This window comes from Felis catus, chromosome D1, assembly GCF_018350175.1.
Source record: "Felis catus isolate Fca126 chromosome D1, F.catus_Fca126_mat1.0, whole genome shotgun sequence".
In the NCBI taxonomy this organism is placed as follows: domain Eukaryota; kingdom Metazoa; phylum Chordata; class Mammalia; order Carnivora; family Felidae; genus Felis; species Felis catus.
The window spans coordinates 96,334,102-96,618,938 of NC_058377.1; the positions used below are offsets into that span (position 1 = coordinate 96,334,102).

General features: G+C 47.7%; 4 protein-coding genes and 1 long non-coding RNA gene across 10 annotated transcripts in view; 4 read left to right on the forward strand and 1 right to left on the reverse strand.

The window, feature by feature from the left end:
• The window catches only part of ACCSL (1-aminocyclopropane-1-carboxylate synthase homolog (inactive) like), a 155,352-nt gene extending 117,938 nt beyond the window's left edge, over positions 1-37,414 (forward strand). The window contains exons 1-15 of one of the 2 annotated variants that reach the window (XM_045039157.1): positions 18,695-18,851; positions 26,637-27,193; positions 28,415-28,474; positions 28,907-28,977; positions 29,356-29,425; positions 29,670-29,736; positions 30,798-30,895; positions 31,147-31,224; positions 31,569-31,669; positions 32,758-32,847; positions 34,016-34,061; positions 34,155-34,296; positions 35,616-35,758; positions 35,843-35,996; positions 37,020-37,414. In XM_045039157.1, the coding sequence (XP_044895092.1) occupies positions 18,830-18,851; positions 26,637-27,193; positions 28,415-28,474; positions 28,907-28,977; positions 29,356-29,425; positions 29,670-29,736; positions 30,798-30,895; positions 31,147-31,224; positions 31,569-31,669; positions 32,758-32,847; positions 34,016-34,061; positions 34,155-34,296; positions 35,616-35,758; positions 35,843-35,996; positions 37,020-37,102 (1,782 nt within the window). In that variant the 5' untranslated portion in view covers positions 18,695-18,829 and the 3' untranslated portion in view covers positions 37,103-37,414. Of the gene's footprint in view, positions 1-18,694; positions 18,852-26,636; positions 27,194-28,414; positions 28,475-28,906; positions 28,978-29,355; positions 29,426-29,669; positions 29,737-30,797; positions 30,896-31,146; positions 31,225-31,568; positions 31,670-32,757; positions 32,848-34,015; positions 34,062-34,154; positions 34,297-35,615; positions 35,759-35,842; positions 35,997-37,019 lie in introns of those variants that run through there. The other variant, XM_023239778.2, reaches the window with a different exon arrangement.
• Positions 37,415-42,096: 4,682 nt separating this feature from the next.
• ACCS (1-aminocyclopropane-1-carboxylate synthase homolog (inactive)) lies at positions 42,097-57,746 on the forward strand. 2 transcript variants are annotated; one of them, XM_023239779.2, is made up of 16 exons: positions 42,097-42,462; positions 43,491-43,781; positions 44,881-44,940; positions 47,197-47,267; positions 48,433-48,502; positions 48,999-49,065; positions 51,054-51,151; positions 51,684-51,761; positions 52,465-52,565; positions 53,187-53,276; positions 54,857-54,902; positions 55,012-55,153; positions 56,664-56,806; positions 56,931-57,084; positions 57,220-57,313; positions 57,469-57,746. In XM_023239779.2, the coding sequence occupies exons 2-16, from the start codon at positions 43,491-43,493 to the stop codon at positions 57,497-57,499; spliced, it is 1,536 nt and encodes a 511-aa protein (XP_023095547.2). In that variant the 5' UTR covers positions 42,097-42,462; the 3' UTR covers positions 57,500-57,746. The 2 variants fall into 2 exon arrangements, with proteins under 2 accessions (XP_023095547.2, XP_019667858.3); XM_019812299.3 differs by lacking the exon at positions 42,097-42,462 and adding an exon at positions 42,575-42,697.
• Positions 57,747-66,345: 8,599 nt separating this feature from the next.
• On the forward strand, positions 66,346-210,774 carry EXT2 (exostosin glycosyltransferase 2). 3 transcript variants are annotated; one of them, XM_023239782.2, is made up of 14 exons: positions 66,346-66,477; positions 76,820-77,385; positions 78,561-78,650; positions 84,684-84,800; positions 93,707-93,902; positions 95,733-95,872; positions 98,603-98,696; positions 137,142-137,273; positions 164,740-164,929; positions 174,134-174,300; positions 199,489-199,632; positions 201,776-201,904; positions 203,644-203,726; positions 210,008-210,774. In XM_023239782.2, the coding sequence occupies exons 2-14, from the start codon at positions 76,850-76,852 to the stop codon at positions 210,144-210,146; spliced, it is 2,157 nt and encodes a 718-aa protein (XP_023095550.2). In that variant the 5' UTR covers positions 66,346-66,477; positions 76,820-76,849; the 3' UTR covers positions 210,147-210,774. The 3 variants fall into 3 exon arrangements, with proteins under 3 accessions (XP_023095550.2, XP_019667860.3, XP_019667859.2); XM_019812301.3 differs by lacking the exons at positions 66,346-66,477; positions 210,008-210,774 and adding exons at positions 75,442-75,592; positions 207,421-208,530; XM_019812300.3 differs by lacking the exon at positions 66,346-66,477 and adding an exon at positions 75,445-75,592.
• Positions 145,540-154,395, forward strand: LOC123380582. The gene is made up of 2 exons (XR_006586554.1): positions 145,540-146,126; positions 152,817-154,395. It is a non-coding gene; the product is annotated as an uncharacterized LOC123380582 (long non-coding RNA).
• A 16,890-nt stretch (positions 210,775-227,664) lies between the features above and the next one.
• ALX4 (ALX homeobox 4) lies at positions 227,665-274,416 on the reverse strand. Of its 2 annotated transcripts, XM_003993190.5 has the most exons (4): positions 273,846-274,403; positions 240,441-240,751; positions 234,539-234,667; positions 227,665-232,200 (listed from the first exon to the last, which is right to left on the reverse strand). In XM_003993190.5, the coding sequence occupies exons 1-4, from the start codon at positions 274,312-274,314 to the stop codon at positions 231,871-231,873; spliced, it is 1,239 nt and encodes a 412-aa protein (XP_003993239.3). In that variant the 5' UTR covers positions 274,315-274,403; the 3' UTR covers positions 227,665-231,870. The 2 variants fall into 2 exon arrangements, with proteins under 2 accessions (XP_003993239.3, XP_044895094.1); XM_045039159.1 differs by lacking the exons at positions 227,665-232,200; positions 234,539-234,667 and adding an exon at positions 234,752-237,431 and having other exon boundaries at positions 273,846-274,416.
• Positions 274,417-284,837: the final 10,421 nt, after the last annotated feature.

The following is a 284,837-nucleotide window of genomic DNA, read 5'->3' on the forward strand; positions in this document are numbered from 1 at the left end:
CAAAAATACACATAAAAAAAAAATTTAAAAAAAGGGGGGCCCTCAGTCTTGCCTGCTAGGGTTTTTTCCCTGTGTGACCTTAACATCTCCAAACACTTCTTCCAACCAGTGAAGACCTCCACAGCGTTGATGGGGGCTTTCTCTTCTGCACCTTGTTAGAGCCGGACCTGAAGCCCCCAAGAAAAGGGAGCCTTGATATAGCCGACCTAATTTCACCAACTGCTCCTCTAGTGGGCCAGGTTGGGGGAAGTTCCTGCAGTACTTCTGGAGTGGAAAAACCCCAGGTCTCCAGGTGGTGGCTGCTGCACTACATTTGGCCAGCTTAGTCACTGGCGGCAGGCCTAGGAAGTGGTTGGATTCCAGCAGCTGAGGTCCCATGGGGAGCAGCTGCTTCTGTCTCCTCGGGAGCTGGGGGAGGGGGCATGGGAGAGCAGACATTCTAGAGACTCTCATCTAGTCCACAGTGGGATTGGAAATGAGGCTAAATTCTCCCCTAGCTACTCTGGCCTGAAGTTTTAGGGTGAAAACCAGGCCCCTGTGGCTTGCTTACTCACAAATGGTTTATTTAATAGAAACAGAAAAAGATAGTATAGGGGCGCCTGGGTGGCTCAGTCTGTTAAGCGTCAGCTTCCGCTCAGGTCATGATCTCGTGGTTCGTGAGTTCGAGCCCTCACCGGACTCTGTGCCGACAGCTCAGAGCCTGGAGCCTGCTTCGGACTCTGTGTCTCCTTCTCTCTCTGGCCCTCCCCCACTCACGTTCTGTGTCTCTTTCTCTCAAAAATAAATAAACATTGAAAGAAAGAAAGAAAGAAAGAAAGAAAGAAAGAAAGAAAGAAAGAGAGAAAGAAAAGGAAAAGATAGTATCCTTTCAGGTAGGGAGGCTGGCTCCTTGGCAAAGGTTGGGTGGCTCTCAGGGAACTGAAAGGTGGTCAGACCAGGCCTTGAAGGTCATTTCCAGTCCCCAAAATGCAGGGCTCCATGATTTGGGACATTGCTCTAGATCAAGTAGATAAGAATGAGGGCTCATAGACAAACCCGCCACAGCATCCCTAGGGGAGAAGCAGGGCCAAGAGCCAAGACCCAGGGCGGAAAAAGTACCAGACAAGTCAGACCTCTGACTGACCTTGTGACCCCAGGCAAACCGCTTTCCTTGCTGAGCCTCGGTGTCCCCGCTTATAAAATAGGGAGGACATGCTCCTTTACAGACACTTGCAGCCCTGAAAATCCCTGCTTCATTTCTGGAGTTTTGGCCTCGTCCCTGGTAAGCTGGAGACCTGCCAGTACGCAAATATTTATGGAACATTTGGCACCTTGTCAGGTGAGGTAGGAGAAACAAGTAATTTCAGAGTCAGCCTCTGTCCTCCTGGAGCTCATCAAGGACACTCAGATGTAGGCAGGCACACACACAGAAGCGGCTACCTGATACCCAGTGGATGGTGCCTTGTTACAGGACCACCCAGCGTGGTTCACAAAGACTTTCTGGAGGAGGCAGAATTTGAGGCAGGCTTTGCAAGGTGGGAAGAATTCACTAGTTTAGGGGAAGGGACTAGGGTATCTGTGCAAGGCCTGGTGAAAAGTCAGGGCTCACACATACAGCTGTGTGGGATGTGCACTGCACAAGTTCAGAGGCACTCTGCATTGTAGTTCATGTGACTAGCACTCCCTCCCTGTGTATAACCTCCATGGCCTTGTGTGAAAACCCTGGAAAAATGCTGGGCTAGGTGTCTTCCAGGGCTTGGTGGGGTGGGGCCCATTCCCACCCCTGGCCTGAGGTGATAGGATTCTCTCGGCCTTGGGCCGTAAGCTGTGCTCCTTCTTGACGAGGCTCCAAGCGTTCATGAAAAGAGCTCAAAGAGATCAGATTCGGGTGTTTCTTCCATTGCTTTGTGGGATCCTCAGCAAGTGGCACAACCTCTCCAGTCCTCGGTTCCCTCCTGAAAGTGGGCATGCAGATCACGTATTTAAAGTGCTAGCCCTGGGCTTGAGAAATGATCCGAGCGATGATGACTGACTTGGGGACAGAGAGAGAGGACGGAGACAGAGAGGTTGGTTCCCGGAAACTACTGGGTTCTGGGGACGGTTGAGTGGGGGCAAGCGGCTTGCAATTGGGCTGGGCAAGAGCTGTTGCCAAACAGCAATGATTTTGCCATGAACTTTTAAATGGCTCCCAGGGCACTAGCAGGGTCTTGTGGGAGAACTGTTTTAGGAAAAAATATTTTGTGAAGAACATTGGAGCCGGGGCCTCAGGGGATTGGAGTTCTTTGCTCCGCCCAGCAGGGATGCTGGGCCACTCCCTGAATCTGAGTTTCTGTGTGTCCCTCACCCCATTAGGGGAAGGACCTCACAGTGGCTAGACTCCTTGGCCACCCTGGGCACTGCCCACCCCAGGCCCGGTTAAGGAGCCGGAAAATGCAGGTATACCCCGGGGGAAGTTGAGCTTTCCAGGGAACATCAAGACTCCAGGCAGCCAGACTGGAACCTGAACTCACAGCAGTGGAGTCTATGCAGTCAGTCTTAGTTTCACTCTGCTTACACCGCTCTGCAGACACAAGGCTGAGCAGCAGGAGGCTCCAGCTCACCCCCATTTACCCCCAGGTTTGCCTTCTGGACCCAGGAATCTACTGATAGGACGGAAGCTTCTTCCAAAGGCTTGGACTCAGCCCGGGCTCAACTTCCTCTTCCAATGGCAGGTGCAGACAGAAAGTGAAGGGGTCTTCACTTGGTGGGGGCACCAGCCCCTCGGTCCTTCAGATCCCATTCTAGAAGCGTGGCCAGGCTCGGGGCCAGCATAATAATAAAATAATAATAATAATAATAATAATAATAATAATAATAATGTGTTCATTTTTAAATAAAACAGCTTTATTATAATTCTCAGATCTTAAAATTCACCCTTCAAAAGCATACAATTCGGTGGTTTTATTTCATTCACAAAGTTGTGCAATTATCAATCCCTATTATCTAATCCCAGAACGTTTTCAACAAAGAAACCCGGACCCAATTAGCGGTCAGTCTCCATTCCCTCTTCCCCCTCAGCCCCTGGCAACCTCTGGTCTCCTTTCTGTCTTCATGAATTTAACGATTCTGAGCATTTCACATAAATGGAATCACATAAAGTCTTTTATGACTGGTGTGTTTCACTTAGCATACTGTTTTCAGTGTGGCATATATCAGCACTTTGTTCCTTTTTTATGGGTGAATGATATTCCACTGCAGGGATAGGCCACGTTTTGTCTATCCATTTACCAGTTGATGAACCAGGCTGTTTCCAGCTTTTGGAATATTATGAATAATACCGTTATGAATAGCTAAGTTTTTAATATGGCAGGGGGCCAATATCAGCCTTCGCGTGTGGATGTCCAGTTGTTCATGTCATTTGTTGAGGCTCTTCTCGCCCCCATTCAAATGTTGTGGCAGTCTCACTGAAAACAAATTGACCATAAATGCAGGGGTTTATCGCTAGGCTTTCAATTCTATTCCGTCGATCTATAATATACGTTTGCCTTTCTTTCAGTACCACACTGTCTTGATTACTGCAACTTTGTAGTAAATTTTGAAACTGGGAAGTGTCAGTCCTTCATCTTTGCTTTCTTTTTCAAGAAATTTTCTTTTTCAAAATTTTGTGGGGGCTGTGGGGTGCCTGGGTGGCTCAGTTGGTTAAGCATCCGACTTCGACTCAGGTCACGATCTCACAGTTCGTGAGTTTGAGCCCCGTGTGGGGCTCTGTGCTGACAGCTAGGAGCCTGGAGCCTGCTTTGGATTCTGTGTCTCCCTCTCTCTCTCTGCCCCTCCCCTCCTCACACACTGTCCCTCTCCCTCTCAAAATTAAATAAATATTTAAAAACATTAAAAGAAAATTTTTTTGGCTATGTAGGTCCCAAATGAATTTTACAGTATCAGCTTGTCAATGTCTGCAAAAAAAAAAAAAAACGCAGCTGGCGTTTTGATAAGGATTTTTGTTGAATCTGTAGTTCAATTTGGGGTTTATTACCATCTTAACAATTTGTTTTTCATCCATAGACATGTCATTTCATTTATTTAGATCTTCTTTAGTTTCTTTCAGTGATGTTTTGCAGCTTTAAATGTACAAATCTTACATTTCTTTTGTTAAATTTATTCCTAAGTATTTTATTCTTATGTCTTTAAAACAAGTATGAAATTGTTTTCCCAATTTCATTTTTGAATTGTTCATTGCTCGAGGGTAGAAATGCAACTGATTTTTATATTTTGATCTTGAATCCTGCAACCTTGCTAAATTCATTCCTTACGTCTAATTGTGTGTGTGTTTGCACGTACCTGTGCACATGAGTTTCCTTAGGATTTTTTATATGTAAGATCATGTCATCTGCAAATAGTTTCCTTCTCCTCCTCCTCCTCCTCCTCCTCCTCCTCCTCCTCCTCCTCCTCTTTTGCAATCTGGATACCTTTTATTTTATTTTTTTCTTGCTTAATTGTCCTGGTTAGAACCTCCAGTACAATATTGAATAGGAATAGTGAAAACAGACATTCTTTTCTTGTTCCTGATCTTAGGGGAAAAGCTTTTAGTCTGTCACCATTAAAAATGATGTTAAAACTGAGAACAAACTGAGGGTTGATGGGGGGTGGGAGGGTGGGTGATGGGTATTGAGGAGGGCACCTTTTGGGATGAACACTGGGTGTTGTATGGAAACCAATTTGACAATAAACTTCATATATTGAAAAAAAAAAAAAAGAAAGAACAGCAAAAAAAAAAAAAATGATGTTAACTGTTGAGGTGCCTGGCTGGCGCAGTCAGAAAAGCATGTGACTCTTGATCTTCGGGTTGTGAGATTACTAAAAAAAAAAAAAAAAAAGAATGATGTTAACTGTGGAGTTTTCATAGATGTCCTTTATCAGGCTGAGAAAGTTCCCTTCTATTACTATTGAGTATTTTTATCATGAAAGAGTGTTGGAGTCCTTTAAATTCTTTTTCTGATTCTATTAAGATGATTATATGGTTTTTGTCCTAATTCTGTTTTTTCAAATATATTTATTTATTTTGAGAGAGAGAGAGAGAGAGAGAGAGAGCGCAAGGGAGGGGTAGAGAGAGGGAGAGAGAGAGAATCCCAAGCAGGCTCTGCACTGTCAGTGCGGAGCCCAATGCAGGGCTTGAACCCATGAACAATGGGATCATGGTCTGAGCTGAAATCAAGAGTTGGAGGCTTAACCAACTGAGCCATCCAGGTGCCCCTGTCCTAATTCTATTAATATGGTATATAATTATACTGATTGATTTTTGGATGGTAACGCAACCTTGTATTTCTGGGATAAATCCTACCTGGTCATGGTGTATAATCCTTTTTATGTGTTGCTGGATTCTGTTTGCTAGTTTTTGTTTAAAATTTTTGTGTCTACATTTATAAGGGATATCTTTGTAGGTTTTTTTTTTCCTTGTGCTAATTTTGTATGGAGGGTAATACTGTCCTTGCAGAATGAGTTAAGAAGTATTCCCTCCTTTTCTGTTTTTTTTTAATTTTTTTTTTCAACGTTTATTTATTTTTCGGACAGAGAGAGAGCATGAACGGGGGAGAGGCAGAGAGAGAGGGAGACACAGAATCGGAAACAGGCTCCAGGCTCCGGAGCCATCAGCCCAGAGCCCGACGCGGGGCGCGAACTCACGGAGCGCGAGATCGTGACCTGGCTGAAGTCGGCCGCTTAACCGACTGCGCCACCCAGGCGCCCCCCTCCTTTTCTGTTTTTTAAAAGAGTTTAGATTGGTTCGTCTTTATATATTTAATATAATTCACCAGTGAAGCCATCTGGGTCTGGACTTTTCTTTGTGGGAGGATTTTGATGATTACTTCTGTCTCTGTACTTAACATAGTTCTGTTCAGATTTTCTATTTCTTCTTGAGTCCATTTTAATAGTTTGTGTCTTTCTAGGAATTTGTCCCTTTAATTTAAACTATCTTATTTGTTGGCATATAGTGGTTCATAGCATTCCCTTATAAACATTTTTATTTCTGTAAGGTTGGTATTCTTTTTTTTTTTTTTCCTTTTTCTTTTTTTTTTCCTTTTTCTTTTTTTTTTTTTTAATTTTTTTTTTTCAACGTTTATTTATTTTTGGGACAGAGAGAGACAGAGCATGAACGGGGGAGGGGCAGAGAGAGAGGGAGACACAGAATCGGAAACAGGCTCCAGGCTCTGAGCCATCAGCCCAGAGCCCGACGCGGGGCTCGAACTCCCGGACCGCGAGATCGTGACCTGGCTGACGTCGGACGCTTAACCGACTGCGCCACCCAGGCGCCCCTGTAAGGTTGGTATTCTTGGTACTATGTTCTCTCTCTCATTTTTTATTTTAGTAACTTTAATATTTTCCTTCTTTTTTTTCCCCCCTCGGTCAATCTAGCTAAAGCTGTGTCAGATTTTTTTTTTTTTAATTCAGGAAATATTTACTGAGACCTACTCTGTGCCAGGCATTGTTCTGTTTTTTGTGTGGTTTTTTTTTTTACATTTTTTTCCTTAAAAAATTTAATTCCAATGTAGTTAACATACAGCATTATATTAAAAGGTTTGTCAATTGTGTTATCTTTGTCTTTTCAAAGAATCAACTTTTGATTTTGTTGATTTTCTTTAGTATTTTTCTTTTTTTTTTTTTAGTATTTTTCTATTCTTTATTTCACTTATTTTGTTTCAGTTTTTATTTCTTTCCTCCTGCTTCCTTTAGGTTTTGTTTGGGTTTTTCTTATTTATATTTTTATTAAGATATAATTGACATGTAACATTATATTGGTTTCAGATGCACAACAAAATGATTTGGTATTTGTACATATTGTGAAATGATTATCCCAATAAGTCTACTTAATACCTGTCATCACACTTAGTCACAAATTTTTTTTTTGTGATGGGAACTTTTATAATCTACTCTCCTAGCAACTTTCAAATATATAATAATTTAGTCATCATGTTGTACATGACATCCTAGGACTTATTTATTTTATAACTAGAACTTTTTACCTTTGACCCCCTTCACACCCATCTCACACATTTCTTAACTACTTAAGGTGGAATATTAGTTTATTTATTTGAGATCTTTCTTCTTTTTACTTTTTATTATTTATTTTTAAATATTTTATTTTTAAATTTTTAAATGTTTATTTTTAAAGGAGAGAGAGAGACAGACAGACAGACAGAGCATGAACAGGGAGGGGCAGAGAGACAGGGAGACACAGAATCTGAAGCAGGCTCCAGGCTCTGAGCTGTCAGCACAGAGCCTGAGGCGGGACTTGAACTTACGTGCTATGAGATCACAACATGAGCCGAAGTCAGACACTTAACCCACTGAGCCACCAAGCCATCCCTTAAATATTTTATTTTTAAGTAATCTCTACACCCAACCTGGGGCTTGTACTCATGACCCCAAGATCAAGAGTTGCTTTTTTCTCCAACCGAACCAGCCAGGCACCCCACCTTTCTTCTTTTTAAATATAGATGTTTACAGCTGTCAATTTCCCTCTAAGCACTGCTTTATCTGCATCTCATAAACTTGGTATGTTGTGTTTTCATGTGTACTCATTTCAAAGCATTCTTATTTTCTTGTGTTTTCTGCTTTAATCTATTGGCTATTTAAGAGTGTGTTGTTTAATTTCCACATATTTTCTTCTGTTAATTGATTTCTAATTTTATTCCATTGTGTCCATCCTTTTAGATTTATGGCGTAAAGTTTGGTCTGTCCTGGAGAATGTCCCAGGACATTCTGTGGGTATGCTCACAGACCTGTGCATGTATGTGGAATTCTAGATTCCCAGAATATAAGGGCACTTTTAACAGCCCTCTATGGACATTCCATTCTTGTGTCTACTTTTAAGTTTGGTGAGCATTTACTGTGGCCTAGGCCCCTCTCTCTCTGACCCTCCCCTGCTCTCTCTCTCTCTCTCTCTCAAAATAAATACATAAATATCAAAAAATTAAAAACAATTATTAAATAATATATGGTTACGGGTGATATCTGTCAGGACAAAAGTTGAGCATGATGGAAGTTGGCATGACACCACATTCTGCCCACACACCCTCCACTCTGACATTGGGAGTTAGGGTGGGGGAGGGCAGAAGGCGTGTCTATATGGCACCATCCGGTAGGATTTTCTGTGATAACGGAAACATTCTGCTATCTGTACTGCCCAATATGGTAGCCCCTGACCACATCAAGTACTTGAAATTGTATTTAATTGTAATTCTTTTAAATTCGAATTCATACAGCCACGTGTGATTAGTGGCTACTATATTGGAGAGGTCAGCCACGGCCAACTTCAGCTCACCTGCTCCACAGGTCTGCCGGCTTCACTGAGCTGGGAGTTGTCGTCCCAGAAGCTCGTACCCAGGAGAGCAGCAGACAAGGCTTCTATCTCTAACTCTGGATTGTGTGGCTATTCGGTCTTGCCCAAAGGACTGAGTCTTTTCATGCCTCAGTTTCCTTATATGTAAAACAGGACTAATAATTACTGCTCCATATATCACATAGGCTTATGATGAGGGTCATGTGACTAATTTAGGAAAGAAAGTTTTATGAACCATTAAGTAGTGGAGAAATGAAAAAAAACCGTCTAAAAATATTTTCAGAATAGATGCGTTTCTTGGAACAAGTGTGGTCAGGCTGGGCTGGGCGTGGGGAGGCAGTGTGAGTGAATTTGGGGTCATGGAATCTGACCTACACTACAGCCTGGACCTCGGCTTGTCCTCTAGACCACACAGCCTGGGTCTGAACTCGCTTGTGGGCTGTTCCAGAGTAAATGCATCAGATGATATGATGAGAGGCCCTCGGGGAACCCATACTGACCTCGGGCTGGATCCACACCATTTTCCCGTGGTTTCCCCTACCTCAGTAAATGGCAACTCGCGCTTTCCAGCAGTCGTCCTTGAGGCCTTTCTTTCCCTCCCATCCCACCCCTGAGGACTTGACTTCTATCCAGAATCAGCCACTTCTTGCCATTCTCACATTATCACCAGCTCACCCCGGAGCTGTCATAATATCCTCCTATCTGGTCCCACCCTTGACCGCTACAACAGCATCTTTTCCACTATAATCGGGGAGATCTTTTCCAATGCTAAATCAGATCAAGTCTGCCTTAAAACCCGGTAAAGGCTTCCTGCTCCACGGGGGAAGCCTGCATCCTTCTGGTGGCCCACAGAGCCTACCTACCTGTTCCCTCTGACCTCCTCTCCAAATACTCCACTCCAGCCATCCAGCTTCTTGCTGGTCCTTGAACGCATTAAGCCTCAGGGCCTTTGCACTTACTGTCCCCCTGCTTGGAATGCCCTCCTGCCAGATGCCCTGTTGGCTCACCGCTAGTGCCTCCAGGTCTCTGCTCAAATGTCACCTTATCAGACGGGATTTCTGTGTACACCTGACAAAATGATCATCTCTGTCTCTGGCCCTTGCATGCCAACTTCCCGAGGACAGTGCCCGGGACGTACTTGGCAGTGTCATTCTTGCTGGATGAATGATGTTCTGGGCAGATGGGATCACTGGCAGCTCAGGAAACTTGCTATGTGGTTTGGACAAACTGCCCTCTTTGGACTTCAAATGCCCCATCTGCACAATGAGGCCTAAATAAGGGACGGCACAGTCTTGAAGATTGCTCACAGTTTGAAAGAGTCCTCAGGGCCCCCGATTCTGCTCTCACGTTTGCCTGATGTTGGTGAGGTGGCCCTCCAGAGGGGTGTTGGACCTCGGGCTGGCTGAGGCATCACTTAGGAAGGAGAAGGATGAGATCTAAGTTGGGTCCCTGGGGTGGTCCACAGGGCCAAAAGACAACTTCTGCAGAACATGGGCCTCTTGGAAGCTGCTCCGTTGGCCTCGGATCCTTTTAGATACTTCAGTCCGGGTCCCCTGGGCCTGTTTTGTTTTGTTTTGTTTTGTTTTGTCTTTAAGGTCCTCAGGGGCTCCTCTCATCTTTCTTGCTTAGAGGCACGGTGGCCTGCCCCCCCCCTTCTGGTTTATCAAGTCTAGCCCCCGGCACTTCCTCTCCCCACTTCCTGAGCAGGATTTCCTTAGGATTTTCTGGCATTTCTTTCTCCTCTTCTGGGAGGTCTCATCTCCCCACCATCCCCTCAGACCCCAAACTGCAGAGCCCCACTCCCCCCCCCTTTTCTCATGGACATGGGCGTGTGTCCAGGAGCCAGGCCCGTCCCCTCTGTTCCTCCCTTTTCTTCTCCAGCCTCACAAGGGGCTGTCTGCTGCTTGGGCTATTTTTATCCCAGGAGCTTTCTCAAGGAGAGAGCAGCATGGTCCCCGAGCCAAAGCATGGGGCTGTGTCCCTGTGGAAAACCTCCCCTCATGGGGAAAGAATCTGGGGTTTTGGGGTTTTTTTTTTTTTTGGGTCCTGGCTTCAAGCCTTCAATTTTTGTGTGTTCCTTGCTAATTTATCAAGGTTTCAGTTGTTGAAATGTTGTGTTTTTATAGGGACGAAGGCAACACCAGATTATGAGTCAGGCTTGGATGTCGTCTCTTGCGTTGTTGTGATCAGCCTGCGTTTGGGGTTTTTTAAAAAAAACTTCTTACCTTATTTCTGTCAATAGTGGAGTGGAACAAAGAGGTATAATGAGGCAGGAGTGGTAGTGCAGAGCAGAACTAATATGTCCCGAACACCCACTAGCATCAGATTCTGTTTTCTGTGCTTACAAGGCCCCTAGGAAGAAGGGACAGTTAGTGTCCAGGTTTTATATGTGGGGAAACAGAGACTCAAAGAGATCAAATAACTTGCCCAAGGTCTTCCAGGAACACATGAAAGAGCAGAGATTTACCCCCAGGATTTGGGAAGCAACTGATGGCTCAGCTTCCTGGGTTTAAGTCTCGGCCCTGCCACATGGTAGCTGTGTGACCTGAGGCAGGCAGCTTCACCTCTCTGAGCCTTGTGTCCTCACCTGTAAAGTAGGGATCGTAATACTGGCCTTATGGGCATTTGGGAGGATCCAGCGAGATGCTGTGTAAAGGGCTGGGGGCAGAGAAGAAAATATATGTTGGCATCTGCACACCCCCCCCCCCCCACCTTTCCTTCTGGGTCACAATCGTTCCAAAGAGCCGGCTGCCTGTCGGGCTCCCCAGGCATGTCTGTGGAGGTTCCTGCACCTTGTTTTTCTTGTCCTGGGAGTTTTCCTTTTCCGCGGCCTCAGAGAGTCTGAGGTCTGGACAGTAGCACCCTTTGAAGATGGCTGTTTTTGCGGAGAGGAAAAGAGTAGGGAGAGAAAGAAAAGGAAGTGTCAGCGGAGATTCCAAGGGTTGAGTCTCAGTGCTGTCGCCGCGTTCGTTCATGTACTCTGAGAAGCGGGCACCACAGTGCAATTCAAAATATAGCATGTTTATTGGAGGCAACACCTGCGAAGCATGACTGGAGGGGGCAGGAGGAGGCGGGGAAGAGCCTTCAGACCGTGCTTTCCTGGGAGAGAAGAGAGGAGGAAGGGGAATGAGGGATAGAAGACTCTTGCATTGCAAGACAATTGCAAAAAAGCCTCAGCCAGGCCGATGAGGAGTCCTTGAGCCAAAGTAGGCCGATGGAGGAACCCCACGTCTCCCGGGAAGAGCCTGTGCTGCTGGCACCCTGGTCCCCCATGGGCTGGGAGCAGCCTGGGGGAAGCAGAAGCGGACCGCAGGGAGACTGCAATGGTGGATCCAGGCGGACAGTAGCTGGGGCCGTCCCTCCATTAAGCCCCACCCGACAAGAGATCCCAGTGGTCATTCTCACAGCCACCGGCTTGCTTACTCACTGGGCAACCGTGGGAAATGTGCTGAAGCTCCCTGACCCTCAGAGTCGGCATCTGTGAAAAGGGGATGATGATGGTATATCCAGGTCCAAGGACTCGTCTCCGTGTCCCACTGCTGTGTAACAAATCATCCCCGACAGTTTTGGCTTAAAAGAGTGATGTATTATTACTCATGATTCTGTGGGTTAACGGGGATAGTTAGGTAGTTCTGCAGCTTTGCACATTATTGCTAAGGTTACTCGCAGGGGCTAAAATCAGATAGGCCCTCCTGGCTGGGAGCGGATTGTGCAAGGTGCCTCCCAGCCTCCAGGCTGTCTCTCTACATGGCCTCTCCCCACAACGTGGTCTAGCCTGGGCTTCCTTACAGCATGGTGGCTGGCTTTGAAGGACAAGCATTCCAAGAGGACAAGCCCCAGGGCCTGAGCACTTGTCACACCTCGGGCTGGTACCAGGCTTGCTAATGTCCCATTAGCCTAAGCACATGGCATGGCCAGTCCAGGGGACCACCCAGGACATTCACAGGGCTGTGGGAGGGGAGGGAAGTGATAATGTTGTTAAGTGCTTTAAACACGCACCCAATGAAGAGTGGCTGGAGCGTCATGAAATTGCTCTCAGAAGGGCTGGGGGGTGAGGCTGGGGTGGGGTGGGGAGGGGAGGGTGAGGGGGAGCCCTCTCTGGCCCTGAGGGAAATTAGAAGACTGGGCCGGGGGGAGGAAAGATGCCGGAAGCTGTGTGGCCAGAAGGATGCCCAAGAATTCCTAGGAAGAAGGGAGGTGGTAGGGACCAGCTTCATGGAGTCTGGGGATGGTGTGTGTGTGTGGGGGGGGGTGGTTAACTCAGGTCAACAGAAGCCCAATAAGTCGGGGCAGGCCGCTCTCTCAGGGGCAAGAAGACTTCCCGCCGAGAAGTTTCCTGGTGGGAAGGATATGGGCACGTGTGGTGTGACTGGAAGGAAAAGTCCTGTGGAAGCTTCGCTCATCATTTCCTGGGTCTGCCGGGTGAGAGTCACAGGAGTCAGCTCCCTCCAGAACATTCCTTGTAACTGCCTCAGTTTTGGGAAACTGGTGAGTGTGCAGTACAGCCCAGTAGTGATGGATGGAAAGAATGAAGGTTTAAATGGCGGGGTGGAGGAATGCTTTGGTGGATGGATGGCCGGACAGAATCTGGAAGAGGGGAGGCTCCAAATTTATCTGTTATCTCACATAATCTTCGCAACCGCCTTCCCTTATGTCTTCACAGATGAGCAGCTGATGCCCAGAGATGCTTAACAACTTAGAGCCACACAGTGTGTAGGTGGCTGAGCTGGGACTTGAACCCCAGAACCCCGATAACAGCTCAGTATAGATCCCATCACACCATATCCCGTACAGAGAAAGGGACATCTCAGGGGACCACAGCAAACAGGGCCAGAGAACAAGTAGATGAGTCTGACACCTGCCAAGGCCAGTCAGCCCCGCCCCCACCCCCTAGGGAGCCGGGCCACCCAGTCACCCCACTGCTGCCATCTCCTGCCTGCTGTCCCCTAGTATACCCAGGGCCGAGGTCACTCGGTCTCCCTCCCAGGACCTGGGCTCTTGAAGGGGGGGGGGGCTCCACTTTGAAGGGTGGGTGACATGCGTAGATAGTGTCACTAGAAAATGAAACAAAACTCTTTTCTTTGTGCCCTCGGCAGTATCCCAAGTCCTGGGCAGGGGGACAAAAAAGCGTTTGGAACAAACTCCTCTTTGATGGCCGAAGTAGGAAGACCTTGGGGGAAAAGCAAACAGAAAGAAAAGTCTGACCTAACTGAGCCACAGCTCTGGCAGGGAGAACAGCTTATTCACGTTTGAAGAGCTATCGAATGCTGGCAGCATATTAAGTGCTGAAGGCAGGGAGACACTGCCATCCAAATAAATCTAGGCACAGTAATGAGATGGAGAAGCCGGAGGGGAGAGCATTGGCAGGAGAGGTGGGGTGGTAGGGAGGGAAGGATCGGGGAGGCGAAGGGGCCGGCCAGCATTCCAGGCAGTGGGTTAGGGTGGCGGTTTCCCTAGCAGACCCACTTTGTTTGCCTTGGAATGTGGTTCTCTATCTTGGGGAGTCTGATGGAAGCTGTGGCCTTTATCATCGCTTTGCCAAACATACGCGCAGATAAAATGTGGGGTGGGAGGAGAGACCCCCTGCGTCCCTGCCACACAGCCCCTCTGAGACAGTGGTTCTTAACGAGTGGCATTCGCCTTCCTGCCCGCCCCAGAGACACTGGTTTTGGGGAAAAGCTTCCCAGGTGATTCTGACATAGCGTCCTGGTTGAGAATGCTGTCCAGGGGCTCCGGGAACTCCAGGTGAAGTTCTTTTCGGGAGCAAAGGTTTTTTTTCAGCTAGCAGTGAGAACAAGTGAATCCAAGCCAGGAATGTACCTCATATAGCTGGAGGTGTCCTTACTGGTTTGGGACCCCCAGCCAGCTCTACAGGGCAGTTAGTGATTCACATACCAGCTCTGGAAGATCTGTGCTGTCTTCCCGTCATGCTTAGATTCGAAGCCAAAGTCTTTATCGAGGTTCACAAAATCTCACGAGATCCTTTCCTCAAACACAGCAAATACATGCTCCTACCTCAGGGCCTTTGCGCTTGCTGCTCCCCCTGTCTGGACACTGTTTCCTCAGAGAGCCCCATGGGTTACTCCCTCACTTTCTGTGGGTCTTTGCCTAATGACCTTATCTGAATAGCATTGCTTCCCGCTGTTGATCCCTTACCCAACTGGAGTATTCCTCACAGCATTTATCCAACCATATCTATTCATATATGTCGTTCATTTTCTATCACCTGCTTGAGAAGGGAAATTGCAGGAGGGCTGTATCTGTTTTGTGGCCATCCTTGTCACCAGGGCCTAGAATAGGGTCTACCACATGGCAGTTGCTCAATAAATATCTCTTGAATGGCTGAATAATGCTAATGTGCTTCTCCCGGTTGTCCAACAGGATACGAATGTCATTTTCAAATTTGGTTAAAACCGCCATGTAAACAGCAAGCTGCTTTTTGGATCTGTTTCCCATACGGATTCCCATGCAAACTGTAAACAGGTAAACGAAGAGCAGTTAGTTACCTGACACCTGCTATATGCTCAGCCCCCGCAGGCTAAAGGGAGGTACAAGCAAAGAGTCTTTCTCTTCAAGGTCCTTAGGGTCCTGTCAGGTATGAGCGCTAAGGTCAGAATACCCAGGTGGGCAGCTCCTCAGGGCCTTGAAAGACAGTGGTCGCTGCTCCGAGGGGCTGGCGGGGTCAGAGGGGCTTAGCGGAGGTGTGCCCTTTGAGGAGCAGGACCCAGAGGGCAACCGCGCGGGAACCAGCGAGGTACCTGGCTCTGAGGCCCTGTCAGAGCAAGATGAGTTGCGGGAGCCAGAGCCACGGGCCCCTGACATCATGGCGTCTCTCCTCCACCTCCCTGCTTGGGGTTGCCTCATACAACCCGGAGACCCGGCCAAACCCAACAGGACGGTTAGGGGACTGGTGCTTTGGCCAAGTACCCAGAGAACACTGGGAAGAAGGCCTGGATTCAAACATGCCTGGAGTCAGGCATCAGTGCAGGCGGCGTAAACTCCGATAACGTTGAGGAAAACTCACTGGGTCTCAGTTGCCCCACTTGTAAGGTGAGGCCAAGGGCACTCTCCTCACCGGATTGTGGGGAAGGCCAGAGATGTGGACCCAGAAATGTGGATGTGGACCCCTGGACCCATGTCAGCAGAGAGAGCCCCTCATTACAGACTCCCAGGTTCTGGTCACAGGTGTGTACGGGCCACAGTCTTCTGGGGTAGCACCCCCCCCCCCAACTTAGTTTCATGTCTGTCTTTGTTTGAGAAGGCACAAAAGACCGTTTGTTTGCAGCCTCCTCCCCCTTCTGCCTTTCTCTGTGCCTCAGGCTCCTCTCTGAAGTGGATCTTCCTGTGGCCGAGTGGCTACTTAAAAGATCAGGGGACTGAAATCAAGGGGGGAAGAGTGATAGAGACAGGGAGATGGTGGGGGTGGAGGGCGCCTGGGTCCCGTTCTTGAGGGAGGAGCTCTGCCTCCCCCCCCCCCCCCCCACTGCCTCCCTGCTCGCTTTCCAGACCTGGAAAGAGAACCCAAGGGCCTTCCAAGTTAGGCCACGCCAGGCACAGGACTTGGAATCTTTCTTGCTTTGCTTTTGGAACAGAGAGATGCCAAAAGCAGCTGGGGAGGAGGACGAAGGGAGGAGCAACAGTGCTCGTCCAATCGGGATTCGAATCCTACCACTGATGTTTTCTAGTCGTGTGACAATGGCCAGGGCACCCCGCCTCTCGGAGCCTGGGGTCCTCTCTATAAGCCCGAGACCCCCCAGGAGAGCCTCAGAGCACAGGGCGGCGGTGCGTTAGAACGGGTTGTGTCGCCGGTCCCTCGCGCGGCCCGCGAGCCGCTCGGTGCCCAGGCTTCCGCGGGTGCGCACTGCGCGCCCCGGGCCGGCTGCTCCGGGAGGGCGCGGCCCTTCGCCCACCTTTCCTCGTCCTCCCGCCCGGGCTTCGCCGCGTCTGGGGAGGTGGCGGCCCTGTTCTCCGAGCCAGAAAGGAAAATAGGGGTTTCGCGCCCCCTCTTGGCGAATCCATGTTACGGCTGTTGTGGTCGGAAGTGGGGCCACGGGAGAGGCTCTGGCTGCCGCAGGTTGTGGGCAACGTAGGAGGTCGTGGGAAATGAGGGTTTTCCTCTGGACAAGTCTTCACTCCGCCGTCAGCGTTCACCTGCTGCTGACAACTAATTCCCTCAATTCCGTCTCAACCGCTGATAAGTTGCCAACGACACTGAACAAACACTTTATAACCAAGAAGCCCCTCTGTGCCTGGAAACTATGGCAGAACCAGAGGGGGACGCAGACCTTGAATTGCATATGGCATCCGTCCATCCGTCCACCCACCCGCCCGTCCACCCATCCTTCCACAAATATTGAGCTTCCCTAAAGGCCAAGCACGGTTCTTTGCCTTTGAGGAACATCAGTAAACAAAACAACTGAAGAGCCTTGGCCCTCGTGGAGTTTATGTCTGAGAAGGGGGACTGATAACAAACAATGCAGATAACAAATAAGAAATATATGGTACACTTGGAGGAGAAAAGTGCTGTAAAAAATGACAGATAGAATAGGGGAGGAGGTACCACGGTGTGGTGAGGGTGGGAGCAGGTTGTGGAACAAAGTAGGCGATCATAGTAGACCTCTGGGGGAAGGTGACATTTGAGCAAAGACAAGAGAGTGAGGGAGTGAGCCAACCAGGTACTGGGGGCAGGGCAGCGCAGGCATCAGAGCTCAGCTGGAGCAAAGGCCCTGGGCACACTCCCTGGCTTGTGTGCTTTATACCTTTGGCATGGGCCCCTACACCTACCTGGGGAGTCAGGGAGGAAGATTCCTCGGAGGAGCATAGACTTAGTCTGCCGAGGAGGTGAATCTGTGAGTGGGCTTTCTGAGTGGAGGGAACAGCACGTACAAAGGATGAATGAGAGATCCTGGCATGCTGGGAGAGTTACGGGAGGGTCAGTGTTTGGTGTTGTCGCCTGGAGGCGGAATGGAAGAGATGTGCAAAGAATGGGATTAGGGAGGTAGGCTATCATCGATTATTCTAGAATCTGATATGCCACATGAATGAGTTTGGATTCAGAGGTTGCAAACTGATGGCTGAGGGGCTGACATAAACTGGTCAAACCATTTTGCTCTCTTTGCGCGTTTGTTACCATTGTGCCCCCGAGGTATTGGAGTTTATAACCCCTCAAAAAAGGGGAGCCGTTGGAGGATCTTAGGCACAGGAAAGATGTGATCAGATTTTTTCATTGGAAGGTATTCTGGGGCTTCTTGAAGCCGGGGACCTTTTCCTGCATTCTGATAGTCTCAAGGTCTAACACAGCCTAACACAGGATCTAACACATGTATCATGGGTACATAATAGGTACCCAGTGAATTGTTTTTAGCTTTAATGAGTGGGGGGGGGGGTGTGAACAAATAAATGACACAAGGAACGGGCCGTCAGGGCGGGCCAGGCTGGGGGACATGTGAGGTCTTAACCCTCTGCAGTAAAGTGCCAGCCCACAGCTCATGCTTCCTCTCACTGCGGAGTCTGCCTGGGCAATGTGTCTCCAAGAGTAGTCCATAATCACCTGCCATGTTTGTTTTAGAATGCAGACTACCAGGCCCAAGTGTAGACCTACTGACTTTCCAGTAGCTCCCTTCATGGAGCCCAGGCATCTGCACATTAAACCAACACCCGCTAAAGTTGGAGGAGAGTCGCAGGGCAGGGTATTTTCAGACTACAGTCTGCCTTTGGCCTTGCTTCTGTTTGTTGGCCCTCAGGGAAAGCAGAACAGGAACGGTCAAGCGTGAAACTGATAAGCCCACACATAGAGTTATGCAGCAGTTCTCTCATTTTGGCATATATCCTCTGACCCAGCCTCCACATCACCCTCTGTGAGGTAGGTTTCTTGATCTGCCCCTTTGACAAGGAGTAACTGAAGACCGGAAAGACCCGCAAGGATATGCTGACAGGTAAGGCTGGGGAGATTGGGACCGGGCTTTCTGGCAGCCAGCCACTCCAGTGCTTCCTTGTCGAGTTGTCCTTCCTGCCCTAGGTTAACCCACTTCAACCTGTTCTCAATCATGGCCTCTCCAGAAATGGGGAAAATTAGTAGCTCATCTGTGCTTTAATTGAGATTTGCTTGCTCCAGTGGTTCTCAAATGCTGGTAGTATTTGAATCACCTGGCCGTCTTGAGCTACCACACGGCCCGGCCCTAGCCTACTTCTAAGAGCCCCTGGCTCTTTGTTACCTCTCCAGGTGGTGCCAATGCCTCCAAAGTTTGAGAACTGTGGCTCAATGCGTGGTTCTCCCATGTGTGGATATTGCTGAGCCTTTCCTGTAAAGATGCGAAGAAAGGCCATTTTAGGTAATGGGGAGCTCCTGGGGAGATCCCTGTGGAAGGGAAAGGGTGGATCTTATTATTGCCCTTGAAACTACTCTGTACTTAAAAGCAGAGCATGCGGGCACAAAGCAAGCTTAGTGACAGGAGGAGGGTGGTGGAGAGGTCTCTGGGCCCTGACATTCAAGGACAGTTTCACCAGGCATAGTAAGGATTTTAGGCTGGAGAAGAGATGAGTGGAAACAGAGATAAAGGTAAATGTGGAATGGTAAGGAGGGGGAGCCGTGGGATATGGAGTGTGAAAGGGGCTTTGGATGAGACATTGCTGTGGCTTCAGCTGGGGCTCCTGGACCCCCAGTGGGGTAGGGCCCACCATCTGACTTAGGTTTTGGATTCCCAAAAGTGAGTACCAAGTTTTGAAGGTATGTGCACCCTTCCAGGAAGAGGCCTTGAGGGAGGATGGGGCCTGGGGTTAGCAGACTTGGGGTTAAAGTTCCCCTTTCCCATCCTACTTGTGTGAGTCACCTCCTTCTTTTGGGCCTCTGGTTTGTCATCTGTAAAGTGACGCTAATGGCAGTGCTCTCCTAACAGAGTCCTTTTGAGGATTAAGTCACCCAGGCCAGAGCTTGGCTCCGACAGTGCTCAATCAGTGTTAGCTGTCACTGATAATATTGTGATTTGGGAGAGTTTTGTGTCCTCCCCCCCTCCAAAAGTTTACATCACTCATGCTCATCCTGGATATATTGGGGGGCCTTGTTGAATTCAATGGACTGTAATAAATTATGTCATTAGTTGCTCCATCCGAAAGCTGGGAATAATTCTTATCACCTAGAGGTTAGGATTAAATGCTGCATGTGGCTGGGGCTGCTGGGCAGCTGCTAGGCTCACTCATTAGGTAAGTGACCCGGGTTGAAAATGCTGGTCTAGTGTTTATTACCAAAGTCTGGTTGGCATATGTGCGCCACACAGGTGAGGCTGTGTTCCGATAAAACTGTATCTACAGAAACATGAGTCGGGCCTCTATTCTATCACTACACTAAAGTCTCTTGTAGATCATCTGCGAATTCTCTAGTCTGTCTTCCAGGCAGACACTAGTAATCTGTAGATAGCAGAACTCCAGATTGCCTTGTTCTAACTCTAATTTCTTTCCTTGCCTAATCTCGGCCAAGACCTCTGGTACAATGTCAGCTATTTGACAGTGACAATGGGTGGCCTTTCCTTTTGTTCAGGAGTTCAAACCTTTCGGAATTTCCTAAATGAGTAAGAGTCTGGCTTTTTGGCTGAGAGATGTCTAATGTTAAAGAGGTATCCATTCATCCTATTGTCTAAGTCAAGAATGGGTGTCTCATTTTGTCAGATGTCTTTTTAGTGTCTATAGATCAAATGATTTTTATCCCCCTAGGATCTGTTAAGGAGAAGTTCATTCAAATCATAGGGTTGAACCATCCTTCCATTCTGTATGATCCCATTTGGTCATAAGGTTATGTTACGATGCGTTTGGAGTCTGTGTGCAAAGTGCTATTCAGCTTTTAAGTATTGATAATCTGATGATAGGTAAGACTTGTCCATAGTTCTTCCTATAAACTTCATCAGATCTGTTATTGTTTAGTTGTAAAATGTGGGTGTGTTTCCTCTTCTCTGGACGGTTTAAATAGAACTGGAATAATATACTTCTTTAAATATATGGTAGAGTTCCTGGTGAGACTGTCTGGACCAGTTACTTTTTTAGGGAATTAGTCCTTTGATAACTTCTATGTAAATTGATTTCTTTTGACTTTATTTCTCACCTGGGATTAGGATTAATAAACTAAATTTTAAGCTAAATTAGTAATTTCATCCAGACTTAAACATTCTCTATATGTGCTTTTTTTTTTTTTTTTGAGAATTGGCTCTTCATTTCTTTCCTACTATAAATAATTATGTAAATGTGCTCCTGTGTCCTTGGCACCTGCCCCCATATGGGTCTTTCCACTTAATGGGCTAGCACTGGAAGCAAACTTACTTGGCTATTTATATCCTAACAGAATTTTAAATTAGCTACAGCTGCATTTGAAAAACCTGCTTCCTAAATATATTAAAATTCCTAACTGTACAATTTGAACTATGACAAATGGTATAGCCATGTAACCACAGCCTCAGGTTATAGATCACGTCATCTCCCCAGAATGTTCCCTGTACCACATTGCTGTCATTTTCCCAACCTCCTCCCCAGGCAACCTCTGTTCTGATTTTTATCACTATGGGTTACTTTTGCTTGTTCCATAAGTAGAACTGTACAATGTGTACTGTGTCTGGTTTCTTTCACTCGGTTGGCCTTAGCTTTTAAAGGCAAACTTACTTGCTCAGATTAGTAGTATCCTCTGCACAAATCTATTCCCTCTAGCAGGGAGGAATTGGTAACACCTATTGAAATATTGATCCTTTGATGGCTACAGGATTCTAGGTTGGGAGTTACTTTCTCTCTATATGTTGAAAATAACATTTCAGGGGTACCTGGGTGGCTCAGTCGGTTAAGCATCCGACTTCAGCTCAGGTCATGATCTCACGGCTCGTGAGTTCGAGCCTTGCGTCGGGCTCTGTGCTGACAGCTCAGAGCCTGGAGCCTGCTTCCGATCCTGTGTGTGTCTTTCTCTCTCTCTGCCTCTACCCTGCTCACACTCTGTCTCTATTTCTCTCAAAAATAAATAAATGTTAAAAAAATTAAAAAAATAAAAGAACATTTCATTGTTTTCAGGTTTCCGCTGTTGGCTGAAGTCAGCTTTTGGTCTGTTATTCCTCTGAGGGTAACTTTTTTTCTTGGCTGATTTTTGAGATGTTTGTCTTTTTGTAGATATATAATCTCCTAAATATATACGTATATACATATATGTATGTATATGTAGATTGCTTTATTTTAATTTGCATTTGTTGGGCTTGCTGAATCCATGCTGCGGTGTCTGGTTATTTGGCACTGATAAAACATCTTATTCAGATTGCTTCTGGTCTATTTTTCTCTTCCTTTGGGACTCGAAATGAATATGTATATGTACATTTTAGATCCTCTGCTATCTTCTTTTACTTTTGTGTCTTCATGTCACGTTTTAGAAAGTTTCTTCAGCCTCTTCTTCTGGGTCATTAATTTTTTCTTTAGCTGTATCTAATTTGATGTTAAACTCTGCCATTGAGGCTTTTCACTTTTGGTCAGTGGATTTTAACCTCTAGAATTGATTGATTTCTTTCAAATTTGTCCTCTTAATAATTTCCATTTATTCTGTCAGTTTTCAGACTTGAGTTTCTATCTCCTTGAGAAGAAGAGCAATCATTTTATAGTCGACTCTTAGTAGCTGGAGTCCATTTTAGTCTTTCTGTTGTCTGTACTGGTCTTACCTCATGCTGCTTATTCATGTGTCTGTATTTTGTGTTCTGGACACTGTACTTGAAAAGCCATCCTCTGAAAAATGCAAGTAAGTCTAAGGTAACCACTTCCAGAGTATTTGTCAGCTTCTGCCCGGGGGCTTGGAGTCAATACAGGAGGACAAGATTGTTGGGTGAAGTTAATCCGCCTGCAGCAATTGAGACTTCCTGGACATTGTGACATGAGGCCAAGCTGCTGTCCATGTAAGGGCTGGTTTTCTTGTAGCTTTCTCTTGTTCCCAGGAGTTCTGGGCTAACGTGGGAGGTCTGAGGTTTAAATCCTGGCTCTACTGTGGCCTAGAAGTGACTCATCTTCATGAAGCTTCAGTTTTATCCCCTTGAATTGAGGTATCTTCTTATCTTACATATGAGAAACTGATGCCCAGACAGGGGAGATCATTCTCACAACATGCTACAATTGGTGAGTAGGAACTATAAAATAGAGTCTAGGCTCTGCAAGGCTGCTTTTACCTGAGACTTCAATTTTGCAACTTGTGTTTAGGGGTCTATTTCCCCCACACCTTGCTTCTCACGCACGTAAAGGAGGCCCCGCAATCCTTATCACACTTCCCATAACAAGGAGGAAGTATCTGACTGAGGCCCAAGGACTGGGACACCAGGAGAAGCTGGTACATGGCAAAGGAAAGGAAGGTCGGAGGGCAAGACCGAGCTAGAGAGCTTGTAGGGTCCTAGGGAAAGTGACATAAAAATTGTCCTGCTTGGAGACAGGTGCTGACATCGCAAACAAATGAGCTGGTTCTAGCTCATTTCCCATGTTCATTCCCTATTCCCAGCTTCTACTGTTTGTCAGCCCTTTGGCTCTTTTCGGAAGGTTGTTGGTATCAGTTGGGCTGGTTCTGAGCCATGGCTTCTAGCTGTTATAGAAGACCCCTGAGTGTGACCTAATAGGCAGATGGTTGGAAGCTGGGGAATGTTGAAACCAAGGGTACGTACAAGACAACTTGAGGAAAGGGTTGGTATACCTCAATACCAGACAATTTAGGGGCATTATTGCCTTTGTGGGCCAACATTTTTCACAATAGACTTTTCTTATAGAAAATATAAGTCTTGGCAGAAATCTAACTGCCAGGTTGCCTCCTGGCCTTACCACATACTCATTTCAAATACATTTTGGGGTGCCTGGGTGACTCAGGTTAAGCGTCAGACTTTGGCTCTGGTCATGATCTTGCGGTTCGTGAGTTTGAGCCCTGCATCAGGCCCTGTGCTGACAGTGTGGAGCCTGCTTGGGATTCTGCCTCTCCCTCTCTCGCTGCCCTTTCCCCACTTGCTGTCTCTCTCTCTCTCAAAATAAATAAACTTAAAAAGAATTTGGGGGCACCCGGGTGGCTCAGTTGGTTAACCATCCAACTTTGGCTCAGGTCATGATCTCATGGTTTGTGGGTTCGAGCCCTGTGTTGGGCTCTGTGCTGACAGCTCAGAGCCTAGAGCCTGCTGAGGATTCTGTCTCTCTCTCTCTCTCTCTGCCCCTTCCCTGTTCACACTCTGTCTGTCTCTGTCTCAAAAATAAACATTTAAAAAAGAAAAAAAATACATTTTGCCAAGAAAACACACTTCTTTTAGGTACTTGCCTTAGCATTATTTGCTGTTCCATGAGCCTGCCTGGAGAGGTTCTCATCCTAACTGCTTCGAGCAGCCTTTCTCCTCGAATAGCTTGTTGGGCCACACTGGCCTCCAGTTTCCCTACCTGATCCTGATCATTGTTTTCTTTGTACCTGAGTCCCTGGCTGAGGGCTGGGTGGATGGGACAGAGTCATGGAGTTTTGGTAACATCAAGGACTTCCAGGGCAAGAAGTTCAAGAGAGCCCCCTAATCCAGCCTGAACTGGGATTACTGCTTAAAGTCTGGGACCATGTGCTGGTCTAGTGGATATTACAGAGCTGTGATATCTTTGATTTTGTTATTAAGGTGATACAGGACAAAGACCCTCAATATGTGAGAGACTAGCCCTGGAAGAAAGCAGAAACCCCCTACTTCTTGCCCATTGAAGAGAAGTCTTGTCCAGCAGTGTGGCCCTTCCCGCCAAACTCCTCAGAACCAGCAGGGATGATAGGCACCACCCTTTGGAAGGCAAAACCACAGGAATCTCTGTTGACACGTAACTACCCCTCTATGCTATCTGAGTATAGATTTTCCTTGACTTATGATGGACTTCTGTCCTGATAAACCCGTTATAAGTTGAAAATGCATTTAATACACCTGAACTACTGAGCATCATAGTTTAGTCTTGCCTACCTTAATTATGTTTAGAACACTCACACTGGCCTACAGCTGGGCAAAATCCTCGAACACTGTCCATTTTATAATAAAGTGTTGAGTATCTCATTTAGTTTATTGAATACTGAAAGTGAAAAGCAGAAGGGTTGTATGGGTACAGGATAGTTGTAAATGGTTTTTACCCTTGTGACTGTGGGGCTGACTGGGAGCTGCATCTTGCTGCCAGTGCCCAGCATCATGAGACGGGATCCTACGGCACATCACTGGCCCAGGAAAAGGTTCAAATTCGAAATTCCAAGTGCAGTTTCTACTGAATGCGTGTCACTTTTGCACCACCGTCAAGTCATAAAGTCAAGAACTGAACCATTCTAAGTTGGGGGATGTCTGTATCTGGAAGGACCGTATGAGCTCCTTATCTGCAGGGTTGAAAGCCCCATTGAAATGACCCTTTAACTTGTAGGGGAGGGAGTCTGAGCCAGAACAAAGTATTTTGCTTGTGGAACAAAGGGTTAGTCTAGACATGAGAATTGATATCTGTTCAATCTCTTTCTAAACAGTATGCGTGTTCCTAATTCTGGCGCGTGAAGTTCTTTGTATCACTGCTGATGAGAAGTTGGCACCCTAAATCAAGACTCAGTACTGTTTTGTCCTGTGGCTGTATCTGGTCACCGCTCCATCTTCTATAGCAAAGTCCTCATGGCTTTGCTCTTCTCTTCACTGACTTGGCAACATCCTGTAGTTGTGCCTCTCCTCCTAGCTACCTATGTGCCAGGCACTGTGCTAACGATAGAATGATGAAGGCTGACCTGGGGAGATACTGAACATGTAACAGTATTAAGTGTCATGAGGGGGAAGTATAGATTGCTATGGGCATATCCCAGGCAGACTGAACATGTTTTGGAGAAGTTGGGCAGAGTGTCCGGTTCTTTGAAGCGCTGGTGCAACAAACCTGTGAAGGAGGTAATGAGGCTTTGCATATGGCGGGGATGGAATTTAGAATAAGAACTCAGAATATGGCATCTAGTGGAAGGGCTGTAAATCTAGAATTTTTTAGGAAAAGAGGTCTCTGTGTCTGGGAATATGAAGATTGTCATACAAAGAATTAGAGGCAGCTGTTGGCCTCAGGTTTTCTTACCGTGTGGCTTCTTGCTCTCTGATTTGTTTGGTTGATTCTTCAAGGCTTTAAAAAGGTGTTTCTTAGGTCTTTCCCATCATTTTGACTTCTCTTCAGATGAAAGGTTGGTCTGAATAGTCAGAGGCTCTCAAAGTAGAGTCTCAGGAACTTGTTCGAACTGAAAATTCTCAGGCCCCACCCCAGATTTACCGAATCAAAGTCTGGCAGTGAGGCCTCACCATCTCTGTGCTAACAAGTCCTCTAAGTGATTCTGGTGAAGTTTGAAGTTCAAGAACCATGTATCTAGCCCCTGGTTACTAGTGATGGAAGTCTGAGGCAGCTGTCACAGTGAGCAGGTTGAAGGTATTTATAAGGAAATGACACAAAGAAGGATAGAAGGACCGAAGAAAAATAGACAAAAAGAGGGGCTGATGTTCTAGAACAAGGGATGGCAAACTTTTTCCAAACAGGACCAGATAATGAACATTTTATGCCTTGTGAGTCATATCCTATGGTCTGTGTCACAGCTATTCAGCTCTGCCATTATAGTGTGAAAACAGCCATAGATGATATATCAACAAACAAATGTGACTGTATTCCAGTAAAACTTTATTTACAAAAAGAGGTAGTTGGATTTGGCCCTTGGGCAGTACTCACCTCTATGCTAACAGAATAATTTACTCAGGCTTTTTATTCTTTATCTCTCTCCCTCTCTCCCTCTCTCCCTCTCTCCCTCTCTCCCTCTCTCCCTCTCTCCCTCTCTCCCTCTCTCCCTCTCTCCCTCTCTCCCTCTCTCCCTCTCTCCCTCTCTCCCTCTCTCCCTCTCTCCCTCTCTCCCTCTCTCCCTCTCTCCCTCTCTCCCTCTCTCCCTCTCCCTCTCCCTCCCCCCCCTCATCTTTCCCTCTCTTTCTTTCTTTTTCTCTCTCTGTCTCTTTATTTCTACAGAATCCCCTTTTCTTAGAACACTGTAAAGCAGGAATTGCTCTGATGGAGGGAGAGGGAGGAGACCCCAGAAGCATACCTGTTTACTTTCTCCTTTTTCTCAAAGTGGGCCCTAATGCTCTTCTTCAGAACACATTTTAATGCCATTTAACTATAGTGTTCCAGGGTCTGGGCTTGGGGCCTCTTAGGCATTGCCCTCGAATGAGTCGGTAATTCTCCCTGAGCCAACATGTACCTATACCCAAGGCATGGAAGTAGGAGGAGGCAGTGAGGAGCCTGAGATGGGGCCTGGATCTCCTCAGGGTCAAGGAGGGTTTCCTTTAATGCACTGCGTGGTTTCTCGCTTTCTCTGCAGGTTCCAGCCAGCCTGCTGAGGCCAAGACAAAGACCCAGAGCATGAGTCATCGATTAGGCATGTTCCGTATGCCCTCTGCCCAGATGAGGGGTCAGGGCCTCAGAAACCAGAGAATCCACACCCACCTGATGGAGATGATGCTGAACTTGAAGCAGACCATAGAGAAGAACCTCATGCACCTAATGACCAGGCACCTGCAGCAGGACCTGGTGCTGGAGGAGCAGAGGCACAGTCAGGCCACCAGCGAGCAGGAAGCCCTCCTGGGCCGCTTAATGTACCAGTTGGTCAACCTCCTACAGTCTGGGGCCATGGGTGGCCTAGGGCTCCAACCGTCTTGCCCTTCCCTGGACGTTAGGTGTGATGTCAGAGGTGGGCAGTGGGCCCAGTCCTCCAGGCAGCCTGACTGGCCAGTTCACCAACTGAGTGATCTTGAAGCTACATTTGTCAGCCAGCACCTGTCCAGCCGTGGGATGGACATCTCTGCCTTATACCACTCCAGCTTCCAGGACTACAATATCTACCAAAGAGACAAATACCACGAGGACAAGAACACCATGGTGAGGATGAGGGCAGGGGGAGACACCTATTCAAGGGCCCCAATCACTAGGGTTGACTGAGTCCTGTGCCAAGTACTGGGCTCTCTTACTCTTCTTAGCTCCGTAAAGTAGATGCTATTGTCGTCTTATAGATAAGGGAATGGGCACAGAAACAAGGTGACATGGCTAATAAAATTAAGAGCTGTGTCTGAGTCCCCTGCCTTCCAGTTCCCCCAGACTCCCGCCACCCCCCCGCAGCCTGCTTTCCCTGAGTCCATGCTCTTCCCCACTAGGAGTCACTGTGGTCAAAGTGGTAAGCAGACATGCCCTCATGGAACTCAGTCTAGTGATGAATGTAGTCAGCCATTGGGGAAAGGAACATGAATAATAATTCCAAGTGTACAAGGGGTTGCCTGATTCGGGTGGTCTAAGGTGTCTTAAAGACTGAATCAGCCAGCCATATGGTAGAGGTGGTGAGAGGGGGCACCTCTAGGTAGGAGGAACTACATGTGTGAAAGCTTCGTGGTGGGAAGAGCTGGGAGTGATAAGGGAAAGGCTAGGTTGGGGGAAATGAGTGCTGTGACGAGGTGTGGATGGGGGCAGGCCATTGTGAGGTGTTGGGATGGTATCCTAAGTGTTAGGGAGCCAACAAGAGACTTCCAGCAAGGGAGGTTCACTACAGCTCTCCAGCCAAAGGATGGAGGACAGTGCTAGTCAAACCTTCTTTTCTGTTTCTAGCTAAGTGATGTGTGGTCAATGGCCATCTGCTTCTCTGGGGACCAACTGAGCCCAGTATCTCCACTGGACTCTGAGGGACCATATCTCCTCCAATAAGTTGAAGGGCCCTCTCATGGAAGCAGAGATGGGTATGAGGCAGGTACTGGGTCAGGCAGGTGGGTTCTGCCCATGGCTGTGGTCACGTGGCTAGTAGGTTATTCAATCTTTCTGAGATTCACTCTCTTTAAATCATGTGCTAGGGTCTGGCACATGATAAGAACTCAGCGACTGGTATCTGGTATAGAAGTACTATGTGGCTCTGAAGGGGAAAACTTGCAAGCTGTAAGATTTTTGGGTGTGTGAAAGTTTTCTAGCACTTGAAGTTGTTAAACATGGATTGAACTGCCTCATGGGGCAGTGAGATTTCCATTTGAAATAACCTAGGATGAGTATTTACTAGAATGTTTAAGGAGGCCCATATAGGGCAGGGCAAATGGACTGATCTCAGATTCCTTCCATCTCCAGGGCTACATTAACCTTGGACTCAGTGAGAATAAGCTCTGCCTCGATCTGATGACTGAACGGGTAAGCCAAGCCCTGTGCTATGCTGGGACCCGCCATCGGGCCTAGTCCCACTAGAATGTTTCTTAGCAAGTGGCAGATACAGGAGTTGGACTTAGGAGTTTGGGGAAAGAAGGGAGAAAAGAGCTTCTAGAATAGCACATCTAACCTTCTGGCTTACTGACTGTGTTTGGAGGTGTGCTGTGGACGGGTATATGGTGGGTAGGCTGCCAAGGGAGCCTCTGGCCCTGTAGGGCCATCAGACACTCCCCAGTGATTCTCTATTTGTATAGTCTATGACAAGATCGGGCTTCCATTCATTAAGGGGCATGTTTCCCTGTTCGTCTTCTGTCAGGCCCTGTGTTGTAGGGCAAACACCCAGATGTGTCTGAGCCGTGGGATGAGACCTGTTGGGCTTCCTTGGGCTGGCTGTCCTCATGCTCTGTTTGTCCACAGTTGAGTCAGAGTGATATGAACTACATTGAGGATGACTTGCTGCAATATCCTGATTGGAGAGGGCAACCATTGTAAGTAACTTCCAGATCTAAAGTCTCTTGGCCCCTAGACACCTGCTCTCATCCAGGGAAGGACCCAAAGCACCAGATTCTTGGTTGGCTACCTCCCTATTTCTTTGGGTAACAACTTCTACAAAATATCTAGAGCGAAACCTCATCAGGAGCCTGGTGTCATAGAAATAACAGTGCCCTATAATTCAAAAGGCTTGATTTCTTGTCTCAACTCTCATACTTCTTGTCTGTGTCGCCTGGGGAGTTGATCGCCTCAGTCAGTAACCTGTAACATGAGGTTGGATACCTTACTCTTTGGAAAAGACTGTAGTCTAGATCCCGAATGAGGAAGGGCCCCTGGGCCCGGGCACCACAAAGTCTCTCTGGGTTTGTCCACAGCCTGCGAGAAGAGGTGGCCCGGTTCCTGACCTACTACTGCAAGGTACCTGACCAGCTTGATCCAGAAAATGTGAGTCAGTTTCCCACCCTCACTGCCCCCTTGGTAGAGGGCTTTATTCTTGGGGGACTCTTTTGTATTTTCTAGAACGATTAGAGACCCTCAGGGCCAGGACAGAGGAAAGGCCAATGGATAAGGCCAGTGGATAACCAGATAAAGAGGTTCCTGATACCCGTCCTAGGGGGAGGGAGAGAAAAGGGCTAGACCTTCTTATATGGGGGATGGGTTTTGATTTCTGTCTTCTGTGCATCTTCAGGTAGTTGTTCTAAATGGCTGCTCCTCTGTATTCTCCACACTGGCCATGGTTCTTTGTGATCCAGGGGGTAAGTTAATGGGCTTTGCTTTCCCTCTGGGAAATAGCAGCACAATGGGCACTGGACCTTAGGGAAGAAGAATATCTTGACCCAAGGCCTTTCCCCTAAAGTACTGGGACTTCTACATTGATCAGAACATCTTCCTACTATTTCTGTAGTAGCGGGAGATTTGGGTCCCCATTTAATATGGGAGGAAAACGTGTGATGGTCCTCAGTGAGTTATGCTTTAGAAATAGTGACAATGGGAGCCAATTCAGTATATTCTTAGCTGGGCTTCTGGACTCAACTCCAATGCAGAGAGCCCTGGCAAACTGGCTCACAAGATAGATTTCCTATCCTCGTCCACCAAACAAACAAACAAACAAAACACACACACACACACACACACACACACACACACACACACACACACTAACAAACCCTCCCCCCCACCCAAACAAACAAACAAACAAAAAACTAATTAGTTCTAGATCAAACAAGGCTGAGGGATCTGTTCTTGGTCTCCCTCCTAACAACACCCAAACAAGAGTCTCAGATCTTGATGAGCTCTGGCTGCATAGAAGGAAGTTACCAAGATGGCGGTTTCATTCAAAGGAGTGAGTCCTTGGTTTGCTCATCAATGAGGCCAAAGGAACGGGAAGAAAAGAACCCATGGGTTCACCAAGTCTAGGTAACCTGAGCCATGCAGAGAGATGAGCGCCCTCTCTGGGCACAGACCTCAGCCTCTTGTGTTCCTACTAGAGCTGGTAAGACTCAGTGGATGACTAGCATTTCACCTGTTAGCAAGCCTATTTTGGTTTGTAACCTGGATTCTGAGCCATTCATAGCAATATTCTTCCCCTTCTCCTTCTCTAGTATACCCCCAAAGAAGAAACTTCTCTAGTGTCCCCCAAATAACATTTATAAGAATGCAACTTTTATAGAGCCTGAGCCCAAAAGCATTAAGCCCCAAGCAGGATGGATTGCCAAACTAACCTTCTCTGTCTATAGTGTTGCTGCTGGTCTAGGGGGCCTGGCGTGTTCTGACGGGGAGACCATGGACTGACGACTTTGTCTCCCTGTGCTTCCAGAGGCCTTTCTGATTCCTGCCCCCTCTTATGGTGGCTTCGCCTTTAGTGCCTGCCTGTATTCGAAGGTTGAGCTGATTCTTGTCCACCTGGACAGTGAGGTCAGAATGGGGACCCTTCCCCCTGCTTAGCCCACCTAGGCAATGGAAGGTCTCTAGGGCATTTGGAAGGTGTAGGGGAACTCTCTTTCCTCCTATATAAGTGACAGTGGGAGGAGATGGAGAAATTAGAGCAAAGAAGACATGTGGGGCTGCAGCCCTGGGCATGAAGCATTGTTCAGTGTCTGTGGGATGAGGAACTAAGGCTCAGAAGCTTTCCGGTAGGCAGTTCTCAGACAGCGTTTGTCTTCCAGGTCACAGATGCAAATCTCCATCCTTTCCAGCTCACTGTGGACAAGATGGAGCAAGCTCTACTTGAGGCTAGGCTTACAGTAAGGAGGGACCTCTGTCTTCAGGGTGGGCACTGCTGTCCCTGAGAAGGGTTGAGGACTGAGACCCGGTACAACCTTCTCACCACGGTGGTGTGGGCTCCTTCGGAAGAAGCAGTGTCCCAGGGGCCATGTCCCCCTGGGAGCCCTGAGCCTTGTCTATGGCAGCCCCCAGAGCTCCTTCTGGGGCTGCATGTTCAAGATCCCACCTAAAGGAGGTGAGATCCCAATGAGGCCTTGGTTGGGTGTCCATAATGGGGTGTCCTGATGTGACCTTTAGCTGAACTTCAGGTAGATGTGTAGGACTTGTGTTCACTCAGTTATGGTTTTTTATATTTTTTTTTTAGGGGAAAAAGGTCAGAGGCCTCATTCTAATCAACCCTCAGAATCCTTTGGGAGACGTCTACTCTCGAGACTCACTACAAGAATACCTGGAGTTTGCCAAGAAGTAAGAGTTCCACCCCTCAAGACTACACAAAGTCCCTTAACAATGTTCTGATCACTCACGGTCAAGAAGTCAGAACCAGACAAAACTTACTCCAATATTTTTACCGCACAGTATACTTTGCAAAGCTATGTAGAACTCACACTGAAATTGAAGGAAAAGGCGCCCACATGCTTCAACCCTACATTTTTGGGCCATTTTGCCTTTTTTCTTTTTTTTTCTTGCCCAGGTACAGACACCTACATAACAATTATGATCTGGTTTTGTTGCTTTTCCAATTCTTGTTGTGTAACCACTCTCTCCCAGCATCCATTTCCCAAACTACTTGGCCTGAGGTGCTGAGAAAGACAGACTTTCAGACCTTGTGGGGTGAAGATGTGTCCCCAGAGAACCCTCATGTCCCATTCCTACAAACATGTTGACATCCGCCATCTCTGGAGTTCTGAAATAGCCCTATTGTTTAGGGTACCTAATCTCCCATTTTCCAGAAGAAACACTTATTCAAATTTCATAACTCTAATCCAGACCAATTCATGGCAGAGCAGGAGGACAAGAGGATGAACACTGGAAGTCCGTGGGCTGGAATTTGACAAAACTAGGTTCAAATCCCAGCTCTAGCATCTGCTGATTGAGGAAATGAACTGTATCTCAGAAACTGTTTCTTCATCTGTGAGATGGAGATACCACCACTGCTTCAGAGGGTTGTTGGGAAAATAAACAAGATGATGTGCATTAGCACTGAGCCCACTGAATGCCACTACTCAGTTCGGACCCTGGGTGGGAGCTCCCTGACTACACCAGATATAAAACTCTTTGGGACACCCAGCCCTCCTCGTTGGTCTCTGCTTTACAGTTGAAGGGTTAGATGTTCTCCTGAGTGTCTTTGGGTCCTCTTTCTTCCTACCCCCGAGCCGGGTCTAAAGACCCCTTCTGGTGGCCACCCCCTTCTACCTTGCCATGCGGCTTGGAAGGGTTGGATGGGCTGCTGGAGAAGTAGGAGTAGCTGATCTGTGTCCAGAGAAGACCATAAAAGAAAATGAGTTGAGATTGGAGAGCGCCTAGACATTCTCCTTCTTTTACCCAACCTGCAGGTACCACCTTCATGTAATTATAGATGAGATTTACATGCTGTCTGTGTTTGATGAATTCATCACATTCCACAGTGTTTTGAGCATGGAAAGGTGAGTTGGCCTCAGCTGTTGGGAATGAGAGCCAGGAGGTTCCTGCTTTTACAGGGTGAGTTCATGTGCCATAAACTTTACCAGCTATGTGCTAGGAAAAGGGCTAAGTGCCACTGGGAGTGTGAAAATGAGCAAAGCATCATCTTTCCTCTCAAGTGTCTTTAAGTTTATTTATTTTGAGAGAGAGGATGTGAGTGGGGGAGGGGAAGAGAGAGGGAGAGCAAGAATCCCAAGCAGGCTCCACGCTGTCAGCACAGAGCCTGATGTGGAGCTTGAACTCATGAACTGTGAGATCATAACCAGACCTGAAATCCAGAGTTGGATGCTTAATCGACTGAGCCCCTCAGGTGCCCCCCAGGTGTCTTTTTTAAATGCCATTTTGTACATGAGATAACTTGACAGCATGGTAGAAAGGTTACTGTCAACATAAAGCCCTACAGAAGGTCAGGGAGGAACTTCTTGATAAGCAGTACACAGGGAGAGAATAGAAATAGGGGGAAACTTTTTAAAAAATTTTTATTTTGAGAGAGATTGAGTGAGCACGAGCAGCGGAGGGGCAGAGAGAGAGGGAGAGAGAGAGAATCCCAAGCAGGCTTGGTGCTGATAGCACAGAGCTAAATGCAGGGCTTGATCTCATGAACCATGAGACCATGACTTGAGCTGAAATCAAGAGTTGGATGCTTAACTGACTGAGCCACCCAGGCACCCCAAGGCAAAACTTTCTTAAGGATAGTATATGGCCCTAAGATAGGATCCCAGCAGCCAAAGCAAGGCAAGGGCATGCCCAGCAGAAGGAACAGCTTCACCAAAAATGGGACAATAAGAAATAGGTGAGCACATTTTAGAAACAATGGGTGGCCCATATGTGTGAAGAGCTAACTGCTAAAAAGGTGGCTTTGGACCAGCTACAGGAAGGCCACCAGCCAGGCTGAGGGTCCTGGACTTCGTTCAGTGGGCGCTTGGGAGTTGTCCCATCTCGTTCGCCAGTGATACCTGTTGTTGATTTCTTGGCTTAACTGGGGCAACTGTTTCTTGAACTTTGGGCCCTGCAGGCCTTTTTGTGTAGGAAGGACCTCAAGTCCATTTTCCCCTTCTTACCCGCATTGACCCCAAGTCTTCATTCTTCACATACTTCTTCATAACCATGATTGTACTGTCTCCTCTCCAGTTTGCCTGACCCCAACAGGACCCATGTGATCTGGGGCACCAGTAAGGTGAGCCCCAGCTTCCTGTCTTTGGGTAGGAAAGGAAAGGGAGCCAGGAGGTGGGCAGACCAGGTATTCCTTCCCCTACTTCTTTTCCTCTAGGATTTCGGCATCTCTGGCTTCCGCTTTGGTGTTCTCTACACCCACAACAGGGAGGTGGCGTCTGCTGTGAGCTCTTTTGGCTACCTCCATGGCATTTCTGGCATTGCCCAGCATAAGTTGTGCCGGCTGCTCCAGGACAGAGGTACTGAGTGCCATCCCGGGCTGGGATCTTGGCTAGACTCCATGGCCATGGGGATTCCTGGGTCTGCTTGGGCCTCTGATGTATGTCTAAAACACTGAGACTCTGTTTGCTGTCTTGGGCTCAGTGGTGGCAGGACAGGAAGTTTTGAAGAAGGGCAGGATGTGGCTCTGATAGTGTAGTAGGGCAGAGATGGAAGACGGAGCTGCTGGTCTGAAACGTAGATGGGCCTTGTGTCTAACTGTCTGGGAGCTCATGCTCTGCCTGGACAGGGATAGTCAGATTGTACTCTAAGGCTTGAAAGCCCAAAATTCACCTTTATGTGGAGGTCAGTTTTCCCTCCCCAGTGCCCTGCTTGCTTTAGGCAAAGCTTACAAAGAAATGCCATGACTCCTTGAATATGACTTGACTTCATCATCTAAGGTGGCCAAAGGAGGGCTGCCATTTGGGCAAGTTGGTGTGGCTAGATCTATGGCACCTGGATTCAACTTCCTCCGTGGATCACAAGTGAATACTGGCTTCAGAGGAAACACCCCCCCCACCCCCTCTGTCTAATGCCATGGCCCAAACTTAGATAAGGCCCTCTCTCTTTAATTCCCTATAACAGAGCAGATGCCAGGCTGGAGGATTTAAATTAAAAGCTGCTATATAATGTTACAAATGAATGTAATTCAATAATCTGGTTTAGAGACACTGTCTTTCAGCTTTGGCAGGGGGAAAGGGGCAGATAGGAGAAATCCAAGCAGATATCTCTGGTGGATGGTGCCAGGCCCTTTTGATATTTGGCAGAAACCAGGTTCCTAGCCCCTCGAACACTAGTTCTCAGCCTTCGACACATGGGAACTGTCTGGGGAGCTTAAATGCTGATATATGGGTGTTCTCCCCCAAGATTCTGATTTAGATGATCTAGAGCTATAACCTGGGCATCAGGACTTTTAAAAGCTCCCCAAGCATATCTAGATTTCTCAAAGTCTGCTGCGTGAGGCTCTGAGGCAGGAGGTAAGGAGGGCTCTGATTATCTGCTACTTGCCCAGTTGACAATAGCAACCTAAGTCTCACTTAGGGGGTACCCTGACTCTTTGTATCAGGGGTGTAAATCCAAATAGAACATCCCTACCAGACTATTGAGAAGCCTGATATCTCTACCCCGGCTCTACGTAAGTGATGGGTGTGTTGGGGATAAAGGTCATCAAATATAATACAGAGTCAGTCTTGAATAGGAACAGCTGGCACAAAGCCCAGGTAGGGAGCCTTGGGTAAGGATCCCTCTGGCAGATCTCTGCCACAGGCCCTGTGACAGCGGTCTTTCCCCACCCATCCAGAGTGGATTGACAAAGTATACCTGCCCACCTACCGCTCCCGGCTGCAGATAGCTCACGGATACATGACCAAGAAGTTGGAGGCATTAGGGATCCCTTTTCTCAACCGTGGCTCTGGCCTCTACATCTGGATGAACTTGAAAATGGTGAGCTCTGGGATGAGGCCCAGTGCCGTTGGGCAGACCTACCGGTGGGTCCTGGGCTCAGCTCCGTCCTTCTGCCTGCCCTAGTACCTGGATCCGTGCACCTTTGAGGAAGAGCTGCTCCTGCATCGCCGCTTCCTGGACAACAAGCTGATATTGTCCCGTGGCAGGACCTACATGTGCAAGGAGCCCGGCTGGTTCCGTATCACCTTTGCGGACAAGCCCCTCCTGCTAAAACAAGGTGAATGGTCCTGACCTCCAAATCCTGGCATCCTTCAAAGATCCCTCACCAACTCCTCTGTCACCTGATTCCTGAATCTTCCTGTTTTTGGCCTTTAGCAGCCGATAGTGCTAGCCCTCCTATACCATCTGTTCCATTTTCCGTTTTTTTTTTTTTTAAATCTATTTTGAGAGAGACAGCGCAAGTGGGGGAGAGGCAGAGAGGGAAAGAGCGAGAATCCCAAGCAGGCTCTGCACTGTCAGCACAGCAGAGCCTGACTTGGGGCTCGAACTCATGAAACCTTGAGATCATGACCTGAGCCGAAACCAAGAGTTGGATGCTTAACCATCTGAGACACCCAGGTGCACCCCCCTTTCCTATCTCCTATTTCCCAAGCTCCTTTGCAAACAGGAACAGATAGGCACTTGGAGGACACTGCGCCCTTTGGGTATCTGTTCTGTGCATGCATTGAGCAGGGCATTGGGACTATCAGCTAATCAGAAGCGGTACACTGCCCTTGTGCAGCCGTGGTTTGGTAGGTGAGACAGACGGAGGACCATGGAGGTCCCTGTACATTATACTGTGGTGTTTCAGATTCTCCTCTGAAGGTTATGGAGAACATGACCTTTATTTCACCAACTTTTTTATTGCGTCTCTCCACATACCAGACACTCTTCTACCTGCTGGGAATAGGAGTGTTAACGAGAGAACGTTTATGTTACAGAAACATCTTTTAGAGCATGGACTGAGCCAAAGGACACTAGAGGCAGATAGAAACCCTGATGAGGACAAAGCTATAAGCCAGGTTACAGGATCGGAGATATGAAGGTGTCTGGCAGGTGGATGCTGTGATAACGAAGCTTAGCAAGAGACCCTGGGGAGGCGGCAGGTAGACTGGGAAATCTGTCCCAAAGAAGGGAGGATTGAACTTCAGCATCCCTGAACGAGGGGCTCTGTGGTGGTCTGCCATGATCTAGGGATGTCTGGAACCCACCCGCAAGCCCATTAAGTCTTCATTTCTCTGTCCCCATTTGGACCCTCTAGCCATGCACCGGTTCTATCAGGTGCTCTCGGAGCAGAAGCAGGATCTGATCATGAAGCAACTGGAGAATGCACAGAGAGAGTAAGTGGGCTGCCGCCAGTCACATGCTCAGGGCATCCCTGACATCAGCGTCTGGTCCAGAAGGCTGAGGGTTTTGGCCTGATGCTGTGACAGAGCCAACAAGGGGCTCTTCCAGGAATGGGCTCATCTGACCCAATCATCAATTTTCTCAAGCTGAGCATCTGTCGTTTTGGAAGCGTTGCACCTTTTTAGTCTTTGCTAGCCATTGTGTGCCTATGTGGAATGCTTTTACAGAGTTTGGGGTGGGAGCTTTCGGGGTCCCTGTTTTGATGGTTTTACTTTTGTATTTAGTATCTAATAAATTTAATCTCTTAAACTCTAGGCCTATTTTATTTCTTTACATTCTTTTGTATCATCTTTGGGGGATTTTTTTTTTCATCCTTTTTAAATTCTAAGGCAGGTTATATGTGAAGAATACTACATGGGGAAGGTCAGAAAGGAGGAAAAAAAGCGATCTCTAATTGACAGAGCCCGTTCTAGCTGTCAGGATCCTATGAGACACTGCATCCCATGAGATCAGGCCCACCTTACACCTGAGTGGGTAAGTGCAGGGTGGGGGCAAAATACCAGACATCCCTTCTTCCAAATAGGAGTTCTTTCCATTTGCGCCCCGTTCAAGAGGCTTTTAGAATGAATCTCTGGCGATGAGCCTGGGATCTCCCAGTTTCATATCGGGTGTTTTCAGCTGTTGGAATCACATCACCTGGGAGTTGCTCTGTAAAGCTCTTGGATATCTGCACTCTAGTTGGGGGACTGATGCTGTGAAACCGGCACAGCAGGGACTACCACGTTTTGTAGAGGATAGAAGAGCTTTTAGCACCAATTGATAGCTTTGGTCGGTCACTTGGGTTTGTGATCTTCCTCCCTCTCTTGGGTCCAGAGTTGGTGGTTCTTGTTCTTCAATGACAATCTTTCTTCTTCTTCTTTTTTTTTTTTTTCTAATCATCAAAAAGTAGCATGCCAACAAATCCTGATTCTTCAGTTTTTTTTTTTTTTTTTTTAACTCCGGAAACTTTTTTTTTTTAAGAGAAATTGACTAATAAGGTAATGGACAAGGGGGAGTTCACTGTATGAATGAGGGAGCTCACAGGACCAGAGAGAAGATGAAGATCAGAACCACAAGTGCTCTTGGGATCTCTCTAAGGGACCTAATAGCGAGTCTCATCAGCACACTGTGCTGGGGCAAAAGGGGTGGTGACTTCCACGGAAGGGGTAGACTATTTCCGTCTTCATTTCCACTCAAGATTTGAATGGTTGAAGGGAGAGAATTTAATATCTCCCTATCTATGAGCATGGAGTCTCCTTCCATTTATTTAGGTCTCTAATTTCTCTCAGCAAGGTCTTTGTGGCTTTTAGTGTATGCATTTTGTTTTACACACGTTTTAAGTTTATCACTATCCTATGCTTTTCATGTTCTGTTAAATGTATTGTTAACTTTATTTTCTAATCGTTGCTAGTATGAAACAGATGTTTGTATCTTGTATCAGGGGCTTTGAAGGCTCTGAAGTTTTACCCTAGTTATAAATGAACAGGTGTTATGGACGCTGGCAGAAGGCATGAGAATCCAGAGTCAGAGATAAAAGACAGCTTATTACTCAAAGAAGCAGCAGGAATCAGAGTAGCTGGTTTTGGCTCCCAAGTCCTGATTCCTATAGGGCAAATTGAAGAGTATCAACTGATGCTTGCACGTGCAGTGCGGTATATTGCAGAAGAGGAAACCCAAGCTTAAGGAACATGATTCTTTTATGGTTAGCAGTAAGCCTGCCTGAACTTTGGCCCCAAGGGAGACATTATCCCTATTATATTGAGTAATAAACCCACCCTTTGCTCCAGAGGGAAATACTATTGCTATCATTCAGGGCTGTTCACTCTACACGTGTGTGTGTGTGTGTGTGTATCTCCTTGAAGATAGCCTAGAACAAAGACAGTCAGTGCTCCTTTTTATAAGACAGGCAGAAACATGAGAGACCCAGAAAGAATCCTCTTGTGACATTGCTAAATTCATTTATTAGCCCTAGCAGTGTCGGGTGAGGGATTTCTTTGAATTTTCAGTGTATACAATCATGTTGACTGTGAATAAAGATGATTTTCCTTCTTTTTCAATATTTCTAATTTTTTCTGTTCTTATTGCATTGCCTGGAACCTCCAGTGCAATGTTAACTAAACGTAGTGAAGGAGGACATTCTTGTTCTCAATCTTAGGAGGACCTACGTCACTCTCTCTCTCTTTTTACTTTCTTTTTTTAACGTCATCCATTTTTGAGAGCGAGCCAGAGAGAGAGACAGACAGACAGAATATGAAGCTGGCTCCAGGCTCTGAGCTGTCAGCACAGAGCCCAACACAGGGCTCAAACTCACAAACCAGAAGATCATGACCTGAGCCGAAGTCGGACGCCCAACTGACTGAGCCACCCAGGCGCCCCACTCTTAGTCTTAAGTACAATGTCACTGTAAGTATTTTTATACTGCCCTTTCCCAGATAAGAGTTCCTTTGATTCCTAGTTTGCTGAGAGTTTCTCCATGAATGAGGGTTCAATTTTTGTCATGTTTTATACCTCTAGAGAAGATACAATTCTTTTAATTATTAATGTGACAAACTACATTAAATTTTTTAAATGATGGGGTGCCTGGGTGGCTCAGTCGGTTAAGTGTCCGACTTTGGCTCAGGTCATGATCTTGTGGTTTGTGAGTTCGAGCCCCATGTCAGGCTCTGTGCTGACGGCTCAGAGCCTGGAGCCTGCTCCGGATTCTGTGTCTCCCTCTCTCTTTCTGCCCCTCCCCTGCCCATGCTCTGTCTCTCTCTCTCTTTCTCAAAAATAACTAAACATTAAAAAATTTTTTGGGGGGCGCCTGGGTGGCTCAGTCGGTTAAGCATCCGACTTCGGCTCAGGTCACGATCTCACGGTCCGTGAGTTCCAGCCCCGCGTCGGGCTCTGTGCTGACAGCTCAGAGCCTGGAGCCTGTTTCAGATTCTGTGTCTCCCTCTCTCTCTGACCTTCCCCTGCTCATACTCTGTCTCTCTCTGTCTCAAAAATAAATAAAAACATTAAAGAAAAAATTAAAAAAAATTTTTTTTAAATATTAAGCCAAGGTCCTATTCCTGCAATAAGGCCCGCACAGTCATAATGCATCCTCAATTTATATATTGTTGGATTTGGTTCAGTATTAAGAATTTTGCATCTATTTTCGTGAGGAATATTGTGCTATAATTTTCTTTTTAGTATTGCATTGTTGGTTTTGGTATCAGAGTAATACTGACCTCTTAAATGTTTTTGGAAGTGTTCCTTATTTTTCTGAAAGGAAAATTTCCACATTTTGGCTATTGTGAATGATGCTGCTGCAAACACGGGCGTGCAAATATCTCTTCAAGAATCTGCTTTCAGTGCTTTTGAAAACATACCCGGAAGCAGAATTACTGGGCCAAATTTACTTCTATTTTTAATTGTTTGAGGAATCTCCGTATTGTCCACAGGGGCTGTACCATTTTACACTCCCACCCAAAGTGCGCAAGTGTTCCAATTTCTCCTTGCCGACATTTGTTTTCTGGTTTTTGGATAATTGCCATCCTCGTATTATTGGCATGGTATACACTTTTTCCGATTCTACTTTCAACCTTTTGTCTTTTTATTTAACGTGTCTCTTGCAATTACCGTATGCTTGAACCTTGCTGCTTTGTCCAGTCTGGTGATCTTTTAACTGGTCCTTCGTGATTACATTTTAATGTGATTATTGACATGGTTGGATTTCAGTCCGCTATCTTGCTGTTTTCTATTGCGCCATATGCTCTTTGTTCATTTTTTCCTTCCTGCCTGTCTTTTTTCAGATTAAGCATTATTTAGGATTATTTTTTATTACCTTTTTTGGCTTCTTGGTTATAGCTTTTGCTTTAAAAGAAATTGTTTGGTATAGAGCAATGCTCTCAGTGAAAAGTTCACAGTTCTTATCATGGTTGCTTTACAAGGACTCATGACCTGAGCCCTGCCTCTATCTCCAACCTTTCACCCAAACCCCGCAAGCTCCAGCCATGTTAGATTTCTTCCCGTTTATTAATGTTCCACCTCGACCCTGACCTTCAAGGCCCTATCAAACACTTCCATCTGCTTCCACCATTCCACCCTCTCACTATCTAGCTAGGACTTACCCTTCAGAACTCAGCCATCACTTCCTAAGTGTTCATAGCAATTTTATGCGTGTGTAGGGCTTCCTATGTGGGGCCAACGCATGTGCCGGGGGTTGGCGGTGAATCTCCCTGCTGCATGCTTCCATGGCACTGGGTAACCTCGTTCTTAATAGTCGTCAGATTTGTATGTCTGCCTTCCCAATCAACCACGCAGGCCCACTGTTAGTTTTGCTCATCATTGTACTCCAGCACGTTGCAGAGATCTGGCACAAAACAGGCATTCAATAAGAGTACTTATCAGAATTAAATAGAATATGACTTAAATGGGGACACAGAGGACCAACAAAGTCAGGAGAACCGCTTAAGGTCACAAGGGTAGTGGCAAGGCCAAAGAGAAGACCAGAAGTGGAGTGGGCAGAAGACAGCTCAGTCTTTCCAGCCATACTTGTGTTGAGTTAGCCTGCCGATTTCATGAGAAAGAGTTTTCCTACTCAAGGCTCTGCGCAGGCTGAGGCCTAGGTAGCTTCACTCACTGCCCAAGCACCGGAACGTCTAGGGTCCACGGCGGAGTTCAACAAATATTCCAAGGAACGTCCGTAAAACAAACAAACAAAACGCTCCCAGGGGAAGGATGTTTTGAGGATGGCCTCGCCTTAACCTGGAAAGGCTGTTCCATGGGTGCAAACAGGCAGACATTTGCCAAGTAACCTCCGTGACTCTAACTGCTTCAAAATCGGGAAACTGAGGCCGGGAGGCAGAGGGAGGGGCGTCTCTGCTTCGGCCGCGCCCCGGCGGGGGTCGGCACCGGGAGGGGCGGGGGCGGGGAGGGGGTCCCGGTGCTCCCGCTACACGGAAGCCGGGCGCCGGAGGGCGGGTCCGGGCGGAGGAAGAGGCCCCGGGGCGCACGGCTCCGCCGCGCCGGCGCCCGCCTCCCCAGCGCGGCTCCGGGGCTGCGGTCCCGCCTTGCAGGGCAGCCCTCCACGCGGGCTCGGGGATCGTCCGCAGGCGCCCACGCCTCCGTCTCGCAGCCCCGGGCCGGCTCAAGCGTCCTCGTCCCGGAAGCTCCGTCGTCTCGTCTCGCGAGGCTCCGCCGCCCGCCCAGGCCTCGGCCGTCCCACCGCGGCGTCCGCCCCTGGCGCAACGCGGAGGCCCGGTGGCGCGACGGCCGGAGCCGCGGCCCTGCGCTCCCGCTCGGCCTCCGCCCGCGCCGCCCGTCCGCCGGCCTGCGCTGTCGCGGGGAGCGAGGTGAGCGCCCGGCAGAGCCCGGCCACTTGGGGAGGGGAGGCGCTGCGTGGAGCAGTGTTTAACCGCGGGAGCCCCCTGGGGTTCAGGGCCGCTGGCCGTCACCCGTCCCTTGCTTCAGGACTGGGAGACTGCGTGCGAGGAGCTGTAATAACACTTCACTGAACTGCGGCCATGAGCCAGGCTTTGTTCTAAGCGCTTTATCTACTTCTAGCCTCGCTGCTGCCCTGCTCGGCAGGTGAGGAAACTGCCTTACAAAGTGGAGGAGCTCACACCCGCTGGCAGGAGGTGACTGCCCTCCCTGGCACCTGCGCTTCCCTCCCTCTGGTGTGAAGACCGGCCCCTGGAGCTCTGCCCGGGTGCCTGCCTACACGTGGGAGACCCCCAGGCGTCCTTCCTTTAGTCCCCACCCATCATCCGCTCCAGACCACCAATTAATCTGTCCTTTACCCCAGCTGTCCTCAACCACCACAAGACCCCTGGGACTCCCCACTCTTTCTGCCTTTTTTGTTGTTGTTGTTTAAGTTTATTATTTACTTGGGGGAGGGGGCAGAGAGCGAGGGAGACAGAGACTCCCAAGCGGGCTCCACACTGTCAGCACGGAACCCACCAACCCTGAGATCATGACCTGAGCCAAATCAAGAGTCGGACACTTAACAGACTGAGCCACTCAGGTGCCCCCAGGCTCCTTCTGCTTTAAGTCAGAAAGTTTTAACCTGATTTTTGGAAATCGAGGTCAGCAAGGATAGAAAAAGAACCTTGGTGACCCTTAGGCTGCAGAATGAACTCCCATAAGCTGTTGTCAGGTACAACCCCTGACACTGAATAGATCCTTAACAGAATTTACTTGTTGAAGGCTTTGCCCACATGGTTACAACCAGTAAGGGACACAGGAAGCGGGGAATGTATACATGTAAAGGAAGGGGCAGATGGAGAATGGGAAGGGTCTCGATTCCCAGTTATTTTCCCCTGCTACGAAAAGCCCTCGAACAGGTGCTCAGTGCTTTCAAATGCTTTTGTCTTTTTTGCAGATGTTCACTCTGCCTCAGAAGGAATCCAACACGCCTACCACCTGTCCAGGCCCAGCCTCCACACAGGACCTGGACAGTAACCATGGGGATGGTCTGGAAAGAGAATGCTCTAGAAAACCAGACTGGAAGCTGCCAGAGTTCTGTGGAGTGGGTGATCCTACCGCCACAGCGTCCTCTGACAGCTCCCACCTATCCTCTAGAGGAAGCATCATTAAATGGTTCTGGGACTCAGCTGAGGAGGGCTACCGGACCTACCACATGGATGAGTATGATGAGGATAAGAACCCCAGTGTGAGTGAAATCCCTATTCCCGCTGGAACCCAAGGTGGGATACCCTACCTTGACCACTAGGCAGGCGCCCCGCTTGCTCTGGTCAGGTTGGAGTTACAGTCCTCTGACCTCCAAGAAGGCTTCTGCTGTAGCTCAGAGAGTCCCCGGTTCATTGTCTGGATCAGAAAACGGCCCGTTAATGATTGAGGGGACCCTGATTTGTGAGGGAGGAGTTCAAGAATCATGGAGAGCTCCCCTGTGGATTCTGACCACAGTCCATCGACCATGCAACTTGAGAGCTGGGACATGACTAGAGGTCAGGCTGCAGCCGTCTCATTTAGGGGTTGTGTATTCTTGAACTAATTTATTTAATGTCTTCAAACGTCAGTTCCCCTCTAAGTTGAGATGATGATGTCTGTTCTATAGCAGAGTCACAATTAAATATGAGGTATGTTACTAGCACAGCACTACTGAATAGAGCATCCAGTACATGGTAGCTGCCATTATTACTATTCTCTGTCCCAATTAACCTGTTTTTGATAATACCTTCAGAGAGCAGAGAGCTGTCACAAATAATCCTGTAATAATCTTTGTTAAGCATCTAATCAGGGGCAGGGCACTAGGTCCAGCGCACACTCAAGGCTTCTAATGAACAGAATATGGGGGTGTCACATCCTGCAAGAATCGGTCATAAAGTTTGTGGCTTCCCTCTTGGGTACTCACGATGTCTCGTCCTCTTTCTCGGACCTCCTGCCCTGGGGGAAGCCAGGTGCCCTTTCACGAGGCAGTGCTGTGGGGAATCCTGTGTGGCGAGGGACTGTGGCCTGCCAATAACCGTGTGAACGAGTCTGGAAGTGGATCCTTCCCCCAACAGAAGATCCTTTCTAGATGGGGTTCTGGGTGGGGGGCTTCCTGGAGGAGATGGCATTTGAATGGAGCTTTAGAAATGGGAAGACGGGACCAGGGAGCTGAGTGAAGGTAGGGCTCGAACAAGGGCAAGGAAGGGTGTTTGGAAGGGCAGGTTCACTCCAGCTTTGCTCTACTGCCTCCGTGTGCTCCTCGGGCCTTCTTTTGGGACCCCTCGGCTCTGTTGACCCTGCCTCCGTATCTCTGTCTCCAGGGCATCATTAACATGGGCACCAGCGAGAACAAACTCTGCTTTGACCTGCTGTCCAGGCGGGTAAGTCCCGGTGCTCCTCTGGGTGGTATCACCAGTTCCCAGGGAACTCTCCTCTCTTGGACTTCCCCCGAATGCTTCCCTGACAAGAGCCTGCTGCTCACCTGAGGTCAGGAGACCCGGCTTCCACATCTGCCTCGGGGGCAACTTTCTCTGTGATCTTGGGCAAGTCACTTTCCTGTTCTGACCCTGCTTTTTGAAGGCCTCCTCCCCATACTTGGTGCCTCCTGCTGGCTGGGTCCCTACTCTGAGTGGGGAGCACTCAGCAAGGTGAGGTCAGTATTTAACACCTGGCTCTGGGGTAAGGAGGACTCTGATTTGTGGCTTTTGCCAATTCCCATAGTGTAAATACTCCCACCGTGGCTGGTTTCAAGGTACGGATGTGACATCTCTGCAGACAACTTGGGAAAAGCGGTGTTAGAGGCACCCATGAGGTAGTGTCCCCACTGTCTAGACACATAGATGGAAGTAACCTCGAGGGCACACATAAAAATGTAGTAACATAGGGGCGCCTGGGTGGCTCAGTCGGTTAAACGTCCGACTTCAGCTCAGGTCATGATCTCGCGGTCCGTGAGTTCGAGCCCCGCGTCGGGCTCTGTGCTGGCAGCTCAGAGCCTGGAGCCTGTTTCGGATTCTGTGTCTCCCTCTCTTTCTGACCCTCCCCTGTTCATGCTCTGTATCTCTGTGTCTCAAAAATAAATAAACATTAAAAAAAAAATTAAAAAAAAATGTAGTAACATAACCAGAAACGGTGATGTTTGAGTTATTACCTTGGTTTTTAATGCACTTTACTTATTTATACATTTATATAATTTAATTTTTTTAAATGACTTTTTTTTTTTTTAAACACAGCTTGTAAAATTCCTGGAAACTTAATTAAGCAGATTTCTTGAGCTGGTATGAGCCCTCTCTGGCAAACCACTGGAAATACCTGGGAAATGTGTCTCCCAAGGCCACGGAGTCAGAGTTGGGGATTGTAGAGAGAGTGATGTCTAACCCAAAAGAACTTCTTTCCAGAGGTGACAAATCCAACACCTAAGGGAAGAGGAATGTAGGGAATGGGTTCAAAAGGCGCGTTCTCCCTGATGCCAGGTCCCCGCTGCACTGTCCAAAACAAATAAAATGTGAGCCACATATATAATTGAAACTTTTCTATTAGATAAGTAAAAAGAAACTGGTAGATTCATCTTAATAACATATTTAGCCAATTATATTAAAAAACAGGACCATTTCAACATGTAATCAATAGAAAAAAATGAGAATATTTTGCATACTTTTTAAAAAAAAAATTTTTTTTAACGTTTATTTATTTTTGAGATAGAGACAGAGCATGAACGGGGGAGGGTCAGAGAGAGAGGGAGACACAGAATCTGAAACAGGCTCCAGGCTCTGAGCTGTCAGCACAGAGCCCGACGCGGGGCTCGAGCTCACGGACCGCGAGATTGTGACCTGAGCCAAAGTCGCACGCTTAACCGACTGAGCCACCCAGGCGCCCCATTGCATACTGTTTTCATATCAAGCCTTCAAAATCCAGCATGTCTCCACTGAGGCTAGCCACATTCCGTGTGCTCTGTAGGCAGCTGTGGCTGACGGACTCCATACTGGACAGCCAGCTCTATGGGATCAGGGAGAGGGAAGAGGCTGGAGTTATATACAAGGGGCTGATTGCCCTTTTTCTTCGGGTCCTCCCCCCAAGACCCCTGCCTTTCCTTGACATTGTGTATGTGATGCCCTGGGAGTTCCTAACCCAGCACCTGGTCATGGTGGGGATGGTCTAGACACAGCCACACTTTCCGGAGTGTAATGTTGAGCAGAGCCTGCAGGCCGAGTCCCTCCAGAAGTTGGAGCCAACACCGAAGTGATGGCACCCGATTCTGGGACCCCTTCTGTCACCCCAGGGAGAAGCTGAGTAGCGCGATCTCCTGTCACGGCCTCCACAGATCCACCCCTCTGGGTTTTTTAGATGGCAGTGTTGTATAAAGAGCACTGGATTAGAAGGCAGACATTCTGGGTTTTGTCTCAGCTCTGCCACTTGCTAGCTCTGTGACCTTGGCTGAGTCACCTCACTTTTTTGAGCCTCAGTTTCCTCATCTGCAGAACGGGCAGGAGAATGCTGTGCCTGTGCTGTGGCACAGTTTCTCTGATGAGCAGACCGAGCCCAGGCTTTAACAGCCCTGGTGCTGGGTGGATGCGGGTCAAGTGCTGGCGGTCACCCTGAGGATGCGTGGCCCTCAGTCCCGCTCTTCCCTCTGTCCCCAGCTGAGTCAGAGTGACATGCTGCGGGTGGAGCCATCTCTGCTGCAGTACCCTGACTGGAGGGGACATCCGTTGTAAGTAGTTGCCACGAGCCAGTGGTTCTCAGTCTGGGCTGGATTTGCTCCCCAGGGGACAAAGGACATCTGGAGACATCTTTAGTGGTCATAACTGGGTGGGGGGGGGCTGTCACTGGCATTTATCGGGTAGAGACAAGAGATGCTGCCAAGCCTCGTGCAATGCCCAGGGTAGCCCCCACAACAACTAGCCCGCCCAAAGGTGAGTGGGGCAGGTGGAGGGGGCCTGCCTCAGGCTGAGGGCCGGTCCCGGGGACCTGGCGATCGTGGGGTCTCCTGGAGTGTCCGCAGGGAACTCGTACCTCTGCCAGTCCCAGCCCAGCTCAGGAGCTCCCAGCTTGGCTTCCCTGGGTCTGAGGCGTGGGGAGGGCCTTCAGGCATGGGGTCTTTGTCCCTGCTTTCTTGGTAGTCTTAGAGGAACCAGAACTAGCACTGGGGGCGAAGGGGGGCTGGCTAAGGCATTTTCCTCCTGGAAAGATGGGAGGTGGTACCTAATACTAATCGGAGTTTGTCCTCGTTGAGCACTTGCTAGGGGCCACCTGCTGTTCTAAGGACTTAGCGGCCAAGCAGGACTGGATTCCAAAGTGCAAGTTCTTCTAGTAATTAGGATGGTGGGTCCTAGAGACAGGCCACTGGCATGAGTGTGGAGTCTGCCGCTTACCAGCAAGTGACTGATTTCCTTCAAGCCTCCGTTTCTTTGTCTGTAAAATGGGAATAATAATAATAACAGCATCATAGAGTTGTCATGAAGATTAAATGAGTAAAATTCCCCCAAGTAACTCCTGCATCATGTAAATGCTCAATAACTGTTAGCAACAGTAACTATGATGACAGTTATTGTTATAACAGTATTATCTGCTAGATTTACATGCAGATAGAGTGTTACTTTTGATATTCCTCCCCTCCCCTACCCCTGGATCCTACCCAGTCCAGCTGATCAGGTGGGTCGGGGGTCCTAGAACTACAGAGAAGGCAGGTTTTTATGCCTGTGGGTGGTGGTGGGGCGGGGGGCCCCGAGATGTGGAGGCAGCACTGGCCTCACTGCCCTCGTGAGAAAGTGGAGAAGGATAGTGGCAGCTATCTGAAGATTCACCAGGGGACCTTTGGGATGGACTGTGGGTTGGGGACCCTCTGACAAGTGTCCATCTCTCTGTCCAAACTTTAGCCTCCGGGAGGAAGTGGCCAGATTCCTCTCTTTCTACTGCAAGAGCCCTGCACCCCTGAAACCAGAGAATGTGAGTAGCCCCCTCCTCTGCCTTCTGCTCTTCTGCCCACCTCCCCCAATTTTTGACTGGCCAGGGGTAAGGTAGGGCTGGGATCTGCCTTTCACTCAGTTTTGACTTGTTTCCAGGTGGAATTAGGAATACCCCCTCCCCCTTTCCTCCTCACCCTAGATATTTAGGATATAACTGGGATGTAATTTCTGCTCCACTTGGTTCTGTGGTTCCTTGTTGCCTCGACACCTTTGGGCAAGACCCTCTAAGCGACCAGCTCCCTCTTCCTTGCTCTGTTGATCCAGAGCATCGACCAAAGAATAAGCCACACAAATGCACCTGGCTGTTAGTCAGGCGGGGCCTGTGGCTGCTTCTGGTGACTGTGCTGTGACAGAGCCCCAGAGGGCCCCGAGGTGGGGCCTGGCCGTCCCTCTGTGCCAGCCTGGATGCAGCCATAGGTCCTTGCTTCCACTTGCACAGGTTATTCATCTTTCTTGTGTGGATGTGTCACCCTCAGGTGGTGGTTCTGAACGGCTGTGCCTCTCTCTTCTCTGCTCTGGCCACAGTGCTGTGTGAGGTGGGGGGTAAGTAAACTGTGGGCTGCTCAACACTGGGGGCTGCCCTCCGCCTGCCGTGTCCACAGCCGCCTGTCTTTGCAGGCTGCACCGGAATGCTTTGGGCCATAGTAGACTGCTAGACGGCAGGGGGCGAATTAGCACTTTGACAAGATACCGGATGTTGGCAGTTTCAGGGGAGGTCAACTGATGCCAGGGTTCTGGGCTTCTCTCTGCCATGACTTTGGTTTTTCCTGTCGTGTGATGCTATGGCCTCCTTACGTGACAGTGTGTCCTAAGGCAGGAAGGAAGGGATGAGGTGGTGCCTTGCCTGTGTCTTTTTTATTGGGAGGGTGCAGGACTTTCCCAAAAGAGTCCCAGCAGGGCTCCCCTTAAGTCTTACTGGCCAGAACTGACTCTCAAACCCGTTCCTGAAGCAGTCCCTGAAAAACGGGATTAAGAACCACGGTTGGCTTAAGCCAAACATGGTTTATCCTCAGGGGCTGGGGAAAGGCCATCTTTCCTTCCCTCCCACCTTCCTCGGACTTATTGCTGGCCATGTCTGGGAAATCTGATGCTCTCTTCGCAAGGAAGTTGGAGTGGCTGTTGAGTAGGCCACCGGCAGTGTCTGAAACAGGAGCCAAAGTCAGATTGAGAACGGGTCACGGTCAGGGGTTATCGTCGCCAGAACAGAGAGACCAGACCTACTCACCATAGCTTAACTGGTAGTGATTATACTGGTAACAATTACTGACCGCATGCCGTGTTGCAGGCACTGGCCTAAGGCTTTACACCTAGTCCGTCATTTAATCCTCAGTACCTCCCTCGGAGGCAGGTTCTGTGTCAGCCCCATTTCACAGATGAGGACATGAAGGCACAGGGGGTTAAGTAACCTGTCAAATTCACACACACACAGAGCTCGTAACCAGGATTCGAACCACAAAAAGAAGATTCATTGCAAGGATATAATAGGCAATTTCCTACCCATTCTAGAACAGTCAAGAACAGGATTGGTGTCACACTCTCCATCTCTTGTTGGGGTATATAGTTCCTCTTCCTCCCCTTTTTATATGCGAGCCTCTCTCCCGGACCTGTCTCAGCTCCCGCGTGGCCCAGTGTACCTGCCCCAGCTCCCACTGCACGTGACCTTTCTGTCCAGGTGCTCATTCTCATCTGATGAGCGTCTGTGCTTCCTAGAGCAAAGTCATGAGAGAGAGCACGTGATGGGCTTCTGGCCAGCCAGTGGATCGGCTCGCTTGGGTGCCTTGTTTACCTCCCGTCCACTCCCCGCGGCTGGGGTAGGGAGCATGTAGGACGAAGGCTGTCCCTCCCAGAGCTGCGAGTGGGGCAGGCGGGGGGAGGGGAAGGCGGCCTGACCATGTGTCCTCCCCAGAACTGGAGGCATGCCTTTGCCTCTGCATTACGATAGACCTTGGCGGTCATCACCAACCACCCCCGCCCCCATCCACAGCTGGGGTCTTCTGGATGATATCCCGTCCCCAGCGTGCCGTCTCAGCCTTTGGTTCCAATGTGCCCAGAGGGGGAAAATCCACTCCTCCCGAACCCACTCTATCTCTGGGCAGTTCTGTCTGCTCTCAAGTGTGTCCATTTGTCCAGCCCAGATCACCCTGCAGCTTCAACTCAGTGGATCCCTGTCTTCTTGGAGTGACCCAGCACGTTGAGTGCTTTAGAGGGATCCTCTGAGGTTCAGTTTGCTCATCAGTAAAGTTACTGACATTACAGAGTGATAGCGAGGACCAAATGAGCTAACACGCAAGTGCATGTTTAACACGGTTCCCAGCATGTAGTAAGTATTGAGTAAATGTTGGCTATTGATTATCAGCAAAGGGACTGATCTCAGTGGATCCAGTATTAGAGCTTGAGAGTTGAGAGACACAGTGTGCCTCCACTGTTCCCCTGAGGACGTGGAAGTCTGGGAGAGGTGTGGAGCCCGTGGATGGGGGGATTGGGGCATTCGGGCCAGAGAGTGACAGACCCTGGCCCACTCCTGCCCTCAGAGGCGTTCCTGATCCCTGCCCCTTACTATGGAGCCATCACACAGCACGTCTATCTCTATGGCGGCGTCCGACTGGTCTGTGTCTATCTGGACAGTGAGGTAAGAGCTCCTGGGACCCCAGGCAGGACCCACGCCTTCCTATAGATGAAGACTTTTCTCTCTATGAATTTGAGGGTGGACATGGGAAGAAGTCCATGCTGAGGGCTTTGGGGTTATGGCTGCAAGGAAGTGGAGCCTTCTGTTGCCCATGACTGTCCATACCTGGGTTCCCCAGGGGTTCTCCAAGTCCTGGTTTTGAGAGCTCTGGGGTCAATGTAGAAGCCAAGGGCAGTCCCAGGGAGACTACATCAAAATGGTGGCGTGAGGATGGGGCAGAGAAGACCTCAACATGAAAGTTCTTGGACCACAATCAGAGTATCTCTCGGGCCTCTTCCCAACTAAGAGTGATGAAGTGTCCCTGATGTGATGGGGTGGGGGTTGGTGGCAATGAGGAGAGTGAGCCTATCTGTGTTTTTTTTTCCGAAACTGCATTGGGGAGGCTAGAGATGACAAGGGCCCTGGAGAGGCCCCAGAAGTTCAGGTTTAGGGGATCCCTGAATTTGGCTGGTGGCTTTTCTCCATCTTTATCTAGGTCACTGGGCTGGACACACGCCCCTTCCAGCTCACAGTGGAGAAGCTGGAGATGGCCCTGCAAAGAGCTAATTTTGAGGTCTGGAGGTCATATCAAACCCAAGGCTGGGAGTGGGTGGGTCTAAGCAGGACAACAGACTTCCTGTGACTGATCTCATCCTGGGAGTGGGTTGGCACTCCCTGATGGGGATGGGGGGGTTGGGGAGTCAAGTAGGAGCCTGCCCAAGGTGGGTCTTCTCACTGGAGAAAGACCCTGAGACCTTGGTGTACAAAGAGTCAACCAGGGAACTTGATTAACACCCCCGCCTCTACCACCCTATTTTGATTTTGTGGTCAGGTGTGGAACCTAGCCGTCTGTAGTTGAGCAGTCTCCCTGATGATTTGAGGACATGATTCTCCTCTTGCCTTGAGGGGACCTCCTGAAGAAAGGCAGAGACAAGTACTACTCCTGTGGTTCCTTTCTAGTCCGAGGTCATTAACGCTGTACATGTAGGAATTCTAAAAGTGAAAACCCCCACCCATTATTCTACCAACAAAGGCAACCTTTACCCTTTGGGCATATTTGCCTCTGGGCTTTGTTCTCTGCCTTTGTTTCCTTTCCTGGTTGACCCCATGCTACAGACATGTAATTCTCTGCCCTTGTTCACTCCACATTGGGTGGTGAACACATTCCCATCACATTTCCCTGGGAGCCTGCCCAGCAACCAGCCCCATCTAGTGGGACCGTGTGGCTCTGGCCTTCAGGAAGAGCTGAGGGTTTCCTGCCACACTGATGGTTTCAGGGTGTGAAGGTCAAAGGCCTCATCCTCATCAACCCCCAGAACCCTCTGGGTGACATCTACTCCCCAGGAGAGCTGCGGGACTACTTGGAATTTGCCAAGAGGTGAGGCACCTTGCAGTCCCCCCACAAAACATGCCAGCAGATCAGGAAACTGACACAGGCTTTGGTACAGGCCCTTCTACCCTGTTCCCTCCACTGTGGGCTCCCACCCGCTTTGGTCCTTCCCCAGCAGTGGGGTGGGGAAGCAGGGATTCGTGGGATGCTGCTTGTCTTTCTTTCTCTCTTTCTTGTTATAACAATAGCTGTCATTTAGTGTATAGGCTCTAGGGGCCAGGTACCCTGCTAAGCACTTCATGTGCTGTGTCTCTTGTAATCCTCCCAGTCACCCTATTATCACACTGTCATTATCCCCCGTTTGCTGAGCAAGGAGTGGAGCCAGACTTGAATCTGGGTCTGTCCGTACGTAACTGTTTTGCACTTATTCGTGTCCTTTGTGGAGGTGCCCACGGCCTCTCCGCCTCTCCCAGACAGTGCTTCGAAAGCCCCACTGCCGTCTGCTTTGTGTGTGCGGCTTCCTGTTTGAAGAAACAGGCACAAGAAGGGTGTCTCTGGAAGAAAGTTTGGTAACCCTGGGCCAGACTGTGGTCCCCTTGGATTTCTGATCCATTGCTTCCCCCACCCCGGGGGACCTATTTGGCCTGCAAACCAAGCTCTCTCCTCCAGGCACAAGCTGCACGTGATGGTGGATGAGGTCTACATGCTGTCCGTGTTTGAGAAGTCGGCGGGGTACCACAGCGTCCTAAGCCTGGAAGGGTGAGGCTGCCCCACCAAATCTGACTCTGCCAGCCCCCCCAGGCCCCCACGGTACCCCGGCCCCTTGTGGCTTGGCCCTCAGGATGTGGCCTAAGTTCATTTCCTCTCACGTCCAGCTAATCCCACCGTCCTCAGATCCCCTAAGGAGAACATGGGAAGCCAGGCTGCATCATGGGTTTTCACATTGTTCTGTGGGGTTTCTGTAGAGCCCCAAGGAGGGGCCGGGCCATAGGATTCCTGGTGGGGGGAGGGTGGTGCTGCGAGGGTGGGAACTGGCCTTCTTTGCTGTTTTCCAGAGTAGCTCTAGCTTTATCCATTCACTCACTTACTTACTCACCCATTCATATACCCTTTCATTCATTCATTCATTTACTCAGTCGTTCACTCCCTCCCTCATTCACTCCCTCCCTCATTCACTCCCTCCCTCATTCACTTACTCCCTCATTCACTTACTCCCTCCCTCCCTCACTCCACTCCCTCCCTCACTTCCTCCCTCACTCCCTCCCTCAGTTGTTTGTTCCCTCACTCCCTCACTCTTCACTGACTCACTCGTTCACTTCCTCACTCATTCACTCACTCATTCACTTACTCCCTCACTCACGCATTCACTCCCTCAGTTGGTCACTCAGCAAATCCTTCTGCAGCCCCAGGCACGTGCCAAGCACTTCCAGCTGTTTGGGCTCTTTCACTGGATTTGGTATAAGCCAAACATTTGTGGCTAAAACAGCTTTGGAGACTCTTAGACCAGATCATCTGTAAAGTCTGCAAATCCAACATTCAGAGATTCTAACAGTTCCTGATACTTGTTCAGACCCGCTGACCCTGTGAGGTCCTTTCCATTGGTTCTCTCAGCTAGTCCTCATGAGGCCAGGTAGACGGTTGTCACTTCTGTTTGTTTATGGGTTAGGAAAGTGAGACACAGAGAAACAGTGACTTGCCATCTACTCTGTGCCGGACATTGTGCCAGGCGCTGGGATACAACAGTGAGCAGGAAAGGCATAGGCCCTTCTTGGGTGGAACTTCTATTTCTAGCCAGGAGAACGTTAGCAGCTAAATACACAGTGCTTTGATTGTGGCCGTGAGAAGTGCTAAGAAGGAGAAGTCTGGGGAGCTGTGAGGGGATCTACTTAGGGTCCTCCGTTGGCCCCGCCTACGGGGAGGTGGTCAGAGAAGTGTGTTTGAGGAAGTAGAACTCGAGCTATGCTCCAGATCAGGGATTGGCAAATGTTTTTTGGATCAGATGGCAAATATTTAAGGCTTTCTAGGCCATACGGTCTCTCCCTCAGCTGCCATACAGCGTGAATGCAATCATCGACGGTATGCACACGAAGAAGCATGGCTGTGTTCCAGTAAAGCTTTATTTACGGAAACAGGCAGTGGGCTGGGTTTAGCCTGCAGGCTACGTCTGCCGACTCTTGCTCTAAAGGATGTGTAGGAATTGCTGACTCAAGAGACGAAACCGGAGCTTCACACAAGAACCGGAACCAAATTCGTCCACCCATCTCATTTGTTCAGCCGAACGTGTGTGAGCCTTTGTGGTGGATCTGTGTTCCCATGTTCCCACACTGTGCTCTCTGCAGGTTGCCTGACCCCCAGAGGACCCATGTAATGTGGGCGACCAGCAAGGTAGGTTCCTGTATGGCCTCGGGGGTGTCGGGGAGGTGAGAGGGCAGAGAGGTGGGTGGAACCAGCTTCCTGTGTGGCGGGATGGCCACCGGGTGCCTTTCTCCTGCAGGACTTCGGGATGTCTGGGCTCCGCTTCGGCACGCTGTACACAGAGAACCGGGACGTGGCCACTGCGGTGGCTTCCCTCTGCCGCTATCACGGCCTCAGTGGCTTGGTCCAGTACCAGATGGCACAGCTGCTCCGGGACCGTGGTGACTGCCTGGGCCCCGTCACTTGAGAACTGGGGGGAAGGTTGTAGTCCGTCGGGGACTGGCCAGGCATCATGGGTGCTTCTGTCATGAAAAGAATTCAGGGTGGCGTTTGGAAGTCCCAGTGACCTGACTCGGGCACTCCCTGGCTGTGTGGCACCTTCCTTCGCCTCCCCAAACCTCAGTTAGTGTGACTTGTGAATTAGCGATAGCACCTGGCGTAAAGAGGCGCTTGGTCAGCGTGAACCCATTACTATTAGCTGTGAGCACTTAGAAAAAGCAGAAGCTACAGAGGGAAAATGGTTATAAGGCAAGTCTCTCTCTGTGAGCATCTCAGTGTAGACAGCAAAGGTGGTCTGTAATTGCCCCCGTTTATTGAGCCCTGCTAGATGTTCTCAGTGCACCGGCTCATTTGTCCCTCCCCTGAATCCAGGAGCAGATATTCCTGTATTTTCCCTGGTATTTTGTAGATGAGGACAGGAGGACCAGAGGACCAGATACCATACCTGATGCTACCTGCTGTAGCAACTATAATTAAAAAAAAAATAGCGACACCATCAAGTGTCGGCGAGGGTGTGCAGCAGCTGGAACGCTCACGGGCCACCCTGGGAATGCAGGAAGGCGCGGCCACTTTGCAAAGCAATTGGCCGTTGCTTACGAAGTTAAACACACGCTTACCAAACGGCCCAGCGATCCCTCCCCTAGCTCTTTACCCTTACGGTCACCCAAAACCCACTACGTGAATATTTATAGCTGCTTTGTTCACAATCACCCCACACTGGAACCCGCCCCCCGCAACGTCCTTGTGGGCATGAACAGGGGAACAGACTGTGGCCCATCCGCACAATGGAATACAACTCTGGCATAAAATCCAAGGCAACGCGGGCTGAGCTCAAAGGCATTGTGCTGAGGGAAAGAGGCCAAAAGATGACGTGATGTGTAATTCTACTTATGTGACGTTCTGGAAAAGGCAAAAGTAGAGTGACGGAGAACAGGCCAGTGGGTTGTGGGGCCATGGGGGAGACGGGACTACAAACAGCATGAGGGTGTTCTGTGGGGTGAGGGAGCTGTTGGTGTCCTGCTTGTGGGGGAGGGTGGGGTGGTTTACACAAATCTGCACGTGTGTTAAAACTCATCAAACTGGACACCACGGAAAGTTAATAAAAAAAGGTGAGGATGGGGGGGGGGGTGAAGTTGCCCAAGGCCCCACAAGTTGTCAGTGGACTGGCTGGGACCTGAACCTCAGCCTCTGTGAGTCGGAAGCATTGCTCTGTGAGTGGGCCATCCCTCGGGTAGGATCCACATCCTGAGGGACTGTGTGTCTGCGGGACAGGGAGCTGTCAGGCCAGGTGTCTGGATTTCAGGTGCTTTGTACTGGCTATTGAATATTTCCATCGCCCCCATCATCCAGCTGGAGGAAGGGTCCTGGCCTTTTTGTTGTCAGTGTTTACACTCCTGGGACAGAGTGAAGGATTGATGAGAGTTTTGTGTTTTGGCCTCTCTTTGTACCCAGACTGGATCAACCAGGTGTACCTACCTGAGAACCATGCCCGGCTCAAGGCTGCCCACACCTATGTCGCAGGAGAGCTCCGGGCCCTGGGGATCCCCTTCCTCGGCCGTGGGGCAGGCTTCTTCATCTGGGTTGACCTGAGGAAGGTAATGCAGGTGGCGGGGCTGGTGCTGCAGGCTGGGAGGGAGTTTAGGCCTCCCTCCAGCAGGTGAGGGGCAGGGCTGTCCCATTTGCATCCTGAGCCCCTCCACTCCCGCCCCCCCCCCCCAGTACCTGCCCGAGGCCACCTTTAAGGAGGAAATGCTGCTTTGGCGCCGCTTTTTGGACAACAAGGTACTGCTGTCCTGCGGCAAAGCCTTCCAGTGTAAAGAGCCTGGCTGGTTCCGCTTGGTCTTCTCGGACAAGGCCCACCGGCTTTGCCTGGGTAAGCGATCCCACCTCCTCACACACCCTTCGGTCTGCCTTCCCTCCTCCGGTCCCCGCTGTGGCTCCAGCAGCCTTGGCTCGTGCATCCTGCCGCCCAGCTATCGGTGCCAATGCAGCTGTCCCTTCTTCCCAGGGATGCAGAGGGTCCGGCAGGTGCTGGAGGGCAAATCCCAGGTGCCTGATGACCCCGCTTCCTGTCAGAGCCAGGAGTCAGGGAACCAGCGCCGGTGAGCTGGTCGTTGCCTGGTGACCGCAGGACCTGGCAGCCGCCACCAGTCTGACCCATTTGGGGCTGTGAAGACTGGCGGGCGCGAGCCGTTTGCCAGGAGGGTACCTGACTTGGCCTTGGCCCTGAAGAAGAACCATTGCTTGCCTCTCTCAGTGGCGGTGAGACTCCTCCAGCGGTGCTTTGACTCGGCCCCACCCCCTCTATTAAACAAGACTGGGAGAAACTGGAAGCCTCGGTTGTGATTTGCTGAATGGAGGAGTCGCGACTGCTGCTAACCACAACCCTTAGGACCCACCCCTCCCAGGATGTGAGACCGAAACAACGCTACCTTCTTTCTTCCTTCTTCTTTGTTGCCAGGGAAACAAGTTAGAGGAGCAACACATATGAGAGAGAATATGCCCCCGAAATAAACAAGAATGATAATCCCCGAACTGCTAGGTGAAAGGAATTAATTCTGTATGTTCAGATCGTTCTCCCCACGTTAGGATGTGTGGGCCCACAGTACCCCTGGGGCCTGGGACGGGCCTCTGCTTGGGCCGTGGTGAAGAGGACCCTGTGCTGGTGATCAGGAAGAACTTCTCTCCCTCCTCCTTCCTGGCAGGGAGCTGCCCTCACTGATGATCTCAAACCTGAGTGATCTAGCCATGACTGGGGGGGGATACGGGCTAGACCTTGAAGCAAGGCTTTCCACCCTACGCATGCAAAGGGCCACTCACCCCATCTCCAGGGGTGCTTTAGTCCAGGGCCCAGATGAGCTTTCTGAACTGATCTTAAAGCTTTGCGCTGAGGACCCTTCTCTGGTGTCTACGCTCCTGATAAGAAAAGCTGTCTCTTTCCTTGTTTCTGTTTTTTTTTTTTTTTAATTTTTTTTTTCAACGTTTATTTATTTTTTTTGGGACAGAGAGAGACAGAGCATGAACGGGGGAGGGGCAGAGAGAGAGGGAGACACAGAATCGGAAACAGGCTCCAGGCTCCGAGCCGTCAGCCCAGAGCCTGACGCGGGGCTCGAACTCCCGGACCGCGGGATCGTGACCTGGCTGAAGTCGGACGCTTAACCGACTGCGCCACCCAGGCGCCCCTCCTTGTTTCTGTTTTAAGAGAATGTCAGCGCGATCAGTGTTTCATTTCTGTAAACCATGGTGCTCAGTTTAGGATTTGCTTTCCTCTATCTTTCTGCCTTTCATTTATTCATTTCTTCTCCCTGTCTTTTCTCGAATATGTTCCATGTGCCAGGTACTGTGCTGGTAGTTTCTATGCGTTATTTCTTACTTTAACAACCCTGGGAAGCTGATGTTATTATCCCCCATTTTAGAGATGAGGAAATGGAGTCTCAAAGACATGGAATGATGTTCCCAACGTCACGTGACTAAAAAGTATCAGAGCCGGGATTCAAAAAGTCAGATTGGTTTGGTTGAAAGTCCTGTGCTGTTGGGGCGCCTGGGTGGCGCAGTCGGTTGAGCATCCGACTTCAGCCAGGTCACGATCTCGCGGTCTGTGAGTTCGAGCCCCGCGTCGGGCTCTGGGCTGATGGCTCAGAGCCTGGAGCCTGTTTCCTATTCTGTGTCTCCCTCTCTCTCTGCCCCTCGCCCGTTCATGCTCTGTCTCTCTCTGTACCAAAAATAAATAAACGTTGAAAAAAAATTTAAAAAAAAAAAAAAGAAAGTCCTGTGCTGTTTTTACTCTGTCATACCAGGTTCCAGCAAGATGCTCTGACTCTCTCCAGGCCTGAGAATCAGGCTTTGTGTTGTCATTGTCGCCCCCTTTAATTATTCTTCAGTGTCTTTGGCTAAGTATTGGCTCCTGTCTATTCCCACTTCCGGGAAACATCGGTACTAGGATTTGCTGAGTCACTGGAAAGCCTTCAGGTTTACAGAGGATCAGTATGAGAATGGCCACATTGAGAGCCCTTTGCATCCCCTTCAAAAGCCTCCGTTGTGATGCTTGCCATTGCTTAGGGTCCCCCAGGGAAGGATCCAGGTGATCCATTCCAGTTTAGAATTCTCAGAAGAATGACTCCTCCTTCTTCAGAGGGAATCTAAGCTGGCTTCCCAGCAGAGGCGGACTGAACCGGGAATTGGCCTGAATGTTTCAGTAGGCAGAAGAGGGGCCTACAGTCCCAGCTGGCCTGTGCTGTGCTGATGGGCTGTGTTCCACGTGTATCTCTTTGTGAAGTGTGGGTCCGGCATATTCTACACCCATCTCATGTCCTCCCTAGTCACCTTTCTGCTTTGCTCTTTACTAAGCCAGCCAGCCGTGTGTGCGCTTAGCCCAAGGGCACCTCAGCTGCTCCAAATGTCACTTTCTGGCACAGCCTTCTGGCACAGCCACTTGGGGCACATGTACACTGGGAGGTCTGAGGGAGTTCACACTTCTGGGGTGATCCTTGAGCGATGGGGGCTGGGGCAGGAACCAGTGGATAAATATCCCTCCCTGCAGTAGACAGTTCTGACGTTCTGTGTGGCTTCTTCAAGAGTCCTGCTGGGAGTGAGCCCCGGGTGCCCACGACAGTAGCCTGCTCTGTAACGCACCCCTGGATGGGCTTTCTCTTTTCTCCTGGACTCATTCCGATTTCACTATTCCCTTAAGGTTACTTCCCAAAATAGTTACCTGCATCAAGCCTCTCTCTCAGGGAAGGGCAAGACAGAGGGCACATGACAGGTGAACAACATCCACCATGTATTTTCTGAGCTCAAGCCATTTTCCCCCACAACCCGGAGATGCAGGCCCAGGTTTGGGCACCAAGTGATTGGATTTCTGTGAGTCTTTGGGAGAACCCTCTACTGTTGGCAGTTACAGGGCGAAAGGTTTTTCATAGGGAAATAAAATATTTCCCTTTCTCAATCGATGAGAATTTCTAAGTTATTCTCTTACTTAAGACTTGTTTACAAAAATGGTGAACACAGCTCATATTTAAAAATTTTTTTTTCAAAGTTTTTTATTTATTTTTGGGACAGAGAGAGACAGAGCATGAACGGGGGAGGGGCAGAGAGAGAGGGAGACACAGAATCGGAAACAGGCTCCAGGCTCCGAGCCATCAGCCCAGAGCCTGACGCGAGGCTCAAACTCACGGACCGCGAGATCATGACCTGGTTGAAGTCGGACGCTTAACCGACTGCGCCACCCAGGCGCCCCAGCTCATATTTAAACAGAAGGGTAGAGGGTTTATTGAATTTACTAGGAAGGGGAAGGGCAGATGTTTCAGGCATGACTCTAGCCGGGAGTTCAAATGATGCCATCAGATTTCGTGCTCGCTCTCGTATCCTCTATGTAGCCTCATTTCAGACATGCTCCATTTAGGTGGTGGCAAGATGGCTTCCAGACAGCTCCAAGCACCGTGCTCCTTGTAGCAGATACCTACAGGGTGTTTGAAGGATAGATACCCTTTCTTCCTTAGCATTCATGTCTCTCCTGTTCCAGGAGGCCAACTGGCCTTACCTCAGTCACCCGTATTCCAGGGGAATGTGGTGCTCAGAGCCCAGGTTCTGTTCATCTGCCCACCCTGCTCTCCTAACACATTGATGTTTCCCATTCGGGCTTCCTTCCTCACGGTCTCAATATGGCCCCAGAAGCTCCACACGTCACCCCCTCACCAAGTACTTCCAGAGACAGAGAGGAGAGTATGTTCTCTGGTGCCTCCTTTTTGCTTTGTTTCAGTCATTTATTTGCTCATTTATTTAAAAAGATATTTGTGGGGCGCCTGGGTGGCTCAGTCGGTTGAGTGTTCAACTTCAGCTCAGGTCGTGATCTCCTGGTTTGTGGATTCGTGCCCCATGTCGGGCTCTGCGCTGACAGTGTGGAGCCTGCTTCAGATCCTCTGGCCCCTTCTCTCTCTGCCCCTTCCCTGTTTGCTCTCTCTCAAAAACAAACAAACATTAAAAATAAATAAGGGGTGCCTGGGTGGCTTAGTCGGTTGAGCATCCGACTTTGGCTGAGGTTATGATCTCACAGTTTATGGGTTCGAGCCCCACATCAGGCTCTGTGTTGATAGCTCAGAGCCTGGAGCCTGCTTCGGATTCTCTCTCCTTCTATCTTTCTCCTTCCACCTCTCATGCTTTGTCTCTGTCTCTCAAAAATAAATAAATGTTAAAAAAATTAAAAGTAAATAAGAAAGATATTTGTCAGGCTTCAAATGTGTAGGGGTTTGTTATCCAAGTGAGCACTTTGCCAGATTCTCTGAAATTATTCACATTCATACTTCCATTATTTATTTATTTTAAAAGTTTATTTTAGAGAGTGCATGCACACAGGGGAGGGGCAGAGAGAGGGGGAGAGAGAGAGAATCCCAAGCAGGGTCCACATTGTCAGTGCAGAGCGTGATGCGGGGCTGGAACATAAGAACCTTGAGATCATGATGGGAGCCAAAATCAAGAGTCAGATACTTAACCCACTGAGCCAGCCAAGCGCCCCAACGTTCATACTTTTAGTATTTTCTTTACCCTTCTCTTAAGCATGGAAACGCCCTTTTACATTTAACTCTTACTCCTTTATTTTCATCTCCTGTGACACTGTTGACTAGTATTTTAGTTAATGCCTAGGTGGTCTGTTTGTTCCTTCTTCCTCCAGAAACTGTGCTTTGGAGACTCATGACAACCCCAGTTTAGGTAAAGACCAGGCAAAATAGAACTTCTACTTTAAATTTTTTTAAATGGTTATTTATTTATTTTGAGAGAGAGAGAATAAGCATGAGTGAGGGAGGGTCAGAGAGAGAGGAAGAGAGAGAGAATCCCAAGCAGGCTCCACACTATCAGCACAGAGCCCAACGCAGTGCTTGAACTCGGTAACTGTGAGATCATGACCTGAGCCAAAATCAAGAGTCAGATGCTTAACGGCCTGAGCTACCTAGGCGCCCCTTGTTTTTGTTTTTAGATTCTGCAAATAAGAGAGATCACCCAGTATTTGTCTTTCTCTGTCTGACTTATTTAGCACGATACCCTTGAGGTCCATCCATGGTATCACACGTGGCAAGATTTCATTCATTATTATGGCTGAATAATATTCCATTGTACGTGTATATATCCCCTTTGCTTTATGCACTCATCTATTGATGGACAAGTAGGTTGTTTCCATATCTTGGCTACTGTAAATAATGCTGCAGTGAACACGGGGGTAAACATCTAGTTTTTAATCTCCAAATCAGTCATTTTTATAGTTTTATACAGTTACTATTTGTTATTGTTGCTTTAGTCAGTATTTGTTTTTGTTTTTTTTTTCTTTTTTTCTTTTTTTTTTTTTTTATTTTTGGGACAAAGAGAGACAGAGCATGAACGGGGGAGGGGCAGAGAGAGAGGGAGACACAGAATCGGAAGGAAGCAGGCTCCAGGCTCTGAGCCATCAGCCCAGAGCCTGACGCGGGGCTCGAACTCACGGACCGCGAGATCGTGACCTGGCTGAAGTCGGACGCTTAACCAACTGCGCCACCCAGGCGCCCCAGTCAGTATTTGTTTTGATTTACCCATGAATTTATCAGTTTCATTGTTTGCCATCCATGCTTCATCTCAGTACTTCCTTCTGGTTCTAACATTCCTTTTCCTGAAATACATCTTTCAGAAATTCTGTTAGGAAGGGTCCAATGATGGTAAATTCTTTCTATTTGTGTCTGTCTCTTTCTATTTGTGTCTCGTATTCTTCAAAGATGGTTTTACTAGGTATACAACTTACATGGACTGCTAGCTTCTCTTGGTCCTTTTTTCCATTATCTTATGACTCCTGTTTGTTTTTCTTGAGAAGTCTGCTGTTAGTCTTACTGTCCATCCGTTACAGAGAGTCATCCCCACCCAATAATGGAAAATTCTCAGCTGCTCTCTCCCTGGATACCAAAATCAAGAGTCGGACACTTAAGCAACTGAGCCACCCAGGTGCCCCAGGCACCTTTCCTCTGATGGGCTTATTGTTCATGTGCTCATTCTGGATTGTGAACTTAACATTTGTTTGGGTTTTATCTGTCAGCATCCTGGGCAGCCTGTGTGGAGGCATGACCCTCTGGGCGGGGGCTCGGAGGGGGGGGGGTGGGCATGGATTTATATTTCCTTCTTCAGGTGCTACCAATCTGGGTTGATGATACTTCATGTTATTCTCTAGGCTTGGAGCTTTCTGGACCATGCTGGTAATATAAATTCAAACCCCCACATCGTTGTGAAGCCTGGTGTTAAACGTTCTCAGCAGAGACTCTTCTTTTTCCGCTCTCCGGACAAGACAGTTTTTTGGTTTGTTGTTACTGATGCTGAGTCAGTTTTCCAGGCTGCCATCTCAGTGTCCTAGCTTTACATGGCCTTCTTGGTATCAGCTCCCCACCTTATACACCCAACTTTGTAGCTTTAACACTCATTTTTCTCACTGTGCTTCATTTCTGGCTTCTGTATATTTTCTTTACTATTTTTGTGAGCCCATCCACCCACCTGACAGAGCGTTCATTATATCTGATGTGGTTTTAATAGGTGTTTTCTAGTTCTCCAGGCTGCCTGCCGGTGTTGTTTAAGCTGAGCCAACATAAAATACCACAGAACGATTCTTTCACAGAGTCTTTTTCCTTGGAGATGACACCTTTCTTCATTCTTGCAAACTGCTGTCATTTAAAGGAAGTGGTAAATCTGGGACTCAACTGCACACAGGGAATTCTTCCTGCTGGTAACCTTGCTTTCCCCTGATGATGCCACTTTCCTTGAAAGCCACGCCTTTTCTAACTCGCACCTTTGCTTTTCCTGACTCTGGGTAGGTGGGGGTCGGTGCGGTCTCTGTTTTTCTTTCTTTCTGTACCTTCAAAGTGAGTAATGCAACATCTTTCTATAGCCTCTCCTCTTTTTTTTTTTTTTAAATTTTTTTTCAACGTTTTTATTTATTTTTGGGACAGAGAGAGATAGAGCATGAACGGGGGAGGGGCAGAGAGAGAGGGAGACACAGAATCGGAAACAGGCTCCAGGCTCCGAGCCATCAGCCCAGAGCCTGACGCGGGGCTCGAACTCGCGGACCGCGAGATCGTGACCTGGCTGAAGTCGGACACTTAACCGACTGCGCCACCCAGGCGCCCCTAGCCTCTCCTCTTTTAACTGCTGACCACTAAGACTTTTCTACCTTCTCAGAGGCGTCAGGTCTGGCTTATAGTTTTATTCCCCACTCTTTGCTATCATCCCCAGCTGCTTTAGCATGGCTTCTAATATCATAACTTCTGTGCTTTCCTACCTCCAATCACTGGCATGGTTTCTACCCCTAGAAATGCAGCCACATCGTTCCAGTTACACTGGATTAAAAAAACACTTGGTCTTTCTGATGGCTTCTCCCATTTTTACACCTCCTCCTTCTCATCTGGGTTTTTGCTCATGACTTTTTCTCTGTCTGGAACGCCCTATTCACAGCAAAGATATTAAATCTTGGGTGGAGGCTTCCCAAATCTTTGCAACTGGATGGGTTGCTTTCTCTTTTGAGCCCTGTAGCACTTGGTGTATATTCTCCCACACCACTTTTCACCCTCAGTTTTGGCTAATCTTGCTTGTATACTTGTCTTATTCTATTGAGGCCCACCTAGTTCTTGGGCACCCTTTATTCGTATTCACTGAGCACTTACTGTGTTCCAGGCACTATACATGTGTAGGGTTATAAAAAGTAAATAAGATAGGTTCCTCAGAGGCTGAGCCTAACACAGGCCTTTAACACAGAAAGTCCTCATTTAATGGACGAATAATGATTAATGAAAAGCATATATACTATAGATATATTTAATTCAGAGGAAGACAAAGAAGAAAAAATATTTTCCATCTTTCCATTTATCAAATGGGGTGTATGTACCTGTGCTAAATTTCCTATGGTTTGGGGAAGATGTGGACTTGGATAGCAGAGCAATACTCTCTCGGATGTGGAGAAGAAAATGTGGGTTTCCCATCTCCAGAACATTCTCAACCCAGTCTCCCTGGGTCTGTGACAAGCAGACATTAACTCACAATATCCACGGAATCACTGTTGCTGCGGGAAGCCCCAGTCTCTGGACTTGGAAACATTCCCATGAATATTGAAGCTGTAAGGGACAACGTCCACCAGGTGGCGCTAAGGGATAGCTGGGCCTAAAATGGATTTGGCTTCTGTCGCCAGTTACCTGTAAACTACACAAGCTCAATGGGGTCATCTCAGTAACCTCTCAATGACATCACTCTGCATTTTGATTTAATTTTTTAGACTCCACTTATGCCTTATGACGGGTTTTACTGTGCCTGTATAAGGCCAGATCATATAAATAATACAGAAAACAAAACAATCTCTTTCCCCCATTTCTACCTTCATAATTACTCCCCCCCCCCCAAGTCTTCATTGCTTCTTGGATTCCTTACAATATATATATATATATATATATATATATATATATATATATACACATACGCTTGAATATAAACATCTACATGTATAGTTTCTCTCTCCTGTTTTTGCATGTAAATATATTTTACAGAAAAGGGATCATACTTGCTCACCGTTCTAGAGCACGCTTTCATATTAACACACCCTCGAGATTATTTCTATACCGGTATCTATACGCATTCTCACATGATTCTATTCTAATCATAACTTCTTTCATAGCTTATTTTGCCAGCTTCCGGTTTTCAGGTATTCTTAGGAACAATGCTGTAATGAGTAATTCTGGTAAACGTTGTTGAGAATACCTGTGGGGTAAAATCCACACAGAGGGATTGGAGGGGCAAGGTTGCGGGCACTTCACGTTTGATGGATACTGCCAAATTGTCCTCCGGGAATCTGCACGCTCGCCAGTGCTGATTGTAATAAAACGTTTACGTCTGTGTCCGTTTTGTAAGTGAAGCACGGTGCGTAGCTACTTGGGTCTGCAGTTACTTTGATTATGAGCCTGCGGGTCTTTGCGTGAGAGTTTCAGGATGGAGCCTGAGCTGCGCGTGCCTGCCAGGGAGACATCCTAAGCGGTGCCCTGACTCCTCCTGTCCAGCAGGGGGCGCGGGCCCGGCCGCTCCCGCATGCGCAGTGAGCTCGGTGTCAGGCGTCACCAAGCCCGGTCGCTGGCGCCTCGCTCCCCGCTCGCTTGCGCAGACCCGGCGCCGGCGGTGGCGGCCGGCGACTCGGCGCGACTCCTCCTGGGCGGCCGTGGCCCGCGCCCCGCGGCATGCGCCGGTGACCGAGCGCGGGGCCGAGCGGGAGGCAACCGTGGCCGAGGTAAGCGCGGCTCGGAAGGGCCTCGGTGGCAGCGGCAGAGTCGGGCCGGGCCGCCGGGAACCGCGGGCCGCGCGGAGGCCTGAAGGCGGTGAGAGGCGACCCCACCCCCGCCGGGGCCGCTCGTTACTTCTCCAGCTGTGGGAGCGCTTTGATTTCCGCACCGCCTTCTCGTCGCTCCCCTGGCCCGCCCCGCGCTTGGGTGCCCACCTGTCTCCCTTGCCCACGCCTGCCCCGCCGGCCCCTTTCCTCTCTTTCCGGACCCCGAAAAGAGAGGGCGCATCCTGCGCGGTGACCTCTGCCATCCCGCTGCCACCTCCGTCCCGCGAGCTGCGGAGATCTGCTTCCGTACGCGGCGCCTTCTGGAGCGCTGGGCTCTCCCGTGGCCTGTGGCATCCCGGCAGGTTCTGGTGCGCGGAAAGACTGGTGGGGAAGGTGGCCAAAGATGCCCTGAGTTTGGGCATCGGCTCGAAGCTCAGAGGCGTTTGGAGGTTTACTACTGGCGGTGGGAACCAGATCTGTGTGTACAGTTTCGAGATTCACATGATTGCTTGGTGTAACTTACTGGGAGTTGCTAATCTGGAAGCGTCCTTGACTTGCTCCTTGTCTGAAGATTCCTTGAAATAGAAACATGCCAGTTTTAATTCTTGGAAGTCAGTTGAGTGCTCTAAGGACTTACATTGGACTTGGTTTGTAAATTTCAGGGCTCACAGGCTATTCGCGGTAGTATATGAGTCCGTTTCCAGCATTTCTCACTTCCGCTGACTTAAGCCTTTTGGCTGCATATGCTGGGTATGGATAGGTTTGGGTCCGTCAAGTTATGCTGGCTTTGCTAATTGAGTGAAAAAGGTAGATCTAACCTAGGGTGTTAAAGGTAATTAGGGGAGGCATGGGGTTTGAGAGCTCAGGCTCCGGAGCCAGACTACCATCCTCCAAATCCTAGCCTTGGCATTTTCTAGTTTTGTGACACCGTGCAAGTTACTTATGCTTCCCGTTGCACTTTCCCTGTCTGTAAAATGAGGATAATAATAGCTTGTCAGGTGGCACTGTTAGAAAGATTAATACAAAATGCTTAAAACAGATTGTAGCGTGTAGTAAGTCCTCAATAAAGTTTAGTTATTAGTGTATGCACTGTATTATAATTCCCACAAAGAAGCACTTTTTATTCCCCCTTGAAAATGTCACCATTTTTAGGGATGGCTAGCCATAATATAGCGTTAATTATAAAGGACCCTATCCGGTAAGGCAGTGAATTGCAGATTTTCCTACCTTTGCTAGTATTTGGTTCCTTTGTTTTCAGGCACTGTTGGGTTGAGTTCCGGTGTAGCAGTGGCCCTGGGAGTTCAGTTGTGAGGGCTTTTCTAAAAAGGTTAAGACCGGGGATTGTGACTCAAAGCATTGGACTAAGTGGATTGGATATAGCCTGAAGCACCAAGGAAAGGGTTTTTCAGGCAAATTTTAGGAATAAATAATTCCAGGAACAGAAAATGCAGCTCATCGTGACATTAGAGTGGAGTTAAAAGATTTTTCCAGTGAGTCAGTGCTTGACAGCTAGCCAGATGATTCCAGTGTTTTGCAGGGACAGGTTTGATATGTTTTAAGGAAGATAAAGTTTGTAGGGTTTTGTTATGCAATTCTTGTTTCATCTGGGTTCTGGTATTACGTGGAACATTACTTAGCAGAAGCCTCCTTTCAGTCTGTTGTCTTCCGAGAAGCCCAGCGTCAGGAGCTTTGGACATGGTGGTGGTAGTGAGTGTCCTCTTTGGATGGAAACATTATTACTTGTTCTCTTGGATGATGGTTTTGGGGAATACATCTTTCTGAGCTTCAGTGTGTGGAAACTGACTACAAGAACATGACAACCAGTAGAAGAGACTGGCAAATATTTATTTTTATTTTTTTAAATGTTTATTTATTTTTGAGAGAGAGAGCATGAGCAAGGGGAGGGGCAGAGAGAGAGGGGGACACAGAATCCGAAGCAGGCTCCAGGCTCTGAGCTGTCAGCACAGAGCCTGATGCCGGGCTCGAACTCACGGACTGTGAGATCGTGACCTGAGCCGACGTTGGATGCTTAACCGACTGAGCCACCCAGGTGCCCCAGACTTGCAAATATTTTATATAACGTGGCAGATACTGTGATGAGGTCAGTAAAAGGTGCGTGGATGCTCACCAAGAAGGTTCTCTGTTTCTGAAACACCACTGAGTAAGGGACTTTTTCGCTCTATCTCTCATCCTTTCCTTTCCTTTTTCATTTAAGACTTTCCCCCTCATTTTAAAATAGTTTTTATTCTACCTCAAGCACTCACCGTATCTGTTAGCTATTTGGCAAAAACTTGTGGGAGCTCGCTTAGCCTGTGCAGGGCATACCTTGGAGATGTGAGTTTATATCTTGGAATAGCCCTCAGCCACTGGGGGATGGGCTCCAGTGGATAAATGCCATAGCTTCTGATCCTTTAAAGAGACAGTTCGGAGGTGTGTTCTGTATAGTCCCGCAGATGGATCCTTCTGCAGAGGACAGAAGCCCATTTCCCAGCTCAGTGCGGTAACCCTGATGGCTTTCTGTCCTTCCCTGACTCCTCTCCTTTGTCCCTCAGTCTGGCTCTATGGACTCCCCTTCTGCCAGCTACCTGCTTTCAAGTTTTTTTTTTTTTTTTTCTTAGTTTGGCAGAACATAAACTGAAGACAGATAGTACGAGAAGTGGCTCTAGAAAGCCAGCCCTGATGAGAAGAGTATTGTGAAACTGGAACCCTTCACCCTCAGATGGCAGCGAGGACCCCTCTGCTGGTGTTGGGAACCACTGGTACTCTCTGGCATCACAGTTACGTGACTTGCCGGCGGTGGGAGGGATGCGATTCAGGTAGAAGGGGAAGCAGTGGCTACTACAGTGGCTCTAACATTTGAGCAGTATGTGGACAACGGTAATGATAAGGCCGGCGGAGCTGGCTGTCTCTTGCCTTCTTCCCGGGAGCCTTGAGGTAAGGTCTGGCTCACGTCAGCCAGATACCAACTCAGGATACACCGTGAGCGACAGAAGGCTCTGTGGCGGCATCTCCTGCAGCTGGAGGGCAGGCTGTTGAAAATCAGCCCCAGAGCTTAATCATCATCATCATGGCAGAACTGCAGGGGAGGCCGAATGCACAGCCTTGGCAGGCGGCCGCTGCTAAAGCGAGACCGGGTGAGACCAGGGTGGAGATGTTTGGTAGAAGCGCTGAGAACTTTGAAGCCCCGGGTTTCCCTGGATCCCCTGGGCCAGCGGAAGGATCCACTGCTCTTCGGACACTCTGCAAAGACCTCGCTTAAGGCCGTTGCCTTGCAGGATGGTATATATCCTCCTCAAGATCTGCCTCCCCCTTCACCAGATCTCAGCATTGCCCGAGTGGGCAAGGACAGTCCCTGCTACTGGAGAAATAGCTTTTGTACCGAATGAGCTATAGGACCTGGCTCACAGGCAGGAGCAGGAGCTGGGGGCGCACGCGTGGGAGTGAGTCTGGAGGTCGCTAGGTGAAGAGCGGGCTAGTGGTGGCCTGTAAAGCCGCTTGGGACAGGCTGTGTTGCTTTGGGAGTGTTCCCTCAGGATTCAGGATTTAATGATCTTGCAAGAGCAACTGGAGCCAATCTGCTGGAACTTGAACGTGACAGTGATCGGCACCACTGGTTCTCAGCTAGGGGTGACTCGGCCTCCCCAGGGGATGTTTGGCAATCCGGATATGTGGTGGGTCGTCACAACTGGGGGTTGTTTCTGCCTCCCCGCAGGAAAGGATGACCTGGCTCAAAATGTCGGTGGTGCCGGTAGGGCCTGGCCTATGGTAAAGGAGGTGGAGACGCCAGAGCTGTCTTGGCAGGTGTTGAGGAAGTTATCAGGGGCATAGGGAAGTGGAGATTTGAAATTGATTTATTGCTTGAGGCTGGTGTTCCCAGGAGGGCTCACTCCCTTCTCTCTGGTAACGTGGACACCCAGAGGAGGCCAGCATCTTTGAGAAGCTTGGTGTTGGTTGTCCCCTGCGGGCCAGAATTGACTCCAGAAGGTGTGACATGGAATTGGGTTCCTGAGGATCTGTGAGCATGATAGGATTCTGAAGTAGCAGAGGTGCTGGCACTAACCATCAGTGACATGCTAGACCAATACTCATAGTGGGATATAAAGCCCAAATTGTAACCTATGTGTCTTCTGTGATGCTAAAAGAGTATGGTCTTCTTTTTTTCTTTTTTTAATTATTTTTTAACGTTTCATTTATTTTTGAGAGAGAGAGAGACAGGGTACGAGGTGGGGAGGGACGGACAGACAGGGAGACACAGAAGGTGAAGCAGGCTCCAGGCTCTGAGCTGTCAGCACAGAGCCCACTCGTGAACCACGAGATTGTGACCTGAGCCGAAGTCAGATGCTCAACTGACTGAGCCACCCAGGCGCCCCTAGAGTATGGTATTCTTGAGGGCGGTATAGATGGGCGGCCAACTAGGGTATCGCTTGACTTGTTTTACCAGAAAAAAAACCCCGAAAAAAACAACAACCCAAGAGTGGGCAAACAGAAGCCTGATGTCAGCTGTTGCAATGGAAAAATCCTGTTTTCCGACATGAGCTCAGACCCATATCCTATGTATTGAGGGGGAGGCTGGATCTCTTTGAAGAGGACTTTGCAGCATCCCTGCAAATATAGACAGAGGTTCACCCAGTCCTTCCTCAAGAAACTGCAGCTCTGTATCAGACTGACGTACATCAAAGAAAGGATAGTATCCAGATATTTTGGGGGTTGTTGAGTACAGAGTATGAGCTGATAATAATACCAGGCAACCCTCAAGCAGTAGTGTGCAGGAGTTGGGAGATAAATGCCTTGGGCTCTCATCCTTCTGAGGGACAGAAGGTGTAGTCTACATGATTCTTAAAGGCTTCCCAACCCTCCTAGAGTCCCTGTTGCCCACCGCAGTGACCGGTTTAAATCACGCACCTCTTATTGGCTTTCCCTGGTTCCCTGTCTCTTCTTGATAGCCGCTCTGGCTTTCTGGGGTCACCTTCCAAGTAAGTAAACGACCTGCACCCCCATCCTTGTCTCTGGTTCTTTTTTGGGGGGGGGGCGGGGGGCAGAGGGACCAAACTGACGAGTAGAAGCAAAATGTGATGCCTAGGACTCTAACGCAGGAGCATTAGCTCCTCTTCTCTCCAGCCCTTATGCTGACCACCTGGGACTCTGGAGCCTGTTCACATTCCTACCAGGATGTGCCAGGTCCCTGCCAGCACTGGGTGGTGTGTTTGATTCTTATACTTCTTGCGCTCGTGGGTAGATGGTGTCTCATTGTGGTTGTACTTTCCCTGATCAATGAGACTAAACGTGTTTCTCCAAAGTTGATGTGCTGGTTTTGTTTCCTCCTCTGTGAAATTCCTGTTTGTCTTTTGTCTGTTTTTCTATTTTTTGTTTGTTTTGTTTTTCTTGTTTTGTAGGCATTCTTTATTCTCATTGCTAGTTATATGTATTGCAGGTATCTACTAGTTTATTGATTGTCTTTTAACTTATGGTGTCCTTTTTTTACAAAAAACTATTTATTTATTGAGAGAGAGGAGACAGAGAGAGTGAGCAGGGGAAGGGCAGAGAGAGAGAGGGAAAGAGAGAGAGAGAATCCCAAGCAGGCTCCACACTTTTAGTGCAGATCCCGACATGGGGCTCGTACCCACGAACCGCAACCAAGACTTGGTCGCTTAACCAACTGAGCCACCCAGGCAACCCGATGAACAAAAATTCTTAATTGTGACACAGAATTTATCATTTTATCTTTTTATGGTTTGCACTTTTTTGTATTTTGTTTTAGAAATCGTTCTCTGCTCAGAAGCCGTAGAGATCTCTGTTCTAAGTATTTTATAGTTTTGCCTGTAATGTGTAGCTTTTTAATCTACCTTGGACAGATTTTTCTCCCCTCTGGCCGCTTTTAACATTTTTCTTTGGCTTTCTTTTCAGTAGTTTTACTTTGACATACGTAGGTGGGGTTTTCTTTGTATATATTCTGCTTGGACTTGAGATCTTGAATCTGTGAGTTGGTATCTTTCATTATATTAGGAAAAACTTATCAGAAGACAGCTGGATTCTCATACCTATTTCTGCAGTCTTTGCAATACCATGGATCACATGGCCTCAAAAATGAAAGTGAAAAAATCTTACCAGTATTATTATAAAAACACTTCAGGGCCTTTGAAAGGATTGTGGGGAGCCCTCAGACATACCTGGAAATCCACCTGTGTGAGATTTTGGTATTAAGGTTATACTAGTCTCCTAATATAAGCTGGGGAATGTTTTCACCTTTTTTCTGAACTTGGAACTTATTTGTGTAAAATTGGAATTATTTCTTGAATGTGTAGTAAAACTTGGGAAATCTTCTGGGCCTAGGATTTGCTTTCTAGGAAGATTTTTAAAGCTTTGATTTGATTTCTTTAATGTTATACAAATATTCAGGTTTGCTGTTTCTCCCTGAAAAATTATATATATATATATATATATATATATATATATATATATATATTTTTTTTAAATGTTTATTTTGAGAGAGAGAGAATGAGCAGGGGAGGGACAGAGAGAGAGGGGGAGAGAGAATCCCAAGCAGGTTCCACACTGTCAGTGCAGAGCCCAGTGTGGTGCTCAAACCCACAAACCATGAGATCATGACCTGAGCCAAAATCAAGAGTCAGATGCCCCAACCAACTGAGCCACCCAGGTGCCCTGGAAAATTAAATTTTATATATAAATTAAATTTATATATATATATATGTGTGTGTGTGTGTGTGTGTGTGTGTGTGATTTTTTTTTTTAAGGTTTTATTTATTTTTGAAAGAGAGCACAAACGGGGGAGATGCAGAGAGAGAAGGGGACAGAGGATCAGAAGCAGTCTCTGTGCTGAAACTCATGAACTGCGAGATCATGGCTAGAGCCGAAGTCAGACACTCAACTGACTTGAGCCACCCAGACGCCCCCGGGGAAATTATATTAAAAAATTTTTTTAAATGTTTGTTTATTTATTTTTTTTTTCAACGTTTATTTATTTTTGGGACAGAGAGAGACAGAGCATGAACGGGGGAGGGCCAGAGAGAGAGGGAGACACAGAATCGGAAACAGGCTCCAGGCTCTGAGCCATCAGCCCAGAGCCCGACGCGGGGCTCGAACTCACAGACCGCGAGATCGTGACCTGGCTGAAGTCGGACGCTTAACCAACTGCGCCACCCAGGCGCCCCAATGTTTGTTTATTTTTGAGACAATGCAAGAGACAGAGTGTAAGCGGCTAAGGGGCAGAGAGAGAGGGAGACACAGAATCCGAAACAGGCTCCAAGCTCTGAGCTGTCAGCACAGAGCCCGACGTGGGGCTTGAACTCACAAACCATGAGATCATGACCTGAGCCAAATATCGGACGCCCAACCGACTGAGCCATTCAGGTGCCCCAAGAAATTATATTTCTAAAGAATTTTTCTAGTTCATCTAAGTTTTCAAATACCTTGGCGTAAGTTTATTGATATCATCTTATCTTTTAAATCCAGGCAGCATTTCGAGTTATGTTCCCCTTTTCATTCTAGATATTTATTTGTGCTTTTTTCCTCTTTATCTTGATTAATCCTACCAGAATTATATCAGATGTCAATTTTATTCATTTTTTTAAAAAAGCAAACTTTAGCTTTGTTGATGCTTTCTGTTTTGTTTAATTAGTTAATTACTGTGTTTTTATTACTTCCTTCTACTTAGGTTTATTTTGTTGTGATAGTGCCTTTCTCATAGTCTGTAACTTGTGAACATTTGTAAGCTCATGTGTGGATTCTATTTTTGTTCCATTAATCCCACTTTTGTTACATATGAAATCAGTTTTTTTCTAAACTATGGGTGTCTAAATTATTGGCTGATTGAACTGATCTAGTAGGTAAGGCCAGAATTTTAACAAAAGCAGTAGAATAGCAATGGAAAAAATTTAGTATTCATTACATATTCTATGGCTAGTGCTGTATACTAAGATTAAATGTTTTGTCAAGCTTTTATTTCAAATACAAACACACACACACACACACACACATGCACACACCTGTGTCTGTACTGGGTCAATATAAAATGTAAAATGCATTTCTTATGGCAGGTTTTAGTTAAAAAAAAAAAAAAACCTTGAAAGCCACTGTGTTAAATTGGTTTGTTTAATTTCAGTAAAGACTTCAAACCTGTTTGCACAAAATAAACACCGAGGAGCCTGCTAAACTGACAGATTCTATGACCCTATTTTAGACCTGCTAATACAAAGCTCCCGCACTGGGGCCAAGGACTGTTTTGTAACAAGCGGTCTCTGTGATTCTCACCCGTTGGGTGTTCGAGAACCACTGATTCAGGCTGTAAATACACCCGGAGAGCCTGTGGGACGTTCTAACTTGCGGCAGTGAAGGCCGTGGAGCGTGCAGCTGGCTCCTGGCACACATTTGTCCTGAAACTTCCTGTCTTCTAAGTCGCGCAGAGACCCAAGAGTGTGGCAAGAAAGCTACGGGGGGGGGGGGGGGGGGGGGGCGGGGCTGGCAGTGGTAGGGAGTAGGGGCAAACTGGTTGTTAGAATGGCAGAAAAAGTGAAATCACTCCCATCTTCCTGGACCCAATGAGTATATATTGGATGACTGATGTATATTCCCCAATGATGATAATGTTTGAGCTTAAAATGTGTGCACTTTCGTGCATCAGTCTGTGACCAGGAAATTTTCTAGGTTCTAACTCATGGTCTCAAGAGATGGAAGTTGACGTCGTTCATGACTATTTACATTTTGCCCAAAAAGCTGATAAGGGTTACAGCATTCAAAGCTTGGCGGTATTCAGCTAGCTGGGCAGGGGGCAGTTTTGTGGTCTGGGCAGCAGTTGGGGAGAGCTCCATTTAGCCAAAGTAAAAATGGCTGTTAACCTTTACGATGGTCTGTGGACTCCTCAGTTATTTTCCCTTTTTATTAATAGCTTTCCTGCAAGACCAGTGAGTGGAATGAGGCCATTTCATAGGCTGGGACTTTGACACTTGGCATGCCACAGTAGCTTACTGAAGTAACCTCGTGGGTCTGTGAGGCGTGGCGCCACCCACGTGGCTCTGCCCTCCCTACAGTATCTAGGCATCGGATGGGGCAGGTTTGTCTGGTAAGGATCCTAAGTTGTGATCTACAATGAAAGTCTGTTTTCAGTTGAGGACTAAGAATTTTCTATCAGTCAGCGACGGTTATTGGCTGTTTCATTTACGTATTGCTGTATGACAAACCAACCCCAAGTGTTGTGGCTTAAATGACAGTAACAACCATGGATTTGCTCCAGATTCTGGGGTTGGTTCTTACCTCTTCCACAGAGTTTCCACTGGGGTCTCCCTGCAGTTGCCCTCAGCTGGGAGCCCAGCTTCCTTGCGGTGTGGCAGCCGGAGTCCCAGAGGACAAAAGCAGCCGCTGCGGAGTCTCTTAAGGCCTGAGCTCAGAAGCCCTCGAATGTCACTTCTGCCACATTCTCTTGGTCAGAGCAAGTCACGAGGCTAGCCCAGATTCACATTCTGCCTTTTGATGGGAAAAGCAGCACGCACCCTCAAAGATGTAGATTGCTGGCACCAATCTTTGGAAATCGATCCACCACATTGAGCTTTCTTCCCTCCTCCCGGTCTCCCTGTGCTCTTCTTCATTCCTTCCTTCTATCCGAGCGTGTCATCTGTCACCTTCATTGTGAAGCAGCAGCACCAATGTGTATTTTACTTAAAGATTAATCTTTTCTTCTCTAACAACCCTTGGCACTTCATTGATACTTTCCTAGTGATATTTTTACATTTGGCATTTTGTTAGAGTTTTGCCTTACCTCCCCCAGTGGAATATCCGTTCCCATGAGGTGGGGCCTTTGCTTTCCTCCTCGTTTCCTGCACAGTGCATGGTGGGTGCCTGCTCACCCGGGGCTGCTTGGGTAAGTGAATGAAAGCAGATTTTAGAATAACCAAGAGTCAGCTTGTCTAGATGAAGCATCAGTTTCTATTGGGCAAGTGTTAGAGAAAACAAAGCAAAACAACTATCTAGCTATTCTGCTTTTGATGTTTCTTCCTTGGTCAGAGCCCCTCTTCCTAGGCCCCACACATTTACCAGTTAATGCTTTCCTTGTATGTATAATTATAGGCTATAGTTCTCTTTTTATATTTATCAATATTTATGTTTAGTATGTGTAGTATTAAATATGTCATGTAGCATTTAATGCACAAATATATATTTGCCTATGTTTATGAGAAGGGTCAAAAATCCCTTTTCGTTATTTCATCAAATCACTTTAGGGAAAGAAATAGGTATACTAAGTCATTTGCCACCCTAAAGACTTCATTTTTCTCGTTTCTCCCCCTGGAACTAGGAGCGTGAGGAAGAGGCTGCCTGTGTCATTATGTGTGCGTCGGTCAAGTACAATATCCGGGGTCCTGCCCTCATCCCAAGAATGAAGAGCAAGCACCGAATCTACTACATCACCCTCTTCTCCATTGTCCTCCTGGGCCTCATTGCCACTGGCATGTTCCAGTTCTGGCCGCATTCCATCGAGTCCTCCAGCGACTGGAGCGTGGAGAAGCGCAGCGTCCGGGACGTGCCGGTGGTCAGGCTGCCCGCCGACAGCCCCATCCCCGAGCGGGGCGATCTCAGCTGCAGGATGCACACGTGCTTTGACGTCTACCGCTGTGGCTTCAACCCAAAGAACAAAATCAAGGTGTACATCTACTCTCTGAAGAAGTACGTGGATGACTTCGGTGTCCCAGTCAGCAACACCATCTCCCGGGAGTATAACGAACTGCTCACGGCCATCTCTGACAGTGACTACTACACCGATGACATCAGCCGCGCCTGCCTGTTCGTCCCGTCCATCGACGTACTTAACCAGAACACGCTCCGCATTAAGGAGACAGCACAAGCCTTGGCCCAGCTCTCTAGGTAGCTAGTACTTTCACAGACGGGAGCGCAGTCCTTGGGGAACTAAAGGGAAGGCCAGGGAGAGGGAGTGGTTCTTCTCTTGATCTGGCTCCAGCTGCTGTCTCTTTGCTCGAGGGAGGGCATGCGTGTGAGTGACTGACTTGGGGGACGAGGCCAACGCCATAAGCACCTGGCCTGTGTTCCAGTGAAAAGCATTTGGCCATCAGTGCTATTGCTGTGGGCTCTCAGCATCTCAGAGTTTAGAATCTAAGGATGGCTTATCTTCCCACACCTTTCCTTTTATGCTTAAATGTTCCCTCTTGGTTACTTACACAATACATGTTCACTGTAAAAAGTCTGAAAATACAAGGAAGCAAAAAGAAGAACGTAAGGTTTGTTCCATGATGCTGCTGTGATGTTTCCGGTCACTTTTTAAAAAATGTTTTATTTGTTTTTTGAGAGAGAGAGTGCGAGTAGGGCAGGGGCAGAGAGACTGGGGGACAGGGGATCTGAAGCGGGCTCTATGCTGAGAGGCTGACAGCAGCGAGCCTGAAGGGGGGCCCGGACTCACGAACCACGAGATCATGACCTGAGCTGAAGTCAGATGCTCAACCGACTGAGCCACCCAGGTGCCCCTTCCAGTCACTTTTGTATAAAAAATAAATACGTATGCGTGTAATATTCATTTTTGTATGAAATATATGCATACCTCAGTGTACATACACATTTTGTCAAGGGATTACACATTATATATTCTTACGCTGTCTTTCTCCCCTGATATGTTATGAATCTGTTTCCACATAATTTCATATTCTTTTACTATATAATTTTAAGAGTTGTATAGCATTCCATTTTACACGTCCCATTCTGTATTTAAGCCAGCCTTATGTATTTTATATATTTTTTTGTTTCTTTAACCAGATGGTGCACATTCAGATAGTTTTCAGGTTGTCCTAATCATGGGCACTTCTGTAGTGGACATACTTCAAGTAAACATCCACCCATGTTTTTCTTTTGAGGAACCAGGGTGGCCTGGGATGTCCTCTTGGGATTTCTAGGAATTCACTTTGCATACCCGAGAAGTGGGCCTATTTTGGGTTGGGGATATTTGCTGCTTGTCATTCAGTAACTGACCCTTGTATTTGTTTCTTGGGAGTTGACATGTGAATTCCCCTACGTGTATAATTTTTTAATAGGTGGGATCGAGGTACAAACCACCTGCTGTTCAACATGTTGCCTGGAGGTCCCCCCGATTATAACACAGCGCTGGATGTCCCCAGAGACAGGTAACTGTATTTGGAGTTGTCCCTGTGAGGGGTTTCTGAGGATCAAGGAAATACAAGACCCTTTCCTTCCTGTGAAGTCGTTTTCTAAGCCTAGTGGGACGGACTGTGTCATCAGAATTGTTTGTGAAATTAAAAAAAATGCCCTTGGCATTTACCTCCTCAGGGCCTAGAAGTAGTGAGACCTGAGCTACTTAAATCTGTTGTGTTGAACCGATCAGAACTTCCATTGTAGCATTGCATTTTAGTTAGTGTATTTATTTATTTATAAAAAGTTTTTGTGTGTTTATTTGTTTTGAGAGAGAATGTGCACACAAATGGGGGAGGGGCAGAGAGAAGGAGAAACAGAGTCCCACGCAGGCTCCACGCCATCAGCACAGAGCCTGATGTGGGGCCCGAACCCATGAACTGTGAGCTCATGACCTGAGTTGAGATCAAGAGTCGGAGGCTTAACTGACTGCACCACCCAGGCGCCCCTGTAGCATCGCATTTTAAAAAACTGTCTTTTTCTCTCGGTCTCACTTATGCTGTCCTTAGTGCCGCACCCCCACCCCCAAGACCGGGTTCATGATTGGCTTGTGTGTGCTCTGTCTGAATTTGGGAGCGTTTGCCAAAAGTGGAGCCACAGCTCACTGTGGGAAGGGGGTGCGGAGGTGTGAAAGTGACACCCACAGCCCGTCACGTCGGAGGACAGGGTGGGGGCAGTCTGGTTGTCATTTACTCTCCATTGCCTAAGGCAGTGGGGCTCTTCCTTGCTCCCTTCTCTCCTCGCCCCCACCCATTTCTTGCCTTCCTTTCTTCCTGATGAAGCCTTCCTGACGGCACTTATGTTACGGGGTGGCCGAGATCGCATGATTATGATTCTCAGTTCACGTACTGTACTCGTCAGCCCTTTCATACAGCGGCTGAACCCCTTGGGCTGGAGGCTTCCTGGAAGTCTTGGGAATGAGGTCCGCTTGGCCTTCCTCTCCTGGTACTTGATTCAAGGCTTTGAGGAGAGCAGAAATGTTAGGCCCAGGGTAGGGCTCCCGGGCAGTGCTCAAGGTACAGGATTGTTGTAAACTTATGTAAAACTCACTTAAAAGTAATTTTATTATGGTTGATATTTAATTCTTAAAGTGATTGTTACTGGCAAAGGTTAGAGAGTAACCCGAGGCCGGCCATGCTCTCAGCTTCCCGGAGGCTGACACTGTTGTCATTTGTGAAAATCTGCACTTAACACTACTTTTCCCTGGAAAATTAAACCCAAGCTCTTTTCGCTTTATGTGATTATATAGGGTCAGTGTTGTGTTTTTATCTGGAAATACTGTTAATGCTACAAGAGACCTACACTCCAGGACCACTCTTCACCTTTGGTGTAGGAACCATTTTGGTCGATAGAGGGCAGTCAGGCCACACACATTCGGTAGAAACCAGCCGAACACAAGGTGAGCCCTGGTTTGGCCCTCAGCCCCAGCCAGACCTGAGTGGGCTACTGTTTTATGGATTTGGTTGCTCGGGGAAAGAGAAATACTTTAGGGAACAGAGAAGGGGAAAAAAAGCTGTTAGGAATGCAGTGTCTCTACCTGCTGTTTTGGGTTTATTTTGAGAAGGCCTTCTTTCTTTCTTTCTTTTTTTTTTTTTTTTAATTTTTAATGTTTATTTATTTTAGAGAGAGAGAGAATGAGCAGAGGCAGAGAGAAAGGGAGACACAGAATCTGAAGCAGGCTCCAAGGCTCTGAGCCGTCAGCACAGAACCTGATGCAGGACTTGAACCCACTAACTGCGAGATCATGACCTGAGCCAAAGTTGGATGCTTAACCGACTGAGCCATCCAGGCGCCCCCTCCCCCCCTTTTTTTTTAATTGTTTATTTTTGATAGAGAAGGCCTTATTTCTATATAGGACGTTGCACTTTTTGCTGACATTTTGGTATATGTATTTGCATGGGAGAAGGATTTTATTTTTATCAAGTGCACATGTGAAATGGGGTTTTATGTCTCTGCAGGAAAGTGTCAAGTGGTCAGGAAGAAGTTTGAGTTCCTGCTAGTGCTTAGGTGTTAAGGATCAGGAAGGTTAAATCTTTTTCCCTGTGCATGTATTTTTGTAAGTGATTATGGCAATCCTATAGCAAGTAATGAATAATGAATCACTGTTTAGTCTTCCTTTATCTCTGCACATGGGAAATTGCGTTTTGAGACCTGGGTGGTCTTCTGGAAGGAAGGAAGAGCAGATTTTTTGTTAGTTTTTCTTATCATTTGTCCTTGCTCCTGGATTCAGAGGAAGCAAGAGCCATGAATATACACTGGTTTTAGCAGGAGCTGCGTATCAGGTTATTTGCAAATTAGAAAGCAGGCAGCCTAGATTAGACTGTTTCTTAGGGTCTCCTAAAGTCTAAGGTCATAGGTGTGATTATTTGAGAATGATTTGACCCAGGGAAATGCAAGGAACAGGACAGAAGGAAATGTCTTCTCAGCATATAATCTTTCGTGCTGCTTAAATCTGTCTTTATTTCTCTTTCAATTTTTAAAGATCCGACACATGATATACCTGATAACGTATACTTTCTTTGTATAAGATTGTAACAATATGCAAGTGTATAAAGAGTGAAATATAAAAATATGCTTTCAAACCCTCCTCTATTTTCACTCCCTTACCGAAAGATAATTAAGTTCTATGGATTTTTTCTAGCCTTTTTCCTATGGGTTTATACATACACGTGTGTGTGTGTGTGAGACACCCATTTTTTAAAGTTTTCTTTATTTTTTGAGAGAGAGAGAGAGCGCTAGAGGGAGAGAGAGAGAGAAAATTACAAGCGGGCTGCACACTATCAGCATGGAGCCTGATGTGGGGCTCAGACCCACCAACTGAACTGTGAGATCATGACCTGAGCGGAAATCAAGAGTTGGACGTGCAACTGGCTGGGCCACCCAGGTGCCCCGGTATATATGCCCACTTCACGCATGTATGTGTGTTTGTTTAGAGAGAGCGAGTACGTGCACGTGCATGAGCGGAGGAGGGGCAGAGAGAGAGGGAGAGAGAATCCCAAGCAGGCTCCATGCTGTCAGCACAGAGCCCGACAGAGGGCTCAAACTCATGAGCCATGAGATCATGACCTGAACCAAAATCAAGAGTCAGTGGGTTAACCGACTGAGCCACCCAGTCACCTCTGTATACACCCATTTTAAGTGGGAGCAAATTATACCTCTTCAATGCCTTACTTTACTAATCTTTGTTTTCTCATATATGTTCTGTGATATTATTACTACCCTGGATTTTTATTATCGTTTCTTTGCACGTATCTCTCACAGATTTCCACTTTGTGTGGGCTTTATTTAACTTGTTATGGAAAGTTTCAAACCTATATAAAAGAAGAGATGATGAGGCACCTGAGTGGCTCAGTCACTTGAGCATCCGACTCTTGATTTCCGCTCAGGATCCCAGGTCATTGGATTGGGCCCTGTGTATGGCTCCACACTGAGTGTGGAGCCTGCTTAAGATTCTCTCTCTCTCTCTCTCTCTCTCTCTCTCTCTCTGTCCCTCGGTCCCTCCCTCCAGCTTGTGCTTTCTCTCTCTCTCTCTAAAAAATAAAAATAAAAATAAAAAATAAATACAAGAGACTAGCACAGTGAACCCGTGTGCCCCTGTCCACCTTTAGTAATCGTCATCTCAGGGCTGGTCTCCATTCATCTGTACTCCTACCCCTGCCCCACCTATTATCAAAAAGCAAATGCCAGACATTGTATCATTTTATCTATAAATATTTCCATTTGAATCTCTGCATAAGGGATTTAAAAATATATATAGCTATAGTACTATTTCTGCACCTAAAAAGTTAATAGGAATCTAATATCACCAGATATCTAGCCATTGTTCAGATCTACTTGTCTCACTTATGTTTTTACAGTTTGTTTGATTCAGTAAACAAGTAAGGATGACTAATAGAATTGGTCAGTTTTTGTTTTTGTTTTTTTTCTTTATGAAATTTGAAGCTTTGTATTTGAGGAATTTGCAGGCCTGATTACATGCAAAGGTTGACCTTGCAGACGAACTGGGTTTAGGCCCTGCCGACACTCAGATAGGAGGAAAGCTGGGGGAACATCTGAGGACAGATGAGAGTGGGGACGGTGGAGTGCATGAGTCAAGCAGGTGGCTTGGTGACAGAGGAGCTGTCCTATAGCTTCAGAAAAGCCTGGCACATGCTAAAAATGCTAGAGGACACTTTCAGTGACATAACACTTGGCCCACGAGTCTGATCATCAGATTAGTACTTGTGTAGCTGCAAGTTTTCTCTTCACTGTCTTGCAGCTTTGGAACTGATCTCTGATTTTAGGGATACATAATGGGAAAACAGAATGTGCTTTTCAGAACTGTGCTTTCCCCTCAATGTGAAACACATGTTCTGTAAAGCAAGGGAAGCTTACTGTATTGTCTCCATTATAATATTATGGAGTGCTTGGCAGAAGACGATATGGGGACTTGCAGTCTTAGCAGCAGCAGGGCTGGTGTGAGGTCTGTTTGACTAATTGCAATCCTGGCTCTTGCCGAGGTCACAAGTGGAGATCTTGAGTGGATGATGTGTGACGTAAGCCATGCTTCACATGGCATGCTTTCCTCCTACCAGTGCATAACCCCACCCTACTCTCCTGGAACAGAGTAACAGTTGGGACCCCAGGGACAGAATTACAGGAAAAGTTGGTGTGATGCACACCTGCTTCCTCTCTTGCCACGTACACATTCCCCTCTCCTCTGGGGCTGTGGCTGTAATTACCTAACCACCTACCACCCTGGCTTACCTGGACTGCCTGGTGCCTCCATATTGGATCTATGTTTGTTTCTCTGTGCATAGGTCATGGGGCCCCATACAGTCCGCGTGCTGTTGTGGAACCGGCCCAAACTCATGTTGGATGGATTCATTACTGAATGCTAATCAGGAAAAATAAGACCGTATGTTGGTACTAAGGATAGTCATTAAGTTTTACAGAGTAGACTGGCAGCTGGAGAGGTTTTTAGCCTGCACATTACCTCACTAACCAATTCTTGGTTTCATAAAGCTTAAACAAACAGATTGGGATTTCCAGGGGTGGTTGGAAAATCTTTGAACTTAAACTGGTCATGTTAGAAGGGAATGTAGGCTGTCATCAGGGCAGGGAAAGGATTGGTAGCAATCAATATTGCAAAAAGTGTGGTTTCTCAGCTCAGACATTTTGGCTCAGACGGTGCAGTGCGTGGAACTGGCAAAACTCTACCCCAGTAGGTGATTTTGATGGGTTTGGGGCCCCAGGGACAGAGTAACAGTCAAAGTTGGTGTGATATACACCTGCTTCCTCTCTCTGATGAAGTGTCACCGTACTACTTGCTGGATCCAATTAAAGCAGTGTGTTCACAGCTTTCTAATTAAGGAGAATAAAAGCTAGTACATGCAAACTGCAGGAGAAGCAGTAAAGGTCGTCCTGGATTCTTGCTTCCTGAATGGGGACTGAGTCGCTGGAATGGATGGCGAGAGCTGGTGGAGTCTACATGATCCACACGCAGCTCTTGGACGACACTGAAGGGCCTGCCTGGGGCAGCGGTTGCATGGGACCAGATACTTGGCTGTCACTGCTGCTTTCTGTGCCCACTGTCTCCTGAGGTTTGGGCCAGAGGGTGGGTAAGTGACTGCCCCGGACGGTCTTCCCATGCAGACCTATTGTTTATTCCTGCTGTCGTGAATGTTGTGAATGACTTTGGGGAGAGGCGAATGGGATCTGAATAGGGAGGCAGAGGGGCTGTTCAGAGGGTGTCCTCTGGGCTGTGATGTGTTTTATAAAATGGAAAATAAGGAAAGACTACCTAGGACCCCAGAAGAAGGCCAATGACTCAGGGATAGGATGCAGCTGATGTCCAGGAGACGTGAGTGTAAAACACGTAGCGTTGTGTCTTTATAGAAAAGTGGGCCAGTAGACAAGTTTTTGTTGATACGATAATATTAAGACTCAATTCTTCTATCCCTTCTCACAGAGCTTATCAGAATGAAGGCCTTCCTTTCTCATTGTTTGACGAAATCCTTTCCTTTCAGGGCTCTATTGGCTGGTGGCGGCTTTTCTACATGGACTTACCGGCAAGGCTACGATGTCAGCATTCCCGTCTACAGTCCGCTGTCAGCTGAGGTGGACCTTCCAGAGAAAGGACCGGGGTAAGGTGCATTCAGCTCAGCCGGGTGTGCTGTGAGATGCTGACCAGGTTCAGCGTGCTGGGTATCACAGCAGCCGAAGCCTCGGTTACAAGCCAGTATCTTGGAGTCTGTCATCTGCCCCCTGCCCCCCGCCCCCCGCCCCCAGTCCTGTTTGTCCTCCACTTTTCAACGTTTTTTTTTTTTTTTATTTTTTTTTATTTTTTTTATTTTTGGACAGAGAGAGACAGAGCATGAACGGGGGAGGGGCAGAGAGAGAGGGAGACACAGAATCGGAAACAGGCTCCAGGCTCTGAGCCATCAGCCCAGAGCCTGACGCGGGGCTCGAACTCACGGACCGCGAGATCGTGACCTGGCTGAAGTCGGACGCCTAACCGACTGCGCCACCCAGGCGCCCCATGTCCTCCACTTTTCTCTGGCTCGGTGAATGTACCGTGCTGTGTACCCAGCTTTCCAATCTGGAATCGCTGTGATGTCCTTGACTCCTTCCTTCCCTTACTTCCTGTACCAGAAGAGTAAGTCCTATTGATTCTCCTTCCTAAATATGTCTTAGCTCTGCCCTATTTCTCCATCTGCTCTGCTCCCCCGCACGCCGGGTTACTGTCATCTCTCCTGTGGATTGTGGAAACGGACCCCTGTTGGGTTTCCCTGCCTCTAGTCTTGCTGCCCCTACAACCTGATTGTTGACTTCCCATTTCCCTTTGGATAAAGCCCAGATCCCTTAAAATGTCTTTCAAGACCCTCTGGCACGTGACCAATCTCTCCGTCTCTAGATTTTTTTTCCCCCTTTTAGTTCTTTTCTCAGGATGAGCTTTGCTGTCTCGGTGTTTCTGGGTTGCAGATACTCTCCACTGTCTGGAGGTCTTTTTCCTTATTTTCATCAGACTGATCACCTGCCTGTCCTTTGGGTTTTCACTCGAGTACCTCTCACCACTTTGCTAGCCCTGGAATGGCTCTTCTGCCTTATGCGCCGAGAGCGGTCGTGTGCCACTCACAAGGCCACGTCGTAACAGCTTGCTCGCGGCCTCTCCGCTGGGGATTTTGGATTCTGGTGCCAGATCTGTTTTTTAACAGCCATGTTCGCTGTGCCTGGCGCATGATTGGCTCATATTGTTGACATGTGAGTGGGTAAATGGAAAGAGCTGACAGCATGGACGTGCGGGGCATCTTGTGTAGCCTTTTTGGAGGTAGTATATTTAAAATTGTGCTAATTCACAGCGAGAATCTCAGTAAGCTTTAAACAAATATGGTCAGAATAGTATTCTGTGTGCCAAGTGCTCAGGTATCAAAGTGATGGATCTGTGTATTGCCACACTAGAAATCTCATACAGGGGCAGATTTAAAAACCCACACGTAGCATTTGGTCACAGAAATGAGTGTCAAGGAAATAGTTTGCAGAGCATCTCAGACTTCCCCTTAGAAGCCTTTATGGATTCTCCTGTGTATGTGTGTCCTACTGTGTGGCCTGGTGATCAAATTCTGGAACTTTCTTTAGACATAGCAAATTTTGTTATTTAGACAAGATTGAAACGTTTTTCTATCTTTAGGCAAATGCCAAGAAAGACTAAACAGTTCGTGAACTTCTTGTCTAGATCAACTTTCTGGATTTTTTGTTAGTGACTTCCAGAGTTGACTTTTTGTTTTGTTATTTTGTTATTTTTTTATTGAGATGTAATTCAGTTACCATAAAGTTCACTCTTTTAAAGAATATACTTCAGTGGGTTTATTTTTAAATGAGATATAGTGGACATATAACGGTAGGTAAATTTAAGGTATACAACTGCTGATTTGATACAGTTCAGTGGTTTTTAGTGTATTTGCAAACTTGTACAACTGTCATCACTGCTGTCTCATTACAGAACATTTCGTCACCCCCAAAATAAGCCCCATACCTGTTAGCAGCCACTTTTCTGTCCCTGCCCTCAAACTTCACACCTTCTATCCCCAACAGCAACTGCTCAGCTACCTTCCTTCTCTGTGGATTTGCCCATCCGGGACATTTCCTAAAAATATAGTCATATAACGTGTGGCCTTTTGTGTCTCTTTTCACCCAGCATAACACTTTCAGGGTTTATCCATTTTGTAGCACGGAATCCGCGCTTTATTCCTTTTTTGGCTGAATACTGTTTTGTCATATGGATATACCACATTTTGTTTATCCTTTTATAAGTTGGTGGACATTCGGGTTATTTCCACTTTTTAGCTATTCTTAATAATGCTGCTGTCAATATGTGTATACAAGTTTTGTTTTTTTTTTAATTTTTTTTTAATATTTATTTTTGAGAGAGAGACCGAGTGTGAGCAGCGGAGGGGCAGAGAGGGAGACACAGAATCTGAAGCATACTCCAGGCTCTGCTCTGTCAGCACAGAGCCCGACGTGAGGTTCGGACTCATGAACTGTGAGATCGTGATCTGAGCCAAAGTTGGATGCTTAACCAGCTGCGCCACCCAGGTGCCCCGGACATTGAAAAACTCTTAGCAGTATTTATCACTAAACATGAGCAAAAATATGCCTCTACTAATTTTTTTGGATCATCATCAAGATGAAAATACAAAATCTTACAGAGGATTTCTAGACTGGAGAGAAGTATGCAGTTGGTGCCATGTTTTGAGACTGGATTTTCCTCTGGTGAGAAGGTACCGGCCTAGCTGGTACCTGTTGGGGTGTACAAATTTCTGTCATGTATCTCGGATCTTAATTTGGCATCTTTATGTAGCAGTAAATATAATAGATATTAGCGTAATATAAATATATTATGATAGATACTATAATATGAAACTATGATAGTGGAGAAAAGTCCACTGAACTTAGAAAAAAGATTTATCTTCTCTGTTGCTTCTGCGAACATTTAAATTTAAATCAGCTGTGTGATTTTTGAAAGTTGATTTTTAACCCTTTGCCTTTTTTTTCCCCCTGAAGTTGTTTTGGAAACTGTTTAATTCCGTTCACTTCAGCTCTAATCAAACCTTTATTGAAGGCCTATCTGGACCAAGCCTGGCCGGATGAGTGGTTCTCAACATCGGAGGGTTGATTTTATCTCCCCGGGGATATTTGGCAGTCTGTGGAGCCTTTTTGACTGTTGTGACTGAGGAGCGTGTGTGTCAGGGGTCTCCTAGACCACCTCCGATTTCGATGATTTGCCAGGAGAGCTCAGGACTCGGTATGTAGTCCTAACTCGTGGCTGTGACTGTAGCAGGAGACAGAGCATAGTCAGCAAAGGGAAAAGGTACATGGGGTGAAGCCCAAGGAAACCAGGTGCAGGTATCAAAGGTCCTCTCCCATTTGTGTCACACCGTCACACAGGATGGGCAAGTGGTGACAGCCGGCATGAAATGTCACTTACCGGGGACTCGTTAGAGACTCTCCGTGCCCGCAGTTTTCATTGGGAGTGAATCACATGCCGTCTCTGCTTGACACGTGCCCCCGTTTCAGAGTTCCAGAAGGAAAGCAGGTGTTCGGCATAAGCCATATTGTTTGTACAGTTCGGGCCCGGTAAGCCACTCCTCTCGGTTCGGGGGAGGGTGGGAACTCTCCCAAAATCAGCGTTCCCATACACCAGCCAGGAGCCAGCCTCGAAGAGCAGTCAGGCCTGCTGGGTTGACTCCGTTCTGCGCGGGGTGCTCCTGGCGGCCAGTGGGTGGAGGCCGGGGGTGCCAGTAAACCTCTGTAGCGCACGCACTGCAACAAAGACTCCGGGGCCCGCATGGCAGCAGTCTGCTGCAGAGAAAGTCTGGCTGAGGCCAAGACGAGCGGCTGGGGCCCGGGTCTGTCCTGTCGGCACGGCTGACTCTGGGCCGCGTTTTCTTAAGACTGCTTGAACGCTACTCTCTTTATTCTCTAATCTCTCTAGTGTGTAACCCAGCTCTCTTAGGACTCTTCCTTCCCTTCAGATTTGACCTAGGGGCAAAAACCTACCGAAAAGAAAAGATTTAGTGGAAACAAAGGAGAACAGACCACCTGTAAAGAGTAAAAATTATTTTCAGGCGATTACTTTTCAGAGATTTAAACTGCTGCTGGTGGCTATTTTCTCAGTAACGACACCTCCCTAGTTTTTACGTGTATCAAGATTGAAATTAAGATCTTTAACTAGATCCCTAGATGTCAGAGTGTGAAATTCTGCACTCAGTAGCTAGCTGGAAGAAAGTAGATCTTCAAGGAGCAGGGAAAAAGCTAAAGGCTGCCTGGGGCACGACCCTCCCTCTGCTGGCCAGTTGGTGGATTTCTAGAGCTCAGCCCGACCCACACTTGTGTTCCCTCCAGCTTGCAGTTCCCTTGTCTCTGAAAGGAAGAAAAGAAGGAGGAGGAGAGGGAGGAGAAGAAGGAAAAAACAACAAAGGGCAGAAGCAGGCTCCAGACTCATCAGCCTGTCCAGGGACCTGGGAGGGAGGAGGCAGGGAGGTGACCTCATGGCCGTGCTTCGCATTTGTTGCTCTTGGTGAGAGTTGCTTTTCAAGGGGATTCCCACATCTCTTGAGGGCTACATAGAGTAGTGAGAGCTTTGTTTTTATTTTTATTTTAAATCTCTCTCAATATTTTTTCAATGGGAAGCTGAGGATTGTTGCTATTGATAGCTCCTTCTCACAGCTGTGCCGGTCTCAGCTGGAATTCTTGTCATTTTCTTTCTAAAAGGAACTAAATTGGGAGTTTACAACTGTTACTATTGAGGGAGACTTCAAGTTCTCAGCATGATTTTACTTAAACTTAGATTTCGGCGCTGCTGGGAGGAAACATGAAAGTCATAGCTAGTAATTCTAGTCCTTAAAAGAAAAACAAGTCCACCTTAACATTTTGTTTGCTTAGAACTAAAATGGGCACCCACCCCATCAACCATCTGTCAGGTCAGGGAGAGCCGGCAAGCAGAGGGAACATTTTTAGACTCTGTGCACATCTGCACATTTATGTTGAAAATGCAGTAATGGTAGAGTAGGGATCCAGTGATCTGGCAACCGAACGTCTAAAATAGAACTTTGTTTCTCAACAGTGAAACCTCAACCAGAGTCCTCTCCTCAGGAGCTTCTTGGAGCACCACACACTAACGTCTGTATTTTTTCCTGTATCCACCTGGGTGGGCGGTCTCTATGTGATCTGCGTGCGTTCCTATCAGTATCTCCAGTTCCACCCAGCACCGCGCGAGCCTTCCGGTCTTCTCTTTCTGCGTGTTTGCAACTCCGTTCTCAGACAGGGAGAAATCTGGCTCCCATTATCCTCAATATCTTCACTTATTTGATCAACTCTCCTCCATGTAACCAAAGTTCTGTGCTGCCACTGCCTCCATCACTGCACGGTGCCCTCTTCGGCCCTGCTCAGACACTGACTCCCCCATGTTGGCTCTTGCGGCTGTCTCCGTCCCACCTGCCCCAGCAGATACCCTCCTCAGCCTTCTCGGGTTCCAGCACCCCACACTGGGATGATGGGACTGTTGGCTATCATCCTCCCCACAAACATGGTACCCTTTTCAGCCTGACCAGGCTCTAACGCTCTGTCCTGGGATTCCCACGCGGCCTGCTGACCTCGCTTGTTCTCCAGCATCCCACTGGGTTGCCATGGCTCCCTTCACCCCTGCCCCCCAGTGCAGAATCGGGTACCCTTGCAGGACTCTCATACCCTGCATTGAGCCACCTCCCAGCTCTTCCCCAAGTAGAAGCCTTCACTGGGGTGAAAACCTTTGTGGGGAAAGGCTCCAACACTCCGTGTGGGCCATTTCTGTCCCCACACATGCCATGCGGAAATAGAAACACCCTTTTCTCTCTAGAACTCCCAACACTCTGCGCCCTTCTGCATGGACACCCTCCTGGATGCCAGTGTGTCTCTTCTTACTTTAGATGGCATAGAGCCTGCCAGTTTTATGCCAGCAGCTCTACTTAAATAGAAAGTCCCTAGAAACATCCGGCAAGTATCAGTGCCCGATGAGATCCATCATAGAACCAATGTCTTAGGAACTGGAAAGACCTTTAAAGGCCATTTAGCTCTAACTTGATGCATGGCTGATATCACTATAACTTGTTAATGAAAATTTTTCTGATTTGAAATAAAAAAAAACCCAGTCCATTTCATTTTCAAATAGCTTTAAGTGTTAAGATTTTTTTAAACCCTGCTTGTCTTGTGGTTTTTGCCTATAAATCTTTCTCTTGTTTAAATAGACAAGTTTGATTACAGAAATAATTTCGAAGTAGATGGTATTCACTTCACAATGATCTGCAGGTGCTCTTATATGTGATCTTTTCATCACAACGTCATCCCTCTGAAAGTTAATGCTTTTTTTTTAAAGTTTATTTATTTTGAGAAAGAGAGGGAGGCGTGAGCAGGGGAGGGGCAGAGAGAGAGAGAGAGAGACAGAGAGAGAGAGAGAGAGAGAGAAAGAATCCCAAACAAGCTCTGCACTGTCAGTGCAGAGCCTGATGCGGGACTCAAACTCACAACTATGAGATCATGACCTGACCGAAATCAAGTGTCGGATGCTTAACCGACTGAGCCAGTCAGGCGCCCCTGAAAATTAATGCTTTTACAAAAGAAAAATTATTGAGGCTTAGGGCTGAACATAGAATCTAAGAGTCCATTTCAGTGTCTAGAAGGAATACTTTTAACTATAGATATTCAGCATATTGTTCAATAAATTATAACTTGGGGGGAAGTTGCCCGGGATGATAGGAACCGATCTGTGCAGCTGATCCAAACTCACTTCCCCCTGGATTGCTCTTCCACATCTTTCTTATCTCCACTTACTTTTCCCCTGGTTTCTGGGTCTGAACAACCATTGAGGGCCACTCTATCAAATAGACCTTTCTGCGGTGGGGAGACGATCTGTATTTGAGCTGTTAGGTACCCACTAGCCACGTATGGCCATTGACAATGTGAAATGTGGTTAGTGTGACTGAGGAACTGAATTTTATGTTTTACTTAAATGGCCTCAGGACGTCTGGGTGGCTCAGTCGGTTAAGCGTCTGACTTCGGCCCGGGACATGATCTCACGGTTCGTGAGTTCCAATACCATATCGGGCTCTGTGTTGACAGCTCAGAGCCTGGAGCCTGCTTCAGATTCTGTCTCCCTCTCTCTCTGCCCCTCCCCTGCCCACGATCTGTCTCTCTCTCTCTCTCTCTCATAAATAAACATTAAAAAAAATTTTTTTAAATGGCCTTATGTGGCTAATTGCTATTAGACAGTGAGGTTTTAGGAATGTGTGCATCCCTTTCTTTCCTAACTGTGGCATGGGAAGTACCTTTTGCTTTCAATTTAGCTGCTTAAAGAAATGGTTCTGAGGATTTGAAAGCAATCTGGCTGTGGTATGCATTGCTCTGTTCTCTGGAGTTTCTTTAGCTGATCTGGCTGGTGAGGTGAGGGTTCCCCTTCTCCACTCATTGCTCTATGTGTTTGGGACCTGAAGTTCAGCGCTGGGTAAAACATGATTTTCAGTTTCAGGATGGGTTGTTCTTAGTGGGTTAGGTGTTCTCTAGCTAGAACCTCCAAGTAAGTCTGAGAAACTAAAAAAACAAAAAAACAATAACCCTTCCGTTCTCTCAAAGCAAGAAGAGAGAGAGAGACAGAGAGAGAGAGAGAGAATGGGGTCATAGAGCAAAGGTTTTGTTCCTTTCTTATGTGCATACTCATATCAGCTTGCCTGGTGGCATTGCCTGTGAGATCTACCAACCCCTGGGACTTCCCCTGGTGTAGACCATTGGGGGTAGATTCATGTGACTGCTGCTTCTAGGTTTAATGGGTGCTTCACTTCTTCCTGGAACCTGCTTTATATTATTTATGTCTTTGATGGTGATCACTAGTGGTCCCTCAACCTATGTAGTGTTTATGCTCTGGAACCTCTCCGCTCTGTAGGAGTCTTGCCTTCCAGGAGAGAATTACCATCTGGTCTTCCTCAAATCTCCCCCGTAACTTCTGGCTTATGAACTTTGTATTCATGTTTTTGTCTCTTGTGGAGATCTAAATGGTACTAGACCCATGGAAATCCTTTCTGCACTCCATTTTCTCTTAGATGTCCTTGCTATCCAGATGTTAAGACTGGTTCCATACTTTGGTGAAGATAGTTTTTTCCACTTGCTGTCAACTACCAATTCCGTCTTCCTGTGTCCAGGTGGCTCTGGACGTGGGCCTCTCTTCCCTGCAGCATCTCTGTAGCATGAGGAAGCCATTCAGCACCCGGAAGCAGTCCTTCACCTCTTCTGTTTTTTTTTTTTTTTTTTTTTTTTTTTTTTTTTACATTTATTTATTTTTTGAGAGACAGAGAGAGACAGAGCACAAGTGAGGGAGGGGCAGAGAGAGAAGGAGACACAGAATCCGAAGCAGGCTGCAGGCTCTGAGCTGTCAGCACAGAGCCCGACGCGGGGCTGGAACCCACAAACCAGTGAGATCATGACCTGAGCCGAGGTCGGACGCTCAACTGACTGAGCCACCCAGGCGCCCCAGCTCTTCCGGTTTTATAGCCGCTACTGCCCATTGTTTGTCTTCCTTCCTGTTTGAAGGATGCAGGCAGCTGTTGGTTCTTTCTCAGGTCAGAGACCTCAGATATAGCTAATGATAATATGTTGGTGCTTCTTCCAAATAGCCATCCAGTCAGTTTCTCTGTTTTCCCACACACACGCATACACATATTTATGGTATGCTCTCCAAGCTTGACATATTATGAGCCTTTCCTCAAAACTTGAAGAACTTATCCCAAATAAAACCTTTAATGATTGCATAAGATTTCAGCACATGAATGAGCCGTACCTTACATTCTGACAGGGTATGATATTGTAAATATTCAGCAATGCTACAGAGTATAATTTCCCAGAAAATCGAGGGGTGTGAAGCCTGGTGAGGACACCCCTCCTGCCGTAGGTTTAACGCCAGAGTTTGTCTCACTTTGACCGGCATGCCAGCGGCAGCGTCGCAGTCACCCTCTTTCCTCTCTCGTAGTCCCCGGCGGTACTTCCTCCTGTCCTCTCAGATGGCCGTCCACCCCGAGTACAGAGAAGACCTGGAGGCCCTCCAAGCCAGACACGGGGAGGCGGTGTTAGTCCTGGATAAGTGCACCAACCTCTCAGAGGGCGTCCTCTCCGTCCGTAGGCGCTGCCACAAGCACCAGGTCTTCGATTACCCCCAGGTGCTGCAGGTGAGTGTCCGTCATCGTCTCTTGAGGCTTGGTAGAGGTCACTTCCACAGAGTCACATGCACCCCAGCGCCAGAGGCTGGTTTCCACACGCGGCTGGGAGAACTACCCAAGGGGACAAGAGGAAGACGTAGTGCTGCTCCTTACCGGACACGCAGGCCTGCGGGCGCGTCCGTGCCTGCCACGTGGTTCGTGCGCAGCCGCTTGGCCTGTGCGTGTCCCTCCTCCTTTCCGGTGTTCATCATACTTCGGAATCGCAAATCTGATGGATTTGCAAAGAAGCCACACGGACAAAGCGGGCACGTGTATTTTACTCGTACCCTTGTCTTCACAAGCCCGTCCAGGGAAATTTCCTTCTTTCAGGAGGCTGCTTGTATCCCCTGCCATGCTGGCCCACAAGGCCGCAGTCGGCTTTTGCTGGGAGTGGGAGCTTTTCATTTTTTGTTACTGTCTTGTCCGTTGGTGTTTTGCCACCCTTGGCATGTCCTGCTATTAGTGTGTCCTTTGCTTGGTCACGGGCCTGGCAGTACTTCCTTAGCCATGGGCAGAGTGGTCCTTTGGGGATGTTTTAAGCATAAGCAGGATGCTTGACATTCCAAGGGCCGGGAGCGGGGGAGGGGGGCTAGGAAAGGAGAAAGTGAGTTTTTTTCACTGAAATATTTAAAATAGCTCAAGGGGAAATAGCCAGGAGCTGGTGTGACTTTTTTTTTTTTTTTTAAATCTCCACAGAGAACTGGGCCATGCTGAGATTGTTAAAATACTTTCTCTCAAAAAGTGCTGCATGTCCTGTGGAATGTCTGACTGATAGCAGTGGTGATGCGAGTGGGAGTATTTCTAGTAACCTTTGTCTAGACAGGAAAAATGGTTATCGGCATGCGTGTCCACATCTGGATGCCGACTCTTCGGGGCAGGCTGAGCTGTCCACCTGCACTCCGGGCGCCATGATGCATTCTCTTCTTCAGCCCTCGCTGCTTTCTCATTTATTCCCAGAGGAGTTTCTTTGTATTTTTTTTCTGGACTTTCCTTTACTCTAGCTGTAAAGGTTAAACAGTGGGTTTCTTTTTTTTTTTTTGCTTTTTATCTTTTTTTTTTCCCCCTCCCGAAGGGGCAAGCACTGGGAGAAACTAAGTGTTGGAGATAGGATCATTTCTTACTTTGGTTTACCTGCTGCAACTGCTTGTTCTCCTGCATGTCTTTCATTTTCCAAAATGTTCTCCACTTTGACTAGGCTTGAGGGAGTGAAGGGAGAAGACATTTTTTGATTTTGCTTTCTGTTGGATTTATTGTTCTACGGGAACCCATTTGTCGTAGTATGTTTTCAAAGGCATGGCATTCACGAAATGAACATCTTCTGTGTGCAAAGCACACCGCTAGATGCCACGAGGGGTAGAAAGATGAAAGGAGAGTTTGCGGCTTCCCTCTAGGGGGTCCTCGAGGGAGCCCGGAATGCCCAGACAACGTAATCCCGTGACGAGGTGGGCTGAGGTAGGCACCGTAAGCCACCGTGCCGCGGTGTGTTTGCATCACACACTAGGGCTGCAGGGGACCGGGCTGTGGGAGGTCACACTCTTAAGTGCCCAGAGGAAGACTTGGGCTTTGGTTTCAGACATTTCAGATGCTGCCAGTGGAGGCAGTGACATAGCACGGAAGCATTGCAGCCGGTGCAGCTTTTCAGGTTCCACTGGGGTGAACTGTTACCTTTCGGCATTTTCCGCCAGGATGTCTCAGTGTTGCTTGGCCTCAGCCCTTGGGAGAACGTGGTCTGCCCCGATCAGAGCAAGCGGATCGGCGAAACTGGCGTGTAATCCCCTACCTCTGCTTGTGTTCCTGCAGGAGGCCACTTTCTGTGTGGTCCTTCGAGGTGCTCGGCTGGGCCAGGCGGTACTGAGTGACGTTTTACGCGCCGGCTGTGTCCCAGTTGTCATTGCAGACTCTTACGTTTTGCCTTTCTCGGAAGTTCTTGACTGGAAGAGGTGAGTGTTTCCTTCTGGTAAACTTTATACCAGTGGCTCTGTGTATATGGGATTTGGAGAGCCCCTTAGGTAACTGTAATGCATACCTAGGTTTGAAAACTACTCCTTTAGATTATCGTGCTGTATTTTCCATCAGAAGAGTCCGTCTGTTGGCCTAGAGCAGGGGTTCGCAAACTGAGGCCTTTGGGTCAGATATGGGAAGCTGCCAGGTCTTGTAAATAAAGTTTTATTGAAACACATCCACACCCATTCATTTGCATATTATCTGCTGGTTGTTTTTGTGCTATGGTGGCAGAGCTGAGTAGTTGCAGCAGAGATTCTCTGGCCCACAAAGCATAAGATATTACTTACCTAGCTTCTTATCTAAGATGTTTAGCAACCCTTGGTCAAGAGCAGTGGCTCTCCATTATAACTGCAGTGCATAGTCACCTGAAGGACTTTAAAAGATGCCTGGGCCTCATCCTCAGGAACGCTGTACTTGAAGCTCCGCGGGTGTGATTTGTAGCCATAGTTGTGAACCACCGCTCTTAGAGACCAACGAATTTGCATAATGTTACCAACGAATTTGCATAATGTTACCAGCTGGAGATGGAGTGTCTGCACGTGGGTAAAAGCTTAGAAACAGTCCCAGTGAACAGATGGACAAACGTAGGTTCCGCTAGGTTGTAGGTTGTTCCCTAGGACTTTGGAAGTTGAAGATTATTGAAAATCAGCTGCCTTTGTGTTTACCTCTCTGGCTGGACTGCCTCAGATATTGCTTTCTCCTCTCCCGACTGTTTGGACATTTCTATTCGCGTCTGACTACCGTAGATAGGTATTTGAACAATGTTAAGTAGCATTCATTCATGTGTACATTCATTCGTCTTGTACTTATTGGAACGTCTACTGCCAGCAATGCGGTCTCCGCTTCTAAGGAGGCTGGCATCTAGTGGGGAGGACAAACCGAGAATTCTCATAGCATGTGATATGTGCTGTGGCAGAGATCTGCACAGGGGGCAGTGGAGGCCCAGAACAGAGGGGGAGCCTCATTCAGCCTGAAAGAGGGCTCTGTGTAATTCTGTTTATCTCAGAGAAGTGCTGAGAGCCACAACCAGTCGACCACGCATCCGTGGAAACATTCGTTCAGGGCCCTTTGTCTGCCAGGGGCCGTGTTAGGTATGGGGATGCAGAGATGAGCAAGGTCAGACCTTGCCTCCTGGACGCTCCTAGCCTAGTGGTGGGAGATAGACAAGTAGACCGGCAACGGCCAGCTACCGTGAGGGGACGCGGCCCAGGCTGGGTGGGATGCTGGGAGAAGGGTGAGGTGGCCGCACACGCCATCACTGGCAGTGGAGTTGGTGAGGGCTCCGTGGAGGCAGTGACCCTGAGCTGAGTCTGGAAAGATCCTCTCGTGAGAATCCAGACTGGCTTGGGTAGTTGTAATTACGGTTAAGTGGAGGCAGGGCTCTGAATTTGGAGCCAGAAGGCCTGGGTTCAGATAACCATCGCTGGCTAACTTTGTGATCTTGTCAAATCATTTTTTTTGAGCCTCAGTTTTCCCATCTGTATAGTGGAAATCATGGACTGACTTAGCAGATACTTACTAAGTGCCAGCTCTGTGTGCCAGACGTGGTACCACGTGCTCAGGGTGTGTGTTCGAAAGCAGGTGTGGTTTCCATCCTAACGGACTAGTTTTGTTGGGGAGGGGGTTTCGGGTTTTGATAAGTTCATCTGTACAGATATAACAGCAAACCCTGCTAAATGCCACGACGGGTGGGTCGTCGCGGAGCCGTCCCTCTCTCACCCAGGCGTCTAGCCTGCCAGTGAGTCCTGCTGGCTCTGTCCGAGCCACTTTTGCCGGCTCTTCCACTGCATTTTGCGATGGTCTCCAGCTGTTCTCCTGCTCTCTCCTGTTTCTTCTGACACCTTAGGCAGAATGACCCCGTTGGAGCTTAGTCAGATCATGCCAGCTCTCCTAAACCCTTCCTTCTAATGGCTTTCTCTCTCAGTAGAAGCCGAGTCCTTACAATGGCCTGCAAGGCCCCGTGGCTTTGCTGAGCTTCCCTCCCCGCCCCCCACATTTGTCTCCTGGTCTCCTCCATGTTCTTTACTGTACTCTAGCCACCCTTGCCTCCTTTCTGGTGCCAGAACATTCCCAGCGTGCTCCTTCCTCAGGGCCTCTGGCTCGTTAGCCCTTCTGCCTGGAATGCTCTCCCACAGGTGTTCTTGTGGTGCTCAGCCCCGGCCTTCTCTGTCTTACGTGGTCACCGTGGTGATCCCAGGACCTGGCACGTAACGGGGACTCCATAAATACATGCGGACTAAGCGAATGGGTTTGAGTAGGTAGCTGAAGGCCAAAAGTCCTCGTTGGTTCAGAGTGGGCAAGTATGAGAAGGGAGAGCATACCAGGCAGGAGGGAGTTCACAGCCACAGATCCCGTGGCGGGTAGAGCATGGTTTGTTGAAATGACCAAAAGGGTGCAGTGTGGCTGGAGCACACAGGTGGGGGCGGGGCGGAGGGAGGTGAGGACACGCAGCAGGCAGCTGCGGGAACTGTGCTGAGGAAGGGGGGAGGAGGGGGAGGAGGGGGAGGAGGAGGGGGAGGAGGAGGAGGCACGCACCGGAGGGAATGCGGGTGAAGGAGGGTGCGGGTGTTCGTGTCTCTGCTCGGAGGGGCTCAGCAGGACATGCACGTGGAAGTGCTTTGTGTGAAGGCCTGTGTGTGTGTAAACTGTTTTGCCCTTGTCTCCAGAGCATCTGTGGTTGTGCCAGAAGAAAAGATGTCAGAAGTGTACAGTATTTTGCAGAGCGTCCCCCAAAGACAGATTGAAGAAATGCAGCGGCAGGTAAGAGGCCAGGCAGCCCTGCTGGGGACGTGACGTGGGTGGCTCGAAAGGGCGGCTTGCATGGTTGGGGTACACGTCCCAGCTGACGCGTGAGCGGGGCTTGTGGCCTCCACCGTGTCGGCTGACCACACTGAAGCGAAGAGAGCAGACTCCGGTGAGTTCCACCAAATGAGGGTTGAAATAGTAACTGTCAGAGATGTGAAAACTCTCCCGAGGTAAGCCTGCCATGTTTTCAGGGTCTTGCATAGCAGTGTGTTCAGCCCGCAAAGCTGAACCTTTGGGTGGTTGTGTTCACAGCAGGTGCCACTTACAGTGACTAAGGCGGCCCTGGAAGCAGGGATGCTTCAAGGTGACGCTTCTGAGCAGCTGTTGACCAGGAGAATGTTGTCGTGTCAGCTGGCCTACAGTTCCAGCTTCCTGGTCCCAGAGGCTTCCTCACCGACAGGCCCTCCCTGCCTCCTGGAGCGGGTGCCGTGCCCCTGCCTCACTTTCCAGTTTCTCTTCCACCTTCTGATAGTCCTTCCCCTGGGCTGCTCTCGACAGTCTGAAGCACGCCACTGGGGGCCTCAGGTGGCCCTGCTTCCCTTTCTTTTCTCTTTCCAGAAAGGAATTTAGTTGGGCTGAAATGTCAAGCGAGTTAAAAAAAAAAAAAAAAGAAAAGAAAAAAGACTATCCCAAGTTGTTACTGTGCTTGTTGTTTCTGTTTCTTTTCTTTTTAATGGATTTTTAAGGTTTTTATTTTTGTCAAAATTATCTTTGTAGGAGACGCGTGGGAGCGAGGTTTGGAGATACTCAGCATTAAGTATGCACCTGTTCCATGTACCCTCTGCTTTTGGTTTGACACCCCCACCCTGGGCAGAGAGCCTGCACGTGACCTTGTCCAGGGAATGGGTGTCAGGCCTCTGTCTGGGTGACGGCAGGGTGGTCACCTGCCAGTGGGGGGGGGCGGGGCCTGGGCTTCTGACCACTTCGTAAGTACAGGTTCAGTCTGTCCTTCTGCTTTCGGCTCATCTTTGCCCCCACTTGGGGTTCCGCAGTGGCTGGCCTCAGGTTTTTCTCAGCTGAGTTTTCTCAGCAGCTCCCTCGGGTTTGCAGAGTCAGCTACCCTGTCTCGTTCTGCCCCTCAGCTTCCGCATTTTATTGCTGTCATCTCGTCTCTCATTTTCTTTATCTGGGAGTGATTATGCCTTTGCTTTTAAAAATTTGTCTTAATTGTCGTTTTTGGGTTTTAGGAGGCAGTGAAAATTAGTGGATGTGTTGAGTCTCCCCTCTTCATTAAACCAAGGGATGGCGGCATCATGCAGTGATTAGTCTGTAGGCGCTGACCTTGGACTGCCTGCACTGCATGCACACGGCTCTGCCCTTGGCCAGGGATTTGCCGTCTGTGGACGTCAGTAACCTCATCTGTAAAACACGCTGGCATTCTGCTTTGAAAACAAATCACAACTTGATTTTAGCCTCCCTGTAGTAGTTTCACAGCCCGCTCATGTCCATTTGAAGTTTCTGGGCCTCTCAGTTGTTATTTAACTACTGACCTCATCTGAGTTTAGTCAGTTAGAAAATCCATCTAGGGATCTCTAGATTCTTCATCTAAATCTCTGGTTGCTATAACTTGTGTAGAAGAAAATATTCCTTTTCACAGAAGAGTCCTCTTGTGTGAGCTCCTCGTGTTTCTTTTGTGGCATCTTGATTTATTAACACAACTGAGTATCTGCCAAATCAGATACCATCTTAAGATTCCAGTCGGAGAAGGCCGAGTAAGCACCCTGCACCGTCATGTTGGGAAAGAGAATCATTGGTTTTAGGAGCAGAGCTCCTACGGCCAGCTTCTAGAACACTGTTGTTCCGCAGAGCCTGGCTGGGGAACCGCACGTCTGAGACCAGCGCGGCGGGTTATTTCTGAGTCCAGGCTCAGACTCCTAGAACCATGGAGATGGAATGAATAGAGGTCATTTAAAATAGGGTACTTTGAGGTTATTTGGGTTCAGAGAGATATAATATACCTGGAGTCAGAAGACTTGGGTATGAGCCCTGGCTCTGTCCCTATGAATTGTATGACAGTGGTAAGTCACCAGAGCTCCCTGGGCTTTCATTTTCTCCTTTACGAGATGATGGGGTGGCTGGATCCTCTCTCATGTCCCATTCATCTGTTTAAAAACTCTGTGAACCTCTCGTCCGTAGCAAGAATGTCACTGTCCTTGACGGCATTCATGACCACGTGGCTGTCTCTTCTCTGCTGTTCACCTCTAGGCCTGAGGACCAGTCACCTCCTGGGGTGGTGAGTGCCCCACCTTGTGTAATTGGACAGAAAGGCAGTCTTGGCACTTTCCTGCCTCCCTTTCCAAGTCTTCCTTCTGCTTTCCGATGCCCTTCTTCTCTGCTGCTTTCAGACTTTCTAAAGCACTCTGCTGCCATTCCCCTGTGTAGTCCTGCTCCCCTTTCCCTAAGTATCCTGTGTTCTAAAAGTGACCTCTTTTCTTCTCCCAGTCCCAGCTTCTAGATGGACTGATACCAACTAGAAGTGAGATTATCTGGTTAAGTAATTCCCGGATAGATAGAAAGGAGGACGAGGTTCAACTACTAGAGGCCAATAGCACACCCTTTTCCCAAGTCGTGACGACCAAAAATGTCTCTAGACATTGCTAAATGTCCCATGTGGGGCAACATTGCTTTGATTGGGAACCACTGTTCTTTTGGTGGTGATGATCTCATCCCAGATTAGAGAGAGTTCCTTTGCTCTGTAGGACGCTTTGCAGAATATGTTTGTCATTTTGCCCTCTGTTTACTGTCCATCGATTTAACCTGACCTTGGCAGAAGTAGCGAAAAAATAGCACATACTTGGTTCTGGAAAGTTTTTATACCTAGTGAGTTCTCTTTAGGGGGTTCAGATTCAGATCTTTCTGTAAGATAAGTTGCATAAACTTTTAGGGGAAAACCTGTTGCCTCAGCCGTTGATTCCTTAGAGCCTCTGGTTGATAGGTCAGAATGAGCTGAGGCTGAGCAAGTCTGATTTCTTGCTCAGCAGTTGAAAACAAGCTCGAGGAGCTGCATGGACAGTTGCAGCCAGCAGAGGTCTCCATCCACTTCTAAGTGACTCCTTTTCCTTGGGACCATTGAAATGTTTCCAAGAAATCCTAAGGTGCTTCTCACTGGCCTTGTCCTCATAGTCAGTCTCTAGAGATTAGTTCTTTCAGATGAGGAAAAATAGTGCCGAGTGTAGGGTTTTTGCTGTCTGTAGATGGAGCAGAGCTAAAGTTTCTGAACTGACCCCAACATTGTGGGGATGGGATCTTGGTGATGAAAATATCGCAGTGACGTTTTGTAGCTTAGAGCTCGGGATGAGGGAGGCTACAGCGTAACTGGTGGGCACAGCGGCGAAAGTCCTCATCGTGGCCTGGGCATTGGGACGCACCAAGGGAGAGACATTTTGCCTGACAAGGAAAAGTGAATCTGCCTTCTGACCGTAGATATGATATCAAAGCAACCATAAAGTTAAGTACAATGCTAGAGCAAAAGGAAGTAAGGGTTAAGCTAAGGTTTGTGAAGACAAGGACCACCTCTGCCTCCATTATGTACTCCTGAAAAATGACAAGAGGGCTGGCATATGTGGCATTGTACAAGCTAGGGGCTTACAGGTTTGTGTGTGTGTGTGTGTGTGTATGTGTGTGAAAGAGAGAGAGTAGTTAAAAACCAGCTCCTTCAGTTAGTAGAGGGTAAGAGTTATAACAGAATCAAGCCAACATATCAGTTGGCCTTTTGTCATCCTGTGAGCTAAATTAACTAGTTAATTTAGTGAAACACTAATTATTATTTTTTCAACGGGAGATGGTGGGAGATAATAATAAATCTGTGATCCCCACTCACAAAGGCTTGTTCTCTTGGGGCTATAGGGACATAAGCACAAAGAAAGTTGAGAAGACAGTGCACATTTTCCAAAGTACATTAGGGGTCTGAAATGGAAGGCAGAAGTTATGGGCTGGAGTCAGGGACAGATTTATTGGGGAGGTGGCATTTGAGGTAGGCCCTAAAGATGGAGAGGCCTATCAAGCACCTTCCCTACACTGGAAGGCAGGAAGCAGTATGCAACTGAATATTTTTCTGTAGTCAGAAGGAACGTTCATATCCGCAGTGTCCCTTGAATGACAGTGGAAAAGAAAGCAATCTAGGATCTTGGAAGGCTGGGTAGACACGGGACCGTATAGTTGGAAATGTTTGTGTGGATAGGGAGGAAGGCGTAAATGGATCCCTGGTTTATCTGTTGAGTGGAGTTTCCAAACATTCTTTTATTGGTCAGTGGCTCCACCAGCACTGACCTCTAACCTCAGCCACACTAGGAGGTGGAAGTCAGGAGCCTGCTTTGCCTTTGAACTCTTCTTTGTACTCAATTGACTGGGAGCCTTTGAGGTGGCAGAAACAGTCAGCATCTTCTTTTCTCCCTGGCCTTTAAGCTTGGGTGAGTAAAATACCAGTTTCTTTTCAGTCTGTTACACCGACCCGTCTCACTTTGCCTTCATATTTTCCTACCAAGCATAGCGAATATTCGTGCCGCTAAAGAGTACTTGAAGATATAATTGGATGATTGGGAAAAAGACAAAACACTTCCATTTAAGAAAATAAAACCCCAGGCCTGTGGCACCCTCACTGACCAGGACTATAGTTAGGTGGCCAGTGTGGCTATGACTAAGGAAAAAGCAGAAAAGAACACAGAGTCCAAATGTGTGTGCACACCAGAGGTCACATACTTTGTCCACACGACAGCCTCTAGACCGAAGCTTGTATTTTATCCTACTTGCACGTAATTCAGCACAGTGACTTACCCGGTTTCCATAGCCATAGTAGCTTAGCAGTCACAAATTTGAAGGGCGGAAGGCTACAAGGGAGGGTCTGTGAGATGGGGCATCTGCCGTCTAGTGTGAAGAGCAAAGACAGGAAAGCTGTTTTAACAATAGGACTCTCAGTACGTTGGATAGACGGATAGACGGCAGACAGCTCCGCAGGCTTTGCCGTCCGTGTCCTGGGTGCGTCGGGGCAAGATGGCGCACTTCCTTGACTCATAGAAGTACGTGTTTGTTTGCTTTTCATATTTTGGATTTCTGACGTCCAAATGAGACCTACCATCAGTTTGAGTATCCCTTTTGCTTTTTCCTCTAAAGCTGTTCTTGATGCGGTATCTTAAAATTGAGGAGATACAGAAATTGCTATTCTTGGTGATGCCCTCGAATCTTTAAGTGAAGGTTTAAATCTTGTTTAGCATATATATAAATATAAAAATATATATATATATATTTTCAAATAGTGGCTCTTAATGTAATATACTTTATAAAACTTTCTGTCTAGAATGTTTGTTTTTACAGACTCTTAAATACTCTTAAATACAGAGAACAAACTGATGGTTACCAGAGGGGAGGTGGGTGGGGGATGGGGTGAAATAGGTGATGGGGATCAAAGAGCGCACTTACCATGACGAACACTGAGTAATGTAGAATTGTTGAATCACTGTTTTGCACACCTGAAACTAATATAACACTGTATGTTTACTATACTGGAACTGAAATTAAAAATTCAGGGGTGCTTGGGTGGCATAGTTAGTTAAGTGTCTGACTTCAGCTCAGATCATGATCTCGCAGCTTGTGGGTTTGAGCCCCGCGTTGGGCTCTGGCTGACAGCTCAGAGCCTGGAGCCTGCTTTGGATTCTGTGTCTCCCTCTCTCTCTGCCTCTCCGTCATTCACCCTCTGTCTGTCTCTAAAAAATAAATGAACATTAAAAAAAATTAAAAACTTAATAAAAATGAAGAAAATGAAAATGTTTTTATTTTTAAACAGCGCTTTGTGATTTACTTAAAGGTGTAAACTCTCCAATGTCTAGAAACCTCAGCAGTGCAGTTCTCTGAAGGTTCCCTGCACGGGTGGCTTGACCGTCCTGTCCATTGACAGTTATACAGCTGTCCGAGTCCACTTCCCCTCACTCCCCCACCTTTTACAAAGCAAACTGTTTAAACAGAGTAGTGAGATAGGCAGTCAGACAAGTAATCTGAATGTTTTAACGTGAGGAAACTGAGAATAAAGAGATGTAAAGTAATCCTCCCAAGACCGCACACCATGTGAGGGACAGACAGGGAGCATACTCTTTTGCTGCCCACAACTTTATTTAAATCGCAGAGCTGTGTGGCCTGGATTGAGGCAAAAAATCAGACGAACTTGCCAATAATTCAAGATGACTGCTTACTGGATCATCATCTCAAAAAAGTCGTCGCTTGAGACATTTAGGACTGGATGCCTCCCTGGAAATATATTATGAAGAATATGGAAAATATTTCACTTCTGATTTCCAGAATCAATATTGTAATGTCTGTCATTTTTATCCCTCCACCTGTGAAATTGAACATTTTTTATGTACATGAACTGAACTCTCACAGCTTTTTAAAAAATGCCAGATATTCCCTGCCTCCTTTCCTCCCCCACTCCCAGGCCCCAACAAGTCACTCCAAGCTGTGTTTCCCAATCTCTGCTTTCGTACTGGCCCTAAAAAAAGCTGCTGGATTGCTTGCCCTTACACAAAACACATTGACCTGACCCTGGAGTTCTTCCTGTGAAACAGACAGCCATGGTTCTGACCCAAAGCTGGGCTCTTTGGCCCATGGGAGAGCCTTGAGGACTGAGCATGATCGCTTTGTGGGATATTTTGATTTGCACAGTTTCTTTTCAATAGCACTGGACTCTGTGTCTGAGTTTTCCTGGATGTATAAATCCACATTGTGAAGGAGATGGGTGAATGTATGTTGTTTAGAGCAGGAGAAAATAAGGACTCGTTTAATTGGAACTCGTAAGGAAGAGCATTTTTATGTGTTTCACTTCTTTCCCCCCCACTTGAGTATTAAGAACCTTATTGGAAAAAGACTTCTGCCAAGTATCTGATGGGAAGCCAAGAAAAGCATTTTAATAGAACTGTCTCAAATTTATAGTGCACTAGGGCCTGTAAATAAATTTTCCTGTCTTTAAGGTTTGCGCTGATTTGCAGTTATTTTGTATGGCTTCTGAGATTTAAATCCTCACAGTCCAGATGGAGAGACCATAAAGCTGCTTTCCTTGGCAGCCCTGGCAAACCTTGTCCGTGGGCACACGGTAGCGAGTAACGTGCAGAACCTAGTCTGTAAATGCCTGCTTATCTTATTATGGCGCCACCTTTAATTCGTTCGGTGGCTTTTCCTAGAGCAGCCCACCTACAAGTTCTCAAAATGTAGGAGAGTTAGTCTTTAATCTCATAATGCAAGCCAATCAAATAAATATGTGTTAAGCACCTGCTCTCAACATACTGCATAGGCAAATTGAGGGGGATCTTTTTTTTTTTTTTTTTTAAGTAGAGGGCACGGCACAGATCCAGCCTTTAAGAAAGGCCCTGAGGTTGCTGGGGAGAGTACTTTCGGTAGTATACCCATTGAAAGGCCAGAAGTGCTGTCACTCAGTTGTGCTACGGAGAGTCAGGAATGGATCAGAGGTGAAGGGAATCCTCACAACCAGGTAGTCTCAGATAGGAAGACCGGATGCTCTGGAAGGGTACTGACCTCTGTCTGGAGATGGCTTCTATGAGAAAGACTCAGCAGATGGAGCAGAACGAGCAGGGACCTTGAATACTAGTGGCAAAGAACTTTGCAGAGAATTAGAAGGCAGGGAAGGTCAGTGACAAGCGGAGAGGAATGAAAAGATCAGCGATGGAGGGGGAAAGCAGTGTTCACTAAGGAGACTGAGAAATAGAATCAAAGAGCTGGAAGGGACCTTCAAAACGGCTCAACCTGTTCCTTGTATTTAAATTTTTTTTTCTTAATGCTTATTTATTTTTGAGACAGAGAGAGACAGAGCATGAGTGGGGGAGGGGCAGAGAGAGAGGGAGACACAGAATCCGAAACAGGCTCCAGGCTCCGAGCTGTCAGCACAGATCCCCACATGGGGCTCAAACTCGTCAACTGCAAGATCATGACCTGAGCCGAAATCGGATGCTCAACCGACTGAGCCACTCAGGTGTGCCCTGTTCCTGTTCCTTGTATTTTATAAATGATAGGCTCTTGAGTTCAGGTGATCTTGAGAATGAATTGTCAGGGCCGGGGTTGAGCCTGACTGGAGCCCACGTCTCCTGACTCCTGGTTTGGGGCGGGAGGTGGTGCTGGGCATTGGGTACTGCAGTATTTTCCGGACTGAGGCTCTTGATTTGTTAGATCATGCAGTCAATTCATTGGGTGATGACTGGCATTTTATTTTATTTTATTTTTTTTAAATGAAATAGAATAGAAAGGAAAATATCAGCATATTCCGCAGTAAAGATAAGTAGTTCCAGAAACCTCTATTTCAATTATAAATGTAGATGAGTAGTAAGTTGCAGTATAAGATGTATTTGTTTCTTAGTGTGGGTCCGAGTCCAAAAAGTTTGAAAAATGTTGGTAGTGGAAAGCACAGGGGTTTTTGAGTTGGAGAGACCCGAATTCAAATCCTAAACTGTGCCACAAATCCTAATTTGTGACTGTGGTCCAGTTACTTAACTTTCAAAGCTTCCCTTTTCTTATCTCAGACCTAGGGCTAATAACACTGTAGAGCAGTTGTGTTGATCACATGAAGTCATTAAAGCATCTGGGTTCTGGTCTGCCTGCTCCACTCTGACAGTCATTTGGGGTTGCCCTGCCTGGGTTTGTGTTTGAATATCGGAAGGAGCCTTCTGGTATGGAGTTTGGTCTTAAGGAACCACAGTGAGTTACCACCATGGATGTATTATGCATTTGCTTCTGGGCTTGGAAACTTGAAACGGAATTTATTCCTGTGGGTCTGGTGTACTTTCTACATCTTGGCATGGAAGGTGGTTCACCTCTCTGTTTTTCTGTTGGGATCAGAGTGACTGATTAAAATCAGTGGTTCTCTAGCTGGCCTTAAAAAAAAAAAATCATTGGCACATTTGGATAAAGAACTATTACTTTTTCCCCTTTCTAGTGAGAGAAAATTTTACAGTGAGTCTTTTTTCCCCTCTTAAGATGTGTTTTCTGCCAAATGATGATTTTATTCATTTTTTGGACTGAAAAATCAAAAAAAGAAATGAACTTAAAGAGAAAAGTCAGTATGGACATGTGGGGGACGAACGGTTGAGGGACTTAGTTGCTGAGTAAGGACTAAAAATAAAGGGCATTTTTATGAGAACGTAAGAGGACCGGTCAGATCTCTTTTTGAAATAGCTGTTGTCCACACCTCACTGGAAAGAGGCTGAGTTCTGTTGTATGAGTTTCCTGGTTCTCTCCGCTTCTTCCTTTTTCCTCTCCTCCTCCTGCTACCCCTGCCTCCCTTCCCCCATTCCTTTCTGGCCAGCTCCATCCCAGATTTAAAATCCCGCTGGAGAGTGGGGACGAGAGCTTCATCCCCCAGATGATTTGGGCCAGGGGCTAAAACACGGCCATAAATCTGCAGCTCATTTTAATGCCACGTTAAAACAGTGTGAGCGGCTGGTTTCCGTGGCCCCTGCCCTCTTTCTTTATGGGCTTCTTTGGCTCTTCTTTATAAAGAGGCCCCGCGGAGTCATTTTAAAGTTCTTATCAGTTTGCTGACAGCTATATGGGTCTTTCTGCCGAGTCCAGGAGCTCAGGCAGGCGTGTGAAACTTCTGATATTAAAACTGAAGAAAAATGCCAGGCAGGAGGGATTGGGTGGTGCAGCCATTATTCGGAGGTAAAAGACTAGTGAGATCATTAACCTCTGCAGGTCCAGAACCCTGCCGTTGGCCGGATGAGTCACTTTCTCAGTGGAGGGAGGCCGGGGCGGTGAGGGCTAGGCAAGAGAGGATTTTCCAAGGGCTTTTATTGTTATCCCTTGGTTAGAAAATGCCGTTCCGCTGGCAGTTTGTGCTTTCAGGCTTCAGCAAGTCAGTTGGGCAGCCCTGAAGGGCAAGGGGGAGCCAGGTTTACGATGTACTTGTTTTCGAAAGGCCGTCTCACCGGCTAGGCCTCTGCTCGCATGTCTTCGCCAGCGCCAGCTTGCTGTCTCTGTGCCCACGGCATCGGTTATCAAATTTAAAGGGACTTTCATCAGTCTGCTTTGCTGCCCCTGTTAGACCACATTGCTAACCCTCAGTAATCCTCCCAGAGTGCTTCATGGAAACGCCAGGCCCTCTATAAATGTCAGCCTGCAATGCGTGGCCCTTTTTACCCTCTCCGTTACAGAGAAATGGACTGGACGTGGCTCCTCCCTCTTCCCTACCACTTTTCCTTTCTTTCTTTTCTGGAAAACTCCCGCAGCAGACAGCTGAGGGGAAGGAAAAACCATTACCTGGAGCAAGGCCAGCAGCTTGAGGGGAGCTTCAAAATCTCTGGCATCTCCCGACCAGAATGTTTTTCCAGGCATTTCAAAAAGTGCGTCCCTGCCCTCCTTCTCCTTTCAGTTTTCCAGCCTTGATTTTCGGAGCAGCTGGGGTGGGTGGAATGTGCCCTCAGGATGGACTTTATATCTGCCTGCTCTTCTAACTGAGGCATTTAGGAAGAGGTTAGTAGAAAGAAGCAAAATCCAATGGATATATATATATATATATATATATATATATATATATATTTAATTGCTCTGCACCCTTTTGGCACATACACATTATTTTTCCTTTTCAAATAGTTTTCGACATGAGAAGTTTTGCAAGTGTATTCAATTTAAAATAGCCATTCAACTTGAGGTTGAGGCAAAAGCAAGAAATTCTTGTAGCAAGTTAGTCAGATTATATGGCTGTTGATCTAGGATTAATGATTTTCATTGAGCGAACAATAAAAAAATACTGGTTTCTTTTATTGCTCATGTAACTCCTGTGGGGAGAGTAATTAGTTATAAAGGCCAAACGAGCAGTAAAACAAAATATCCCAAACTCTAAAACGATAGAACTACTTTTTTATACATTTGCTGGGGACTAAATTGATACCCGGTAGTTAGTTAAGGAGTTTAATGAACTGGATATTATTGCTTATAGTATAATTATAACAGACTTACTGAAAATATTGAAGTTACCAAAGATAAGCCATATAAAAATAACTTAAGTATATTGGACATTTTCCATAAATACGTAAAATCATTGCACGGCTTTTTCCAGGGGTCAGGATAGATGGAATGGTCTGTTTCCTCTTTGGGCATTGGTTGAAGAGCTGTATCTAGAGTTAACGTGGGTTAATCCCTTGTAATGAGTCCCCAGTATGGGACATTGCTTCAGGAAATGGCCTCTCTAATAAAAGTGTTAAATATTAATTTGTAGCCTATGTAAGAATTGTCTGACTCTTTGGGGCTGGTTGCCCACAGAGTGGGACTCTTTGTGAGGCATTTCTGAGAAATGATTGCTCATTATGGGAAAGCCAGTGCAGCTTTTGTAGATTTGTTTTATGCTTACTTACAAAAATATCTAGGTTTGTTTACAAAACAATGACTTGTGAGTTATCAAGGGTTGCTATGTTTGGTGAAGAATTCACTGTATTCAGGTCTTCAGTAAGGGTTCAAGTGATCCGTAAGATCTCTGTCAATATTTATAAATGTCAATATAGGTTATACATACATGCATATATATGTATATATTCTGTCTCTCTCAGCATTGCAGAAGTTGAGAGGATTTGGTGTTGCATACTTATTTTTGGCATGACATAATTTTTGGCTCTATAATAGCACGATGTTATAATTCCACGCTACTCTTCTTGGGAATGTGAGACAACAATCGTCTATATTTATTTCATCTCTCTTTACTTAAAGACATTTAATACCAAATCAGACCAGGATTGGTACAGAAGCAGCTCCACGTAAACCACTTCTGGCAATACGGTTATCTCTGTCCTGTAAACTTAAGGCTAATTTGTTATGTTGAAACGTGTACTTCCCGTTTTGATAAGGGCCTTAGTAGGACAGCAGTTCGCTTGTTATCTTTCAGATTCCAGTACTTTTCCTTAGAAGGTTTCTCTTCAGCCACGTGCAGTGCATATGTGTATTGAGGTATTTTTAACTTTCAGGTTAACTCGAGCAGGTCTTGATGATCTTCTGTATGTGTCAAAGAGCTTTGAGTTTTTGTTTTAACTATAGACCGAGGGTTGAGTTCAGCAGTGAGGCTGAACTTTGGCATTTGGCCAGAATGAAAAGACCCAGAAGTTGGCGACGCAGTGAAGGGTCTGAGTGACACAGCCAAGGATTGTGGTGCAGTGTGGGCAGGAACGGAGGACCCGAGTGGATTCCCTGGAGCCCAGAATAACCGCAAATCCGTATTCCCCCAAGTCTCTGCCTAGCGAGTTGTAGGTAACTCTGGATATGGCGTGACAGCAAGCACGACCTTTGAGAATCTTTCTGGAGTAACCCGCAGATGGGAAACTACAGAGTAGAAAGGTTTTAATGGTCTCATCAGCTGCCGCAGTGATTTTTAACTGTGAGGCGAGGGAGGGCTCAGGATTCCCCGCGAGGATTTTCAAACTTCGCATACTTCTCTTACTCCCACTCAGTTCTTTTTTTTTTTTAATTAAAAAAAAAATTTTTTTTTAATGTCTATTTATTTTTGAGACTGGGAGAGACAGAGCACGAGTAGGGGAGGGGCAGAGAGAGAGGGAGACACAGAATCTGAAACAGATCCAGGCTCTGAGCTGTCAGCATAGGGCCCGACGTGGGGCTTGAACTCCCGGACCGCGAGATCGTGACCCGAGCCAAAGTCGGACGCTCAACCGACTGAGCCACCCAGGCGCCCCACTCCCACTCCCACTCCCACTCCCACTCAGTTCTTAACTGCGTTCTGGTGTCGGGTTGGGGAAGGGGGACTGAGGACATGAATTTCTGTTGAGAGTCCCTGCTACGATGAACCTCGCCACTGTTACTCACGGGTGTACATCATCCTTCAGGTGAGAAGGGTGGGGGGAAAATTGAGAGCCACTGACATAGCAGGTGTAGCTACTTCAAGCTTCGCCTCTGTTCAGAGTCGCAGCTCGGAGACTGGACTTTGGGGTTTCCGCTCAGGGTCAACAGGGAAACTTGTCTTAGTCATCTCTAGTCAGAAGCAGCAGGCAGCTTACAGAGGACTCGTGCCTCTGGTCAGGTGGGAAAGTGAAACACAGCATTGGACCCCCACTATTCTCAGTTTCTCTCTTTCTGGGAATATGTAGGGACAGTGGAGAGGGCTCACCTGTGACCTGTCTGCTGAGTTAGTGTCCCCAGCGAAAAAAGAAGCAACCGCCAAAGAATGTCTCCTTAGTTTTCTCTAGTTGGACTGTCACCGTGTGGGAAACAGAGCAGAGGGGAGAATATCACGCTGCCATGGTGTCACGTGGCAACAGCCTCAGGGATGAAGTAAGCCTTCACATCTGCCCTCGTGGTCCCTCCGCCTATTGTGTTTGTTGTGTTTTAATTAGAGGGGGGAGCGGAGCAGTCCCTTCCAGTGTGCCTGGGTGGAGTGGGGCTTCTTTTACACTGGTCTTCTCTAGTCATACTAACTTACGCTCCTGTTCTCCTGGTTTTAGCGTAGCAAACACGGGCAGTCTCACCCCAGGCAGATTGCTGTACAAGTAGTTGGCCCATGTTGTGCTGTTATTTATTTTTTTGATGACAGATCTTGATTCAGGCTTTCCAGTCCACTGTTCAGGTATTTCATGGAAGCAGCTGCGGGGGTGAGGGGCGGGGGGAGAGTTGGCGAGCTGCTAATCACTAAAGAAGCTCCTTGATCTGACCTAGGGAGTAGTGGGATTCAGAGGCGTGGATAGCTCGGAAAACTGGGCGCAGCCAAAATAAATCTCTGATCTCTAGTCTCTTTGCTGAGAAGGTTTGACCACGCACAGTTTTATTGGTCAGTGGCTCCTGCTTTAGTAACCTTTCACCTCTGTGACTCTTGGAGGTACAAGCCACTGGCCGGCCTTGCCTTTGAACTCCTCATGGCTCCTGCCACCTCAAAGGCTCCCAGTTAGAGGCTTGTGTTTTGCTTGGGATCTCTCCTCACAGCAGGGTGTCAGCAGTTGGGAAAACTGATCCACCCTTAGAACACTGATATATTTGAAGGTGATACCCCTGAGAGTTGAAACCTATGGCTTTCTGTTTCAGGAGCTGTCTGTCATATGTCAAGAAACACAAGTCAGACTACCCCTTTTTTCTTCCTGGATCCCATCTTGTTTCCCATAGGACAGGAGATCATAACATTGGAGCATTCCCTAGCCGTATTCACAGTCTTCCCCTTCCTTCAAGCTGTTTTACTCCTTTTTCTTCCGACTTGCCCCAAGTAGCATCCATTTTGAAAGAAGTTTTAAATAGCTCTGAAACGTGCAAATCATAGCCGTCTTTGGTGTCTGGGATCATAATTATGCTGAAGCTGGCATGGTACAAATGTCACAGGGCTCTCACGATCTGACGAGCCCTCCTCGTGAGATGTGGCTCAGCCGCACTCTTCACTGCCGTCTTGAGTCCATCCCACCTTTTGGGGAAACTAGGTCTTTCAGGGAGACGTAGAGAGAGTGCAGATCACCCTCCCACATCTGCTTGGCCTCCAGTCGGAGGAGCAGGAGTAAAAGCTCTATTACTGAGAGGCAGACCCAGGGACCCATGGCTATGAGATGATTTCAGCATAGCTTCTTTGGCAAGAAATCAAACTTCTCACTCTGAGAATACTGAGTAGAAAGCGTCTGTTCTACTCAAGATGCCTTTAGCCTAGGAGAAGGAGCAAATGATCTCTCTTGAGGTCCTCTGCTTTTCGAGAATTCAAATAGAATATTACTGATCATCTTTAGCAGAAAAGACGGTCTGGCAAAGTCTTTTTCCACGTCAGAGCAAAGGTTGAGTTTTTAGCAGAGACTTAGGCGTTGGAAGAGCCGGGCCTCATTTCCCCGCTGTCTAGTTCTGTGGTCACGAGCTTACATTTCCCAGCTGGCAGCGGGAAGGGGAGAATGAACATTTACGTTAACTCCTGTGTTTGGCACCGTGTTAGGAACTTCCTTAGGAAAACCTGATGAGGTAGCTGCTGTTCTTATTTTTATAAACGAGGAAAGCAACTCTTAGAGGCTAGTGGACGGCGTGAGCTTACACAGGGTAAGTGGCAGATTTGGGATTAGAAGGAATTTGTGGCAGTGTGATATGAAGTTTATTTATAAAGCTCTAATTTTCTTTGTTTAGAGCACCTTTTGAACTGTTACAATAACCTAAAATATTTATAAAAAGCCCGCGCCGGGTGAGGTACGGTCCATGATCCAGAGCTGCTCTTGTTCTTGGGCAGCGAGCAGCCTTTTGTTTTTTCTTATTGTGTATTTACTTATTTTTTTTTTAATGTTTATTTATTTTTGAGAGAGAGACAGAACATGAGTAGAGGAGAGACAGAGAGAGAGAGAGAGAGAGAGAGAGAGAGAGAGAGAGAGAGACAGACAGAATCTGAAGCAGGCTCCAGGCTCTAAGCTGTTAGCATAGCTGTTAGCATAGCCCCAATGTGGGGCCCGAACTCAAGGACTGAGAGATCATGACCTGAGCCAAAGCTGGATGCTCAACTGACTGAGCCACCCAGGTGCCCCTATTTACTTATTTTTTAAGAGCTAGAGAAAGAGAGAGAGAGAGAGAGAGAGAGAGAGAGAGAGAGAGAGAGAGAGAGAGCGCGCACGCGCGCGTGCCTGTGTGTGCTTGGGGGAGGGGCAGAGAGAGGGAGAGAATCCCAAGTAGGCTCCGCAGGATCAGTGCGGAGCCCAAATCAGGCCTTGATCTCACGAACCGTGAGATTATGACCTGAGCCTGACTGAGCCACCCAGGCGCCCCACCCAGCCAGCAGTCTTAAGGGGTGGTATGTGATGTCTGTGTTAGTTTGGTACGGCTGCCGTAACAAACCACGACAGGCTGTGCGGCTTAAACAACAGTAATTTATTTTCTCACAGTCCTAGAGGCTGGAAGCCAAGGTCAAGGTATCATCAAGGTTGTTCTCTCCTGAACCCTCTTCCTGGCTTGCAGATGGCTGTCCTCTTGTTGCTTCTTTATATGTTGTCCCTCTATGAATTTTGACGGGATACAGTTGTGTCCCTCAGTGTCTATACAAGGTACAAGAGCCAAAGCCAGTAGTTGTCATTTAATTGGCTCCATTGAATTGGGTTTTGTGGAATCCACGTCTGAGGCATTTTTTTCCTAATCCCATTCTCAGCTCCTGACTACATAAGAGGGTGGAAAGGGGGTGCGAGAGGGCGAAGAGTAACCTGCTTTCAGTGCCACCTGCACATCCACATCGTGACGCTGCACATCAGGACACTGACGAGTGGACCGTGTGGCTCCACTCAGAATTCGCAAACTGCCTCTGCCCTGGACACCAGTCAGTGAGGGGGGACTTCTGTTGTGCTCTTTAAGCACAGCAGGGTGACAAGGATAGTCTCAAAAGAGTTTGTTAAGCCCTATAAAAGCTCAGTTTTCATCTTGTTTTGCTGGATCAGTGGAAAGACTCATAGAGGTGAGATGGTTTTTCTCATTGAAATTTTGAATATCACAATTCATGTTTTAACTATAGAATGGAAAGGTTACAAGTATGGGATTGTGTGCTAGGTTGAGAACTTTACGACTTTAAATTTTTTTTTTAATGTTTTTTTATTTATTTTTGAGACAGAGAGAGACAGAGCATGAGCAAGGGAGGGGCAGAGAGAGAGAGAGGGAGACACAGAATCTGAAGCAGGCTCCAGGCTCTGAGCCGTCAGCACAGAGCCTGACGCGGGGCTCGAACTCACGGACTGTGAGATGATGACCTGAGCCAAAGTCGGACGCCCAACCGACTGAGCCACCCAGGCGCCCCGAGAACTTTACGACTTTAAAAGTACTTGAGAATTTTAAAAAGATTTAATAATGCAGAAAACCTCTTGTTTGTGCTAAAAGTGATTTCATTTTTCGTAAAACCTGTGTCATTCAAGATGGTTGATGTGAGGGCAGGAGGAATGGAGTGTGGAAGAGGAAACAGGTGTATGAAAATAATGGATTCCCATCCCCTAAAGAGATCTTATTCATTTATCCTCCTAACCATACATGCCTACTGCTGATTGCCTCACTTAAATACATCATCTGGATCAACCCCACCCCCACCCCATCTCATGCATGTTACATCCTGGGTGTCAGAATCAGGTAGATTGTTAGTTTAGTGGTGAATTGTAATAAAGAAGGCATTTGTTGAGCAATTGTTTTTTTTTTTAATTTTTTTTTAATGTTTATTCTTTTTTTTTTTTGAGAGAGAGAGAGAGAGAGAGAGCACGTGCGAGCAAGGGAGGAGCAGAGAGAGAGGGAGACACAGAATCCGAAGCAGGCTCTAGGCTCCGGGCTGCCAGCACAGAGCCCGACGCGGGGCTGGAACTCATGGACTGCAAGATCATGACCTGAGTCAAAGTCAGACACCCAACGGACTGACTTTGGTTTCACTATGATTTTCAATGACAGAAACCTTATGTGCTTGGCCAAGATAAGTTCATAGTCTTTAACTACATCATTTGTGTGTTTTTCAGAGCATTGGATTCTCCTTGGCTAATAGCCAGAGCACACGTTTTTCAGAAAACTAAGGACACACAGGGCTTCTAAGTTTATCTTCCGTGAAGCATGTAAATAATCTCTCCAGAAGTTTTCTCTAAGTAAACCAGTTTGCTACTACCACACTCTTAAAGCCAGCCCCACCATGTGCATTTATTTTTAGTGGGCCAGTCCTGGGAGAGAGGAGATGTCTGTATTTTATCGACTCTTTTGCTTTTTTTTCTTGTTCTCTCTGCATTGGTTTTCCGTAGCAAACTTGTTGACATTATTGGTGCACTTAACCTCTTCTATCTTGTGATCTGAGAGATGACGTTTCTCTTTAACGGACTAGGTTTTTTCATCAGAGCAGTGAGGCTACTTTGCAGGTGATGTGGGACCCCCTCTCCTCCTAAGAAAGACACTCTCAGGGGAATTGTGAGCTGAGCATCAGGCCTGGAGAAAGGCACCGCTGAGTACCAGTACTAGGCAGGAGAGGTGCTGGGACGGTGGTCGTATGCGCTATTTTCATCCTGTCCTTTCCACCGATGCCTAGTGTGTGACTTAGGGTAAGTCACTTGCCTTCAGATGTCTCCATTTTATCACATTTGTTTTTATAATTTCTAGTAAGGACTAACTCTTTAACTGTGTTACAAAAACCAGTGAAAGAGATCCAGGGGGAAGGTGGGCGTTAGGTTGTCTAGACAACAACTCTCTAAACGTTGCTGAGGATACTTCCTGGTTATCCAGGAATATATATATACACACACATATATTTAAATGCCTCTCTTAAATTGGCTACAAGCATGTAGGCATGTGGCTGGGAAAGGGAGGCTTCTGGAAAAGCTGAGCATCATGGAGGGCTGGGAATCTCGAGGTCATGCACTGATTCCTTTCATGAGCTACAGGAAACCACAGTGCAGCTCATGCTCCAGTGCTACTGGAGTTAAATCAGGGGGTGTAGAGAAAAGCGGGACCAGGAAACCCCCGTGAACCTTTCAGTGGCTCCTTTTTCTCATCTGCAAAGTAAGGATGCTGACCTTGGGTTGTGAGGATGAAGTTAATACAGGGGAAGCACTTAAAATAGTGCCTGGCTTAAGCAACAGTATTTATCAAGTTCCTGCTTTATCTGAGGTGTAGACCGGAGGGCTGGGACGCAGCAGTTAACAAAATAGGTGCGAACCTCGCCTGCGCGGTGCCTACGTTGCTCTGTGGGCAGCACGCGTTAGACGGTGAGCTGATGATCGTCCTCTCGGGGTGGGAATATTGGACACAGCGTTCAGTTCACTTACCCTTTCTCCTGGGGCATTTGCCGTTCACACTGAGAGCATGTACGTCTTTTGAGACATTCTGATATTGCTAACGGTTTATAGTTTGCTTCCTCTTGTCTCCGTTTTCTGTTTCCACCTAATTGCAGATTTTCTTCTCCCGTTCTAAACCCTATGGCGTGACTTAGAGAAAGAAAGGAATTTGGCGTCTCCGGTTTTCATTTTCTTCTCTTCATCCCATGTTTTCTAGTTTTTTCTCTCCATCCTTTCTTTGATGATAACGCAGGTTTAAGCTCTTTATAGGAACCAACCATGCAACATGATGCCATGTGAGCTTATAAAGAGCTTGTAAATGTGTATTAGCCCTTGGAAAAAACACTCTGTCTAATGAAAAACTCTGTGAACTTAGGCAAGCACCCTGTCCTCCCTTCAGAAAGGATTGCCCTGGACTTCAGCTTTCAGACCTGTTCCTTACATTTTTCTGATCACTGGGGAATCTGTGCCGTGGCCATTTTCTTGGGTAACTATACGGAGAACTGACTGTATTAATTCTTTAATCACTGCCCGTAAATATAACGACTGAGACTGGAGATGAACAGAAGGAAGTCTTTGCTTCGAAATGGGCGAGATGCACGTATGTCCGGGCCTTTGGGAGTTCTCCAGCCAGCTGTGTGGCAGAGTAGGATCTGAGTACTGGTCCGTGTGCTTGCTCGTTTTCCTACCCTTTGAGTGAGTGACTCATAGTTTGGGATGCGAGAATAAGATCTAGAACTTTTTTTTTTTTTTAGGCTTATTTATTTTGAGAGAGACAGACAGCCTGAGTGGGGAAGGGGAGGGGCGGAGAGAGAGGGAGACAGAGAATCCTAAGCAGCCTCCATACTGTGAGTGTGGAGCCCAGCGCAGGTCTCAAAGTCATGTGGGATGCTTAAGTGGCTGGGCCACCCGGGCGCCCCAGATCTAGAACTTTTATAAATAAGCTGTACGAAGGGGAAGCTGCGTACTTGAGTCTTCATGCAGGGATGTGGCTGCTGCTGCCGTCCTTCAGAAATTCTTGGGAGCGTGCTGGGGAGACATGGCTTGGGGGACTGTGTAGAGCTTCTTCAACAGATCTCAGTGCCGGGAAGATGGGATTAAATTAAGAGATGGTTAACAAAAATGCTAGGCATGGAGAAAATTGGGTTGGGAGGAGTAAGTCCTGTGCAGGCCACCAAGGGGAAAGCTCATGAGCAAGTTTTCAAAGCCCTAAGAGGGGCGGGAAAGAGAAAAAGCGTTCATTGAGTATGGCAGAATTTCCTAACTGTGTTTCTTAATATTAAGGTGATTTTTTTCTTCCTTTTCACTAGTTATATGCTGGATAGAGACATTTAAAACTTTTTTTAATGTTTATTCATTTTTTTTTTATTTTTTTTTTCAACGTTTATTTATTTTTGGGACAGAGAGAGACAGAGCATGAACGGGGGAGGGGCAGAGAGAGAGGGAGACACAGACTCGGAAACAGGCTCCAGGCTCTGAGCCATCAGCCCAGAGCCCGACGCGGGGCTCGAACTCACGGACCGCGAGATCGTGACCTGGCTGAAGTCGGACGCTTAACCGACTGCGCCACCCAGGCGCCCCTGTTTATTCATTTTTGAGAGACAGAGAAAGAGAGAGAGAGAGAGAGAGAGCGAGCATGTGCGAGCAAGGGAGGGGCAGAGAGAGAGGGAGATACAGAATCCGATGCAGGCTCCAGGCTTGAGATGTCAGCAGAGCCTGACACAGGGCTTGAACTCATGAACCGCACAAGATCATGACCTGAGCCGAAGTCAGATGCTCAACCAACTAAGCCACCCAGGCGCCCCTGGATGGAGACTGTTTTAAACAAGACAAAATAACAACAAATCTACTGTGGATTCTAAATCCTAATGTTCTTTTTAGAAGGCTGAGAATGAGGGATAAGGTGAAAATAAAATTGAGATTAATTCCTAGCAAGAATTAATGGGCTCTGTGTGGGATCCTAGAAGAGCAAAGATTTGTTCACTAGGGTGTGATACCTGAAATCTTGCACTGGGCAGTGGCTGTATTTAAAATGGTTCTTAGTGGTTCTTAGCTGTTCCCCCTGGTTAACCCTACTGGTTACGCCAAGCCTAATCCTGCTTTGTTGCTGCTCTTGGGAAAAAGGAGTTGTGACGTGGTGGATGGCATTCTGTCTCCTTAATCCATTCCAATTTTCCAAGCCACTTGGAGCCATCTGCAGGATACCAGCCTACAGAAGCTCTGAGAATTCACAGAAACCCACTGCCCCAAGTCTGTAGGATTTATGGGCTGATTTCTTGAATGCTTGCCTGTAGGTGGGGGCTAGGAAATTCTGGTTTGTATTGTGGGCCCACCATCAAAGAGTTTTTAGTCTAACTGGGAAGATAAGTTTTTTTCCCTCTATAAAATAACAGTGGGACAGAGGATAATGCTGACTTTTGTGTAAAAATTGTCAGATGAATTAGAAAAGAAGGGCCTTGTATAGTTTCAAGGAGGAGGTGAACCTGGAAGGATTTTTAAATTAGTAAATTTTATTTATTTATGTATGTATGTACGTACGTACGTATGTATGTATGTATGTATGTATGTATTTATTTATTTATTATTTTAGAGTGAGGGAGAGTGCGAGCAAGGAAGGGATGAAGGGAAAGGGAGAGAGAGACTCTTAAGTAGGCTCCATGCTCTGCACGGAGCCCGATGTGGGGCTCAGTCCCATGACCCTGGGGTCATCACCTGAGCCAAGATCAAGAGTCAGACACTCAAGTGACTGAGCCACCCAGCCGACCCTAATTTTATTTTTCAGAGCAGTTTTAGGTTTATAGGAAAATCGAGTGGAATGTAGACAGAGTTCCCGTTACCGCCTGTCTCCACAGATGCTCGGACTCCCCCGTATCGGCATTCTGCACCACAGTGATCCATTTGTTATGGTTGAACCTACACTGATACTTCATTATCATCCAGTCAATAGTTTATGGTTCACTCTTGGTGCTGTATATTCTCTGGGTTTTGACAAATGTACAATGACATGTATCCACCATGTAACTATTTTTAATTTAATTCCATTGTGGTATCAGAGCTGACATTATAAGATCTTTTTTTTTTTTTTTAAATTTGTTAAGGTATGTTTTATGGCCCAGAATGTGGTCTGTCCTGGTGAATGTTCCATGTGAGCTTGAGAAGACTATGCAGTCTGCTGTTGGAGAAAGTTGTCTACAGATGTCACTTACATGGTGCTGTTAAGTTCCACTGTGTCCTTACTGATTTTCTGGCTTTCGGATCTGTCCATTTCTGACCGAGGGTGTTAAAGTCTCCAGCTTTCATAGTGGAGCATCTTTTTCTCCTTAGGCTTGTGTTAGTTTCTGCTCCACATATTTTGATGGTCTTGTGTAGGGTGCATACACGTTCATGACTGTTGTCCTCTAGGGGTATTGACCCCTTGATCATTATGTGATACCTGATTACTTCCTGGCTCCAGATTCTACTCTCTCTGAAATTGATACAGCTATTCCTACTGCTTTGGATCAGTGGTAGCATGGTGTATTTTTCTCCATCCTTCTACCTTTAATTTATGTGTCTTTATATTTAAAGTGGGTTTCTTGTATTTATTTTCAAAGTTTACTTATTTATTTTGAGAGAGATAAAGTGGGTTTCTTATAGGCACGTGTAGTTGGGTTTTGGTCTTGATCCGCTCTCACGATCTTTTAATTGGTATATTTAGACCATTAACATTTAAAGTGATTATTAATATAGTTGGATTCATATTGGCCATATTTATTACTGTTTTCTAGTTTTTTCTTTGTTCCTCATTCCTTTTTCTGACTCCCACACTTTTTATGTCTTTTGTGGTTATAGTTGAGTATTTACACGATTGCATTTTCTCTACTTTCTTAGCATGTCAATTACATTTGTTTTTTGAAACATTTTTAGTGGTTGCCCTCAGGTTTGCGCTGTACATATCCATTAAATCCAAGTTCACTTTCTTTTTTTTTTCTTAAAAAAATTTTTTTTTATGTTTTATATTTGGGAGAGAGAGAGAGAGAGAGATGGAGGGAGGGAGGGAGAGAGAGAAAGTGTGAGCAGGGGAGGGGCAGAGAGATGGAGACAGAATCTGAAGCAAGCTCTAGGCTCCGAACTGTCAGCACAGAGCCTGACGTGGGACTCGAACTCATGAGAAGTGAGATCATGACCTGAGCCGAAGTTGGACGCTCAACTGACTGAACCACCCAGGCGCCCCCCAAGTTCACTTTCATATTAACACTTTACTGCTTCATAGGTTGTGGAAGTACAGATCTTCCTTGACTTACGATGGGGATATGTCCTGTAAACCCATAGTGAGTTGAAAGTGTTACAAGTTGAAAATGCACTTAATACAAATAAACTATTGAACATCATAGCTCAGCTTAGCCTATCTTAAATGTGCTCAGAGAATTTACATTGGCCTCCAGTGGGGCAAAATCATGTAATGCAAAGCATATTTTATATTCAAGTGTTGGGTATCTTGTAATTTGTTGAATCCTGTAGTGAAAATAAAAAACAGAATGGTTGTTAAGTGTAGCGGTCGTTGACCCTCACGGTCACGCGGCTGACCGGGAGCTCCTTGCCTCTGCCCAGCGTCACCGTATCACAGATCGCTAACCTGGGAGAAGATCCAAATTCACAATGCAAAGTATGGCTTCTACTGAATGCGTATTGCTTTCATATCATTGTAGAGTCAAAAACATGTAAGTCAAACCACCTTAAGTCTAGGAAACTGTCTATACCTAACATTAGCAACAGAATTTTATTTCCTCTTATCCCTTGTATCACTGCTGTCATTTAATTGATACATGAACATAGGTAATGGAATACATTTGTTGCCATTATTACTTTGAACAACTTGTTAGATGAATTAAGAATAAGAAACATAAAAGTTTTGGGGCGCCTGGGTGGCTCAGTCAGTTAAGCATCTGACTCCTGATTTTGGCTCAGGTCATGATCTCACTGTTGCAAGATTCTCTCTCTCCCTCCCCTTCTCCGAAAAAAAAAAAAGAGAGAGAGAGACATAGAGGTTTTTTCATTTTACCTTTACTTATTTCTTCTCTGATTCTCTTCCTTTCTTCATGTAGATCTGAGTTTCTGACCCATGTCGTTTTCTTTCTCTCTGAAGAACTTCTTTGAACATTTCTTGCCAGGCAGGACTACTGGCAACAAATCCTCTCAGTTGTTTGTTTGTCTGAGAATTTCTCTATTGTTCAAAACTTCACTTTTGAAGGAGGGTTTTCCAGAGTACAGAATTCTAGCTCGGTGGGCTTTTTTTTCACTTTCAATATTTCTGAGGAGACGTTGCACATAATTGTCACCTGTGCTTCTCTATAGGTGAAGTGTTTTTTTCCCCTCTTCCTCCAGGATTTTTAAAAAATATTTGATTTTCTGAAGTTTTAGTGTGATACGGACGGGAAACAGGTGCCGTGCGTTTGGTCACTCTCCTGCTTGGTGCCCTCTGAGCTTCCTGGATCTGTGGTTTGGTGTCTGACATTAGTTTGGGGGAAACTGGTCATTATTGCTTTAGATATTGCTTCTTTTCCTTTTGTTTTTCTCCTGGTGTTTGCATTGCGTATATGTTCCACCTTTCACGGTTGTCCCACAGGCTTTGGATATTCTGTTCTGGTTTTTTGTCCTGCCTTCAAGCCCAGAGATCCTTTCCTCAGCCCTGTCCATCCCATACTGATGAGCCTGCCATAGGCCTTCTTCATTTCTAACAGTGCTTTTGATCTCTAGCATCTGTGATTCTTTTTTAGAATTTCCATCCCTCTGAATTTTGAGTGTAGAAGAGTCCTCTCTCAATTGTAAGGTATGAAAATTGAGATCTGGAAAGTTAAATGGCTTGTCAACATTTATTTACTATTTAATGGCAGAAGCCCAAATGAGAATCCTATCTGTTCGACTCTTGTACTCTTTCTACTACCCGTATTAAAGTTGGTGCTGCAGACAAGCGTTGTAAGTTGTGGGCCGTCCTCCAGCTGACACGTCACTACTTATGCAGCACAATCCCTAGTTTCCCTGGGAGACTTATTGCTTTCATGCACTTTGGAATCATTTAATACAAGGCCTCTTTCACTTAATTTGAACATGTGGTATTATTAGTGGATACTGCCTTGGTGATTGAGAATCATGTTCTGTTTAGTTAATGACATTCAGAGAAACCTGTATTGGAGAAAAGCCTTAACAGGTGAAACCCAACCTGATTCAAAGCCTGGGTACAGTTCTGGATTTATCCTTTAAGGCAGTCTGTGGTTTCATCAGAACTATGATGAAAAGAACACCGACTTCAGAGTTAGACAAAGTGGTTTTGAATTCTGGATCTGTCAGGTTAAAAGCTTTGTGATGACAGACAAGTTACTATTAATCTTTCTGAGCCTTGTTTTCTTGTCTGTAGAGATACGTTAATTATAGGATTGTTGGGAGGATGAAGTGGAAAAGTATAAACCATATTTAACTGATTCTTCTCAGACCTATATTTTTTCACATTTTAAAATCTCTGATGTCACAGGACGCCTGGGTGACTCAGTTGGCTAAGCATCCCACTCTTGATTTCGGCTCAGATCATGATCTTACGGTTTGTGGGATTGAGCCCCGCATAAGGGTCTGTGCTGTCAGTGTGGAGTCTACTTGGGATTCTCTCTCTCTCTCTCTCTCTCTCTCTCTCTCTCTCTCTCTCTCTTCCCCTCTCCCTCCCTCCCTCTCCCCCTCTCTCCCCCTCATGTGCATGCACACACACCCACTCTCTCTCTCTAAATAAATAAATGTTAAAATCAAATAAAGTCTCTGGTGTCAGCTTTGTGTTACAATTGATAATGTTTTAGTGTTGTGTCATACCTTGAGAACTTTTTCTTAGGATTATATGACATAATGGTGCATCTTATAATTCTTGGTGGCAGGCAGCTATCCCACATTAACACAGATGCACAAATCCTAAACAAAATCATAACATTGAATCTGGCGGCATATAAAAAAAGGATACTGTGTCATGACTAAGTGAGATGAGGAATGTAAAGTTGGTTTGACATTGAAAAAAATTAATCAGTGTAAATTACCACATTAACAAACTGAGGGAGAAAACCCATCTCATCATCTTCTAAATGTAGAAAAAAAACATTCGATAAAATTCAACGATTCTTGAGAAAAACTCTCAGCTAATGAAAAATAGAAAGGAACTTCTGCAATTTGATGAAGGATATTTATGAAAAACCTACATCTAACATACTACTTAGTGATTAAATATTGAATGCTTTCCCCTAAGATTGGGATCATGTGAAGGATGCTCACTCTTACCACTTGTATTCAGTATTGTACTGAAGGTCCTAGGCAGTGGAGAAGGAAAATAAAGACATAAAAATTGGAAAAGAAAATGTTAACCTGTCTTCATTTGGAAATGACATGGTGGTATAATCAGAAAAGCCAAAGTAATCTACAAACTATTGAACTAATAGGTGAATTTAACAAGATTATAGAACACAAATGATTTGGCTCTAAAAAATAGAAAGATTTTTACTTTGTCCAATGTTTTCTTGTGGTATAGATGGTAGTCTTTTGTGATCTTCTGTAACCTAGCTAGAAGTAGAATCAAACTATTGATTTTATTATATATATTTCGTAGTTGTTCACCTTCCTGGATTTTATCCTTACTGTGCAGATTTCTAGCTCATGCTCTTGATTCTTCTGGATATAAAGTCCTATCATCTATAAACAATGATTGCTTTATTTAAGGTCATGAAGTTCATATTATGGTCTTCACAGAAGAGGACAGTATCAGGAGGATATCTAGGAGAATATAAAAGAAAACTCTACTAACAATTGCCTAAGGAAATTAGGGTTTACAGGTCTCACACTACACTTGATCTTAGCTAAAAGGCCGAGAAGCGATACAGGTCTCACACTAGAAGAAATGCGGAAGTAGCTCATCCAGGACAATTGTAGTGATTCGGTGATGCTGCGAGGGAAGCAGGTTTCTTTCTGTATTTCTGCTCTGTCACCACGTCAGCAGGCTGGCCTTTTCTTTTCAGTTACAGTACATCTGCTTCAATCCCAGCCAGCCATGTTTGCATTCTAGGCAAGCAGGAGAGAGAGGGCCAAGGGAAAAGACCAAAAGGCTTGTAGCAAGACTTTATCTTCTTTATTTAGGAAAGCACACCTTGTTTGCATTGCCGCAGAAAAGGCTGGACTATTTTGTTAGTAAAGATGAGGAGGTAAAGGATGTTGGGAAGGCAACTATTGTTGATCACAAGGACTAAGTAATCTGGACTGTGAAAATTGGGGTAATGGGAAGGGCCCTGCCACTAACTTGTGTGTGTACAGTCTCACTGAGTATTGCTGAGATTTAACAGTTGGGAGTTTTGTTTTATTTGTTTATGAAAAAAATTATTTTGTAGCTGGTTACTTTAGTGATCTTTCTTACTAGTTCTGATAGGTTTTTAGCTGATTCTCTAAGTTTTATGAATAGCCAATCTATGCAAAGCTCTTGGATTTCTTTTCAAATTCCTTTCTTTTTTCTCTTTTCTTATTAATTACTACTTGTTTTCTGAACTTTGTTTCATTCTTTTCCAGATGATCGAATTGGGTGGTTGCTTTATTTTTGAACAGTAATTCTGTGTTTACAAGCAGGGTAAAATTAAATATGAGACTAGAACCCATTGAAATTTAGAAATGTTTGAGGGCTCAGTAGATTTCATGTCTGAGCTTTTTAATAAAAAGTAGCTATGTGTTTTCTCTTTTAAATAGATGAGATATATGATTGGGCTTCTACTTAACATTTAAGGCAAATGTCATGTTTTTTATTTAGTAAAATTATTAGTGGGGAAAGAAAATGTTTTAATATTTCCACAAGCCACAAATCCCCATGGGTTTAAGGATTTTTTTCTTTTCTTTTTTTTTTTTTTTTTTTTTTGAGAGAGAGAGAGAGAGAGAACATGCATATGTGTACGGGAGTGGAAGAGGGGCAGAGGGAGAAGGAAAGAGAGGTGGAACTTAATTATCCTCCCTGGGAATGCAGACAAACATAGTGACTTGCTTCTGACAAATAGAATATGGAATGGGGACAGTAACTTTCCAGTGGAGAAGCCAGCAGACCCCACCTTAACCAGGTGATCAGGGTTCATTTCCCCATGATAAGTCATGTTGATAGCGTATGTCCCTTGATATGATGTGAGAAGAAGGGCATATCACCTCTGGAGCATCCTCCAAAATCCATAACCTCAGTCTCATGATTAGAAAACATCGGACTGACCCCAACTGAGGGGCATTCTACAAAATGCTTGATGAGTACTATTCAAAACTGTCAAGGTCGTGAAAGACCAGGAAAGACTGAGAAACTTTCTCAGATTGGAGGAAACTAAGGAGACAAGACAACTAAATGCAGTGAGGCCTCCTGGACTAGATCCTGGAACAGAAAAGGACCTTAAGGGAAAACTGGGGAAATCCATAAAGAAAAAGTCTAGTGAATGGAATTAACTACATGTTAACTTCTTAGTTTTGATCATTGTGCCATGGTGAAGTAACATGTTAACGAAAGGGGAACCTGAGTCAGGGATGTTTGGGAACCCTCTGTACTACCATTGTTTCTTGAGGTCTCAAATTATTTCAGAATAAAGTTAAAAAGAAAGCAGTTACCACTTTGCATGGTAAAGAAACAAAAAAGGATTTACACCTACCAAAAAACCGCAGAATGACTTCTGATGCTGTTACGTAAACAGATGTCTGTGCTTTTGTGAGCATGATAGACGTGGGTTCCTCTGGTGCTGTGTTCAGGTAATTGAGAAGAGGGGACTAGGAAACTTCACTGGATGGTGGAAGAGTGTCCCAGAGGTATTGGACTTTCAGGTGGAGGATGCCTCTGGAGAGGGCAAATACAGCAGCTCATGAACAAGGGAGTGAAAAAAACACTCTCGTATTTTATGTTGTAAAGTATCCTAAATGCAATGAAATTAACAGAGTATTTTAAGTGAAGGAAAAAATGGAGTGCTGATAAATCCTAGGTATATTAATCCTTTTCTTCAGAAATTTTATTTTTTTATTAAAATTTTTTTTAATGTTTATTTTTGAGAGAGAGAGAGAGACAGAGTGTGAGTGGGGGAGGGGCAGAGAGAGAGGGAGACAGAATCCAAAGCAGGCTCCAGGCTCTGAGCTGTCGGCACGATGCGGGGCTCAAACCCATGAACCATGAGATCATGACCTGAGCCAAAGTTGGACACTTAACTAACTGAGCCACTAGGCACCCCAGAAATTTCTTTTTATTTTAAAGAAAGTAAATTCTATTTATTATTGTTTGTTTAATCATTGAGTGAAGGTGTATTACCTGTTTGTGAACTTTCTCTGCTCTAGAAAAACCTTCAGTCCAGGAGAAGTGCCTCTGAGGGGTTTGGCTGATATATATATATATATATATATATATATATATATATATATATATATATATATAATTTTTTTTTAACATTTATTTATTATTGAGAGACAGAGACAGACCATGAGAGGGGAGGGGCAGAGAGAGAGGGAGACACAGAATCTGAAGCAGGCTTCAGGCTGTCAGCACAGAGCCCAACTCGGGGCTCGAACTCACAAACCGCAAGATCATGACCTGAGCCGAAGTCGGATGCTTAACCGACTGAGCCACCCAGGCGCCCCCGGTTGATATTCTTTTCACGTAACTCTTATGTTTATAAACATAGAGAGTAAGCAAAAGGAAAAACAAAAGTAGTCCTGCCGACAGTAATTGTCAACTAGAAATCAGGATGCTTGGGTTATCATTTGACGTCACCGCTGAGTTTTTAGCTGTCAGGTAGAGACGACCTGAGCCTGTCTCTGCTGCCTCCAGGATGTGACACGGTTGTCCAGGAAGGGCATCAGGCCCCCTGCTCCGGCGTTGTCACCTCTCCTGTAAGACAGTGAGGGAAAGAACCCGTGTAACCCTGAGCGTGCTGCCCAGGAGGCTTGGGAAAGGCAGGAACGCGCGTGGGGTCCATTTTGTCGCAGCAAACAAACGAAAAGGAGATAGTGAGCCTTTGGTCCGTGTGTTTGGAAAGACTTGGAATCCCTTTGGCAGTTCTGAGATTCATCTTCAGACACAGCTTTGAGAAATTAATGTGTGGGGCGTGAAAATACCTTGCAGCCCTTCACCGGAAAGGAACGGTTCCGTCGACCTTAGCGCGCTGAGAGAATCTCCCGTGGCTCAGATCTCTTGAATGTCCTGCGTGCTCAGAGGCAGACGTGCTTTCGCACCTTTAACGGTACGGCTGTTCCTTCAGCTTTTTGAGGGAGAAGGTGAATGCTTTATTTAATGTTTGGGTTCTCTGAGCTTCTTGAGCCTATGTGTTGTTGTTTTTCATCCATTTTGGAAAATCATTTAAATGAATACATCTGTTTCCTTGTTTTCCACCCCATCTCCTAGGGCTCCAGTAACTGGTATGACAGAACATTCGATACCGTCCTGCAGTTCTTGGATCTCTGTTTTCTTCCACACCTTTTCTTCTGTGCATTTCAGTTTGGATAATTCTCCATTTTCAAGTTCGCTGTTCTTTTCCCCTCCTGTTTCCCGTGGGCTGATAAGCTGGTTGAAGGAATTCTTCATTTATACTACATTTTTACTTCTGGCCTTTCATTTGGTCATTTTTGTATAGTTTCCGTCTCTCTAGTGAATATTCCCGTCTGTTGATGCAAGTTGTCTCCCTTCTTCCCTAGATTCTGTAACATATTAATTGTAGTTATCTTAAAGTTCTTGTGTAATAATTCCACAACAGCTTGGTCATCTTTGGTCTGCTTTGGTTCTATTGGCAGCTTTATATCATGACAGTGGATTGTTTTCTGGTAAATTCTGATTGGAGGATGGATACTGTGTAGTAAAAACACCCTAAAGTAGATGTCATATTCAGAAATGGGCACGAGGCTGACGGGCCTAGTGTGTAACAGGCCGCATTTGGGTTTTCTGCTGCCTGGCTCGCCTTCACACACCTGGACTTCAGATGTTGCCGGTGGCCAGCCGCTGCCTTGTTCTCAGTGTGGGCCAGTGTACTGAGGTTTTCCTCAGAGTTAGCCTCACCCTCTGCTTTGAGCAGGCCCTGCCTGCCTGTGCCCTCAGCGACGGACTCCCGTTGCTTGTATGTGGTGCTGGGCTAACGGTGGGGACGGTGGGATTCTCCCTTCTCCCGGTCCAGTGGTAGTCTTGAGCAGACACGTTTGCCAGGGTGTTAGAGGTGGGGCTTCTCAGGTTCTGCTCCTCCTCCCTTTGGAAGCCCTATTTTCTTCCGTACCTGGGAGAGGTCTCGGGTTAGAGAGAGTTTCCTACCCCTCCCGTGGGGGCCGAGGCTTCTGCTTTGCCCTCTCCCTCAGTGGTGGTCTGGAGGGAGCTGAAAGGGTTCCTACCCGGCCCCGGTGGCTGGCTGCCTTTCCACACCTGCCCCACAGCCAGTACGTCTGTGATTGTAGCTTGAGTATGGGAGGGCTTCCTGCTCCTCCCCCAGCCCTCTAAGGCTTTGCTTTGGATGAAAAGAAGTCCAGGAAATGGGCAGAGTGTGTGCCTGTGTGCCACTGGGGCGGCCTCTCTTTGATTTCCTTCCCGGCCGCAGTCCTTCTCAGGTACATCCAGCAGGAAAGAGCTTGCAAGGGATTGCTGACTCCCCTTGTGCCTAGAGCTTCCCAGCAGTCCTGCTAGCCGACACTTTTTAAGAATTCGTTAATACTTTAGCTGTTTTCTTTGGTGGCTTTTACTGCAGCATCTCTACCTTCTGTGATCTTCCGAAGCTGGAATAATTTGTCCCATCTTTCCTAGAGGAGCTTGTCACCCTTTGAAATCCGAATTCCCTGATTGCCTTATGACCGCAGCCCTCTGACGGGCCTAAAACAAGTTAGGATGTTGGTGGGTTATTGGTTGTGTTTTCTCATTGTTATGGTGGAGTCTGTGTTCTTGTGGCTTTCTACCTCTTAAACGGAAGCAAATACTTTATGTTGTGAGCACCCACTGGATTGGGGGCAGGGGAATAGAGCAGTATCCGGACAAGTTCTGATCCATAGGTACCTGCTGTTGTTGGGTGTTTGGACAGCATTATCACTTGGAATTTGGGACAGAAGCATAACTGGCTGATTTGTTGTTTGTTTTGTGTGCGTGTGTGGTTTTCATCAGAAGACTCCAGTATACTAGAACGAAGCCATCAACATGGGTCACATTCTGGAGGTTCTGATGAAAAGGACCGTTCAGAGTTGGCTGGTTACTGAGAAGGCACTGAGAGCCATTGTTGTACTTTTGGGGTGAAGATGCTCTTGGACCACTTTGGGGTAATTGAGGGGTTCTTCTACATAAACCTTGCACAGTTAGCTATCCCGACCACTCCTAGGTAGCAAACTTACATGGCATAGTTTTTAAAAAAAAAAATTTTTTTTAATGTTTATTTATTTTTGAGAGAGACAGAGCATGAGCAGGCGAGTGGGAGAGGTAGAGAGAGGGAGACACAGAATCCGAAGCAGGCTCCAGGCACTGAGCTGTCAGCGCAGAGCCTGATGCGAGGCACGAACTCACAAACTGTGAGATCATGACCTGAGCTGAAGTCAGTCATTTAACTGACTGAGCTACCCAGGTGCCCCTACATGACATAGTTTTAAAACTGTTTATCTCCCTCACGGTCTATACCTAGTCTATATAGTCTACGCTAAGCATAATGTGTGGGACACTGTTAGTCCTGTTTCTGCCTTGATGTCCCAGCTAGGAATGGATTTGCCTTCTTTTCCCTCAAATCCACACCCCCCATGTCTCACCTTTTAAAATTCTGTATACAAGATGTGATCATTCTTATTAAATGATGGCTTGGCACTTACAAGGTTTGGAGATTTCCATGAGGTACCTGTGGTCCCCATGCTGCCTTGGGCCTCTGAGGGTTGGTGCCAGGTGGGTTCAGTCTTCCGGCAAGTGTGTGCCTGCCTCCTCTTTGACAGGCACCGTGCCGAAGGTGGGGACTTCGTGGTGAGCAAAGCCGGATGTGTTCCCTCTCTCCCAGTTTCTGGAGAAGGACCATCTTCTTCCTTGGAAGCTTGGAGGTTAAGCTAGAAGGGACGTGTTAATAGCTGTACTTTTCATTATAAAGTTCTGTCACTCCCATGTGATGTGTTTTTATTATTTCTGACTCTCTGATATGTTGGATTTCTTCACTGCCTTCAAGAATTGAGATGAGTGGAGTGTGACACTGGGGTCCCGTTCTGTCACTCCTCTTCCCCTCCCTGCCTTCTCACTCCAAAACGGTGTGGAATGTATTCTAATGTAAGTGACAAAGACCCTGAGGGAACAGGACGGGTGGGAGTGTTGAGGACAGAGCCAACAGTTTCCAATTGTCTGTTCTGCACTAGTACCCAGTGAGGAGCTTTGTAAACATCATCGAATCTTTACGGCTTCCTGACCTAGGTGGTATGCTTTCTGTCTTACGGATGCAGAAAAACCGGAGGTTCAGTAACTTGAATTGTGCTCATAGCCATGGCTTTTCAACAGTGCTGCACTGGCTTCCTTTAAACACTGGTTATTGCTCATCCTGGTGGCTTTATGTTACTGAAAATCAAAGCAATTAATCACATTTAGCTGATGTATAAACCGAGGTAGCAATTTTAATTTGATACTTGTGATAGTTTTAAGTGGGCCCAATTCCAGATCTGTAGGAACTTTGTAATTCTCAGGATTGGAAGCGTCGTAAGAACTTTGTAGTTCTTATGCTTTGAAATCTGCATGTTTTATAAAATTACAGAGGCATATGTATAATGAAGAAAGGTTAGATGCTTTGTCCGAGATTACATTGGTATGACCAATGCCTCTGTGACTTAACTCTTCCAACTGTGCAGCTCCCACGGCTTAAGTGACTGAGAAATTTGCATAGATGCTGAAGAGACCCTCATTTAACTTTTCGGGTAGTGATAAATGTGGCCCCTGTTTTGGGGGAAAAAAGGAAACCAAAACATAATAAGCATTTGCTTACTGAATGGGAGCATTGCCAGCATAGCTGAAAACTCCTTCCCCTCTGCTGACAAGTGGCTGATACTGAGTCCTGGAGGGGCCATAAATTATAATGCCTTCTAAATACTACAAGGTGTTACCGAGGTCCTGCAGAAATAATTAAGCCTGAGAAGTTCACTTATCCTCAGGCTGAGACACTTGAGCTATGATTATGTGCAAAGCTTGCTTCCTTTCCGAGTGAACTACAATTTGGTGGACAGGACGAGATGATTTGAGACATCTTAAATTAGAAGCTTTGTCCTATGGTTGTGCCTTTGGCTGGTGTGCTAGATGGATCTGTTACCGATCATTGTTTCCTATAAATCCCAAAGGCTACCGTCTCCACTGTGATTGAATGGGAACATAAAGCTTTGGAATGCTTATGTTTGAGTGTGGTTTAATTTGAGTGCGATTTAAAATGAAAGAATACATAATGGACTTGTTGGGGTAGAAAAGGAGGTGAATATTTAAGATGTGTGTGTTTTTGTGTGGGCTCATGCTTCTTAGTGAATTTTCACACCTTTCAGTTTCTTGAGAAAGGATCGTCTCCTAAAACTTACAGTGTGGCTCGTACTCCTTATACTCTAGAACAGGGTGGGAAAAGTCCTGGGCTTGAGTTGTGACTCTACCACTTAACATCTTTGGATCTTGGTTTCCTCACATAGAAGAGGAAACTGCCACAGATAAGTGACATGCTGGTTATAAACAGCAAATGAGATCATGCCTACCAAAGTGCTTTGCAGCAGGTCAGACATCCTCACACCTACAAGGAACTCATAGTCTAGCTGGGGAGAGAAAAGCTATCATCTGAAATAACAGGAAGACGATTCTAGAATAGAATATAGCAGAAACAACCTGTAAGGTAACGGCTATAAGCGCTGTGGGATTTCATGGTAAGGAGAGATGGTTGGTGTTTGGGGTGATCAGTGAAGGTTTCCCAGGGAAGATGGATTCTTTCAGGTCTCATAAAATGTAAATATTTTGACTGGATGATGGGCAGGACAGCAGTAACATGACTAAGCAGGAATGAAATTGGAGTGAGTAGGGTGTATCTAAGAAGCAGTGGCAGGCCGCCAGCCAGCCACGAGGCTTACCCAGATGGCAGACTACAGGACAGCATAAGCCAGGTGCCCTTGGTAGCTAAACCTGTGTCAGCTTTTCTTTGAGTAACAGAAATTCTCTTTGTGAGGCTTTGCTTCATTCTTATACTTAGTGGAGAGAGTAGTCATCATATACTTTCCTTAATTATTGGAGCACTTACTGGGAAACAGAACAAAAGTCAGCAGGTGTAGACTAGAAAGTATCTTTTTCTTCTACCCGTTTTAGTTGTATTTCGAATTGCTCTTGTCCCATTTTCAAATGTCCCCTCTCTTGCAGAACTCCTCACGGCCTCTGATTCCGAGTGGAATCACAAGTCTGAATGAAGCCAGACGGGTCACGTAGACCGGCGTCTTGCTTTCTTGGGGACTGAATCTGAACTCTGCTTGGACGAGAAAACTGTCTTCTTTCAAAAAGCCACATTGGGCTGTGACAGAGTAGCTAGTATTAGAGTAACCCTCCTCCTAGGAAAAGAAAAAGAAGTATCAAAGCTTATTAAAATAGATAGAGCAACGGTTGAGAGGCATTGGAGAGCCATCAGCACAGTCAGTTCTTGAGGGACTGTGGCTCCTGGAGGAAGGGACTCACGCTGGGCGGCATGTTCCCTTGAGCTTTTTCCCTGAGGGCACTTTCTAATTCACAGTCTGTACATCTGGAGTCTGAGCAGAAAGCAGCAGCCCCCTAGGGCCGAGAGGTTGGAATTAGGGGTACCCCAAAGTGTCGGGGACATGAAGGACAAAATCCCTGGAAGACGGGAACCGCAGGAAGTAAGCAAAAATTGGGCATGTGGCCTTCCCTTGAAGTGTTTGCCAACTCCTGAGGTGAGCAGAGCAAGACTGTAAGAATCCCTGCAGAAAGAAGCATCTGGGAGCCTGACAAGCTGTGCAAACATCCCAGCCGCCATATATAGTACTGGTGAGATGGAGCTTGGTATCCCAGGCTGCCAGGATACAGGGGACCTGGTGGACACTCCAGGCTTTACTTGAAGGCCCCAAAGGGCCCCACTACAAGAGAAAGGGAAAGCCAAGAAAAGTTAGCCCCAACAAAAGGTAAAGTCACCCACTGATAGGATTAAAGTGGGCTGACTGCCTTCGCTGTGCCCTCCAGAAGAAATGTTACACTCTTGGGAGGAAGATAATTTGGTACATCCAGAACCGCTACAGTTTTTAATACAGAATGTTTGGTGTCCAATAAAAAATTAAGAGGTTCATTGGGAATGGAAACCAGATGACCAAAACGAAGAGTAAATACAGATAGTAGAAAGAGACCCACAGGTGATTCAGATGTTGGGGTTACCAATCAGGAACTATGCTCAATAAAAAAAGAGAATTGCAACAAAGATATGAAATCTACTTTTTAAAAAGTCGAATGGAAATTCTGTAACTGAAAAACATATGAACTAAATGGAGAAGTGAATATATGGGTATGATAGCAGTATAGACACACACACACACACACACACACACACACACACACACACAAAGGACAGAGGATTATTAGACCAGGAGAAAAATTAGCAGAAAATACCCAGATTGCAGCACAGAACAGAGAATAAGAAACCTATGGGGCTTGGTGAAGACATTTCTATGTATCTGGAGTCCTAGAAGAGAGTGTGATAGAACCAATATTTAAAGAAATATTGGCTAAGGTTTTTCTAAAACGAGTGAAAGATGTCAAACCACAGGGTGAAGAAGCTCTAACCTCAGTGGGGTTAATACCACGAGCCACACCTAGGTACATTATAGGCGAACTATTGTAAGCTGAAGACAGAGGGCAAAGTTTTGAAATAACACACGCTCTCAGACTATAGTGCAATCAAAGTAGAAGTCAGTAACAGGAAGGTAAATAGAAAATCCCAAAATGTTTGGAGATTAAACGGTATACTTCTAAAAAGTTCATTTTTTTTTTACCTAAACTATAATGAAAATGACATACAATTTTGTAGGATGCATTTAAAATAATGCGTAGAGGTACATTTATAGCTTTAAATGCATATATTAGAAATGCATAGAAAGAAAGATTAAAATCAGCAATCTAAACTTCAATCTCAAGCTAAATGCAGGGCACCTGGGTTGCCCAGCCGGTTAAGCATCTGACTTTGTCTCCGGTCATGATCTCGCAGTCCGTGAGTTCAAGCCCTGCATCGGGCTCTTCTCTGACAGCTCGGAGCCTGGAGCCAGCTTCAGATTCTGTGTCTCCCTCTCTCTCTGTGCCCCTCCCCTGCTCGTGCTTGTGCTCTCTTTCTCTCTCTCTCAAAAATAAATATTTTAGGGGCGCCTGGGTGGCTCAGTCGGTTGAGCATCCGACTTCAGCTCAGGTCATGATCTCATAGCTCGTGAGTTCAAGCCCCGCGTCAGGCTCTGTGCTGACAGCTTGGAGCCTGGAGCCTGCTTCAGATTCTGTGCCTCCGTCTCTCTCTGCCCCAACCCACTTGCATTCTGTCTGTCTCTCAAAAATAAACATCTAAAAAAATAAAAAAATTAAAAAAAATATTTTAAAAAATTTAAAAAAGAAGCTAAATGCAAGATGAATTAAAGCCCCCCCAAATAGAAGAAAGGGAATAAAAATAATAGCAGACAAGATAGAAAGATAAGAAAAAAAAGTACAATAAAAAAAATCAGCAAAACCAAACATTGGTTTTTTTGAAGAGATTAATAAAGTTGATAAACCTCTGGTAAGAGGAAATGCAAAGAGAAGACACAGATCATCAACATGAGGAATGAAAAGTGGTATATTGCTGCAAATTCTACAACGCATTGAATAGATTTAGTGCAATAAATTTAACAACTTAGATGAACACATTTCTTGAAAAATACTACTTTTGAAGCCGACACTCATTAAAATACGCATAATCCTGTGTGGATGAAAGAGGACTAATCATGATTTAAAACCTTCACACACCAAAAAACACCTAGCCCAGATGGCTTTTAGGTGAATTCTTCTAAACCTTTCAAGAAAGAAATAATGCCAACCTTGCATTAAATTTCTCAGGGAATAGAAAAAGAAGGAACACTTTCAACATTTTATGAGGCCAGCATAACCTTGGCAGCAAAATCTGACTTAAATATTCTAACTGTTGACAAAAGAAATCAGGCACAAGAGAATAAGTACTGTTTTGATTCCATTTGTATGAAGTTCAGTAGCAGGCACAATAGAAATCAGAATAATGATTACTCTCGGATGATTGAGAAAGTGCCTGGGAAGCATGAGGGAATCTTCTGGGGTTGCTGGAATGTTCTATACCTTTATATGGGTAGTAGTTATAAGAGTATGTACATCCCTAAAAAATCACTGAATCGTAAACTTTAAGGTTTGTACACTTTATCTAAAAAAGGACTATAACGTGTTCTGCTATAATGTGTTGCTATCATCGGACATAGTTTCTCTTATATTCAGATTGAACCCAGTGTGCACTTCACTTGCTTACACTATTTTGACTGTATTTGATAAACTATTCCAGCACTATTCTGCTGCAGCTGGCTTGAACAGCAGGGAACGTTTGCTGTAGGCTCTTTCCCTTTGGGAATAAAGGAATTACCCAGACCCAGAGGTGGCTGTGATGGAGCATCTAGTTCTTCACTCTGTCTCGCTTGCTTACTTAATTCAGTGTTGTTTTCTTTACAGGCACGGTGGTTCTGGGAAGCGTACTTCCAGTCAATTAAAGCCATTGCCCTGGCCACTCTGCAGATCATCAATGACCGCATATATCCGTATGCTGCCCTCTCCTATGAAGAATGGAATGACCCCCCCACTGTGGTGAGTGAATTCCGCTGCTAACCATGTCAGCCATGGTCCAGATGTCAAGATGGGACAAAGAAAGACGTCCTGAGTTTGTAAAGATTATTTAAATTCTAGCTATCTAAAATGAGGCTGTGCTTGGGGTCTGACAAAGTCAGCTTAATTCGGAAGTGATAACAAAAGTCAAAAATACAGAAGCGGCAGCTTCCAGTTTGTTTTCAATGTGGTTAGGAAGACGGTGTGCTTATTTATTGCAGAGGTAAATGGGGAGGCCTGGCTCTTGTTGGAAATCAAACGCTTCCCGATGACTTTTGCAGTTGTAGTGCGTAGAACTCTTGAAAAGATTCTATAGGCAGCGTAATAATAATAGCTTATATTTTGAATGCTTAGTCTCTGCCAGGGACAGTGCTAAGTGCTTTGCATGGGTGATTTCAATCAGCACTGCCATCACTGTGTGAGGAAAATAATCAGCAAAAGCGATCTAGAGACATTATGGATTGCCACAGTCAAAACTTGCTCACGATTGTCCTTTCAAAAGACTGTACCAATTAATACTTCTACAGACAACATTTTGGTTATTTGGGCTCTCCCTGCCTTCCGTAACCCTGAATGCTTGAATCTGTGCTCATCTGCTAGGTAAAAAATGATCTTACCTGTGTGTATTTTTCAAGTGGAAGGTTGATATCTCTGTTAGTTTCTCCCAGAATATAAATACAAATCCTGTTTGTATTTTGTTGGTCACATGGAATTTTTAGATTGTTTTAGGCATTTATTCATTCAGTAGGTATTTACTGAGTGCCCGCTACCTTCTACCTTCTAAACAGTGTTCTTGGTACTTGAAGTGTATCAGTGAACAAAGCAGAGAAGATCCATGCCTTTGGGGAGTTTACACCGCAATGGGTCTTGCTATCTGGAAGCAAGATTTATCTTTCTAGTTGAACTTTAAGGTTTTCTTTAAAAAAATTTTTTTAAGTGTTTTATTTATTTTTGAGAGACAGAGACAGAGACAGAGACAGAGTATGAGTGGGGAGGGGCAGAGAGAGAGGGAGACACAGAATCCAAAGCAGGCTCCAGGCTCTGAGCTGTCAGCGCAGAGCCTGATGCAGGGCTCGAACTCGTGAACCATGAGATTGTGACCTGAGCCGAAGTCGGATGCTTAACCAACTGAGCCACCCAGGCGCCCCAGAATTTTAAAGTTTTCTTCATATCAGTTCTTCACAATTCCTGATTAAATTTTTCTAATTTTACCTTTCTTATTCTCTGTAAAGGAATACTTTCTGATATTATAGCTTCTAACTAGTTACCATTGTATAAAGACACATTATTATTTTTTTATATAAATTTTGTTAAGTATTCTTTTACTGAGTTCTACAATTTTTTCACTTTTATTTAGTTGATTCTCTTGTTTTCTAAATCTGCAATCATATGTGCAAATGCTGAATTTCCCTCTTTTTCCCAATACTTAAACCTTTTATGGTTATTACTATTTTTTTTTATCTAAACACGTTGGCTAGTACATTCAGCACAATGCTAATTCATGATCTGAGTGTTAAAAGAGAAAGGAGGTGTTATCTAGTCCGAGAAAGGGGGGATATTGGTTCCATGCAGAAGGAACAGCAGATCCAGAGGTTCAGAGGCGCTGGAGAACGTGTGGGTTTAAGGAACTTCTGGTTGGGTCTGCAAGGAGGTCAGTGTGGCAGGACTGGCGGAGGCTCACAAGGGAGAGGCCAAAGACGAAGCCTGGAGAGGGCCCCAGTCACAGAACACCTCAAATGTCTTGGAGGTGTTGGCCTGTTATCTGTGGGTTATTTAAGCTGGGAAGTTAAGTGGGGAGATTGTATTTTGGGTCAATCAGACATCAGTGTGGAGAACGGATCCCTCGCAGTGGGACGGGTAGAGAGCAGAGGCAGGGGCCTATTTAAGGAATCCAGGTGAGAATTAGTAGGGGGCAGTTTGAGGGACCGCAGGAAGAACTGGCTATGCTAACTGGCTGGTGAGTGAGAGCAGTTAGGGAGAGTGAGGCATACGGGGTATTTTATCCAGATAGGGAGTGTGGGCACATGGAGGTTGCGGGCAAGCGTGCTACTCGAGTCCAAACTCAGTCTGACTGCAGGGCCTTCCAGTCTGGCTCCAGCCTGCCTTTCCGGTTTTATTCCCTTCTGTTCCCCTTTAGGGAGTTCTGGGTTTCTGCCAACACAACCTTGTTGTGTCCTTCTTGTCCTTCTTGTGTATGATCCGTACTTTTCCTTCTTTGTGCCTTTGAGATGCCTTTCTCCACCATTACCTCCAAGTGTCCATATTTTATCCAAATTTCAGTGACCTGCTCATATACCTCTCCCTCCATGAGGTTTTCCTAGACCCCTTAAATAGAAAGTAATCTTTCCTCCTTGTAACTCTTAGAGCATATTTCTGTATTTCTTTCCTGCCTCTTAACACGCATAGAAGCATAATTTCCCGTAGAGTTTTAAGCTTCTTAACAGAATTTCTGAGTTATCTTGGTATTTCTTGTAATACCTAGGACAAGTTAATTCAGACAGGAGGCCCTTGATGTATAAAGGAGGGAGGGAGGAAAGGAGGGAGATTGGGATCCCAGGACATGAGCCATCTAGGGCTTACTCACATGCTGATGTGACATCCATTGTTTCATTTGACCTAAACCCTGTTGAGAAGATGGGAAAAGTGATATATTCTTTCCCTTCTATTAAGTGGACATAATGAATGTCACAATGCGTAATGACTTGGCTGGAGTCATATAATTGGCAAGTTGCATAAACAAGTGAGAACCCAGGTCTTCTGATGATCTTGAATTCTTAAGGAGTTTTGTAGGTGCCATTGGGCCTCCTCTGGGCTGAAACATTTCTACTATTCCAACTCAATGGCATCAGCTTGAGACGAAGAATACCACCCTGTTCCTCTACAGGAGAATCATACAGGTGGGGTGTCATGACCCAACCAGAAGGTGTGGAAAGAGTGGGACTTTATTTCTGTACTTTTAATCTAAAACTCTAAGAAAAAGTCCAATGAGAATAAATGGTTGGAATTTTGATTCTCTGTTTTTCATAAGACTATTGGGCCAGGGGAAAGTAGTACATGAAAATTTGTAGTTTTGAAATACTTGTGTTTTAATGGAGGACAAAATGGTCATAGTGCTGGACTGTCAATTTGGGAAAGAATGTAAGTATAAAAAGCTTAAATCTGGATATGCAACTGGAAAATATGATCAATTTTTTTTTTTTTTTTTTTTTTTTTTTTTACTTCTTAAACAGTTCTTTTTAGGGGAATTTAGTGCTCACCACATTTCTAGGAGCTCAGGTGATGAGAGCCCTGATTTAAAGCAGTGGGTTGTACATTTCTGCATTTTCAGCAAAGGCAACTGACAGGAGGTCTGAGTAGTACTGATTTATTTATAGCTAACTTTTCCCCTCCCCTTTGGAAATATTTAACCTACTCTAGATGTGATTTCTATGAGCCCAACCTGCAGGGGAGTCTCCTGTCTAGATTCCATCAAATTTACAATATCAGACACCACGAGGTGGGAGGAGGTGTGCATCTTGGTCAGTAAATCAAGGGATGGTCTGGTGTTTTCAAAGATACGCTGTCAGGGCCTCCAGCCAGCCATGCACTGAACTTGCTCAGGCCAGAGAGGAAAGAGTGAGAGCAGAGTCCTGTTTTGCCAGATGTTACTGCCTTAGTTTAATGTAAACAACAACAACAACCACCACCACCACCTGTGTGTGTGTGTGTGTGTGTGTGTGTGTGTGTGTGTGTGTGTGTGTGTGAGATAAAGATAGCGAGGAGTGGCCTTGTAGAAACCAAGTGTTTCTGTCACCAGATGACACATTTGCCACTTTTATCTTTAGCTAGGTAGGAGGTACGTTACATTATCCACGTTGTGCCACACTCTCGAAACTTGAACAAGTTTGACAAAATAATTCTTGAGCATAACTTTAAAGCAGCAGATGTATCTGGTTTGGAGAGATTGGCACTTTGTTTTCATTCTCCTCTTTGGAAGGAATTTCTCACCAAGTTAAGCTTCCTTACGAGAGCACAAGTTTTATTTTACCAATAATTTTCTTAGCTCCTCATGGCAAGGCTGACTGTATTTCCCTGCCTTTTTGGTCTTTCCATATGCTTTTTCAATCTTTCTCCCCTTTTTTGCAGATATCAGCAAAACTTTATCATCTCCCCAAATACTCCACACCTGCATCACTTGTAACATTAGTGTCATTTCTGGTCTTGCCTGTGGCAGGCCTCATCCGTACATCTGGGCCTCGCCTGTGGAGTGGAGGGGCGGGGGGCGGGGTGGTGGTGCTCCTCAGACACCCTCTCCTGCCTTAACTCTGGTTCTTTGCCAAATGTGAGCATGTCTGGCAGACAGAGACCAGCAAGTGAGCATTCCATGTGCTCTGGGGACGCAGTCGGCCAACAACTGTGAATTTTGGGTTTCTGACATGTGTGACCAAAACCATATCCTCTCGGTGACAGTTTTTTAAAAATTCAAAATATTATGGCCCTCAAGTCATGTTCGAGAGTGCAGTATTTTCCTAGGTCATGTTTCTACGACGTGACTTGAAAGACTGTACCTCACCTTTATCAGTAAGTCATAACCTTACTTACCCAGTCCCTTTAGACAGACACTTCGTGTTTTGCAAATTTGCCATCCTAGGAAACGCTAATAGAGAGACCGCAGGTTATCCCCTCTTCTGCACTGGCTCTACTGGCCCTAGAGCAGAAAGGAGAGCTAGCTACAGTCCCATGGCCTTTGACAAAAATTGATGAGAAAAATACGAAAATGACTTCAAATGGATTATTGTATCCAGCATAAGAGTGAGGTTGAAAAACAAGAGCTTTTTCCTGTGAAATCTAGCCAGAGGGGCGACTTAGCTGCGAGCAAGACTTCAGATGAGGATCATGTGCTTGGCTGGACCTCTACGAGCCTCGTGTCCGAGCCTCAGCAAGGGACCGGCAGAGAGGGCTTGTGCATCAGAGTCCTTGACTGGTACTTGTCGCCCTTGAGGAGCAGGAATCAGAGTTGTGGCTAAAAGATGGCAGAGCCTGCCGTCGCCCCGTACGGCCTTAAGGAGGTGAGTGCAGTCTTTCTCCTACAAAGCTTCTTCTAAAACACAGACTGCTGCCACTCTAGCCCAAGTGACAGATTGAGTAGGTCTGGGCGGGGTCCTGGAACTTGGCATCTCTAGCGAGTTTCCAGATGGTGTTGATATTGCTAGTCCAGGGACCCCACTTTAATGTGGAGTTGACGCACTGTGTGTGTCCTGACTCACCCACTGGAGAGGAAGGCTCTCCCTGTCCTATCCAGTGCCTCCTCTGGACTCCTTGGGCCTGGATCCGAAGCCTCCAGAGACAGTTCAGACTGCATCTATCTCAGCCACGTGAAGTCGTCCGGGCTGGCCGCACTGAGATGTCCAGGCTGCAGCCCCCACTCACCAATGTTGTGGTTGTACGAGCAGTTGAAAATATCACTCCGCTATAAATGCTACCAAGCAGTAAATCACTCTGCAGGCTGAAGAAGCGCCAGCTCACGTGCATGAAACAGAGCTCTGAGTTGAAGAGAGATGATGTTAACAGTCTGTTTAACTCTGCTCAGTGCCCTTGAACTTCCAGGTTGTGGAATGTTTCTCTGGAATTTGAAAGCCTACCCTGCCCCCAGGAGGCCTCCTTGGCTTATTCTCCCCCTCCTTCCTCCCACTGCCTAGATATGGACTAAAGTATGTATGGAATTTAGAAATTTAAGCTTGAATTTTTAAGTACACGTAGGTTTTTTGAAGTCTTGTTTTTAGAGGTATCACATTTGTAGGATCACAGTTGCACAAGGGGTCCAGTACACTACTAGGAATTCAAACCTTCCCGTGTGTAGACTTTGCCACTGAGCTGTTTCGTATCTGTAGTGACTTCCATGGAAACAAGCTAGAAAGTCTCAGATCATCAGTAGCCAGGGAATAAAGAAAGCCGAGTTAGGTCTGTGATGGACAGATGCATAAGGTCCCAAGAGCTTAATCTGGGGCGCCAAGCAAAGAACTTGGCTGATGGTCAGGTAAAGATGGGAAAGATGAGGTCACAAGCCGGATCCAGACGGAGAGGATGTGTAACCAATCTGAAGAGATGAGCCTGGGGATGTGGCTAAGATGATTGTGTCAGTTAGGTCTTTTGCATGAACACCCTAGATCCTTCCTCATAGAGGCTTGTATACCTGTGGAGCACGCACCTGTATGGCAGCCGCAGTGGTGGTGGTGGGTGAATCGACTCACACCGTTTCCCTGGATGCAGTCCTACCTCCATTGCCTTCGTAGAGTCCATTTTTCTGGCTCTTGCTTCCATGAATCCAAACCTGACTGCTTCTTTACATCACACAGCTGGTAGGAGGGCGGTGACTGGAATGGTTTTTCAGAGTCCGTGGAAGCTTGATCTGACAGCAGATTAAGAACATACTGAATGTTTTGGCACGGTCATCCTTGGCACATGTCCTAGCGATCAGTTATTAGCACAGATTCCCTTTCCCTTTTTTGGGGGGCCACTTTAGTTCTCTCTTGATGTCTGCTTAAATGATTCAGCAGCAGAAATTACCAGGAAACTAGAGTTGCTGGGTATTATAACATCAGGATAATGATTTTTTTTGTTTTGTTTTCATTTCTACTATCCTTTGGTAGTTACACGCCTCCCAATTAATGAATATTTGAGTGTAATTTCTTAATAAGTGGGTTGTTACAGCTGCAGAGTAGAAAAATTTCCCCATTGCTTGAATGAGAGGTTGATTGTTGATGTTTGGTTTTCTTTTTTTTTTTTTTTATCTCAACTATATTTCTTTATTTTACTTTTTTTTTTCTTACTTTAAATTCAAGTTAGTTAACATATAGTGTATTATTGGTTTCAGGAGTAGAATTTACTGATTCATCACTTACACATAACACCATTGCCCATCAGGCATTTAGCCCATTCCCCCACCCACCTGCCCTCCAGTGACCCTCAGTTTGTTCTCTGTATTTAAGAGCCTCTTATGGTTTGCCTCCCTGTTTTTATCTTGTTTTTCCTTCCCTTGCCCTGTGTTCATCTGTTTCTTAAATTCGACATATGAGTGAAATCATATATTTGTCTTCTTTTTTTACTTATTTCGCTTAGCATAATACACTCTAGTGCCATCCACGTTGTTGTAAATGGCAAGATTTCATTCTTTTTGATTACTGAGGAATATTCCATTATACATATTCCATTATACACACATACCATATCGTTATCCATTCATCAGTTGATGGACATTTGGGCTCTTTCCATGATTTGGCTATTTTTGATGGCACTGCTGTAAATATTGGGGTGCGTGTGCCCCTCCGAATCAGCGTTTTTGTATCCTTTGGATAGATGCCTAGTAGTGCAATTGCTGGGACATAGGTTAGTTCTATTTTTAACTTTTTGAGGAGCCTCCATACTGTTTTCCAGAGTGGCTGCACCAGTTTGCACTGCCACCAAGATGTATGGTTTAAAAATTAAAATAGTAAAATAAAGCATATAACTAAAATTGAGGCAACTCAGTTTGTCCCAAGGGGCAACTGCTCTCAACTCTCAGCTTTCCTCTGGGATTTAATCTTCCTATCTCCCCCAAAATGCTTACAGTGCTGTTTTTTTTAATTTCTCCATCATAGACATTATATTTTTACTACCTTTGGGTCAGGACTTCGTCTCTTGTTCTCTTCTCTTTCTTTACACATTTCACTTTTCCCATCTTACCACTAGGGCTTTATCACCATTTTTCATTAAAGCAGTATTTATTGTATGCATTATTAGGACTATATAAATACTGTTTTTAATTTTTTTTTTAACGTTTATTTATTTTTGAGACAGAGAGAGACAGAGCATGAATGGGGGAGGGTCAAGAGAGAGAGGGAGACACAGAATCTAAAACAGGCTCCAGGCTCTGAGCAGTCAGCACAGAGCCCGACGCGGGGCTCGAACTCACGGACCGCGAGATCATGACCTGAGCCGAAGTCGGGCGCTTAACCGACTGAGCCACCCAGGCGCCCCATAAATACTGTTTTTAACTGAACCAAGAGTAAAACCATGATTATGCTTTTTTTCGTGTACAACTTTTTATTTTCCAGGGAGTTAATAACTGCCTCTTTTTTTTCTCCTCCTAGTTTTATTATTTTTATTTTTTATTTATTTATTTATTTTTATTAGATTTATTCATTTTTGAGAGACAGAGAGACAGAGCACAAGTGGGGGAGGGGCAGAGAGAGAGGGAGACACAGAATCCCAAGCAGGCTCCAGGCTCAGAGCTGTCAGCACAGAGCCCGATGTGGGGCTTGAACTCAAAAACCGCGAGATCATGACCTGAGCTGAAGCCAGACAGTTAACCAACTGAGCCACCCAGGTGCCCCTCCTCTTAGTTTTAAATGTTCCTATCACTAATTGATTTTTTACTCAGTTCTCCAACAAAAGAGGAAAATGGTCAAGCATAAAAAAATTTTTCTTACTTTTTTTTTCTTTCCATTTGTCTCCTTCTTTCTTATTTTCTTTTTTTTTTCTCTCTCTGCCTTCCTCCCACCCCCTCCCTTTTCTCCTATAGTGATTCATCTTAAGCTTCAGTCTGGATTGATTGCTCCTGGAGTTTCCTGTGCAGCAGTCATTCTAAATTTTAAGTTCACTATGATTCTGGGAATTTGTTTTTTCTCTCCTTTGTTGGATTCTTTATTTCCAAGGTCTAACATCTTCCTCTTTTTTTTTTTTTTTTTTTTGGTTTATTTTTTCCAACAGTTTCTGGAAGAGGAGAGACCATTGGGAGATAAATTTGCATGTCTGAAAGTGTATTTATTCTATTTCACATTTGATTAATAATTGGACTGGTGTGGACTTCTGGTTGAGGTGGGTTTTCTTCTGAATTTTGAAAGGATGGTTCCATTGTCCTCGAGGTTTCCCATTTTAATTTCAGAAAGTGAGATGTCATTCTAATTCCTGATCCTTTTATGTGACATTTTTATCCTGGGAAATTCTGTGCTCTCCAATTTTATGATATGCCTTGGTATGAGTGGTTTTTTTGTTCAGTGGACACTGATTTGGGCTCTTTTAATTGGAAATTCATGTCCAATTCTGAGAAATTTTTGTTTTGTGTTTTATATGTCCAATTCTTTTCTTCCCATGTTTTCCTCTTTTTTCTCTTTGTGGAACTTCTGTTACCTAAATGATGAATGTGTTAGATTGAGCCTTGTTTTCCTTATCATTTCTGTTCTGTTTATCATCTCTTTTTATTTCAATGATCTTTTTGTTTTAGTTTCTTAGATATTTTCTCAATTTTATCTTCTAACCTTTCTTTTGATTTTTAAAATTTTGTTCGCTTTTAATTTCTAAGTTTTTCTTGATTTCTAATTAATCTTTTTCTGTAGCTTCCTATTGTTACAAGGATACAGTACTTTCTTCTCTGAAGATACTGTGATTTTGTTTGTTTCTTAGCTCCTTGTATTGTTTGTGTCCTTTGAATTCCTCTTTCAGTTCTTTGTTTTTTTTTTTAAATATGAAATTTATTGTCAAATTGGTTTCCATACAACACCCAGTGCTCATCCCAACAGGTGCCCTACTCGATACCCATCACCCACCCTCCCCTCCCTCCCACCCCCCATCAACCCTCAGATTGTTCTCAGGTTTTAAGAGTCTCTTATGGTTTGGCTCCCTCCCTCTCTAACTTTTTTTTTTTTTCCCTCCCACCCCCCCCCCCCCACCATGGTCTTCTGTTAAGTTTCTCAGGATCCACATAAGAGTGAAAACATATATAGTATTCCATTGTGTATATAAGCCACAATTTCTTTATCCATTCATCAGTTGATGGACATTTAGGCTCTTTATAATTTGGCTATTGTTAAAAGTGCTGCTGTAAACATTGGGGTACAAGTGCCCCTATGCATCAGCACTCCTGTATCCCTTGGGTAAATTCCTAGCAGTGCTATTGCTGGGTCATAGGCTAGATCTATTTTTAACTTTTTGAGGAACCTCCACACTGTTTTCCAGAGCAGCTGCACCAGTTTGCATTCCCACCAACAGTGCAAGAGGGTTCCCATTTCTCCACATCCTCTCCAGCATCTATAGTCTCCTGATTTGTTCATTTTAGCCGCTCTGACTGGCGTGAGGTGGTATCTCAGTGTGGTTTTGATTTGTATTTCCCTGATGAGGAGTGACGTTGAGCATCTTTTCATGTGCCTATTGGCCATCTGGATGTCTTCTTTAGGGAAGTGTCTATTCATCTTTTCTGCCCACTTCTTTACTGGATTTTTTGTTTTTTGGGTGTGGAGTTTGGTGAGTTCTTTATAGATTTTGGATACTAGCCCTTTGCCTGATAGGTCACTTGCAAATATCTTTTTCCATTCCGTTGGATCCTAAACCAGACAGAGACCCAGCAAAAAAGAGAACTACAGGCCAATATCCCTGATGAATATGGATGCAAAAATTCTCAATAAAATACTAGCAAATCAAATTCAACAGCATATAAAAAGAATTATTCACCATGATCAAGTGGGATTCATTCCTGGGCTGCAAGGCTGGTTCAACATTCACAAATTAATCAATGTGATACATCACATTAATAAAAGAAAAGAACCATATGATCCTGTCAATCGATGCAGAAAAAGCATTTGACAAAATTCAGCATCCTTTCTTAATAAAAACCCTCAAGAAAGTCGGGATAGAAGGGACATACTTAAACATCATAAAAGACATTTATGAAAAGCCCACAGCTAATATCATCCTCAATGGGGAAAAACTGACAACTTTCCCCCTAAGATCAGGAACACGACAGGGATGTCCACTCTTACCGCTATTGTTTAACATAGTGTTGGAAGTTCTAGCATCAGCAATCAGACAACAAAAGGAAATCAAAGGCATCAAAATTAGCAAAGATGAAGTCAAGCTTTCACTTTTTGCAGATGACGTGATATTATACATGGAAAACCCGATAGACTTCACCAAAAGTCTACTAGAACTGATACATGAATTCAGCAAAGTCGCAGGATACAAAATCAGTGTACAGAAATCAGTTGCATTCTTATACACTAACAATGAAACAACAGAAAGACAAATAAAGAAACTGATCCCATTCACAATTGCACCAGGAATCATAAAATACCTAGGAATAAACCTAACCAAAGATGTACAAGATCTGTATGCTGAAAACTATAGAAAGCTTATGAAGGAAATTGAAGAAGATATAAAAAAATGGAAAAGCATTCCGTGCTCATGGATTGGAAGAATAAATATTGTTAAAATGTCAATACTACCCAAAGCAGTCTACACATTCAATGCAATCCCAATCAAAATTGCACCAGCATTCTTCTCGAAGCTAGAACAAGCAATCCTAAAGTTTGTATGGAACCACAAAAGACCCCAAATAGCCAAAGTAATATTGAAGAAGAAAACCAAAGTGGGAGGCGTCACAATCCCAGACTTTAGCCTCTACTACGAAGCTGTAATCATCAAGACAGCATGGTATTGGCACAAAAACAGACACATAGACCAATGGAATAGATAGAGACTCCAGAATTAGACCCACAAACGTATGGCCAACTAATCTTTGACAAAGCAGGAAAGAATATCCAATGGAAAAAAGACAGTCTTTTTAACAAATGATGCTGGGAGAACTGGACAGCAACATGCAGAAGAATGAAACTAGACCACTTTTTTACACCATTCACAAAAATAAACTCACAAGGGATAAAGGACCTGAATGTGAGACAGGAAACCATCAAAACCCTAGAGGAGAAAGCAGGAAAAAACCTCTCTGACTTCAGCCGCAGCAATTTCTTACTTGACACATCTCCAAAGGCAAGGGAATTAAAAGCAAAAATGAACTGTTGGTACCTCATGAAGATAAAAAGCTTCTGCACAGGAAAGGAAACAACCAACAAAACTAAAAGGCAACCAACGGAATGGGAAAAGATATTTGCAAATGTTTTTTATCTTTCATATTGGAAACTTTCTTCAAATACCTGATGTTTTCAGCAGTCTTCTTTTAAGGGTGAGATTCCAAAAGCTGATCGGAAGCTTTGTGTACATGTATAAGGCTTATCAACTGGTGGGCTTTACTTAGGTTAAGAGGTTGAGGACGCAATTGGTTGCCCAAATGTCAGTATTCATGTGTTATTTCTGCTGAATTCATTCATTGATCCAGAGAATAATCCTTCTGCCTTTGGGGGTGGGAAAGGATATATAATGTTTGGGCTGTAAGTGTTTGGGGAGCTGAATGGGGGATGGGGGGGGGAAGGAGAGTTTCTCATTCTTCATTTTATAGATAATCACTTAATTCATAGTTTTCAGTGTGGTGCCTTGCCCTGCCTTCCATGCCTGGGGTCTCTGTGGACTCTCTCAAATTCATTTTCTCCAGAGAATAAACTTCCCTTCTCCTGCAAAGGTGGTGGGGTGGGGGGTGGGGGGTGGGCGTAGGGTTCGGGAAGGGAGGACTGGGAGAGCGTTGGCCTGCCTTTGCCTCTTAGTTTAAGTGATCTTGGAACCAATGTTCCTTATGTCTGTTTTCAGAGTCCGTTCTTCCTGGACAGTGGAAAGTTTACCCTTTTTTTTTGCTTTGCTTGGTAGTTTGTGTTGCTCTATCTGCTTTTTGTTTGCTTGCTTAAACAGCCCTAAAATTCTCTATATTTTTTACTTAATTTTTTATTTTGACATAATTTCAAACTTAAAGTTCCAGAAATAGTACAGAGTCTCTGTACATGCTACACCATATTTGTCAGATGTTAATATTTTACTATATTCTTTTTTTCCTGTGTATATACATTTATATATTTGTATATATTTTTCCTGAGCCATTTGAAAGTTGCAGATGCAACCCACCTTTACTCCTGAATACTTCTCGTATAGAATCACAGTGCAGTTATCAAAGTCATCTGAAATAGACATTGATATAATATTTTTACTTAATCTATAGACCTTATTTAGATTTTGCCATTTTTCCTAAATGTCCATTTTATAGCAAAAGAAAATTCCAGACCATGCATTACATGCATATATTAGTTGCCATGTCTCTTTCATCTCCTTACTCTAGAACAATTTCTCAGTCTTTGCCTTGCATGACATTGATGTGATTTAAGAGAACATGTCAGTTATTTTGTAAGACGTCTCTTGATTTGGCTTTGTCTGATAATTTTTGTATCAACTTATGCATTCAATTTAAAATTGTTGACATTCAAATTATGCATTTTTTTATAGGAATACTACAAAAGTAATGTGTTCTCAGTACATCATGATGGTGGACACATTATGTCAGTTTGTCCCGTGACAAGTGACGCTAACTTCAATCACAGGTTTTGGCTGGATTTCTCTAATGTCACATTACTGTTTTGTTCTTACTGTGTCTTGTGGGGAAATGCTTTGAGACCATGTAAATATCCTGCTGCTTCTCAAGCGTTGCAGGCCGGTTGTAGCTCCCACTGGTGACTTCTTGCCTGCATCACTTGTTACAATGGTTGCTGAATGGTGACTCCAGTTCCCATTCTCTATCAGCTTTTGAGAGTGTTTTGTTTTTGTTTTTTGTTTTCCTTTGACCTGAGAGTTCATGTCTTTAATCAGTTTTGGAAAATTCTCCATTGTTTTCTCTCTGAATATTACATATCTGTCATTTTCATTAATCTTTCCTTTTCCTGTTAAATGTATGTCAGACCTCCTTCATCCTGTTGTTATGTCTCTCAGGGTTTTTTTTTTTTTTTTTCCCTCACGTTTCCACATTCTTATCTCTTTGTACTGCACTCTGGATCATTTTGTCACATTGATTTTGCTATTCCCTTCAGCTGTGACTAATTTTTCACCCATCCATATGAGATTTAAATTTCAGTGGTTATTTTTAGAAACTCTAATTATTTTTCAAGTCTGCCTGGTCTTTTTTTCAGTGTCTTTTTTACAAGATATGTTTATAATTCCTTCTTTTATATCTTTAATTATTTGAGATACTTTATATTTTCCAATTATCCAATTTTTAAATTTCTTACCGGGTCTGCTCCTATCGTTGGTCTGCTGCCTTTTGCTCTTGTTGCATTGTTTCCTTATTTGTTTTATGATTTTGGAATGTGTGTTCACTTATTTTTTAATGTTTATTTTGAGAGAGAGAGAGAGAGAGACAGAATGCAAGCCAGGGAGGGACAGACAGAGAGAGAGACAGAGAGAGACAGAATGCAAGCCAGGGAGGGACAGAGAGAGAGAGAGAGAGAGAGAGAGAGAGAGAGAGGGAATCCCAAGTAGACTCCATGCTGTCGGCACAGCAGAACCCGATGCGAGGCTCAGTCTCACAACTGTGAGGATATGACCTGAGCTAAAATCAAGAGCCAGATGCTTAACCAACTGAACCACCCAGGCACCCTCTGAGTTCATCTTCAGTAAGGTTTTCTGTGGTAGTCTTTGCCACCTAGGCTAAGGGGGTGTCACTCTAGAGGGTTGGTTTGTTCTTGTTCGTTTGTCTATTTTGGCTTCTGCTGGCTATTCCAGAGGTATCCTGGAGATAAATCAGTTGTTTACATTAATTTCTCAGTAGGAGGTTTCCATACAACAGATACAGATTTCGTTTAAACCCCAAACCTGTATGAGGGCTGGCCTCTGTTAAAGCACCCCAACCTAAACTCAGGTTTTTTTTTTAATTAAAAAAATTTTTGTTTTAATGTTTATTTTTGAGAGACAGAGCATGAGCAGGGGAGGGGCAGAGAGAGAGGGAGACACAGAATCCCAAACAAGCTCCAGGCTCTGAGCTGTCCGCACAGAGTCTGATGCAGGGCTCAAACCCACAGACCGCAAGATCATGACCTGAGCCCAAGTCAGACACTTAACTGACTGAGCCACCCAGGCACACTGCCCCCCCCCCCCCCCGCAATTTTTTTAATGTTTATTTATTTTTGAGAGAGAGAGAGAGAGAGAGAGAGAGAGAGAGAGAGAGAGAGAGAACATAAGTATGGATAGGTCAGAGAGAGAGAGGGAGACACAGAATCGGAAGGCTCCAGGCTCCAAGTTGTCAGTACAGACCCCTATGTGGGGCTTGAGCCCACAAACCCTGAGATCATGACCTGAGCTGAAGTCAGACTGAGCCACCCAGATGCCCCCAAAAAGAAGTGTTTTTTATTGCCTCTATCTACTAGGGAATGACCTTCTGGGCCACCTTTTTGTTGATTGTGCAGGCCTTGAGGGATTCTGCCTTTGTGTGTCTGTCCCGCTTCTAGTTCCCTCACTTCCTGTGCCCAAAGACATCGTCCCTCTGCCAGCATGGACATTACACCCGAAGTCACTAAGCCCAGCAACTACCTCTGCCCTCCACAGGGTGCCAGAGTGCCAACCACCCCCTGTGCTCTCAGCCCCCAAGTGCGGCTTTTTCTTCATTTTTGGTGCCTGGGACTCCCGCTTCCTGTGACCTCAGCTAGGCATTTAAAAGGAGTTTTGTTATATTTTATCCTACATTTCCGTGTATCGTTTAGCAAGAGACTTCATCTGTGTCGCCTCCCAAAACGTGTTGAACTCTTGTCCACTGTTGTCGCCTTGCCTGTTCTTTCTGCCTTTGTAGGTTCATGCCTTTTCTTTTTCCAGGAGGAAGCGGAGATAAAACAGAGTAGACAAAACATATGCCTTATTGGAATTCCAGAGAAATGAAGAGTTAAGAAATGACTGCATTTTAGAGGTTGCTCTTTCCACATTGTATCAACTTTACTGGTGGCATTGTACTCCGGTCAGCTCGGAACCACACAAGGCTTTGGTTTTCTTGCTGGTAACTGTGCTGGTGTTTTGTGCTTAGATGCCACAAGGTGTAACTCTTTTTCAGGAGTTTCTGCTTACTCCGCCAGTGAAGTCTTCCTCCGTACCATAGCTGGCCTCTTACAGCCAGTGGGCTCAGCAAACCTTTTTATGCCTGGGCCAGAGAGTGAACTTCTCTTTCCAACTGTCAGAATATTTCAAGTGCAGGATAGTCAGACGAAATCATGAATTTGTTTCACCTCTCGGGAGAAGTAGCTGTTTCGGCTGCCATTAACATTCTTGAAACACTTTGGATTGTAGATCAGCTTTGTTTATTTGCATCAAATAAATCACTAGTGTTTTCATTAAAACATATCTTCTAAGTGTTTTCAGTGCACTTCTTAAGTAACAGATCTGCGGATGGTAATTATGTTCTAAAAATAATCCAGATCTTGTGAACTATGTCAAGTAGGTGAACTGTTATTTTTAATATATCAAAGTATGAACCAACAAAATCAATGATGTGTTATTTTTGCCCCATTTAATTGATTAGACAGTGTCTTAAACTATCTTACCATAGATATATTTAGCGAAATTTATTACTTGCAGACTGATATAACTCATGAATTATTAAAAGCATCAGCATATGGAACCCACTCTTCCCTCATTCCAAATTCTTTTAATATGGCTTATGTTGAGCCATTTAACTGGCTTCTATCCATCCCACCGATGGAAGCTGCAGCCAGATGAGGAGTCTTATAAATGATTGGCTTCCTTTCCAAGCAAAAGGAGGATGAAATGTCAGCTTTTTCCTCCACTACCTGAAAAGCAATCAGTGGCAACCTTTCCTGGCCTTCTTGACAGTAGTTTGGCTCTATAGAAGAGGGTGGGCATTTAGCCAAATGTGAATTTCAGTGCTGTATCAAGAAAAAAGTAGCTAAAACTCAGATAATAGCTGGAATTTGCAGAGAGGCATTCAGATGGGTCTAACCTGTGAGTCTTCAGGAAGCTAACCATAGCTCAGAAATTCCTGAAGTGCTCATTTGAATCCCTTCTTTCCTAGCGATGAGCTGAGTGACCAGAGGTTACCTACCAAATCTGTCTTCCCGGCTGTGTGCGCTCCTCTGTAGGACTGGGTTGAGGGGTACCAACAGCTTCAGAATAGTGTAGCATGGTGACTGATTACCGACGACAAATCAAGACCACTGAAAAGGACTCCAAGGAATCAAACCTTGGAGTTCAAGACCATTTATTAACTCGAACTTATGCTTTGAAATTTGTTATCTGTAAAATGGGGATATTACTTATTTCACAGGATTATTATGAAATCTTAAATAGTATATGTGGAAGCATTTTGTAAGTGGTGTGGGACTATAAAAAGTAAAGGGTTGTTAACATAAGGCTGCTAGTATAATGCTTTATCACATGGAACAAATTTTAAAATTGTGAAGGACACTGGTGGGGAAAAACTGAAATTCACAGGACAGTGGTTTTTTTGTTTTTTCTTTTTGTTTTTTGTACCCATATAGGCTCTATTATGTTTTTTCTGTTGTTTAATCCTTACAACTCCAAGAGTTAACATTCTGTTAGCTCTGTTCTTACAGACGAAGAAAGTGAGACTTACTTAAGATCTACCTCTCCATCATTCTGTCTTATAAAAGAGGAAATGGAGACTAAAGACGATTCTCAGTCCATCACTCCATCTATTATAATATGCTACTGTATTTTCATAACTGTTTTTATCTTGCACACAAACTTGGCCCCCAAATTAAATAGGAAACACAATAGCAAATAATTAGATTGACAGTGTAAATAGAGACAGACTTCCGTCACTGGTGTTATGATGGATTAGATATGCTCTATGACCCTCCCAACTGAACAAGTAAAATACTGAATGAAATATCATAAAGCAGTTTTAGCGTATTGCTAAGCTGGCGTGAAAGTAAGATATTTGTTGACTCACTAAACAAAATGAGGCTGGGTACCCTGGCAGGTGATTGGGAACCAGAGCCAGCTTTGCGTGGACGTTTTTGTAATTTGATGACCTGGGGCTTCTGCTATGAAGAGTGGGGCAGGGAAGCAGGATGGACAGCCTGTGGCCTATGTAAGTTGGGGAATCTAGAAAGAACTTCCTGGAGAATCCAGGAAATCAAAAGATTATATTTTCAGTTAAAGGGGAAAAGAAGTAGGTCTGTAATGATCCTGCTGTTGAGAACTACAGTTTTAAGCCACCTTCACATGGTTCGTGGTCCGAATTCATACAATAGGTGTCATCCAAATACACTTTCAGAGAATTTCGTTGGAAGTGGCCCTGAATTGGTAGGGACCAGCAGAAGTAGACAAACCCACTCTTGAGTAATTCATCTTCAATCTGGGTCTCAATTCTTACAAATAAAGTATCTCAGGAAAATCACAGTTACAACCCACAAGACCATAAAGAAATAAGGCAATATCATGACTGAGAACCAGCAGAAATTCACCTTCAAGGACTCTGATTATGGGATTAGATTATTAGATTCAAAGAAATTGTTGAGGGGCGCCTGAGTGGCTGAGTTGGTTAAGCGTCCGACTTCAGGTGGTGATCTTTTGGTTTATGAGTTTGAGCCCCTCATCAGGCTCTATGCTGACAGCTCGGAGCCTGGAGCCTGCTTTGGATTCTGTCTCTCTGTCTCTCTGTCTCTCTGTCTCTCTGTCTCTCTTCCCCTCCCCCACTCATGCTCTTTCTCTCAAAAATAAATAAACATTTAAAAAATTAAAAAAAAAAAAAGAAATTGTTGAGCTATAACCCAAAGAGACCGAAAAATGAAGCGATGTGGAGAGTGGAGGATGTCTAATCAAGAGTTCTAGAAGGAGAAGAGAGGCAGGGTGGAAAGAGGCCCTCTGAAAGGATAATGGCTGAGGACTTTCCGTTATTGTTGAATTCCAGACTTCAGATTCAGGAAGACCTATATATAAATCACGAAGCAGGTGAAACCACAGTACACCAAAGAAAAAGAGAAGACCTTAAACTCGTCTAGAAGAAAAAGAGACTGACAGTAGAAATTACTTGCCCCACGCTCCTGTGACCCTGGGTTAGTCTCTCAGAGAGTCGCCCAGGCCTGTTCTTCTGGTACACTCAAATGCGGTTGGACTCATTCCAGCTCCACCATAGAAAACGTATTCGGGAGCAAATTGCCCTAAGGAAGTTCTAGGGATGCTAAGTTGATAATTTACTATCTCCCTTACTTAAGTCTGCCGCACTAAGGGGATTTCTGACCTTTGATTTTCTTCATCTTTCGTGTGTCTGTTTACCGCGGAGTCAGTGAGATTGTAGCCATCCGTGTTACCTTGTGTTTGTGAACAATCAGTTGGTTTTCGTGGGTGGAATGAATTAAAGGTGGGACGCAGCAAGTAGACTTCAGACCTGTCGCCGAATCTTTTCTCCTTGATCTAAGAGAGCCGGCCCGAAGACCACGCTAGGTCTCTGTACTTGTCTGGTTTCCTGAGGCAGCGCATGCCCAGTGGAGTGTGTGCCGCCAGTTGTTGGGGCTGCAGAGGTTTAATGGTTAAGGTAACATGGGCCACATTACTGATTGCCCCTTTCAAATCTCCCAGTAACCATTAACATAAATATCATCTCACCATTTGGGACAGGGGACACCACCCTTATGCACGTTAGTAATGTGATGCTAATGCTTAACCCTTTCCTGGCTCTGTTCGCTTCCGCGGCCTTGCTCTGTGTCCTTTAGTAGGAGGTCTCTGTGAACCTCGAGGTGAAATGGAAGGGTTAACTCCTTTTGGTTTTGCCCTTTGACCACTTCAGGATGAGAGGCATGATGAAATACTTTTCAAAATCTTCAGTGGAAACACATCATGCATAATTGGAGCAAAAAAGAATAAATCAAAGCTTTCCCCCCCTTTTAGTCTGGTAATTCATAATTGAAACCACATTGAGGTAGGGGCTGATAACTTCAAAACAAGCAGGGAAACTGCCCTTTCTGTCAAGGTAGGGATAGGTAAGGCTCCTCATTACCAAGGGCTCAAAAGCTTCTGTATACAAGCCTGTCCTCTCCTCCCTGCCTTGCTTTGAATTCTCACTCTTCTGCTCAGCCAGATACCTTCAGTTAAATCAAATCTGGGTTCACTCCAGTGTGCTGAGTTCTCTTCTTGTCACATGAATTTATACGTGGTGACATTTAGAAAAAATCTCTGATATGGTGAGTAATAGGAATTAAATTTTGAATCATCCTGCTTCAAGGTTGATTTCTTCTGTCTGGAATTTGGTTGGTTTAGGTTGAAAGAGTCCTTTAGTTAGTAACGGCATGCGGTTTTCCTCGCTCTTGATTTTATAATCCTCCGGTAGTGGCAGCAAGAACGTTTCAGGATGGTTAGCAGAGGCCATGTACTTGCTCCCTGCCTTCCTCTGCTTTCTGTATGGTAGGTAACCTTGGCTAGAATGGTTTTGGCTAGGCTCATGTCGGGCTACCGTGACCTTTCAACTAAAAAAAAAAAAAAAAAAAAAAAAGGCAAAACGAGATTGCGGGAGAGGTCCAGACAACTTTCCTTGTATGAGATTGCCAAAGGCACACCTAATTTGAGTTTGAATTTCTTTCTTGAAGGGGAAAACCCCTTTGCACTGAAGGGGGACCCTATGCGTCTCTTTCAGGCATCCTGAAACCCGAGCCCACGACTCTCTCTTGCAGGTTGGTCTGCTCACTGCTCACTCACCAGGGCTTTCCAGAATAAGCAGTATGAAAGAACTTTTCCTCAGCTGGTCTTGTGACCTGGCAGTTTTTGTAGCTATTATGGATTACTTTTATGTGATTGCAGCTTAACAATCTGGATTTCTTATTGAAGCTTCTAGAATGAATGGCTGTTGTGGGAGTGAAAGTGAAGTTTGGGAGGAGGGGCGGGAGATGGCCAAGGTATTCTGGCCACATGCCAGTACTCTGCCACAGTGATACATACCTCTCCTCTTGGCTTCTCCTCCCATCTCTGAGTAAACGGTTTCATGGGGGAGATTTGAAGGCGGTGTCGATAGCCCAGATTTTGGCGGTGCCGCTGCGGTAGGTGGGCTTTGCCTTTTCTTCAGGTCACCGTTGCTGGGTGCCTGGTTCCATGCCCTGTCCTGCCATGATGGAGATTTAATCAGGCAACAGAGTTAATTGCCAGCGTTGTTTGCCTTTTCCCTGGCAGAAGTCAGAGTCTTGAGTAAATTATGGAGGTTGAAATTTGCTTGATTTCCTGCAGAAAGTGGGGTCAAGAGGTCCCAGACTGTAGACACTCTCTCTGGTCAGCCAGCAGGGGGTCAGTTCTTAAGGGTATTTCAGAGGAGACTGAATGCCATTCTTGAAATGTCCTTCTCCACCAGTTTTTTTCTCTGGGGGTTAGTTTGTTGACCTGACCCCAGTGGAGCGGAGGGTCCATGTGAAGGCACACACCCCAATTAAAGCCGCCTTTCTCCACGCTGTCCTTGTGCTGTTTGAGGAGGACAAAAGCGATTGGCACAGAAGCCTAGTTATAGGGCAGCATTTCCTATTTCTGACCTTTTGAAAAAGAACATAAAGGGAGCCATGTTTCCTTCTCAGGAAAACAATGCTCAGGAAAAGAAAGTTTTGAAAGGCATCAACAGAAAGCTAATCATGTGACTTAAAAGACCCTTCCATCCTTCCAGGCTTCTGGTGCCATGGCGTTGGCCTGCCCGGCCGGTGCCTCTCGATTCCGCTCTCCTCCCTTGTCTCCCTGTCTTGTTTGCTACTCAGTTTGCCAGCATGCGCCTGCTTACCCTTGACGACGATGACGACGACGCAGCAGTCCCCTCCTCGTCTCTCCCAGGGAGGCAGAGGCCACTGTGTCGGCCTTCACGTTCCCTGCTGGCCCGGACTTGAACACCTTGTGTTGGTACTTGTTATTTTACCTGGCCGTCTTCCCCACCAGGTTATGAGCGTGTCGAGGGGAAGGCCTTGGTTTGTCTTGGCATCTGTAACCTTCTTCTAGGAATATGGGATGTGCTCAGGAAATGTTGACCGAATGAATGAGCATCAGAAATACTATCGGTAGGAGCAATCGCTGAATTGCTAACACCAGTATTTGGGCAGGTTGGAAGAATACGGGTAGGGGGAGCCGCACGTTTTTGCGTTTGTTTTAAACTACAGTTCATGGAGCTCTATGCCGAGCCCTCTGCTCAGAGCTTCTGTGCATCACCTCTCTTAGTCATCATCGCCCTAGGAGATGGTACCATCATGGTCTCCATTTTACAGAGGAGGAAATTCATACAGGAGTAGCTTCACGCATCACAAAACTAGAAAATGGCAGGACCTAGATTCAGACTCTCTGCTAAATATCCTTATCCTACACTTCTTTGGAATATTTGGTACAATAAGATTCTTGGTAAGTGCTTTCAAATGAACGAACTAGGTTGGAAATTACTTTAGAACTCATGACGTCACGCATTTGAGTGTATATCAACTCTTCACATCCAGACATGAAGAGGACAGAAAGAACATCACCTGGGCCCTGTGGACTTAATGGAATTTAATTTAATCTTACTCATTTTTATTTTATTTTTTTTTTTGTATTAATGGACTTTTTTGGAAGGGCACCTGGGTGGCTCAGATGGTTAAGCATTTGACTTTGGCTCAGGTCAGTTTGTGAGTTTGAGCCCCATATCCAGCTCTGTGCTATCAGCACAGTGCCCACTTCGGATCCTCTGTCCCTCTCTCTGTCTGCCCCTCCCCGATCCATGCTATCTCTCTCTCTCTCTCAAAAATAAACATTAAAAAAAAAAAAAAGAATCAGTAACAAAAAAATGTTTAATGTTTATTTTTGAGAGAGAGAGAGAGAGACAGAAAGAGAGAATGTACACGAGCAGGCGAGGGGCAGAGAGAGAGGGAGAGAAAGAATCCCAAGCAGGCTCTGCACCTTCTGTGTAGAGCCTGAGGCAGGGCTTGATCTAACGAACCATAAGATCATGACCTGAGCTGAAATCAAGAGTTGGCTGCTTAACTGACTGAGCGGCCCCGGTACTCCAACTTACTTATTTTTAAACAGGTTTTCATCGGGTGGCGCTAGGCACTATGCTAGGCGCTAGGTGTTAAAACAGCTATGGTTCTTGCTTTCATGGAGCTTTCAAGATAAAATATAACGAGTAGGAAGGAAAAGAGGAAACTGTGAAAATAAAAACAGTATATTTGGAGAAGGAGTAGAGGTAGAGAATCTGGATAAACTAGGACCCTAGAGCATGATAAGGTCAAGGTAGAGAGGAAAAAGGATTTCATCTAGACTTCTTGCTGGAAGAGACTTGACAATTGCCATCCCACTTTCAAGACATGTGTAAAGTAAAGCCCAGAGAAATTACTACTCCCACAGGGTCAACCATTGGTTACCATTCATCGAATGCTTGCATGTGTGAGGTACTTTACATATATTAAATATTTACTTTTATTAACAGCCTCTTGGTTGTTAAGAAATGCTAATTAAGAAATGTAAATAATTAACATTGTTAGAAATTATTACTCTTATTATTTCTCATAGCTGGAGAAGTAGTATTATTATCACAATTATGGAAACTGAGGTGCAAGAGAGGTTAAGTACTTTGCCCCGGTCACACTGCTGCTAAGTGAAAGAATCTAGATTCCTATTAAGGACACACAGTACCCAAACTGACCCCAAACATGTCGACTCAGGTTTTGAAGTCACCTGCCTCATATAACCCTGGCGGTATATCCTACAGTAAAGCACCGAGCCCGTATCCCAGTAAATACACGCTCGGCCGCTTCTGGGTTAGGTCTGTGCTCATCTCGAGATCTGTATTTCATGGGGAAGTGTTGGTAAGATTTCAGTCCCTATTCTGCTCCTTGGCGTGCTATCTGCCCTTTAGGCTGCCTCTTCTTTTCTTTTCTTTTTTTTTTTTTCAACGTTTATTTATTTTTGGGACAGAGAGAGACAGAGCATGAACGGGGGAGGGGCAGAGAGAGAGGGAGACACAGAATCGGAAACAGGCTCCAGGCTCTGAGCGGTCAGCACAGAGCCCGACGCGGGGCTCGAACTCACGGACTGTGAGATCATGACCTGAGCTGAAGTCGGACGCTTAACCGACTGAGCCACCCAGGCGCCCCTAGGCTGCCTCTTCTGCTTCCGCCTTCTCAAGCCTTACCTGGTGTGCAAGTGAGTAGTGTGGAAAAGTAGAACACCAAGACAAGTTACCGTCGGGTCCTACCCACCCCCTTTCCCGCCTCTCCTCCTCCCCTTCCACCGCCCTCCACTTCCCAAATGGAGCTGGCCAAGGGGATGAGACCCGATCTGTCGTCTTGCCAGAGACTCTGGTTCCTTCTCCTGGCAGTGCCTTGAAATCAGAGCTGTGATGCCCTTCAGGGGGTGCCTCGGTTTAAATTCCAAGGGATTTGTTTTCCGAAACCAAGCTTCGCATCTCTCAGGGAACTTTCCTCTCCTTTTAATGTCATACAGGCGTTCGAGTGTGCTAGCATTCCCCACTTCTCCAAGAACAGACCTCATTTTGTTGGGGTTTTAATAGTTTTTCCTTCTGTGTTAGAGATGTATTTATCTTTTTTAATTTATGTGTTTCCTCTGTGTCAGTGTTACGTATTTATTCCACGTACCTTTGGAAATCGTAGAGTTTGGGGTGGGCTCTTGCCCACATGTGATTATCAAGGATAAAGAACTTCCAGCATTTTTGTCTCAGAGAAGAGTTAGAAGTAATAAACTCTGGTGCTCCCCACAGTTCCATTTTCTAGAGTCTATAAAATGGTGATGCCTGCCTTGGACTCGGAGGAGGAGCGCATGGGGAAGGGCCGTGAACCTCCACCATCCAGTGTTCTGGAGCTAGACAGCTTACACATTGTGTAACCTTGAGCACCTAGCATCATTCCCTCCCCTCCCCTCCCCTCCCCTCCCCTCCCCTCCCCTCCCTCCCTCCCTCCCTTCCTTCCTTCCTTCCTTCCTTTCTTTCTTCCTTTCTTTCTGGTAAAGCAAATGATTAGACATCATTCACTATTTTTAATCTTATAGTTTCATCATGTGCAAAATAAGAATAACTTTGTCTACCAGGGGGTTGTTGTGAGTGAAACTCAAGTGAGATAATACGTGTAAAGCCCAGTGCCTAACGCTTAGTAAATATTCAGTAAATCTTTCATCACACATTACATTATTTTACACCCTTCTTCAAAAAATCTGTTTTTCTGCCTTTTCCATTTAAGTGGTGCTTTTCAGGCGTAAGAGAGTATTGTGTTGGTAGGAGTAAATGAGTGGGTTGGGATGGTGATGGCAGAGAGGCCATGCACCTTCAGGATTAGTTGTGACTTAAGCATAAGCTACTTACTGACCAGTTTCCATAAAAGTCAGGAGGATAAAAGAATAAGATTTGGGGTCGAAAAGTAAAAGGGGTTCCTACAAATGTGATGAGATGCTAGGGTACCAGTGCTAAAGTCCAGGCACCTTCCTAAGACTGCAGCTTAATGTCAGAGCATGAGGTCATAGACACTGAAAGTCCGCATTGAGCAGATAGCCTTTCCTATTGTGTCTCGTGGCTGTGAAATCTAATTATGGCCTGTTGTGGACGTTCTGGCTTTAATATCCTGATTACATTAGGACTCCTGGAATCCCATTCAGTCTCTGTGAGTTCCCATCCCATGTGTATTCCATGTGTTTGTGTACATTTCCTGTCCCACACTGTTACATCTGGCAAACAGCTGTTGTCCTCTATGTGGTGATGGGTGTCCATCAGTGATAAGGATGAGGTTGAAGGGGAACCTTGGGAATGCCAGAGTAGGAGAGACGCTAGGGAAGTGTAAGCGGCCAGAATAACAGATAGGACATTTCATGTTCAGCCACCTTCTGGCAGAGATGAAGTCTGGTCCTGGACTTTTCACATAATATGAATGTGAATGTAATTAATGCCACTGAACTGTACCCTTAAAAATGGTTAAAATGCTGATTTCATGTTATGTTTGACCATGGTTTAAAAAAATTAACGTACCAAAAACCATTTTATGCTTTAAATGAGTGGATTGTATATTATATGAATTATATCTCACAAAAGCTGTTTAAAAATATAAAGTTGTTTTAACAATCTTATTATCAGTACAAAAATATTTTTGCTTATATTACTGTATCAACAGTTACTTAATCTTTTAATGGTAGCAAAGAATTTGAATTTCCGTCAGTACTTTTTAAACCTTATTTTGAGAAAATTTCAAACCTACAGAGAAATTGAAAGAATTATACAGTGAACTCACACCTAGAACTCCTTGCCAGGATCTATGCATTTTATGTATTCACACTCTTTATTCCCAGTGTCAGAAGTGATGTGCTTTGATATATTTTATTTTGTTTTGTTTTGCTTTTTTTTTTTTTGTTTTTTTTTTGTTTTTTTCAAATTCAATGTGCTAATTACTTCTTGGGCCCTTTCAATTTGAAAACTCATGTCTCTTCTACTGTTCTGAGAACTTATTTCTTCGGTAATTTTGTTTCTTCTGTATTCTGTGTTTTCTTTTTCAGGAACCTGTTAGATGGATGTTGGACCTCCTGGATTTTCTCATCTTTTTTGTCCTGTTTTTTATCTCTGCCCTTTTTGTTCACTAGATTGGAATATGTTGCCTTTTTCTTTCAATCCTGCTTTTAAAAAAAATTAAGCTATATTTTTAACGTTCAAGTATTCTTTCCTGTTCTTTGATGGATCTTTTTAAATAAAAATAGCAATTTATTCTTATTTCATGGATGAAAAATTCTCTTCCTGAGGATATAATTTATTGATGTTGTTTTAATATCCTTCTGCTTTTCTATTGTCTCTGTTTCCCCTGAGTTCCTGCTTTTCTATTCGTTCATTTGGTTTCTGTCATTATGCGGAAGATGTTGTTGAAACGGCTGTGATTCTAGGATCTGTTCATAATTACCAGGGAATCACTGAAAACCTGACCGGAAGGAAGCTCTGTGTGTGAGGGCAAGCCTACTTCCGGAGGGCTGTGAGATGGTTGAGGGGCAAGTGGGCTCCATGGCCACCGGCGTTTGGGGAGCTGCAGAGCAAGAAGGCTCTGGGGCTCGTCACTCAGAACGTAGACTGGCACCTGCATTTTCCTCCCAAAGGTGTCCACATTTCCACACCCAGAGCTTCAGCTCCCCAGAGAATATACCTCCCTCCCCCTGCAGGGGTGGGCAAGAAGAGGAGTCTTCTGGCTGCGTGGCTGGGTGAAGGGAAGTTTTGTGGGTCTGGGTCTTTTTTTGCTCCTTACACATATTTTTAACCAGTCTTCCTGTTTTCAGCCCTGCCCCTCCTCTTACCCCCACAAGGTTTCTGCTGAACTCCGTTCTGAGCCTTTGGGGGCTGAGCAGTTTGGACTGGTTTGCCTTCGTGGGCCCCGCTCTGTAGGCACTTCGCTTCCACGCTCATTCTCCTGCCCCGTTACCACTTCACCCTTCCAGTCTTTCAGAAACCCGTCCCTGCTGCTCATCAGCTGTCGTGGCCTCTCTCATTTCACTGTCGTCGTCCATTTCTATTTCCGATCTACGGTCACTTTGGTGGACTTGAGGAGAGAATGGAGATGACGCATGCATTTCATCTGCTGGGTTTAACTAGCAATCTCTTCTGGGCTACAGACAGTCTCTGCTCCTGTTTTAGTGGCATCAGAGCTAAAGTTAATTAAAGAGAGTCCGTACAAAAGCTCTTGGGCTGGTCACGGTGACAGCCACCCAATCTCCCACGTTCTAGCCTGACATCAGTGGCAAAGAGATCAGCCCCATGGTTACTAGACCCTTCGCTGACTCCTATTCATCTGTTCTCTTGCAGAAGCGGGGCAGTGTGAGCAACCCACTCTTCCTCCCACTGATTCCACCACAGTCCCAAGGTTTTACCGCCATCGTCCTCACCTACGACCGAGTGGAGAGCCTCTTCCGGGTCATCACTGAAGTGTCCAAGGTGCCCAGTCTGTCCAAGCTGCTCGTTGTCTGGAATAATCAGAATAAAAATCCCCCGGAAGGTAAAAAGGGTGGGAAGGTGCTGTGTTCAGGAACGGCCTGCTTTGGGTGTCGGCGCGCCTCCCAGCCGGGTCAGTTTGGGACTGGCCACATTATTTGCATCCTTAGGCTTGCATGAGGTTTCCTGCTTTGTCAACAGTAATGCCATTTCTGAGGCAGCGTGACCCCAGTTTAGTCAGCCATCTCATTCTTGTTCTGGGGTGGCCCAGCTCACTGTGCGCCCAGGGTGTGAGCTGCAGCCACGAGGGTCTGAGAGCTTAGGAATCAGTGGGATCAAAGGCCAGCAGCCTTGGGAAAACAGACCTCAGCTTCCCTCGGCCATCTCAGCTGATTTGTTTACATGAAAGCTCAGTTTAAAAGGCATTAGTTTTCTCCTTCCTTATCTTGGCTCTGATACTGTGCTTTCCTTAAAAAAAAAAAAAAAAAAAAAAAAAAAGATGGCCTCACTTCCAACTGGGCAAGTCAGCAGAGCATGCCGTCTCCAGGCTTCGAATCAGTTCCTTAAAGTGAGTGCGCACTACGGTCCCCAGGCGGTTCATCGCTAATCGCTTTGTCCCTTGCCTTGGCCACCGTCTGAGCTGCTGGCTGGCGCTGGCAGCTAGGGTTGAGGACTGTTTGATTAATTGGATTTCTTTTTCATTCAGGAGGCATAGAGTATGTTCCACCTGCATTTAGTTTCTCATTCAGTCTGTCTATTACTGATCCTAATCCCAGGCACTTCAAAGCTCCTGCCCTTTATAGCCTATTAAAGCCAGGAAGTTTCTGATGGATTAGAGCAAGGAATGAGTTTGAAGTTTGTAATGTGCACCACTATCACTGATAAGGTCTAGTTTATTGCCTGACAGTAGTATCTGCACTTTTTATGGCTATTCTCTTTTAATTGGGAATACTGAAGTCAGGATAGCCAACCCTGGAAACTGCCCCGGTAGATCTATAGTTTAGGCTGGAAGAAGAACATTTACTGTCTGTGAGGCAAATCAGAAATTACCCCCAAGAAAATTCTTTAGTACCTCCTGAGACATTTGAGAAATGTTCCTTAGTGGGATTTTCGTTCTCTGAGAGAATCCTACACTTTCTCTCTAGATTTAGGGAGCCGTGGTTTAAGTGAACAAAATGTCTACTTTAAGTGACGCTCCCATTTTACGCTCCAAAGAACAGTGCCTTTTCTTAGTAAGTACATCTTTTTATGCCAAGTCCGTTTTCCTCCCAACAACCAGTTTCCTGGATTTTTGTCTGTTTCATTTATTTGACTCTCAAGAAAGGGTAGAAGGAAAAGGGAGGAGAGGAGAGGAGGAAGAACTGGGCAGGAGGAAGGGAAAGGCAGAGGGACACGGGAGCTGGGCAGGGAGGGGCATGGAGAGGGCCCAGCCCGGGGCCTCACCTGGAGGTGGGGGGGGGGGGGGTGAGCCGGCCGGCACTGCTGTGCTGCTCCTTGGTCTGGCACTTGAGAGGGACGAGTCCTGTTTTGAGAAGGAAGGCTGTGGGTCCCTGCTCGGATCTGCGGTAGCTCACTGCATCCTGCCACGTTCACCCTCCCGCGCCCGCCCCCGCGCCCGCGGGCCGCCGGCTTTCAGAGGGAGCCCCCGCCCGCCCGGATAGGCACAGGTGCAGATCCTGGAGCTAAATGCACAGGACGCTTCTCCTTCCTTAGACACCTTGCTCAGGCACTTTGCGCTCCAGGGGAATGGTTTCTTGTGAGTGCGAGTCCCTCGCAGACCGTGAGAAGGGAGGAACCGTTCTCCGCCCTCCCAGTCGAAGCCCTCGCCTCGCCCTGGTTTGACGGAAAGCAGTAACACAAACCTAGAGGTTTTGGAGCGGGGTGTTCAGTCTTAATTTTGGGGAGACCTTGCTAAAATGTGGTTAATTTTATGACCAGGAGCTTAGTTTATTTTTGGAACGTTTTGGCTCCGGGGAAGAGAGCGAGCCCTCAACCGATGAGGCCCCAAATTTGACACGTTTAGAGACTGAACCAGCTTTTTTTTTCCCTCGCAGTGGTTTTTAGGTCTCCACTCAGGCTCTGGCGATGTGGTTGTTTGGGGAGAGCGTGAACCATGTTTAATCTTCTGTGGGGTGTTTGTTCAGTTGGTAAATGAGGCTGTCAGCTCTGGTCCTCATGCCAGCAAAGCCATCTGAGTCTGCATGTATGGCATTAGTAACATATATATCTTTTATAAAGCAAGTCCAAGGCTTTGAAATATTAGAGGCGAAAATGATGTTTTTCACTTTCTCTACATTTACTAAAATAAATATTGCGGTGAACATGTCTGCTGCTGGGAGGGTTAATGTAGGCAGAAATCCACACCCCCCCCCCGGCTCCCCCCACCACTTTTTTTTTTTTTTTCACTCTCCAACACAACCAAATACTTTTTGCTTTTTGGTTACATTTAAGCCTAAATTGCTGGGTTTGAAGTTTAAGTAAATACTTAGACTAGGCAATAGAAATTTCCAGTGAGCTTTCGTCACATCGGTTTCGAGCTCTGTCAGAAAAAAAAGGCAAGCCACTGCCTTCCTCCTCCCCAGCTCTTCAGTTTCCAAACTAGATGGATATAGAGGTTGTTTGGCTTGGCCCCTGGCCTCCGTGTGAAGGAAGCTCTTACATTGTACATCTCAGACAGGTTTAACTCAGCCTTCTGTTTTAGCTGATTTCAGTGTTAAATTTGAATTGACCTCAGGAGCTCCCTGGCTTCAGATCGTGACTTTGAGAGTTGTTAGCAGGCGGGCTGGGCTGAGTGTGTTGGGATGGTCAACCCAGAGGAGGCAACAGAGAAGTAGAAGTCACAGCCAGCCACCTTGCATTTGTGCTGAATTCTGGGACTGTGGGGAATTAACGTCATGGGGACCAGCTGGACACCAGCAGCTTGAGCACTCCAGAAGTGAGCTCAAGGTTTGTATGGAGATAATCTGACCATTTATTTTATGGGTCTGTGGTTGTGTTTGTGACAGTGTTGGCCAGGATGGGCTTGGGGTCATCTTCAGTCAACCTGAGCATTTTATGGTACCTTTGCCAAGATGGAGGGAAAATTCTCTTTGCTCACATCTTTCTTGGCATCCAACATGGAGAAAACCATTAATCAGTACACATTTAAAAAAACCCCTCAACACAAGGAGTTCTTTTTCTCCTTAGAGCTAGACTAAAGCTCCTAACTGTGAAGTTATCAGGTCACCTGGCTCAGCTGTTTGTTTTTCATAAATTCAGCAATGTGCTTGGAAAACCCTTGTTTTTCAGACTACTTTGCGTGAATGGAAGGTGACATTTTTATTTTGCCAGCTGCAGATTCACAGGATGAGACATAAGGTACATTATTTTGAATTCATTTAGAATTTAGAAGGAGTACAGAAAAAGAGACCCCATTTGGGCTCAGCAATGGAATTGGAGCCTGAAGGTCTCTGGCTATGCTTTACTATGTCCTTCTGCATCCTAAGGGGCCTCCCCACAGCCGTGTGTCTACACCTCTTCAGAATGTCAGGGGAGAAGTGAAGTTTGTAAGACTTTACAAGAACCCAGTTATAAAGATGAAAACGATACTATGTTTTTATAACCACGTATTATGTACCTTTTAAATCCCAGGAACAGGCACTGTGCCAGGTGCTTTACACATATTATCTCTAGTCCTTAGGACAAACCTGCAAGGAAGCTGTTCTTATTCCCATCCTACAAAAATGAAACTCCCGATGAGACGTGTGATTTGCCCGAATCACAAAACTGCAAATGGCAGAGCCAGAAATAAACACGTGTCTCTGTGGATGCGAAGCTCATGCCCTTTGCACAAAGCCCCACTGTATCTATTTGGATTGCCATTTAGTAGTAGGCAAATCATCACGCTTTGTCTGTTCTCTGATTTGGGATTATGTAGACGAACTAGGTCCTTGTCAGGGACTCAAAAGAGAGACAGAAGAGTAAGTCTGTTCTTTTGAAAATACTAATGGAAAGGGGAGAAAAAGTTCTTCTTTCTCACCCATATTTTTCTCTCCTACCTTGAGCTTCTGTCCTAATTTTTTAAACAATCAAAATCCCATGTCAGAATTATCTACTTTAAGGGCAGGGGGTAATTTATAATGTTTATTTTTGGTGCTGCCCTCCACAGAAGGGATGCTGAAGCCTGGGCGAATGGTAGTTGCTTTCCTTGGAGGCCTATTTTACTTGAAAAAGTGAAAGCGAGAAACTGGGAGTTCTGTTGGGAGGCCTGTCTGTGCTAACGATGGTGCGTAGACAGCTGACTGTTGAGGTGGAGACTGCTCTTGCCCTGGCTGACTTTTGGCTACCGAGGTGTGACTCGGAACAGGGAAGGGTAGTCCCGTGTCCATCTTCACCTCCTTGGCCCACATCATCCTCCTTGGCCCCGCATCGTTCCCTAAAACTTCCCCATCAAAGACTTTACAAGGGCAGGGGCAAGTCAGTTCCCTACGGATATTGTCTCAAGTAATTCTTTGGCTATGTAGGTGATACATGTGGAAAGCCGTCTGTGCTTCGAACATGCTGTGCACATTCACCAAGTGGAGGTCCAAATCCCATGCAGGGTAGAGGAAAGTTCATACTCAACCCAAGCAGCTAGCCTGTTGTCTATACACACTGCAGAAAGAGGAGCTGTTTGTTACTTTGTGTTCTTTTGCTTCATTTCTGTGTTCCATTGTCTCAGCTCTAGAGGATTAATAATGGCAGGGATCCTATTTATTTAAAAATGGATATGGGGGCACCTGGGTGGCTCAGTCGGTTAAGTGTCCAACTCTTGATTTCAGCTCAGGTCATGATCTCACCGTTTGTGAGTTCGAGCCTCACATGGGGCTCTGTGCTGACCGTGTGGAGCCTGCTTGGAATTCTCCCTCTCTCTCTGCCCCTACCTGGCTCACGCTGTCTCTGTCTCTGTCTCTGTCTTTCTCTCTCTCTCTCTCTCTCTCTCTCTCAGTAAATACATACATACATAAAAGTGGATATGGAAGGTACAAGCTGGGTGATGCCACTGGGTTTTCAGAGTAATGTATCAGATCTAACATATACCACTTTGCCACCCCTAAGGTTCAAAAGAAGTCCTTTGGTTCTGTAAATAGACACATATGTTCAAAGGAAGGCACAGCTAACATATACTGGATATCTGCCATGTGCCAGGCGCTGTGCTGCTAAGTGCTTTCATGTTCATTCTCACAGTCAGTGATGGGAAGATAGTGTTATTATTCTGTCTTCGTAGTTGAAGACACAGGTTAAACGCGATTGATTTGTTTAGGATCACATGACTAGTAAGGAGTACACCTGGGATTTGAAGCTCTTCCCAAAGACTGTTCGTTTTTTCTTTTTCTTTCTTTCTTTCTTTCTTTCTTTCTTTCTTTCTTTCTTTCTTTCTTTCTTTCTTTCTTTCTTTCTTTCTTTCTCTCTCTTCTTTCTCTTTCTTTCTTTCTTTCTTTCTTTCTTTCTTTCTTTCTTTCTTTCTTTCTTTCTTTCTTATTTAGAGAGAAAGTGAGTGTGAGTGGGGGAGCCACAGAGAGAGAGAGAGAATCCCAGGCAGGCTCCAAGTGAATGCAGGGTTTGTTCCCATGACCCTGGCTGGCATCATGACCGGAGCCGAAATCAAGAGTTAGATGCTTAACTGACTGAGTCACCCAGGCACCCCCAGAGACTGTTCTTTCTATGATATATTACTGTCTTATGTGATCCCGGACCTTAGAGACATCTTGTTTGGTTTCTCATATGATGTCGAGTAGAAATCTGACCTAAATTAGTACATTTCAAGTAAAAGGGTACATTGAACTGCTGAAGGCATTTCACTGTATCTAAAACAGTTTCTACCATCAGAAGATTCCTACCTATTTTGAATCTAAATCTGTTTCCCTGCAACTTTCACCCAGCTACCGGTCATGGTTCTAACTTTAGAGGCCATGGAGAACAATTCCCCTTTCATCTGATAACCCTCCTGATAGCCTAATGTATTAGTCAAGGCCAACATAGAAGACCGAAACCACCAGTAACCTGAACAGGAAAAGTTTAATATAAAGAATCATTAACCAGTAACGGGTGATTGGTGACTAAGAAGTAAAAACTGTAAAGATAACAGGAGCCCCTTCCCCAGCTAGATGTGAGATTCAGACCTTGTTGGAGAGCGTGTGACAATACGTAGCCCACTGCATAGTGAAGTGTGCGGGGGTTGCAGGCTCAGTCTGGTGACCGGGAAACCTACCGCTCCCCTTCAGTACCCACGGAATTCAATAGGAAGCTACCCAGAGCGTGTTCTTGAACTTACTAGGAAACTGTTGAGGGCTTCAGTGAGCTCCCGTGGAACCACCCATGGCGAGGGACCCTCAGCTGCATTGCTCTTGGGGGTCTCTGCAGAACCTGTTGTGAAGGGGCCCCTTAGAGGTGCCACTTACACTTGGTGGGGAGAAGTGCGGCTGCCTGTCTGTCTTCTGGCCAAGGATCGAAGGAACAAGAAGTTAAAGAGGCACACTGAAACATAGAAGAAAAGCCCCTTCCCTCCCAAGGGTCCCTCCAGCACCCTCCACAGACAAAGCCTAGAATTGAGCTAGTTGGCAAAAGGGAAATGTATACAGGATCTAGTTCCAGTATGAGAAACAGGGCAATGAAGGGTGGCATTGGAGCTGAGGGGCAGTATGCTGACAGCTGGCACAGTTGGTTTCTTTAAACATTCCATAGAAATCCTGGATTCATGTGCCTACACTGCCCCTGTCACTCCTCCCAGACTGTTTTCCAGGTTGTTGGAACTTTCTCCGTATTTTGACACCCAAATCCGAACACAAAAGCTCTCAAAGTGTGGTCCAGGGACCTGGACATCCATGAGAATCTTGCAGGGGGAATGGGAGGTTGAAATTATGTTCATAATAATACTAAGTCACCTCTATTTCCCACTCTTTATTCTTTCACAAGGTGACAGAGGAGTTTTTCAGAGGCTACGTAACATGGGATAACATCAATCTAGTGGCTAGTGGAATGTGTGCTTGTGTATTCTTGTGTTTTAAAATTTCCTCAGTTTTCATTTCTCATACAAATAAATAGTGTGTGTGTGTGTGTGTGTGTGTGTGTGTGTGTGTGTGTGTGTGTATCGCATATAAGGAAAGCTTCTTTGGGGTTCTCAACGATATATATATTTATTTATAATATAAATTATTGTCAAGTGAGCTAACATACATTGTATACACTGTGCTCTGGGCTTCAGGAGCAGATTCCCATGATTCATCGCTTACATACAACACCCACTGCTCATCCCAACAATGTGCCCTCCTCAATGCCCATCACCCATATCCCCCTCTCCCCCACACCCACCCCAGGGTTCTCAACAATTTTTAAGAGCCTATAGGAATCCTGACACCAGAAAGTTTGAGACTCAGTGGTCTAGTAGGTGGGGCTATAACCTCTTATATTTTAGACGTTATGATTTATGTTTTATAAGGATTTAGACAGTAGATTTATGCCAGGGGTTTTATTTACCTGGAAGAGGGAGTGGGGAGCAAATGAGAATAAGGATGACTGCTGGAGAAGACATTGAACTTCATTGTTTTGTCCCAGATCTAGACAAGCATGAAGTGTTCAAGCTGCCAGTTTGGTTTTTGATGCTAAACAGACTTAGATTCAGTCACAGGCCTTCTCATTTATTAGCTCTGTAACTCCTGCCAAATTACTTAATCTCTGTGAGCCTTGTTACTACTGCTACTACTTTGTAAGTAATTTCTGCCCCACGGGGTTGTCAGGAGGATTGGATGACATTGCATCTACAAAGCGTGTGGCATATACTAGTTGCTTAGTAAAGGCGCCCTCCCCCCACCCCTGCTTATTCTTAGAGGAGAACGAGAAGGAGTTGCCTGAGACCCCATAGGTAATACAGGACTCAGGTCTTAAGTCTCTCAAGTCCTGTGTCCGTCCATTTATTTCAAAGTTATTTATTATGTGCTTCTGTGCCAAGAAGGAAACTATAATTAACTACTGTTATTGATTAAAAGGCAGTGACCCATGGGATCATTTCTTTGGTGTTCAGTTCAGTCTTTTCCCAAACATACTTCTTGGAGTTGACTGCTTTTTCAGGCTCTGTGCTTATTTAAGGCTGAATGCCTTCCTTAATTACAGGGCCTCCATTGTGCCGGCTTCTTCCAGGACTCCGGTAGTGTCCCAACAGTGTGTTACATGGATACACTATAAAATGTACCTTAGTGAGATATTTCATCCGAAGGCAGTAAAAATAGCCTTTTCCCTTCTGACTCTCCCTCACCACACTTCTCTTTAGTATGGGGACCTGGGAGCGGCCACAGGCATTTGGAACTTCAAGACCCACGCAGGCTGCATCTTTCCACAATTACACAATGGAGTTTTGGGAACCAGTATGATACCTAGCTTTCCTCTTGTCATTTGACAAATGCTGTGTGAGGAACACACTACCCTCTGTAAAGAACCCCGAGGTCTATGGACAGGGGTGCTATGCTAAATGCACCATTTTAAAATGAGGAACCTGTGGTTGAATTGCTTCGATCATTTCAGAGTAGAATGGCAAAAAATGTAAGGCAGGTCATGGGTTGGTGTTTCTTCAGTATACTAGAAAATCCCGCATAATTGGACCTAGAAATTTGATATTTATTCTGTAAATTGGTCACGATGAGAAACCAAACCTAGTGAATCAGAGCGAAGGGGTGGTTGAGGGGATAAAGTGCTAAGTTAAGAAACCCACGTCATTCAGTGAGACCCATTTTGAGGGCTGGATTTTAGCGGCATTGATCTCTGTTTGCGATTGCATTGTGGAGGCCGGCACATCGGGGCAGACACCTCGAGCGCGTGCTTTGTCTTTGCTGGCAGAGCGGAGGCATGCTTTGAGCTGGGGTGTGCCTGGCCGGAGGTATTCAGGGGAGCCGGTGGAATTCTGGTAGCAAACCCTGGGCCTGAGAATGAGACAGTGTGGACTTGACCCCTCCTCTTGTCGTGATCTTGGGTCTCTCTGCTTCTCTGTGTCTCAGTTGTGAGCGAAAGCCATCTGTGCACTCTGGCTAAGACAGCCTTGAGGTTGAGTAGTGTTGTGAGGACCTAGAGAGGACAGAAGTACTTACCGAATTTTATAACCAGGCATCTGTAAGAGCTCCCCCGTGCACAGTTGTACGTGTGGGTTGAGTGGGAGCCGTGGAAGTAAGTGCCATCACATCTGTGGCATGGTGCATTCACTGCTTTATCTCCTCACAGAGGTTAGAAGAGTAATGCATGCCTCGTTTCTTCCCCCCCCCAGACTCTCTCTGGCCCAAAATCCGGGTTCCATTGAAAGTTGTGAGGACTGCTGAAAACAAATTGAGTAACCGATTCTTCCCTTACGACGAAATCGAGACAGAGGCTGTCCTGGCTATCGACGATGATATCATCATGCTGACCTCTGATGAGCTGCAGTTTGGTTATGAGGTAAGGAGATTTCAGGCAGTCTGTTTACATATTGACTGTTTCTTGCCTAGCGTTGCTTGTCTTTCCTGATGAAGAGGATTAGATTTCATCGTCTAAAGCCACAGTTTCTACTCCCTAGTCGATAGTGCATAAGAGCGTGGGCTGTGAAGCTGTTCTCCCAGACTTTGGGGAAACCCTATCCTAGAGTGACAGCTGTGGCCTCCACTACTTTTGGGAACTCCCAGGGAGAGTCCCAGGGGATATTTTCAAAAGAGCGTCTATAGCATTTAACGAGCACTTAATTGATGTCTCCTCGAATGGCACTTCCCCTGACTCAAGCAGCTGGGCGCGGCAACAATAAAAACGCCAATGAGCAGAGACGCTGGAGACGCTGACAAACAGAAAGCAGACCCTGTTGATGGCTTTCTTTCCGAGGTTTAAGTGGAGAGGTTGGCTGCCTGTCTTTAGGGAGAAACATGCTCTATCACCGTTCATTCAGTGCGGCTGATGGATTAGGCTGGGTTCAAGGGTTAAGTATGGAGACCAGTAAAGGTCTCCCCAGGGGAAAGTGCCAGAGCCGAGGCCTGGTGAAAAGCAATAGGAATTGATGAGCTCTGTCAGGGAGGATGTGCGTGAGATGCGTGGCATGACGGCGGCAGGAGGAGGCCCGCGGTGCGGGGATGTGACGGCGGCATCGGACCTAAGCAAAACAGAGAGTATACGTCAATTAGCCACGGCCGACACGGGGAAAGTGGTGCGGTCTGTCCCCTGCACTCGTCCTGCCCGTGAGGGAGGCAGCCGTCTTTGTAGTTGACTCGGGGTTTGCTGAAGTTGAGGTTCTAAGAAATCACGAAATGTTATTATATGAGGCCATATTTGGCACTCAGATTTTATTAAATGAATATATATTCTATACTGTGTATTTATTATAGAAGTTCATTTTCTAACCCTTAAGCTAGAAGTGGATTTTCAGGGGGAAGAAATAGGAATCCCCCTGTCACCACCACCAAAAATTAAAAGCTCAAGTTCTTTGTTTGTTTGTTTTTTTAAGTTTGAGTGTAACAGAAATTGTTGTGAATTAGGCTGGTGTGTGATACAGCCAGTATAGTTACTGGCCGGTGAAAGGCGTGAGAGTGGCTAATCAAACATGTGTGTCATCTTTTTGGGTTTATTCTCATTCACAGAGATGTCTTTTACATTATCACATCTAGGATATTAGATGATTTGTAGCACACTATCATTCCCATTTTTAAAAAAAGCGAATTACCTACTTGTTTCTCTAGCCAACTCATGGCAAAAAGACCTTTTTTTTTTGGCCAGTGTTTTCTCTCTTCGTTGCATATAGTGGCTTCAGACTATATTCATGGTTTTTTTTTTTTGTGGTGAAAGGGAGGTGGATAAAAGGGAACATTGGGAATGATATAGCCAAGATGGATAGAGTGCTCCCTCCTCAGTATTTTCAGTTGGGCTAAATGAAGTCTAGTGAAAGAAAGGCAGACTTGAGGCACCTGGCTGACTCATTCGGTTGAGCGTCCTGCTCTTGATTTTGGCTCAGGTCATGATCTCACTGTCGTGGAGTGGAGCCTGCTTAAGAGTCTCTCTCTCTCCCTTTCCCTGTCTCCGCTCATGCTCTCTCTCTAAAAAAAAGAAAGAAAGGTGGACTAAATGTATTCCTTTTGACCTTGAGTTGAAATCTTAAGATGTTATGTATATTGAACCCTGGGATTTCTTTCAACCTTGAGTTTGTTTCAAGCCTGTTCCGCTCTTTCCTCTGATGACCTGTGTTTGATTCCACATCACCTTGAAGGAAGTACCTGCCTATTGGAGGAGTGGCAGGCAGGAAAACACCTCCTCTACATTAATCTGAATCTTCTCTAGATGTCATGGAAGGCGAACTTTCATAACTCCTCTCTGTATTCCAGTGAATGTTCTGGGTGTTCTTATATTACTTGTGATCTTTTCTCAAACCTGCAAGACAGTTACTGCTTTTCTCATTCTTTACTAAGACTAAGAAGGTTAGATAACTTATCTACAGTCACACAGCTAATGAGTGGAAGAGTTGGATTGAAGTCCAAGTTTGTCTACACTATGCTGTCCTCTAAGGTTTTACCCTGTCAGAGACTACTGGTTTGCAAAAGTAGTACGAAGAGCCATGAGCATATCAGTTGTCTCTCACAGAGTTATCCTGATGCTAAGGAAAACAAACAGGTTTCTCAGGCATCCCTACCATTGGTGCTTTAGGGTAACTTTGTAAAAGTTATTTCTTGCATAGTAGTTAATATAATGGACAAAGTTAGGATAGCTCTGGACCTGAATTCCTGCCCTTTCACTGACTAGTTAATGACCATGGACAAGTTTTTTAATCTCTCTGGATGTTATTTTATTCATGCATAAAATGGCAGTAACAATATCCACTTCATTAGGTTATTGTGTACATAGAAAATTCCATAGTGCCTAGCACATGGAAAGAGAATGCTCAGTGACTGCTCCTTCTATGTGGTAGACAGTATCCTCTGCACTTTACAAGACACCATGTTGGCTGCTATAATGGCGGCTACTATGGTTATTCCCATTATCCCACTCATGACTCCGCTGTGGTTCGTGGGAAAGATTGTTGTTTCCATTCTTCTTGGGACATTACTGTTCTAGAGAGGGTACCCGCTTTTGTGTTGAGTCAAAAGACAGAAGGTGATGGGGCTCCTGATCCTGTTTTTTGTTTGTTTGCTTGTTTGCTTGTTTGTTTGTTTGTTTGTTTGTTTTTGGCCAAAGCCTGGGATTATTTCATGCAGGAATTGGGAGCAAGCCTGACTGATAAAGTGAATTAATAAATCTGTTAACAGAAATTTATGTCCAAGGGGAGTTACGTTGGAATCCAGAGCTACTTTCTTGTGCTGAGCACAGTGCATTTGGATTATATCTATCTTATTAATTGCTACTCATCCATCAGCACTCAGCTCAATTGTTGCTATCTCAGAGAAGCTTTCAGGGAGGTTAGGTTCAGAGCACTCTACCTCTTTGTAAGCAAATAATTAATTGTGAAGTATATTGTTTAATGTCTGCTTTTCTTCTAGAATGTAAGCCCCACAAGGGCAGGAATCATGGCTGTCTTGTTCATTGCTTTATCTCTATGCCTGACCCGGTTTATTCCATTCAGTGGTTATTCAGTAATAGTTGATGAATAAACAAACCTTTATCACCAGCATGCACATGAAAGCTATGGAATAAGTTACTCTGGCGTGCGTGCCCATCCACCGTGATCCACAGTCTGGATCCAGCCATTTTGAAAAACCATTTGGAATTTCAGATGCTAAGCATATACCTACCATGTGACCCACCATTCTTCATATAGAGATTTACCTTAGAGAAATAGGAGCACACATATACACAAATACTTGTACACCAATATTCATAGCAGTTTTTATTTGTAAAAGCTGGAAACTAGAGGAAAAACACAGAATGTCCAATCTGAATGAATAATCGTGGTATATCCATACAATAGAATACTACTCAGTAATAAATATGAATGAGCTATGGAGACATACCATGGATGTATTTAATAATAATTATGATGAGTGAATGAAGCAAGATGAAAAAGAACATATATTATGGTTACCTTTACGTAAAATTTTAGAAAATACAAACTAATTTTCAGTGATTGAAAGATCAGTGGTTGCCACACTTAGGAGTGGGGAGGGTCAAGCTGTGAAGGGCAAGAGGGAGAATAACAAAGAGGCAAAAAAGCTTTTAGGGGTTATGGATATGTTCATTATCTTAACTGGGATGATGATTTTACTGTGTATATAGATGTACACATACCAAATTATGCATATCAAGTCATACACTTCAAATAGATTTAGTTTATCGTATGTCAAATCTTATTTCCAAAAAGCCGTAAAAAATTATATTCACGCAAATGTGTAAAAAATGCTTGAAAAATTGAAGGTAATGTGTGCCAGATATGTTCAGTGAAAACTACAAAATGTTGCTGAGAGAAATTGAAGTACAACTGCATAAATGGAAAGCTGTATCCTATGTATACATTCAAAAGTGTAATTTCTCCCCAAATTGTTCTGTAGATTCAAAGCAATCCCAGTCAGAATCCCAGACGGCTTTTTCTTTTTTCTTTTTTTTAATTGAAATTGACAGACTTGTTCTAAAATTCAAATGGAAGCAGAGTAGACCTGAAAAAGCCAAAGCAATTTTGGGAAGTAGAACAAAGTTTCAGGACTACCTCATTTTAAGAATTATTATAAAGCTACAGTAATCAAGACACTGTGGTATTGTTGTCAACTTAGACATACACATCAACGAAACACAATAAAGAGTCCAGAAGTAGAGCACACATGTATGTCGTTAATTTTTGACAAAGGACCCAAGTCCATTCAATAGAGATGGGAGAGTCTTTTCACTAAGTGGTGTTAGAACAATGTGATATCCTTATGTCAAAGAAAAATAAATCATGACCCTCACCTCACAGTGTATGTAAAAATTTAACTAGTCCTCAATGTAAGAACTAAAATTACAAAACTTCTTAAAGAAAGCAGAGGAGAAAATCATAGCGCATTGAAGCTAAGCAATTATTGTTAAATAGGAGACAAGTAGCATGACTTATAAAAGAAACCAAAATGGATAGGTTGGACTTCCTCAAAATTACAACACTTGAAAAGACACTTCTAAGAAAGTAAAAAGGAAAGTCCTATATTGGGCAAAATATTTTCAGAACATACATGTGCTAAAGAACTTGTATCTAAAATATATAAAGAGCCATCACAATTCAGGAAGAAGAAGACAAAGAAGTCAGTAAAAAAGAAAAGGGGCAAAAGATTGGAGCAGTTACTTCACAAAGGAAGATAAGATATGTAGGTATAAACTAACATATGAAAAAGTCCTCCACATCATAGTCATTAGGGCAGTTCTAAAATACAAGCACAGTGAGTTACCACTACATGCTCACTAGAATGACTAAAAAAATGTAAAAGAATGACAATGCCATGTGTTGATGAGGCCATGGAGCAACTAGAACTCTCACGTTACTGGTAAATATGCAAACTGGTACAACTAATTTGGAAAACAGTTTTGCAGATTCTCATGAAGTTAAACGTATACTTTTCATATGATGCAGCTTCCAAAAGAAATAAAAACATATGTCTTTACACAAAGACATGTACTCAATGTTTACAGCCTTATTCATAAGATCCCAAACTGTAGATATCAGCTGGCAAATGGAAGAGCAAACTGTGGAATATCTATGCAATGGAATGCCACTCAGCAAGAAAAAGAAATGGACTACGGATATATGGAGCAACCTGGAAAAGTGTCAGAATCATTATGCTAAGTGAACGAAGCCAGATACCAAAGAGTACTTCCTATACGTGTTGCCCATGTACATGAAGTTCTAGAGTAGAAAAAACTATGTTGCCAGGGGTGGTGGATGAGACTGATGAGAAAAGAACAGAAAGGAACTTTTCAGACAATGGAAATGTTCTAAACTTTGTGATGGTGGTTTTATGACTATATATGCTTGTCAAAACACACTTAAATTTGGTGATTTTATTGTAAGTAAATTCCATTTCAAAGCTGACAAAAATTTGTGGGATGCAACTAAAGTGGCTCTTAGGGGAAATTTATAGCATTAAATGCTTGTATTAGGAAGGAAGAAACGTCTAAAAGCAACACCTAAAGTTTGTTCCACCTTTAACGACTTTGAAAAGGAAGAGTAAGTTAAACCCAAAGCAAGTGGAAGGAAAGAGTAAAAGAAGTGCTAATGATGAAGTAGAAAACAAACCAACAGAGAAAATTTACAGATACAGAAATTGACCTTTGGAAAGAATGAACAAAATTGGTAAGCCCCTAGCCAGAACACTCAAAAAAAAGAGAACACAAATTATCATTGTCAGGAATGAAAAGGAATTAAAGAAGGATTGACATTATAGATCCTACAGACATTAAAAGAACACTAAGAGAATACTATTAAAATTTTTATGAAAGTAAGAATTCTTTGGAAATTACAGCATATGTAAAATTAAATAGAATATATGTATATATATATAATTCTCTATTAAAATACTGAAGTTGTTATCAAAATCTTCCTGCAAAGAAAACTCTAGGCCCAGATGGTTTTACTGGTGATTTCTTAAGAATATAAGGTGTTGGAAAGAAAATTAGAAAGTGAAGAATAAAGAAAATTAGAGATAATCTAGCTTCCTCACGTTATGGGTAAGGCCCATCTGTAAGCTATATATGAAGCCCTTAAGTGACTTACCCGGTGTCACCCAGTTAGTAATTGGCACTAATAGGGCTTAAACTCATTTTAGTGGTATTTTCACCATACCATGTCACCTGTAAAGATTTCATTATATAACTGGGCTTAGAGAGAACCAGTTACAGTATATAGAATTATAATGATCATTATATATATAGCTGTTCTTATTTTTGGCTGTGTACCATTCAAACCAATTTGTTGAAATCTCCCTATGGGGAAGATAAAAACACCTGAACGTTTTCTTTGTTATTCTAATATTCACAAGCAAGAATCCATATCAGTCAGGAAAACAAATCCATACTAGTTGTTTCAATAGAATGGATTTAATATATGAAAATTTCTGATACAGGGTATTAGAGAGCTTGAGGGAGCAAAAGGGAACCCTGGAAGTATAAAGAGATGATAACTGTAGGACATGAGGAACAAAGGAAAGGAAGGAAGTGGTTGGGGTCATTGGAACCTACATGCTGGGAAGAGAGCCTTCCCCCTCCCCCAGTGCTGGGCCTTAGACCTTCGCAAAGGGCCACTGGCTGACTTTTGCTAGTTCAGAGAGCAAAGAAGTAGCACCTCATCCCTTCCCAGCCAGAGAGTGGAGGGAAGATTAAGGAAAGGAGGAAGCTGAAAAAGGGATTCTCTAAATCTGTGTGTAAAGTCCTGGGGGCACTCCCACCTCTTCCTTCAAAGCAGCCCATGCACAGAACTAATTAGAATCAACACAGCAAAAGCTTTGAAAAATGAACAGTGGTATAGAATACCAACCAGGTTTCAAGAATTGGTGCCTGGGTAACACCCAAGTTGGGCAGACCAAAAGAGCACTATCAAGTCTTTGAAGACTGAATTGTTACTCGATCCACAGCCCACAAAGGTGGGTCAGGGCATACATTCTGAACCTAAACTCCCTGATAAAATATGGAAACTTAAAAGGAACAGAGTCTCATAGTAATATTCAAAATGTTCAGGGTACAATTCAAAATTACTCATCATACCAGAATTGGGAAAATTGCAACTTTTATGAGAAAAGACAGTCAACAGATGCCAACACCAAGATGATACAAATATTGGAATTATTGGACAAGGATTTTAAAACCACTATGATAAAAGATGATTTAATAAGCACTTAATGAGCACTCTTGAAACAAATGGAAAAATAGAAAGTTGCAGCAAAGAAACAGATATAAAGGACAACCATATGGGAATTTCAAAACTGATAATTACAGAAACCAAAATTTAAAATTCACCGATGGGCTCAGTAGATGAATGAAGATAACAGGAAAAAATTAGTGAACTTGAGGATAAATCAGTAGGAATTACCCAATCTGAACAACAGAGGGAACGTAGACTGAAAAAAAGAAACGAACAGAGCCTCACGGACTTATGGGACAATCACAAAAGATACATTTGGGTCATCAGAGTCCCAGAAGGAGAAGAGAAAAGAAAGAATGTGGGGCAGAGGAAATATTTGAAGAAATAACGACTGAAAACTTCCAAAATTTGGCAAAGGACATTAAACTCACAGGTTCAAGAGCTGAAGAAGCCACAGACATCCAAAGAGGTGTATAAATTTACGTACATTGTACAAACTGAATAAATTGTAGCAGAAATTCTTATGTCAAATAGTAATTGGAGGAGACAAAGAAATTGGTACACACACACACACACACACACACACACACACACACACAAGGAAAGGAGAAAATCTGCATAGCTACAGTGGTCTCTGTACCTATGATAGCTTGCTCGTGAGAGCATAGTTGATATTTATAACTTTCTCCTTACACCACCCATTCGATGTTCCCTCTGTTCTCAGCCAGCTCTCTAGCATATGAATTGCACACCCAGTTTCTTTAATGACTCCAGCACTGTTCAGACTTCCTATTTCTTGTTAGGTTCATTTTTGATAAATTATGTTTTTCAGGAAATCTCTTCATTTCATTTGTATTGTAAAATGTATTGCTATAAAGCCGTCATGGGTCTTATCTTGTTGTTCAAAGTCTAGAGATCTGGAATGATGTTTTCTTTTTCACTCCTGGTGTTGGTGGTTTTTGTTTTCTTTTTCTTGATCAGTGTTGTTACAGGTAGAGCAGGGTCACAATCTTTGCAAAGGGTCAGCTTTTGATTTTGTTGATTTTTCTTTATTGTGTATTTGTTTTATCTTTAACTTTTCTTGATTAGTTTCTTTGTTTACTTTCATGAATTTAAGTTGCTGTTATTTTTCTAGTCTTTTGATAGCTTAGATGTCAGTGTTTATTTTTATAATGTATGCATTTAAAGCTGTAAATTTCTTGGTAATTACTACTTTACGTTTATTCCCAAGTCTTGATTTCATATTTCTATTATCTTTAAGTTTAAAATATTTTATTTCTATTGTAGAATCTTCTTTGACCCATAGTTATATAAAAGTATAGTGCTTACTTTTGCCAGTTTTTAAAGTTATCTTTTTCTTAATTGATTTCTCATTTGATTTTACTATGGTCATATACTACATATGGTTTCATTATTTTTGAAATTTACTGCGACTGGATGGTCCAATGAAAGGTCTATTTTGGTAAATGTTCTGTGTGCACCTAAAATAAGTTTACATTCTGTAGGGGCACCTGGGTGGCTCAGTTGGTTGAGCATCCGCCTTCGGCTCAGGTCTGATCTCACGGTTTGTGGGTTCGAGCCCCGCATCAGGCTCTGTGTTGACAGCTGAGAGCCTGGAGCCTGCCTCAGATTCTGTGTCTCCCTCTCTCTCTGCCCCTCTCCTGCTCTCATTCTGTCTCTTTCTCTCTCAAAAATAAATTCTAAAAAAACGTTAAAATTTTAAATGAGTTTATATTCTGTAGTTGTAGATGAAATGATCTTATGGGGCCAATTAGGTAAGGTCAGTTATCTCGGTGCTTTTAATTTATTTTTTTTGTTTTTATTTAAATTCCAGTTAGCACACAGTGTAATATTATTTTCAGGTATACAGTATAGTCATTTCACACTTCTGTAAAACACCCAGCACTCCTTAATCGCCGTCACCTGTTCAGCCCATCCTGCCACCCACCTCCCCCCAGTAACCATCAGTTTATTCTCCACGGTGAGACTTTTTAATTTTAATATAATCATCCCTGTGCTTGTTCTTCTCTATAATAGGCATCTCCGATTCTTCTGTTATTTTTCTCCCAAAGCCTTTCTCATTTCTGTAGTAAATTCACTACCCTCGTTTAAATTGAAAAAAAAAAAAAAAAGTTTAAATACAGTATTTAATATGTGAGAACCAAAGAGAAACCAGCAACAGACCTTTCTTACTGTGGCTCCGAAGAATTTTTTGAGAAATCTGGAGAGACAGAAGCATCTCCCCATTTGGGAATTTTTCAGAAAGAGGAAGCCAGCAGTCTTTCCAGCCTCTAGAGTGGTTTTACTAGTGCTGCCAGGAGACAGAAGAATAGACCAGATGACTTCCTGCAATCCCTTTGGGTGTAACGAATCTGAGGGATAAAAAGTACAGGCAAAGCAGTACGGTGTGGTTGCATGTGGAAAAGCGTCCAACTTCTGTGCCTTTATATAAAGTGACAAACCCCTTCCCTGTGAAATGTGGAAAGCTCGCACGAGGGAGGATCCAGGGGGGCGGTGGCCAACAGCAACGTGTCGGGAGTCCGAGGGGAGAATACGGCAGTTACCGTAAGGGGGAGCCCAGGCCTGCTGTGGGTGCGGTTCTGCCCACGCCCCTTCTGAGGCCTAGCACCTACTCAGGCACAGAGTCCCAGCACGGTTTTCACAGACGTGAGGGCATTTTAAGGTAGCGCATCTGTCAGAGGGTTGGAACCATCGATGTGCAGAGACCGTTTTGGAGTGGCGGGCTCCAGGGCGTGCCTGAGGAACTAGGGCAGAGACCAAAGGGCAGCTCACAGGCTGCATGCATCCCAAAGCGAGAGAGGGAAAGGTGGGGCTAGTTTAAGAGGGGAGAGAGAGTGGATCTAGAACCCTCTTCCAGAAGGCGGCTCACCAGAGCACAGCTAGGTCATGTTAGCCCTGTCTCCCGAGGCACGTAGACTGGCCGAGAGGGTGGGGATCACTGTGCACCCGGTGACCGTTCACAGCACCCCGGCTGGAAGGCTGTTTTAGAGAAACACAATGCCAGAACGTGAAGGGACCTTAGGGATCATCCTGTCACCTAATGCTTTGTTGCCGAGCAGACAGAGGTGCAGAGAGGGCGGTGACTTCTTTAAGATGTGCCATGGGCGTGGACTATCCCCCTGCAGGTGCAACACAGCAGGCCCTGGGCACGGAAGGCCAGACCGTGTTGGAGAGCCCTCTTTCCTTCCAGTGGCAGTGATTTGAGCCCACAGACGTTTGGATTCGAGACCTAATACTGCGGATCATTATTTGTTTAATTGGAAGAAAACACAGGGGTCACTTGCCTGTTTATATGGGTCATACTCCCTGTTGGAGAGCAGAGGGTTTGGGAAATGTTACATTCCCTCTCCAGCCCTGAAATCAGGAGCTGAAGAATGCTCTTCTCTGGCCCTGCGTGTTTCTGACTTGTTTGACAAGCTCTAGTGAGCTACCAGATGTGGGAATTCTTTTCAGCCTGGGATAATTTATTTATCTGTTTATGTATTTTACCAGGAAAGTATCTATTGAGTCCTTGATACTCATTTGCAAGGAAGCCCTGGGGGAGCAGTAGCAGCGTATAGTGTTACTTGAGTGTGATTTTTTTCCCCCCTAAGTCTGGCTGCTTTTATTCCAGACCTAAAGAGCTGGGAAATAAAATGCAACTTGTTCCTCCTCCCCTCCCCCGCCTTTAAGAGAGTTTCAAACATGTGGCAGAAAATGAGCCAGGCGGACTTGGCCGAATGTATGAACCCGTGAATTTATTTTTCCTTTCATACTTTGATCCTCATTTCCAACCATAAAAATTATTAGTAGCACTTAAGCGCTGAACATTTTTCACCTGAGAGATGTGAAACGCTCTTGGCTAATAATACTGGTTATAAAGTCAGTACTTCATGTGCGGATGGGAATTGGCTTAGCGTGGCTGTGTGTTGCTAGGCGCACAAAAATGCTGATGCCTTCCTTTCACTGGCTGGGTATCCGTCGGTGGCAGAGGCTGGTTGAACCTCTTGGGTGCTAATGAATTTTGAGAATTTAGTTGTATTATTTTGTTCATAACTCCCTGGGGTAATGGCAAGTACATACTTTGAAAGAATCGTGGCAAGACAGCAAGATAGCTTAGAATGCTCCACTTTTTTTCTGGACAACATACAACCATCTCTGAGTGGCTCTCCTGGTATAGGAAGAACCGAGAGGAAAGGCACCAAGGGGAGAGTGAGCTCGGTGTGTGTGGTCGGCGAGAAGCAGATTGACCTGAGGAGGGAGGAAGTTGTGCCTCGGTTAACAACGGAAGCTAGCTTGGTTATACAACGTAGGGCCAGCTGAAAAGCTTAAGAAGTGGTAAAAAGAAGGATTGTAGGTTTGTACGAGTGTCTGGTCCAAAGCAGTCGGATCACAGGATGAATGCGAAACAACAGACACTAAAGACGGCGAAGGCCAGGTGGATAGAGGTGGGAAGTCTATAGACTTAATGTTCAAGTGGATTAAAGAACCAAAGAGAAGAAGACAGGCTTCCCCATAGCTCGCATTTAATTTGTGATGAGGGAGCTTGGCTAATTGAAGAATTCCAGAGTTGAGGCTCTGTATAACAGTTACATTTGAAACAGAATTTGTAGAATTTGGAGATACTTCTATATTCATCCAGGGAGAGCAGACAGATGGTGTAATCTGTGATCCTAAGTAAACTATCCCTATCTCTCCTTGCTAGAGGAGCTGAGAGGTGAAGACAGCCTATCATAGAGTAGCCTTCACGGTAACCTCTAGCAGACAATTTAAAGAGAGAGAGAGAGAGAGACTATCTCTGTCCTCTTCATTTCTCTCCAAGCTTTCTGCCAGTGAAAGTGCCACAGATACTGAGCCGGGGGAACAAATAAATGTAAAACAAGTGTTGGGCTGGGTCTACGGATTGTTTCTCACATACGTGTGGTTATGATCCTTCTGATAGGTTAACTGCTTTCCTCCCTAGATGTAAGCCAGAGCCCTAAATCTTACGACGTGCTCTGGTTTGTTGGGAATACAGGAGACTGACTTCAGAAGAGTTTTCCTTGCTGGCACATGGAACTCATCCTGCCGTAGGCTCTAGGGCAAGCTTACCCTTAGGGTTCATCTAGGGCACCAAGAAACTCAGTTCTTACACAGCCAAGACAGATAAAAAAGGGAACGTCCCTAAAGGAGGACCCCAAATGCAAGGGATATCCTTGCAGTGGGCGGATAATCTAATTGCTGGAAGCGTCTCAGCCTTCGGAAAGAACCGGTGCCGTAGATTTCCATTCTTTGACCTCTTGGCTGACTCAGACCCTTGAGCTTTCACAGCGTCTGACCTGGTGGGTGGCTGAGAGGTTCCAGTATTTCCTTCTCTTCTCTGAAGGATGGACTCTCCTCATGGCCGCCGGCACTAGGATTCACTGTGAGCTGGGCCCATTTCTGGCACGCACAAAGTCAAACCTTGCAAAAGCGGTTCTGGATTAGCATTTGTGCTGGGTCTGACACTAAAGCTTTACAGTGTAGCTAGAGCCTAAGTGGAGCTTTTTAGAATTATACGTTTCTTAGGACTCGTGGTGTGCCCTCCTCATCAATTACCTGGAGAAGTAGATGGCTGTAAGCTCTTTGGACCTTGTGCATTATGTCTGAGTGAGTGATAGTACATTTCCTGAGCCCGGCCGTAATATCAGGACAGTGGTGAATGTTGAAAAACACATCTGTCCGTCTTTCCTTACGTTGTGCACTTTCTTATGTACGCAAAGAGTGGGCATTATAGAGACCGTTGTCTTCAGAAGAGGACTAGGCCAAATGGCTCATTTCGATGACCGTCCCTGCCCAGAAGGTGTAGTCAGAGCCTCCCTCAGAGGAGACATGTGGAAGACTGTGGCTCTTTCATAGAGAGTTCTGTCCCTGGGGTGTCCCTCATTGCTGCGGGCTCCGTTTTCAGCCTGGACGAGAGTCCCGAGGAATCTGTTAGGTCTGTCCTATCTCCAGCTTGCACTGATTTACACCCGGGGCTCCCGGGAGCCGGGGAAGCCGTGCATGTGGGCCGCTGCTGCCGCCGGGGCTGCTGAAAGAGGACCCGAAGCCGCGGCCAGGAGCCCACGGAGGTGCTGAGAGGAGCTGCGGTGAAGTTTGACCTCTCAGAGCTCTTCTGAAGCGCCCAGTCCCCACTGGAGAATAAGTCAAACAAATATTAAGGGAAGGAAATCGAATATCTATGCTGAACACTGGAGTAAGATCTGAGCATTTTAAAAGAGTGCCCAGTTGGGAATTACAATAGAGTGACACTTTTTTCTTCCCCACTGAGCAAATTAAAATGACAAGCTCAGAATTTATTTACCTAGCCATCAATGAAACATCCTATCTTCCCTGTCCCAAAGAGGGGGAGTGTGCTTCCTGCTGGCACATCTTCCCACCGAGGTGTCTCCTCCTCACTGACTCCCCCCCCAGATAAGGCAGGTGAGTCGGTTTCAATATGTTTTCCATAAGCGCTTATTTCTTGCGGGGCAGTGCTGGTGCTCTTCTGCCCCCTCCACCCCCGGGCCTGTGTGCTCCCCACCGAGCCTCCGCGTCTCTCCCGTCTGCGGCACCAGCGGGCCCACCTGGCTCTGTGGCTCCGGCCTCAAAGAGCTAATGCTTATAATGTGGGATAGTTATTTTAAAGAGGTGTTGGTACACTTGATGGTTTAAAGAATGCATACTTCCCCTCCCCCCCATTCAAAAGGAGATATCTGCAATGATATTCCAACCTGAAAGGATCCATATGTTTGAGGGTTATTGTTCCAAAAGCTGCCTGTTGTCTCGTTGGGATTGATTACAGGCTTTGGCTGCTCCAGGAATTCAGAGCTTCAGAATTTGGCTTATGATTTGGGGATATGGGGAATTCGTCTTGCATGGGCTGCTTATCTGCCTTGATTTTGATAGAGTTGCTTCAGGGAGGTGTGTGGGCAGGCCTTGGCATAGGGCCAGGGGAAACGAAAGCCATAGCAGCATCCAGGCCATGAGGGTCCCCAGCATCTGGGGGGCTGGGCGGGGGGGGGGGGGGGGCAGCGTCTGTAGCTTTCCAAGGAAAATTCTGTGTTGTTCCCCAGTGTGAACCTGCGTCCTTCACTGCCGGTTATAAACCTGCTTGCAAAATCATGAATTGGAGACCGTGGTTGTTGATTGCTGCTGCATTAAACCTAGCAATTCTACATTTTGGAAGAATAAAAAGAAAGCAAGCTTAAAGGATCAGAGTAGGCCCCTGACTTCAGAATGGTCGTGACTAGGAACAGTGAGTCTTTAGAAAGCAAGGTGAACTAGTCAGTGTAATGTTTACAGCTCCCCTCTTAGATCAGATTTATTTCTTGGTGCTCGCAAGTTGGTGCCTAGGGTTCGCATTAATCGTGATCGCTGTATGTTTGCTACTCTCTGTTGACGGGTTTAGATCAGGCATTGGCAACCTTAGTTCCTAGTTTCCCAACCAGCCTTTGAGTTGGACTGAAGATGTGAGGGTTGGGGCAGAGGTCCTGTCGACCCCCTGCTCGCTTCTTACAGCTAGGCCCCTAATTACACCTACGGCCTAGATCTCTGGGGCTAGATTGAAAAACTCCCCTAATTCAGAGTAGCCCATTCAGGCAGGATTGTGTCTGCCCTGTTTACTACTCCGTGCCTAGTGCTTAACACATAGTGGATGCTCAGTAAATATTTATTGACTGAATGAGTGAACTTAATGTGTTCGGACATTGAATTTTCTGTAACATACAGTTTCTGAGAGTAAAATTACTTGTTGTTCAAAGTTAAATGATCCCCTCTTCTGTATTCAGTGAGAGAATCCACGTAGAGGTTGTCTACTTGCTGGCCTGCTAATAAACACATAGCAAAGAGTAATTTTGTACTAATTACTTACCTGGTTGGGGGCAGTGGGAATCTCAACCCTCACTTTGTAGTTCTCTTAAAATGAAATCCATGAAGCCTTTTCCTTATTCCCTGGTCTCCCACCCCCAACCCAGAAGTAATCTTACCGTCCTCTTAACTCACTTTTGTGCTTTCTCCTGTGTCCTTGCTTTCTTTCATGTCTAGCTTTTTGTGCATATGTCACTAGCTTTTCTAAACGATTAGACCCTTAATAATAAGATACATGCTTTATTTTTGTATACATTCTTCGTTTTGTTGTTGTTGTTGTTTTTTAATACTGCATTTTTTCCCTCTTAAGTCACGGACCTCTTCAGTTTTAACGTTTATTTATTTTTGAGACAGAGAGAGACAGAGCATGAACGGGGGAGGGGCAGAGAGAGAGGGAGACACAGAATCGGAAGCAGGCTCCAGGCTCTGAGCCATCAGCCCAGAGCCCGACGCGAGGCTCGAACTCACGGACCGCGAGATCGTGACCCGAGCCGAAGTCGGACGCTTAACCGACTGAGCCACCCAGGCGCCCCTGTATACATTCTTTGGATTGTAAGACAGTCCCTAAAAATTATGCTGAGTGTAAAAAGCCAATCCCAAAAGGTTGTATACTACGTGATTCCATTTATATAACCTTCTTGAAATTATAAAATCATAGAAATGGAGAACCCATTAGTGGTTGCCAGTGATTGAGGGGGAGGGTGTCTATAAAAGATCAGGCGGAGAAAGCTCTGTATCTTAACTGTGTCAGTGTCAGTGTCATGTGATATCACACTATAGTTTTGAGATGCTGCCATTGGGGGAAACTGGGTAAACAGTACACAGGCTCTTCATTATTTCTTACAACTGCTTTTGAATTTGCAATTATCAAAATATTTGATTAAAAAAATAGTAGAGACTCAGTAAATATCTGTGAATTGAATGTATAAATTAATTGACAAATAGGAATACTCCTATCTCTCTATCCCCAAACTTTATGATTTTAGCTTGCTGCTTGATTGCCTTTCTAGAACTTGACATTAGGATTAATATTCTTAACATTAGATGAGTTAAGATGGAATGAGTCTGAATTTTTAAAAAAATGCTGTTGAGGACATCCTTTGTTTTGACAGTTTGGACTTTAAAAAGAAATTGTTTTAGAATGTTTTATTTATTATTGAGAGACAAAGAGCGCAAGCGGGGGAGGGACAGAGAGAGAGGGAGACACAGAATTTGAAGTAGGCTCCAGGCTCTGCGTTGTCAGCAAAGAGCCCGGTGTAGGGCTCGAACCCACAGACCATGCGATCATGACCTGAGCCAAAGTCGGATGCTTAACCGGAGCCACCCAGGCGCCCTGACAGTTTGGACTTTATTTTAGTTTTTGCCTTTTATTGTAAGGAAATGCATTTTTTGGAAATGCATGGGATATAAATAAATGAATAATTTGAAAGAGTCCCTCAGCTGCTTGATTCCCCACCAGGACATTATGGGGTTTAAGCAGACGTATAAGGAGGGCATTATGCTGAATTAATTCATGCATAATCAGTTTGGAACCACACTGATGCTTCAGCCAGGATTACAGAGTTTATGGTCAGTGCCACTTCTTCCCTTTGCACGGTGAGACGAGAACAAAGTATTGGCCAGTTTTGTAGTAGTGTCCCCGATTGCTAGGCGATGGAAGTCACCAGGGCAGTGACCTGAAGTAAGGAGGGTTCCCCCTTACTGGACAGAGCTCGTATCTTTGGTCCCCCGTCTTTTAAATTGAGCCTCACCAAAATCAACTGGAAACTCTGAAGCCTCAATAATAGTTATTCATAAAAACTAAAGTTTCCGTTTTCCACTCGATTTAAAGGATTTAAAGAGAGTAGCCATTTGACTTATCACTTTTCTTCTTTTAACTTTATTAAACAATCCCATGGGACCAGACTTAGAAATAGTATCCCCCGTCCCCCCCCCCACCCCGAGCTGAGGTCATGGAAATAAAAATGATTTCATGTTTAGTGTGTCCTGAGGAGTGTGAGATTGGAAAACCCACGACCCAGTCCTGACCCATCCCTTACCCCTCCCGTCCCCTCAAACTCACGTCTTTCCTTCTCTTTGTTATTCTCTCTCGGGAGATTCGTTGCCTCGTGAAAGATAGTAGTGGAGTTTAATCTTTCATTCGGCTGCTTTTTGCTTGTATTTCCTTCTCTGTCCCGAGCCTCACCGATTACCAGGATCCAGCAGACCCACGGATGTCATCTGTGGGGTCTCACTAGTTTGCTGCACGGCTGACAGGACTTCCTTCTTTTAATGGTGTGAGCATGTGGCTTTCTTTGCTAAATGGGAACCACATTCGTGAAGAGCCTTCAGCTTTTAGAAGACGAATGCCAGGGGGGAGCACAGGGTTTTGTGGGTCTCCCCACCTCCTCTCCCTACCCGTTCTACCCTCAGCTTGGTCAGTACGCGTGCGTGGCTCTTCCCGTGTCTGCACTAGCACCCGTGTAGAACCCCGGTCCCGAATGCCATTCCAGACAGCACCACCTGACTTCTTTGTTTCCCAAGTGGGGCGCTGAGTGTGGGGAGATGAGGCGCTTTTCAGCCTCGGAAGAGTGGGAAATCCTGCGACTTGATGAACAGATGCCCAGGCTGGGAGTGAGGCTCCAGCTTCGGCTCGAACGGACAATGTAACGTTGGGAGGGCCTCCTCTTCTCCAGCTGTTTTCTCATCTGTACGGCGAGGGAGCCGCACAGAACGAGCTCTGCCTTCCGCGTGGTCTCCAGCTGCGGATCTCTGAAGTGGCCTGGGCAGGGGCCAGCAGCTCAGACCGCCAAAGCGTGAGTCTTCTCCTTACCATCCACAGAAGACCCCTGGTTGTGCCATCGGGTGCGACGGTACAGATCAGGATGAGGAGAATGTTTCAAAGCCAGCTCCTCCAGCAGGGTCTTCTTAATTGTGGTTACCATTGCGGGATTTAATGGTACACTCTCTCAACTCTGGCCAACCCCAGCCTGTCTCTTTGCCTTCGTCACGGCCCCGAGTCCGAAGAGAGAACTCGAAAGGAACGGGAGAGCATGTCTCCCAGCACCAAGGCACTGACCTTCAGCCAGACTGGGGCAAGTAGAATGGCTGCCCAAATCCCAGAAGCCTCCCCATGATCCTGGCTTTGCTGCTTGGCTTATTTTAAGCAAACCCTGGCCTCGGATTGGAAAGGTCTCTCAGGCAGACTGAAGTGATCCAACAGGTAAATCTTAATACTTAACACGGCACGTACATGTGTTTGTCAAAATCAACCGGCGTCAGGGAACTCCAGGTGACAGCTCAGGGCTCCCTCGCTCTAGATGTCTAGCGTTGGCATTTGACTGCATCCCGGGTGTGGTTGGAGGCTCTTTGGCTTTTTGGCAAGAAGAGAAAACTACCAACGCAAACTGCCAACCACCGGTGTGACTAAAACGCATGAGCTGAGGGGCGCCTGGTGGTCAGTCGGTTAAGCGTCCGACTTCGGCTCAGGTCATGATCTCACAGTTTGCGACTTTGAGCCCCGTGTCGGGCTCTGTGCACACAGCTCGGAGCCTGGAGCCTGCTTCGGATTCTGTGTCTCCCTCTCTCTCTGCCCCTCCCCTGCCCACGCTCTTTTTCTTTCAAACATAAATAAGCATTTCAAAAAATAAAAAAAAAGCATGAGCTGAAAATGAAGCCAATCAACTCAAGCCCCAGTCTACTTCTTTTCAGGAAATTCCAAATATAAAAGGTGAGCTTTGTTCCTGGAGGGCTGAGAGTGAATCCGATAACTGGCCCTTCTGTGGAAACTAGCCAGGAATTGGCATGCAGCCAGCTAGCCCTCTCCCATCTGGGCAGCATGCAGGACAAGCCCGAGGGAAGAAGGGCCACTAATCCAAAGACGTTCGAAAGTCAGGATCCCGGCAGCTCTGCCTCCGCTGACCCAGGCGTGTGACCACGGGGTTTGGGCTGGTTCCTGGGGTTCTGTTCCACTCTGATGGTTAGGGATGGACACAACCCAGGGGCCGTGTACAAGGACAGAAGTGAAACCCCAGCCCGGTTTGATGTGCCTTGGATCCATATTTCCCGCATTTCCCTCACTGCTTCTTCGTCTGTCTGGGCTCCCGACTCCTGATACATGTGGTATCCCTCTCACCCAGTAGCAATATCCCTGTGGAACTGTGTCTTTGAACTGTGATGACTATAGCAGCCCCTTCAGAGAGTTGCTTTTCTCCTAAAGCTGACCCATGATTTCATAATTGCATAGCCCAGATGGGTACCACCTGTTGTTACACCTTCCCCCTGCTCCCCCCGGTCTGTTTCCTGAATCTGTGGTTAGCACACACCCTGGGTTTAAAACGCACTCTCCAAGTTAGCTTGGAATATAGTGCATTAGCTAGCCTCTTTTCAGGAACATTTGTTGGGTACCCATGTGTGAACGGTACTTTAAACCAAAGTTAAATAATGCGGGCCGCGTACTTTAGAGACTTACAACTCACAACTGATCCCGGCTGGGTTAGTTTCTTTGGGAGTATGTCAGTGAGGAAGAAGATGGAAGATTTTAGCCCTGAAAGGACATTAGAGGTCATTTGATCCAGCCCCTCTTTTGCAGATGGCAAAACGAAAGCAGGACCACCTGAAGAGTTTGCTCGCACAACTCCTCAGTGGCCGGGCGAGGCCTGGATCTGCTTTGGCCAGATCCTCTTGGTGCGCTTTCTGTAGCAGGTGATCTAGGCTGCCTCCTGTGCCTTTGAAACAAAGATGGACGGTCTTAGTTTGATCAGCTGGCATTGGGAAGCCACAGAAGACCTCAGGAAGTTGGAGGGAGGGAGGAAGGGAGAGAGGAAGAGAGAGAGAGAGGGGAGATAGATAACTCTGAAAACAGCTCAGTGAGCATAGCTGGGAGTTCAGAGAAGAACAGATTTCCATAATCCAGGTAAGGGGTGGTCAGGACCAAGTTTGTAAACCTTTGAGTGGAAGCAAACAGCATGGTATTACCTTGTTCAAACAGTGATGCGGAATTGGCCCCTAAATGTAAGGATTCTGTGTCTCCCTCTCTCTCTGCCCCTCCCTCCCTCTCTCTCCCCCCCACCTCTCTCTTAACTCTCTCACTCTCTCTCAAAAATAAACATTAAAAAAAATAGATGAGGACAGTCTATACAGAGGACTTCAGCAGTGCAGGCAAACCGTCGAGTAATGGCTTAGTGACCTGAGCAGAGCTGTGGAAGCACTGCTACTAGAACTCCAGGGATATCGTGTGAAGTTTCAGATGCCCGCACTGCAATATATAAAGGCATCTGTTAGTAATGACAAAAGGCTGACCCCGGAGCATTTCCCTGAGGTAAAAAGAGAAAAGCTGAATCAGAGTGGGAGCTGGGTAGCCATGAGGAGAGGGGGTGGAATTAGAGTTCTCGCTCTTCTGGCTGGGAAGATGCTTTACTGTCTACATAATCGACTTCGTGCTACACTGGGGCTCGATCAGAGAGGGCCCATCCTGCTCGGCCCCACTCCGTTTTGATCCCGTAGTCAGCTGCAGAGTTATAGATGAAGTGACAAGGATGGTCTCTTGATTGTATCCAGCTGCCTGGAGTAAGTCAAGGGCAGAGGGGCCCCACCTGAGGAACAGCGCTCACCCACGGCTCCAAAGGAATCTGAAGTTCAGGACACCTCTGATGCTTTTAGAACAGCGTAGTTCAGCATTCTGTGACCCAGTGTCACCGAATTAAGTCCCTGTGGAGGGAAGTCTGATAAGTGGCTTCAGCCAACAGGAAGAAGACTGAAATCCTGACGGCGTTTGACCCTAAAACCGAGCCGGTGTTGTTATGGTTGCTGCCAATGGGGGCTTGCAGAGAAGGACCCGTGGGAAAGCGCAGGGATTGCAAAGCTTTGTTGACTCAAAGTAGATGCGGGGAAGATGCAGCTTGCATCCGGCAGGGGTGTTCCCCACCCCTGGTGTTTAGTTTACTTACTTGTGCCTGGAGCCCTTTCAGAAGCTCTTTCATTCCGCTGAGGTGACTGCGGCAGCGGCGTGACTTGAACAGGCAGGTGTCCGGTGTTGGCAGAAGGAAACTGGCGGTGCGTTTCACGGAGGGTGCTCGGGCCCACAGACCAAACAGCAGTTATGGCTCACATGCTATGTTGTTGCTCTGCGCTCTATAAAACTGTAAGAGTATCATATTATTTTAATCTGCTGAAACACAAGCCCCAGAGTAGGAACACAGCAGCAGCCTTACACATCCGAGGAAATGTTTGACACGACTTCGTTTGTCTGCAGCTATTATGACGATGGCTGTGGCTGATTAACTCTGTTGGTTACAACATGGTGTTAATGAGGCCAAGGTTGTGGGTTTGAGAGGTTTCACACAAAGGAAACCCCAGGCCACGCTCAAGACCCAGGTCAGAGAGCCCATAAAAGCACGTGGATGATCACAGGCGGACTGGGTGAGACAGTGTAATGACTCAGCGAATATCCCTTATCCGCTTCTGGAGAAGCCGTTTAAAACATGTGCTTTGGTGATGGTGAATTATTACCGTGATCCTCACACGCAAGGGATATCCCAGTATTACTCGTGGTAGCTGTCGAGCGGTACCGTTGCAGACTTTCTGAGTAAAGGAGGACACTGGCTGTGATCTGCAGTGCCTTCTTGTGTTCTCAGCCTTTTCGCCTGCGAGAGCCTCCGTGTCCGTACGTTCAGAAAGTGCGCGTGGAACGCTGCCATGCGCGGGTGCCGTTCTTTGTGCTTGAGAAACCACAGGGAAGAAGACTAAACTTCTGTCCTCATGGAGATAAACAGTAAGGAAACAATAAATAACCAAAGCAATTTCAGAAAATGAAAGTTTGGTGAAGAAAAAGATGGGGTGAGGGGATGTGATGGAGAATGGCCGGGTGGGAGAGGTGTTCACCTTGGCTGGGAAAGTGTGAAAGGGCCTCTTAAAAGTAGGCGCCATTTAAGCAGAGACCTCACTGATGAGCAAGAAGCAGCTTTTTGAAGAGCTGGGACAATATCCCCGTCGGAAGAAAAAGACACAGAGGTTAGGATTAAAGACCAGAAAGGCCACTGAAACGTGGAAGAACATGGTAGAAGAGGTTGGAGAGTGGGGTGCACCCTTCAGAATATGCTAAGGAATTTGGCTGTCATTCTGGTCATGGGAACCCATTCTTTGTTTTGTTTCAGAGCTATAGCATTTCTTAAAGATTTTGGGGGTGTTGGGTTGAAGTGTGTCCCTCTAAGAAAGATATGTTGAAATCTTAACCCTTAGTAACCTTATTTGGAAATAGGATCTTCTCGGGTAATAAAGTTAAAATGAGGTCATTGGGGTGGGCTCTAATCCAGTTGGACTGGTATCCCTATGAAAAGGAAAATTTGGGGCCCAGAGACACACACACAGAGGGAGGAAGGCCATACGAAGACAGAGGTTAGGAGTGATGCACCTACAAGCCTAGAAAGACCCAAGATGGACAGCCAAATGAAGCTGAACAGCAAGGAAGCATCCTTCCCCTATAGGTGTCAGAAGGGAGCATGGCCCTGCCAGCACCTTGACTTCAGACTTCTAGATTTCTGTTGCTTTAAGCCGCCTGGTGTGGTGAGTCTGTTCCACTAGCCCTAGCAAACTACAGAAGGGGCGGGGGGCGCTGGCCCACTGGCTGTGCCTCTGGGCAAGCAATGACACATCCTCCCTGGACTCAGTGACACCTAGGCATTGAGGAAGCCTCTGCTTGCTGCAGCATGTGACCATATGACATATATATGCGGGGACATATATGATGAAGATAATATTAAGATGTATATATGTGTATATATATATGTGTGTGTATATATATGTATATATATACATATGTATATATGTGTATGTATATATATGTTGTATATATATGTATATATATAACATATATATATGTATATATGTTGTATATATATGTATATATATGTATACATGTGTATGTGTATACATACACATATACACACACACACACACACACACACACACACACACACACACAATGGGATACAGCCTGTTGGCTGAGTTACCCTGTGTAGAATACAGATTTTTCTCAACTTGCCATAGGGTTACCTGATAAGCCCGTTGTAAGTTGAAAATGCATTTAATAAACCTGATTTGCCAAACATCCCAGCTTAGCCTATTCTACCCTACAAGGTGCTCAGAACACTTACATTAGCCTACAGTTGGGCACAGTCATCTAACACAGAGCCTATAAAGTTGAGCACCTTGTGTAATTTATTGAATACTGTACTGAAAGCGAAAAACAGAATAGTTGCCTGGGTACGGGATGGCTCTAGATGTATAGATTGTGGACCCCGTGGTCGCATGGTGACTGGAAGCTGCAGCTTGCTGCCACTGCCCAGCCTCATGAGAAAGGATCGTACTGCAGATTGCTAGCCCAGGACAAGATCCAAATGCAAAAAATTTGAAATACGGTTTCTACTGAATGCGTATTGCTTTTGCACCATTGTAAATGTCAAAAAAACGTAAGTTGAACTATCCTAAGTTAGGGACCATCTGTACTCTAATATTCTTTTAGGAATAGTCCTCTTAGAGATACTCTATAAATAATGGTCTGGAAGGGTGAGAGTGGAAGCAAGGAGATGAGTTAGAGCCCTGTTAACAACAGTCTAGGTGAGAGAGGATGGTGGTTTGGGCTGGAGAGAGGGGTGGGAGAATTGGCAAGAGGTGGTCAGAAGTAGAGCCAGCAGGACTTGCTGATGGATGGGGTGTGGGGAAGCAGGAAAGGGAGGAATAAAGGCTGTCTCGTAGCTTTTGGGCTGGGGCAGTCAGGTAGCCGATTTATTGAGATGAGAAGATTGAGAGAACGGCTTATCTGGGGACATGGAATCAAGAGTTACATGTTGGCCATGTTAAGTTTGAGATGCCTGTTTATCCAGTGGAAGATATTAAGTAAGTAGTTGGTTATCTCTGGAACATTCTGGGCCAAACAAATTTGGAGGTCAGTAGATTATAGAAGGTATTTAAAGGGATGAAAACTAGTTGAAATTAGAGAGTTTAAAGAATAGGGCACAGGACTGGACCCTCAGGAGCCTTAGAGGCCTGGTAAAGGATGAGGAATCATGGTGCTGAGACATGGCAGCATGAACAGCTGGTAAATTGTCAATACTCCTTAATGATACGCACTTCCTCTTTTTTAAAGGTTAAACTAACTTACACAGAAATACACGGGGAAAGATCATTGGAGGTACCCCACCCCCAGTATACCAAATTTTGTTTCACAAAACCGTATCTAAGAACCTTTCCAAATGTGGAATTCAGGTTTTGTTTTCAGTGTGTTACATTATAGAATCAGGCACATTCTCTACACATGAGGCTTCTAAAAGGCCATAGGAATGGCTGTGTGCTCCAGAGAAATTGTTTTGTTTTGTTTTGTTTTTTAAGAAACAGAGACTTTCTAAGGTTTCACAATTGCCAAATTTAATATAAACTAGGACAGTTGAGTTGCACGGTTCCATTTATTCTTCATGTGTGCATTCATTAAAATTGGAACCTATTTCCATAATCATTTGTTAAGGGATTACCTACCTTAGCCCAATTCAGTAAGCTATTTCTTTTTTTTTTTTTTTTAACTTTTTTTACTTATTTTTGAGACAGAGAGAGACAGAACATGAGCAGGGGAGGGGCAGAGAGAGAGGGAGACACAGAATCTGAAACAGACTCCAGGCTCTGAGATGTCAGCACAGAGCCTGATGGCGGGGCTCGAACTCACAGACTGTGAGATCATGACCTGAGCTGAAGTCGGACGCTCGACTGACTGAGCCACCCAGGCGCCCCTCAGTAAGCTATTTTCAAGCAACCGCAGGAAGATTTGGAGGAAATTAGAATCCGCATCTGTCTTTGAGTATTGACGGAATAACTAGCACCTGTTTAATTGAACATCTTCAGGGGCCCATTCTGATCTGAGCTGGTGAAGAGTTCAACCTGGCGAGTCTGCATACCATGTGTATAACTTAGCACTGTGCTCCGTCGTCGTCTGAACTGGGAATTGATCGTTGATGTATTTCTTGCCTTAGGTGTGGCGGGAATTTCCTGACCGGTTGGTGGGTTACCCAGGTCGTCTGCATCTCTGGGACCATGAGATGAATAAGTGGAAGTATGAGTCGGAGTGGACCAATGAGGTATCCATGGTGCTCACGGGGGCAGCGTTTTATCACAAGGTAAGAGGGGGGCAGCAGGCGGGGGCAGGTGGGTCTGAGGTGACCCAACCGAGCGCATGCTGTTTGTTCTGTTTGGCCCAGTTGAATTTCTGCTGAGTTTAGGAAAAATGTTCTAGTCAGAGGGCTTATGAAGGCCATGTCGTGTCGTGTGTCAACTACACTAGTTAAGGAAGAAAGGCCATGTTGTGTGATTTTTTTAGTTATATTTCTTATTATACAGATAACGCATATACTGCTATTAGCAAATATGGAAAATTCAGAACAAATGTTATCATAGAAGAAAAGTCACTTGTAGTCCCATCACTTAGAGACAATCATTGTTACCGTACAGATGTTTTTTGCGGTTTGCCTTTTATTTATTTACTTATTCACGTACGCAGACTGTTGTAAATATTCTCATTAGCCTGCTTTTTGCATGTATTACGAGTTTTTTTAACATTAACATTTCTTCGTAACATAACTGCTAATATGCTGTTGTATTAATATTCCATAAATCGTGTGTAACTATTTTTCTATCACTAGATGTTTAGATTGTCTCTAATTTTTTATTTGCTATTTTATTTATTTATTTATTTTACTTTTTTTGTTGAGAGAGAGAGAGTATATGAGTGGGAGAGAGGAGCAGAGGCAGAGAGAGAATCTTAAGCAGGATCGAAGCTCAGTGTCGGTCCCATGACCCCCAGCATCACGACCTGAGCCGAAATCAAGAGTTGACCGCTCAACTGATTGAGCTATCCAGGCACCCTTTGTGTTTTTTGCTTTTGGTTTTTTTGTTTTGGTTTGTTTTGCTATTTTAGATAAGCTTAATATCTAATGCTTAAATAGTGATCAGTATCCATTTTCATAATTGTGCTTGTGATAGATTTCTAGAAGTAGAATTACATCAAAGGGAATGAACATTTTGGGGAGGTTTTGATACATATTTGTCTGTTGTTTTCAGCATTGTTTGCACCAATTGCACACCCAGCAAAATATAGAACTATCTTACTATTACCCCTCCTTGCATGACATATGTAAAAAGAGAAAAATCAAACTGAGCTGTTTTGATAAGTGAAGACGGATCTTACTATTTTCACTCTGATTTGATTACTGTGGTTGAAATTCCTTTTGTGTCTTTTGTGTTTCCTCTCTTCTGAGAATTGTCACCTCATGTGTTTGACTTTTTTTACTAGGGAGAGGTTGAAGAGTGCGTATTGGACTTTAGAATATTCGGTTTGATAGCTGAGTGCCCCTGGGAGTGTATAGTTTAATTGAACTCTAACAACTTGTCTGTTGTCAGCAGTAGCACAAGGTACTGATGTCAGGAGAACATCTGTGTGTCTGTCCACCCCAGTGTAGTTAAGTTAATGAGATGTATTGTAGTGATTGCTTGTTGGTATCTCGGCACTGCTGTGTATTTTTCAGGGCTCTGAATTTAGAAATGGGTTTTTGTTCTTAGCAATAAATAAATAAATAAATAAATAAATAAATGTTTATAATTCTTGGAGTTTATGGTAGTACAGTGTGTGCACTTTTTTCTCCATGAACGTCCACACTATTTCATACATGTAAGTGATGGAAGTAGCAGAATTGCCTCATATGTATTTTACTTTAAAAAACACATACTGGGGTGCCAGGTGGCTCAGTCGGTTAAGCGTCAGACTCTTGATGTCAGCTCAGGTCATGATCTCATAGTTCGTGAGTTTGAGCCCTGCATCAGGCTCTGTGCTGACAGTGTGGAGTCTGCTTGGAATTCTGTCTCTCTCTCTCTCTCTCTCTGTCTGTCTCTCTCCCTCCCTCTCCTTCCCTCCCTCCCCTTCCCTTCTCCCCACCCCCCCCCCCACTTACTCTCTGTATCTTTCTCAAAAATAAATAAAAATCATGACCTGAGCCGAAATCAAGAATCGGATGCTTCACCGGCTGAGTCATCTAGGTGCCCCAACAATAGGTGAATTTTAAAAGAATGACAGTATTAAAGATACTTGATCCCCTGACCAAAAGCATTCTAATACTTTTTACAGCCTTGTGATTAATCCTATGAGAGAAAGCTTGTCTCCGCAATATGATTAAGTGATTCTTTGTCTTAACCATCCACCATTAAGTGGCCCCATCAACCGTGGCCCGCTGCCATTTGCGTCTTTCTTCTTTTTGTCTTACCTGACAGTATTTTAATTACCTGTATACCTACAAAATGCCTGGGGATATCAAGAACTGGGTGGATGCTCATATGAACTGTGAAGACATTGCCATGAACTTCCTGGTAGCTAACGTCACGGGAAAAGCTGTCATCAAGGTAGGAGGCATGCTGGTCCAGCTCTGCTGCTAACTTTGTGATCTTGGGCAAGTCTTTGTTTCTCTGAGCCTGAGAAGTTCTCATAACTATAAATGAAGTGTTGGATTGGATGACTTTAAGCTCTCTTTTAGCTTTAAGATGCAGTCACATTGTAACGCTGAAGCTAGGCTTTGATAATTTAAACATATTTTCTTTTTTTAAAATACAGTTTCTTTAGTTACAGTTTTTAATCTCCAGTATGAGAGATAAAGGCTGTAATGGTCAGTCTACAAATCACGTTTTTAAAAAACTTTATTCTCAAAGCTGATAGGGAATCTAGATCTGTTAGTTAAAGAATGCAACTTACATCTTTCTTAAAGTAGCTGATTTTTATTTTTTATAGACATAGAGAAGATAGTACACTTTGTACAATGATAACTGTAGTTTTTCTAAACATTTTAAAATATCAGTTACCAGTTTTTAAAAGTATCTTTCCCTTAACATATTAAAAGCTAAGAGTAAAAAAAATAAATAAAAGCTGAGAGTACACAAGGATCACATGGGGATCTCTGTATCTGTAATGGGTGTCTGTTTCTGAAATGTAGATTTTGCTCCAACCCAGATCCCCAGATACGAAGAGAGAGTTTCCTTATTTTTATGAGTGGAATCATCCTGACCTTCTTTCCTTCCGAATTCGGATTCCATATAAAAATGGGCTGTGCTTCAAGGACAGATTCCTATAATGGAGTCTTGCCGTACTGGAAGTACACTGGAAGCGTGGTATGGCCCCCACTGATTGTTCATGCTGTTAATTGAGGGGAGAAGTCAGATTAAACCAAAGTGACTAAAAAAGAGGAAGAGTCCCTATCTGTAAGCTGCAAACTTGACCCAGTCCTCCCCCTGCCCTCTAACTTAGTCAACAGCTCACTGCAAGAAAAAGTCCAATATGTAAATCACAAACTTAGTTTTAAAGGAACCCCTCTTATCTCCAGAGCTGCTTTTTGATGTGCTTCAAGCGATTTTAGCTGTGCCGGCTCACTCTGGACAGTCGTTCCGGCATCTGTGTGCTTCTTAGCCTGGCCTTAGTTATCTAGCATTCTCCCCCTGCCCAACCTCTCTCTGCTCTTTCTTTAGCTTCACTGGGTTTGGATAACAGTCTCCCTGGGTTTGCTAAGAAAATCGTTAGGAGTTTAAGGTTCGGGAGAGCGGGAGGGAGAGTCAGGGAAAAGAATTCAGAGGGCGAGAGACCATGGGATTTTTTTCCTGATTGAAGGGAATTGCAAAAGAAGCTGGCACCTTCAGGAGCATGGTGCTGCTCAAAGCATTTGCCATTAGCTGGAAGAAGGAAAAAGAGTGCCTGTTGGAACCGAGGTTACGGTGAAAGTTATGGGAAGCTGTATTTCATCGCCCTTATGGCTGCAAGAACAAATGGTGTTTATACAAGGACCTTGGCAGTGAGAAAACAGTCATTAAACAGGAATTAAGGAGCTTGTCATCACCACTTCTTTCCAGTTACAGAAGGCAAAAGCCCTCCAAGCCTTTTTTATTGGGCCCTTGTGAGTTGTGCCGTTGGCCAAGCCAGACAGAACTGAATGGAGGAATGGCGAGGGGTGTGTGTGTGCGCGCACGCGCGCGTGTGTGCATGTGGAGAGAGCAGGAAGCTCAGCTTACAGAACAGAAGCATGCAGAGTGTTGTCACAAGCGTGATTTTATCGTCCTTGGCACTGACGGCCAGGTGTATTTTTGTACTTCTCTGGCAGGTAACACCGCGAAAGAAATTCAAGTGTCCTGAGTGCACAGCCATTGACGGGCTTTCGCTAGACCAGACGCACATGGTGGAGAGGTGAGCGAGCCTCTAACCAAAAGTCTGCCCTAGCCTCTGATCCCCATTTCCTGCCTTGGGCCTGTTTATGGGACTTGTTGGAGATATAAGGACAGCAGCTGGTAGCCATAGTCACCTCCTTTTGCACTGTGGGAATTGGGTTAGTTCAAGCCCAGGTCACCCACAGAATTAATTTGGAATGCTACTCACTCAATTTGTAATGGCCGGAAGGGTCTTAAAAATATAGCTGGCCTTAAGCTCCTGAAGTCAGATTCTCCATGTGGACTAACAGTCAGCCATCCACAGTCATTTGGGTGGAGGCTAGTTAATTCCAAGAGAATACGGCATTGTTTTGCAGGGTATCTCCACGTGACAATAAAAGTTTGATTAGAAGGAATGAAACCAAACCTAGAGACAAATTACCTTTTCTGACCAAACACCTACCAAGAACAGAATGGAAAGCACAGCTCTTTACATTACAGAGTGGGAGGAGCAAGTCAGCTCTGAAATCCTCCTTTTATTTCACTTCACTCAGTCACTCAACAAGCATACTTTTGTGTGAGACATAATACTAAGCCTCGTAGGGGAGCGGATGTAAAAGGAGTGGGAAACCTACATCTTCCCTTCGGATCGTTATAATCTTTCCCTAGACCTCACCATTCTCACTTGTATCCTGAAGGTCCCCAAGCTTGGCATCTCCTGAATCAAACCTAATTCTTCCAAAAGGCAGCTCCTTACATAAGACAACAAGCCCGGACATCCCGTAGCAGTGCTGTCAGGGGACCAAAGTGCACTCAGGGAAGGTTGTAGTGGCCCTTAGAGAATGAGATATCTAGCGCAGGTGTCCACGGGTCCCATGTGGGTCTGCTTGCAGTCTTTCTGAAATCTATCCACCGTGTTAAAATCCTTAAAGCCTGGAAGATCTTTTTGTGCAGAAAGTTGTTTCACTTGGCCTGGGTTCTATAATGCTTTACTCCTTCATATTCCTACTTCTTTCCTACCCTGTAAATAATCCTTTTATCTCTTTCATATATAAATATTTTACCCAAATGACATGACTTTTATTAATTGTCAGTGTGAAATAACATATTATTGTGATTTGGGAAATATCTGTCACGGGTATCATAGTTACTACACAGTCAAGGGCGGTCACAATGACTGTCATAGCTCATTCGGAAGAGACCCCAATTATAGTTATATTGGAGTACACGAAATTATTATTAAACCCACCTCCATTCTTTGTGTTGGGAGAATTCATAGCATTAAGCAATTGGTTGTTGAGTAGGCTGAGTTAAAATGATGGGGTTGTATGGTGTAAGATAGGAATTTTAGGGACCAACGTTGGCCTGATAATGGCCTTGAAGTTCATGCTAAGGCTAAGCAACTCTTCTCCAGCACCACTGAGATGACCAATGTAAAGAGACTTAAAATACGGTGAGAGAGATTTAAGTTAGATATAATTATTATTAAACACTGACTACAGTAACTAAGGGAGATGCGGGGGCTTCCTGTTGGGAACAGACTTTTGAAAATAGAATAGGTGACTCCCCAGATGTTGTTAGGCTTAAATCAGATTCTGTCAGAATTTATAATTAACAGCAACACACACACACACACACACACACACACACACACACACACACACACCTGTGTGTGTAACAATCCAAAGCTATATGTGATAAGTACCATAAGGGAGGCTCAGAATGTTATAATTGGTCAGAGGAAAGAGACGTGGCTTCTCACTAGGTTGATTACTAGGAATAATTTTGTAAAAGATGGCACTTGAAATAAGCCTTCAAAGATCACTAAGATCACTGGACAAGAAGAGGAGATCCCAGGCAGGGGAAACCAGGTGGTTGAAGGTTCCAGTCATCAGGTTGAAGGTGTATCTGGCAGGCAGTTAGGGGTCCGGTGTGGCTAGAGTGTAGAATTCTGTCCTGTTGGTGCTAGACCCTGAAGGACTGCCCAGTGAAGGAGCTTGAACGAACTTCTTCAGGCTCTGACATGCCGTCGAAAGTTTTTGAACAACGGAGCTTGATCAAAGTATTGTTTTGAGATTAATTTGGAAGTGGTGCAGAGTAGAATGAAGGCGAAGAAATTGACGAAAGTACATATGGAAATGGGAAGCTTGAGCTAAGTTGAGTGTGGAAAGGAAGGGATGGATTAAATATTCAGAGATGCTTTTTCACCCAAAGGAAGATATGCTATCACTTGAGGTTATGGAGAAGGAATTGACAGAGGGAGCTTAGATGTCGAGTCAGGAAGAGTGGTAGTACCATCAACAGTGTGAATAATACAGTCAGGGGGAGACGGCCAGCTAAGGGAGGAGGGAACACAGATGGTTGCACCTTTAACAGTGTAATTAACAAGGACGGGAGGAGACTTTAACCATGGGCAAAGTTGGAGAACAGTCAGGTTGGTGAAGATTTGGGGGTCTTTCCCTCTGTATGTGCAGATGTAGATATGGAGCAAGCAGTTGGAAATGTGGAACCTTCAGGAAGAAGATGAAAACAAAGGTAGATATCTGAAAGACATCTTCCCAGAGATGGCCACTGACTGAAGAAAAGCCAAGGGCAGAATCTTGAGAAATTCTGACATTTAGGAGACAGAAAGAGTCACGAAAACAGAGAAGCAGCCACCAGAGAAGCCAGGAGAGACCCAGGGTCTATAGTGCACAGAAGCAAGGGAGGAGCAGGAAACATGCAGACTGGGAAAAGAGCTTTGAATTAAATGGTCATTGGTGACTTTGAAAAAAAATAATGCCATGGAGCAGTGGGGCTTAAGGGTTATGGAGTGTGAGTCTGCGGTGAGGAAGTAGAGTTAGTGTATGTAGAATACCCTTTTGAGAAATTTGATAGGGAACAGAGGAAATCAATCTGGAAATCAGAAACTGGGAGCAAAACTATTTGGATTAAAGATTGAATCACTAAATTATTATATAAGGCACTTAGGTCAGGAGGGAGGAAGGCATGATTTAAGCCATCGTGGGCAGATCCAGAAGTGGAGTTACAGTTGTAGAATGGTTCATTTGTTGTTTTTTCTTAATAGTTCCCTTTGCCAAATTCACATTTTGCACAAAACAGTGAAGCAAGTTAACCACTGTGCAAGTTATGACCTTGTGTTGGGTTTTGTGGTTTAATAAGCTTATTTATTCTTATATTTGGGGTCTTGGAGCAGAAATCACAGTTGTGTAGGAAAGTAGCTTTTACTGCCAGCATCCATTTCCAGGATGGTCTGTTAATTCTTTAAGAGCCAGAAGACTATGTAACTGTTCATTTCGACCAATAGCTTCAACAAGGTAAGGGAATATGGCAGACGGTGCTGATCTTAAGAAAAAGAACACTATTCTGATTCAGGCCAGTCTTTGTTCAAATTATGGATTTGTCACTTAGTAGCTATCTGACTTAAGACAACTGATTGACTTTATGCTAAACTCCAATCTCCTTATCTCCTAAAATAGGTGTATTAGTAACTATCACATTACAGTGTCCATTCATGGGTTCAACAAATATCTATTGAGCCTCTTTGTACCAAATACCGTGTTATATGCTGGGGATGAATGAAGTAATAACATATGAAAGCCTGTAGCGCGATGCCTGGCAACATTATTTCCTCCCCAGTTTCCCCAGCATTAGTCCTAAAGGCTCCGGGTTACTTCAGGTAATTGCATGTGTTTACAAGGAAAACAGAAAACCATTAGTCCTTTCTCCCACAGACACTTCCAGCACTTCAGAGGTAGACATTGGTGGTTCTCAGCCTGTCTGTACTGGATTATAAAACCAACCCAGGGGAGCATTTACTGACAAGGTGGCCGGACCTCTGACAGAACAACGCAAGTCACCTACCAGCCACCACCAGACTCACCGTCTACCCCAACCTGTTCCCCAACCCAGATGCCCTGTGTGAAAAGGAGGTAGACAACACTGTCAGTACCTGGCCGGAGAGTTAAGGACCTTCACCACTCAGAGTAGCCGGCGGCTTCTCCGGTGCAGGCTGCATGGGGAGAAAGAAGCACTCACTAGGCCTGGGTCAGCCAGGGGCAGCCGTCAACAAGTCAGCTGGCCCGAGCCCCAGTGGCCTCCTGCCTGTGGCCCGGCCCTGTTGGCAGATCTGTTTACAGAGGAGACATTGTGCTCAGTCTTCTCCAGCGGGCCAGGGAGCCGCTATCCTCTGCCAAGAACCATGGCTCTTCTTTAATACGTACCCACCGGTACCTGTGTTGTGTGTTGGGCCCTGCTGGGCTTTGCTGGCCAGAGTCTACGGGCATAATGACTGGAAACTGGAAGAATCTGTACATGTTTGTAGGCAGAACAGCTGCCCAAAGTAAGACCTCGGAGAGACTAACTTTGTCTGCACTGCCCTGACCCTGTACCTCGAGGAGAGGGCGGCTGTTGTGCTTCCTCGGCAGCACTTTGAGGACACGCCTCGGTCTTTTCCCGGGTCCCCTCTCAGTTTGGAACCTCAGCCGCCACCTCCCGAGTCTCACAGGAGTGGTGGCAGGAGGCAAAGTCATTGCCTCTGCGTTTTGGTAGGGTGAGGGAAAGTACAGAGGCTCTCTTGCCAGTGCAGGCCTGGGCTGCACACCCAGCTCCGGCACTTTCCAGCTCTGGGGCTCAGGCCTCAGCTTTAACTTGTCGGCCCATAACAGGAAGCTGCTGTAAACCAGCCGTTGGGCATGCCAAGGGGGATACTTTAAGGAATCAATGAAATCGTGTTTGTAAATTATCTGGCACATCATAGGAGCGCAAAAGTCGTTAATTTCCAACCGCTCCACTTGGACTCTAGAATTGTGTTCATAAATAAATTTGTATCATCTCATAATTAAGATTTTTTAGCCTCAGGAGCCAGACTGCCTGGGTTTGGTGCTGCCTCTTACTGTTATTTGGCCTTTGGACATATTACTCAGCCTCTCTCTCTCTCAGTCTTCCCAGTAGAAAATTGGAATAATCATAGGACCCACCCCCTAGGGTTGTCGGGAGGTTGGAGTGGGTTCCTAATACATGCAGGGCACTTGTAAGGCAGCCTGGAATCCATAATAAGTGTTAGTTGCTGGTTCGTGGTGGTGGACACAGGCATGTTATTAGCTCCAAGAGCTCCGAATGAAGTGGTAACACGTTCTCTTAGAAACGTAATAAGAGAAAGGAATTGAGGATAACTGGCTTCTTTATTAATTGGTTTCTTCCCCAAGCTCAGAAGACTCAAAAACTTACTGATTGAAATAATTTGAAACAAAGCTCGCAGTGTCTCGGGACAGGAGAGGCTTCTGGTCGGGGTCTTGGACTTCCACCCCTCTTGGGGAAATGGTTCTGCCTCCGACTGGTGTGTTCTTACCCTAGCTGTCGGGTGCCGTGGGCCCGACTTGAGGGGAGAGAGCGCTGACCTTTCTGAAATGCATCCTTGAGGTCCCCCTGACTTCAAAAGCGGTGTTTATGGGCTTGTTTTCCCTCTGGTCCGGATGCGGGAGCGTCCTCATTACCCGGCTGTCACACTCAGTTGGCCTGATTGACCAGAGCCGTTTCCCCGCCAGCGTGCCTGACCCGCTCACCTCTGAGGAGATGGCTCATGGGCTTCAGGGGGCGGTATGGAGTCAAGGACACGGCGTCTCCCCTCCTGCAGCGCTGCTGGGCCGCCCTGTCCCTAAGCCCTGTGTCGCTGCTGGTTCTGACACGGGAGCGGCTGGCCCGCTCTCGGGGAGGAGCTCGTGGAAGGTGGCCAGCAGTTCTGGCGTCGCCCTGAGAAACACTGGTTGAGCGAGTGAAGGGCTTACTGTTTGGAAGTGAGCCTCACTGCCCGTTACCTTCTGCCTTCTGTTGCTGCTGGTGTAAGGTCCTCTCTTCTGCTTTTTAAACTCCAGTGAGCTGAAGCTCGGATCCAGGCGCCCCTTCCCTCTCTACCCTTTGGCCTCTCTTTAGCTGGCAGAGACGGGGTTAAGAATTGTTCGCAGCCGATCCACCTTGGTTTGAGGCCTGCTTGTAGTGACGGGGAAGAATGACTGGAATTTGAGGGGGAGGGGGAAAGAGACTGACCTCTGCACAGGCCAGTGACCTCCCGCCAGCATCCTCTGTTCACTCTCTCCCCCTGAACTAATAGTCACAGCACCCCCAGATCACTTCTTGTGTCCACACCCTCCCAACCTTTTCTAAGAACCTGGGAGCAGGCTTGCGATACTTGGATTTCTTTTGTTGATATTGAGTAGTGTATGTATGTTGCTCTCATGTGTCGGCCCCTTGAACATTTTCTCTCTTCTCCTTACCCCTTTCCCTCTTCACCTGCCTCCCCCGCGCCCACCCAAAACGCTTCAGGTCCGAGTGCATCAACAAGTTTGCTTCAGTCTTCGGGACGATGCCGCTCAAGGTGGTGGAGCACCGAGCTGACCCTGTCCTGTACAAAGATGACTTTCCCGAGAAACTGAAGAGCTTCCCCAACATCGGCAGCTTGTGAAACCCATCAGTGACGGAGGTCTGAATGTGACGCGTGGACAAAGTAGGGGAGCACGGCCTCCCGGCACCCTGATATCAGGGTGTGGGGGACCTTCAGTTGACACACTGGACTGTGACACCTAACCTGCTTCCTCGAGAACTGGAACCTGAAGAGAGCGTCTAAGCACCTTGAGCGGTGCGTGCGCTATTCTAGTGTTTCTTATGACCCCGATGGGTTCTTGCTGGAAATGCCAAATGGGAGCCTTTGTGGCATGCTCTGGGTTTAAATGCAGCCCAGGCTCCCTTTGTTTGCAGGGAACAGTCTGAAAGGAAACTTCACTGACCCTCAGACTGTAGAGCAGACAGAACTGTCAACCATGTTCGATCTGGGGAAATCATGTAAATCGTGCCCATATCTCACCTTTAGCTATTTCAGATCAGTGACTTTTTAGGAGGAAAAGCCAAACCAAGAATTTGGCACAAAATCCCAGCAGCTTAGAGGGATTTGACCCATGCCCTAGGACCTGAGGCACTGGACCCAGGCGTAGGTGGAGAACCAGGTGCTGAATTGGGATCCTGTAAATTCCATGAACCATTCCTCTTTGGTTTGGCTTTTTAATATGATTAAAATAATTTTTTATTCCTTTTTACAATATGTCTTAAATGCTGATTATTGGTAACCCAAGGAACTTTCTTTTTTGTGTGTATTTTACCTCCATCTTCTGGCCTTAACTCCAGTCTATTTCCAAACCTCCTACCACGTCCAGGAGGACACACAGCCAAGAGGAATATCTGGTGCCATGTGCCTCAAGCAGATCTCCAAGCTGTAAACATTCTAAGACAAGATGTCTCCCCAAACCTCCTAAGGACTCTGTTTGCTTCTTGATCAGATCCAGTCAGTTTTTCATAGGTATTCTTAGGGAAAAACAGAGGGCCTGTAATAACCATACCCTGAGTTGCTGTAGCTGGTACCGTGTTGTAAAAGTCGAGGCAGTTGTGATCCCCACCCCAAGGGGATTCCAAAATTTCCCTCCTTCTTTCGGTGTAAACTTAACGTTAGCCAGGGAGGTTCTGGCTAATGTTAAATACTGCTATAACAACTGCTTTGCCATAGTTGCCGGTATATTTAAATCGTTAAATTTCAGCATTTAGTAATACTGCACATGTGTGAATTATACCTCTTTAAGCCCTGTTGATGAACAAATCTACTCTGGCAAATGTTAGATGTTATGGATTCGAAACAGATTTATCTGGCTCTAATATTAAGATTAGCCACAGTTTGGGCTCTAGCCATAACATATGTCCCCAGAACACAAAATACAGAACAATTTGCTTGGAATATGGTTATAATTACTGAAACCTAGTTGTGTGCCAGTTGAAGTCACTAATATGCCACCCATTGTTCTCTTGAGTGACACGAAGGTGAATAGTTACTGTGCTATCGGTTTTAAACGTGTAGTTTTAACAAGAGTCACTTCCAATGTGTTCCTATAGACTTCGAGAGGTCAGAGAAAACTTCAGGAAGTAACAAAATTGAAAGCGGGAATCATGAGTTTTACTCTCTCACACTGAGGAGCAAGAGCCCGGGACTGGTGCTGGTGGAATGGGCCAGAAGGGACAAGACGCCTCCCCGCTCCCCGCCGTCTGTTCACGTTGCAGGTGCACACACGGAACCTGTGATTATTCCTCGTGTTGCATTCAAACACTGGTGCCTGATAAATACTTCTGATTTGAATAATTCTATTCCTGTCAGCAGGGGATATGGGAAGGCGCTTAGTCTCATATTCACAATCCTGGGGATGGTAGGATAGAAACCAAGAGACGGGGAATTCTGTTGTCACAGATGATGAGTACTGCTAACCTTTCTGGGGTTCCTTAGCCATTTTTCCAAGATTCAAGGTGGGTGGAAGGGTTGGGCCTCACATTTAAATCCCTGCCAGAAGCTAAGAACCGGGTGAACGTTGTATACGTGCATGTATTTCACCCCCGGTATTTTTCCCTCAGCATCGTCACCTCAGATTTTCTGCTCTTTTTCCCATCACTGGAATCCTCTGTTTTAGTGGCTGGCTTGTAATCCAGGTCTCCCTCTCTGAGGGTAAATATTTTCTTTCTTTTCTTTTTAAAAACTTTGTCAGCCCTTTGATTTTGGAAGAGGACCACTTCCATCTGAGATGATTGGGAGCCCCAGGGGGCTCTGTTAGTGTAACTTTATCACCTTGTTAGGAGTCACTGGACTTCTCAGGGCGTTAAAATTCCATTTAAGGCACCTTACTACCCCCAGAAATATTGTGGGTTAGATCTGGCAACATAGCATAAAACAGTATCTATCGCAGAATGAGTATTATATCCTAGGTACTTGAAACAAACCTCGGAGGTTCTATCCTACGAACAGACAGGTGGTGCAGGTCACAGGGAGAAATTCGGGGCAAGAATGTAGCAGGGGATCATGATTCATGGGTTCCGAGGGGCCTGGGGGCTCCACCCCTTTCTCTGTGTATTTATTTGCTGCTCACCAGCAACCCTCACCCATAAGCCTGGGTTGGGATCATCTGCCCTTGGGATGCCATAGAGCCGTGTTTCAGAAGCGGAACAATAATGCTAATTAAAATGTCATGTTCTGGCCTACAGCAGACAACAGCTGGTTTTAGATTAAGAAATCTTTTTTAAGAAATTGCATCCTGCTGGCCTGTACAGAAGATGAACCTGAGCTGGCCCTGGCCCTGGCCCAAATGTGTGCACTGAGTCACTCGCCTTTTCCCCCAGGGACCCAACTGGGATGAGCCAGTTTGGAATGCCAAGATTGGAAACACTTTTTTGCTGGTTAGCATTAGATAGTTCTTAATATTCTTATCTCGTGTGTTTTACCAGCCCTCACACGTGTTTAGGCAAAAACCTCCTTCTCTAGGAAAATTAAAGAGGAAAGCAACAACTTCTGTTCTCAGAATCTCTGGTTCTTTCCTGCAAATGATGCTCTACTGTCTCTTCTTCTTACTCAGTGTCATGAAGTTCAAAACCGACTATCCCGGTGCTCTGCCAAAGTCTGATGTACTTCCAACTGTGCTTCCAGCTTGTGGCTTTTAGGGCCAGTTTCTCTGCTGCCTTTGGGAGGCCGTGAGCATCACGCTGGGGTGTGCGACCGGGACTGGGAGCCAGAAGGGGCAAGCCGCTTTTTTGCTGTCCTCTGTTGAAGGAGTTGCTAATAACCCTGTGACCCCAGCGGCTGCCTGGAATGGTCGTCTCTGGCAGGAGTGTTTGAAAAGATGCAGGTTTCTAGCCACAGGCTCAAAAGATATGATTGCTGGGGTAAAATTCAAGACCCTTTGACGGTAGAATTCTTAAGTAGCTGAAGTAAGAGGCCGGCCGCTTGGGAAGTGGCTCAGTTCTGGCGAGACTTCGTGGCCGGGCACTGAGAGGGGCGGTCAGAGAGGGTCCCGTGGGAGCCCGGCTGGGAGGGAGAGGTTTGGGCACTTGCAGGTCTCGCACCGGCCACGCATCCTGAGCCTGGTGGGTCTCCTTCGCTTTGGGGACGGTGGCTTCTCTTGGGGCAGGCTCCCTTCTCCATCTCTTGGGGCCCAGGTTGCCTTCTGCTGCAGCAGCAGAAGCCGCAGCAGCTGCTCCTCAGGGAGCCGTGGCACAGCGAGGCGGGGACAGAGTGCTCAGTGGCCCCCGGCCTCTTCAGCCACTTCCTAGGAGCCGTTCTGGCAGGAGTGCTCACCATATTGGCAGGCAGCTGCCATCCAGGAAGACTCTGGAAGCAGCTTGAGCTTCCCACCGCAGGGCCTGCAGCAGGTGGAACTGGGGGGCCTGTCTGCTCACCTCAGCCCTGCTCTGTTCCACGCCTCCCTAAGAGCCTTCCCTTCAGAATATTCAGTGACACCGTTTTCTGTTTCTGAGTTAAAATCAGGAATAGCTTGTGGCCCCGTTGTGCCAACCAAGCATGGTCTGGCAATCTGCGAACAGTCTTCATTGACCTTCTCCTGGCGGAGGAAAGTGAGACAGCACTGTACTCTCAGTTTTAAGGTTTCCCCTCTCTTTAGGGTGGGAGCATTCTAAGCTCAACCCACACCCTCTCATCCGCCTTTGTCAATGTCAAAGGGACTGTCAGGTTTCAGCTTCAGGCTTTGTGACTTCCAGGTTCTCAGGGAGGAGGCAACTTGGTGCCATGGCTTTTTAATTCCAGACTCACTGTTGCTGGCATCACAGGGAACATGACTGGGCAGAGTTTGGCCCCTTCTCTCAGCCTTCCAGGCCTCTTTCATTTTCCAGCAACAACAGTTGAGTCACCAGCATCTGTGTCTGGCATTTCGTTTCCACAATCGTACAACCTTTTCAGGGCAGAGCTTTTTCTTTTCTTCTGTTCCCAAGTGGTTGGGCCCTTGGTGGCATTTCTTCCCAGTCCCCTGAAGGGTACAGAGCTGTCAGGCAGAAGACAAAGAAAGGGAAGGATGCCTGTGTGGCGCTCGAGAGGTACCAGGCCAGCTGTGTCTGCCGGAGGCTTCTCAGCAAAGCTCCCTCTTGTCTGCAACCTCTCAGGAGCGGCACATGGGCTGAGAGGTTCCAGCAGAGCAGGGACTGGAGCCCATATGTCTTAGACCCAAACCACCAGCCACTCCATCTAGAGTGCTTTCCTACGGAAGCCTCCAGAAGAGCCTTCCCTTCAGAATATGTCTATTTGGGCTTTTATTTATAGCCACCAACTTACATCATTAGCAACTATGCCCAAGAATAAACTCAAGGAATGCCTGGTTTTCTGGTAATCACAGCTGAAGCACAACCAACTAGTTACTGATCCAGGTGAGGTAAGAGGACATTTATTGGGTCGTTGAGTTTTTCTAATCATTCATCATACAAATACATCATTTGAATCATTGAATTCATCATTCAAATACACTTTTTGCTGGACTCTGTGCTGGGTCCAGGAAATAGAGTTGAATAAGACTCTGTCCTGAGCTCAAGGCGCTCTAACTCTACTGGGAGCTCTTGAGCTGTGTGAGATGGCATGAGCCCATCAGTGGCCAAGGACTCTGTATACCTACGTTTTAGCCCCAGCTGTAAATGAAGACTCCGTTAACACCATCTTCTCCGGTGTCTGGAGGCTGCAAGGGTTTTGTTTTGCTTTGTTTTTTCCCTCTTCTCTTAGCACCTTCCCCTTGAGTTGAACTCTAGCCTTCCTTGGTCTTGAGAGTCCACTCCCATGCCTCAGTTTCCTCAACTAGGAACTGGAGGCAGCAAGATCACTTAGACCCAGGATGGTGAGATGGGATGATGTATTAGATCTTTTCCCCTTCTCTCAGGGCCTTTGCAAGACTGTACCTGGTGATGCTGGCAGCCGGCCCTCTTCCGGCCCCTATTTCTGTTCACCCTGTTACCAGAGAGCTTGGGGGTCTGGATCCTATCTGGCCCCGTCAGGGTGGATTACCAAATGAGTGGTTCTTTTGCCCCAGTCCCTTTCCTGAGCTATAAATAAGCCCCATGTTTATTTTCTTATGTTATTGAAATGAGCACTTGGGATCTGGGCCTCTTGACGGGTCCAGAGAGCGTCCATCCGGTGCCTGGTGAGGGCCCTGTGTGGCTGGCTGCTGTCTGAAGCTATTTGGAGTCCTATCCCCTGTGTTCTGGATGTGGCTTAATTTCAATAGTAAGGGCCGTATGTAGCCCTGTATCTGCTGACTTTCAGGTTTCAGCTTTCTGCCAGCCCCACTGTCTGCTTAGAAGTGAAGTTGTGTTTCTCATTAAGGGAATAACAGCCACAATTGAGGTAATTAACGAAAATTGTGCATTGGTGGCACAGCTCCTATAGGATTTCCAATAGCCTTTCTTTAGTAGATCCTGAGAGGCTTACCTTCATCCCCTCCCTTCTGCCTACCCTGTGCCCAGTCTCTGTTCCTTGTTTTCTGGATGTAGTCCCAATAATTTCTCTCCAAACAGCCTTGTTCTTGTCACCAGTTTGGGTCAATGTATTGACAACTTGGCCAAATGAGGATTCCATTAAGTCCATCTTCTTCAATTCTTGGGAGATGCAGGAATTTTTTTTTTTTTTTTGTCTCTTCTCATAGCATCTTCCAGTTGCCAGTTGTATCTTAGCCTTTCTTCAGAAGTAATAAGGATGAGTATCCATTAAAATCAAATTGATGCTCCTTTTAGTCCCATGGCTACACCATCTTACTGGAAAGGATGACCTAGGACAGTGTTGGAATAGAAAGGAAACATCTGAACTAGGAAATGTTCTGAGTTAGGGCCTCCTAAGGAGTGATTTCTACCTTCTTCAGGCTTCAGCAACACATCAGAAGTACACAGTGAGACTATGGGCAGGACAAAACTTTGTCTGTCAGAACTTGGACTGAAGAGCATCATTCACTCTGGATGGATTGGCCTGGTAAGTCAGTAGAGAAATCTTTTTGTAGATACAACCTGACCCTGAAATATGTTAATGAAGACAATTGCACCTAACAACCAGATTTAATTCACTTTCAGAGAAGGGACCAGGAGAAAGTAAATTTTCATTCTGGTATTTTTAGTCTACTGACTCCTAAAGATAATTTTCCTTGAGAAAATATACCAGATGTGGTGGATTCATTCAACCAACAAATATTTGTTGAGCTTTATACCAGATACTATTCTTCATGTGAGTCTGCTGCATTGAACAGAACAACAAAATGCCCCCACTTTTATCTAAAGGTTTACATTCTAAGAAGGAAGACCACCAAAACAAGTGAATGAATATAATTTCAAATGACAGTAAATGCTGTGAAGAAAATAAAGCAGAGTAAGGGGAGATAGTGGCTTGGGTGTGAGGAAGTATTTTAGATGGGTTGGTCAGAAGTGACGTTTAAGCACAGATATACATGTTGAGAAGGAGTGAACCATGAGGGTACCAGGCAATGGGAAGAGCTAGCACGAAGGCCCTCAGGCAGGACCAAGCTCAGCTTGTTTTAAGAACAGCAAGAACGCCTGTGTATTTAATGTGGAGAGCATGGGAGAGATGATGCCAGAAAAGTAGGTCAGAGCCAAATTGTGTTAGGGCCATGTAGGCCAAAAGGATTCTAGATTTTTATTGTGTGTGACAGGAAAACACTGGAAGGTTTTAAGCAAAGTGGTAATACCTGAATGGTATTTTTTTTTAAGATAATTTCAACTAATGTGTGGAGGGAGCTCAGGCTACAGGCAGCAAGAATGAAGGAAAGGAAATCAATTAGAAGGCTATTTTAGGGAGCCCAAGTGAGAGATGGTGGCTTCATTAGACTTGGATGGTAGTAGCAGGGGTAGTAAGAAGTTATGCTGGGAATAGAGTCTTACTGGACTTACTAATGAATATAGGAGAGGAAAACAATAGAGGATTCACAGCCAACTCCTAGGTTTTTGTCCTGAGTAATGGAATGATACCATTAACTGAAATATGCTGACTATGCAGGGGTGAGGGGAGGGAAGTGTTGAGAGTGAAAATCAAAGGCCTTACTTCAGACATGCTCTTTGAGTTACCTTTTGGAAACCTAAGTAGTAGTGTCATTTAAGCAGTTAGGTATCTAGAGCTCAGGGGAAAAGTTAAGACTGAATATATAGATGGGGTTTAAAACCATGAGACTGGATAAGATTGCCCAGAGAGTCAGCATAGGTAGAGAAGAGAAAAGGACTGGGACCTGATTATTGGGCCCACTCTAACCTTTATAGATAGAGGAAAAAAAGGAAAACCCAGAAAAGGAGACAGAAGAGTTGCTGGTGAGTTAGGAAGAAAGCTTGAAAGATATCTGAAAGATAGACTGTGATAAATTAAAGATGTGCATTGTAAACCCTAGAGCAACCACCAAAAACATTTTTAAAAGAGGTATAGCTAATAGGCCAATATTGGAGATGGAACACTAGAAAAATATTTAATCAAAAAGATGGCAGAAAAAGAAGAAAGTAAACAAGAGATGGGACCAAAAAAAAAAAAAAAAGAGTAGACTTAAACCCAAATATATCAATAATTACATTAAATGTAAATGGCCTAAACATTCTAATTAAAGGGTAGAGATTATTCTGAGTTAAACAGCAAGAACAATTAAATGCTATCTACAAGGAAAACACTATAAAATACAGTTGGAGTAGAAAGAGATATACTAGATAAACATGCGTCATAAGAAAAGTGGGAATGATTATATCAACGAAGGACAAAATTAACTTCAAGAATATTGAAGGGTGCCTAGGTGGTTCAGTCAGTTAAGTGTCCGACTCTTGGTTTTGGCTTGGGTCATGATCTCACAGTTCGTGAGTTCAAGTCCTGCATTGGGCTCTGTACTGACAGCATGGAGTCTGCTTGGGATTCTCTCTCTCTGCCCCTCCCCCGCTCACATGTACACTCTCTCTCTCAAATAAACTTTAAAAAGAAAAACAGAATATTGCTAGGAAGGAAGAGCAATAGTTCATAATGATAAAGGAATCAATCAAGAAGACAGAACAGGTAATACTAAATTAGGCACTGAATATCAATGTTTCAAAATATATAAAGCAAAAACTAATAGCTGAACGTGAACAAGAACATGTACAATTATATTTGGATATTTCAACATTCCTCTGTTAGTAATTGATAGAACAAGTCGATAGAAAAGTAACAAAGATATAGATGACTTGAATAATACTATCAACTGTCTTGGCTTAATTCATAGTTATAAAACACTTCATTCACTAATAACTGAATACACATTCTTCTCAAGCATACATGCAACATACACCACAAATGGGTTGCAGCATAAGTCTCAGTAATTTTTGAGGAAATGAAAACATAAAAACTATGTTCTCTGTTCCAAGTGGAATTAAATTAATAAAAGATATCTGTGGAAGTCCCCATTAGGTGAAAATTAACATATTTCTAATTGATATATGAGTTCACAAAGACACAAGGAAATTAGAGAATATTTGGAGGTAAATGAAAATGAAACAATAGATCTAAATGTGTGGGATGGAGATCTATAGCTTGAAGTGCTTATGTTAGAAAGGAACTAAAATCAATTAAGCTTAAGAAACTACCTTAAGAAACTTGAAAAAGAAGAATAAAGTCCAAAGTAGAAGAAGAAAGGGGTGGAAATAAATGGAAAATGGACAAACAATGGAGAAAAATCAGTGAAACAAAAACTGGCTCTTTGAAGAAAATCAATAACTGCCCTATACTGTTCAAGGAAAAAAATGAAGATATAAATTATCAGTATCAGGAGCCAAAATGAGGACAGATTCTAAAAATATTAAAAGGGGATTCGTATGAGCAACTTCATACCAATATATTCTGCAACATAGGTGAAATGGAAACAATCCTTGAAAGGCACAAAGAGATAAGATTGCCCCACGAAGAAATAGAAAATCTGAATAGTCCTGTATCTGTTAAAACAATCAAATCCATAATTTAAAACTTCTCACAGAGAAAAACCCATAGTTTTTACTGGCAAGTTCTATCAAATAATTAAGGAGGAAATAATACCAACCTTATACAAAAACTTTTCTCAAAAAATAGAAGAGGAATAAATAAGTATAATTTACATAATGTTTTAAAAAATACATATAGAAAACATATTTCCACGTGAATGTTCATAGCAGCTTTATTCACAGTAGCCAAAAACTAGAAACAACTTAAATGTTCAACAGATGATTAGATAGATGAATTGTGGTATATCCATACAATGGAATACAACTAAGCAGTAAAAATAACAAACTATGGAGACACACAACATGGATGATTTTCCAAAACAAGTGAACAGAAGCCAGACACAAATGAGTGCACACTGTACATACACACAATGTATATTCTCATATATATAAATACATTCCACTTTTATGAAGTTTTACAACAGGTAAAACTCATCTGGAGTGATAGGGTAGATCAATGCCTGAGGCTGGGGATTGACTGGGATGAGGCACAGGGAACTTTTTGGGATCTGGGGAATGTGGTGATGGTTAGCTGTGTGTATATATACATATTTTCCCAAACTCCTCTAACTATACTTAAAATTGATGATGTAAATTATACCGCAATAAAGATTGTTTTTTTAAGTGGTGGTTAAACACTCTCATCTTTCACAGCTCCTCAATTTTGTTATGGACTGGTATTCCTTTCCCTTCTTAACTTGGATGTGTGCTTAAGGATTCAGGATCTAGGCTGCCTCCAGTTCCATTGCTTCAATTTAGTGTTTTCTGGTATGTTCTTGATGTGGAATGCAGACTTGCCAGCCATCCAGCTAACAGTAAATGCTTACTATGATGCTTTGCCAGATGCTACAAATAGGTGAGGAAGATACCATTTCCACCTTCAAGGAGCTTTTAATGGGATTAATGAATAGAGGAGATAAGTCACTTTATAATCCTATCTACTATATAAGACAGTGCATGATTAAGGGTGAATTGCACACATTCCCTGTCATGGAAGGAGAGTGTGATCATGTTTGACTTGGGAAAAGAGGTGGCACTTGAGGTGGTCTTTAGAGTATTAATAGGTAGAGATGGGCATTAGGTGGATGGGGATGTGTTGAGAAGTTGGCACTTTGACCTGAGGGCAGTGAAAGGAAACAAGAAGATGGGAAAATGTGATGCAAAAATCCTCAACAAAATACTAGTGAACCAAGTACAACAATATCTTTAAAAAAATCATACACCACCATCAAGTAGGATTTATTCCCAGGATGCAGGGGTGGTTCGATATTCGCAAAACAACCAATGTGATATGCCCCATCAATAGAAGAATGGATAAAAACCATATGATCATTTCAATAGGTGCAGAAAAAGCATTTGACACAGTACAACAACCACTCATGACAAAAACCCCTCTGCAAAATAGGTCTAGAGGGAACATATCTCAGCATAAGAAAGACCTTGTGAGAAAAACCCACAGCCAAAACATCATACTCGATAAAAAACTAAGAGCTTTCCCCTGAAGGTCAGGAACAAGACAAAGATGTCCACTCTCCCCACTTTTTTTCAACATAGTACTAGAAGTCCTAGCTACAGCAATCAGACAACAAAGAAATATAAGGCCTCCAAACTGGTAAGGAAGAAGTAAAAATTTCACTATTTGCAGATGACATGATAGTATATATAGAAAACCCTAAAGATTCCTCCCCAAAACTACTAGAACTGATCAATGAATTCAGTAAAGCTGAGGGATACAAAATCAATGTACAGAAATTGGCTGCACTCCTATACAGTAATAATGAAGCCACAGAAAGTAAAATTAAAACAATGTCATTTACACTTGCACCAAAAACCGTAAAATAATGCCTAGGAATATATTTTTCTAAGAAGGTAAAAGACCCCCATACTGAAAACTACAAGACATTAATGAAAGAAATTGAAGAAAGTACAGAAAATTTGGAAAGATACTCTGTTCTCATAGATTGGAAGAATTAGTACTGTTAATATGTCCATACTACCCAAAGAAATCAACAGATTTAATGCAACCCCTATCAAAATACCAACATCACTATTCACAGAACTAAAACAAATGATCCTAAAATTTGAATGGAACTACAAAAGACCTTTTGTAGCCAAAGCAATCGTGAAAAAAACAGAGGCATCACAATTCCAGATTTCAAGTTATATTACAAAGATGTAGTACTTGAAATAGTATGGTCCTGGCACAAAAATAGTCACATAGATCAATGAAACAAAATGGAAAACCCAGAAATAAATCCACAATTATATGGTCAATTAATATTTAACAAAGCAGGAAAGAATATCCAATGGGAAATAGACTGTCTCTTTAACAAATGATGTTGAGAAAACTGGATAGTCACATGCTAAAGAATGAAACTGGACCACTTTCACCATCTACAAAAAATAAACTCAAAATGGATTGAAGACCTAAATGCGAGACCTGAAACCATAAAAATCCTTGAAGAAAGCACAGGCAGTAATTTCTGTGACATCTCCCGGAGCAACAGTTTTCTAGATATGTCACCTGAGGCAAGGGAAATAAAAGCAAAAATAAACAATTGGGACTACATCAAAATAAAAAGCTTCTGCACAGCAAAGGAAACAACAAAACTAAAAGGCAAGCTATGGAATGGGAGATATTTGCAAATAACTGATCAAGGGTTAGTATCCAAAATATTTGAAGAACTTACAGAACTCAATACCAAAAAAAGCAAAATAATATAATTTAAAAATAGAAGACATGAACATACAGTTCTCCAAAGAAGACATCCAGATGGCCAATAGACCATGTGAAAAGATGCTCAACATCAGTCATCGTCAGGGAAATGCAAATCAAACCCATAATGAGACATCACCTCACACCTGCCAGGATGGCTAAAATCAAAACCACAAGAAAGAAGTGTTGGCGAGGATGTGGAGAAAGAGAAACGCTCCTGCACTGTTGGTGGGAATGCAAACTGGTGGATTTCCACTGTGGAAAACAATCTGAGGGTTTCCTCAAAAAATTAAAAATAAAACTGCCTTGTGATCAAGGAATTGCACCACTGGGTATTTACCCAAAAAATACAAGCAGTAATTCAAAGGGATACATGCACCTCCATGTTGATTGCAGCATTATCTACAATAGCCAACAATGGAAGCTGCCCAAGTGTCCATCGACTGATGAATGGGTAAAGAAGATGTGGTCTACATAAATAATGGAATGTTATTCAGCCATAAAAATAGTGAAATCTTGCTATTTGCAAAGACATGGATGGAGCTAGAGAGTATAATGCTGAGTAAAATAAGTCAGAGAAAGACAAATATCATATGATTTCAGTCATATGTGGAATTTAAGAGACCAAACAAATGAGCAAAGGGGAAAATAAAGAGGCAAACCAAGAAACAGACCCTTAACTATAGAGAACACACTGATGGTTACTGGAGGGGAGGTGGGTGGAAGGGTGGGGGAGATAGGGAATGGGGATTAGAGTACACTTATGATGAAATAAAATAAAGTGATTTTAAAAATATGGGAAAGTGTAATGGATGACTTAGGTTTGCAGGAACAGTGCATCCAGTTTGGGGCACTAGAAAATTTGAGGCTAGGGGCGCCTGGATGACTCAGTCGGTTAAGCATACAACTTGATTTCAGCTCAGGTCATGAGATCACGATTCATGAGATCGAGCCCCGCGTTGGGCTCTGTGCTGACAGCACGGAGCATGCTTGGGAGTCTCTCTCGACCCCTCCCCCGACCTGTCTCAAAAAGAAAAGAAAAGATGAGACTGGATAGGAGTTTAGGCCTAATTAAAAGGGCTGAAATGTCAGTGAGTAGATACTTCAGAGACTTTTCAGATGTTTGTTCTAGTGAAGGATGTGATCAGAGCTGGTCTTTGGCAGTCTGGCGTTGGTGTTGGTGATGGGCGGAGTGGGCGGGGACTAGGAATGGCACGTGACCACTCAGCGGTGGCCTAGGTGGAAAGCGACAAGGCACCAAATCACGTGGTTGCTGGGCACGTGTGGGAACTGCTGGCACCTGCTGAGGCCCTCTGGGAAAGGAGGATGGGGAAGAGCAGTGCTGGTCTATTTCTGTGACGTCCCCTCACTCGTATATCACACACCAGCTGCTTGTTACACACTGAATTGTGTCCCCTGCAAAACCCCACTGAAGCCCTGACCCCTCAATGCGACTGCTTTGGCCTAGAAAGAGGTAATAAAGTTTCAGTGAGGTCCTAAGGGTGGGGTCTTAATGCGATAGGACTGGTGTCCTTTTAGAGAAGGAAGAGACACCAGAACTCTTTTCGGCACGAGCACAGAGACCAAGGCAGTGTGAGGACACAGTGAGAAAGTGACCGTCTACAAGCCAGACGCTAAGCCTCACTAGAAACTGAGTCGGCCAGAACCTTGATCATGGACGTCCAGCCTCCGGAGCTGTGAGACAATAACCATTATTCAAGCCACTCAGTGGATGGCGTCTTGCTCTGGCTTCTACACTGCTCACCACCCCCTCCTCAATCCCGTAAGCATAAGATCAGGGGTGCTCAGTGCTTCCCAGGCTGGTGGCCCACTTGGTGAAGCAGTACCCCAGGCTTTGGCGTCTGTCCCTTGGCCATTTGGCCAGCCCAATGGCCCTCCCCAGACCCCAGCGTGCGAGATCTCTCCTGCCTGTACAGCTCTTCACTAGCTTCAAATGCTTTCATTCTCTCGGACTTCATAACTGCCTTGTGAGATAAGCTGGTTGTGCCCATTTTACGGATGAAGAAACTGAAAGTCAGAGATTGCTTGAGATAACGAAGCTGATAGGTCGTAAAATCAGTTGTTAAACCCAGGTCTCCTGTCCTCCACTTCACCACGTGGCTTCCCGGCCCGTCCTTTTCCACGCTCTTGTCTGAACAGAACTGTCTGTCCAAAGCTACCTCTGAGAGGAGACTTCACCCTTCGTCAGACTCTTCTCTTCCCTTGTCCTCCCCCACCCCCCCGCCCGACCACACACACACACACACACATACACATTCATTTCTTTTCATCTGTCTCCGCGGTACAGCTTGGCCTTAATGTCCTGTCTTTCTCACAGAGCCTGGGCATCACAGAGATCCACTGTGGGTAGAGGACAGAGAAGGGACAGCGGGGGTGGGGGCTTGTGACGCCACCAAAGGAGAGCCCCCAGGGGGTGTGCCATGAACAGCATCGCCTCTGTGCCTCTGAAGTGCGCTCCGACCGGGGCTCCGGGGAGATGTCACCCAGGGCCCACAGTGGGTTTGCTCCCAACTACTTAAGGCAACACCTTACTTAACACATGGTGCACACATGGCCATACACTGGAGTTTCTTTCGGAAGTTTGCCTTCCTCAAGCCTGTTGGTCTGTGTGCAGCTTAAAAAAAAAAAAAAAAAAAAAGTCTGTTTGGAATCACAGAATTCCTGGGAAAATGTCAACTCTCACACCCCACTGTCTCTGGAGCTGGCACGCATCTCCTCCCTTCTGCGCGCACAGTGTGCGATGGCCCTATTTGGGGGAACGGGCTGTTTGTGGAGGGCCTATTGTTCCTCAGCAGCTGAGCGTGCAAGTCTGGGCCTGTGCGGGGAGAAGACCACCACCGAGGCGCCACCCCGCCCCCCAGCAGCTACCGGGGTTTCTGCTGATAAACGCCAGCTCGGTGCCTGGGCACCACTGTTTTCTGTAGCAAGACCTGGGGCAGTGGGATTGGTGAGGAACCGGAGGTGAGAGCAGCCTCTGCCGGGTTGGCCGTGGAGCCCGCCCCGAGGCAGGTGGAGGTGCAGAGGGCTTAGGGGCATTGGGACTCAGGGATGACTCCAGGTTTGAGCCCAAGACTCCGCAAAAAAGGCCTGAGATGAGCACTCTGGGGTATGAGACCTCTCGAGCTGTCTTGGGGTGCCGGCCTCGTGCTAGCTCAACCCCAGGAGCACCAGACAGAGAAGCCAGGCTTCGCGTCCTGGCTTTGGCTCAGTGCACACGAGCCCTGGAGGAACAGGGTGGGCAAGGCCCGCGGCCAGGTGGCGGCTCTGAGCTCACTCCTGGCTGATCCCTAGTGGCCTGAACCCACTTCCAGCTCTCTCTACCTGAATCCCTTCTCTGACCTTCCCGGTCCCATCGTGAACCGAGTAGAGCATTGCCTCCTTCCCATCTTCCCATCTGTTCCCTCAGCTACCCGAGTATTTCCTGAAACATCCGGTGAACAGAACTGGCCTGTCTCTCCTTGGAGCCTTTTAGGCCTGTGGGGCAGTCAGGCAGATAAATAACGTACGCGGATTATGTGCTGAAACTGTATTACAAACAGCTCTGTGGGTGCACACAGGGGCCAACAGCTGACTGCGGGTGGAGGTAGGGGTGGGGGCCTGGACTTAAGGAAGAGCTTCACAGAGGGTCTTGCCATTCGGAGGAAGCCTTAGAGAACGAAGCGGACAGTTCTCCTGGTGCAGGTAGCTGGCAGGGGGCAGACAGGTGTCCTAAGTGGATTGCACGTCCATTACTGCGGCCAAGCGAAAGGCCCCAGAAGGTGTGGGGAGCAGTGAGCCGTCCTGGCGGCCAGATAGGGAAGGGCTGAGCTACAGCGGATATCGGAGGAAGCCTTGCTGGCCTTGTCTCCCAGAGTGCTACTCAGAGGCACAGGTCCCTCCCAGAGTGCTACTCAGAGGCACAGGTCCCAGGGATGGGTGACCGGGGTCACCAGGGAGGCCTGAACGACCCCGTGAAGCAGCCCCACACTCAGGCAGTCCCACTCACCTGGACTCCGGGACGCTGGGGCTGCTCAGCTCCCACAGACCAGAGCAGGGGCACGAGGCAGGCAGCATCGCGGGCACGAGGCCTTTCCCTCTCTCTGCCTCAGTTCCAGCCCTGGGACTTGGCAGTGATTTGGGATGGACATTCCAAGTGCTACCATGACCCTGAGTCCCAAGAGCTGACAGGTGTCTTTTTAAAAAAAACAAGTTCCCAGCCCAGGCCAACCTAAGACCCGGCTGGGTCTATACTGAATAAGAACTTACCACAGGTACCGAGTCGGAGATGTGGCTCCAAGAAAGTAACATTTAAATAGTTGGAAAGAGAGGCTGGAAAGGACATTCCGGTGAGACTCACGGCTGGCAACCAGAGGGAGAGGTGTTTCTTTGGGGGATAAGCATTGCCCTTTAGATCACTATTGCCACACCAGCTCACAAAGGCCCGTGCATGGATACTATGGGTACTATCCGTATCATCCTCCCCCAAGTTGGTAAACTAGTCCGGGACAGACTTATTTTTTATTTTTATTTTTTAGAGAGGAGAGCGCATGCGAGCCGGGGAGAGGGGCAGAGGGAGAGAGAATCTTAAGTAGGCTCCACGCAGAGCCCAACGCGGGACTCGATCCCACCACCCTGGGATCATGACCTGAGCTGAAATCAAGAGTCGGATGCTCGACCGAGTCACCCAGTCGCCCTAGGCACAGGCTTATGAGCCACAATGATGTGAGAGCAGAGTCCCCTCTCCACACGGCAGCCCGTCCTCAAATCACCTTCACGTCGGAAAGCAGGGACGGGCCTATTCCGTAGCAGAACCTGGGCCCTCCCTGCTTCCTAAGTTGCTCTTAGAGCTTTGCTTTAAAGACCATCTGGTCACGCCTCCTGCAAGTTCCCTCAGCCACCGAGGAGCAGAGCCAGGCCTGGGGCCTGCCTCTCCTGGAGGCCTGTCTCACGCTCTGTGCCCCGCGGCCCTGCCCCGGCCCTCCGTGTCCCGGCTCTCTCTGCTTTCAGGACAGCCCCTGCAAACGCAGACTGGCACTCCGTGACCAATGGGCTGGCTGTGCCTCTCTGAAGACCTCCGCGCATGGGCAATGCTGGGCGTACCCAAGATGCACTGGGACCCTTTCTGCTGCCTGAGAGGCAGACTCTGGTCCCCCAACCCGCCGACTTCTTTTGCCTGCTGTGCAGGCAGGTCCTCTGGGATGAAAGGGGGCCGTCCCAGACCCTCGCAGGCCACGCACCCCCTCTCTGTTGCAGGAGCCCTGGCCGGCCACCTGTTGTTAATCTAGCCCTGGTAATCCATTCTGTACTGTGTCAGCAGTTCAAAAGGGCACTGTTAGTATTTTTTGCCGACTTCAATTAATGTGAGATTTCAGAGGCCCCTCTGATCACATTTCATCTGTCACAAGTCGGGAACAAAACAGACAGGTTCCAGTTGAGAGGAGGAAGGAGAAGGAGTTTATTGCAAACACCAAGCAAACAGACAGTTTGGGCTGTGCCCGGCGTAGGGTGCCCCGGAGCGTCCATTTGCTTCCGCCCTCCACTTGGCCCCGTGCCTGGGCCCTAAGTCCCCTTCTCGTCACATATTCCTCCCCTCCCAAAGAAGATGTAAGTGCAATAACTTACTTTAAAAGGCAAGAATGATTCTTTTAATATTTTGCTATAATGTCGTTACATGGTGGTATTAGGCAGTAAAACTTTATGGAACTGACCTCATTTTTTTTTTTAATACATTTTTTTTCTGAGTTTTTAATGTATTTTTAATATATATTTTTAATATTCCACCCCAGGCCATTAAGCTAAAGGGAAAAGTTGCGTTTATACAGGGTTAAAAATATCTTACAATGAGAACAGTCAGTGTTGGCTGAGGTTCACGCTCCTTCTAGCACTCAGCGCTTTTCAACCACTGCACATCCAAACAGACTATTAGGCATTGAAAACTGTCCTTCAAAATCAGTAGTATAAAGGCCTAGCTCTATGTATGTACGTGAAGGGGGAGGGGGGAGGGCAAGCTTAGGTAACGTCTGGTTCACCAGAATGCCTCTTCTCCCTGCAGCATCCTTGGTGAAGGTGAAGTGGAGTTTGGGAGCTCTGGCAGTAGGGTTCTTGTCTTCTCCTCTTTCTCTTTCATGGCCATGGATTATTATCCTGGGGGGGCTGCTTTGCCAACCGTCCTCCCCCAGCTTGTCTTACTTGCCTTTGCACCTGACAGGGCCATGAAGCCGACCAGAAGCCCCGGGGTGTCCCGCGAGATGATCTCCCCCCGACCTGGCCCAGAGAGACAACGGCTGCGTAAGCAAGATAACCTGGTCGCTTTCGTGGAAAAACTCCTCTTGTCTACCCAGCCAAAGAGAGGGCAGGCGGGGCTCTGGAGCTGGGCCCCGGGTGGCCACTGCGGTGTGTTGCTGGGACCCACCTCACGACTGCTGCCCCCGTCCCCTAGCAGTGTCTTTGAACTCACCTGGCCACCATGCTTCCCAGAGCTGGAGGCTCGGGAGTGAGAGCTGAGAATCAAGTATAGTCGAAAGGATTCAAGAAAACTTACAAAGCCCGTGTCCTCCAAGAGCTGTTGAAGACCTGGGGACAAGCCAGTGCCCTCTCCTCCCGGGCCCCGGGAGTGTGAGGGCATCTGAGGGTGGTGGCGGCACCTTCGTGTCAAGCCCTGGCCACCTGGCCGTGTCCCCAGCAGGGATCGGAGGCTCTCGGTGTTGAAGAGGCTGCCCCGTGGTCTGCATTTGCCACGTCTGCTGAGATCTTAGGCAAGTAACCAAAGGGAATCCTCACCCCTTGCAGCTTATTCGCTTAGCGGTGACCCTCAGAGCAGGCTGGCTCTCCTCTCTGCCCGCCTTCCTGAGACCTTGCTCCCGAGGAAGCCAGCCAGCCCCGGCGCGTCACCCAAGCTTGCTGAGCCCTCGCAGGAGCTGCTGCGGGGACGCCTCCAGCCCTCGGAGGCCTGGGCCCAGCCACCCACTGGGAAGGAACCAGAGGGTAGGCTCAGGAGAGAGGGAGGACCTCCAGCAGAGAGCGGAGATGCCGCGTGAGGCACCCCCCCCACAACATGTGGGCTAAGGCCGCTGCTTAGGGCAGTCACTTCACCGTCCCTGCCCCGACCCCCGGGGCTGGGACCTTCTCGTTCTCCATTGTGAAGGGACTGTACTAAGTAGAGGGCCTTTCAGTCCTTCCAGCTCAAGGGTTCTATGATTCTCAGGGTGTTGGGCCGGCCCTGGGGAGCAGGGTGAGGATAGGCCTGGGGCAGGTGGGGTGACCTCCCTGTGGGGAGATGAACAGGCACATTTCACACGGACGTGTGACACATAAATACTTGGCCCTGTTGGTGGGAAGGACAACCAGAGCCACAGAGCCTCTTCCTCTACCAGAGGCTTTTTCTTCTCAAGCTTTTTGGTTGACATCTGTCCGACTGAGGTGTCACCCAGCCGGAAAGCAGTCAGATAGAGGAACTGAGCACCAGGGGTCCCTTCCAGAAGGATCCACCTAGAGCCCCCTCTCTCCCTCCCCTCCTCCTCTGGCACTCTCCCAGTTTTCCTCCTCTCTCTGTTGATTCCCTCCTGGATGAGAACATACCTACGGCAAGGGGTCCTCCCATGTCCTTCCCAGCCACCAGAGCCGTTAAGGAAGACAGGGAACTATTCCCAGCCTTACGTGCCTTACGTGCCTTACGTGCTTACGTGCTCTTTCCCTTCCTAGATTTGGGGAGCCTGAGTTATTTCAGTGAGCCTCAGAACTGGAAGAGGCATTCCCAGATCCTCAGATATAAGAAACCTTTAAAGCTGAGCCAACGAGAACATCACCTGTACCTTCACTTGTAGAAGAGCAAATGTTAGAGCCACAGTTTGCAAAGAGGTCTGACTCTTTGCCGAAGCCAGATCCTTCCCCAGTCCTGTTTCCGGGGCAGATGGGAACACAAGGCAGAGGTGGGGACTGTGATTCCTTCTAAACCTCCAGAGGCTGTCACCCTCCACCGAAGCCAAGAGGCTGTCCTGTGGGCAGGTCCCCGAGCCTGCTGGACTTGGCCCTCCTCCCTGACGGAGAAGGTGGGGGCCTTCTCCCCAGGGGCCGCCCGCTGGAGGGGCCTCAGAGGACAGGTGCTGTGCACCACGGGCTTAGGTGATGGCTGGGACCTGGTGCCGAAACTCGAGCTGCAAGTCTCCAGTCAGGCAGACGTGGATAGAGATCCCCCCACAGAAGGAGGCCCCTTCCACAGGCAGGGAAACCCACTTCCGGGGGGCATCCTGTCTCCCATATCTGGGGCAGAGCAAGTGACCCAGAGAGGCTGGGCCCATGAGCCCCTCTAGAGGCTGGAGAGAGGGGCTGAGATTTCTGACACCCTGGGGAAGAAGCACAAGAGAGGGCTCTGTCTTCCCTTTGTCTGGAAGAACTGGGACCCCCGCCCCCTGCCCCTGCGGAAGGCTCTGGGCAGGTCTGGTGCTGCTCCAGGGACGGCTGGTGAGGGACAGGCAGCCTGAGGCAGCGTAAGGGCCGAGAGGCCGAGCGCGAGCACACATCCATTAGCAAACTCCGCAAGCTGCTCTTGACCCCCCGCCAACACGGCTCCAGGCCCTAGCTTGTGTGTTCCGAGGTATAAGTCCTTCCACGCCGGGGCACTCCTCAGCAGCCCTGGCGAGAGACCAGAATGGGTGGGGGAGGGGACAAGCGTCCCCAGGTCCTCCTGGAGGGGCCTGGCTAGCTGGAGAACAGAGCTGCCCAGACCTGCCCACTGTAACAGGCACCCTGCTGGCTGCAGGGTGTTGGACCGTCAAGGAGAGCGCAAGTGTGTGCCCGAGCCCCTGTCCCCTCCCGGACCCCTGCCCGCAGCGCTTCCTCTCTCTAGAAGCTTTTCTTCTTCTAGCACTGTGGGTGTGGTGGGTGGTCTGTGTCCGCTCCCTTGCGGTGTTCACCCAGATCCGGAGTCTCCGGGAGCGAGGGAGCCAGATGAGGACCCCTCAGGGACTGTCCTAGATGCCAGCATTGCTGATGACAGCAGGATTCTTCAGCTCCAGCTCCTGTCCTGTTCTGTCCATCCCCCCAGGTGGGTCCAGCACAAGGGACGGCCAGGGTGGGTGAAGGCGAGGTGGTGCCTTGGGCCCAGGAGGTCGGATGCTGTGGGCTTTGGGAGGAGAGGAGATGGGAGGGCAGGAAGCCAACTCCGTAGGGCGGCCTGTTCTTCAGACACGTTCACTGGCCTGGTGACCAGGGGACCACACAGCAGAGGGAAGGACGGACATGACTGCACGTGGCCGCTGCTCGGTCTGGATGGGAATCTATCCTTGACTCAACCCTCAAACCGGGCAGGGCAGAAGAGCAGGGGTGGGGAGAAAGGGTCTTCAGCTTATAATGGATGCAAAGCTGCAGAACTCGGCCACCTGGCTTCCTCCGCTGCCTCTGGCCAGGAGCAGGGGTCTCGGCCTCAGTGCCAGAGAGGGCGGGGCCTGCTGCCCCCTCCCTCCCAGCGGTCCGTGGGGCCTCACACTTGGGGCGGCTGAAAGTGCTGAGGGCCAGGCCCCTGGCCCAGGCCAGGTTCCTAAGAGGAAAGTCGAATGGGAGGCTGGGGGCCTGGAAAGCATGGGCGTGGCCAGTGCCCCGAGGTGGGGGAGGGCGTGGGGATGGGCTGCGAGGGGCCCTGTCATGTGGCCCAGGAGATGGCCGCGCTGTGCTCCTTGGCCTTCATGCGGAGGGCCGCGATGCTCGAGGTCTTGCGGTCCGGCTCCCCGTTGAGCTCATAGCCATTGAGGCCCGGGCTGAGCCCTGCTGCTCCAAACAGGCCACCCATGTGTGTCTGGCCCACGTGACCGCCGGCCCCAGAGACACTCAGGAAGTCGGTGACGCCACTGGCCCCCGAGCCAGGCGGGTGGGTGTGAGGGGACATGCAGGCAGGCACCGGGTCGCAGGGGACCACGCAGGCTGGCACCGGTGAGGCGGCCCCATTGTTGCCGATCCAGGATGGGTTCTGAATCTGGGGAGAGGGAAGGGAGAGGTGTCACAGGCTTGGCTGGGGCAGGGGTGGGGGTGGCGGGTGTGCAAGGGGCTTGCTCCTACCCCCAGATGACCTGTCCCCGCCTAGAGGCCCATCCTTACGAGGAAATCATTCTTGAGTGTTCACCTGGGAGTCTCTCAAAACCTTTATGGCCATCCAGACCTAGGAGGGTTTGGGTTTTATGCTTTGGCTCCTCTGTCCCCAGCAGAGACAAATTCTGTTTTAGGGACTGAACTTCAAACTTCATCAAAGGTCCAGTAACAGGGACCTTCCCGGCACAGCTAACCAGCTGAGGGCAGCCCCCGCCTCAGCCAGCTGACGTGCAAATTTTAGATGTAGTTGCAGACTTTGTCTCTCCCTCCATGAGCCCCTGAAGGTCAGTAACAGCGTCTTACTTGCCTGTGGTTCCTCGTCAGGCCTGGGGCATCCCAGGCACCTGAGAAATGGGAGCTGACCCAAACCCAGAGAGCTCTGGCGTTGGGAACATGGGCTCTGGGTGTGTGGGCTGTGGTGTGCAGGGGGCAGGGCCAGGCAGGGGGTGCAAATCTCCCCCATGACCCGTGGTTAAGGGTCCAAGGGCTGTGTCCTTGAGGCTTCAGAATTTAGGATGGACGGGGCCACCTCAGAAGGCTGGGAGTACGCATGAGGGGATGGACGGAGCCAGGCTGGTTGCCCACGTGCCAGGGTGTGTGTGTGTGTGTGTGTGTGTGTGAGACAGGCGGGGGTGCTCAGGCAGCAGGTGGGGGTAGACTGGAGGCAGGCCTGTGGTGTGGAGGGGCAGGGTGAGCAGGACCAGAGGAGATGGTGACCTCCCAGCCATGTGCAGGGGATTCCTGCTGGCCCTCAGGCTGCTTCTGCTTGGCCGGCTCCCCTCCCCACCCAGTGTTTGCAGTCCACACGGGGCAGGGATTCCAAAGCCAAGTGAGGAAAGATGGCTGCCCCCGAATCTCCACGGGGCATTGCCATGGCAACAAGAACTGTTGGCAGATGGGCCTGACCGCCTTCCTCCTGGTTGGGGTGACGAGGAATCAGGGGCCTCGCCCCTCCCCTCGGTCAAAAGGCTGATGTGTGATATGCGGTGCTGCAGGTGGGAGGGATGAGGCCGCCCTGGGCTGTCCGCCCCCCATCCCCCCCCTCCAGGAGAGAGCTCGGGCAGCAGAGATGCTGGCCCAGGCGCCAGGCTGGAGGCCCAGCCTCCAGGGACAGAGGGAGGGGAAAGGTCAAAGTAGGCAGCAGGAACTGAGGACGAGGTGTGTGTGTGAGAAGGAGAGAGAGAGAGAGACCCCACATTCCTCAGCCTCACCCAGCCCTGCCCCCTGCCCCCTCACTTGAATCCTGGGAGGCCGAGGGGCAGAGCTGGTCCAGGAGGGGTGCCCAGGGGCTGTGGGACAGCAGGGCCCTGACGGAGAGTCTTAAAAGAGACAGGAAGGCCTGGCTTACTGCCGGGTGGGGCCAGGCCCGGAGCTGAAGGCAGAGGCCATGCTGCCACCAGCATCAAGAGGCCCGAGGGGAGGGAACGGTCACCTCCACCAGACAGACTGAGGGGTGTGAGGAGTGGGCTCAGCCAGAGGGACATCTCAGCTCCGGGTGCCGGCCACGACTCACACTCTTCTCGTCCCTTTGCCTCCCACTGAAGACTCCAGTGTCACTAGAATGGGGGCTGGCTGACGGGACGAGACGGAGGGGAGGATGGGACACAGTCGCCTGGGAGAGCTGAGGGCTGTAGCGTGACCTTTATCGGGCTGTTCATTCCCCCAAGTACTTCTGCATTGTCTAATCTCTGCTTTTCAACAACCTCACGAAAGTTGGGGAGGGTCCTTTTATCATGTCGGTTTTTGGGTGAAGGAACCAAGGCTCAGAGAGCTCGTGGCTTGTCTGAACTGAGAAAGGTCTGGGGCCGGAAAACAGCCCATCTCGGGACTCAGACTCCCATGCGCGCTACAGCCTTGCGTCACGCCCGCCAGGTTTCAGGAGCTTGCTTCCCTAGGAAACACTCCGAGTGGCTCCTGATGGCCCGGAGGCCCTGGTCAGCAGCCTGCCCTGGATCTGACATCCACAGCAAAAACAGCAAAAGTGGCAGAGGGGAAAGCCGTCCTTTCTGTCCCACCCTGCCCCTCCCTCATGTCCAGCCAAGCCTGGGCCAGCACTTAACGTTGGGCAGAAAAGGCCTTGGGCCTCCCACATTCAGGTATGAACACACCTGGACCGGGCCTCATGTGTCCCATCTCAGGGGACCCAAGCCCTCCTCTGAGGTGCCCATTCCCAGAGCCCCAGGAGCCTGGGGGGCTGGAGCCGGTGGCTCGGGGCCGGGGCTTACCTGGGCGTAATTCTCAGCTCGGGTGAGGAGGGGCAGCTCGTAGGCGGTGGAGAAGTGGGTTCGGACCTGCTGCATCTGTCCAAAACGCTCTCTCTTCCTCCACTTGGCCCTTCGGTTCTGGAACCAGACCTACAAGGCAAAGCAATTGCCACAAGGGGTCACGCAGTGCAAGCTGGTCCCTCGAGCCCCCACCCATCACAGTGCATGGTCAGGGCCACGGGGCTGCGGGGAAGTGTCTGCCTCAGTCTTTGGCCTCAAGGCTTATAATCTAGAATGATCAGTGCTGAGAGTCAGGAAGGCAGCGTACTCCCAACTAACCACAGTGTGATCTTGGGCCAGACTTCATTTTTCCAAGCTTCAGAATCCAGAGCAGGCAAGTGTCACACACACGCAGCGTATCACCGGCCACCTTACCAGGTCATCTAACCAACCCCAGCGCCGTGTGGCCGAACGTGCCGCAGGCCACAGACTCCTGTGGGCAACCCGACAAAAGCTGTGACGGCTCCTCTAGAAACTCGTCCCCTGGCCACTCACGCACACAGTCTTGCCATGATTTTCCAAAACGTCCATGGTCCCCTGGGGCCTACTGGCCCAGCATCAGAATTCCTACCTGTCTGAATACCCTCTGAAGCCTTCTTGTTGGAAAACCTCCCCACTCAGGACCTCTGTGCTAAAGCTTCTATGGAGAACAGGGGTTCTGCTGGGTAGCAGAGGCAGTCAGGGGCGGCTTCATGGAGGGGAGGGCTGAGGGGAGGGCCTGAGTGTAGAAACAGCAGGGCATCCTCAACCCCAGGAGGCCATGCTGCCCAGCTGGGGGGCGGTGGGAGAGAAAGAATCGTGGACGCAGAGGTCACATTGTGGAGGACCTCGTTGCTTAGTAGAGGGGTTTGCTCTTGGTGTGGTCAGTAAAAGTGGCCACCGCAAGGTCTCGTGCAGAGGGTGGCCCGACTCTGGGGAGGAGTGAGGGCCCACCAGTCACTGGGCAGGGACGGGTGGGACGTTGGCTTGAGCGGGGACCTGGTGGGGAGGGTGGTCTCTGAGCCAGGCGTGTGAGCTGTGGTCTTTGATGGGAGGGTGGGGGCTGTCGGGTCCTTTTCCTTTGAGGGCACGTCCCTGGCGGGCTGAGACCCTTCCCAAGGTTCACGGACGAGAGCTGGACTTGAGGCCTGCTGCTGCTGCCTGTGACTTGGGATCTGGGGCAGAGACCGGCGGGAAGAGGATGTGAGGAGGCTTCGGGCCGAGTCGTCAAAGGCAGACCTCAGAGCTCCCCAGGGAGAGGTTCCTGTCAGCCGGAAGTTCACCTGCCGGTCGATACAGGTGCAGGCGGGCACACACCAACAGCAGGTCACTGGCAGCCGGCACCCTCGAAGAGGGAGGAGCTGGGCCCGAGGGCTCCCAGGGTAGCACGGGGTCTGCTCAGCCTGCTCTGGCTCCTGGTGTAGCTGGACAACACGGTGCCCATTTGGGCGTTGCCACCGGCCGCAGTTTCTGCATCTGGAAAATGGGGCCAGTATCTGAACTGACGTCCTCACAGGGGTTGGGCCTCACAGAGCAACAGGTGAGACAGATGAGACATGTCCTAGTTTTTAAGATACTTCACACTTGTTTATTGACAGCTCCTGACCTTTCTTGCTGTCTTTTGCTAAAGGAAAGAGGACAAAAAAGTTGGGGTGTGTGTGCGTGTGTGTCTCGCGTGAGTGTGAGGAGGGTGGGGGCAGGGAGGGAGTGCGGGGCTACACCTCAGTGTCCCTCCCTAGTCCCAAGGATACGTGTGCGTGCACAAGTGTCTCTCTCTCTCTCTCTCACACACACACACTGGCTGGCATTGCTTTCAGAGTTCTTCCTCCCTGTCTTGACTGTGGTATAAGAGAAGCACTCAGCCCCTGCCCCACAGCCTCCCGGGCCCCTTTTCCTCCAGGGGCTCCTGGGGTCCGGGCCCAGGCCGCCTGCCGAGAGCCAAGGGCGGATCGGGTCTCCACTCTGTGCCGCTGAAACGGGATCCCCCTTTATCAGCGGCCTGGAATGGGGGACTGGGGGGCAGGATGAGAGAATGAATCAGAGAAGTTGTTTTCATTTCATGTTTAATTTCCTGCAGGCTTAGCTCAGTCTTTCCGCTCCTTCCTCAGCCTCCCAGGGTTTTCTGTGGGGGAAGCCAGGGGGAGGGGAGAAGCCCACTGCAGGCATCAAGATATATGGCTCCATTCTCTCTTGGGGGGGGGGGGCGGGGGAGAAGGGGAGGGAAACTGTGGCCGACGCTGCGGGGCGGGTGAGGGGGGTTTCCCTGGAGCCCCGGGGTGGGAGCGGCAGGTGAAGGTGTCATGCAGGCTCTGGATGGGCTGTGGGGGTGGGGGGTGCTGCACTGGGAAAGGGGTGGCTGGGTCCAAGAAGTGGGAGGAGGAGCAGAGTCGGGGGCGATGGAATGTGGAGGCTGGAGCTGGGCGTGGAGAGCACGGTGGGGGTGCCGGGGTTATCTGGAAGGACAGCTGAGAGGTGGGGGAGAGCGGGGAGCACCACGGAGTCAGCGGAGAGGGCCAGGCCCAGGGATTTACCGGAGGGTTAAAGACTGAGAGGGGAGGCCAGGCTGTGGGGCAGCGGCACTGCCCCACCCCTCCTCCCCGGCCCGCAGCCCTGGGCCCTGCTCCTGAGCAAGGCTGGAGCTCTTCTGCCCAGGCCCGGCTTGAGTCAGCCTCTCGGGTCTGCCGGCTCCTCCGCGCATCAGCTGGGTGGTGGCAGGGCGTCCTCGCGCCCCTTCGGAGCTCACGTTGGAGGGCCTGGAGATTAGGTTCGTCTGTCCTTCCATTTCTGAGCCCTGGAGCCTGGCGCTCTGAGAACTCCCCACAGATGCTCTGTGCCTCAGGGCTCGGTGGCCCCAGCCTGTCTCCACAGGACAACCCTAAGGGGGAGAGGGGACCACGAGGTCCAGCCTTCCAGTCTGCGTGTCGCACCCCAGGACCACCCCGCTCCCGGCCCACCCCGGCCCGAGCCTGCTCAGCACAGGCCTCTCCCCAAGGAACCAACCGTCTTGGCGGGGGCCTCACTAACCGCAGCCCATCTGGGGCCAGGGCGGGGTGGCCCAGGGCGGGGAGGCCTCTGTCTTATTGTCTTCAGACACCAGCTGCGGAGATCGGAATCCCAGACAGCAGAGAGAGGCCCCTGCAGCCCCCTGGAGCAAGGCCAAACCCTGAGCTTCTTCCCGGGAAAGGTCCATCTCGGAGCCCCCCACCTCCTCCCTGTCCCCACCGCCACTCCACGCCAGGCACCTGGCTTCCCACCAGCTGAGGATGGGCCCCAGAACAAACTGAGTAGAGGCAGGCAGGGGGCTCCCTCACCACTCCCCCCAAACCTCAGGGCACTGCCAGGCTCGATCCAGAGGTCTGACGCACATGACGATCCCACCCACCCTGCTGCCTTTATACAAAGAAAAGTCTCAGAACAATATGGCCCATGTCCTGGCACGGCAAGCTAAACTAAAAGAAACAGTGGGCCGGAGCTCAGGAGTCCTGGATTCTGCCACTGAGTCACTGTTCCTGAGTCATCTGATCACCGGTGGTCCTCCTCTTCCTTATTATCAAATGAGAGGACCAGATGATCCTTCCCGGCACTAACATTCTATATTCCTATGATCATCCTCTTAGATGGTAAGATATGCAACACATCAGGGTTTCCCTTTCTGCCTTGGCTGCCGGGAAGCTCAGGGTTGAAATTTGTGCTCGGTGGCAACTAGGATTCTTAGCCTAGGTGTTTGACATAATTATCTTCCTATTTCATGGATGTTGTTCTAAGATGAAAATGATAAATCATGAATTGTAAGCTGCCTCAACTCCTTTTTAGAAGTAGGCATAAATTGTGTGTGTGTGTGTGTGTGTGCACTTGCACACACGTGTACAGAGGGGACGCTCTGTTTTAGCTGTATCATGGTACCTGAAAAATGTCCTATGTGCCCCAGTGTCATTTCCATGGTTCGTACTATAGGAGCCATCCTTCCTCCAATACTGAGTGGATTCTACGCCTGGGCACTCCCAGCCATTTGTCAGGAACACACATACTACACGGAAGACGAACTGGTCTGTCCCTCACTGACACGGTGCCTACAGGAATGTCCCACCACTGGCCTCTCCCTTCTCCACTGGCTCCTTCAGTTCCTTGCAATCCACTGGCAGAGCTGAGGCCAGATTCTGGGGTTCCCGTCCAGACTCTGAGGCATGTGAGGTCACATGGTGGCTTCTCTTGATTCAAATAAGATAGTTGGGGTGTGAAGGTTTCTAGAATCACAGTAAAGCCTCCACTGCCCCGTCTTCCTTCCCCAACCATTCACCAGGCACTGGGCAGGACTAAAAGGGGCAGCCGGACCCGGGGAACTTGTGGCTCAAAACCTGACTTTTCAGTCACTTTGGGTACATGCAGTTTCTGGATGGCTACATTATTTATGGTGACTGCCGGTCCTTTTTCATAATATCCATTTCCAATGAAAACGTTTCTGGACTGTGTTAAGGATGCCTCTGCCTGATTAAACAGAACATGATTGAGACCGATGAACCTTTAACTGATGCCTTGGAAACACTCTGGGGAAGGTTCTTTGGTGAACTGATGCAGCAGGGGGCGCCCTTGGGGCCTGCAGATGAGGGAAGGCTTTTTGTCCTGGCACTGAACCCACTTCTGAGCTGAGCCCAGCCCAGCTGAGCCGTCCCGCCTTAAAAAAAAAAAGCCAGACTGCTCTTCGCTGTCAGGCCGTTGACTTCCCCAGCCCACTGGAGGGAGAAAAACTGTCTGACGATACCTTATTTGCCATTTCTAACAGGCTCTGGGGTGAAAAAGCTGACCGAGCATGACATTTATTTGTGTGAAGCTGAAGCCTGAGCTTCAGTGCAGGGATTTTGTCAGCCATGTTTTGGGTACTCAGAGGTTTTTGCTTCCTCTCCGGTTCTTTTCTTGTTGTAACTTCATGCAAGGAGGGAGGACACACCTCTCTGGACAAAGGAGGTCCACCGATCCGCAAATATTTCTTTTTTGCCCTCGTTGCTGTGAGTTCAGCCTTCTCTAATTGGTAGGGGTGCAGGGATGAGCAACCAGACAGTACCTGCCCCCAGGAACCCACAGTGTAGTGGGAGGAGACAAACAGATAGTTTAAGTCGCTCGTAAATTCTCACAAAACAGGATGATGTGGTAGAAGGTGACCCGGCTCGTGTTGTGTGGGTTCGGGATGAGTTGGGTTGTGTTGCATCGAGTGTTGGTTTGGGTTATGTTGTGTTAGGTTGCGTTCTGTTGGGTAGTGTTGAGTCGTGTCGGGTTCTGCCGGGCTGGGCTGGGTTGGCTGGGCTGTTTGGGTTCTGCTGGGTGGGGCTGGGTTGGCTTGGGTTGGGTGTTTTGGCGGCTGGATGGTGGTAGAGGGCTACCGCTTTAGCCACGGCCATCAGGAAGACTTCACAGAGAAGGTTACTGAGTTGGGAGCTGAAAGATGGATGAGGAGGCAGCCATCCCCGGCAGAAGGAAGAGCCAGGCTGTTGTCTGCGTCTGCCCATTGGAATGCCGTAGCTGTCTTCAGGTCTACCCTGTTCCCATCCTAAGAGACAGGCCTTCGAGAGCAGACACGGGTCACCTCCTTTGTGAAAAGGCCAGGATGCTCACACCACACGGGGCCCAGAAACACAGCCAACAGGCTTCCTGGCCTCCACTGGGGACTCTCCTTCTGCCCCTGCTCCCGCCCGGGCAAGAGGCCCAGTATTCAGGTGGACAAAAGCAGCCTTGCTCCGGTCGAAGCAGGGGTGTGAGGGGCAGGTTCTCCTTGGACTGAGATAAAGAAAACCCTGGTGTGGTTGAGGGACAGTCAGGCGGCCCCAGCTTGGGCCACCAGCCCAAGGGCGGGCCCTGCTCTCCCACCCTCTCCCCGGGCGCCCGCACTGACCTGCACGCGGGCCTCGGTGAGGTCTGTCCTCATGGCCAGCTGCTCCCGTGCGTACACGTCGGGGTAGTGGGTCTTCTGGAAGACCTTTTCCAGCTCCTCCAGCTGGTAGCTGGTGAAGGTGGTTCGGTTCCGCCTCTTCTTACCCTTGTTGCTCTCTGAGTCGGCCTTATCCAGCGGGCTGGGGAGGTCGGCACTGGCCCGGTCCTGGGTCCCCTTCACCCCAGCCTCCTTCACACTGAGGTAGCTGCTGTCCATCCCCACGGTGTCAGAGTCAGGCGGTAACTCTGGCTCACCCAGCGAGCTCTCTTTGGCTGGGGGGCGGGGAGGGGAACAAAGTCAGAAACCAATGGCTGAGCCGAGCAAGAGGAGAGGGAGGGACGGGAAGAGCCACCCCTGCCACCTGCCCCGTCTCAGAGTCACACTGGAGGTGAGGTCAGGAGGCCTGGGTTCTAATCCTGGCTTGCCATCAAAGTGCTGTGTGACCTCGGGCAAGTCCTTTTCCCTCTCTGAGTGAGCCTCTGTGCCGTCATCTCAGAACGGACCCCTTTCGGCACCGATGTAACATGACTCTGGTCAGCCAATCTGATCTCTCAGATCTTTAATCCCCGTCCCCCACTGGCCCTGGGCTCTCCCTTCTAGAAGGATCCCCTTTGCCACAACTCTGCTTTGGGCATCGAGGATGCTGACCCGGTGCCTCAGACTCCCAGGGCAGGGAAATCTCATGCAGCAGCCGTGTCTGGCCCAACGGGGCAGGGGCAGAGAGGAGGGCAGTGTCGAGGCAGACAGGAATGGCCCTCCTCTCCTGGCCTGGTCCTGTTTGGGCTCAGCAGGAGCTGTGGAGACCCCTCCCCTCCCACCAAGAATCCAGCCTGGGGGGGGGGGGGGCGGGTCATACTCTTGCCCTCTGCAGGTTTCACCTATTGTCCTCACAGGGTCCTGCCTGCTCCAGGCAAGTGCTGCATGTACTGGGGACACTGGGAGGACACCTGCATCCCCAGGATGCTGCCGTGTGCGCCCCAGTAGATTTAGACGAAGCTCTCCGCCTGGGCCCACAGCCATCACCATCTGACGGAACGGGGCTCTGCTGGTGGATTCCTAGACGCCCAGAGCTGAAAAGGACCAGTCGACCTATGTAAGTCAAGGATAAGGAGGCGGAGGCCAGAGGGGACAGTGGGGCGGGGAGTAACTTGTCCACGTCCGGATGGCCCAGTTAGCACCCTGGGCGGACATACTCAGAGTCAAGTTTAGAGCAGGGGCTCCGGAGCCAGTGGAAGGAGTGAATCCCACATGTACCTCTCTCCAGCTGTGTGCTTTCGACAGTTCACTTAACGTCTTTGTGCCTCGGTTTCCCCCTCTATGAAACGGGGATGAAGATATCTGTGGGATCCTCCTCACGGGGTAGTGTGGGGTTAAGGAGGCCGACATGCAGAGCCCTCGGCACAGTCCCAGCTTCTGGAGGTTTCTGCCGGGGTTGTTATTCCCGGTTCCGCTATGATCTTCCGGGTGGCAGAGGACTCTTAGCCCGGAGAAGCCCTCGCGGCAGGCAGGCCCCCCGCCCGCGCGCGTCTGAGTGCAGGAGCGTGTGTAGGCCCTGGCCTGGTGTCTGGAGACCCGTGTGAGCCCTCCTCTGAGCCACACTCCCCTGCCTGGGACTCTGGCGGGTGAGATGAGGCACCGGATGCAAGTACAGATGAATAAGGGGGAGCACGTGAGAGGGCCTCCCACGTACCAGCTGATTGGCACAAGCACGCCTGGTGGGTGTGGGCACCTCTTTCGGGAACAGGTCCAAGCCGTGGGCGTGATGTGTCGGGACACTGCGTCTAGCTCAGGTCTCCTGACTCCATCCATATCCTGGGGGCTGAGGCGTCAGGGCGGCTCTCCTCCCTGGCTTTCTGTGTGCCCTGAGGACTCTCACCGCTGGGAAGGTGAGAGGGACATTTGCCTGTCGTCCCCACCTCTCTCTCCACAGCTCCGATGAAGGGGGTGGAGGTGAGTGCCCAGAATGGACCTGAAGCAGTGTCGGGAGGCCATTCCTGAGGCCACTGACAGCGCCGAGGCCGCGGTGGGGGGACGGCCCACGGGCATCACGCATGACACCCATGTGAGCCTGGGCACACGCAGACTGCCACGGCTTCGGTGACAATGTTATGCAAACTGCAACGGGCAGCCGGGCCAAGAGCTTTCAGCAAAGATATTTATCTTCCTGGCAGACAAACAAGTTTTATGTTTTGGGTTTTTTCTTTTTTTTTTTTTTAGAGAAGAAATCCCACCCAGCCTCACCAAAAATAAACATCTCCGTTATGCAATTTCCTGGAGGCCAGACTGGGGGCGGGGGGGGGGGGGCAGACCCTGCCCCTCCCGCCCCAGCACTGATCTCCAGGCTCCATCCCATGACCCCACGGACCCTAAGAGTGCCCTCTGGCATCCAGCCTGGGACTGGGACCACCCCGCACAGCAAGAGGGGCCGGGCTGCACATGTCACAGAAACCGAGGGCTGTAGGGACCAGCCCAAACTCCTAGTTTTAACTGGGGGAGGAGGCTAGTGCAGGGAGAGAGAAAGGGAGGGAGAGAGAGGGCAGGGAATGTGTGTTAATCAGTGAGCCCCTAGCTCATGGGTCAGTCCTCTACTCCTACCCTCCTACCCTGTGGGCTCAGGGCCTCTTCCCAGGGAGAGAGGGGGAGGGCCAGAGGGATCAGGGAGCTGTCATCATCAAGGAGTCCTGCTGGCTCATCCTGGGGGGCAGAAGGACCAGCCTCTGAGGATGAGGAGGGAAAGACGTGGCCTCTGAGAGAAGGCCCTCCGTGTCGACCTAGTTCTAGGCTTAGCCAGTGGGGAAGCAGCAGAGAACAGCTAGTCTTCTATGGCGAGAAGTAAGGATCTAGTTTCTGGTACCTCCAGCCACCCACTGAGCCCGAGCGAGTCGGGGTGAAATGAGACAGCACGGTGTGCACAAAGACCACCGGGCCAAGAGTTGGGAGATCGGGTCTCATGTCCAGCTCTATCACCATCTGCCCCGGACCACAGATGACATCTCTCAGAGTCTCAGAGTCTCATCTGCAAAAGGGAGCAGCCGTGCCCCGTCTGGAGTGGGGGGAGGAGGAAGAGGTGTGTCACTGCCTCAGCCCGGTGGAGTATCCCCCCTGCCTCAGTCACCATCGGGACCCTCTCTTAGGATCTGAGAAGAGGGGAGAAGGAAGAGGAACCTGTCTGTGTCCAGGCAAACTGTGGCCAACTGGAAAGGCCTAGAGATGGACGGGATTCTGGCAAACGGATGTTCTGGCTTCTCAGAGAAGAGGGAAGCAAGCTGTCTAACCTCAGTCTTCACCGTTGATCATTTTGCTTTACGTTGGAGGCTGGGTCTCTAATTCAGATAACAAAGAATAATTCGCCAAGGTCTGGTGGCCCATCCAGCTGGTCAGAATGACAAGCCAAGGCTCTTTCAGGCACTCAGTCCACAGATCCCAGACGGGCTGTGGTGGCAGGGAGCTCACTGCCATCAGGACAGCTGGGCCGTTCATCCCGAGGTCCGGCCAATGTCGGTCTCTTAGACATAGGGCTTATTGGTCCTGGCTCCAACTACCCAGGGCCCTTCCCAGAGACACGGCCACACCTCCCAGAGTCTTCTGCCCTCCTGGCTAAACAACTGTGGTTTCCACCACTATTCCTCAGGTGGCCCAAGTTGAACAAGGCTGTTTGAGACAGGTGGGCCCCAGGGAGGGGCTGGGTGATGGTGCTGGACCCTGGGGCAAAGCCAGCAGATTGCTCTCCAACTAGATGATCCTGAGGAGCTAGGTGGCGAGTCAGCTGGGTGGCCCAAGACAAGCTCGCCCTGCAGTGCCCTCGACAAGACAGTCCCTGAAACCAGAGGACCCCGCTGCTCATGCTGAATGAGTCTTGACTGAAGGTTAGCTCCTTGTTCCTCTCCATCGTACCTCCAGCCACCTGCCTGGAATGCCCTTCCTTCCAGCTGACTTCCAAGATCCAGTTAAGCACCAGCCCCTCCAGGAAGTCCTCCCAGACTGCAACAACCATACAGACCCCTTTGTCCTCTGCTCAGCCTCTCCAGTTACTGCTTGTGTTTCTGACTAGTATACCATCAGGCCCCGAGTATCCATTTCCTCTGGTGGAACATCAGTTCCCCAAGGGTTGGAACCTCATGTCATTGACCTTGGGCTTAACCCAGGGTGGGGCAGATGGCAGACATGCAGTGAGAAGTTGCTGAAGGATAAAGAACAAATTCCAATAACCAAATACTACTGAGCTCTCACTCTGTCCAGCTACCTCCGTGTGCCTACTGTGTGCAGCTACGTGCCCTATAGGTACATGCAGAAAGCACTTGTTGAACAAATAAATGGATCAATTCCTCCTGCTAGACAAGGAGGAGAAAGGTGGATAGGATACGTGAAGAAGAGGCTTGCAATCACTAATGTCTCCATGAACAGCTGACAGCTGCAACAATGGGGGGAGACGAGTCGAGGAAGGGGAGAGGGGAGAAGAGCAACGCAGACATTGAAGGGTGTCTCCGTGTGGGGGCAAGAGGGAAACAAGGAGAAGCAAAGAGTTGGGATTCATGGAAGGGGCTCTAGGATTTAAACGTCCAGGAAACCCAGTCCAAGGTCTTCTGGGAGTCGGCTTCATACCTACCATGTTGCCACACTGGGGAAAGGCCACTGGGAGACTCTCGGCTTGCCCTGCTTCTGGGCCAGCCTTCTTCAGGCCGCAGCACTGGCACTGCATGGGGCTGAGAAGCAACAGAACCCCCCGCCCCTTGGCCTAAGCCACCCTCCTGCAGGTCTGGCTTCGCCCCTGCCCTTCCTTCCACACGGACTCGGGACAGGCGCCATGTAGACGCCCCTCCCATAGTGCGGAGGGGTCCTCAAGACGGTTTTGTCCCGGTCTCTGGGGCCCAAGACAGTACAATCCCAAGCTGCAGCTTCCCAGTGGAATGTCTTGATCTGGATATAAGCCCCTGGCCCCCCAACGGAATCAAGTAATGTGCACACATGAAACATCAACAGCAGTCAGCGCCTGCCCCACCGGGGGGTATGCATGCAATGGCGATGGCGGCCATGATGGCACGGCATCCCTTCAAACAATCCCAGGTAAATATTTCCAGCAACCACTTCTCATGAAGTAGAAGCATATGGTTCAAGGATATACTCTTTTTTTAAGTTTATTTATTTATTTTGAGAGGGGGGGGGAGAAAGTGTGCACAAGTGGGAGAGGGGCAGAGGGAGAGAGAGGGAGAGAGCGAGAGAGAACCCCAAGCAAGCTCCGCCCCACCAGAGCCCGATGCAGGGCTTGAACCCACAAACCGCGAGATCATGACCTGAGCTGAAGTCAATGGCTTAACCAACCGAGCCACCCGGGCGCCCCCAAAAGGGGTCTTAATCAGGAGCCACAGAAGGCCCTCCAACCTCTGCCTGAACTCCAAGAAATGCAAGAAACAGAAATTCTCTCTTCACTCCCTCACCCTCTGCTCATTGTCCCCGTTCAACCCAGTGGCGTCACTCTAGCCTAGTCTAACCTTTTTTTGATATGAAAGTCCTTGGGAGATTTCCAAAGGTGACTGTGCTTTTTTCTTTCATGGCTAGGATCACAAGAGAATGTACTTCTGAAGCCACTCGCGGGAGGGTGCGGAGGCCTCTCTGCGTGCATTCTTTCTGCGTGCAGGGACGTGCCCCCTCGGGCCTGTGGCACAAGCCTGCCGCTGGGAATGGGTGTGGGGAACATATGTGTCATTGTCTGCGGACGGGTCTATGGATGGGCAGGCTTGTGGGGTCGCGTGCAGGCCCCCAAGTAGGATGCGTGCTGTGGTGCACGGGGATTTGGGTGAGTGACCGTCACTCGGCAGATACACGTGGGTGGGTATGGACACCGGAGGGGTTTGTGTAGCTGTGCACAGGCCCGTGCATATGGAGCGTATGTCTAAGGGGCCTGAGTAATTTTATCCTCCATGGTTTTGATTACATCTATTTTTCCTCCAAACATCTGCTTCGTGGGGGACACGCCGCTCTCTCTGTTCTCGGGTGAGCTGGCCTCGCACACCCTGTGGCAGAGCGCACAGCGCCGATGTAATCTCCTTAAACAAAACAGGCCAGCGTGAGGCCCTTTCATGCTATTTAAAGGGCACTGACTAAACCTACCGCTGTCCAAACAGTCGTGTGGGGGTAGGGGCGAAGGTTAAAGGTTAGCCATTGATCACATCCCCGGTCCACCTCATCTGCCACTGGGCTCTGTCTTGAGCTCAGCCTGGATGTCCCTTGTCTAGTTCCAGGCTCAATAAATAACGCCGAAGGGGCCGCAGTAACTGGGGTGACGCTTCAGGGAACGCGCAGAGAGCCGATACCTGTGCTCACCCGGGACAGGCAGACGTGTCCAGGAGCTGCCCATCTGCAGAGGACAGGGGGGGATGGAAGTTCAGGTGCCTGGGCCAGCCACCCGCAGGGGACGTGGGCACCCCTGTCCACCAACACAAGCCCTCCAAATGCTTCTTGAAACAAAGAAAGTTCAAGAAACTAACACAGACCCTGGGAGGCTAAGGAGACCTGAGGACTAAATGTGGTGTCCCGGATAGGGTCCTGGAACCGTAAAAGGACGTTAGGAAAAAAACTTGTGAAATCTGAATAAAGCGCGGGGTTTAGTTGACAGAGATGCAAAAAGAAAAAAAAAAAAGTGGACAAAACACCTAAGTACACGCTTCACCCAAGAAGACAGACAGGCAGCAAAAAAGCAGGAGAAAACTCTCTTGACGTGTTACCCACCACGGAAATGAAAATGCAGCCACAATGGGATATCGCTACACACCTATTGCAATACGACTGAAAAACCTGGCGACACCGGGTGATGACGAGGACGGGCGGGGAGCGACGGCAAGTGTCCCACGTGACCCGCCGGCGGGAAAACAGGACAGCAGCTACGTAATCAAACACACACTCCCCACGTGACCCAGCAACTCCACTGCGAGGCACTGACCCGCAAGACATGAGGACTCATTTTCTGGGGAAAAACACCAAACCTGCAGGCAAATGTTTATAGCAGCTTGGGTCCTAATCACCCCAAACTGGAAACAACCCACATGTCCTTCAACAGGTGACTGGATAAGCAAACTGGAACAGTCACGCAACAGGATGCTACTCAGAGATAAAGGGAATGAACTATTAACAGGCAATTGCAGGCGAGACTCTCAAAAGCAGCGTAAGGGTCGGTAAAAGAAGCCAGACTCAAAATTTACATATGTATGACTCCACTTATTTATCATATGACACTCTGGGAAAGACAAGGGGGTCAGGATGGAGAACAGATCACCGGTTGCTAGGGGCTGGGGAGGGGGAGGGCTTGACCATAAAGGGCTGGTGTGTGGACTTATCCGGCACCCCAGTCGTCGTGGTGAGTACGTGGATCATGCACAGGAATGTGTTAAAATTCATAAAACTATACAGCCCCAAATTTGAATTTTGCAGCATATTATTTTTTTTTTAATTTTCTTTTTTTGGACGTTTATTTATTTTTGGGACAGAGAGAGACAGAGCATGAACGGGGGAGTGTCAGAGAGAGAGGGAGACACAGAATCGGAAACAGGCTCCAGGCTCTGAGCCATCAGCCCAGAGCCTGATGCAGGGCTCGAACTCACGGACCGCGAGATCGTGACCTGGCTGAAGTCGGACGCTTAACCGACTGCACCACCCAGGCGCCCCAGCATATTATTTTTTAAATGAAAGATATGTAAACTATAGGGAAAATACAAAACTGTATTTACATATACTAAAGAAAAACTAATAAAAAGTCTGTATGTCTTTCCCCAGAAATCTCACTCCCCAGGAATTTATCCTAAAGAAACGATTATGGATGGGCACAAAGAATTAGCTAGAGAGAAAGTTCATCATGGCATCATTACACAGAAAAACCAAAATGACCAATTACTGGACAGTAATAGGAGATTGATTGGTTAAATAAAGGATGATATTTCCATAAATAGAAGATCCTCCCTGATAGTCTTTATTCGGCAAACGGTTTCTTTTTTGGCATTTAGCACACATTGTTATGTATCTATTTGGGATTTTTCTCTTTATTTATTGTCTCTCTCTGCCTTCCGGTAAAACAGGGAGTATATCTGAATAGGTTTCCTTTGTTTACCTTTGTCTAATGCCTACTACTGTGTCCTGAATATAGTAGGTATTCAATAAACATTTGAGGAGCAAATGAATGAAACAGATATTATAAAAGAATAGCATTTTAGTATCCAGAAAGATGTTTGAGTTGTGGTAAGTAAATCTCATCTTTAAAAAAAGTGGGGGGTGGGGGGAGTATCTGTCTTTAGAAAATTCTGGAAGTTTCCAGAGCTGGGAATGCAGGTGTATGGGTTGATTTTGTTCATTATTTATTTATTTATTTATTTATTTTTGCTTTGAATAAAATTTTTTAAGCTTATTTATTTATTTTGAGAGAGCACGCGTGCAAGCACGTGCGTGAGAGCGGGGGAGGGGCAGAGAGAGAGGGAGACAGAGTCCCAAGCAGTCTCCACGCTGTCAGCGCAGAGCCCAACTCGGGGCTCAGTCCCACCAACTGAGGACATGACCTGAGCCGAAATCAAGAGTTGGAGGCTTAACCGACTGAGCCACCCAGGTGCCCCTGAATTGATTTCCTGTTTGTTCTACCATAGACAAGAATTGCTCTTATCATTTTAAAATGCTATTTGAAAGCGGCGATTAGATCTCGAATGATGCCTGCTTTGCTAGGGTGCTGGACTCTACTGTGAGATTTGGGGAGATAAGAGCATTGGGTGTAGGGGTGGGGCGGGGGTGGAGGAAGGGTAGGGATGCTTCAGAGAACAGCCCCCTTTGTGGTGGGGATTGGCTCCTGTCCTCACAAACGGGGGCCCCTATGACTCTGACATACTGGAAGCTTTCAGGCCACAGGCTTAAGTTCACCTCTTAATGGCTTTCTCTGCCTTCAGGCCCACAACCCTCAAATACAACCAGACAGGCTGTGTAAAACACACACACGTCTGATTGTACGTTGACCCTCTCGAAAGGCTTTCACCGGTCCCCAGAGCTCACGCTGGGACTGCCAAGGAAAATAATACAGGGTGCTCAGTTAAATTGAATTTCACAGGAACAACAAACAATTTTTAGCATAAGTATGTCCGAAATATTGCATGGGAAATACTTGTAGTAAAATTGATTCATTGTTTATTCGAAATTCAAATTTAACTGAGCGTCCTGGTTTTATGGTTAGCTTTTTTTTTTTTTCTTTTTTTGCTAAATCTGCCAGCCCTACAAATCAGGCTTACCGTGGCCTTCAGGATTCCCAGGCGGAACTGACCCCTGCCTGCTTCACAAACTTACATCTTCCCGCCCACCCCCTCCACCTCACCTCCAGCCCCACAGACCCGCTTTCACCCCCGCAGGGCGCGCGCGCACACACACACACACACACACACACACACACACACACACGAGCGGCTTCGGGTCTCCGCATTTCTGTCTGCTCCCTTCCTGCTCCCTGGTACGTCCTGCCCCCCCTACATCAGCCCTCATGCTAGCACCTGCATATCTTTCTCCATAACTTCTGTGGCCTTTTTCTCATCACACAGAATAATCTGTGTCCCAGATGGAAAAATGTTAAGAATCAATAAGCTAAGTGAAGATAAGCCAAGAGAAGAAAACCACACACACACACACACACACGGACACAATTTTTCATAAACTTGTTTTAACCTAACACCATATTCTGTACATCTTTCCATGCTATCCCATATTCTTTTATCACATCATTTTTTTGAAGTTTATTTATTTTGAGAGAGACAGAGGGAGCATGAGCAGGGGAGGGGCAGAGAGAGAGAGAGAGAGGGAGAATCCCAAGCAGGCTCTGCGCGCTCAGCACAGAGCCCGATGTGGGGCTCAAACTCATGAAACTGTGAGATCATGAACTGAGCCGAGATCAAGAGTCAGATGCTTAACTGACTGAGCCACCCAGGCCCCGCCTACCACATCATTTTAAAAAATTTAAAAAAACAATTTTTTTTTTCTGAGAGAGACAGAGTGCAAGTGGGAAAGGGGCAGAGAGAGAAGGAGACCCAGAATCCAAAGCAGGCTCCAAGTTCTAAGCTGTCAGCACAGAGCCTGATGTGGGGCTCGAACTCACAAACTGTGGGATCATGATCTGAGCTGAAGTCGGATGGTTAACTGAGCCACTCAGGCGCCCTACCATCATTTTTAATGACTACATATTATCCCATCACAGGGACAAATTCTATTTAGTCAATCTCCCACTGCTGGGCCCCCGGGCTTCTGATGGTTTGAAACTACAACAGGCCTGTGATGAACATCCTTGCTGTTCAATCCTCCCTACATTATGGTGATTATGTTAGAAGCTCTAAGAACTAGAAAAACTGAATTAGATCACATTCACATTTGAAGGTCTCTGATAAACATGGCCAAACATCTTTCCAAAGACACTCCAGGTTCCTCAGCAGCTAGAATGCCTCTTGCTTCAGGGCCAGTGCCAGTCATAGTGTTTTAAAAATCTTTGCCAGTTTTGGGGGCTCCTGGGTAGCTCAGTGAGTTCGAGTCTGGCATCAGGCTCTGAGCACGGAGCCTGCTTGGGATTCTGTCTCTCCTTCTCTCTGCCCCTCCCCTGCTTGTGAGGGCATGCATGCTTGCTCGCTCACTCTCTCTCTCTCTCAAAAAAATAAACTAAAAAAAAAATCTTTGCCAGTGTGATAAATGAAAGTGAGACCTGTTTTGAACTGACATTTTCTATTACTAGTGAAGTTAAATCTTGTATTAGTTAGATTCCTTCTTTTGTGAATTGCATCTACTGGACTTCCAAGATTCGGTGCAAGGGGGACCCCTTCTTTCCCCCCCCCAACCCCGGGCTGGGCTTACCCCTTGAACACTGAATTCTCTGCTTTCACGTGCTTGTGTGTGGGAGTGTCCCCCCCAGTTGAGTGTGAGTAGTTCAGAGCGGGGCCTCCCTGATGCCCTGCTGGGGTCTGAGCCGGGCATGGGCTCCTTCTGCCTTGGGTGGCTCTGTCTGTCCTCCTGAGGGTGGCCAAGGACACCTGCAGCAAACACTGCTGTATGGATGGGGTGGCTGTGGCATGGGAGTGGGAGAGGGGGCCCAAAAGCCCACGTAGCCGCAGGGCAGGGCGTGAAGGACCAAAGGTGGCCCTGTTGCTGCTATGACCCTGCACAAACCTTCTGGCTTCTGTTTCCTCGGTTCAACAAGTACAGCCCGGATCCCTGCCAGGGACTGGGGAAGGGGTTACCATGGGAAACCACAACTGAGGACTCAACAGAGCCCCGGACACGATGCTCAACCACAGGGTGGGTTCCCTGGCCCCTGCCTGCCCAAAGGTTCTAGAGCCCCACTCCCAGCTGACCAGGATCAAGGCTGCAGTTGCCCATCTTGCCACCAGGAGGCACTGCAGTCACAATTAAGTTCCTCAGGGCGGATGGTGGTCCCCAGGGCCCCAGGCCCTGACCAGGTTTCTAGAAGTTTGTTTGAAGGCCGAGGTCCAACCTGGGAGGGTTTGCAAACAAGCAGTTATTCAGTCCTACTATGTGTCTGCCACTGTCCTAGAACTGCAAGGGACACCGAGATGAGGGAGGTGGGTCTCTGCCCTTCCCCACAGAGCTCATTCCTCCCCCAGTTCTAGGGGTTTCCACATTCTTGATTGATTTCAACCCCCTCAAAACTCCCACAGGGTGGCTCTCCTGAACATCCTCAGTCTACAGATGGGCAAACTGAGGCTCAGAGAGAAAGAACGCACTGAATGTCACCAGCAACTGAGTGGCAGGCCCGACCTGAGATATTTTTATTCCCCAAAGTTGTGGGGAGTCCCTGGGGAATCCCTGGTCCTCCAGCTGCTTGCAAATGAGCCGGACCAACGCCCCCCACGACCTCCGGTATTTTCTCCCAGTTGGCTATGTTGCCAACCCCTCTGTGGGTTCTTCGTGGGGGGAGGGGGCATCAGCAGAGGCAGGGGCTGCGGCCCCTCCACTATCGCCCCCCCCCCCTTAGACAGAAGCTCTCTCTGTCCTTCCCACATGGGGTGGGGGTGGTCCTTTTCTGGGCCAGAGGACGGAGGGCGTTTCCCAGAGCCAAGGAAGGAAAAGAAACTAGCAGCACGCTCACTGAAATCCAGCAACTGTGGGCTTTGTGCTTTGCTCAGGACCAGGATGTCCGTCGCGCCTCCACGGCTGTGCAATAACTGTGTGAAATGCCCCCAGAAGGCGAGGCGGCGGGAGCCAATGACTTGTCTGAGAACGTACAAGAGGTGGGAGGCCTAAGGTTTGAACCCCAGCCTAGGGCATTTTCCGTGCACCGTCCTAAGGCAGAGGTCCCGTGAGGGGCTGGGATGGGGCAGCCGGGAGACAGGGTCAAGAGCAAGGAACAAGGCTGGGAGTCTCAGGAAGTGGCCCCTCTCAGACGCCTCTGCAGCGGGCCCCTGGGTGTCCTGCCTTCGGTGCCGGCCCTGACAGAACTCCGTCGAACATCCGCAGCGCAGAAGGAAACAACACGTACACGTGCACCTGCATATAAACCAGTACGTGCATGTACACACGGGAGCCTGCAAGAGACCTTGAGAAGAGCGCAAATACGGCAAAAGGTGAACCGGGGACTCGGGTAATGGAATCTGGGCATTCTTCGTACTCCGCTCGTAACTTGCCTCTAAGTCTGAAACTGTGTCCAAATAAAAAGGTTTTAAAAAGAAGTATGTGAATAGTGCTGTACTGTATATTTGCAAGTCACCCGGGAGTAGACCTCAAAAGTTCTCACCCCAAGAAAAAGACTTTTTGTAACTATGGAAGGTGACGGATGTTAACTAGATTTATTGCAGTGGTCATTTTGCAACATATCCAAACATCAAATCATTACATTGTACGCCTGAAACTAATAGGTTATATGTTAATTAGACCTCAGCTAAAAAAATCTTTTTAGTTTTTGTAATGTTTATTTATTTTTGAGAGAGAGAGACAGAGACAGAGTGCACGCGGGGGAGGGGCAGAGAGAGAGGGAGACGCAGGATCCGAAGCAGGCTCCAGGCTCCGAGCTGTCAGCACGGGGCCCGACGTGGGGCTCGAACTCACGAACTGCGAGATCATGACCTGAGCTGAAGTCAGGCATTTAGCTGGCTGAGCCACCCAGGCACCCCTCAATTAAAATTTTTTTAAATAAATAAAAAAAAAAGATTAGGATTTCAAAAAAAGAAGCATGTGGGTGTGAATGGGAAGAAGCCGCTTTATGCAGGAATCCCTGCTCTGAAGCCGGTGTTAGTAGTAATTTGAACAGGGGCCTGTACTGGAGTGTAGTTAACAGCCACTGCCCTCCACAGCCTTCACAAATGCACCTGCGTGCCGAAATCAAAATCACAAGGCAGGGGCGCCTGGGTGGCTCAGTCAGTTGAGTCTCCAACTCTTGATTTTGGCTCAGGTCATGATCCTGCAGTTCGTGAGTTCGAGCCTAGTTCCCCAGGGTCAGGGGATCTAGCCCTGCATGGGGCTCCGGGCTGAGTGTGGCTCCTGCTTAAGATTCTCTCTCTCTTCTGCTTGTGTGTGCTCTCTCTCTCTCTCTCAAATAATAATTTAAAACACCACAAGGCGGATGCCAGCCCTGGAAATGGACCTTGCTTTCCCAGCCTTTTGAAAACCCTCATCAGAAGTGACTGATGACCCAATCGGAGCACATGATGCTTCCAGCAGCATTTCTAATAGGTACTTTATTTTTTGAGGCCATTATAATTTCAGCTTTCTTACAATTAGTTTGAGTGAGTGAAGTTTCCTATATCAAAAAAAAAAAAAAAAAAAAAAAAAAAAAAGGAATTATAAGAAAGCCACTGACAATAGCCCAGACATGGGAGCAAGTCATTGTCCACGGCAGATGAATGGATGAGCAAACCGTGATCTATCCGGACAACGGAGTATTTGCTACAATATGGGCACGGCTTGAGGACATGCTGACAAAGCCAGTCACAAAAAGGCCCCACTCAGATGAGGTACCTAGAGCGGTCAAGTTCACAGAGACAGAAAGTCGTTGGTGGTTGCCGGGGGCTGGCAGGGGGATGGGAAGTTAGCGATTAACGGGTATGGAATTTCGGTTTTCCAAGATGAGAAGAACTCTAGAGATGGATGTGGTGATGGTTGTACAACCTTTTACTGTATTTAATACCACTGGACTATGCGCTGAAAAACAGATGTTCACTGTACTTCAATTAAAAAAAGCGAAGACGGGGTGCCTGGGTGACGCAGTCGGTTAAGCGTCTGACTTCAGCCAGGTCACGATCTCGCGGTCTGTGAGTTCGAGCCCCGCGTTGGGTTCTGGGCTGATGGCTCAGAGCCTGGAGCCTGTTTCCGATTCTGTGTCTCCCTCTCTCTCTGCCCCTCCCCCGTTCATGCTCTGTCTCTCTCTGTCCCAAAAATAAATAAAAAACTTTGAAAAAAAAATTTAAAAAAATAAAATAAAATAAAATAAGCGAAGATGGTAAATGTCATGTGATGTGTGCTTTATCGCAATGAAACGAATTGGAAAAAGGAAAGAAAGTGCACAAGCCAGTGTCCCTTGGGGCCCTTGTCCTGGCTTCAGCCCGCTCTCTCCAGGGCTAGGTCCCTTCCACCTCCCAGCCTACACCCCCAAATTCTTTTCCGCGTCCTCTCCTGATGCTGTGTCTGGGTTTGCATCCGCTCACACCCTCGCTCCTTGGTTCACTCGGGTGTTCGTCAAGCACTTCCCTTTGGTCACAGCCTCATGGAGGGGACAGGCAAGTAATAGCGGTCAAATGTCCCAGGGCCTGAAGGGCAAGAGCGCTGTGTCCCGGGCACAGCGGGGTCCACAATGAGGAGTGGTCAGTTCTGCTTGAAAAAGTCAGGGGAGTCTTCGGCGATGGCATGGGCTTGAACAGAGTTACTGAAAACCAAAGAAGTCTTGGCAAGACTTTATGGTAAAACAGGACGCCTCCAACTCTCCCAACCATGCAGGTCCTAATTACCAAGGAGGAGCCTTACACAGGGGCCTCCCACCAGGGCTGGTGACAGTAGGGAAAACAGGCACAGAATCCCTTTGAGCAGTGCTGACCCATCCACGATCTCATTTGATTCTCCCAATTCCCAGGAGCTTGGTGTTGTCACTCCCATTTTACAGATAAAGAAACTGAGGTCCTGAGATGTTTAACAACTTGCTCAAGATCACACAGCTGGGGGCGGGGCGGGGGGCGGGTAGAGCTGGGATTGGAACCCAGATGGCCCAGCTCCAAGCCCAGTGTCCTGCCTGGTGCCTCTGAAGGCAGTGATGGGTCATCTTTCTTACACACACAGGCTTTTGGAGGGAGTGAAGGCAGGCTTCATCTTGTCACCAAAAGACACGACTGAGCCATAGGAGTAATTCCCACCTCAGAGGACTAATCTAAACCGAGTTTTAGGATCACCCTAAAAAGCCCCACTTATGATGGAACACTTGGACATCACCTCCTGATATTTACTAGGGTGGGCGGGGGTCTTGACTTCTGTCAGAACTCACACCCCCCTGTTAGCTGCTCCTCAAGGAGACTGGAAGCTCCCCAGCTCCTACCTTCCAGGCCCAGCCCAGGTCTCATCTCCAAGCTCTGCCTCCCATGGCTGGAGGAGATTCCGACACCTTACAGGGGAAGGGGTGCCGGCCGGGGCCGGGTCCGCTGCCGGAGAAGCAAAGGAGCCTCCCAAACCCACCCCTCACCCTGGCAAGAAGCCTCAGAACTCAGAGACCGCACCAGGCCACCCTCTCCCCTACAGGAAGGATACGGAGGTCCCGAGCGATCACACAGCCTGTCAGTGGGAGACCTCTGTCTCCTGATTTCAAGTGGTTTTTCTGTCCATTGCCCCATTCTGCCTCCACCAAAGCATACGGCCTTGGGCTTGTCCCTAAACACCTCCCACAGAGTCCTCTGAGCCTCTACTCCTCCTCAGTAACAGGGAGAAAGCCCAAATCCCCAGTCTCCCCCACGGAGGCACTATAATAGCACTTTCAGACCCAAGGCAGACAAGACAGAGAAGCTTAAATCCTGCACTAGGTGAAATGAAATGAATGAGAAATCGTTGGAGTAGGACAGACTTGATTTCCAATTCTGCCTCTTATTTGATTCGTTCATTCATTCATTCATTCATTCAGCCACATTTCTGGAGCACCAGCTATGCGCGGGCAAAGTTTCAGGTGGTGGAAATACAAAGCCCAACAAAGGCCCCTTTCTTCAAAAGGCCCACCTTCATGAGGGAGGCAGCGGTTGTGGTGCAGATCGCTGGACAGAGCAGGGCCATCTAGGCCAGGCGAAGTGGAGGGTGGTATTTTTAGGGAGCAAATCCAGATCTCTCTGTAGGAGGGGCTCTGTGCTTAGCTAGCACTTTACCTAAGATGAGGAAACGTCAGTTTTCCCTATCAAAGAAATGGAGAGTCTAAGGAAGGTTACTGAGGAGGTTCCCAAGCCACCAGTGGCCCTGTCACTGAAGGGTATGACTTAGCTTCTATGTGCTGTGGTTTCCTCATCTGTAAAGTGGGGCTGAGAACGTCCACATCCCAGAATGTCTGTGAGTTTTGAAGGACGCAGCGTGCAAGGACGCATATATCCCACGATCCCAAGCTGAGTGTTCTTTGTGCCTCCGTCAGTGGGAGTCCCCCTGGATAGACTAACACGGTTATTATTTGGGGTCAAGCTAGGCCAAGGCAGCTGCAAGAGCAAAGCAAAGTCACTCAACCTGCAAACGCCCCCTTTCAATCCAGTCCCCCGTTTCCCACATACGTAACACTTGAAACCACTGTAAGAATGAGACGTTACACTTATTTTGATATATTCTTGCTTAAAACTTTAGTGTGTTTTAAAGAAAAGACCCTTCCATTAAATAGTTTAACTGCTCAAGAATTTCGCAGTGGGAACATCCAGTGCCTTCCACCCATCATACCATCTGAAAGGCATCTGGGGTGGGCAGTGGCGAGAGAGCCCATTCCAGAAATGCGCCGCTGCTGCTGTCATAGAGAAACTAACCCCGCTGATTCACGGCCAGGTGGGGCCCTTTCCGCCTCGTGAACCCCAGGTCACCTTCCCAGGCTGGTCTCACTCAGCTCCTGCCTGTGGATTCCCTGCCACACCCTCCTCGGAGCTCCCTTAAGGGTCCCTAGTGATTAAATCGCTCATCACAAAGCCTTGCGAGAGTAGATCAGTAGCCCCGGGCCATTGGACAATCCCCTTACCACAGGCAGGGGGGTGTCCTGCTGAGCTCCGTTACCCAAGCTGCAGCCCAACTGAGTACCTGATGCACTGAATTAATCTGGTTAAATAACTGAATGTCTGAGCCTGCAGAAGGACCACGTGGGCCTGGAGAAAATTTGCTTTCTTTCACCCAAATCAAGCGTTTTCTTTCTCCAAATGTGTTTATTCAAACCTAACGAATCTTTTCTAAGCTGAAAAAGCAAGATTTTTCTCCCCTGGGATGAGAAGAGAAAACTAGTAGCTGAATTTTTTTAAAAAAATTGTTTAAGGTTTATTTATTTTTAAGAGAGAGAGAGAGAGAGAGAGAGAGGAGTTCTGTTAGTACCGATCATTCTCTAGTCGTTCAACAAGAGGCTGTGGGAGCAAGCCTCAAGTGTGGCCCCACATTGCAATCAACCTGGCTTTTTAATTCCATCGTCCAGGCTGCCCTCTGACCCAACCCACTATGACCTGGTGGGACACAGGCATCAGTATTAAAAAGAGAAAGAAAGAGAGAGAGAGAGAGAGAGAGAGAGAAACACAGAATCTGAAGCAGGCTCCAGGCTGTCAGCACAGAGCCTGACGCAGGGCTCGAACTCACAGCAAGATCATGACCGGAGCTAAAGTCAGACGCTTAACCGACTGAGCCACCCAGGCGCCCCTAATGGCTGGATTAATTGGAAGGCTACCAGTTACAATTTTTCGAGATTGATAAAGATGAAGAAGACTATTCAATTTTAGCCTTAAAAAAATTCCACCTTTATAACTATCAAATGGCTAAATTTCCCAAATTTCTAGACCATACTGGTATCTAAGCTCTTCGTTAGAGTTTCCATCTAAATGGCTGAGATTTAGAGCAGATGGGTTCCAAGTGTTTTGCCCACCCCATGGGTATGTAAGTATAAATAATCTTCAACATTCCAGTATTTACGTGTTGGGGGAAAATGGTGCTTTTGTTGACGTTTTCTCATCTGGAGTAAAAAAAAAAAAATTCAAATCAGTCTCTGCTTTAAAATGTATAGTGTGTGCCTTCTACCTAGAAAACCTTCCTCTGCAGAGGATGTGTGAGAAGCTCATCTCTTTTCCACCTGCTACTACTTCTCAGGAGGAGGAGGCATCCCATAAAACAGTGAGAATGTACTTTGTGCAGCAGAAAGCTGACTTCTGCGGATCTTCTCCAAGAGGCTGAGTCCTGTAAGGCTCATTAGGTAAAGCAAGGGTCAGGAAAACGCCTTCGGGAAGGAAGCCCGGCCCTCACTGACCATTCACCTGCCTTGGCTCAGGAGACTTTCCCCCCTAAAGTTTACTCATTTATTTTTGAGAGAGAGAGAGAGAGAGAGAGAGAGAGAAAGGCAACATGCACGAGTGCAAGCAGGGATGGCGGGGAGGGAGCAGAGGGGAGGAGGAGAGAGAGAGAGAATCCCAAGCGGAGAATCTCTGTGCTATCAGTGTGGAGCCCGATGTGGGGCTTGAACCCACGAACCCTGAGATCATGACCTGAGCCGAAACCAACAGTCAGATGCTTAACCGACTAAACCACCCAGGCGCCCCAGGAAACTTTTCTCCTCAACCCTGGTCCAGATGCTGATGCTAAGCAAACAAGGAGGCTGGTCCACGTGTGGTCAGTTATCATGAGTTTGCAGGGGGGCGGGGTTGGTTGGCTCCTCCCTCCTCACCCATGGAGCTGCACCCAACACACGGGGGACCCCGGGCTGGGCTGGTCTGGTTGTCAGGAGGGAAATGAGGCCCGGGCAGTGTCTGTGGTCATCATCACAGGGGTGAGGGGAAGACAGTGTGCTGTATCCCCAGGTGCACCCCACTCCACAATGTACTGAGCTCTCCCACATGCTTGATGGTGTCTCACAGATACACAGGCAAGAGGTCACCAAGCGACAAATATTAGCTTTAAGGGCAGAGGAATGGAGAAGAACAAGGCCCTTTGGCTTCATTCAAGCGGGGCCGCTTAGGCACCTGCCCTCTCTGGGTCTCACCTGCTTCATCTGTAAATTAGGAGGATTGATACTTCCTGAGAGGCTTCAGTGAAAGAACCCAGCGTGGGTCTGGCCCGTGAGTGACACCCACCATTAATCACTCCCTTGATCGCAGACAAGTGTGCTGGGGCCCAGAGTGGGTGCAGAGCCTCGCTGACATGCCCCGAGCCCGACACTCTCCCTGCCCAGCCCTGTGCTCATGAGGAAGTGAGCACAACGCCCTTGGGGACCTCAGGACCCATGAACTCAGAGAACAGACTTTTGGAAGGGGAAAAAAGAAAGTTATGTCCCAGTTCATGACGCCTGGGTACACGATGCAGCAGCCTGGGGAGACACGGGCTGGAGGTTCTGAGCGACCTGGGGGCGCCCTCCTTGTCCCTCCTTGACCCTCCCTGTCCCACTGCTAAGGCAGATGGGCAGCCTCCACCCCTTTATCACTCATCCATATTGTAAAAGACTGTGTCAACCACCCAGTGTAGATTCAGTAGGAATTTATTCACTTTCCAATTTGATGTATCCAAGTCAACTACAATCGCCCATCAAAGCTTCTGACCAGCCTGACCTAGTCAGGGTTCCAGAAAAATCCTGCCAGTAATAACAGCTCATATTGATTACTTATTCTGCTTCAAGAACTTGTTCTTTACCCATATTATCTTATTTAATTCTCACAGAATTCCCAAAAGGTTGATAGTATTCTTATCCTCACTTTACAGAGAAGGAACGTTGGGGCAAAGAGGCCGATCAATTTGTCCCAGGTCCCTCGGCTGTACAGGGTGACATCTGTTTCCAGGTCTTGATATAACAGCCTCCCCAAACCAAAGGCATTTAAGCTTCAGGCTGCCTGTGAACCCAGTTGTGGGCTGAACACAGTTTGCACAAGATCCCAGAATACTAGACAGTGTGCCTGTCCCTCGTCTTCAGGCACCCGGTGAGGAGACCAGGCTCAAGCAGGTCTCTGTTTAATCACTGGGGCTGGGAGACTTCAAGGTCAGAGGCACTGGGCTCACCAGGGAGCCCCTCCACCAGCAGTGACCGCCATTGCTTTGCATCTCCCTCCTCTCTGGTCACCTGTAGGGAGCGCAGAATTGCTTCTAGCCCTGGAGCCTCAACCCCGGGCTATGGTGTTCACCAGACAGTACTTAGGATGGCTGGGGTAGGAAGACAGGGGGCGGCAAGTCCCTCTCATGGGAATCAAGCAGAAAATATTCAAGACACAGGGCCAACAGCGTGAAGCTGGTTTAGGGTGGATGGGGGCTTCCCCCCTGGAGCTCCCACCTGGTCCACGGGGAGGGGGCTCTGGGATCATCTTCCTGAATGGAGAGGTCCCAGATTAGGGCCTCTCAGGAGTGGCCCCAATGGTGTGTGGACCCTAAGCACACATGGGAATTTTCTCAAAGGCCGTGTCCCCACAGGAGGGTCAGATCACATACTTGGAGCTCCTAAATAGCCAGGGGCCTAGCCAGAGACCAAGGGCACAGCTCTGGCACCCTTGCCAATGGCTCTGCCCCCCGCCCCTTCTTACCAGCTCTGGCTCCTGGAAAAGAAACGTGTCCCTGAGCTGGATCTCTTTGGCTGGTTAGTCATCAGCTTGGAGGAAAAGGGATGGAAGGATGACTTTTGAAGTTCCCTGTATTCTGGGATTCTGAGCTTCACCTCAGAAAGCCACGCTGGGGACAGACAGACAAACCAATAGGACAGAATAGAGAATCAAGAAATTAACTCTTAAATAGACGGCCAATTGATTTTCTACAAAGGCGACAAGACCATTCAACAGAGAAAGGGCAGTCTTTTCAACAAATGGCGCTGGGAAAACTGGATATGTAAGTGCCGGAGAATAGAGCTGGATCCTTCCTCCAAATGCACCTCAACTTAAGAGCAAAAGCGATAAAGCTCTTAGAAGAAAACACAGGGGGAAATTCTTCATGACACGTGAGTTAGCGATGACTTCTTTGGATGTGACATCGGAAGCACAGGCAACAGAAGAAAAAAAATGGATAAATTGGATTTCATCCAAATTAACATCTTCCGTGCGTCAAAAGGACACTATCCAGAGAGTGAGAGACAACCCACAGAATGAGAAAAAATATCTACAAATCATATATTGGATGAGGGATTATTAGCCAGAATATATAAAGAGCTCCTGCAAATCAACAACATACAAACAAGCAACCCAATCCAAAAGATGGGCAACAGACGTGAATACACGATTCTCCAAAGAAGGTGTTCAACTGGCCAGACACAGAAGGACAGATACTGTATGACCTCACTTCCACCAGGTACCCAGAGTAAGAAAATGTACAGAGACAGAAAGCAAAATGGAGGTTTCCAGCAATGCGGTGGAGAGGGAGAAGGGGAGTGTTTAATGGAGCAGTTTGGGATGAAGAGTTCTGGAGATAAACGGTGGTGATGGTGACACGCCATGAAGAAGGTACTAATTGTCACTGAATGGTTCACTTAGTTAAAATGGTAAATTTTATGTTCTATTTTACCACAATAAGAAATCACTCCTATTTAAAAAAGAGAGTTTGAATTTTTATTTTTTCAAAATTTTTTTAACCTTTATTGATTTTTGAGACACAGAGAGAGAGCATGAATGGGGGAGGTTCAGAGAGACAGGGAGACACAGAATCTGAATCAGGCTCCAGGCTCTGAGCTGTCAGCACAGAGCCCGACGTGGGGCTCCAACTCACGGACTGTGAGATCACGACCTGAGCCGAAGTCGGACGCTCAACCGACTGAGCCACCCAGGCGCCCCAGAGAGTTTGAATTTTTAAAAAGGCCACCTGAGTAGGCACAAAGAACACTCAGCTTGGGATCATGGCCTCTCACCGCGTTGCTCAGGGTCCAGACCCTTCAGCGGAGCTTGAACATCGTTTTGGCTTTGCCTTTGCCCTTCCTCAGGCCCCATCTCGCCTGCATCCAGTGTGCCCCTGCACGCCGCACACTTGCTCTTTTCAAACACTGCCGGTATCTTCCTGACCCAAACCTTTGTGCAACGCTGTTTCCTGAGTCAAGGGGGCCGTTTCTGGCTCCTTCGGCGTGAGCTCCTCTTCAGCCTCCAAAGTCCAACCTCGAAAGTCCATACCCACAAAGCCCCAGTCCATTTGCACTTTCCCTGGGGACTCTCACTTCTGCACATCCAGCTCCCTGAGGTTGCGGATCAACTCGCTCACTGCCAAATGCCCTACACCTCCCTGCCACAGGGCACAAACCTGCAGGATTTGTGGGGCCGAGAAGCCTCTGGCAGGGCACTCCTCACAGCGGTGGTTACGCAGTATTCCCTCTCTCCAGAGGGAGGAGGGAGCCTTTCCGTCAACGTCCCCTCTGCCTCTCTGTCCACATCGTCCCCCACAGGGCCCGGCACATGCTGCTGCCCCAGTGCTAACTACATCCCAGGCTCAGGTCTAAATGCTTCATCCTGTCTGGGCTGTGATCTCAGGATGGCATCCTTGCCAGAACAGAGGGCTGCATCCCGTGTGTGTGTGTGTGTGTGTGTGTGTGTGTGTGTGTGTGTGTGGTGTCAGAACCCCAAGAGGCTAAGGCAGAGTAGATGCGGTACCCAGGCAGGAACATTAGTAGCTCTCAGGTGGCCCTGCCAGGCAGGCAGCAGGAAGGAACAAGGGGTCCAGAGTGGAGCGGGCGGGGGTGGGGCTGCAGACAGGAAGGACCTAGCACTCACTGCAGGAAATGGAGAGACCTGGGGAGAAGAGCAGGGTAGGGAGGGAGGTTACCCATTGCGCTAGAGCCAGCCTGGGTGTAGCAGCTGGACCCCGGCTTGTGGTCCTGAGAGCCGGTGGGGGGGAACAGTGGGGGCAAAAGGGTGTTCTTCCAACTATGGAGTCCGAGAGGGCACAAGGCTCCTACAAAATAGGGCTGCCCAAGACCTCTCTGCTCCCACACCCCATACTCCACGGGGATCTCTGTGGGGAATAAACTATTTTCCACCAGGGTGCAAGAGAACTAGACGTGGGGGTTCTCATCCCAGGCCTGGATTCAAAGGAAGGAGGAAAGAAAAGAGAATAGAAAGGCTTTTAGAGATCCTAGCATGTTCACATCCGGTTTCATTCAATGATTCATTCATTCATTCACTCATTCATTCATTCACTTGTCTGTCCACATTTATGGAGCACCTACGACATACACCAAGCCCTGATTCAGGCTCTCGGGAAAACAGCGTGCAACAATGTGGACACATGACGAAAGTATTTCCCCATCGCTGGTCCCACACATGGTCCTCAGCTCCACTCTGTCCTGACCAGACGTCCCCCGGGCCTCTGGAAACTCAAGGAGAAATCCCGCATACCACTTTGAGGCACCTGTGTCATGCACGCCGCCCCCCCCCCCTTCTCCCCGCAGCTCAGCAGGATGCTTGAATAGGTGAAGGAGCTATGCCCAGGGTCACAGAGTCAGGTCTAGAACTCTGACCTGCCGGACACCAAGGCCACCCTGGACCCCCCCCCCAACCCACTGGATCCCCAGATGTGGGGAAGGGAAGAGCTCTTTGGAAGCCATGTTTGCAAAGCCCAGTCTTCCAATCTCACAGCATTAGTGTGGCCTCAAGTCTAATTAGGATCATCCTACAAAAGAACACCTTCCAGGTTCTCAGGGCCTTTGCTCATCAAGAACTTACCCTCTGTCTTCCTAGCAATCCCACCTTTGGCCAGCTGGTCAACCTCTGTGAGTCTGTCTTCATCGGTGAAGTAGGGACGGCAGTAGAATCTGGCTCATAGGGCTGCAACCGGGATTCAATGAAATCGCACCCAAGATTCGGCACATTGCCCGCTGCATGGGCAGGAGTGCTCAGGAAAAGCGGGCTGTCCCCTGGTATCAGCTCTGCCCTGCCAACTCAAACCCCCTGTTGCCTCACCCTCCATCAGACTCACCTCATTACTGTCCCTGTCCTGCAGACGGGAAAACTAAGGCAGAGAGCGAGGCCAGGCATGCTGGACCTTCCCCTTTGGTGGGTTGGACTAGCTTTCTGCTCCCAGAGGGGCCTCTCTCAGTACAATGGATCTGGCAGCGTGGCGGGGCCCGGAGGCCTCCTGAGGATCCCGGAGGAGCCATCCGCCTCTCTCCCAGCACCTCGATCCCGGGTCTGGAATAGCACAGAACCCCAGGGCTGCAGAAATCACCTGGTGCCATGCAGGGGGGTTACAGACAGGAGACCAAGGCCCAGAATGGGGGACCTGTGCAGGGGACCTGTGTGCATGCTTGTCTTCTCTGCTCCTTCTTGGCAGTGGGGGCGTGGAGTTGTCCCAGCACTGAGCTGGGGCAGATGCAAAGCCATGCAGACGGATGGTTGGGCTACAGACCTGGCCAGGGAGATCCCTGGATACTGGGGTGGGGGAGGGGGGGTTGTACATCTGGAGGAACCCCAAAGTCTCCATCCCCGCTTTGAAACCTGATCAGAGCCCCCCCCCCACCTCCCCACCACCATCGGCAACACCCTAGTGCCCTCAAGGGTGGGTAACATGAGGGGGTGGGGCTCTTGGGTAACATGAGGGGGCGGGGCTCTTCGTCCTAGGCAGAGAACTTGGCCATACGGGATGTACCTGCAGCCGCTCTATCGCTCTGCACCCTCACAGCCCCCACACTCTCCTCCCTCACAGGCAGAATAGGCCCAAAGAGCCCCGATTTACAAGTGAGAAGGTTGAGTAGCACCCTGGTGATAAGGGTACTGTTCCAAAGGCGCATTTCCATGGCAAAGCCAAGACTAGAACCCAGGTCTCTGGGTTCTCTGGAGAAGAGCTGGAGGGAGAGAAGAAGGGAGGGAAGAAGGAGCCTCGGGCTTTTCAGCTTCCAGAGAAGATCCAGGGAGTCTGTGGCAACTTCCTACTTCGCCATGCTTCTCTGAGCCCTCCCCTTACCAGGCAAGGTTAGGCCCACCTGGGAGTGGGGTTGGGGACTCGTAATGAGCTGCAAACCCCGTGGACAGCCCTTCCTGCCACGCACACACCATAGCCTGAGTCGGGGCACCCCCACCCCAGCCCCGGCCCCAGTGAATGAGAATTGCCAAGTTATAGATCTTTCTCCCACTCCAGACCTGAAGGTGGGGCTGTGTCCAGCACTTCTCAGAATCCCGCCAAGGCCCGGCACAGTGACAGGCAAAGTTTGGTGAGCAACCAGTAACTGGAGTCAGCATCTCCGTCCCCTTGTCTGTGAAAGAGGACATTTGGGCCAGCAGACATTGGGTGTCTCTTCCAACACCGAGTGGGATACCCACCCCAGCACCACGACCCACTGTGCCCGGCAGGGGAGTACCAAAGCTCCTGGACATGACCAATGCCCCGGGCCAGGCAGGTGACTATCTGAGAGAGGAGGAAGTTGGCCATGTGGCCTCAGCTAACCCTCTAATCCACACGGTTTCCCCCGCTTAGGGAAGAAAGCTTGGCTTTGCGAAACTTGCAGAGATCAGGAGTTTCAGCCAGGACACAGGCGGTATGAGATGAGTCCCTGCAGTCCCAAAGAGACCTCCACCAGTGCTCTCCTGTTGCCTTGACTCCCCAGGCTCTCAGGGTGGAGGCCACCTCATTTCTCAGGAGAGTGGGGCTGTAGCATCTGCCCTACTTGCTGCACACAGAGAGTGTGTGTGACTTCTGGAGGAGTCACAGCAGAGGAAGAGAGTGGGTGAGCCCAGCAGGCATTCCCTCAACCCCTGCCTCCCTGGCCCCTAGCAGCACAGCCCCTGCCTCCCCGGCCCCTAGCAGCACAGCCCCTGCCTCCCCGGCCCCTAGCAGCACAGCCCCTGCCTCCCCGGCCCCTAGTAGCACAGCCGCAGGGGAAGGGAGAAAACCCAGCGGTGCATTCTGCCTTCCCACCAACCTGGTTACAGGGCTTTGTTTCTCCCCGGGTCTCTGTTTGCTCATCTGCTAAATGGGATGGGAACGTGCATAAAGATGGCACCCCTGATGGTTTCTCCTCCACCGCGAGCCGCCCGGAACACAGAGCATACTCAAGGGTTGGAGGAGGTCTCTTCCTGGTGGACCCTGCCAGGGCCCCAGGAAGACTCTAGGGCTCTGTGTCTCCTGGCCACATGGGGACTCTCCTGCCACCCAGTGAGTCAGCCTTCCTGGGAAGCTGAGAACAGTGGCTGATGCACAGGCGCTTAGAAACTGTCTCCCAGCAAGTGACCCTGGCGGCAGAGGCTATGCCCGACACAAGAGGCCCTAAGGGGTGTCCCTGACTGGCACACGGGCTCCCCCTACCACGCATGCAGCTCCCCTACACGGGGTACAACAGGTGCGAGTGTGGGAGGAAGTATATGCACGTCCCTCACACAGGAGTGCACACAATTAGTCCACAAGGCCACTTCCTGAAACGCATTTGGACAGCAGGACTCAGACCCAGTCGATACAGGGGAACACGCCAGCCCGAGTTCACACTGTGCACGTGCTCATAAACCCCCCAGGCCTCCACTCACACAGGCAAAGATACTGGGATATGCTCACAGGTGGCTTATCCTTGCTTGAGAAACACTCGTAATGAGACCTCAGCTCTCTGTTCATCCTCCCAGCCGGTAAACATTTATTATGCCCACAGATCTACATCTGGAAGGATCTAAGCTATAAGACAGCAGGCAAGCGCTCTGTTCTCTCCTAGGAGAAAGGATGGCACTTAGTAGGTGCTCAGTAAATGTGGAGAGAAGGAAGGTAAGTGGAGACAGAGGACATGAGCAGACTGGAGGGGCTAGGAACCCCTGAGCCTCAGTTTCAGCCTGGCCACTTGTGGATACAAAGACCCTCTGCAGTTAGTTCTTCTCCGTATTTAAACACAACCTGGAGTCTAGAACCTGCATCTGACCGGGCCCTCCAGGACCACCAGCCCACTTATCCTGGGAACTGCTGCTCACTTTGTCCCCTACCTCTTAGCTCACTTCAGGGAACCCTCAAGACCCGTTTGTGCTTCCAGTGAAGTCTTTTGTGTCCACTGTATCCAATTTCTCCTGCACAAAAACATAAGTAAGGGAGGGGAGGGCAGGGAAACGGGGCGAAGGCGGGTCCAGACTGGGACCATCACAGAAACCTCTAGAGGGCTTTTGGAAATTTTCCAAACTCCTGCATTTCAAAAATTCAGACCCAGGAGGGGATGGGTAAGGGTTTTCCCAAAGTCATGCAGGTTGTAGAGCACACAGCAGTGGAGACCTGCCCCGGTATACCCTATCACCCTGCCCAGCATGTGTACCCTTCTGGGCCTTAGTGTCCCCACCCAAACCTCCACAAACCCTCAATCTTCACCAGGGCCCTTGGGGGGCGCAGAGAACCAGCTGTTTTGCCCTGACCCCGGTCGCCAGCAGTCCATCTGCAAGATGCCCATGCTCTGCAGCCCCCAGTTTGGAAGGAGAATCCGCTTTAAGGCAATCTGCTTTAAGAGTCCAATGAACCGCGCACCGGCTCTCCCTCTTTCTGGAACATGCAGCCACGCCCGCGCCCAGCATCTTTGAGCTGAGCCTGCGTTCTCAAGCAGAGGCACCCGGCAGTGGCAGGGAAAGACAGGTACTTGGCAGGTGGTGGTGCCTCTCTCACGCACACTCTCTGTCTCAGACACACACACACACACACACACACACACACACACACACACACACTAGTATTTCCCAGAAACCCTCCTCTCCAAAAAGGCACTCTGGGTGCAACGGAGCTCCGCGGTGACCCTCTTATCTGCCTCTGGAGCCAAAACCTGAAACTATCCGCTGCCCTGAATCGCCACCCAGATCCCCAGCCTTTTGCTCCTCCAGACCTCCCCTCAATCAAGCCTCAACTCCCTTTCCACCCCTCCCTCTCCTCCTTGGTGCTGGTGGTGGCTTACGGGTGGGATGGGGGTAGAGAAGACAGTCTCTGCTAAGGTGACATAATGTGCTGGGCATGGGAGGTGGGTGGGCAGGTCTGATGTCTGGGGCCCCCAGAACACCTCTCTGGACACACTGGAAGCTCCTAGGAAACCCTTGAGTCAGCCTTTATAGGGAAACCAGCTCTCAGGTAACGAGGACTTGCTGACCCAGGTTACCTTGACCCCCTGTACCGTAAGGAGAATCTTGCAAGGAGGTGGGGGTGTGGCCCATTTGCACATTTGTAGACCACAGAAGAAGGAGGGGGGCTGCACCTCGGGAGGGGAGGTGCCTGGTGGCCACAAATAGCTCTGATCCCGGAGAAGCACCAGCAGGGGTCTGGGAGGGATTGCTGGCTGGAGAGGGGTGCCTCTTTCTTCCGCAAAAGGGAACTGTTTGGAAGAAGGGTCCCTTCTGTCTAATCCAGCCCGGCGGAAGGCGCGTGGTGCCCGGAGCCCCCGAGCAAGGGGAACCCGGTGACTTAAACTATGAATTCACGGAGCAGTAAGCACATAGCTGTCTTCCTAATCTGGTGACCCACTTTGTCACTTTAGCAAAGCCTGGGGAACCCCGTAGCTTCAGGAGCACGTGGCCAGATGGCGCCTGGCAGGCGCGTCCCAGACGCAGAACCGAGCTCTCACTGCCCCACCCAAAACAGTGCCTGGGTCTAGAAGGGGGTGGGGGAGGGAAGGGTCGTGGCCGCGGGCTTCGGGTACAGGGAGCTCTCTCTAGCCAAGCACTCGGTCACAGCCCGTCTTCCCTTCTCCCGTTTCTGTGCAGCGAAACACTCGCCGCCAAGCACGGCTTCCCCATTCTGCCACCCAAGCCCCCGGACCCTCCCTCGGCGCTTGGCCAGGTTTCCCGCAGGCTGCTTCAGGCACCCTGGTCCAAGGGCCAGCGGAGAAGCCCGAACCCAGAGGAGCGGCGCCCTCACCCCCATAACTGCAAAGGTCTCCCTATTTCCATTTTCCATTTCATATTTCCATTTGCCATCAAAACGAAGCCATGCACAGAGCCACAGGAAAAAAGCGGCCGAGGCCGAGCTAAAGGTAGGTCCCAGGAAAAGTGTGCCCAGCTGCTCTCCAAAACGAAAGTCCTTAGAGACTTGGGCGAAATTTTATCAATGGTATTTTAACTTGTTTCCCTACCTCGGCTCTGTTTCGCAGCCCGCCGGGGGCCGGGGCTTAGGCGACCCCGGGATAGCCCCGCTGCTGCATTAAGGTTTCTGGTGCAGCCGGTAAGTTTTCCAGTCCGGGTGGTGCAAATGCCCGGGTGTACAAGGTCACCCTACTCAAGAAACACAACCTTCACGAACGGGGGGATGGGGAGGGGAGCTGCCCAGCTCTCCAAAGTCTCTTCTGAAATTTTCTTAAAACAACTCACACACAAAAGTTTCCCCCCAAATTTTCGTGTCCATATGCATGTCTGTATCTTGATTCAGATGGTAGTTACACCAGCGTAGACAGACAGAACAATTCTTCGAACTTTCCTCTGCACTGCACATAAATTATCACAAAGAAAACTGTGCACATCAATTGATTTAAACTACTAACCCTTTAATCTAGGTCTTCTGTCTTTCTCTTTAAATTCATGTGTGTTTAGGCCGACTGTTGAGGCACGCTGGTGGCTATAGAAATTAACAATGTAAAACATTAAAAGCATTTTCCTTCTCAACCTCCTCCTCCAAAATTGACGAGGGCGCGGGGGGTCGGCAACGACACAGCTCCCAGGTTGCTGTTTTTTCTCGATCACCCTACAATCACCCAGGGCTCTTAACTGCTTCTTCCATTTCTCGCTGTCTGATTTTGGGCTTCTCTTATACAAAACCGCACGCCGGTCCTTTGACTAACTTCGAATACGATCCGGGCGGAGTTTACACATTTGGTGGTGTGTGGACTGTGCGGCGCGGGGAAAGAAATGCCCTTAGTATTCAAACGCTGCGTCTAATTCGACAACCCGGAGCAGCGGTTCGGCCGCGCCCCAGGGGTCTCGGGCCTGGCCGCGTCTCCCGACCTCTGAGCTCCGTGCGCTTCTCTCGGGGGCCGGGGCCAGGGCCGAGTGGATGGCAAGGTAGCGGCTAGCAACGAAAACCTTCGTGCACCGAATCGAAAGCGAAAGAGGAGGGAGCAGGGCTGCTCCCCCGAAGCGTCCCGGGGCTCGTGGCCGAGGCCTGGCGCGCCGGCCGCGGCTCGCGGCTCGGGGAGGCGGCCCGGGGTTTGGGGGCGAGGCGCCGGGGACCTCACTCTCGCGACGAGGAAGTTCTTTGCGCCGCTGAGAAACGTAGGGTCTCCAACCTGGCGTGTCTGCTGGGGCCCACGGGCCCAAGGACTGGCCAGGGACCAGCAAGGACTTCGAAGGCCGAAGTGCGCACCCGGCGAGGTCGTAATTGCAGCAGGCGCGTTCGTAAAATCGAAATTGTGCCCTGCACCCGGGGGGACTGCGGAGTCATCTTGTTCATCTCAGGCCTGCAGCTTGAGAGGATTCTCACCTCCACTTTCTGCAACTCCGAGAAGACCGGGCGGGCGGAGACTGGAGGCGGCTTCCCCGCCGCCGCGCGCTCTCTCCGCATGGCCCTAGCGCAGCCCCCAAGGCCCGCACCTCACTCGCCCAGGGGCGCTCGAACGCGAGGCGTGGTTCCCGGGGCTGAGGTCCCGGAGGAGGCCTCCCGAGCCTCGCCTCCGGCTAGTTGCAGTTATGCAGATCGAGAACCCGGCTTCCAGCCGCGGGACCAACAGAGCGGGGAGGGAGGTTTCCAAGTCCAAGCTACCCGCGGTCAGCCCGACAGCAACCGCGGGAGAGCCTAGTGCGGGAGGCCTTGACTACTTCCGCCTTTCCCGAGCTCCTGGGAATATCCCCAGGCTTTTTTCTTTGAACCTCATTTACCCCCTTTTGAGTCCACACCCTCCAAGCGTGGGAGAGAACTGTCCCCAAGGTGTGCCTCAGTCTCCCACAGAGCCATCTCCAGAGGCCCTCCTCCTAGCAGCCTCTGTAAAGGGCCGAGCCTCACCTCTGGGTGTCTAGGTTTCCCATCTCGGACTTAATGTGCCTAATCTCCTTTTTATAGAGGCCAGAAACCTCCTGGCCAGGGAAGAATACACAGAGCTGTGTGTTGTTTGTGGCTCTGCCCTCCATCTCAGGCAGCAGGGGCATGGGGGTCCTGTAGCTGATGCTGGCCTGCCTTTCGTCCCAACCTGCAGCCTATGGCTTTGCCCAGAGCAGGGGCAAAGACTTGGGTGTTCACGGGTTCCCAACAGCACAGAGGCTGAGGGTCCACTACAGTCTTGCTCTCTCCCCCTTGCTCCCTTGCGGGGTTGGGGGCACTTACCGCCCAGTGATGTAAGTTATCAACATTCTCTCCCTGTGATGCAGATGAGGAACAGGGCTTCAGAGGAATCACTTGCTCTACTGGCTAAGGCGAGTAGAGGAAGGGCCAGGCTGGTGTGTGGGGGCCCAGCAGGGCTCGAAGAGGGTGTCCAGAGGGGGCCAGCCCTCCCCCCCCTCCCCCCTGGACCTGAAGGCATCTTCCAAAGAAGAGGCTGGAGGCAGCTTGGGACCTCTTCTTATGTAAGGCTTCTTCCTCCTCAGAAGCCTCCCTGTTGAATTTTTGAAAACATGCAAATCCGGTGCAGTGGGAGAGAAAACACATCAGGCTCCTGGCTTGGCACAGTGAACCTCCACGGGTCTCCCAGGCCGTGATTTGCTCTCGCCTAATAGTCCTCTGCGACAGGGACCAGGAGGGGCCTGGGCAAGGCCAGGAGGAGGGAGCCTGAGCCGAGGCGCTGGCAGGCGGGTGCCTGCTGACAAGGGCTGACAGCCCCTGCCTGCCGGAGTGTGGAAGGAGCACCTGTGTGGAGCTGTGAGTGTCTGTGATCTGAGTGCCTGATCTCATTCCAACAGGAAGGTGGAGAGGAAAGGTGGAGGAAGTGGGGAAAGGCCACCGGAACTTTCTCAATCTGCTCTCAGTCCTGTCCTTTGGGTCTGGGAGTGTGTGACTATGTGTGAGGCCACACGAGCGAGTGTATTTGTGTGTGACCATGTTGGCTCACGAGGAAGAGGTTGTGTGTGTGCGCAGACTCAAGTGTATGATTGTGTAAAAATGTTTGTGTCAATAGCCACCTAAAGAACTGGTTCAGAGCCTCTGGGAAAGCTAGTTTGAACGTAGGAAAGTGTGTGCCACGGGCTGTTTTCCTGAGGCTGTTCTAGTCACCGAGGCCTCCACCATGTCCTATGTCTCTCCATCCAACCTTGGTCCCTCCATCCAGCTTGGGCCCGTGCAACGGAAGTCATTGCTCTGTCAGGACCAGCTGATCTCCAGGGCCCTGCCTGAAGGCCAAGGTCTCAGGGAGAGTGTGTACCCAGGGTTCCTAGCCCAGGGAAAAATTTTCCCTCCCTTCTGGGTTGTTTTCTCTGCTGGCTTGGGGCTCATCAATCCCGATTCAGTGGGAGGGAAGGCCTACAGGCTCCTGAGCCGCTCTGGTCTCAGGCAGCCCGATCTTCCACCCTCTGGGGGCCCAGGCCTACGACGTCCTGCCTGTGAGCTCAAGGGGGCTTGGAGGTCATTTAGGCCTCAGGTTCCCTGGGGGCCCAAATCAGGACCCAGACCCTTCCCTCTTCCCCCAGCACCGCCCCGCCTCGGGCTCTGCAGTTCCCTGACTTCTTGCGGGTCGGTCCTAAACCGTTGTTCCCAGGCCAGTCGCCCCCCAGGTTGGCTACAGGAGAAACGCTTGGAGCGAGAGCCGGCCTGTCTCTCCGCGGCGAGCCGCGCTTGCGGGGCGTGTGGGTTTGTGGGGTGGCGAACTGGGGTCTTCGATGACTCCGGGCGTCGGGAGCCCAGCACCCGTGTGGCCCCCTGTGCCAGGGCATCCCGGGCGCGCTTCGCCGACTGCGCCCCGGGCTCCCAGAGGGCTCGGCACCTGCGACGCTCCCACCTGCAGCGCCGCCCGAGGAGCCTCCCTCCGGGCCTTCGGGGAGCGAGGCCCCCGCAGCCCCGGAGCCCCGCGCGCGAGCGCGGCGCCGGGACTGTTGGCCTCGGCGCGCCCGGAGCCCCGGCGAAGCGTCCGCTTCAGAGGCGGCCCCGAGAGCAGCGCAAAGCGAGTGGTTCGGCGAAGACGGGGAGAAACAAACTTCAGGTCGTCTTTAACAGCCCAAACGCTCCGAGCCCTCGGCTGGAGGATACGAAGGTGGCAGGACGGATCCCATGGTCCCCTCGGAGCAGTCGGTTCCTCTTTGCCGACCCGGAGCCACCCCACTGCTCGGCCCCGCGCCTCCCCAGCCCGCCGAGTCCGGCCTCGCGAAAGCCAAGTGGGCTTCAAGGGCTCCGAAGCCTCGGTCCCGGGGTCCCCAGCCCTGAGCGCCCCGCACGTGCACTCACCGTAGCAGGGGACCTGCAAGGCCGCGTTGTGGCCGCCGCTGCCTTCCTGGATTTTGAGGCTGCCGTCCGGGGGCGTCTTGCAAGCGCCGCGCTGCAAGTAGAGATGCGGTTGCTGCGCGGGCGGCTGTGGCTGTGGCTGCGGCTGCGGCTGCGGCTGCGGCTGCTGCGGGGCCGGCGGCTGAGGCTGAGGCTGGGGCTGGAACTTGTTAAAGGAGCCCCGCGCCCCGGCGCCGCTCTCCAGGGGTGCCGCCAGGTCCTGCTGCCCCGCGCCGTAGCGGGCCCGGCTCTTGGCGTCTCCGAATCCCTGTCCTTTGGCGGCGGCCGATAGGAAAGTTGTGCCGAACTTCTCGCCGCCGGGGTATGCCCTAAAAGGCGAGGAGCCCTCCCGGCTCTGCGACACCGGGCTGTAGTAGGCGTCCATGGCAGCAGCCGGCGACTCGCAGTAAGACACACAAGTCTCAGCATTCATGCCTGGCCTGCGCGGGCGACGGGCGGGGGCGCGAGCGAGAGCGCGAGGACGCCACCGCGCGCCTTGGCCGGGAGTTTGGAGAGGCGAGGAGGCGGTGGCCTTGCGCTCCGCGCCGGCCTGCTCGCTCTCCCTCCTCCCCTGCGCTTCTCTCTCTCTCTCTCTCTCTCTCTCTCTCTCTCTCTCTCTCTCTCTCTCTCTTTCTTCCTCTCTCTATGTCTCCCTCTCTCTCCCTCTCTCTCTCCCCCCTCCTCCTCCTCTCTCTTCCTTCTCCCTCCCCACAGCTGGCCCAGGGAAAGAACGGAGGGCTGTAAAAAGATTCAGATGTTTGGGAAAGTTGACCAGATCTCCCAAACTCTCTTAAGGTTTTGAAGTGGGGGGGGGGGGAGAGTGAATTCCACCCCCCAAGACTCTCTCCTTCCTTCTCTCCTTCTCCCTCCACCCCTACTCTCCTTCCACTCCCTGCTCCTCCCTTCCTCTTTCTTAAGGAGATGCTACTAACTGGTTCGCTAGGGATTAAACCTGGAGGCACCCGAGGGCCTTTCGGATTCTAGGGATTCTAGGCCCGGAGAGGTGACGGGACCCCCAGGACTCCCGAGGCTAGGCAGAGAATTGGTGGGTCCACGATTTGGCCTAGGGGAGGGGGGCAGGCAAAACTTTAGTGACAGATTAAAAGGAAGAAAGAAAAGAAACAAAAACACCCAACAGGTTTTCACGTGGAGTCTGAAGGGTCTCTAGCCTCCCGATATGGGTGAGTCCTTTGGACACTTGCCTCCAAATTTGTGGGTGCAGCTCTGGGCCTTCCCACTGGTGCCCTTTCCTCTGTTTCCAACCCCTCTTCCCCATTTGCAGTCCCTCCGTGAAATTAACATGCACACCAAGCACTAGTCCCCTGTGGGGCCACTTTCCCGTCTTATTAACTATTTCCCTCCCCTGGAAGGGCGCTGGGTCTGGGTGCAGAGGGGCCTGTGTTCACTCAAGCACTGGAGAGACCCTCTCCAGTCAAGGAGAGGGGGCCAAGTTGGGTAAGCCTTACGGCTCGGTCCCCTCCCTCCCCTCCTGGGACAGAGCCCTTCTCTCCCCAGCACTGCACCCAACCCAGGGGATTTTCCGGTCTTGGTCTGGGGTTGAGAGCAAGGGGCTGGGAGACCTGCTGGCTGCACCTGGTCTTCACAGTCACCTGCTCGGGGCTTGGGGTAAGGGTGAGGCAGCTTCTTCTCTCTCTACACTCACTGTCTCCGACCTGAGACCGATGGCTTGGATTTGATGGGTTGTGGTTTCCCTAGGCGACGACGCGGGGCACACTGGGACCGGTCACAGCAAGGGAAAAGAACTTTTAAGGTGCGTCCAGCCCTTTCCCCAGGGTTAGTCATCGATTGTATCTCACAACAACTGTGAGTGGTGGGAAGTTGGGGCCCCCAATTTTCGATGAACAAACCGAGGCTCAGACAGGTGTGGTCACTTGGCTGAGGCCCGCCTTGGACACCATGCCGTGGCTAGTCCCTCCACGGTCCAGGGATGGCATCGGGGACAGTGAAAACGCCAAGCGCAGAGGAGACGGGTCTCCCGCTGGGGAATGAGTCAGTTTGAAGGAGACCGCTCAGAGCAGCTTATGACAAACTGCAGGGAAAATCCGAGGATTGAGGACTTACCTCAAGGGAGGCTGGGGATGGGGTGAGCAGTAAAGGGGCAAAGTAAAACAAGAGAGGGCCTGAGCATCGTGAACCCAGGCACGTGGGTTGGAAATCCATTTTCTGAACCTACCTTATCCCAAAGAAAAAAGACCTGGGGGGGGGGGGGAGTTGTGCCTCTACTCCCAACCTCATCCGGGCTAATCCTCACCCCCACCCCACTCCCTTGGTATCTCTGCTCCCTGCTCTGCCTCCGGCCGGCGACTGCTCAATCCCACATCTGGTTTCCATCGCGGCTTACCTTGAAGTGCTCGTTAATAAAGATATTCCGAAAACCTAGGCCAGGGGTGCGCGGGTCCGAACCCACCCCCCCACCCCCCCCCCCCCCGCGCCCATGGGGACCTGAGCGGCTCTGGCCCGCAGACGTAAGCCATGCAGATATAAGTCATCTTCTATTTATTAAGCACCTATTGTGCCAGAAGCCATCCACAGGTCATGCCCCAATCCCCACCCCCACCCCCAAACAGTGTGTGGCAATGCTCACCTTGTCCTACCCATTTTGCAGATGAGTAGACTGAAATTCAGAGAAACCATCTGATTTTCCAGCCTCAGATAGTAAAAAGTGGATGAGCTTCCCATTGTCCCAAATGTTCCTGTCCAATTTCTTTCAGTTCTTAGAAGCTGCCAAGTTCTGCCTGCGCACAGCAGTTTAGGGGTTTCCTCTGCCTAGAACTCCCCAATCTGGAGCCTGTGCTTTTGTCTCGTTAATGATCTGGGGTCCAGCTAGAGTCCCTTCCTCCAGAAAGCCTTCCCACGCCACCCAATGGGATTTGGTTCTCCCACGTGCTGAGTCTCTTTCTTGGACCTTGTTGTCTAGTTTGATCAGGTCAGTGTGCATCTTTTTAAAAATTTTTTTAAACATGTTTATTTATTTTTGAGACACACACACACACACACACACACACACACATGCACGGAATGTGAGTGGGGGAGGGACAGAGAAAGAGGGAGACACAGAATCCAAAGCAGGCTCCAGGCTCTGTCAGCACGAGTCCGATGTGGGGCTCGAACCCACGAACCCAAAGCCGTGAGATCATGACCTGAGCCGAAGTCGGATGCTCCACAGACTGAACCACACAGGCGCCCTGGGTCAGTGTGAATCTTGACCTCACTGGTCAGAGGCTCCTAGAGGACAGCCTCGGCCACGCCTGGTGCCACACAGATATTTGTGAAATAAAATACTAAAGCCCGAGCTGTGGACCCAGGGTTCCATCCACTGCCCGTTTTTGCCATACTAGCTCCTACTAGTTCAAGGGTCTTTGGTTTCCTTTAGCCAAAAGCAATCAGTTGCTCTCCCTCCCCCTCCTCAGGAACGAAGCCACAGAATTAAGAGCCTGCCTCTCTCAGGCTGCACAAAAATAGTGAGCTCACTTAGAACAGGGGCCCGTCCTGTTTTGTTTGCTACGGGTCTTGACACATCGTGGGTCCTCATAAAATGCGTGTTGAATGGACCATCGAAAACGGCATGCGGTCCAGCAGCGTCCTGGCGAATCTTTGCCAAGGAGTGCCCGAGGAGCAGGCTGCCCTCGTCCACGTACCCAGGAGCCGCCTGGACACCTACAGGGTGGCAGCAACCTCTTCCACTTCTCCCCCAAGATTCCAGGCCCAGGCAAGAAGAGCACGAGCATCGAAATGCATGGGTGCAAGGCAGGCACAGGTGTAACCACGACGTTCTCCGGTAACCTCTGCCCCACGGCGTGCTCTCAGTTGCAGAAAACCCGAGTCCCAGGAAGCTTTCTGTGGGCGCTGCCTCTCACCACCTACCCACCTGCGCTTTTGTTACCTGTTGAATTACTGCCTCATTATTCAGCCCTTTCCTCGGCTACCTGGGAAATTCCAAACCCTGAGCACTCGGGACACAGCATTTGGTGCCCTCAGCTGGAGCCCCTTCTAGGCACGGAGCTCCTTCTTGGAACCAGCACGACTGCCTTCTACCTTTCTACATTGTATCTTATGCATGGACTCAGAGTGAGCACTTGGCTGGGAGCGAGGAAGCGAGTGCCTGTGTGTGGGTTTGCCTGGGATCTGGTGACAATAGGCGGGGCATGGTTTCCCTCATGAAAACCATCACCGACCCCCTCTCTCAAGTCCCTACAAACACACGTTTCAGGAGAGAACACTAATAAGAGTAGCTGGTTGTTTCTGTCTGTGTGCATTCAATCATTTGTGCGTCCACCAGCCCGCCCATCTGCCCATCGTCCGTCCATCCATCCATCCATCCATCCTTCCTTTGCTAAAAGCCAAGCCACTCAGTTCCCCCACTAGGCTTGCCAGCCATCTGAAGCCAGGTTTTGGCCCAGCCTCTGCTCTCCCGGTGAGTTTTTTCTCCTGCAGCCAACACTCCCCCTGGCTTGCTGTTTGTCTTGAAGTTGCCCCAGCTGCCCTTGACACCCTGGCTTGGCCATATCTCTGTACTTCCCGTTACCTCACCGCATACCGGGAATGATGGGGGTCAGCAGGGCCCTCTGCTTTAAGTCCTGCACCCCCACCCCTGGCAGGCACATCCCCCGCCGCCGTCCCCTTTCCCTCCCTTTTGCAACTCCCGCTCAGCCCTCCTGGAAGCAGTTCCCCCCTTTTGAGGGCTCTGCACACAACTGGGGGAAGGGAAATGCTGAAGAAAAGCCTTTCTTTGTCAAGGCTGAGTGTCCAGTGCCCCCTCCTCTGGGAGACCTTCCTTCACCACCCCAGCTACTGCTCGGTCACATTTGCCTGTTTACTTCTTCCATAGTATCTATCCCGGGCTGATATTATCCCCACATTCGTTGATCTACTTGGTTTATTGTTTGTCTTCCTACTGGAACGTGAGTTCATGGCTACTGTCTCCCAAAGTTGGGAGTACTGTGCCTCGCACATAGCACCGCTCAGTCATATCTTTTGAATGAATGGCTGAAGGAGTGAATAAACCAATGGATGGATGGATGAAGGAATGAATAGCAGGAGAGTGTGCTTCGCGGGACTGGAGGGTAGCTGCCCAGTCCCTCGGGTTCAAGGTTGGAACTCTTGAGATTAGGCATGTAGGAATGAGTTGGTTAGAAGGTCCCGGACTGGGGGGAAGAAGGCACAGCAGACACGCCTTTCTTTCGGAGGGAAGGGTGGATTTGGAGCCATTCCTTTGGTCAGAGCTCTCCCCCACACCGCCCCCTCCCGCCCTCACCCTTGGACTCTCACCCCACTGGACAAACAGTGGAGCTCAGGGCCTGGGCACTTTAGCCCTGGTTGGCAGACTGGCGTATCTTCTATGTGACTTCTGACTGCCCCAAGCCTCAACGTCCAGTGTGAGCAAAATGGGGACCATACCCACCTCAGGGAGTGTGTACTCTACTTGGCTGGAAGTTGCCCCTCCTCCGTAAGTGGCAGGAGGCAACAAACACTGGAAGTTTGGGGAGGACAAAAGGACGTTTTGGACACCTGCGGAATGGTCAGGAAGAGTCAAGCTATAAACTGGGGAGGACAGGACTCTTACAAATCTTGCACAGGAGCCCTCCCTGCCCTGCAGACCCCTGTGCACAAACCTCACGCTCTGGAAATACCAATATTAGCAACAATGTGGTGCGCAACTGTTACAAGTAAGTTCTTGCACACTGAGATCTTTGCAGTCCTCCCAATAGCCCCATGGTGGTACTATTATTCTTATTTTACAGTCATTACACCACCGAAGCACAGAGAAGTGAAGCAATTGGTTCCCGTCATCAGCAAGGCAGAGGACTTGGGATTCTAACTCAGGGATCTCACCTCAGCACCCGTGCTTCAGATCGCTTTGCATTGTCAGAGATCTCTGTAACCCAGTCTGGTTCTCAGAGATCTCTGGGGACGGGCGGGTCCACTGGTTCCCGAGCCCCTGGCCTGCAGGGTGCACCGAGCGGCTCTCACTTCTCCGAAGGTGCCGAAGGTGCCGGGCGTGACAGAAGTGAGCCGGGCCGGGTCTCGGCGCGATCGCCAGCCCCAGCCACACGCGCGGACCCACCGACATCCAGCCTCCCAGACCCCGCCCCAGTCTCCCCGAATGCGGACACCGAGGCACCTGCGCGTTCCGCTCCCGAGGCGGCGCTGCCCTCGGGCCAGCCGCGCCCCCTATCGGGCGGAGGCGGGGAGGGTGGCACTGTCCCTCCGAGGTTCTCCAGAAGCTCCGAGGCCGCGGCGAAGGGGAGGCGCAGGACTCGGCAGGCGGGGGCCAAAGTGCGCCCAGCTGCCCTGCGGAAGGCGTGGGGTCTCTTAGGAGCGTTGAACCCGCGGGAGGATCCAGCCAGAGGGCACGAGACCAGGTCCCCGCCTGCCCTTCCTGCTTGGCAGGACTTGTTACCCCGTTTCAGTGCTTAGCCTTTCCCGATGTCCCGGACCCCCATCGGTCCCAGGCTGCGCACGCTCGGGAATTCGGAATTCGGCTCGGGGAGGGGCCTTCGAGGGCAACCACCTCCCTGTCACCTCCTGCACTGTTTTTAATAAGGCCCTGGAGCCAGGGGGTCGAAAGGAAGCCTGCGTCCAGGGGCATAGCTTTCTGCATTAATCCGCGAGTGGCGCGGACGGAGAAGCCAGTCGTTCTAGAGTTCTTGTCACACACAATTCGGGTCTGGGGCGTCTAAGAAGTACAAAGCGGGAGGGACGGAGGTTTTTACAAAGGACCAACCCCGCCTCCTGCGCCCGCGGGGCCGCACACCTTTGCCCATCCAGACGCGCTTCCAGGATCTGTCCCCCGCGCGTTCGGGGCGCCGGGCGTCTCCACTTCCCCGCGCGGGGCTGCGGGTCCGTCCGAAGGCGCAGGCCCCGCCACGCAGCCGGGTTCCCTGCCCTCCCCTCGCGAGCGCCAGGCGGGGAGAGAGCTCTGAGGGCCAGCGCCGGTGGCATCTGGGGAGCCCCGTGGGAAAAAGCTCACGAGAGGGGGTCTGCACTCTGCCGGGGGCAACTGCCTTCGCCCCCCCCCCCCCCAGCCGGAGAGGACCTTGTTAGAACCGGAAGTCTTCAGCCGAATTCTGATCCAGGGCACCCCCTGAATATTGGTTACAGCCCTGGAGGACACGGATAATTTAAATCTACAAATAATCTCAAACGCCGAACCCCCAGCCAGGTGTTTAGACTGAAGCTCCCTGTGCGTTTTTTCTCCCCGTCCTTTCTCTCCTGAAAGGCAGTCCTTAAGGTTTCAAAAAGTGGCTGGGAAAGACTGGCCATGGGAAGACGGAGGCCCAAGCACACCCCCTCATATACACAGGGGTCCCCAGGCATCTCAAGGGCAGAAATGAGGTCTCAGTTTCTTGAGATGCTTGCTGGGAGGAGAGGATCTGCCCTTGCTCAGCCAACCCAGGGAAGCACTAGGAACTTTGTGCCCATTACTCTGATCAGAAGACCGAGGAATCGGCAACGGTGGAGAAGTGTTGACAGCTAGGGGGATCGGAGGCCTCCCTCACATCGCGTCTGCCTGTCCTTGGCAATGGGGAGGGGGCTGGAAAAGGCGGGGTGGGTGGGGAGGGAGGAGGCGGCAAGGTGCCCTGACAGTCAGGAGACCAGCTTTAGATGCAAGTTTGAATCCCAGCTCTGCCACTTTGGGGCTGTGTAGTGTGGGCTAAGTGACAGCTTTCATGAGCTTCAATTTGCTCTTCTGCAAAATGGGGATAAACAATAGTACCTGCTTCATGGAATAGCTGTAAGGATGAAGTGAGATCATACTCACACAGGCTTAAGCATTTTCCGGTAACAAGAGTGATCACCTCCTTTCCATTTTGGAGACCCTATGATTTTAAACATCATGGCCCAGCCTTAGAGAACCGGAAATGAACATTTGGGGTTTCTGTCCTTCCACCTTTGGGGAAATGGGTCATATTCATCCTCCTCTCTGACCATAGCTCCTCCGTAGATCAGTCAGGTTCCTGTCAAAGCACCAGGAGTGAAAAGGCGGAAGGAATTCGTAGCTCCCAGGGTCCTGCCCTTCCTGCAGTGGGTGCCAGTGGTTGGTGAAGGGTGTGTGCTGTGTGTGTTGGGGGGGGGAGGAGTGTGGGGGGAGTCTTGAGGGGAGGAGGGGAGCGCTGCCCTCCGCGTCCCAGCTCCACCCCACCTGGCACTTCACCTCCCTCCATTCTCTCTGTGAGCTCACTGTGCTGTGAGGTGGGGTGTGAATCCCCGTCTGTAGCCTGGGAAATGGAAGCCCAGAGAGGTGACCCCCCTTGCCCGGAGTCACATTGCCCGCAGAGGTCAAGTTGACTCTCATACTGGGAGCTTTGGGCTCCCTCCCAGGCCTGGTATTTTTGGCTCGGCAGCCATAGCAGGCTGGGGCCTCACCGTGGGGGTGGGGGAGGGGGTCTGGCATTTACATCCCTGGCCTGCACCCCACCCCCCACCCTGACAGTCTCAGGCCTGCCTCCGGAGGGAGGGATCCTGGCCCAAGCACCTGTCATAGGCGGCAGCCAGAGCGCACATTCTGATCCCATAATCCGGAGGCTTGTGATTGGCAGGGAGGAGGCGGAGGAGGGGACGGAGGGTGGGAGGGAGAATGCCGGAGAGAAAAATTTGAGCAACCCTAGAAACCGGAGGCAGAAACAGAGACAGCTACAGAGCTTGGCACAGTGCCTGGCACATAGTAGGTGCTTAGTAAGTGGTGGTGGTGGTTCTATTTCTCTTGCCTCCTGCTCTCACCAGCTGCCTCCCAACCTCCTTACCCTCTCCATCCCGCAGGGTTGTATCTGAGGACCGCGGTCTGACCTGGACCCTCTCTCTCTCCTACCCCGCCTGCTGTTCTTCCCTCCCTGGGACCTGTGGGCGCACAGCACAGCTGACCTCCCTGTACTCCCCTGGCAGTGGCCGGAGCCAGCCCAGAGCGCACATCTGTGGGCAAACTGGGATTACACCTCCTCCAGTTGACCTCTCCTCCCAGAGCTGAAGGGTGGGTGGCGGGGGGGGGGGGGGGGGTGGGTGGGGGTGGGTGGGAAGGGAAGCAGGGGCCTTGACTGCCGAGGTAAGGGCGGAATTGCTCCAGCTAGGTGGTTCCCGAACACCCAGCCCTAGGGGGAGCCTATGGCAGCGCGGGCTCCCGGTTGCCCTGGGCCGGAGTGTGTCGACTTGGAAAACTATAAGGCAGTTGAGATAAAAGACACAACACATCTAGAGTCTCCCGCGGGGTTTGGGCCGCCACCAGGGGACAGAGGCGAGGCCCCGAGGTGGCGGCCCTTTCCCTCAGTTTCTTGGGTGCCTGTTCAGGTCCCGCACTCCTCTGTGCCTCCGAGCAACGCACTCTCCCTCGGTCCTCGCCCGAGGGCTGGAGACTGAATGAGGCAGAGCGAGGCCAGGGTGAGGAGCCGCCCGCCCGAAATACATGGGAAATAAACCCCCGCAGAGTGGGCCCTGGGACAGGCTTTGGCCCCTCGGTCCTCGCCTCGGACGCAAGCTTCCTCTCAGCCTGTTTCCCCAGCTGCTCTGCCGTCCTCAGGAGCGCTCCCGCTTCTAGCTACTTTGTCTAAATTGCATTCGTTTCCAGGTCGGAGTTGAGTTTGTCCGAGGGGGTAGTTGAAAATGCGCGCGCTCTCTGGAGCCGGGCGGAACTGGTTGCTAATCCCCGATCTGGGTGCGGATGTGCAGTCGTGGGCAAGTCAGTTCTCTCTGTGCCTCAGTGTCCTCATCTGTGAAATGGCGGTGGTTACTGCTGTTTCCTAGGGAAGAGATCACGTGGGCAGGCGATTCCTTGACCCCAGTTCTCATTTGCATCCGGACGGTGGCAGGATTTGCAGGGCTTGGAGGAACACACAGCTCTCGCACTCGTCATGACCCAGTGTGCCATCACATTCAGGTTACCAGGTCGCTGGGTTCCTGGAGTTCTTCATTCTGCCCTGCTCCTGGGGCCACAGGACTCGCCCTCCAATGGCTCTTCTGGTCCCTAAGTGTGGCCAGTCAAATCCTTTCAACATTTGTCTCCTTTAAAATAATTCGCCGGGCTCACCCTTTCCCTTTCTGAGCTAACTGACATGGTTTCAGTTTCTGGGGGATAAAATAAAATAAAATAAAATAAAATAAAATAAAATAAAATAAAATAAAAATAAAATAAATAAATAAATAAATAAATTTAAATAAATAAATTAATTAATTAAAATAAAATAAAAATTTGCTAATTATTGCGCCCACAGTAGAATCGATGCCCATTTTCCTTTTTTTTTTTTAAGGTGAAATTCACGTAACATAAAATTAGCCGTTATAAAGGGAACCATTCAGCAGCATTTAGTACATTCGAAATGTCTTACAACCACCACCTCTGTCTTGTCCCAAAACATTTTCATCACCTCAAGAGGACCGATTTTCCTTTTTCAGCTCTGTCCCCAGGATGGAGTTGTGTGTAGGGAGACAAGCCAGATGCCAGGACTCCGTGCGTTTACAACTGCCCTTTTCAATGCCTTTAAAAGGAGCTCAGTTTCTCAAATGATTTGCGTGGTTGATCTCAGAGGACTAGGGGGCCACGGTGGCGGGACTAGGTGCTTTTTCAGAACCTGGGGAACCAATGTGTGTGTGTGTGTGTGTGTGTGTGTGTGTGTGCGTGTGTGTGTGTGTGTGTGTGTGTGTAGGGGAGGGATTATGGGACAGGGCACTGGAGCCAGGGCACTCAGTAGAAGGTGTTTGATGGTCCCGCTCATCCAAAGTATAAGTACAATTCTCATCCTGCAGGAGGAGGATGCTGCATATATAGTTTCACACAGACATTTCACATCAGTGACTTTTCACCATCTTGGGGGAGCCCTGTCTTTGGCAATCGGATGAAAGCAAAGGACCCTCTTTCTAGAAAGATGCAGGTAGATGTTACGTTAGTTTTCCCAGGGCTGCCGTAACAAGTGACCACATACTCGGTGCCTTATAAGAAGAGAAATG

Coding starts and splice junctions, on each gene's coding strand:
- ACCS (XM_023239779.2), top strand. CDS start 43,491: ATGTTCACTCTGCCTCAGAAGGAATCCAACACGCCTACCACCTGTCCA. Junction 43,782..44,880: donor ATGAGGATAAGAACCCCAGT/GTGAGTGAAATC, acceptor CTCTGTCTCCAG/GGCATCATTAACATGGGCAC. Junction 56,807..56,930: donor TCTGGGTTGACCTGAGGAAG/GTAATGCAGGTG, acceptor CCCCCCCCCCAG/TACCTGCCCGAGGCCACCTT.
- ALX4 (XM_003993190.5), bottom strand. CDS start 274,314: ATGAATGCTGAGACTTGTGTGTCTTACTGCGAGTCGCCGGCTGCTGCC. Junction 234,668..240,440: donor TCACCGAGGCCCGCGTGCAG/GTCAGTGCGGGC, acceptor TTTGCCTTGTAG/GTCTGGTTCCAGAACCGAAG. Junction 232,201..234,538: donor GAGCTGAGAATTACGCCCAG/GTAAGCCCCGGC, acceptor CCCTCTCCCCAG/ATTCAGAACCCATCCTGGAT.
- EXT2 (XM_019812300.3), top strand. Junction 77,386..78,560: donor GCCTTGGCCCAGCTCTCTAG/GTAGCTAGTACT, acceptor ATTTTTTAATAG/GTGGGATCGAGGTACAAACC. Junction 174,301..199,488: donor AGCTGCAGTTTGGTTATGAG/GTAAGGAGATTT, acceptor TTCTTGCCTTAG/GTGTGGCGGGAATTTCCTGA.